Genomic DNA, 269,289 nt, shown 5'->3' on the forward strand with positions numbered 1-269,289 from the left:
GGACAAATTATGGGTGAAATTATGAAAAAAATCCACGTGCTCGGCTGGGATTTGAACCCAGGACTCTTGTATGCTAGACGAGCGCTTTACCAACTAAGCTACCGAGCCACTTGGTGACCCAATAACTGAGTTGGTTACAAGTTTAGAATTCAAATCCCTACAGACCACGCGGACCCCTTTCATAACCAATATCCATCCATCTCTTGTTCCTACACACGCGGAGCGAGCGAGTGCGATTTATTTAGTGTTGAAACTGTTTGCCTATCGTACCTACATCGCTTCCACAACAACTGTATTGTGGAAGAGTAAAGATGTGGGAAGGCTATCAACGTGTCGTTCTCACTCAAGTGACGACATGACTACTACAGAGAGGCAGTACACTCTAATATAAACTTACACTTATATTGAGCTGTTCGGTAATCCAATCCGCATGGTTATTAAATTAATTAACTCATTACGCGTGGTAAAGATGGACAAATTATGGGTGAAATTATGAAAAAAATCCACGTGCTCGGCTGGGATTTGAACCCAGGACTCTTGTATGCTAGACGAGCGCTTTACCAACTAAGCTACCGAGCCACTTGGTGACCCAATAACTGAGTTGGTTACAAGTTTAGAATTCAAATCCCTACAGACCACGCGGACCCCTTTCATAACCAATATCCATCCATCTCTTGTTCCTACACACGCGGAGCGAGCGAGTGCGATTTATTTAGTGTTGAAACTGTTTGCCTATCGTACCTACATCGTTTCCACAACAACTGTATTGTGGAAGAGTAAAGATGTGGGAAGGCTATCAACGTGTCGTTCTCACTCAAGTGACGACATGACTACTACAGAGAGGCAGTACACTCTAATATAAACTTACACTTATATTGAGCTGTTCGGTAATCCAATCCGCATGGTTATTAAATTAATTAACTCATTACGCGTGGTAAAGATGGACAAATTATGGGTGAAATTATGAAAAAAATCCACGTGCTCGGCTGGGATTTGAACCCAGGACTCTTGTATGCTAGACGAGCGCTTTACCAACTAAGCTACCGAGCCACTTGGTGACCCAATAACTGAGTTGGTTACAAGTTTAGAATTCAAATCCCTACAGACCACGCGGACCCCTTTCATAACCAATATCCATCCATCTCTTGTTCCTACACACGCGGAGCGAGCGAGTGCGATTTATTTAGTGTTGAAACTGTTTGCCTATCGTATAACCATGCGGATTGGATTACCGAACAGCTCAATATAAGTGTAAGTTTATATTAGAGTGTACTGCCTCTCTGTAGTAGTCATGTCGTCACTTGAGTGAGAACGACACGTTGATAGCCTTCCCACATCTTTACTCTTCCACAATACAGTTGTTGTGGAAGCGATGTAGGTACGATAGGCAAACAGTTTCAACACTAAATAAATCGCACTCGCTCGCTCCGCGTGTGTAGGAACAAGAGATGGATGGATATTGGTTATGAAAGGGGTCCGCGTGGTCTGTAGGGATTTGAATTCTAAACTTGTAACCAACTCAGTTATTGGGTCACCAAGTGGCTCGGTAGCTTAGTTGGTAAAGCGCTCGTCTAGCATACAAGAGTCCTGGTTCAAATCCCAGCCGAGCACGTGGATTTTTTTTCATAATTTCACCCATAATTTGTCCATCTTTACCACGCGTAATGAGTTAATTAATTTAATAACCATGCGGATTGGATTACCGAACAGCTCAATATAAGTGTAAGTTTATATTAGAGTGTACTGCCTCTCTGTAGTAGTCATGTCGTCACTTGAGTGAGAACGACACGTTGATAGCCTTCCCACATCTTTACTCTTCCACAATACAGTTGTTGTGGAAGCGATGTAGGTACGATAGGCAAACAGTTTCAACACTAAATAAATCGCACTCGCTCGCTCCGCGTGTGTAGGAACAAGAGATGGATGGATATTGGTTATGAAAGGGGTCCGCGTGGTCTGTAGGGATTTGAATTCTAAACTTGTAACCAACTCAGTTATTGGGTCACCAAGTGGCTCGGTAGCTTAGTTGGTAAAGCGCTCGTCTAGCATACAAGAGTCCTGGGTTCAAATCCCAGCCGAGCACGTGGATTTTTTTCATAATTTCACCCATAATTTGTCCATCTTTACCACGCGTAATGAGTTAATTAATTTAATAACCATGCGGATTGGATTACCGAACAGCTCAATATAAGTGTAAGTTTATATTAGAGTGTACTGCCTCTCTGTAGTAGTCATGTCGTCACTTGAGTGAGAACGACACGTTGATAGCCTTCCCACATCTTTATTTTTTTCGTTATTCTATTTATATGATGCGGTGGCGTAGCCAGAAATTTTTTCTAAGAGCAGTAGGGGTCTTTACAAGAAAAAAACAAATTTGACCGGCATACACAAAAAACCACTTTTTCAACCCCCCTTTTCTTAAATACGTTCTAAACTGTAAAACCATTCATATTGTATAATGAAATACCAAATTATCTCAGATATATGCATAAAAATTGAAAAACAAGAACATCAAAAAACAAATTCTGGATAATCGAGTCTAAAATTCCGGATAATCGAATCCCGGATAATCGAGTCCCCGGATAATCGATTCTCCGGATAATCGAGTCCGACCTGTATCTTAAAAGCTACCAATTGTTCCTTGGGCTTGGCTTTGCGGACGATATCGACATCATCGGGGTTGACCGTCGGGCAGTGGAAGAGGCGTTCGTGTCTTTCAAGAGGGAGACAGCGAGGATTGGGCTCACGATCAACACCACAAAAACGAAGTATATGATAGCTGGTGGTCAACGTGGGTCCGGTCGTGTTAGTGGTAACGAAATGGTGCTAGGTGGTGAAAAGTTTGAAGTGGTGAAAGTATTTGTGTATCTTGGAACACTAGTGACATGCGATAATGATGTTACCCGCGAGGTGAAAAGACGTATTGCAGCTGCGAGTCGGGCTTTCTACGGGCTCCGTAACCAGCTGAAGTCCCGTAGCCTGCAAACGAAAACAAAACTCGCGTTATACAAGACACTAATCCTTCCGGTTGTCCTATATGGCCATGAATCATGGACATTGAAGGAAGTCGACCGGAGAGCTTTCGGGGTGTTTGAACGTAAAGTGCTGCGAACAATACTCGGCGGTAAACTAGACAACGGCATCTGGCGGCGTCGCATGAATCACGAGTTGTACCAAGTGTATAAAGAGGTGGATATTGTCAAGCGCATAAAACATGGCAGGCTGCGTTGGGCTGGTCACGTTGCCCGTATGCCGGAAGAACGACAAGCAAAGATAATATTCAACAGAGAACCCGGACGAGGCCGCCGACTTCGTGGCAGGCCGCGCACACGATGGCTTTTTGCGGTTTAGGAGGACTTAAGGGCACTTAACGTTCAGGGCGACTGGAAGCGATTGGCCCAGGACCGAGCCCAGTGGAGAAGACTCATCCATTCGGCGCAGATTCATCTTAGCGAATTGTAGCCCATCAAGTATCAAGTAAGTATCATACAAAAAGTGTGACAAAGGGGGAGGGTCGAAAAAATGAAATTTAGTGTGACATAATTTGTGTACCATCCCTATTGTGAATTACCGATTTGCTTCAGTAATTTTATTTACCGAACTCGCATACTCTGTTTGAGTGTGTAAATAGTAACATTCACACCGTTGTCCTGATAATGATGTGTGTGAACATATTTTACTTATTTAAAGAAGCATAAAACGAGCTCACCAACTGATCCATCGTCGACAGGGCAGCAACTAATCACATTCAGGGGCCTATTTTATAAATCGAGCAGATTCATGTGACTCGTCTGTATTCATTGTCGATCAAAGCAAGCTTGCATATTTCAGATGTCACCCGTCGACTCCCATAGTAATCCAGTCACATAGAGTGACAACTGTCGAAAAACTCGAGTGACAGAGCTGAGTCGAGTGAATTTTTCGGTCGACAGTGATTCCAGTCGAGTCATTTTGATCGACTCGACTTATAAAATAGACCCCTCAATTTCGTCACCATGCCTAACTCACAAAGGCAAAAACCCAAAAACCGACTCGATTACTCGGGCCATCCCAAAGCAGTCTCTCTGCTCTTTAGATTGATGCATCAGATCAAAATCATCTTACCACGTCATAGAATTCTTTGACCTGTACAGAATGGATGGCAATGCAATGACAGTAGGTACTACAACAGGTAATTGCAACTTGCCAAACCGATCATTATGCATCACAAACCTGTGGGAACCATTTAGGCTCACATACTAGTTCTCTTATTTGCCCATAGTGCACGTTACGCATTGATTTCATGGGTCAGTTATTTTTAAAGTAGCAATTTAAGTCGGCTAAGCTACTTATTTCCACTTACGTGTAACGTATGGTGTTTCTCACAATAAAAGTTCTATCCAGCGGTAATTATTCTAGAGTAGTTTATTATATACGATAGTTTGATTCATACATGTGCTGGGGTAAAACCAAAAATATAATTCCGTTTGACAATTAGTTTCTTCTCTCTCGGTTATCCAGTACGTACCAGATACAGTTACAATCAGGAACACTACGAAAATAGAATAGGGTAAGGTAAGCTTATCCTTCAATCGACTCAGATCGAGTGCAAAGGTCAGATGTAAAATGCATTCGTTTAGGTAATTGCGTTCTTAAATCTACGGTACACCTATGACGATAAGTATAGTTGTAATTTTTTTTCTGTTCCTAGGCCCAGCGCCTACATTCCGTATATCAGTCAAGTTTTACTCCCCATCGTAGTAGTTTACCGGAGCCTTTCCGGCGTTACGTTTGGACGTCTTGTGTCCCCTTTCGACTATATTCAACCGCTCGGGTTGCTTCCTGTCGGCACGCAACGCTTTAGCGGGAGCTTTCTTCGACTTATGTTTCTCGTTGAACGCAGCGATCAAATCTTTACAGTGCAAATTGTCCTCCGGTTCCCAGGTGTCGTCCTTTGCCGAGAATCCCTTCCATCGGACCAGATACTCCCGTTGTCCGTTGCGTTTGTACTGCGCTTCGATGATCCTTTCCACCTCATATTCAACGTCGTCATCGTCTTCGGACTCTTCGGATTCTTCCCTGGTGACACGCTTCTTCGGAGGTACCTTCGACTTGTCTCTTCTATCAAATGAGCCCTTTTTGGCTGGCGTCGATTTCGGACCAGGTCTACCCTTTTTGGCCGGCGGTGCTTCTTCTTCTTTTTCAATTTTTGCTTTGTAGCGTTTGATAATGTCCGGACAGGATAATGTTGATTCCGGCTCCCAGGTATCATCCTTTGCTCCAAAGTTCTTCCAACGAATACGATAAACCATTTTTCCACCGCGTTCTTTACGATGATCAATTATTTCTTGGACTTCGTATTCCTCCTCTTCATCATCTTCTTCTTCTTCTTCCTGTTTTTTGAGCTTAGCTTTGTAGCGTTTGATAATGTCCGGGCAGGATAATGTAGCTTCCGGTTCCCAAGTATCATCCTTTGCTCCGAAATTCTTCCAACGAATGCGATATACCATTTTTCCACCGCGCTCCTTACGATGATCGATTATTTCCTGAACTTCGTATTCCTGCTCCTCTTCATCATCTTCTTCTTCTTCTTCCTCTTTTTTAAGCTTAGCTTTATAGCGTTTTATAATTTCCGGACAAGACAATGTAGACTCCGGTTCCCAGGTATCATCCTTGGCCTTAAAGTTCTTCCAACGGATGCGATAAACCATTTTACCGCGTTCCTTCCGGTGGTCCACAATGTCCTGAACTTCATACTCTTCTTCCTGCTCTTTCTCCTCCGCTTTCTTGAGCTTGGCTTTGTAGCGTTTGATTATTTCCGGACAGGACAACGTAGCTTCCGGTTCCCAGGTATCGTCTTTTGCTCCGTAATTCTTCCAGCGAATACGGAAAACCATTTTACCGCCCCGTTCCTTACGATGGTCAACGATGTCCTGAACTTCATATTCTTCCTCCTCCTCTTTCTCTTCATCTTCTTCGCCCTCTTCCTTCTTGGCTTTCTTTGCCGGTTTCGGCTTGGTCTTCTTCACTTCCTTTTTCTTGGCAGCAGCTTGCTTATCTGAAAGATGAAATCGAACTTTAATTCCCTTTAATCCATTCTCAGGGCTAGTAGCCACTTGCCTGAAAAAATAGACCAAACACTAGGAATCAAAAAAATAAAAATAGCCCTAGCAGAAATCAGGAGATATGTACACGGAGAAATATTTTTACCTAATTTTTGAGTTTACTTTACCCAAAATTAAGTACAGTGGGATTCCGTTTTTGGCAACAAAGTTGAAATTTTCAGTTGCCAAAAACGGAACCGTGCCAAAATCGGAACCCATATTTCAAATTTTATTTTTCAACTATTGGTTTTGAAAGCATCATTACAATGTTAATACATCATTTTTTTTTAAAGTCATAAGGCGTTGAGACTTCGAAAAGGTTCACTTCGAAGCATTTTCCCGAAGGGTTATACTATGCTATGAATCTATAGCTCCGTAATATTAAATCTGGCAAACGATTTTCTGGTCGCGTTTTTACGCCTCAACGTCTTCAATTATTTTTTAGAAGCTTTATGCATAATTTTTGTATAAGAGGGCCTTGTAAAACCAATAATCGCATAAATGACTTTTATTGAAGAACTGGACATTTTCTTAAAACTATGAGAGAAAACGAAAACAAAAATGTTTTCTTTTAAAGACGTATTAGCGAATCAAAAGCGCTGGGTATTGCAAAACGGCATGACCATTTTTCTAATTAAATGAACATTTAAAATCAGTTTAACTTTTGGACTTTAGCATAAAATCTGAAAAATTCGGTAAGTTTAGAATTGCTCCTTCAATTTATGTTTCTGATAAAGTAAAGCATTTTATAATGTATGGTTGACTGTATCAGAAGGGCAAACATAAACATGAGAAGATGCATAAATGTCTTGTAATTGTGTAGAATTTAATTTTTACTTGAAATAATTTTTAATTCAGCTTGATATATGTTTTACACCTGCCTTATGAAATCAACTGAAATTTACAGGATCAAGAACCTTATTGGAATCTTCAGGTTCTCATAAGAAATCTACAGAAAAAAACGCTTGAGCTCTGAAGCATCTTGCCAAGCATCCGTAGGATCTCGCATAGAGTTCTCAGGATCTCGCTAAGAATTTTGCTATGAGTTAACATCTTGGAATTCCGCTGCGATGTTGCCGTAAATTCTCAAGTCTCCGATGAAAAAAAATAAAAGTTTATTATTATTAGGCTACCACTAGCACACCTCAAATTCCTCTAGGAACCTTTACAAAATCCTCAAGATTTCGCCGAAAATATTAAAAATATTACTAGAAATTCACATTATCCCGCTTAAAATTTACAAGACGCCCTAGAGTTTATTAGGAATCACCAGATTTTGGACATAATCCTCCATAACCAGTTATTCACTCTAACGATCCCTCAAGAAGCTCTCAGTGTCCACTTGGAATCTGCAGGTATCCTCATGAATTCGTTAAAATTTCTGAAAAGTCCCACAAGAACGAAGAATCCTTTAAGGATTCTCCAGGGTACAGTTAGGAAACTCATAGACTCGGCTCGTAAGGAACATTTTGATGATGTTGAGACCCGTATCCTTGATTAACAATCTTGTACAGAATTCTGGATCGTCTCTTAACAAATATAACGCCTTATAGAGTCTATAGAAAAGAGAGAACAAAGCTTTAAATAGTTGACGCAGAAAGATCAATATACACACCAATACCACAGACAAAAAGTAAAAGCACTCTCAGTCGTATTTATCGCACGCTCCAATGGTATTATTTAAAATAAATTGTAGTTTGGACTGTATCGCATTTGTCATGTTATATAATGAAATTTAAAAAAAGTTATGATACACGACATTTTGCTGTACATATTTGTATCTATTATTGCGGTGTGTTTTTACATACGCAATGTATATAAATCCATAATAATAAAGACAGCGAGTCAAAATTTATGATTGTAACTCTGTGTGAGTCATAGATTTTTCGTTGCTCTTATGCCGGTGCTGGTGCATTGTTCGAATAAGCTGATCCAAATCTGAAGAACAGTGTGTTTTTTTATTGTATCACCTACACAGTTAAAATAATGAAGATAACACGTCATGTAAACTTTATTTATGCGATCTAAACACGACGTCATGTAAATTTAAGTCTTGAATCATGTAAATTTGTGTTATATGTCACGTAACCACATATAATCCTGCCGGATTACATGACATATAATTGAAGTTTACATGACATACCATGTAAATGTCCATTTTATACCACGCTCCGATTATGTGCATTATATGTCTCAGAAATTAACACGTTTCGTTCGAACTGTGTACTGGCAGACTCAAGTGGGCTGGTCACTCAATATGAATGCCTATGTAAAAAGAATGGTCTTAAGTTGAGATACTGGTGGAGATTATTGGTCTCATGAAACGTTGCCTATGTATGATCAATGACCATTCTGAAGTAAATAAGCGCGTACGCGAGTCCTTAGTAGTTGGTGAGATTTGGGGAAACATCGACGAAAATGGAGATCTGGAATGTAATCATTGTGGAGTTGACATGCTATTCAAGTGACTTAAGCAACAGACACGATAATATTTACAACAATTTACAAATTTTAATGGTATTGAAAAATGTTTCCAAAAACGGATCCATTTTGTTGCCAAAATCGGGGGGTGCCAAAATCGGAGCATGCCAAAAACGGAAACCCACTGTATATCGATTATAGTTTCAACCCAAAATCTCTCGATTTTCTCTTTCTCCCACACGAGTGTTGTCAAAAATAGAGAGAGCTGCATCTACCCAATGGGGGTACTTTGGCCCAATAAGCCAAATTTGGGTAAATGCAACTTTTCTTATGTTTGGGTCCTAAGAACTCAATTTTGCGTTAAATCAACCCAAAATTGAGTATATTTTTCTAATGGAATTAAAGCCAAACTACCTAGTGGGGACCTTGGAAATTTAGCCAAAATTGAGTTATTGGGCTCAACTACGGAATTGCGTTGAAACAACCCAAAATTAAGTTGAATTCCGTCTACGTGATGATTCCTTTGGGGCTGTCCATTAATTACATAAGACATTTTTCGGGGTTTTTTAACCCCCCCTCCCCCCATGGTAAGATTTGTTGTATGAAAATGAAAAATAAATTGTATGAAAAGTAAGAAATCTCAGACCCCCCCTCCCCCCATAAACCCTTACGTAATTAATGGATCGCCCCTTTCATAGAATCTGACACAGACATTTCTCCAAGAATATGCTTAACCTTTATAGTACTGGGTGCCGATGTGAACATATCAAAATTCTCTATCTTTGTTGTTGTTTGATCGATTCTGATAAAATTTTCACGAAAAATCAAATATGAGTTATATTTTTGATTCATGTATTACGAATTTTAAATCCGTGAATGATTTCAGAGTTAGGCCCATAAAACCTTAGATACATAAGTAGAAATGGCAACTATTATCAAAAACTTTAAAAAATCTATTTAGCATTGATTTACTTGACAAAATGTGTCACCTTTTTCAGTTTTATGAATGTTATAGTCATTCCGGGAACATGATCACCGGTGATCGATTATCACTAGAGTGATTCAAAAATACATAAGTTGAAGATAATTTTCCAATCGTATTCTCTGCGCTCAACCATCACCTTGTAAAACCGTCATGTTTTCAAAGTTACCATCTTAAAATTCTGATTTTCGAGTTATCTAGTTGTAGCATCCATTGTTATTGAAGACCGAGATCACCTCTGCATTTCCATGGTTGTCACAGGAAGGAGTTTTGTTAGTGGGGAGGGATCATAGCTGCATGATCAGGATTCACCTTGGTAAGTAATGCGATTCATGCAACCTCAGTTCAAAAATTCACCTATCAGTACACTAAAGACAACGTGAATGTTAATGCACAAAAGTCTATGTCGACACTTACACTGGTTATATTTTGTTATTATATTTTTATAATATATATTTTTTATAATAATACTATAATACATTATATTTTTGATATTATATTATTATATTTTTTTATATAAACTGTTCATATTTTGTTGAATCAATTCATCGTAGAGACATTCCCACCGTTGTCACTCTAAAATTACGTTTCATAATTATGTACAATATCATTTAAAATAAAAGCATGAAACGACCTCACCAAAGTGATCATCCATTGTGGATTGCGCAGTTTTAAGCTACATTAATCAGCATGCTCGTTTCACAAAAGCAAAATATCACTTCTGCGTCACGAAAAGCAAAACTCGATTACACACAGAACGCATGCAAACTAAAACTAGAAAGAAAAAAATTTCGGCGGCGACGCAAAAAAAAAACGATTTTTTTAGTGAAGATGAAACGAAACCAAAACTTAAACCCTCAAGAGCACTGTTCTACACGCAGCGAAATGGACTATCGAAATCCATACATTTTGCCTTATGAAACATGGAACGATTATATGGGAATGTAGATTTCAGCCAACTTGCATTGAAGTTTACCAACTTGTTTGATGATTTATGGCAACGGTTGTATTTTGAACCCCCTAAGGAAGTGATTTTAGTTTTTTGTCCCAATTAATCAATTGCACAGTGTAACCAAGACAAAGAACATGGCAAAATGTAGAGAAAAAAATCCACTACGAGATAAAAATGTCCAAACGGTCATGTAGAATCCAAAAAACGTAGAAATTAATGGATCATGAAAATAACCAAAACGGCCGCTATGGAAAGCATAGATAGCGCCACCATAACCTTGTGTGTTTGACAGAACAGCAATGCTGTCACAATGTTAAATCCCATATACAGTGGCGCCTTTGTTTTGATGCGGTGAGCACTGGCAAAAACTACCTTCAATGATCCATTGAATTTTGGAGCACTGTCTTTCATTATTTTGGACACACCAATATATTTTGGACCCCCGGCATTTTTTATCGATTGGCGACAAAGTCCACGACACTGGTTGTCTAATCAATCGATTGACAATGGAAAACCAAAGAAATTCTAAGCTTTTAATCCAACAATTTTAAAGTTTTTTTTATATTTGAAAAAAATCTGGCGCCTTCAACTTCTGTGTGTAACGTGTTGTAACGGTTGCAAGGACAAACCGGTTGAATTAAATTAATTTCAGATAAAATAAACACATTTTATATATACAAACGGTTTATGCAAGTGCGGAATAGTCCTATCTTTCCAAATGACATGCGTATTGAGTGTGTCGTTCGATTTAAACTGGAAAATTTACAGAAAAATGGCCCATGGGGTCAAAAATATAATGCTTAATTCGCCACAGAATTCAATCTTCATGTGGTAAACAATAGAGATGGTCGAGTCTCGGGTTTTCAAACCCGAAACCCGGCCCGAACCCGAACCCGACGGGGGGGTTTTCGACCGAATTGTCTGAATCTTTGCAATAAGAAGTGCTTGGTACTACCAGAGGCGTCCCGTGAGGAATTTGATTAACTGTGCACTGATTTGTACAAACCGTTGAATTTATCTATGAATACGAATTTCAGTGACGATTTCCTAACCTCAAATCTACCTGTTCTACAAATAGAAGTTCATAATTTTCACAACAAATGCGCATATACTGAATAGGAAGGATATGGTTTAAATAGTTGATTTCAGTAATTTATCTTTTCCATTTGATTGCAGATTTGCAAAAATATCAAATTTTGTAACAAGTGAGGTTACGAGTCGCCCCTGACGAATTTTGCAATTAAGATTTAAAATGTATTTTTGTTAAAAAAAAAGTAGTTTCCAATACTGAACACAAGCTTCAAGTGTCTCGAAGTTATCATATTGTTTGCTGCTCATTGAATGTATTCATTAGTATTTTCTTCGTTTTAATCACTCGGCCTAAACCAGCCGATGGTGATTTGAAAAAAAAACTGAAGGCTGGTTTAAGCCGTAATAGACATGACAACCCTAGTTGCGTATTTTTTTCTGTTGGATGGAAAGATCACCTGAAATACCGTTAGAAAGCTTGGAAACAGTAGAATAATTTAGTGTACTTAAATCAAATATTTAATTGTATTGCTTTCAGAATAAAAGAAATCTCCGAAAATTCTAATAAACGAAGTTTAGCACGAATGGTAGCAATCATCGGAACATAGAAATGTTTCCTATCCTCGTTTAACATTTTGATGCATCGCAAGGAGGCATTCCCTCATTTGAGAGCCATCGATTTGAAACTCAGTAAGTATCCTTATTGGTTGTCTGACGATACAATTTTAACAACTACCGAAAAGCTAAACATTACTTATAATTTGCAAGTGGATTAGATGGACAAATTGATGTGAAGATTTGCGAAAAAGTTACACATCTTCTCAGTGAGAATCGAACTCACAATTACAATTTTGCTCTACAGTCTTAGCACAACCACTACAAGTGTATTTTTTTTTAATTATATGAAATATAATTGGTGATTTTCTGAAAATCATCGGTTAATTGCTGGCGTGATTGTTGCTGGATTTCTTTGTATATCTAAATGGATATTTAAGGTGAAACAGCTTGGAATCATAATTCAATAATGTACCAAAACTTTGAAGGCACAAATCTCGCGAAAGAGGCATCAAACTACAGTGCAATTCCTATTTTAGCTTTGTGCACTAGCAGAAAGCTTAAAGTAAGAAGATGGACCTTGTACGTTCATTATTTCAACAGATTAGTGCCTTTGAAATCGTAAGTAGGGGCACAAGCCGGCCATTGTATCTGCCATGTTTGGATTCCGAGATGTGTCACCTTAAGCCCCTTGGCAAATTCTTGAAGAATTTCTGTTTGAGGATTCCAGACGGGATCCTTGATGCAATTTTAAGCGACAGTTTAGCAAGAAGGATGTCCAACTTCTTACTTTTTGAAGAAATTTCTTATCAGTAACCCAACCAAACATCCAGGCATTGCATTTCATCTCATCATTTGATCGTTTGGGAAAAATCCGTGTTAAATAACAAGATATCATTTTAGCGCTCTTTGATCGATCTTTCATCAATACCTTTAGTTTATTTGATGCTAGATATAATCATTCCAACTCAGCAGTCCACGCTCAATCGTAATAAAAAACTGTCGAAATCAGTGCAGTGTTTGATATCGTATTCATATGGAAACTATGAATATACAGAGGAAGATTCTCAGGTTGGGCGACAAAACGTCGAAAGACAAAATATCGAATCCCAAAACAACGTAAATAAAAACGATTGAAACTGGCTGGCGGCTGAGGATCACTGATTTTGCACTTCTGAAAGTCTTGTTGTAAGAGTATGGTTAAATTGTCTGAGGAGCCGCAGCATAAAAATCAGATCAGATCTGTACAACAAACAACTACCGTGAAATGGGGCGAATAGAAACACTGTTCAGTAAATATCAATATTTTTTTCATTTTAATGGAAAAATCAACACTTTTTTAAGTGCATCTTGAAGAAATATCAAAATGTATTTACTTAGTGAGCAAAACATTAAAATTATTCAAAACAAATTCAATCTTTGATTATGTTAGAAATCGGCAAAAAAGGGGAATGTTTCAAGATATCAAAAATGGTTGATATTTAAATCTTCACTTCTTAATTTATTCATTAAAAATGTAGCATCATTTTTGTAATTGTAATTGTAATTGCTCAATCCACACCCTGGCAGACAATTATCCGCCCATCTAGACACGGGCTGGGTGAGGACCTACCAAGCCTCCCCCGTTAACATGTCCTATACCGTTTAGCACACCGGGATCTTCCACAAGCAGGCGCCGGAATTAAAGCGGTCCCACAAGCTTCAGATACATTAAATAGATATAGTCCCTCTGGCACTAAACTGAATGGCGCCCTCCGCTTCACCACTAGTACTGCTTCCCCACACGCCAAGCACAATATCGAAAGTAGCGCGTTGTATAGCAAATACAGTACACCACCTCCGACACTATGCCAAATGTACAGGAAAAACAGCACCAGTAAGAAAGCGGAAGGCGCACCACTCGGTTCAGTGCCAGAAGGACTATAAGTATAACGAAGAAGAAATGAAAAGATAGTAGAGTTGGTTCGGTTATTTGATTGCTGAAACGAAAAAAACAGAAAAAACAGAAACAAAGTGTTAACATTAAAACGGGGTTTTATAATTGATAAATGTATCGATAGTTTCTCATCTGTTACGTTTCCTTATCGTAGCGCTGTCGATTTTTTCCATCTCCAGGGTGTTCGTCTCCGCTCGAGCAATGAGGACCATGATGAAATGAGAATATAAAAATGTGAGCATTAGTGTTGATCTAGTAATAGATTAATTTAAACTGCTTTTCATGTGCTAAGTAACTTGTAAACTCCTACTCAATTATGTTTTGTTGGCCTACACGTTTTATTTAGACACAATTTTTATTTAGAAAACTATTTGGATCCGAGATTTTAGGTGCAGATTGAGCATGTTTGATAAAACAAGCATCCTGTTTTCAGTTAAAGAATGTTCAAGAAGTTGATGATTCTGTTATTTATACTGGCTACATACAAGAATTCACTATTGATGTAATATATGGATATTGAAAGTTCCAACGCGCGATTATAATACTTCAGTTTTCGTGCTGTTGTATTGGTGTAAGTAGTGGGAAACCAATCAGTTTGGTGATTCTAACGGTAACAAATAGCAAGACGAAAGGAAAGTTGATAATCTATCAGTCCTAATTTCATGATCCGTTTAATAAATTCCGCGTATGATTCGGCAATTTTAACAATTTATACATGTGTATTCGAAGAAAACAGACTACGAGCATTTATTACCTGTTGCAAGGTTCCTAAGTGATCAGATATTTATCATTTTCTACAGCCTAATTTAATAATACCTACATTGGGTTGTAACAAAAATTTGATCTTGGGATGTTGATTTGCCTCCTAATCATAGTTTCGACAATAGTCACATACTTACTATCCCTTATGGCAGTGTTGTTGATTCTATTGTCTATCGTTCATCAGTTTCGCGCCACCCGGCAGGGACTTGGTCCTATGTACCCAATACTCTGCTGTGTCTTAACTTCACGCAATACATTCTGTAGATGTGTGATACAGTTTGCGGAATATTATGATTTATCACTTCGTTCAGATGAAAAATTCTGTTATGGTACCATATTCACATATCAGATAACTCCCACCTGGAACGATGTAATACATCGGAGACATGTAGATTCAGATGTATGTATACGATCTATGCCTAGTTCGGCTCTGATCGACAGGCAATCAGTGTATTCAGTTTTTCAACTAGCTTGAAGCGATGAACGTTTCAAGACAAGCTCTCCACTATATCTGCTAGCAATCACCGGTCGTCGATAGACATTTCGGTTCTTTTCTGCTAAAGATAGATCCGATTGTATGCCAAAGACTATGGCTCATGCTTTTCAATACAGCTGGAAAAACAAGAACTACACCCAGCACCAAATAGTACGTAACTATGAGGCGGACCGGAAGGTTTGATGAGCAATCCCCACCATTAAAAATGTAGCATCATTTTTAATTTGAAAATAGTTTATCGATACTATGTTGCTATTGAACTAATGGAGAAAAATATATTTCAGTAAATTTTGAAAGTTTATCATTACATAATACAGTCGAACCTCCATGAGTCGATATTGAATGGTCCCTTGGACTCAAGGAAATATCGAGTCATGGAACAGCTATTCTTTGGAAAGCTGTTTGAAGGGACTATTATAGTAACCATGATTTTATGTTTTTAGTATGGTTCCATGAGTCGATATCGAGTAATGGAACATCGACTCATGGAGGGATGACTGTAGTCGCATTTCTAACTGTAGGTCGTTTTGTTTCTATTCGCCCACTTTTTCTATCCATTCGTTTAACGGTACTGTCGAAAACATATTTTGAAGCATTAGATCGAAAGATGGAATCACATCAAAGCGCTCTTGAATTGAGGATAATATCTCTCCATCATCCAAAGAATCCAAAGATGTGCATGCTAAGTGATCAGATTAGATTGTTATGCCTGCAAATCATTGTAAACCTCTGGTGAGTATTTGGCGAATTGTAAGATACATGCGTAGTCGAAACAACCAAGTGTCTTCGAAAAAATTACAGATTGTTGTCTTAGCAAATACCTAGTTATATTTAAGAAATTCTATTCATACCCGTTAATTAGGAGCATTACGAGATCTTCCGAGAAATACGACAAATAATTTTGAGAGCTGTAATTACGTTCAATAATACTAATATATTTTTACTTCTAATTCTACTTTTAGGACCTTATTTCAAGCCTAATTTTTCAAATCGGCGTATCTAACACTTGGAAGGATTCGAGGAAAATGCGATGCAATATATTGTAAAGCATTTTAAATCCTGTTTAAAATGTTTTGCATTTTTTTTATTGCTGTGTATTCTATAAGTTGAAAAAAGAACACCGTTTCTAACCACTATCAAACAATTCCGATTTGTTTTGAATTAGATTGAAAAACTGGTGGAATTATCGAATAAACCCTTTTGCTTTGTGCTGCTTACATACACCATGATGATTCGTCGATATCATACCTTGCTTGATACATACACCTTGCTTGATGCGTCGGTTTGACAGTTCATTTATCACATGCGTCACGTCATATACACCAGTATTGTTTTGAAGTTGCACATACACCGGTTTGCAAATTCCCATAAAACATAATAAAGTTTGTTCTATTCGTCAGTTTCTACGTTCAACTACAACGAATATTGAATGTTTTCAATTTCAACTCGACTAACAGGAGCACCGGACGGAGCCGTGAGTAACAAAAGTAGATGGAGAACAGTTCTTGTGAGAAATATTGTCTAAAACCGAATACTGATGATGTTCCACATCAGTTTGCCGACCCGTCAGCTTACTGCAGCTGTGAAAATCCGAATCTCTCGATTTCCAACATGTTTAGTAATTCGGAAACAGTATGACGTATCTGCTGATCAAAATTTTATGTTTTGATTCTGCATATAAGTCACTTTGCTATGAGCATATGTACGGTGTATGTGCTAGCATGAAAAATGTTGACAGTTGAGTCGCTTTGCAATGGTAGGGTGTATGTAGCCAAATTAAAAACACTGAGTAAAGTTCACATAGGGCAGAATTGAAATTTATTTCAAAAAATCAAAAATATTGTTTTAGGATTACTTTTTTGGACTCAATATGTAGATTATGCGTTTGTCAAGCCCATGCAAAGCAAATCTCGATTTGTTTATTTTTGCAGATACGTCGGAATGAAGAATTATGCTTGATTTTATAAGTCAAGTCAATCAAAAACAACTCGACTGGAATCACTGTCGACCAAAAATTTTGCTCGACTTGGCTCTGTCACTCGAGTTTATCGGCAGTTGTTACTCTATGGGGTCGTGACGGACCTTCAACTATAACTAGAGACTATTTAAGATTAGTGACCAAACCTCAGATAAGAGACCCGCTCCCAACCCAACCCTGAATTACTGAACATACCCTTCTTTGCCTTCTTCGATCCTGGTTCTCCATCCGCATCAGCTTCATCCTTATCCTCCCCGGCGCCGTCCTCCTTAGCTTCTTCCCCCTCACCTCCATCAACCGCTTCCTTCTGCTCTTCCTCCTCCTCCCCCTCAGCATCCCCCTTATCATCACCATTCGTCTTCGAGTCCCCATTGGTCTCCTTGACAGCTTTTTTACCCGGTTTAGGCTTTCCGCGGCCATTCTTTTTCAACGGAACGTCTTCCTCATCCCCGCCCTCCTTCTCCTCACCATTTCCGCTATCCTTGTCCTTCTCGGAATCTTCCTTCTTAGCATCCTTATCGTCACCGGTTTCGGCATCCTCAAAATCGTCATCGGTGCCGGGCTCTTTCGAGTCTCCATTTTCTTCGGTGTTTTCGTTTGCACTTTGCATTTCGGCATCCTCCTCTTTTTCACCGGCGGCCGGCGATTTCTCCTGCTCTTCGCTATCAGAACCATTCTCCGCGTCGTCACCTTTGCGTTTGAGATTTTCCTTTCGCATTTTGCGTTCAAATTGCTTTTTTACACCACACTTTCAGAAAAATTTGTTCCCGAAAAAAATAATCAACGAAGCCGAGTGGCAATCACCGAAAAGACAAACTTTGCAAAGATGCATCAACCGACGAGAGAGAGAGAGATATGAGAGACGCTGTCACACCGTTTCTCTCAGTTTTGAAACTCGAGAGCTTTTATGTTCAGCACAAGATACACTTTGTGACAGTAGTACACGCTTAAAATATTAAATACTAAAATGCTTAAAAGTTATACTAAAATCATATTCAGTCCATTCACTCCATGAGATGCATATCTTTCTTTTATTCCTTCAGAGTATAAACGATATTTAAGAATGATAATGCATCATGGGACAAAATTATTTAGCTGCTGATATTTTTGTTTACATTCAAAATCAAAGAAGGGATATACATTTCAAATCAAGTAATTCGAACAAATTGATAAAAACACATTTATTTCGTTTAATCACATACTACACTACCGCTTTTCGGGTATTAAGACAATGCATTGCTTCGACACTATGTATTGAACCCGCAGCAGCATGAGTGTACCCTATGTAATCGGATCGGAGCCCTCCTCAGTATCAACATTCCGGTGGATATTAAATAGCTTCCGGATCGCTTCCCGGTTTGAAAGGGCGTTGGTAAACCGTCCTCTGGAATCGCCAATTGGTTAATTTTGCCAGTCAGAGGTAATTTGCAGGAAGAAGGTGAGATCCACTAGCATCCTCGGGAGCGTCTGCTTTTTCCAACTTGGGGCTCACATCCGGGTGGCTGAAATGAATTCAATTCTTCCTACATAGTCTTATAGTTTGCTGCAGTTTTTCTTACTCACTTGTGAGACCCTGGAGTCTGTAGAATCATCTATATATCTTATCAGCAACGATTATATGAAAAAAAAAATCGCGAATTACTAGCCACTTTTTGTTTTCCACGCGAGAGGCAAGAGCTGAAATTGTGAAAGAAAAATGGCCAAGTCCCAGGTGTTGCTCATAATAGTCAAAATGTGTACCTGAAGAAAAAATAATTCAAGCCTGTGCTAGAACTAGGGCGAATCTAAATAACATGAACGATTTTTCTTCATCGATCCTGCGACTAAAGGTGACAAGATGCTAGTTTCTTTTATGTTTAGAAATTTACTTGCGGAGCAGACCGACCAAGATAACTTCAAGGTAGAAAGCGGAGAGACTGAGCTGTTGGGATTTGTATAAAGAAGAAAGTTGTACTGTTCAGTTTGATGGTTCAGATTAGACTACTCGTCTAGTTTATTTTGCTTTATTGTAGAGCCCTTCGGCTGTCTGGTCGTTCGTCTCATTGGCGAACGTCGTTAATTATCGTTAACGCTAGAGATGTGCATGTCAGACATAACAGTTCTTCCCCTTTACAAAATTCAAATTATCATTAAATTGATTAAACCATTAACAAGAAATCTTTGATATACAATTGAATTTTCCTTAAGTCTATTCGATTGTGATAAAAATCACCATGACTGATTGTTCTCCGCACAGCCCACTGTTGGTAACTCATGCGCCACAATACGTACAACGGGCGATCCGGGAGGCACCATCAGTCAACAGCGATGACGAGCAAAATTGAATGTAGGGCAATTGTTTTGATAGGCAAACATATCGGGTGAAATATTATAAGTTTTGGATTGGAGAAGTTTTGATTTGAATTATATAAAGGTAATTTGTTGCTTATTGAACTACATTAGGATACTTACGAATTAATGCGAATCCCCCCATCTCGGACGACGACGGCGATCGGATGTCAGATCGATCATCGGAAGATTCTTTCATCCCTTCAATCGTTGATAGCGGCAGGGGTGAGTCTCGGGAATGTGCTGGTTGTGACCGGCCCAATAACGCAGAGAAGTATATGGTGGAATGCCAGAAGTGTAACAGCTGGTATCACTTCTCTTGTGCGAACGTTAACACTGTTACAGTACGTTCCACTAGCTTCGTTTGTACTGCTTGTATGCGAAGCGAGATTTCGGTCGCGTTGGGGTCGGCAAGGAGTCAAATCAGTGTAATTTCTAGCTCATCTAGTGCTCGGTCGGCTAGAATGGCTCGAGAACTGCAGCGTCTCGACGAGGAGAAGAAAGTGATGGAAGAATTAAGTCGAGAGAGGATCGAGAGGGAACGGGCCCTGAATGAACGGGAGCTTCAGGAAAGAATGGAGCGTGAAAAGCAGTTCATCGCTCGAAAACACGAGCTGCTAAATCGACAGGACGAAGGAGAGGGGAGAAGTGTACGCAGTATGCGGAGCAGCCAGAGGAGCACGCAACGGACGGAAGATTGGGTGAAGCAGACGGCGAGTGAAGCTGTCGGGCCGAGTTCGACGCCCATGGATGCGGAGGATACAAGTCTGGGACATCCGCAGGGAGTACATCCCTCTTCAACGCCACTGAAGATTGTTGATGCCGTGTTTCCTACGGCCGTTGACGACGACTTGAAAGATACGGGATCAGAGGTAAAATCTATCCCAGAAGCTTTGGGAAGCTTGCCTATTGCCGACGCGTCAGAGGAACCGATTGAAGGAATCGGTAAAATGGATGACGCGGGCCTGGGAGGGAGGCACCGATACTACACACAAAATATAGAACAATGTTTGTTTGAACTGCAAGATAATTCCAGCTTGCCAACAACAATCAAGGCAGGCTTGGGGAAAATCGCTAGTTTCCTTTTGTTGTGTACTTTCGATTTTTCCTGACAAACATGGAAAAAAGGCCACAGTTTTCTATGCACTAAATATTCATTTTTATTGAAAAAAGTAAAACGATGCATTTTTCAATGCATTATATTCAATCCGATCGAAAGGTGCTCACGTAACATTACTTGCATTGTGTGCATGAATTGATTTTTATTCTATTTTTGTCACTTTTGATGAAATGCGAAAATCTGTTTTAATCAGTTACGCACTTTTTCCATGTTAGTCCAATGTTTGAGATCTGGGCTCACAGTGACAGTTCGTGACAGCGGAATCCCGGCTCACTATGACGTACAGAAATTTTGTATTGGTTTCTCCCTCCCAGACGCGGGCGTACGAAACCAGCCAGGTTTGCCTACCGTCGATGTTAAACCGTATTCAGATCTACTGAAGCTCGATGAAGTAGTGCCGGCCGGTGTGTTTTCGAAGGTAAAACGTGTGAATCCAAGTAAATACCAGCGGTGGAGTGTCGAAACCGGCGAACTACGACAGCAAAATGCTAAGGTTATCCAGCAACAACAGCAAATGGAAGTGGAACAGCGGAACATGCATGAGTTGGTGCGGAAACTCCAGTTCGACATCGGTACGGGAAGGAAACGAGAGCAGGATCTGCAGAGTCAACTCAAAAGTCTGCAGAAACATCACGCCGAGGAGCTGAGAGTAATCCACAATTCGGAAACTGGTCTGCAGAATCAGCTCAGGCAACTACAATGTGAAAATGCTTCCCTGAGGAACCAGATCGCATCTCTAAATGGAGAGTTGCAACAAATCAGCACATCGAGAGAAAAGTTGCAAGTTCTGCTTAAGGAACGCGAGGACGGTATAACATCTATGGAATCGCAGATACGAACCTTACAGATGGAGGTCGTCGAGGCAGCAGAACAGATGCGTAATTTGGAGGCGGATTTGCGGGAGCAGCTGAACCGACAGAAAACACGAATGCGACACTCTTGAACTTCAACGGGCAGAGTTAGAGAACGAAATTCAGGGGTTGCGTACAACGGAGCAACAGTTGCAGAAGAAGATGGAAGCATGCCTTCAACGTGAGCGAGAAGCCATCCGCGAGCGAAATACAGCCGAGCAAGAATACTGGGATTTACACGATGTGGTACAGCAGTTCGTGAATCGAAACCAGCACTGGGCATCGGAGGGCGACTGTTCTCCTCATTTACCTCCTCCTCCGGCGGCATGGCTAGACCAAGCTGCTAGTGAAGATTGCTTAAATCCTCTTCCTCCTCCGCCTCCTCATCTTTCAAATTCGGCTTACAATTGTCTGCCCGTGATGTCTGGTGGGGGGATTCCTCTAGTTCCACCTTTCGCAATAGGCCATGTAGGACCATCCGCTCACCAAATAGCTGCTAGGCAGGTGGTTACCAAAGAGCTGCCAGTCTTCTCTGGCGATCCGATCGATTGGCCACTTTTCATCAGCAGTTATCAGCATTCTACGGAAGCTTGCGGATACTCCAATGCTGAAAATCTTCTACGTTTGCAGCGAAGTTTGAAAGGAAGTGCGAAGGAGTCAGTAAGCAGCTTTTTACTCCACCCGTCGACGGTTCCTCAGGTCATGTCCACTCTGCAACAACTGTACGGGAGGCCGGAACAAATCGTGAATAACATGATCGCCAAGGTTCGGGCAACTCCCCCTCCGAAACCGGACCGGTAGGAGACACTGGTCAGCTTTGGACTGGCGGTTCAGAATCTGTGTGGTCACCTGAAAGCAGTCGGATTGGAGAGGCATCTTGCCAACCCGATTCTGCTCCAAGAGCTGGTGGACAAACTACCAGCAACAGTGAAATTCAACTGGGCGCTTCACCAAGAACAGGTTCCAGAAGTGGATTTGAACGTGTTTAGTGCATACATGGCGAAAATATCTTCAGCGGCAAGCGGCGTAACACAGCTGACAGCCGTTTCGCAGAAAGTTAAAGACGAACGAATTCGCCCGAAGGATAGATCGTTTGTCAACACGCACGTTTCAGTGGATCCACCGAAAACGAGTCGAGAAGAAGAGCCGAGAACCGCTACCGAAAGAACCAGAGGAAAGCAGAAAGATGGAGCTGCCGGCACGATCGGTAGCAAGAAGTGTGCGATTTGCAACGTCGACAACCACCAAATCGAAAACTGTGCATCGTTCAAAGCGTTGGATTTGGATGGTAAATGGAAGGCGGTGAAAGTGAACAAACTTTGTGGTCGCTGTCTCACCTCGCATGCGAACTGGCCGTGCAAAGGGGAAATTTGTGGGATCAACAGCTGCCCCAAACGACATCACCGCTTGCTCCACTTTGATCCACCAGAAACAGCGAAAACTAATAGCGCGGTTGTAACCGTTCATCGACAGATATCGTCATCAACGCTCTTCCGCATCCTTCCGGTTACCCTGTTAGGTAAAAATGGACAGTTCGACACCTACGCGTTCCTGGACGATGGATCGTCGGTAACACTCGTAGAGCGGTCGATCGCAGAAGCTCTTGGTGTCCAAGGAAAGGTGGAAACGCTACGAATCGAATGGAATGGAGGCGTTAACAAAACTATCACCGGAGCAGAAGTCGTAACGATGGAGATATCCGAGACCGGTGGAAGCAAGCGCTACAGGCTTTCGGAAGTGTACACTGTCGATAACCTCGGTTTACCGCAACAGACCACGGACTACGCAGAGCTGGCAACACGATTCGCACATCTCGACAAACTACCGGTGAAAAGCTTCAGGTCCGCAGTACCAGGAATCCTGATAGGGCAGAGCAATTGTCATCTGCTTGCTACATTGAAGCTGCGGGAAGGGCGATTGAACGAGCCGATTGCAACAAAAACGAGGATCGGATGGGCGGTATGCGGTAGTCTACGGAGGTCACAGGTGGTCACGATGCAAACGCAGCTCCACATGTACGCAGAGCCGAGTACCGTTGACCTTCATGAGTACGTTCGGCTCTTTTTCGAAGTCGAGAGTTTGGGAGTTGCTGTCGTGCCCGAGGTGAAAGGAGTCGAGGAAGAACGAGCCTACAAAATACTGGATGAAACTACGCGCCGTACCAGTACTGGGAAGTTCGAGATAGGATTACTTTGGAAGCATGACTATATCGAATTTCCGGAGAGTAAGCCGATGGCGGAACGACGCTTCAAGTGTCTCGAGAAGCGTTTATCCCGAAACCCCGAGCTGTATAACAGTGTGCGACAGCAAATAGCAGACTTCACAGCCAAGGGGTACATACATGAAGCGACGGTGGAAGAAATCGAAGGATTTGATCTGCGACGAAGGATTTGAGTCGTCGTCAATGAGAAGAAGCCAGGGAAAGTTCGAGTTATCTGGGACGCAGCGGCGAAGGTCGACGGGGTATCTTTAAACTCCTTGTTGCTTAAGGGCCCGGATCTTCTGACGTCGTTATTATCTGTCCTGTTCGCATATCGGGAGCGCGAAGTGGCAGTGTCAGCAGATGTCAAAGAAATGTTTCTACAGATGCTAGTTCGAGAGCAGGACCGCAGTGCCTTACTGTTCCCATACCGAGATTCCCCAGAACTTCCGATGACTACCATGGTGTCTGATGTGGCGATATTTGGAGCTGCCTGCTCTCCAGCCCATTCACAGTACGTGAAAAACCTGAACGCGACCGAACAAGAAGCAGAACTGCCCCGAGGAGCAGAGGCAGTGAAAAAGCGACATTACGTGGATGACTACGTGGACAGCTTCGATACGGCTGAGGAAGCATTCGAGGTTGCAAAGGAAGTGATCGAAGTCCACAAGCGAGCCGGATTCCATATTTGCAATTGGATGTCTAGCGACAGGAGCGTATTGGAGAAACTGGATGAAGCGAATGTGAATCCGTCGAAAGCTATGCTACCGGATAAGGACGTTGGATGCGAGCAAGTGTTGGGAATGGCGTGGATACAACAGAAGGACGAATTTGTATTTTCGTTGCAGTTTTGCGAGAAGGTGCGAATCCTGCTGGACGGCGATGCAATACCAACGAAAATAGAAATGCTGCGTCTGGTTATGAGCCTCTACGATCCTCTGGGTTTGGTAGCGTCCTTTGTCATCCATGGGAAAATCTTAATCCAAAAAGTCTGGCGAACGGAGACGGACTGGGATAGCTACATTCCAGGAGAGATCGCGACACGCTGGATGGAATGGTTGACTGTTCTAAAAAGCATGACTGGGTTGCGTATTCCTCGGTGCTTCTTTTCAGGATACGAACCGAGCAGCTACAACAATCTCGAGCTGCATGTGTTCGTGGACGCAAGCACCCAGGCTTACGCAGCGGTCGCATATTTCCGCATCGTGGATCGAGGACAGATCAGGGTTGCGCTTGTTTCATCGAAAACGAAGGTTGCACCACTCCGAGGACTTTCGATTCCACGGTTAGAGTTAATGGCTGCGTTGCTTGGAGCTCGCCTACGGAGAACGATTGGTTGTCATAGGCTGAAGGTGACGAAAACATGTTTCTGGAGTGACTCGTCGACGGTTTGCTCGTGGATTAAGTCGGATAGTCGCCGGTATCGCCAGTTTGTGGCATTCCGAGTCGACGAAATATTGAGTCTTTCGAACATCGATGAATGGAAATGGATTTCGACTAGGATCAATGTAGCAGATGAAGCAACGAAATGGGGAAAAGGTCCTTCTTGCAACGTAGATAGCCGATGGTTTCGGGGCCCAGATTTTCTGTATGAACGCGAGGAAGGATGGTCAATGAAACCCGAAGAAGAAGAACTTGAGGATGAGAGCGACGGAGAACTTCGAGCTGCGGTAGTTTGCAGTCATCTAGTCGTGCAACCGGTTGTCGACACGGAAAGGTTTTCGAAATTTGAACGGTTGCGGAATAGCACGGCATACGTTTACCACTTCATTAACAATCTGCGAAGCTCATGGATTGAGTCAGCTGGTACGATTGGTGTGACCAGCAAGGAACTACAGATAGCGGAAAACTTCTTGTGGGGGATGGCACAATCCGAAGCGTTTCCTGAAGAAGTGGCAACTTTGAAGCGTGAACAGGATGAAAAGAATTCGTTAAGGAAGCGACTACCTACATCAAGCGAGCTTGTGAAACTTTCACCATTCGTCGATGATCATGGTGTACTTCGAGTAGAGAGTAGAGCAGCAAATGCGCAAATATTAGCCTACAATACGAAGTTTCCGATTATCCTGCCAAGGAAGCATCGTATTACGGAGTTGCTGCTGGACTTCTATCATCGCAAATACGGTCATGCCAACGACGAGGCCGTAGTCAACGAGGTGCGACAGAAATTCCACATTCCACGCCTGTGAGTGGAGGTACGTCAGATCAGAAAACGCTGCATGTGGTGCAGTGTGTACAAAGCAACCCCAGTTGCTCCTAAAATGGGACCCCTTCCAGCGGTGCGATTGGAACCGTTTGTGCGCCCGTTCACCTACGTGGGCATAGACATCTTTGGTCCGTATTCAGTGAAGCTCGGACGAAGCTCGGTTAAGCGGTGGGTTTGCCTATTCACTTGCCTTACCATAAGAGCCGTTCATCTGGAGGTGGTTGCCAGTTTGACCACCGATGCTTGCAAGAAGGCGATTCGACGGTTCATCGCGCGGCGTGGATCCCCTCAGGAAATATATTCCGACAACGGGACAAACTTTGTGGGAGCTAGTCGAGAACTACAGCAGGAAACCAGCAGAATTCACACTGAGTTGGGCAGTACCTTTACTAATGCCCAGACTCAGTGGAAGTTCAATCCTCCAGCAGCGCCTCACATGGGGGGTTGCTGGGAGAGAATGGTGCGTGCCGTGAAATCTGCACTTGGGTCCATTCCGATCGTGCGGAAACTGGATGACGAATCATTTGCAACTGTGTTGGCGGAAGCGGAAAGTATGGTGAACTCGAGGCCACTGACGTTCATCCCGTTGGAGACAGCCGACCAGGAATCCTTAACGCCAAACCATTTCCTGTTGCTCAGTTCGAACGGCGTACGGGAACCGGAGAAAATTCCCACGGACGAAGTCAAGGCATTGAGGAGTAGTTGGAACCTGGTTAAGCACACTCTGGACAACTTCTGGCGTCGTTGGGTGGTGGAATATCTGCCGACGATTATACGACGGACGAAATGGTTCCAGGATGTACGACCAATCACCATCGGGGATTTGGTACTAGTGGTGGACGAGAATATCCGGAATCGATGGTTGCGAGGACGAGTGATCGGCACGATTCCAGGAAAGGACGGAGTGGCGCGTCGAGCAGAAGTGAAGACCTCAGCGGGGATCTTGAACAGGCCATGTACGAAATTGGCTGTGCTGAACGTAGAAGGATCTGGTGACGCCCAACCGGAAGCTAAGGCGACACGCGGGGGAGGATGTTCTCCGCACAGCCCACTGTTGGTAACTCATGCGCCACAATACGTACAACGGGCGATCCGGGAGGCACCATCAGTCAACAGCGATGACGAGCAAAATTGAATGTAGGGCAATTGTTTTGATAGGCAAACATATCGGGTGAAATATTATAAGTTTTGGATTGGAGAAGTTTTGATTTGAATTATATAAAGGTAATTTGTTGCTTATTGAACTACATTAGGATACTTACGAATTAATCTTACAGTCTATAATAAAAACTTTATACGCAACGTTAAATTTGAGATAGATTAGACAGAAATAGTACGGACACTAAATTGTAAGTACAAACGAACGTTATGACTAGACTTATGCTAAACTTAAATAAACATTTTTTTAGCTTTGAGCTTATTACCACCCAACTCTGGGCCATTGATTTGCTGAGAAGAACTCCGTAAAATCTATCCCAACAACTGATTATTTTATTATTAGTAGCACAAGTGTGTGCTTTTCCTCTATAGTTCTGCCTGTCGAACACATCTCTATTTCTAGGGTCATACTTTAAAACCAATAAGTTCATTCTCTTTGTAACTAAGCTTTGCGAAAGTATAATATAAAAATATTCAAGAACCATTATTCGGTCTCCAGGTATGAAACACGCTTCAACAAAATGCAATATCGAATGGATAGCAAACATATTTTCGTAACACTGCGCCACTCTTTCAGGCAATTCAATCACAAAAGACAAATCTTTCTTTAAAGTATAGTTTTCCAAATTTGCGACAATTGGGTCCTAAAATTTTTAATGAAATCTTGTTTTTATTTAATAACACGAAAAAGCATGTTACTGTAACTACTTTAGCAATTTTTCCCGCTCAAATAATGGCTATATCATGTTTAAACTTTAACTTAAAAATTTGATCCATAAATGAACCTTGACACTTTTGATCATGTTTGACGTTCGCTTAGTCGACAAAAACACCACAGGGGTTTTAGTTCGACCACTGGGGTTGTTCCTATCTGACATTTCGTAAGGGACACGGAAAACAAAATACACCCAAAATTTGAGTTTAAGCCAAAGGATGTGACAAAATCTAAAAAAATGTTTTTTGAGCTTAAACCAACGGAAAACATTAGAAAATTGAGTAAACATGTGTTTTTGGCCTAAACTTAAGCGTTTGGCACTAAAATTGGGACAGGGCTTTAGGACCCTATTATCGATTCAAAATCAAATGCAATTTTAGTGTTGATACAAAAGTTTTCATTGTACTCATGGTCTAAATCGTCATAGTTATACAGTAACATGAATATCTTGATTTTCTTGATTGTACACTGTTCATGTTGTGTTGCTGTATTTGGTTCAAATTCTTCTATTGTGAGGACCTCATCCTACTTATTATTAAGTTTGTTCAGTTTATCACTCTTTCCGTTGTTGGACTGTAAATTATTTAAAAAAAAATGCTTGGTATGGAATATTACAGTCCAAATACTTCCCAAAATTGAACTAAAATCGTTCCCTGTTGCTATAACTAACTGTTGCCTTGACACTACTATATTGTTACTATGAGTTGAAACCATTGTCTCTCTAGCTGTAATATTTTTTTCCATGTTCATAAATGTCAATAGCTCGTCATGATTGAATAAGTCATGTTTATCAAATATCGCTTGCAATAAGCAATGATTGTCAATTTTTGTTGAGGAAGTTTTATGCATGTTATGCAATACGAATGAATCAATTTTATTTTTATTTTGTTAGAGTCCGCGGCTTCAGAGCAAAGCCATGGTGAAGGTGCATGAGTTCGATTCCCGGTCAGCCCACGATCTTTCCGGAATGGAAATTTCCTTGACTTCCTTAGGCAAAGAGTATAATCGTACCTGCCACACAATATACGAATGCGAAAATGGCAACTTGGGCAAAGAAAGCTCTCAGTTAATAACTGTGAAAGTGCTTATTGAACACTAAGCTGATAAGCAGAGGCTCTGTCTCAGTGAGGACGTTAATGCCAAGAAGTAGAAGGATCGGTGAAGAGACATTGATCATGTTACATTCGCCCTAATAATTAACATTTAGGGTGCAGAGATACTAGAGCACTTTCATGATTCATTTTGGCATGAGGGGGTTTTCTCGGCCGATTTTTCTGAAACTTGGCAAAAAGAAGCTCTTCAATACGACACATAATGTAGTCATATGTGAATTCAGTAGCTTACAATTAACCCCACTGCCAAAGTAAATCAAAAGTGCCATGAATTGGATCCGGCTCCCTGTTGGGTTGTTAAGCATTTGAAAAGACGTGTTTTTTTTATCTTATAAGCAGGTGAAATCAACTCACCTGTAAAAAATATGAACTGCTATGACAAACGAAATGTAATATGTTGTTAACAAAATGTTAATAAAATCTTAAATTTGTTTTACCAAATTAGGATGATAGTGTTGTCTAATAACACAGAACACCTAGTTTTAAGAAATAAATGTAATGTTTGGAATGATACTAATAAAGAAATAAAAAAATAAAAATAAAAAGCGTAGGAAAAGTTACAGGGTTTCTTACATTGAGCCAATTGGATTGATCAATGCTATATCAAATGTATATGGAGTAATTTTCCATTATTAGATTATCATACACTATAAGATCAAAGTACTTTTTAAAGAGTAAAAAAGTACGCACTTTAGTAGAAACACTATTTAAATGTTTATCGGATTTTACTACGGATTCATTTTACATAATCGTGTTATACTGCTTAACCATGTCATCCGGATCATGATGGATGCGTCGCCTAATTGCCTAATTAACTCAGCTGCCGACGTTGAACATTCCAAATTCCGATGGGATCTTTTGGTGTATACCCTGCATTAAAACCAAAACGTTTCTGTTCAAACCACAATGTATTATTTCGTTAGCCTGTTCATAGAATTTCAAACAAATTTTATTTAACTTACCTACTTTTTTTAACATCTTAATAGGGTCCTAAAGCCCTGTCCCAATTTTAGTGTCAAACGGTTAAGTTTAGGCCAAAAACACATGTTTACTCAATTTTTTAATGTTTTTCGTTTGTTAAAGTCCAAAAATAATTTTTTTATGTTTCTTTAGATTTTGTCACACCCAAGGGGTGGATCACTTATTCAGTGCACATCAGATGTGCATCTATTTGCATCAAATGCATTTTTTTGGTATTCACATCAGCTTAGCACTGGCCAATACCATCGTATAGTGCTATAGCAATACGCCATTGTTTGTTGTGATTGTTATGAAATTGTCGTAATTGGTACTCTACAATGATTTTCTTCAACTACCTAATCACAAACTTTATTCGTTTTAGATAATCAAGCTTTTTGGAAACCGGAATATATAATAAGTTTAAAATCCTGACCGATGCTTAACTTCGAAACATCACGATCAAGCATCTAATTACTTCAGGACTTTTTCGTCAAGAACAGTCTATGCATACATAGTGGAGAAAGGATAAATGGTTGACAGGAATATATTGTCGCACGTTCTGAGGACTAATCAAAAGTACTCGGATACTTCTTCCCAAGAAATCTAGCTGTCTACAGTCTGCTTACCAGTGGAAAAAAGAAATCTGCATAGATTCGCAAATTAATGATTAAAAAAAATAACACAACGAATTACATTATTTTGTCCAACATCTTATTTTATCTCCTACAATGTCGGTTGGGGATCTTGGGGACAGTTGAAGAACGATGAGCTCTTTGAATTGATTTTCTCCCTCTCAAGTATTGTTTCCTGTATTGCTTTCCTTGCAGAATGTACATTTCTACGTCGGAGCGTTTAATCACCGCAGTATTTGGATTACATGAAGGAAGACGAGTGTAGGTAAAGGGCTGGTGTCTAAAAGTCGTTTAAATAACAGAAACTCCAAAATCAGTTGCTGGATACCCTGCGACTACACTGTCTAACTCACAGACTGACGGGAGATAAGGGTTCTGAATATTCAAGCGGATGGATGATTAGGATTATATTGATTCCATATTCGATACTCCAATGGGTCCGGGGAGTGGCACAAGTAGCTAAGCCGAGGCTTCTTCAAGGCACTTATTTCTTAGCTGACCGAAAGTGAAGTTTTTGGAATTTTCCTCACTGCGGCCAGCAAAAAACAATAGTGGGAGCTGGTCTGAAGCTTCGTTGGAGCGATTACACAGCTGCCAGTTTGCAGTAGATTATTGAGACTTCTCTTACTACGAGCACCTTCGCACTGGCTACGAGTAGAGTAAGCGGGTGGTATCACCCTCAATCAGTCACTAGATCAGTCGGGATGGAGGACAAGACCGGTTATAATACGAGGTAACACAGGTAGTATCTTTTTTTCTGGAGAGCAGTAGCTTTTCCTGAGCGCCCCGAAACGCTCAATGACTTTGACAATTTGACAAGGATAGAAAACAAACATTGGAGCAAGCCATGAATTGCCAATTTGCTGAGTGTGCATTTAAATGCATTGAAATTTAACAGATGCATCAGAAGTGATCCACCCCTTGGTCACACCCCTTGCCTTAAACTCAAATTTTAGGTGTATTTTGTTTTCCGTGTCCCTTCCGAAATGTCAGATAGGAACAACCCCAGTGTTAAAACTAAAAGCCCTGTGGTGTTTTTGTCGACTAAGCGAACGTCAAACATGATTAAAAGTGTCAAGGTTCATTTATGGACCCAATTTCGAAATTACAGTTTAAATATGATTTAGCCGTTATTTGAGCGGGAAAAATTGCTAAAATAGTTGCAGTAACATGCTCTTTCGTGTCATTAAATAAAAACAAGATTTCATTAAACATTTTAGGACCCAAATTGGGAAGCTTTAAGTCTGATTTGCTACTGAAAAGGAATCGCTAAAGAAATTTCTTGCCGATCCCTTGCAGAAATTTTCTACAGCGACTCCCATTTGAACTGACAGTTCTTTTCAACTGCGTACTGCAATCAGAAAAAAGCGCATTCTTGATCGATTCCTTGCAGAAATTTCCCATGCATCAAGATAGGCCGAGAAATTACTTGTCAGCAGCGAATCAGGCTTTAATCAAAAAAATATTTGGCAGGCGTGATAGTCATCATCATTCCGCACAACCGGTAACACAGCGAATCCCCGCTGTATATCTTCGGTATATTACGCCAAAAAGTTATTGATCCGTGATATAATCGAGAAATTACTGTATCTGCAAAAAGTGGGCTTTTTTATCCAGCTTTTTACGAGCGCTAATGGCTGCCGCAAACAGGCTCGCTTTCTGGTAGGGATTAAACGATTCGACGTTTAGCTTGGGTCCGTTCAATAGAAAACAACCCAAGCCAATCGTCAAATCGGCATGTCCCTACCAGAAAACGAGCCTGTTTGCAGCAGCCATTAGCGCCTTTCAAAACCTGGATACATTAATGGGTACTGCCAAGTTTACAGTGTATAGCATTCACCTCAGGCTGAAAGAGGTCACTGCATGTTATATGCAGTTCATAGGTTAACACATCATCGTAATTGAAAAACTGGAGAAACGGACGTTTTCTAGATTTCTTGTCTTTTAAAGGCTGATTTGCTGCTGAAAAATAATGTCTTGGCGTATCTTGATGCAAGGGAAATTGCATCAAGAAATCGCCCACGAAAAAGTAGTTTACGAACAAGTTGCAGAATGATGATTTTTACAGCACGAGTCGTAAATTTATTCTACGAGGCTTGCAACATTTTTTGCAATTTCGTAGAAGACCGCTTGCGGGTATCAGAATTTATATCAGAATGCATTCACCATTATTTTAAAATTTCTTGAAAAAATGTTGTGTAACGATTCATTACGCAACTCAAAACAGTTGCGTAATGAGAAAGCGTTGCGTAATGAATTATTACAGCAATGGTTTCAGTTGCGTAATGACTTCCCGCACTGCATATTTCATTGCAGGAAAGTAGGCTGTTTCATGACAGTTTGACGTGATTAAGAACAGCCTATTACGATGAGAAATTGCAAAAACACTTTTTTCTGAACGCAGTACGCAGTTGTAAAAAAATGTCAGCTCAAACAGGAATCGCTGTAAAAAATTTCTGCAAGGAATTGGCGAGAATGAGTGGTTCCTTTTCAGCAACAAATCAGCCTTTAAGCTTGGCATGCTGTTCCACTCAAGAAAAGTAAAGAAATTCTTTCACTGAATGGGTCACAAAATATCCTACAGAGAGCTTCCTTTGAAATGACATTTCGTCTCAACTGCGTCCTGCGATCCGAAAAATGTGATTTTCTGGATCATTTCTAAATTTTTTATGTGTTTGTCTGTATACATTTATGCGTTGCTTAATTCTCTATCGATTCACCCGGACATAATTGTTAGAAGCATTTTGGAAACCTTTTTACAACGCTTCGAACAGGTCTTGTTTTGTGACTATTGTCGGCAGCGTCGTTTTCTTCGGCAGCTTTCCCATAAGAACTGCAGGTGAATCTCTTCGGCAGCTCCAAATCAGCCGCATTTTGAGGCGAATTCATTTGAACTGATCACATCTTTGGCGAACTTGTTTTTTCTGTCTCGGAAATCTCGTCAATGGGAAGCTGATAGAACAAAGAATCATCTGAATGTTTTCATTGGTGTGTTTTGATAGAAAAATACTGTGTGAGTTTATTCATATATTTCATAACGCTAGAAATAATCATTTTTTACACCCACCCACCCCCTTGTAACGCTTTTTGTATGAATATTCTTAAAGTTTTGTATGAGCTGAGCGTTATGAAATTTGTGATAATAGTCGAATGGTGCCGAAGCCGTAAATCACCCTATTTCTATTTTAAGAAATTCCGTCAAAATGGCAGCACTTGTTCAGTTCAGTAAACACTACAAATCTAAAACTTGTTTTCGGGACTAATCGCGAAATGGAGCGAATCAGATTAACTAAACAAAATCAAATTTATTTTCAATTTCTGTTATAACCGGATTTCTTCAGAAAAATTAACAGCATATTTCATAAGCAGTTTTAAAACTTACATTCCTCAATCAAAATCAAGTTTCAAATGCAATTTATAATAATGGAAACAATGTTTTCGTTGTTGATTGCGCATGCAGATTGGCCTCGAACAAAATTGACCCAATCTGAAAAAGCTTTGAGCTTTCAAAAATCTCCTTTTAAAATTTGTATGCGAATAATTTTCTTGCAAACGGATAAATTTGCGCGCCAAAACACGGTTCTCTGATTGATGTTTCTCTCATTCTGTTTGCGGTCGCCTCCGGTAAATGTTCCTAGCTAGACATCGAATCTCATTTTAATTCCGAGCCCAGTATTTTCATCAAAAACCATGAAGCCAGACCAAAAATGCATCCTACGGTTCGCCAAGCTCACGGATCAAGCCTTCGCACCTTCCAAAGGATCCGTCAAGGCCGCCGGATTTGATCTCAAAAGGTGAGTTCTCAGAAGTGGCCAATTAAATGGTGTCCTGAATTGTCCTGTCTTGATCCCCCTTCCAGTGCGTACGAGTACACGGTTCCTGCCCGGGGCAAGCAGTTGGTGATGACCGACATCCAGGTGCAACTTCCGGAAGGGTGCTATGGCCGGGTTGCTCCCCGATCCGGACTGGCCGTGAAGAACTTCATCGATGTGGGCGCCGGAGTTGTGGACGAGGACTACCGGGGTAACCTGGGTGTGGTCCTATTCAACCACTCGGACAACGAGTTCAAGGTGGCCCGGGGGGATCGCATTGCGCAGTTCATCTGCGAGCGAATCTTCTATCCGGAGCTGGAGGAGGTCAGCAGCCTGACGGAAACGGAACGGGGCAGCGGCGGGTTCGGATCCACCGGAACGCAATGAGACTGATGAGCAGGGGTAAGAAGGTACCTATTCGATATTCTAGGAGTAGTTTGTAAGATGTTTGTTTAAAATACAAGAATCATTCTTTGTAATTTAGTAGTATGCTATTTGATTCCGAATCGAATCCTTCTTTTTGGTTTTAAAGCCTTCCGGTGTTCTTTGGAGATCTTTTTGAAACTCTTCAAGAATCCTTCCAGATTCCATCGGGAATCCTTCAGAAATAATTTCGGAATCTTCAGAAATCCTTCCGGAAACCATTCAAAATCTTTTCCATGTCATTCGAGGACCTCCTAAAATATTTTGAAAATCCTCCCGAAATACTTTGTGAATCCTTTGAGGATCCATTAGGAATTCTAGGATTCTTTGGGACCCTTCGTGAACCAATCCGAAACTCTTCGGGAAATTATCGATGATCCTTCCGTAATACATCATTAATTCGTTGGAAATACTTCGGGAATCCTTCGTGATCCATCCATCGAGAATCCTTGCGGAACCCATGGGGAATCTTTCGATAATCCTTCGGGTACGTTTTCCAGAATTCTTCAGAAATTCTTGGAGAATTCTCAGGGACTTCTTCTGAAATCCTTTTCCAGGCTCTCAAATGTCAAAGGATTCTAAAATGCCCTTCGGAAATCATTCTCCAGGATCCTTCGGAAACCTTCCCGAAATCCATTGGGAACCCTCCCGGAAACCTTCGATATATATTTCGAAATTCTTCAGAAATCCTTCGAGAAACTTTCTGAAATCCTTCGGGAATCTTTCAAGGCTCCTTCAAGAATCGTTCGGAACTCCCTCCAGGATTCTTCGAAATCCTTCGAGAACCCTTTGTAAATTCTCCTGAATTCCTTTGGGAATATTTACAGGATTCTTTAAGACTCCTTCAAAAATCTCTACAGGATCCTTTTGAATCCTTCAAAATCATCGTAATGCAATCGATCGTAAATGTGGTAGAAGATTACCCATTTTTTGCTGCATCGCCCGATCATTTACTTTTTTGTGAATGTTGCGGAACTAATGTCGTTGAAGTAAAATGTCCGTTTTAATTCGATACGCTCTCTGAACCAGTATTGCTAAATCGTTGCTGAATCCTCGCCATCAGTACTACACTGAGAACAGCGTTGCAGTTTGTGAAGCTCTGAATCATTGTTGGCAAGCGGGAGCACCACGAAGAACCTTGCATTGCATTCTGACATTACTATAGGAGTGAGGCGTCGAAGTTGTGCCATGCCTACTAGATCGTTTGATGTCCGATCCGATGCTACATTCTCGGAGTTCTTTCAACAGGCTTTTGATTGTCAACCATCATAACAGGGTTGGAAGACAAGATCTATGACAATGTTCATTCAATACCACACATCTTCCCTCTTCTCAGGAAAAAAAGGTTTGAAGTGATGAGTTTTCACATCGTTTCCGTCATCACGAAAGCTTTCAGGAATTCAGGATGTATATTTCACATCGCACCGATGTATACTGTTTCATATTTCAACTGTTCACTTGTACATGCGACTTTGAAACATTTTTCCGCTGTAGGATACCCACGCAATCAGAACGGCGTTGAAATTATTGATCGGTTGAATGTCGTTCCATACATTAGAAACGGCAAGCTAATTATATGAAATGACATATCTAAGACGAATTTTGGACAAAATATTGCTATTAATAAACTGACATATATGTGTTCAACAGAGTAGCATCAGTGTTTGACTTTCATCTTGTTGTACATTCAATCCACCGTACTTTCACGGAAATACTCACTCAAAGACTTGTTTGACTGTTGTTACTTGTTTTGATATAAAATAATATGTTATTATCTTGATCTACTAAGTTACTAGCCATCATTGGGCTTACATATCCTATTCTATAGATACATTTTTTTGACCGCCAGTCGCGCATGCATGTGAACATAACTTTTATTAGGACCCAATTTGTGATTACTAGTCGCGATAGCAAGTGTACACAAACATTACTTAGAGCAAATATACGACCACCAGTCGAGATAACAACATCAATAATACTTGCTAGGAACAAGTATACGACCACCAGTCGAGTTAACAACATCAATAGCAGTTACTATGAACAAGTATGCGACCACCAGTCGCGCTAGCTATATCAATAACATTGATTGCTAGGAACAAGTATGCGACCACCAGTCGAGTGTAGATCACCATTGCTTAGAACAAATATGTGACCACCAATCGCGCTAGCAATATCAAGTTGATTGATAGGAACAAGTTTGCGATCACCAGTCGCATTAAGGACATATTCATTGCAACCATCTGTCGCGTTAAAGACAACCAAATACCAAACCAAATGCAGCCACCAATCGCGGCAATAAAAATTTATTGCGACCACCAGTCACTTTAAACACTTTTTATTTTTGCATTGCATACACCAGTTGTGTTAAGGACATTTTTTCCATAGCAACCAACAGTCGCGTTAAGGACATTTTTTTTCAAACATGTTATTATTTTTTTAACATGGCATTTATTTAGAAATAATAATGAATTAAGTAGATTTGAATAGTTCGGATCACACCGGTTATCGACACAAAATTCACAAATTTCACCGATTCAGTATGCTTCACACTTAACTTGTTCGGTAAACATTACGGGATACACAATGTTTTGAATCAAATAGGAAAGAAAACAATCATGTGCATTATTGGTCAAATTTGACCAAAACATCGATAATACTGAATAGATTAAAATTCGATTCGTCGAATCGATGAGCTTATTTAATCGAATCCTTTGTATCGTTTTTTTTTAAATCGATTCGATTTCTTCACCCGTAAGCAAATTTACAAGAACAACGACTCAAAATAAGATCAAATCCCTTGCATTAGGATTCCATATTGTTTCAACATCAAAAAATCGATTAATTGGAACGAAAAATCTACTTTTGGAACACCAATTCAAAATCGCCCATGGCTTTGAATATTTGCCCACACTAACATTCATTTTTCAAACTATTTTATTTTATTGAAATTATTTTGTTTTTATTTGAAAGCAGGAGAGATAAGATATAGAAATGTGTGTATCATCACAGAAGAAACGATGAAATGATCACATACAACCAAAGCGAAGTTTTATTATTATTTATATAGAAATTTGCACAGTTGATAAATGTTGCGGGAGTTTTTTTTTTTCAATTGAAATTACTAATTGATAAGTTATACAAATTGATTAATATTCATGAAAACCACTAATAGCTTTAACACTTCACTTCTCTTTTGCAAAATCACATTATTATACAAATTATACTTAATTATACGATATTTGTTTATACACGTTTTGTACGGATATGTTCAATTGACCTCTGCAAACAATATAGTTCAGTTCCTAACGTTATTCTTTTTCCGTTCAACCTATGCAGAAAATAGGTCCCTGATAAAAGCAGAATGCGCACTTCATAACTTATATGAATCAGGTCGAAATGATCATAATCTTTGAATCGGATGAAACCACGGGCCCTCCAAGCTTGTCAACCACATATTGATGCACCGTGGCCAACATGATTATGACATTTTTGGGTTAAATTTCATCCTGCTATCGACAATCACTCCAAGATCCTTAATAGAACTGACACGTTCAAGTGTTTGAGATGCCATTTCGTAATTTTGTTGCATCGGGGAACGTGAGCGTGAAAATGAAATACATTTACATTTATCTGCATTTACTTCCATTCCGTTGGCGTGACACCACTTCACGATCGTATCCAAATCTCGTTGTATAATACAACAGTCGATACGGAATAGTATCGCTCGGAAGATTTTCAGGTCATCGGCGAAAAACAATTTTTCTGATTGAATTAGACCACACAGATCGGCAGTGAACAAAATGAAAAGCAGCGGTCCCAGATGACTTCCCTGAGGAACACCCGAAGGTATCCTGAAACGGGATGACTTAATGCCATCAATTTTGACGAAAGCCCAGCGTGCAGTCAAATATGAGCGTAACCAAGATGTTGCCCACTCGGGGAGGCACATTTTTTGTAACTTTGCAATAAGTAATCCGTGAGGTACTCTATCGAAAGCCTTTGCAAAATCGATATATACGGCTTCGACTTGACGATTTTTTTTCCATTTTGGTTCTAACACTAGTTACAAACGTCATTAGATTCGTCGTTGTAGATCTGTTTTTGACAAAACCGTGCTGTACCTCCGGAATGACTAGCAAAACGGCTCGATACAAGGCCTCATGGAAGAAGCATTCGAGAATTTTGGAAAAACAGCTCAGAATTGAAATACCACGGTAATTTTCAGCATTCGTTAGGTTGCCCGATTTGTGAATTAATAATAATAGACGCTCCTTTCCATAAAGCAGGAAAAACTCGATTCGTCAGCGAACGATTAAAGAGAATTGATAAGGGTAGGGCAAGCCATTCGGCGCACTGCTTAATAAACAGCGGTGGAATTTCATCGGGACCTGGACCTTTAGTGGTATCCAAGTCAGATAAACGCTGGTAAACTTCGTCTACAGTTACCTCCATGGGTGGCATACGCAAATCATACGACAAAACACCATCGAGCACCACGTGAGTAACTTGAGTCGAATTTTCGTTAAACACACTTTTGAAAAATGCCGCTAAAAGATTTGCTGAGTCTGTTGTGGAACTAGCATGCTCATTCTGGAAAGATATCTCACGAAGCACACTGTTTGGTTTGCGTTGATTTTTCACAAACTTACAAAATGACGAAGGATCGCTTTTCGCTTTGTGTTCCAAGTCTGATATATACTCACGGAAAGCTGTACGACGCATGGGTGAATACTCCCGTTCCATTGACTGAAGTGTAATCCAGTTCTCTTCGGATCTATGTTTAAAATACCTTTTACGGATTTTGCGTAGCCTGTTTCGAAAGTGTCGAAGATCGTTGTTCCACCACGGTTGATTGAAGCTGCGAGCTGCTTGGTTGTTTTTGCGAGGCACATTTTCACGGATGATGTCGTGGATTAGATTGTAAAACTCGATGACTGCGTCGTCCACAGAGTTTTCATTCAGAGTTACATTCCAGTTCATGGCGGTTATACTCCTACAGACAGCACTGACGTCATAATGACGAATTGTGCGGCAAACCACCTGACCATCGCCAGCCGAGACGACATGGTAGTGCAACTCTTAGGTATTAAGACTGCCTACCTATACGCCGATCTGAAGGAAGAAGTCTACATTCGACCGCCTCCAGGTGTGAAGACGGATGACAAGGTTTGCCGGTTGAAACGCAGGGCTGAAGCAGTCAGCACATGTCTGGAACCGGAAGATAGACGACACCTTCAAGAAAATGGGATTAGGTTTCATAATAAACTCTACAAAAATGAAGTACATGGTTGCAGATGGATATAGAGGGACGCTTAGTGTTGTTGCTTCTGAGGAACTAGGAAAGTCCAAAATTGTTCAAGAAATGATTGCACAGAAGACTCCAAAGCAATTTGGAGATTTACAAAGGTTTCAAATTGTTTCTTAAATCGTTTCCTAATCAAGTGTATTCGTGTGATCGTTTCACTGAGCATTCAAATGAAACACTGTTTATGATAAAATATTTATTTACTGATTCAAAAAGTTTACAGTTAAAAGTACAATGATGGATTAGAAAAACCATTTTGATTATTTCCGGCGAAGGCACAGCTTAATCCTATTGTATGTATTTCGTTTAAAGTATTGTACAGATAAAAATGCTTCATTAACCTGTTTGCGTTGAAGGTTTCAACAATCGAAAACCAGATGCCTTCCAGTAATCGTCATCATTTTGTTAAACAATCAATGTTAAGCACGTGTGTGATTCAAATATTTACAAATATTGATTATTGTAGTCTTTTTGATAAAAATAAAAATTGGTCATAACTCGCCTAACCCATCTGTTAGGAAATCGATCGCTCCGCGTTTCTCAATATCACAACTCTGGTCAAAAATAAGCGCCTATCTATTGTTGCCTTCAAAGTCTCATGCTATTGCCGTTTTATTACTTCCGATGACTTTGTTTAATCATTCTGTTACCGTACCATGGCACTAAACGGAATCTCCGTAGCGATTAGAGCAATTATTACACGAAAAATGCCACATTTCATAAGTACGTTGATCATTTGCCAGTACCTTCTGTACTCAATGTTCGATACCTTAACTAAGCACAATTCTGTAGGGCGGATTACATCATTACTCCTTACCCTAACTTTTAAATCTTCTAATTATTAAGAAACTCAAAAATACTGATCCTGCCATCAATACGCGTACAATATAATCGGAAAGAACAAAAAGTAGTTTTTTTTACAGTACACATGTATTCAAATCAACGAATGTCACCTTTAGGGCTTTTAGATCGCACTGCCGTACGACGAAGGAACCTTGAAAACGATTACAGCACCGGAATGTTCGAAGGCAGGCGTCTCAACGCCTGCGACGGCCTCTACGCTCAGCGTGCGCATCTTGTTGCCTAGCCGGAGCTGGAACGTCGGTGACACCGTCACCGGCAGGTCCTGATTGCACAGTCTGGAAACAGAGAAGATTAAATGCAAGATTAGTATCGTTAATGGGAATATGGAATCACTATCTGGTGATGGTTAAACTGCGGCTAGAACTGTACCGGCTAAAGTAACCGGATTTAGCGACTGTATATGCGCAGCTACTCCGAGGCTGTATTATCGATAGAGGGTGAGAGATGAAGAGATGAGAGAGGAGAAGCGACGCGGGCGAGGAAATTATACATCATGGGCCGTTACTATGAAAATGACGCTTATAAAAGAAGGATCCTGGCGAGCCGTGAAGCCACGTACTGCTTCAAAGATTCGGATTACCGTACAAGTAGACGTCGGCGAAATTGGAGGAAATCGGTTCCGTTGAAGATTACGTCGACGAGCTGGTAACCACGGCGCAGAACCTGAGCGAAATTTGATTTGAGGTAAACAACCAGTGGTTAGCATCGATCTTGTTCAAGGATTTGCCGGAGTATTACAACCCCATGATAATGGGAATGGAAGCTTCGGGTGTCGACTTGACGGCTGATCTTGTGAAGGCGAAAATACTTCAAGATGTGTGAAGTGGTCGTTGAAAAGTTCCGAAGCGGAGGGTGTCTTGTACAACAAGCAGAACTCCAAATTAGGGCACGAAAAAACTGGCAAGAAAACCGGAAAATGCTTCAATTGCAAGAAACCCGCACACTTTGCTGCACAATGTCCTCAGAAGCAGTTGGAGAGCAGGTACATCACACACCCTGCAGTGGAGATGTTTATGGATAAGAAATGTGTAGAGGTAACGTTTAGCGAGTAAGATTTTAATATGTTGATTCCCAAACATAAAAAAGGGGTTGAACTGGTAGCGATATCAGTCAGTAGCTTGCCGTTGGAACGGTAGTCTCATTGTTGGTTTGTCATCATCTTTCTGGCGTTACGTCCTCACTGGGACAGAGCCTGCTTCTCAGCTTAGTGTTCTTGTGAGCACTTCCACAGTTATTAACTGAGAGCTTACTATGCCAATGACCATTTTTGCATGCGTATATCGTGTGGCAGGTACGATGATACTTTATGCCCTGGGAAGTCGAGAAAATTTCCAACCCGAAAAGATCCTCGACCGGTGGGATTCGAACCCACGACCCTCAGCTTGGTCTAGCTGAATAGCTGCGCGTTTACCGCTACGGCTATCTGGTTTGTGTAGTTTTCATTTCAACAGGTTATGGGCCCAGAAACGCCTGGAGGACGCTGAGGAGACTTCGATGAGGGACCACAAGGGAGCACCTGGACGATGAGACAGGACCTGGAGGTAGAACCTGAATGGGAGGTGGAGTCTGGACGGGAGATAGCTTGGACGAGGTGCCCAAGAGTTGGTGGTCAATATGCGGTCGAGGCTGGTGGCGGGTACTGGTTGATCGAAGGACGAGCTCGGAATAGCTAAAGAACTTGAAACTCATAAGGAGCTTGGAATACGGCGCGGTTCACTACGAGGAAGGTGTTGCAACTGACCAGAAGGAGCTCGAGGCTTCGGTATAGCTAGGAGGAGCTCGTTAGCCAGAAGGAGCTTATAGGACAGATGCAGCTCGGTGGCAGATATGCGATTCGAAGGTTGTGTGATGAGGACAAGTTTTTGAGAGCAGGTACATCACACACCCTGCAAAGGGGGTGCACGCTATGTCTGAACCAGACGATTATAAAAATCGAATGTACATCAGATATTTTCTCGCTAGAGATCAGTATTTGGTGTACATATTCATAATCGGAAGGTTTTGAAATATTCTATCGGTGACAATGGAAATTGTCGTTGAAAATGGAATTTTCAATGGTTTTAGTATGAAAAATAGCTTAAAAGTGAGAAAAATCAAAATTTCACCGATGGAATATTTTAGAACCTTCCGATTATGAAAATATGACCCAAATACTGAACTCGAACGAGAAAAACCCGAATGTACATTCGATTTTTATAATCGTCTGGTTCAGACATAGCGTGGGGTGGCCATGGGTAAGAATTGTAGAGGTAGTTTAGCGTTTAGCGAGTAAGAGTGTAAGTACAGTCGAATTTCGTTCGTTGCACTATCGTTAAGTGGGCTACGTTTTAATTGGGCTTCCGTTAGTGTTGGGCTAAAGCCCACCTAAAACGAAGGCAAACGTCATTTTCTGACATAAGACGCAATTTATCAATGTTGGTAGCTCTGGTTTTCTTTTGTTGTATGTTATTTGAAACTCCCGAAGCCCGATTAGTGAAAGTCTTTCACTAAGTGGGCTACAGGTTTAGTGAAACGAACGAAAGTTGACTGTATGTTAATACTTTGACATGAAATAAAAGAGAGGTAGCTATATCAGTCAGTAGCCTGCGGTTGGAACGGTAGCCTCCCTCGTTGTTGATTTGTATAGTTTAATCACAGACAAACAGACGTAACACTTAGAACAAATCCCGATCAAAATCATAGTCACGATGACATGTACGCCCAATGCTAAAATCGGTGTGTTTGGCCGATGGACCAACAGATGGCGGTAGTGTGTAAATGTCAAACGCGAACAAAAACGATGCGAGCGCTGCGAGTGGCCACCTACTATATATTTGAATCGTCCGTTCAAAAGGTGGTCGATGGTAATCGGTGAGAGTGTGACGTCTGTTTGTCTGTGGTTTAATTTTCAACAGAAGCAGTTAAGGGACACGGGAGACCGTGTTATTTTCCCTATCTTATGACCAGAAGCGAGGAAGGTTTCAAGAAGCATAAAACTGTGGTGAACTCTGTATCTATCGAAATAATCAGTCAATCAAGTCGGTGGCCAGAGGGTTTGTCGAGTTGGATCTCAAACAAGGACGCATTGAAGTACGTTCCTGATATGGCCACAAACTTGTTATCAATCAGCCACATTTGCAATTAAAGTTTGAAAGTTGTTTTCACGGCGTCGAAATGTGGACAATGATGGCAAGGTATCGCGTCATGAACAGCGCCATGAAGAAAATGGACTATATCGGCTGAATCAGAGGACAGAGAAGTCGTTTCTCGAGGTGGATTCCAACATTTGGCACAATCGAATAAACATCTGAACCAGCAGAGTATGGCGAAGCTTTTGTCGATGGCAGATAGAATCGTGCTAAAGAAAGAAGCTCTACAAGATTGTATCGCTTGTCTCCTAGGTAAACATGCTCGAGACACGTTTCGCTCTAGTTACACGAGAGCAGAAGGAGCTCTGGACTTGGATGAAATCGATCCTTCCTTACTTTTATCGATTATGCTACTCTGAAAATATTCGTGTATTATTTGAAGTCCAAAGGTCATGTCGCAGAGGTTCATAAGCAATCCAAGTCACAAGTCGAACGGCAAACTGGCAGGAAGTTGAAGGTATTGCGGACGAATAATGTCAATTCAAGAAGCGAGACGGTATCGTGCACCAAACCAGTTGTCCTTATACACCTTAACAAAATGGAGTGACCGAGTGGAGAAGGCAAGATGTATGCTGAACGACGCTCAATTGCCGAAGAAGTTCTGGGCAGAATCCATTTCCAATAGCGACATATCTTGTGAATCGCAGTCCATCCAGCATCACTTGACATGGGTGCATCGGAAGAAGCATGGTCCAAACGAAAACCGAATCTACAGCACTTGAAACTATTTGGATCTATGGGCTCCAGAAGAAACTGCGGTCAAGAAAGATTCACCCCGCACCAAATGCACGATGTACAAAATGCTTACAAAACCGGTAGTTATCTACGGGCATGAGACGTGGACTACGCTTGAGGAGGACTTGCAAGCCCTTGTGGTTTCGATTGCCGGGGGTTAAGGACGATTTTCGGAGGCGTGCAGGAGAAAGGCGTGTGGCGGCGAAGAATGAATCACGAGCTCGCTTAACTCTACGGCGAACCCAGTATCCTGAAGGTGGCGTAAGCTGGAAAGATACGCTGGGTAGGGCATGTTTCAATAATGCCGGACAACACCCCTGTAACGATGGCGGTCGCTTCGAATTTGGTCGGAACAAGAAGGCGTGGGGCGCAGCGAGCTAGGTGGATTGACCAGCTGCACCAGGACCAGGAGAGCGTGGGTCGCATTCGAGGATGAAGAGAAGTGGCCATGAACCGAGTTGATTGGCTAAAAAATGTTGGCGTGGTTTTGTCAAGTTAAGTGATTTAAAAATTATTAATAACTATTTTGATCCCGTGCAATGTACCATGCACCAAAGCAGAAAAGGAGGAAGTTCGATGTGAAGTTCAATGAAGGCATTCTGGTCGAGTACGCAGATAACTCCAAAATAATTCGTATTTTCAATCCCCATTCTGGCGACGTGATCGTCACTAGAGATGTACACCGTGTCCAATATATTCTCATACACTTTTTCGTTTCTGTGTCGTCGTATAACGAATGATCATTTATCATCAATGTATTGGTGTTAAGTTACTCTACCTTTGCACTAATGAATGAGCACTGTGTATGATATTTTTCATTCCGTGTTCACTTGTAATCGACAATGGAAGAGTTTCGAGCTGTTGTGATAAAAAAGTTTGTGAATGGAGAGCGCCCAGGCGCTATTTTCAAAAATTTGAAAAGCCAAGGTGTGAAGCGAGATTTTGTCTACCGGACCATCAGACGATACCGTGATACTTCCTCGTTGGATGACCGGAAGAGATCCGGCCGGGCACGTTCAGTTAGGACTGAACGAGTGATTAAGGTTATAAGAGAACGGATCCGAAGTCTCAGCGTTCTACTCGGAAAATGGCTGCAGATTTGGGAGTTTCGAAATCGACCATGCACAATATCCTCAAAAGTGACCTGAAATACCATGCTTTTAAAAAGCGTAAAGTACATGGAGTTTTAGAACCGTCAAAGAAAAAAAGGTTCGAAAGAGCCAAACTCATTCTTCCCCGGCACGCTGGAGAAGAGTTTGTGTTTTCCGATGAAAAGTTATTCGTTTTACAACAATCCCATAACGTCCAAAACGACAGAATCTGGGCCGCCTCGTCGAAAAATGTGTCAGACAGAGAAAGGAACATTCCACGGTTTCAAAGCGCTGCTTCAGTGATGGTTTGGGGTGGTATTTGTAAGCGCGGTAAATTACCACTCGTTTTTATCGAAAAAGGTGTTAAAGTCAATGCTGTGTATTATAAAACGGAAGTTTTGGAGAAAGTTGTGAAGCCAAATAATCAAAAATTGTTTGGAAGAGACCATTATGTCTTCCAACAAGATGGAGCACCCTCCCTCACAGCAAATCTCGTTCAGAGCTGGTGCAGAGAGAATTTAACAGACTTTTTGGCGAAAGATGAATGGCCTCCCAGTTCACCAGATCTGAATCCTTTGGATTACTTCGTGTGGTCATATATGATGTCGAAGGTTAACGAGCACAAAGCGTCTAATTTGGCCCAATTCAAAAATGTAATCCAGCGTATTTGGAAAGAAATGCCCATGGAAGTCGTGCGTGCCGCCTGCGACAGTTTCGAAAAACGCCTAAAGCTGATTAAAAGGGTTAAAGGTGGAGTTATTCCGAAACATTTGCTCTGATTGATCTATGGTATTATGTCTTTCGATAAATACAGACGATAATAAAATTCGATTCACTGAAGCGCAACAATTGTGTTTTTTATTTGTATGAGAATATATTGGACACGGTGTAGTCATTGCAGATGAAGCACGATCAGCGATGTTCCTAAAGAAACAAGAATTAATTGGATAGAAACAACTGGCAAGCTGGCAGTGCACCAAGGGTTCAAGAAGAAACGATGGTACCGGCCGATCAAGCCAACGATGATGGCCCAACATTTCCGATCGCAGCGGTCGGGAGCGCGTATTCCCGGGTAAGTATTCTGATTGTGTATGCTTTAGCTCAACTGCTGTCCAGAATTTTTACGATCAGTTCGATCCAAGGACCAAGGACGAAGCGGTTAATGACGAAGGAGGAGATCCGACGAGTTACACTGAGGCGTTGAAGCGATCGGATCAACGTCACTGGGCAAAGGCGATCCAATACGAACTTCGAGTGTTGGAAAACAAGAGTCCTGACTGATCTACACGGGAGAAAAGCGATCCAGAATAAATGGGGTTTCAAGACCAAACAACGAGCAGATGGCGAAATCCAGCGATATAAGGCATGACTTGTTATAAAAGGATGTTCTCAATGAGCCGGCTTCGACTACAATGAAGTCTATTATACGGTAGTGCGATACTGTACCATTCGTTTTCTCGTGGCGTTAGCAGTTCAACATGATTTCGTTGTTGAGCAGCTTGATGCAGTTACAGCGTTTCTGCAAGGATGAAGATATATACATGGAAAATCCGAATCCGGAGATTACGTCGGCGATCCCACAAAGGTATGCAAGTTACAAAAGGTATCATACGGACTGGAGCAATCGAGCAGGGTTGGAAACACTCAGCTGGACTTAACTCTGAAGGAGTACGCTCCAGTGTGGAACCCTGTTTGTATTATATCTTTGATGAAGACGGCAAGCTGTTATTCGTGACGATCTATGTGGATGAATTTTCTGGTGTTCACGAACAATGCAGAGGCGAAGGAGAAATTGAAAACTTACCTGAATTGCCTAAATAAAAAATCTAGGAGAGGCGAAGTTTTGTCTGGGACTGCGGATAAGTCGTGACCGATTGACTTTTGCTGGTGTGCATTTCCGTGTCATAGGAAAAGGGATCGGCCAGGACCAATGATTGTTTTTAAGCAGTAATGTTCCTTGCACACTGTCAAGTCGGAAAACAGAGAGGAACTGTTTCTAAGGTGCGATGCTGGTCGCGGCCTAGTTGGACTTTAAAAAGCGACCCATTTGTGTCCTCCGTCTGATAGGCACAACCTGGGAAGCCTGGAAGGAGGAGTGGAAGGAATATGCTCGAGGAGGACGTGCAAGCTTTTGGAATTTTCTAATCACTGGTGCTTATGACCAACTTTCAGCGGCTTGCAGTAGGAAGGTGTGTGGCGGCGAAAGATTAACCAGGAGCTCGCACAACTCTACGGCCAACCAAGTATCCAGAAGGTGGCGAAATTTGGAGAGATACGATGGGCAGAGCATGTTGCAAGAATGTTAATCTTGTAAAGGTGGTTTTTGCCTCGGATGCGATCGGTACAAGAAAGCATGGAGCACAGCGAACTAATTGAGCGGATCAATTGCACAATGTTTTGGCGAGCTTGGGACAGAACCGAGATTGAAAAGACGCGGCCGTGAACCGAGCATTGTGACGAGTAATTGTTGATTCAATGTTCAAAATGCTGACTAAATAAATAAATGTTAAAGTAATCTGAAATTCTGAGCATTGATGAACTTGATGAACTACTGACAATTAGTAATAAGTATACAGATAATTATGAAACTTACTCGAAATACCGCTTACACACATGCGCTACTATCTCTCCAATGCGGTCTTCCTTCAACGGATGCTGTTCACCTTGCAAAGCTATCACCAGATCGTTGTTATGATGCGAATGGAACACAACCAGTTGATCTCTACCGGGGCTCACACTGATGGAAGTAATCTACGATTAAAAGAAACCAGTTATCATCATGATCTAGAGCTACCTATACCCAGCAATTTCAAACTAACCTCTTTGATAGCGACGGTACGTTTCATGTTGCGGAACTTGTTCCGCGGACCGTCCAGCTTGTAGATGGCTCCGTCAGTCACGATGATCGCCCGATCAGCCGATTTGTTGCACTTGTTGAACTTTTTGACAAACGCGGAGAACAGCACCACCCGGAAGTTGTCCGTATTCTTAATATTATTAATACTGGCGTTGTACGAAGAGTAGTTGGAATTTTCCGCCGTGATGGAGAGATAATTGCCCAACCAGCGCCGATCTTGGCCCCAGAACTTGCGCCGCTTGCGGAATGCACTGGCAGCGATGATCTGCAGCCGAAGCTGGGGCCATTCTTCCCGCGGATATTTGCGCAATATCGTCGCCGCTCTCCAGCGGGAGAACAGCATACGAAGTTGTTTCTCCGCTTCACGACCCACCAGTGGAGGTTGCGGCCACTGAATACCCTTGCCGTAGTCTCGCATTTGACGAGCATTACGAAAGCGCATGGCCAACTCCTGAACATAGCTCTTCAGCTTGTATTTGCGGTAGTGCCGCATAATTACGATCGCGGCCTTCATCTTCTTGTACTGCTGTCGACAGATCCAACCACGGACCTGCTTCTGCAGCAGCGTTACAATGTGCGGAATCATATCGTTGCGTTGTTTCTCCAGCGAGAACAGCGTCTGCGGTGAGCGCAAGAAGATCTTCGTTTTGCCGAACTCAACGTCGTGACTGAAGTTCTTCTCTGTAATCAACACCTTCACGCCATCCCTTTCCGAACCCCCTCGGAAGTTCGGCCACGTGTACTGAGAAATCATCTTGTATCGCAGCAGGAATTTGTCGTATCGCTGCCGATGAACGAAACCGGCTCTGCGCACCCTTACATTCTCCAGTAACCCAAGGTAGCGGACTTGATGCTCTACGCGAACATCATCGAATACGGAAGCACTTTTTATATCATTGGGCTTGATGCAGCGTACGTAGAATGGTTCTTTCTTGAGTAACGTTGCGACCAACTCGGTCATCGAACGCTGGAACAACGTTCCGGCCGTCAACGGTCTCTTGGTAGTCTTCGAGATGTCCTGCGCTCCTTCGGGCCACATTGAAGTGATCAAGTTATCCTTAGAGTGATAAAGTAACCTCTTGAAGTCTTGGAACAGTGTGTCTCGGTTCTTTTCGATGAATCCGTAAATGCAGTAGATAACGTCTCCAGCGTAGTGCGTAATGCGGAAGTCTTGTCGATGCTTCAATTCCTTATCCATCGGCTTCAACTGCCGGCTACTGTAGTGTGGATGGTGCGAGAGTTTCTTATCCATGGCGTCCAGAAGCATCTCGTCGGTAATTTTGCCTACATTTAGGCAAGCCTCATCCATGATGGATATCACGCCCTTGTGCGGTTGTTCGACTAGTTCGCAGATGATCTGCAAGAAGGTAAAACAAATGAGTGGTTCATATGAATATATATAAATCGAACCCTACCTGATTATTGAAATAATCCACGTTGGTCCATTTGATGCCCTCCCGGCGATATTCCTCCTGTTCCTGTTTCAGCACTAACTCGATGAACAATTGTTGCAGCTTCTCGTTGCAATAGTTGATGCAGAACTGCTCGAAACTGTTCTGATCGAAGATTTCGAAACCGTAAATGTCCAGCACCCCGATAACGCGGTTGTACCGTTTCTGGGTATTGCCTCCGGGAACCACTATGGCTTTGTTGATCCGTTGGATTATCCACGTGAAGAGGCGATCGTACACGGCCTTGGCTAGCGCATCTCGTCCAAATTCGGCCTGTTCGATGTCGTGCGTTTTGGTCATGATCTCGCCACGTGCTGCAATCACTCGCTCCGTCAGGGACCGTTGCATCTCCTCTTCGGTAACGTGCAGAAGCTGCGCTGCTGTCGACAGGGTCTTGCGGTTTGCTATCTGGATTTGGTCATCTTGGGCTGCAAAGTGGAATTGTTGAGAAGGTAAAAGGTGTAGTGTAAGATATATGGAAATTCAGCGAAGTATTGCGAAGACACAGGTCGATACTGTATTGGCAGATGACCGGTGACATGCGATTCAAACATTTGCAGATCAATCGTAGAAATGTATCGAGAGATGACAGACTATGGAAGAGACTTGCAAGGCTACTAGCTAGAAATAACTGTAATAGTACTACATACATTCCTCTCTTTCCCTTGGTAGCTGCAGAGCTCCACTGGTTTTCGACGAACTTGAAACAAACCGAATTAGATGGATACTAAGCAATATCTATTTACTAGAATATTATTATATACTAATCAGATGTATCCAAAAGTTAATCAACTTTTTAAATAGTAAAACTATTGATAAACAATCACGGGGTTGGTGGTCTGATGGCTACCGCTTCTGCTTCATATGCAGAAGGTCATGGGTTCAATCCCAGGCCCGTCCCTTTCCTCGTACTTTGTAGTTGTATATCTCTCACTTGCTTCTATCTTCCATTCTAAATATATCACACTCAAACTATTCGTTCATAGCAAACGCTAGAACCAGAGACGGACAAGAAACCGTTTCCCTAACGCTTCCTACTTCCACGCGCACGCCTTTCTTACGCCTGATACATAGGCAGTCTGCTAACCACAAAAGCAAACCTCTCTGCCATGCCTTTCCCCCATCCATACACTCCCGCATGAACTGGCGTGGATGCAGTGGAATATACGGTCTACGTAGGAGTCAGTTCAATGCATCATCAATTCCTCCCCCTTCCCCTCATTGGTCTGCATTCTGACGTGGCAGGTGCCATTGTTGCCTAAAAATAGAAGATCACCAGCACTTATACACTGAGGATGCCTGTTAGTCCCAAGCAGTCATTCGGTTGGTTCCTTGTGTAAGTACAGCTGATCTGGCAATACTGGAGTTCATCCACGGGCGGCCAATCAAGCTCAAGCTCAAGCTCAAGCTCAAGTAAAACTATTAATAAACAATCAATTTACTGTTGAAAAACAACCAAGAATTTTTTAATTGGTTTTGAAAAAATTAAGCTATTTGTTCAAGTACTTTTTATAAAAACGCCCAGTACTTTTCGATTGGTCGCAGTTTCGGTGCGTTCGGGGGGTTGAGATGCTTACGTACGAAATTGATCTCCTTAGCTTTGTACCACTCCAAAACCTCTTTCGAGTAATGGTACAAGACCAAATCCGGCCAGAAAACCGTAAGAGCATCGTGTGATGAAGTAGATGCTTTTGGAGGCATTCCTTTAGGTACACCTGCCCATTGACCGTTCCAGTTGTCACGAATGGAGTGCTACGCTTTTCACGCGAGCAATGCTTGTCAAATCATATATTTTTTTTTTGCAAACTTTAACATCTTCTGCTTTCTAATGTCCTTAGGAACATCGAATTTTTTATGAGCAGTGAAAACCTGGAGCCCCGGAAGCTTCCGAAAGTCTGCTTTTACATACGTTTCATCATCCATTACGAGGCAATGTGATTTCATCAAGATCTGGGTGTAGAACTTCCGCGCACGTGTTCCACGGTATTCTGCTGTTCATCTTCATTGAGCGCTGCTCTCCACAGGCTGCTGGTGACCAATCTATTAAGTTTTCAGCTTGAATGGCAGATTCGTGCTCTTGAAAATTTGTGGTTTGGTTTCGATGCATCCTCACCATAAGAGATTGTTTCAAGAATTACTCCCAGAATACCTCTAGAAGATTCTCCAGGTTTTCATTAGGAGATTTTTCAAATTCTTTCAAAAATTCCAAACCGAATATATTTGAAAATTCTTGCAAAGATTTTTCGTAGAATATTTCCTTAGCTTTCTTGATATTTTAATTATATTTTGCTCGATTTTACCCAAAATTTCTCCAGGCAAAGTTGCTCATGAAGTTATATAGAATTTCTTCCAGTAATTTCTTAAGGAAATAATACTATTTTTGACAAATATCTTCAAAAAATCCAGCATCCAGGTAACATTGATAGCTGAACAATAGCTTATTCCGCTGAAAAGAGGCTGTATAAGCAGAAGTTTAGCTGAATACTTGGGCACTTCCATGATTCACTTTGGCATGGGGGGTTCTTCTCGGCCAAATCATCTGAAACTTTGCAATTAAAAGCACTTCAATACGACGCATACTGTGGCCAAACATGAGCTCAGTAGCTTTCAAAAATCCCCGCAGCTGAAGTGAATCAAAAGTAGTTTTTTTTTCTAACATGATAATATTTTCTGTTATTCGCCTGTATATTTGCATTGCATTCCTTTGATATTTATCCCTATCAGCCTTGTTTTTATTTGAGCAAATGTTCAATAGCTTCTTCTATTTTTTTATTAAATACTTTCGAAGGTTTTCAACGAATTTCTTGAAGAGTTTGTTACGAAAGTATATCGTTACATTTTTTTCTCTTGGGATTTATAAAGAAAACTTCTAAAAAATTAACGACCTTTAGAATATTTCTCCAGACTTATCCTCAAGTAATCCTTACTAAACAATTCCTAAGAACTTCAGAAGAAACCCTTAAGTAACTCCTAGATAAGCCAAAAAGGGACGTATGGAAAATATTTGAATAATATATGAAGACGTATCCAAAAAGATTACTAATATTACAATTCCTTGTGGAATTAAAATATCTTGGTACTGATTGACGAAATTGGCGATCTGTTCTCAAATGAACACCGTGAAAATTTTGTTTAACTTTAGTTTTTTTTAAATATTTTAGACATCTTAGATAAATCATTTCGAAGAGCTAATGCTTTAAGAAAAGAGATTGTTGAAAAAACTATTGGAGGAATTTTTTCAAGATCATAGAAAGAATCCTCTATACATCAATGAAAAAAAAGTATGTTTTTCCAAAAGTATAGTAAAAAAATTTGAAAGAATAAAAAACATCTTAAAAAGATGACTGTAGAAAACACTATTGAAATTTATGGACATTCAAGATTAAAAAAAAAAATATTGATCAAGAATTCTAGGTTGAATTCATGACGGAATTTCCTGCAAATATTCTTCGAGTGTTTGAAAAAAATCTGGAGGAGTTCCAGGAGGAATCAATGAAAAATGAAATCCAAAGAAATTCCATGGAAAGTGGTTTGAGACATTCCTCAAAGAATCAGCCCTTTGAAGGAATCGCACGAAGAACTTTTCCTTAAATCCCTGTGTGGAATAAACTTTGAAGAAATCCACTGAATATTTGAAAAGAAACAATGGTGTTTTTTATGGAATAAGGGGAAGGATTACTAGGAATCTTCTAAAAGGGTTTCTGAAATTTATAACTAATTTGTTCTTATTTTTTAATCTGGGAAATGTAAAATTGTCTTCACAAATTCTGGAATGCCTTCCAAATATCTTCCGTCTTCCAAAAGTCTTCCACACAACTCTAATGTCTTCCAACCTGGCATGCCTGCTATATACGTATGTAGTCTTTTACATTTTTTCGCATCTTGCACGTAAGTTTGGGATAGATTCAGTTTCTTCGCCACAACTCGAACTGAACTGTTGGGATTCTTCTTGAAAGCTTGACACTTAACACTATACGGAGATCCATTTTTTCAACTTTTTTCTTTCCGATCGTGGTACCGATTTAAAACATGAGACACCGTAGAATGGACCATTCCCAGCTTTCTGCTGATGGCACGATAAAATTAATCCGAAGTTTCGGGGTACATGCGCAAAATTTATTTGCGTCGCTGCTGTTCTTCCGACTCCATCTTCACAACGATTGCACATCTTCTAGTGTAACTTACACAGCGTAAACAAATACACATTTGGGCTTATTCTACGAGTGGCGTGAGGTGACAATTGTCGGTGTCGTATAGCGAGGTGACAATTGTCGACTCGAGTGAAGTGACTCTCCATTTGATTTGCACGGCGAGTCACTTCACTCGAGTCGAGAATTAAAAGACACGGACACCGTCTTCAGCCATTTAGCTGCACAGACTGTAACTTAACACTAGACAACGGACAAGCATGCTCCATTGGTACAGCCGAGAAACATTCCCGACGAAAAGTTTCAATGGCTGCAGCGGGAATCGAACCCACACCCCATGACACGATACGCTCATTGCCTGACGACACTAACCGCACGGCCACGAAGCCCAGAATTGTCACCTCGCTATACGACACCGACAATTGTCACCTCAAGCCACTCGTAGTGGCGCGTTTACCGCTACGGGCCCCTTAGCATATTTTAGTGAACAGTAAAACCAAGTTGGAAGTCTAAGGATATGTGCCGCTGGCGGTCTGATTGCAGCGAGAATCATCCTTTGATATTGATACCCTGTAATAAATAAAATCCATTGATACTCTTTTGCAGACAAAATCGGACCAATGGTTCCTCGTCTGCACTAGACATAAATTTATTTTCCATATCCGTTCGAGAGATCAGTTAATCGGATCGGTACGAGAGCAGATTTCATCTGCTTAGTTATGCTCCAAGGATGGCAATTTGGGAAATGGGATAATGGGATTAAATTTAAGGCGAACATACAATCTGTACGTTTGCTAGTTAATTTGTTATCGATCCCAATCGAGATATTTTCACACATTCTTTGTGGGAACGAACGGTTTCCACTATTGCGTTGATTGAGCTGAGCCTAGATTTTCCTATCGAGAATCCTTCCGCTCCAGAAGGTTTTTCGCACATTGGCTTTTCAAAGGGTATTTTCATTATCAGCGTTCTCGTTTTCGGAAAGGCTATTAACCATTACGAATAAAGCAAAAGGGTTGTGCAACAAATGATTGTAATTAACAACTCGGAAATACAAACAGTTATTATACTTCAATACTAATAGGAAAGTATGAAGCATGAAAATCTGACGATAACTATAAAATAATAATTCCTTAGTATAGTCCAATTTTAGTCCAAAATTGGAGGCTGTGTTCAAATATTGCCTAACTAATGCCTGCTAACATTTGATATAAATAGTATACAAATAAAAATAATTATCTTTGATCAATGATTACCCATACGATTTGATTCTAAAACTCTTTCAAAACTCAAAGACAAAACTTACTCTTGAAGTTGATGTTTCCTAGATGCAGTACGGCGGCCACAATCCGCCACACCATCGTGAGTTCGTCCCCGCTGAAGCCGAGGGCTTTGAGACCGGCTGTGGTGACCCGATAGTCCAACTTTTCCGACAGGACCTCTACGCTGCCCTGGTTGGTGTAGTGGAACTGGGCCGGATCCCGCGTCAGTTGGTACTGCCTCAGCTCGGCGTCGGATGCCCCTCGCAGTAACTGCAATGAGAACACAATTCAAATGTTGAATCAACTCTAGTTTTTTAGGAATTTTAGAACATTGAAGACATTATGTTTTCCACAATATAAAAATTTATAAAATCCACAAAGCTATATGCATTTTTCTCCTGCAACCATACCGTAAATTCGGGTGAAATTGATCACCGTGTCACACAATTTTATATTAAATGAACGTTGTTTGGCTTAACTATTGTCGAATTGTGTGTCGTGAAGTTTTTGCTATTAAAGAATGTTTATTTCTATGGAAATAATGCAAAAATGCAGAATCATGCTCGGGCGTTTATTAGAAGACAACCATAAACTTCTAGTTCTATACAAGGTTTTGCACATGGTGTCATTCTGAAAGCTTGTGAGTTTGCTTAACATATATCCCGCGAATAGATTTTATAATCTAAATTCGTACCATATTGCTCATTTTGTTCAAATAATTGAATTTATGTTAGTTGTTTGAAAATTCCTCAGGAAGTTGCCTACATTTGTATTTTGTACAACAGTGATGAAAAAACCTCGCTTATCGTACACAGCATCAGTGTGGTGGTTCTGACCGCGCGACGACTGAAGGGTTAATTATTCAATATTCCCATAAATATTGATTAGTTAAAAATTTAGAAAGCATTTTCGGATTCAGGGAGCTCAAATTAAGTAAGTAGAGAAGTTTTCGAGACTAACAATAATCGTATTGATAAGTGATCAATTTCATCCCGAAATAGGAATTCCGGATTTTTTTTTATTTTAGAGATGGTTAGACAATATCGGTACATGAGCCAATAAGACTCATCATCGTACTTGTTTTCCTGTATAAAGTTGTTTGGCATTGACAACAGTATAGAAAACAGATCATAAGAACATGATCAGATTTTTTTCCAGGGAATTGTCATCGAATCAAAAGAATTGTGTGTGTGTGTGTGTGTGTGTGTGTGTGTGTGTGTGTGTGTGTGTGTGTGTGTGTGTGTGTATACAATCCATCTCCCACTGACCGGCAGTGCTTTTATGGAAGAAAATTGTATGCATGTATATTTGATACCCTTCGATATCTTTATATCTGCAGACAATTTTAACCCGGGAGATGAAAGGTGATAGCTCTACTGAAATTCCAACGACCCATTTCAAGAATGGCAGTAAATACACACACATTCTGAGGTCATTTTCATATACAGTAAGCCCCGCATAAAAACACCCAGATATCAAATGGATATATGAAATGTTTTTACACTTCCCGAATCGAAAATTAAATTTTCGACCCTGGCACGTATTTAGTTTCATATGGTAATAGGTGAGTAAATAATAATAATGAACAATTTTACCTGGATGTAATGCTCTTTTTTTCCGTCGCCACACTGAGCTTACCGCCAAATACTATACACTTTTTCACTGCACTGCGCGCATAACATGTTTGCTTCACCCGCCCCCGCAGGAGCAAGCGTCACGGTCAAAGGATCACACACTACTCGTCATCGAATCAAAAGAATTGTCATCAGAAAATTTTCCAATAGCTTCATCTGGAATTTCTTTAAGGATATATTAGAAATAGATCCTGTAACACGACAACTCGATCATCTCAAGTATGATGATCGTACGGTCTATCATTGGCTTGACAATGAGTCAGTGTAGGTCTGAACCGTAACTTGTCCGGTCACCTTTTCTATAATCACTGTTAGCTAAAATCAAATATTATTGTGTACCCATTTTGCTGAATAAATAACATCTAAATTACTCTGTTTGTTAAAATCCAGAGATGCTAATTTCTCAAAATATTTATTCTCAGATTTCATAAAATGTCACTTCACAAGCAATTTCAGCAAACTTTCAAGGAATTTTGTAAAAGTTTATGTAAAAATCTTCCAATTGGATTTTTATTAAATGTCTGGAAGAAGCAAACCTAACAAGGACTTCTAAGAGAAATTTCTGAGGAATTTATCGTTTCTAAAATCTACTACTAAAGTAGTTGCTGGTGTTGATTCTAAAAGAATCTCAGGTGGAAATCTTGAATGAACTCTTCAAGATGTTTTTAGAGGTAACTCTGGAATAACGTTTGGATAATTCATTGGGTACTTTTCACAAACAATCACCTGAGAAAATTCTCGTGATTGATATCATGGAGTGATTCATGACAAGGTTATACTGCGGATTTTTTTTGTGTCAATCACCAAAATACCGCTATTTACTTAAATTAGGATTGCAGAATCCTTTGCCGTTTTCAAAAATATCATAGCACGTTTAGTTTTTACGATATTGGTTGTTGAAAATCAAATTTGTCAACTTGCATGTAAGTTCAACAGCTTGTATGGAAATTTATTTACCACAGAATTCAAACTTTATACGTTCAACAATACTTATCAACAAAGTGAAAATTGAAACCAAACTACACTGCCCATAAAGACATAACTGTCCCATATGGAAAAAGTAAGAATTGAAAAAATGACGCTCAAATTATAAAGTTTTCCTTTTCATACAAAAGTTCATAATTTTCTAGTGCATTTGCGGATGCCACATTCATTAAGCACAACCACACAGATTACTCATTTAGCTACTATTGATCAGTAAAAATTATAAACTTGAACATAAATCTAGTTTTGCAGCTGCTATTGGGGTTCAAAGTTCATATAGAGACTGTTATGCCTTTATTTTTCAATATGGGACTACACTTGCTTCATATTTTTCCACATCATTTTCAAACAAAGTGTGTAAATTTGTGTATACATGGTAAAGTATATAATAAAACAAGAATGTTGTAATGAAAAAAGGTGTTGTTATGCTTTTATTTGCAGTACATCTTACATAAAAGTTTAAGTCCTATTCTGTATGTTTGGTGCATTGATACAGTAAAAAGTTTGAGAAATCGTCGTTTAAATTTCATGTTAATATTGATAAAACAGATTACACATAACTTTAGCTATCTGTGGCTGAGAATTGTGTCGCACTAGAACATTCCCAGTAAACACATCATCGTTTATAATATGGTATAAGTGTACATATGTTTAGGCGATATACGTACATATTGCATGCAGCCTTATGGCGCATGTACGTATATCGCCTCCACATTTGTACTCTTATGCGCTATCGTATACGAGTTTGTGTTTACTGGGTTTCTGAAAGCGGCATTAGATTTAGCAACCCCCAGCTTACTAGAGACCAGGCATTGCAGAACTCGTTCTTAATTGATTTTGAAGCACGATCAAAGCAAGCGAAGAAAAACATCCCATCTGTATCGGTCCATGATCGCAATGTATCGCAAGTTGTAGCAAGCTTGATAAATAGAAGCAGTGAAGTGGAGCCACAAAAAGAAAACGATAATAAAATACATTTTCTCGCTTGTATACCATTGCGGGTAGCTGTTTTACTTTTCTGGCACGATAAAAAATTCCCGAACATCCGATATCAATAGTGTCCCCCAGATTTGGAGCTTGTTCAGAGGGGTTTCATCAAGCACTGCCATCCCCCAATCTCATCGTAGCTATAGCAGTATACAATAAACGGGCTCTCACAATGTGCTGCAAATCATGATTGTTACAGAGAGCGATGAATGAGAGATTTCCTCATGTTTCTCAGGATTCAATCCTTGCTAGAGATACATGATTTGGTCCTTTGGACACCAAAAAAAATGTTATTTGTTAACACTTTGTTATAAGACAAAACGTCGAATCCCAAATCATCAAAAGGGACAAAACGTCGAAAAGCCAAAACTTCGAACAGCCAAAACGCCGAAAGGACAAAACACCGAAAGGACAAAACGACGAAAGCAGTCTTTCGAAGTTTTGTCCTTTCGACATTTTGACCATTAGAAGTAATGCTTCTGATTGTGTTAGTACTCAAGACAAGTGTAGGATGAAGTTTGGAACAGAGAAATTAGATTGAAAATTGGCAATTCCATTTTCATTTGTTTTTAAATTGTCACTGGGTTCTTTTGACCAATTGATTGGCATATTACAGCAAATTTTCTTTGTTTTTCTTTGTCGGAAGCATAGTTTGTAGGTTGTAGGACAACAGGTCGAAGGACAGAAGGTTGATTGACAAAAGGTCAAAGAACGAAAGGTCGAATGGACAACAGATTCAATGAACAAAAGGTCGATTGGACAAAAGGTGGAATTGATAAACCGTCGAATTGACAAAAGGTTGAATGGATAAAAGGTCGAATTGACAAATGGTCTAATAGACAGAAGGTTGTATTGACAAAAGGTCGAATGGACACAAATCGACAGGACAAAAGACTCATTTTAGTTTAAATGGACAAACATATTTATTTCATAGACAAAGTAGGGAGCGGATTGAGACATAATCAAAATTTCAAAAGTACAACATTTTCATCATATAAAGATTATACAATAAGTTTTCCATGCGCCGTTTTTAAAGAGCAGAGAACCAACCAGCGCACTGACCAGAAAATTTGATCAATTGGTTTTAATTAGCAAGCAACCATTCGATAAGATTTTCAACGCGAACGGTTGTCAGGTTCTCTAGATCTGTGCAATCGAAAATTCGAAGCTTGACTTCGTTTTAATATAGCCTTAAAAAAACTTACTATTTATGGCCTTTTGGATTTGAATTGTGGGTTTGACTCATTTTTATCTAAACCGATTGCTAACTTTGTTACCACAAATTTTCATAACTTGCATTGTTTAAGAGAGTTATGGTTTGGAATGAAGATTTCTTGATTTGACAACTTGCATCTGAAATTTTCCCTTCTCTTAAACGTTAGCTGTTCTCTAAAGATATCATTTTGAGGGATGATCAGCATTTAGGCCGATATTTTCCAAACAAAAGATAATTTTCTAAATCGGGTGTTATGTTGAGTTATATTTTGGAAGTGATTGTTAGCTTTCTATTGGATAAATTTTTCACAGAGGCTTATCTTGTGTTTAAACATTAGCTGTGCAATTTTAGTTGTATATTGAAGTGATTGGTTTAGCAGAGATTTGTCCTTCTTTAAACATCGGCTGTTCTTTTAAGTTATAATGTAAAGAAGATAATTGACGTTCCAATTTTAAATAGTTTTATCAGAGATGTGTCCTTCTTTTAAACATCGGCTGCACTTTGCTGTTTTTCATTGCAGATTTGACATTTTTTCAGGGTCATACCTTAATGCTTTTTGACAATTTTCTATAATTTGTATACACGTGAACAATACTGTGGTAAAAACTAGTATTTAGCTGACTATGCCCATTCTCAAAACTACCATGGAAATTCAGAACAAATTACTATGTTCAAAGTACCATCCACCAGTAATGGATACTGATATTTGACTACAACCACGGTAAAATCAAGTGCATTTCTCTGTCGTGAACCGAAAGTCCCATCTGTAAAAAGATGGCATTGAGAAAATGGGCTGTGAAGTTTCCAAACTCGTTTTCCATACAAATGTTTAAAAATCACAGAGGAGTACAAAATATTCAAATCTTAATAAAAATTTTACAATTTGTTCTTTCCGAGTATGATATAAAGATGAACAAAACACGATTCATTTTTGCGTTACACGGAGCGGAAATCTGTAGTGGGACTGATATGCGATTACTTTTCAATATGAGACAATTTTACTTGCAGTTTTATTCTATTTTTTTTCCGAACAAATCGTATTATCTCATTAGTGTAGCTAAAAGAGCATTAAAAGATATGTAGAAAACTGAACTCAACTCAATTTTGACGAAAAAGCAGATGGGACTGACTTGTTATTTACAGCAGTTCTAATCTTATGAAAAGCGCTTGACTTACCCCCTTTTTGAGTTTACCCTCCTGAAATTTTTGCCCAAATGAACGTTCCTCCGACAACCTTTTTGTCCATTCGACCTTTTGTCCATTCCATGTTTCGTCCATTCGACCTTTTGTCCATTTAAACTTTTGTCCATTCGACTTTTTGTTCATTCGACCTTATGTTGATTTGACCTTTTGTCCTTCGACCTTTTATCCTTCAACCTTTTATCACAAATTCTATTTTGAAACACTTGGGTTAAGCTAACCATCCCAATGTGCACAAATCGAGAGATCAAAGTTTAAAAATCGTAAGTCAATAACGGTACGGACTGTACCTGACAGTAATCCTTTCCTGATGTTTGTTAGACAACTATTGTTACAAGAGACCGAGTATATCTGCATCTCCACAGTTGTCATGGAAATATATTGGCTTTGTGGAAAGGCAAGGATAAGATAAGGTCGATGATACGATTCACCTTACCAAATTCGCAATATTAATCGATCACCGCATTGCACATTGAAAAACTGTGATCCCTATTCTATCGCTCGACCAAAGCCAACAACAAAATCAAACGAACAAATACTACTCTTAATATATAACTTATGTTATAGCTTATTGAAAATGTATGATGATAGACTTAATCACATATATTTAGGGCAATATACTAAATTTAAATGGAATCTACCGGGAATCGAACCCAGACACCGTCATCATGGCATTTCTTCATAGTCGCGAACGTTACCACTAGACGTTCGCGACTATGAAGAAATGCCATGATGACGGTGTCTGGGTTCGATTCCCGGTAGTTCCATGATGTTTTTTGGGTATACATTTTGTTGGCTTCTATGGGCACACTATCAACGTACCTGTCACATTATATACAAATGCAGAAAAGGCAAATTTGAAGAAGAAAACTCTAATCTAATAACTGTGGAAGTGAGTACACTAAGCTGAGAAGCAGTTTCTGTTCAAGTTGGGACGTTATACCAGAAAAAGAAGGAAAAGCTCCTAGTTTTGAATGAACAGAAAACTGGTTGGTAAATGCCTATATATAATTGAAATGTACTGATCCCATTCAGAATAGATCAGTTGCCATAAGTGGATTATATAAATGCTATCAGTTTACGAATCAGTTGAAGTTTATCGTACACCTGTGCTGATATTGCATCCCTTGCTAAGTCAATCAAGTGGAATCAATTGAATCGTATTTTAAATGAGTAGCTTGTGGTGGTAGTGGTGTTTGGAGTGTTAGATTTAGGTGCAATTAATTTTAATAGAAAACCTTATTATCGAAAATATCGATTATTATTATTTTAAAACACATTAGAGAACAAAATAGGCCAAAAACCTTTTTTTTCTATTTCATTGCATTCTACAGACATAACAGTAATGGAAAAGATTAAAAAATACTTATATAACATGATACAATCTTAAATCGTCATTAAATGGCCCAATTTTGTATCAAGAGCTCCATCAATTATATAATCCTTAATTCTAAAATTTAAATTAATGAATATATGGGAGATGTTTAAAGTTTGAACTTCCTTATTGCAACATACCTGATAGAAGCAGTGGAAGTTCCGTTCGCCCGGGTGCTGCTGTATGACCCGCGATTTTTCCAGCAGGTAGTTTGTGATGATGCCCCCCATCGGATCGCCCTTGTAGTCGAACTCGATGTCCATGTACTTGCCGAAGCGACTGCTGTTGTCGTTGCGATTGGTTTTGGCGTTGCCGAAACACTCCAGGATGGCGTTGCTCTGGATGAGGACGTTTTTCACCCTGAAAGTAGGCAGCAATTGATTAACGTATTACAGTACAGGTTTGTTTTGAGTTTCAAGCATCACATATAATCGTACACTAAATTTAAACTTTAAACAGTAAATAGTTTTTTTTAAGAAAATCTCACAAATTTCTTCACGGGATTATCAACAAATTTTTATATTTTCATTCCTAAGGTGTAGGGTAGAAGCACCGGTTTTGGCCATACGCCAGTTGTAGCCAGAAGGGATTATGCACCGTTTTACATAGCCAATCAACATGAAACTTTTTGTGTTCAGTAGATCACATTCACATAATATAGCTATATTCATTTACTCGTCCAAATTGATTCAAAATTTAGGAAAAATAATTCTTATTCATTATAATTTTAACTCCCATAGACCTAATTTGGCCAGGGCACTCCTAATTTGGCCACTCTCATGAGAAATCAATGCGATTGGCCAATTTAGGAACCGAAGATAATCCTCTGGCCGAAACTGGTTCTGTTGGCCTACATTGACCAACGGGATTTTCAAAGCGAAACAATGGTTATAGCTCAGTTTTGATATTTTTACACATAAAATTAGAGGGTCTTGTTTCCTGGACTAGAAAAAATCCCGGGATTCGGGATTTTATTTTAAAGAATCCCGGGATTTCCCGGGATCCCGGGATAAAAATCAAATGCTTCCAAAACGACTCTAGAACAGTCGAAGCGGGTTTTGAAGCAATGTTTAGTTTTATAGAGTAGTTTCGTAATAACCGAACCTGTTTTTGGAGGTTAAGTTGAATTCTTATAGGAAAGAACAATGCTATCATAGATTAAATTTGTCAATTTTTCACATATCTGCAGTCGAAGTCAAATGCCATTTATTAAAGTTAATTTGAAACCAAAATCAATCGTGATACAAAAGGTAAAGATGATACCAATCATTCTCAAATTTTACCAAGAAATCTTTCAAAATCTACTCTCATGATTATGTAACTTATTTATCTTGTTGGAATCAGCATGCTTTTAAAATTATTGGCATAACAGCCACGTTAGGCGTTTAGAGCCACGTTAAGACATGTTAGACCACAAAAAGTGTAAAGAACACCGGGCAAATTAAAACGGTTACGGAAAGATAAAAAAAACACACTTAAATTATTTTACGGATTCCTGTGAAATCTCAACAGCTGAACAGTTTGGTGAAATAAATTAACGGAGTACGGTAAATTTTTACAGTATTCGGTTAAAAATCCGTTAAATTCCGAAAAATTCAGCTGTTGAGATTACGGTGAAATTCACCGTAGTGTGTTTAGTGTGAATTAACCACTAAATCAATTGTTTACAAATGGAAAAAAACCGTAGAGAAACCTGTTATAGTTTATTGAAAATTACGTAACAAACATACCAGAGAAACACAAGTTTAAACATAAGTGACCTTATGTACCTTAAAAACTCTTATTGACAAAGCTAAATGCAATAAATAAATTCTTGCACTGCTTAAAAAAAACATGCCGCTTGTTTTGTGCCATTATTTGAAAATTATACTACAGTATCTTGTAGTTCAACATTCATTTTCGGGAAATCCCGGGATTTTCGAAAATATCCCGGGGTTCGGGATTTTTTGCGTTCTGGGATTTCCCGGGATTTTTGTCCCGGGATTCCCGGGACAAGACCCTCTACATAAAATGGATTGGAAGCTTGCATTTGACATATTTGTAGTATAAATACGGCTTCCTACTGTTGCCTTGTTTGTGCCACACTACTCATTAGCCAACGTTGGCTCAATGAGATGGTTAGTATGGGTCCGGCTTTCGACGTGGTCGTATCTCGTCATATCGACCCCTTTTGCGATAGAGAGATCGCCGCTCAATTTTACTCAACTAGGGTTGTCATGTCTATTACGGCTTAACCAGCCGACGGTGTTTTGAAAAAAACCTGAAGGTCGTAGACACAAAAGTCAATTTGGACAAATTGAGATGTAAGATTGTGAAAAATAATAGAATCGTTTTAATATTTATTCTAAGATTTGAAATCGTTATACTGCTTCGCGTTGAAAAATGGGTTGACCAACGTGCGAAGTTTGATTTTTAACCAGCTTCGCAGCGTCGCAACTCGATTCTCAATAGTGCGCATAATGCACACGGTGAAGGGCATAGATGCGCACTATAGCGAAGCGACTCGCGAAGCGGCGAAGTTTGTCAAAAATCGAACTTCGCACGTTGGTTAACCCATTTTTAGTCGCGAAGCAGTATACTGTTTGGAGTTTGGAACAGGGAATGTCTGAAAACTCAGTGCAATGCCAAAAACATGCGTGCCACTCAGAAATTGATTGTGCGTCTACCATTCTTCGCGAGTAAACTCAAAGCAAGGCGCAGGAGACAATTTGTTTTTGTGCGAGACAAAGCAAAGCACAATCTCTACTCTTTCAGTCTCTTTCGTGAAAGCACAAAATCCACTCTAGAATATTTTCAACAAAATATGCTTTGAAAGCGGACAAGCTTAATAAGTGCTTTGCAAAATCTTATTGTTATGGATCTTGACATATTTGGTTAAGTCAGAAACATAAGGTGATGACGAATTATGTTCAACGTGTTTAAGAGTTTTGACAGTCACATATTAATGAAATGAATTCAAGTGAATTTGTTTACGCGTGTACGAAACGCAAAGAGTGAAAATGAGACAACTCGATACTATGCATCCCAAAGCACATTGCGAGTCAGCACAGCCAGGGTGCAGTCCAGAGAAAAATACTCCTGCACGTCTCTTTCGAATTTTGGGTGCTATCTCGCAGCAGCGCGTGTAGCACCGAAAGAGATTTGAGTCGCACCCAATCCCTGGTTTGGAACAAAAGTGGTGAGCTCGTTTCACCTGTTCTTTTTTTATGGAACCCGTTGGTCTGGCGTGAATAAAAATTGTTGCTAAATTCTTTACAGACACATTCAAAATTTCCTTCCGTTTCTTAAGCAGCAACTCTATATTCAATAATTTCTGAGAATTCAAAAACTTCGCTGAACGCATCCCACTTACCTTTCGATGTCGTTCTGCTGGCCCTGGTTCGTGACGGCGGCGATGTATTTCATAATAATTTTTGAGGCTTCTGTTTTGCCCGCTCCGGATTCGCCGGAAATCATTATGCAGGTGTCCTGATTTCTTTGTTTGTGCACCCGGTAAGCGGCATCGGCGATGGCAAATATGTGCGGCATATTTTCGAATAGTTCCCGCCCTTTGTAGCGGCTGACTTGCTCCGGACCGTAAATGTTCATCTCGCGATACGGATTCATGGAAATGCATACTTCGCCGATGTATGTGTAGATTTTGCCGGCTTGAAACCTGCGAAATGAAATCGGTTTGGAAATGGGAAATGCGTCATCAATCAATGCGTTAAAATAAGATAGGAAACCTGGAAATGATTTAATTGTTGTGCTATTTGTAGAAAGGATTGGTCATTCCCTTGAATTCGATGCTTCAAATGGATGCATTGAGCTGTTATATTATATAACAGCTCAATGCATCCATTTGAAGCATCGAATTCAAGGGAATGACCAATCCTTTCTACAAATAGCACCAGTGATGGAAAGTGACGAACATTTCTTCTGAACTGGAACAAAAACAAAACCAAACGCTCCCAAGCGTCAGAGCGCTGGTTTACTCGCATCTGTCGGCTCCCGAGTAACTGAAGCTAAAAGTGATTCGCGAACCTGTTCGGAGCTGTTCAGAGTCATATTGTGCTTTTGGGAAAAATGCTGTTTCCCCTCCGATATTTATGGTTTTCAAGGGCTTTTGACTACAAACTAGTACAGTCAACTTTCGTTCGTTGCACTAAACCTGTGGCCCGATTAGTGAAAGACTTTCACTAATCGGGCTAAGATTTGAGCTGTCAAAACACCGATTACAATAGAAATTCAGGGCTACCAACATTAACAAATTGCGGTTTATGTCAGAAAGTGACACTTGCCTTCGTTTTAGGTGGGCTATAGCCCACTTAACGGGAGCCCAATTAAAACGAAGTGCAATTAAACGTAGTGCAACGAACGAAATTCGACTGTAGTTTGCTGTCGATATGATGGTTATACAATTAATTTGTCTGTCAAAACCATAATAAATCACACCTTGCTCGGTTACTCGCGAGTAAACGCTCCCGAGCTTTGCTACTTCTTTGACATGTTCCCGAGCAGCCGGGTGCGGACTTACTCACACCTAGCCAGTTCCCGAGTCTGTGATGTTTGTTATGCGTTGGTACACACTCGTGAGCTGCTTCGAGATGCGAACTTTTCCAGCACTGGTTATATTTTCGAGACTCAAAAGGGAGTTCGTAGAAAAATAATATAAAAATGGAAATAATGATCTAAATGTCTATTGACGTATTTCACGCCAACTCGACAAAGCGATTGGCAGCACCCCTTCAGAATTCAATGAATCTTTCTGGGTGTGAAGACTGTGAAACTAAGATACAGTCGAATTTCGTTCGTTGCACTACGTTTAATTGCACTTCGTTTTAATTGGGCTCCCGTTAAGTGGGCTATAGCCCACCTAAAACGAAGGCAAGTGTCACTTTCTGACATAAACCGCAATTTGTTAATGTTGGTAGCCCTGAATTTCTATTGTAATCGGTGTTTTGACAGCTCAAATCTTAGCCCGATTAGTGAAAGTCTTTCACTAATCGGGCCACGGGTTTAGTGCAACGAACGAAAGTTGACTGTACTTTACATACTTGGTTTTTTCAAAACTGATCTAGACTAACATTGGGAAAGGGTCAAAGTTATTTTTACTTTTTTTTATAAACCCTTATGACTCGAAAACGGTAAGATCTACAAAAAAGTGTTGTATGGAGGACTGTCGTGAAATTCCCTGAAGTTTTAGAGAAAAATATTGAAAAAATAAAAAACATTTTCTACACTGAAAAAAAAAAAATGATTCAAAACTTTAAAGTCGATTAAAAAAAACGGCCATTTCAGATTTTGATCGTTATTAGGCAAAAAGTTTCGCAATTAAGTTTACTAAAAGTCGTCCATACATTGCACATTGGGCATATTTAAGAGAATTTTTTTTTTCTAACAACGATTTTTTCAAGTCCAAAACTGAAATTTGTTCTAAACCGTCAAATATGATCGTGTTTTCAAGTGATAAATGAGTTTGAATCAGAAACTAGATTGTATTTTTATTGAGAATAGTTAAAAAATGGAATTATACAGTGATTCTTCTTCTTCTTCTTTCTGGCGTTACGTCCCAACTGGGACAAATCCTGCTTCTCAGATTAGTGTTCTTATGAGCACAACCCTCAGCATGGTCATGCTGAATAGCTGCGCGTTTACCGCTACGGCAATCTGGGCCCCTTGATACAGTGATTATGTTTTTTAAATGAAGGCAATCAATGGACTTCGCCTCTGTCTATGAGAAAATCATGTTTTTTTATGGTTTGAAAGATATCACAACAGTATTGCAAACATTGAAAAGTAACAACCTTATCCATACCCCATTAAATTCTCTTCTAGAAAAAGTTTTGTGAAAAAAAACTTACTAAACCTGCGTTACACGCCAGATGAATAGGAAATAATGAACATGTTTGTACTGTTATCTACCTAAAATGTCCGTTAACGACCTGAGTTACTCAACAACCACCGTGTTAGTGTATAGGAAGAAAGGTATTTAACTTACAATTGTCGTTCTACCTATGCAGATAACTATTTAAGCTTGATGTCAATAAAACTCTTTTCATTTTATTTAAGTCATTTGTCTTCTTTTCACAAAGATGGATCAACAAGATTTATCGCGCATTAAAATTTCGAGATGTTGTATATACAATCTAGGCGTAGCCAGTTACGAAACTTGTCACCAACAATGATCGAAAACATACGTGCTATGGGATATAGTCATCAGCTTTGTGAAACGATGCATATTTTTGAGCCATGCCGCTTAGTGATCAGGCTCCACGTTCGGATGGAGGCGAAATGATGGATTCAGATGGAGCTGCAGCTCATTATAAAAATAAAAAAAAATCAAGAAAACACGGAGAACAAAATATAGTGTTCGTAATCATTTGTCCGGTCGAAATAACTATATTTTTAGGTTGTTTTAGAGATAACAATAAATATTGTTGATTTCACAATATATTGTTTAAAATAACTATACTGTATAATTGTTAGCAACTATATTTTTTATTGAATTTACAATCGTCAAACGTCAAAATTAAACTATATTTTAGTTGACTCAAAGCAACTATAGTTGAGTATACAATATTTTGCAATGTTTACGCAGCAGTTTGCTCTGCTTTATCAACATATCCAAAAAGATTCATAGCTGCTTTATCGACTTAAAAAACGAATGGAAAAATTAAAACAAAGTGCAAACCTACACGGAGACGGAATTCAACTCAATTTTGGGTTGTTTCAACGCAATTCCGTAGTTGAGCCCAATAACTCAATTTTGGCTAAATTTCCATGGTCCCCACTAGTTAGTTTGGCTTTAATTCCATTAGAAAAATATACTCAATTTTGGGTTGATTTAACGCAAAATTGAGTTCTTTCGACCCAAACATAAGAAAAGTGGCATTTACCCAAATTCGGCTTATTGGGCCAAAGTACCCCCATTGGGTAGATGCAGCTCTCTCTATTTTTGACAACATTCGTGTGGGAGAAAGAGAAAACCGAGAGATTTTGGGTTGAAACTATAATCGATATACTTAATTTTGGGTAAAGTAAACTAAAAAATTAGGTAAAAATATTTCTCAGTGTAGACTTGATACATGGTCTCCTGCGTGAGTGTCGGTTATCTTGTCACTTACACTATTTCTCTCAAGTTAGCAGTGAGTAGATTCGTGTGCATGACTTGAAGTCAAAAGATGTAAATGTTTTCGGATATTGGTAGTTAGTAAGATTATGATTGAAATAAGCACAAGTGGAAAGCAGAATCAATGAAGTGTGTCAATTTAATTTGATGGTAAACTTGGTGTTGAAGTGAATAGTTTTTCTTTCGAAATAATTATTTGTGCGTAAGTAAAAGTAATCAATGGGATATTAATCTCAACATACATAAATTCTTCTCCGTGAATACATGGATTGGAAGCAGTTGTTAAAATGTCAGAGGAATTGGTAGAATTGGTAGAACTCATGTAAACAATTTTCGGTAATATTATCATTACTTACTGAAATTATGACCCCTCGTCGAATATGAAGGCAAAACTCTTACATGTCATTTAACTTTTAAATTATATTAAAATTTAAAAAAAAAATCCGAAGAATGCGCCTAAAGATTTTGAAATCATGTATCAAAAATACCATGTGCAAAATTTTGGATTTTGAATTGACGTGCAGTATTGCCGTAAGACATGGTTAACGTTATAGATGGGCAAAACGGCTCATTATAGTAAACGGATCCGATCCAAATCACTCATTTTAGTAAACCGGATCTTTTGAACGGTTCAGTGTCTCAGCGGCTCGCAAAGGAAGAGCGAACTGAATCGAACGAACGGAAAAAGAGCGGTTCATTCCCTGTTGCGCGACATGCGTTGTACCTTTCGTGTCTTTCGCTCTCTCATTCTTCGTACATTCTCCCAAGGCGGGTTCAATTCTCTACAGAGTTCAATGCACACACCTTGCATTCTCCTCAGAAACTCACAATATAGGTACTCGGCCGATATTCCCATCTCGAACCAAAAGGGAGGAGCGAAATATGCTTTGCCATTCAAGTGGGCACTTTTTATCTCTATATTTCATCTGCCTGTGTGCAAGTAGACGTAGCAAATTAGTTGTATTCCTGTGTATGCTCTGAGTGTGCGGAGCTGCAGCAAACTATGTTTGCAAAGCAAGGCACGTGTCAAGCATTACAGCAGCGAAACGAACGAAGCAGAATAGGGGAAAATAATCGGTTCGTTTTTTTTTCGGGTAACTCTCGCATAACTTGTGATCTTGCCCTAAGAGCTCCTTGTTTCTAAGCAAATGAATGGACCAGGATGAAAACTATCACCACTGGGAGATAAATGAGGATCTTCTCTTCATCGTAGCATTGTTGAATAACGTGTAAATCCATTATTTTGCTTAGAAACAACAAACTACACACTCGGTTACCAATTGCTTTTAGGGCGAGATCACAAGTTATGCTAAAACTTTTTGTTTGATCCGTGCTGATCAAATGAATCGACTCTCGCCAAAAAAGAACCATGGATCACTCGTTCTTTTGAGTGATCCGGATCTTATGAACGGATCCGGTTCTTTTTGCCCATCTCTAGTTAACGTAAAAACAGGAATGCAATAGGCAATGTAATTATCATATTTATACTGAACATCAAACATGTCACAGCATGCGGTCAAATGCTTTATTCATTGCAAAGCACATGGCGATGCACCGTTATTAGAAATATCAGTTAAATTCCCGATAGAATTGACAATCGAACCTAAAATTCAACACAATAAAAATAAAAATTTCAAATGCATTCTGCATTACTATCTTCATTATGCAAAACATAACCAAACATCCGCCATTATCACTTCACAGCGCAATACTTTCGTCCAATTTATGTGGCAGTTGACAAAGCAGCTAATAGTCGTTTCGATCACAGTGGGAAGAAATGGGGTCAAAACGGCAGCCAGTTTCTTGAAAAAATATCAACGAATCATATGGTGACAGATTCATTCACCAGAATCGTGAAGAAGTGTTCGTTTAGCCATAAGAAATGCTAAAGAACAGTTGTAACTGATTGCGTCTAACTGAATGTATTTTTGCTAGTTTAGAAGAATCTGGATAATATGATGTCTGAATTGTGCTCATTAAGAGTGAATTACTGAAAGAGCCCGTTTTGCCCCATCTTCTCCACAAATTTCATCTCAAGAGAATGCACAAAATCATCTAGGAAATGCACATTTAAACCGGTCCCGTTGACTGAATGAGCTTTAAAAAATGTAATGTTTTGACCATGATTAAACCAGAAAATATTATGCAGTATAATTTGTTCAGAGTCTCTGATTATTTTGTATCAAAATCCAATTTCACTTTTCAGATGAGATGATCCTATGTCAGCAAAATCATATTTGAATTTCAGCCGCAATCAGTTGTAAATGCCGTAATCCGGGATAACATTGATCAGTTTTTGAAAATGCAAATAATACCAGTTTTATATTTTTAAAACCAAATACTGGCATCCATCGTTCGTTACCCACTGTGCGATATTTCAGCTGACGAATTCCAAAAAAAAACGCACAACCGACATAAAACGTGACAGTTAATTCAAAAACGAAGCCACCCGCGTGTGCACAAGCATAGCCTGCTGCGATCCATTAGGGATCGCGCCTAAGAATTGCACCAAACTAATGGAAAATTTCATTTAATGAATGTTCGATGTGTGTGAACAAACAAATGCAAAACCAAAACATATCATTCGGGATTTGTTTTGCTGATTTCACGGGGTGCCAACCGCATATATACATGTATTTGAGACACTACACGTTAATGCTTCCAGTGGGCTATTTGCCCTTTGAAGGAAGCACCACACTAGACAACGGACTAGCATGCAACGCCCAGTGGCACAGTCGGAAGACATTCCTGTCGAAAAGTTTTCCGGCCTGAGGCGGGAATCGAACCCACACTCCTTAGCACGATGCGGCTAAATGCCTCGGTGACACTAACCGCACGGCTACGAAGCCCACCATTTATGACAAACCAGCCTCCATTCAGAGTATAGTATAAATGTCATTTTTCATGCACCGCATTAATTAAAAGCCACTGAAATTGAAGTCTCCTTGGATACTCTGGAATGCTCGCTCGTCGTATTTTAACAAACCAGAACGGAATCCTTTGTCGTTGGGTTTTCCATGGTATGGAAATGAATCAAACTCCGGAAATAATGAATAATTTATAATAAGCCAATAATATGAAAATTTCTTAACCATACAACGCCGGTGGCTATCTGTTCTTCTGTTGGCAACGATGGCCAACTGATGTTTCAAATGTAAATAATTTGAAGCTACGGCGAGGAAAGTTCCATTTTGAAGCGTTTGGAATAAGCACAGACAAACAGACGTAACACTTAGAACAAATTTCTTCAAAATCCATCGCCCAGTTTACACCATCATCATCTGGTGAGCATGTTGTACGAAAAAGTGTTTCATGCAACAAGACCGGCAGATGGCGGTAGTGTGAAACGTCAAATACACGGTGAAAATAGAAAATACTAAATAGCATTGTGTTTAATATATCATTTACATTATTCGTTTTTATCCATTGCGATGCATATGAAATATGCACTGGAGGATTATGTTTTATACGTTGTAATGAATATTGGGCATTTATCTCTTCCTGTTCATATTTGTTACCAGTAGTTAGTCTAGACACATAGAAATTCACTTTAATTTACTGATTATCAAAGCAGCAACGTTTTTCAAAAGTTCAGGAATATAGAGCAGACAGCGGGAGATTTTCCAGGATAAAGATGATCAACAGAATGTTCATTCCAAAGGACAATCAATTGTTTGAGAGTTTCCAGCAATTCCATAAAGGTTGGTCCGTAAGTTTTTCTTTTCGATTTTCTATTATGTGACCGTTATTTTATTGTTACAGAGAGACGGCTGTGTTCCGGAAAATTCCTGCCAAGTTGTTTGATTACATCGGATTCCGCATGCTGCAGAAGGAAAGTTGGTCCGGAAAATCGCTGGGAAGCAACGAGGATGCAATTATGAAACCCATTGGATTGATCAAGAAAGTGAGCAAAATCGATCTGGGAGCTTATGGCCATTTTCCCGGAAATGCTTCCGTTCACGGCGCCCACCATGAAGTACGCGTCTGGTAATGCCGCCTCGTATTCAAGTAAAGTTATTATTAGAATAGAATCATTAATCGGATGTATTTAAAATTGGGTAGAAAAATATAATTTTCGCGCGGATGAATTTTACGGTGACGATATTTCATTTGTTTACAAATACAAAACAAAAAATAAGCAATTTCGAGATTTAGTATTTATTATGCATTACACAAATAATCTCGTAATATGCATGCGCTGCTATAAAAACCATTTATACTAGCAAAGCATATTACGTATAAAATCATTGCAAGGGGTGAATAGACCGAATATGGTTTTAGTATGACTTTTACGCTATTTAGTATATAATTTTTTAACCGTGATACGAAGAAAAACGATGCGTGCGCCTCTGGTTGTGAGATTTGTAACATAACGAATTTGAAATGATCGTTAAATGAATGGTCGATGGAAATTTCGTCAGTGTTACGTCTGTTTGTCTGTGGAATAAGCATCAGGTTCATAATTTGAAACGATACGGTGCCCTATTTTTTAATAGTTATTTTTCACTATTCGTTGGAAAATTTAATCCTGAGGGATTCCACGGAGGCATGCAAGTCGATTCTGATCGACCATTTCAAAAATATCTGAAACTTTGCACAGTTTTTCAGTTCCATCTAAATCGTCATTTTCCGATATCAAATCTTCAAGTTGAGTCACGACTAACTTTTCAAAAGGGTGTATGTGAAAATGGTTAAAACATATTCAAAAAGCTGCACAGCAAAAACGGTTCGTTCGATTGTTAGACAACTAAAGAAACAAAGTTAGACAACTAAATAAAGATTCAAAAAAAAAAAAAATACACACAGTGAAAAATTTTTTTTTTGCATTAAAAAACATCATTTTTGTCACAAAAACTCAAATATCTCAATCGGAATACCAACGTAATGTTTTGAGGGAAAACGGTCCATTATATTAGCTATCTACCATAAAAATTTGGTGATGGTAAGCCAATAAACAAAAAAGTTATGACATTTCAAATATTTCACAAATTTGACACTTAGTGAAATATTTTTTTTTTCATTGTTAATTTTTTTTAGGACCGCAGTTTGTTGCTGATTTTTTTGTTAAGGGTACCACATGAGGTTAACAAGTTGTTTTCATGATATTTTATTTAATTATTCATAACTATTATAGCATCTATTAGAAAGTTAGACGCGATCCAGTGTTGTGATCTAAAATCTTGATAGTGTCATATTTTTTATTGTACGTAACTGAAGAAAAATTTTCTCAATAGTGTTGAAACCTTTTGATAAAAGAAACCTATAAGAAATCTAATATTGAAGACAAAAGCTACAAAAAAAGTTTTCTATACAGGTATACGACTAGTTTACCTGCAAAAAGTTTACCTCGTAGAGAACAAGGCGGGTCTATACCCAGGTGATCTAGTATACGTAAAGCAGGTCGGTTTTCTCGGCGCTGGTTTTCTCCACAAAGTTAAAATCTGATTACACCTGGGTATAGACCCGCCTTGGTAGAGAATAGACTTTGTTAATCATATTTGGGAGAAAGCGAGTAACTTCAACAACATCAAAAACATGATAGGTACATACCATGAACATACTCACGAAAAAGCTAAAAATATACTACCACTATGGTTATAAAAGATTTAATTGTAAAATTTTTCTTCAGTCAAGCAAACGACACCAAACTAGTCAGTAAAAACTTAAAAGTGATTTTGTTTATTAAAATCTAACGAGCAACATTAGTAGTCGCTTTCTCAACTGTTGAAGGCCGTTTGCAGAAAAAAGTGTTCGAAAGAGCTACGAAATCTCACCGAAAGCACCATAGATAAACTGAAAGCGGCTGGTTATGCTCCAATGTCTACGCATTTGTACGTCCTGCCGTTTAAACGTTGACAAACAGGCAATCTGTACATCATCGGTGGATCAGGTTGCAGGAAGTTCGAAAACAAAAACAACTGAGGAATTACTAGATGCACCGACAACAACTGAGGAGTTACCAGAAGTACCAAGTGCAGATAGTCTTGCCACGGTACCATCAGCGACATCTGTTTCAACAAATCAATCAGAAGATGAGTGCATCCAGAAGATCAACATCGAACGCTTCAACGAAGGGATAGCTGGAATAAAAGTGACTCCGATTAAATGGACGAAGATGGGTTACGTCAATTATCCCGAGAAAAAATACCGTGAAATCAACGAAGCTGTACGAAGAAACCTCTTCAATTAGGACCTGAGGATGTGGAAAATACAGACTACGATGAAGTAATTATGAATATGAAGGAAAGGTTCTCGAATCTAGCCACGACAAGGAAAGAAAAATTATTGATTTTGTCGATGCTGCCAAGCTCGTGGTCTATTCAAGACGCCATTGATGAGTTCAAAACCAATAGAAATACAGCAAAAGAGGCAAAACAATTCAAAAATAACTGTCTTGCAACCAAAAATGCTAGGTCGAGTACTTCATTAACAGATGAGACAAAAGAAAAAATAATTCAATATTTTGAAGACGATGAAGTAAGTAGAGCTATGCCTGGCCAAAAAGATTATGTATCCGTAAAAGAAGATCGAAAGCGTCAAGCAATCCAAAAACGATTAATGATGACTACTTTGAAAGAAGCGTATACACGCTTCAAGGAAATTAACGAAAATATTAAGGTAGGTTTTTCCTCATTTGCAAGCCTTCGTCCAAGGCAATGCAAGCTTCTATCAGGAACACATAATGTTTGTGTGTGCACAACACACGAAAATATTAACCTAATCTTACATAGTTTGAAAAGAATCAATTTATCAAAGGATGTTAAAATGTTAACTGGTAGTCTTTTGTGTGAAAATACAACATCAAATTGCTATCTACGATCTTGTTCGGATTGTCCAGATTCTTCATCATTGGAAAATACTTTATTCGCTGAGTTTGAAGAAAATTATATTGATCAGTTATCATTTGAGCAATGGGTGACCACGGATAGGTGTGACCTAGAAACTATTGTAAAACCTGTAGATGAGTTTGTGTCATTTTTTTGCTTGAAATTAGAGAGTTTAATTCCTCACGACTTTATTAAAACAGAGCAATCCCGCTTTTTAAAAAATACGAAAAATACATTACAAGATGGTGAATTTTTAGTCATTTGTGATTTTTCTGAAAACTATAGCTTTGTATTGCAAGATGAAGTGCAGTCCCATCACTGGAACGTACAACAAGCTACAATTCATCCATTCGTTATTTATTTCAATGGAAGTACGCAAATTGAACATTTTAGTTTTATTGTATTTTCCGAAAATTTAAGACACGACTCAGTATCTGTAAATTTGTTCATTGCCAAAATGATTAACTTTTTACGCGTTGATAAGGATAAAGAAATCAGAAAGATATATTTCATGTCTGATGGAGCAGCATCGCAGTACAAAAACCGTAAGAATTTTTCGAGCCTATGTCAATTTAAATCAAAGTACGGAATTGATGCAGAATGGCATTTCTTTGCTACGTCACATGGCAAAGGTCCTTGTAATGCTATTGGAGGAACCATAAAGCGCATGGCCACGAGAGCAAGTTTAGCCAAAGAACGTGAGCATCCAATTAAAACTGCAAAAGAACTATTTGATTGGGCGAATCGCAGAAAAGAAGAAGATTTAACAAAATTATCATTTTGTTTTACTACTACTGAAGAGTACGAATTAACGGCATCAGAGCTCAGCGAGCAATATAATAACGCGAAAACGATCCAAGGAACCCAAAAATTTCACTGTTTCATTCCATTGTCAGAAAATAAAATTAAAGCAAAACTATACTCGAACTGTACTGATAATGATGCAAAAGTGTTCGATATTGTAAAAAAATTGAATAACAATAAATAAATAAATAAGTATTAATAAAATGTTTTCATGATCTCATAACGCATACCCAAATCCAAAACTTTTAAAGTTTATATATAACATTTAGAAACTCATCGATCATACTCTAAAAAAAATATCCTGGTAAAAAAAAAAATATTTTCGTGTAATCTGTTAATTCATTTTAATTTATACATATACACATATACATATAATATTTATACATATACATAATATTTATACATATAATATACATAATACTAATGAATACATGAAAACGACTTGTTTAATTCACGCAAGGCCCTTAACAATAGAATCAGCAACAAACTGCGGTTCCCGTAATAATTTACACCGAAAAAAAATTTTTATTTCTACTAAATGTGAAAATTGTGACATGTTTGAAATGTCATAACTTTTTTGTTTATTGGTTTACCATCACCAAATTTTTATGGTAGATAGCTAATATAATGGACCGTTTTCCCTCAAAAAATTACGTTGGTATTCCGATAGGGTTTTGAGATATTTGAGTTTTTGTGTCAAAAATTATGTTTTTTAATGCAAAAAAATTTTTTTTTACTGTGTGTATTTTTTTTGGAATCTTTATTTAGTTGTCTAACTTTGTTTCTTTAGTTGTCTAACAATCGAATGAACCGTTTTTGCTGTGCAGCTTTTTGAATATTTTTGAACCATTTTCACATACACCCTTTTGAAAAGTTAGTCGTGACTCAACTTGAAGATTTGATATCGGAAAATGACGATTTAGATGGAACTGGAAAACTGTGCAAAGTTTCAGCTCAATAGAAAAAAATGAATTAAAAAATTTACCAAATTTTGGTGCTGTTGCTTGGAATCACTTGGAATCTAGAAAATACAGATCGAATCCTTGAATTCTTCCCGGAATAATCACTGTAGGAATTCTTCGCTAACGGTAGCATTTTCTAGAGTTTCAGAATTATCATAAGGAATTGTGATTGATCATCCAGTGGGGAATTCATTCGGGATATTCAGAGAAAATGTCAGGAAAAGGAATTAGTGAATCCTTGAAGGAGCTTATAAATCGCAGAAGGGTTAGCTTAAACAATTTCAAAAGGAATTTCAAAAGGATCGAAGAAAAAAGAGTTTTGTGATTCTAAAAATTATATACAGTAAACTCTTCCTTACTCGATATTCAATATCGAGTTAGAAAACCACAGTAAAGTTGGTTTTAATGGCTGCCTCTCGATGGTCCCTTAGATCACATTTGCACATGATTTGTGCTCTTGAACCCGATACCTCCCGATACTCGATGGTCCTTTTAAGATCGAGTTATGGAGAGTTGACTGTGGTCGATACCTCCTCTGTATACCTTCTCTGTTGACGGTAATTTCTGAAGTGAAAGCATGGAAAAAAGTTTAAAAAACATGCTGAAGAGTTCTCGAAGGTGCCATCTTTGACGAATACCTGAAGGAATTCTTTTAAATTTCCCAGTAAGTTCTTTTCTACTCTTGAAATAATTCATGAAGCAATTTCTTGTGTTTTGGATGTCAAAGATGAATTCCACAAACTTTTTTAAGGATTTTAGGGAAGATATATTGGGAACTCTGGATAAATACTGAAGACAAATGTTTAGAAATTCAAACACAAGATTAATATCAGTCGCAGTGGTTCATGTTCCTAACAGATAATTTTTTTTATCGGCCTTGAAGGGCAAGGCAACTCCAAATTTACTGGAAAGCCTTTTAACAGAACTCTGATTTTCAGATTGGGACCAAAAATCATCCAAAAAGTTTGTTATTTCGCAATTTTGTATAAATTTTAATACTGAAAACAATCTTTGAAATATATCAACAATATATTGACTTTCATATGGGCTTACCAGATGGTACCCTTTGGGAGAACATGTCCTCCTTTTTGATCATGTGTCCTCCCGTCATCCTTTGTGCTAAAAATTTCCTCCTTTTGCCAATTTATCGAATATTCAATTACCTATTCATTAGTTTCTTAATTGTTTTTTCGTGAGAATCTCTAGATATTCATTAGTTTTAAATAAGGATGAAATATTTTTCACTTCCAAACTCCATGTAAGTTTGGTGAAATTTCATCACTTTTTTCTACATGTTTGTGATTTTTTATTTGGAAATAATTTGATATTCCGGTTTGATATTCATTTTCTACAAATTCAGAATCTAATATGAAATAATATTTTTGATCTCTTGTCTAGGTTATACTTAGTCCTTACAAGAACTCTCATGAACTCTTTTTCGTCCCCTCGTTTCAGCTGCGACATTTACCATGCTATCTGGTGACCTTTTAGTGGGTTCAAATGATTTTGGATTTATCAATGCAAAATTGTTGCAATTAACTTACTATAATTTTACAATTATTGTTTATAAGTACTAAATTAACTTATCAAATGAACTGGAAACTAGAAAAAAAATATTTTCAGTGATTTGCTATAAATTTTCTTTTTACAGAGGTACAAACCCTCTTAATCGTTTCCTAAAGTTTATTATGTAAAAAATATATCTTAAGGCTGTAAAGGAAAACAAGTTCAATTAACAAAGTTAGAGACCATTATCAAAACATACATCTTAGAAAAAAAAATCTTATTTAATGAATTATCCGTTTGTTCAAAACACAAAGATCAGAGTTATTTTCATTTCTAAAACCAAACCAAAATATTTTGTTCTAGGTTCCACATAATTTAAGTAAGTTTTATATCAAAGTGAATTGTCCTCCTTTTTCAAAACCAGTAGGACAAAATGTCCTTCTTTCTGAAATTTTAAACTGGTAAGCATAATCATACGTCAATATAAAATTACTGATCTGATTCAGCTATTATGATCAATTCCATAGGTATGGAAACAATATAGACAAAGTGTTCCGAAAACAACGTAACGTACAAGTAATTGTTTCCAAAAAAAGTGAAATAATTCAAACGATATGCTGAATGATTGTGGAAATCCTCATGGAACACTAAGTTTGAACGCGCAGTCTCTGACCCAGTTGGAACGTTTTACTAGGTAGAAGAACATAAAGCGTTCGTATGAAAAGCTTACTATTCTGAAGTGAAAAGTGATTTTTTCGTTATATTATTAAATGCGGCATATCACGAAGGGCTGGTCATATTGTGTGAGTGTACGAAGAAAATGATACGTGTTGAAGATGCGTCAAATTGATCTTTAAGCCGATGAAATTCATGAAAATCAGTGTAACTTCTATGAATCTATGTATGGGAAAAGGTCAAAAATATAAAAATCAACTTTTTACAATTTTTGCCGATGAAAGATTTTTTTAATACTTCGCAAGCTCTTTTTTGACCACCAAGGCTAACTTTTAGTGAAAAAAGATCGGGAGTTCATGCAAGTTTGATAATATGTGTGTTTCAGTACACCGTGCGCTTATGGTAATTATTTGATAAGGTTCACACGTTTTTCTTAAACAAATTAGACAGACTCCAGAGAAGCTATCTGTTATTTGAAATTCGCTTACCTATAGGAGCATAAAAGCACATTTTTCACCCAACCTAACCCAGTGACCCACCGGAATAACTCCGGCCACATGAACATTCCCGTGCAACATTGTAAGCCGTGTGCCTATTGACACCTAGGTAGAAATGACGTTCTAAAGTTTGTTTCAAAGGTTTTTTTGTGAAAGATTGAGCCCCAGACAATATTTACAGATTCAATTAACATAGCTTTGAGAGATAAATGTGTATTTATACGGATTTGGCTAAGATTTTTGAGTAAAATTCTTGATCAATAAATTGTGGGAAATATACACACCAGTCACAATTTATGAATCAGCGTTCAAATTACTAGTACATATTATTTTCAGAAATGATTGTTAGTTTCAAATAATTTCCAATGTAAAATTTTGTTACGGGAGAGCAGAAATGGTTTGGGACCATTCATAAACTATGAAAATTTCTGTTTTTTTTGTGGAAAAGAAATCTGAACATTCTAATAAATTTCCATGATTTTGCAAAAATAAATCTTATGAAAAAAGTTAAATGAGGAGCATTATAGTCTTATATGGCCATAAAAAATGTAGACGTTGTTTATGTAAGACCTCAAAGATTATTATGTTGAATAATTTATGGATAAATAAAAAAAAAAATACTAAATTTGTGATGGACAAAAAGAAACAGTATAAATGTAAAAAATGCAAAGAATCATTTAGTTACACCTGATAGGTTCTTCCTTATTTTGCTATTAAAACGGGGTATTGTTTTTGTAGGAGGACCAAAAGCAACGAGTGGGACAGTAATGAACTGGTTTACATCCTTCCTGATTGATATCAATAACGATTGTTTATCATTTTTATGATCACTTTTGTTGCACGTACGTGTTTTTAGATTAACTCCCAGGCTTAACTGTTGACTCTTCTATCAGACACATGGAGAAGTAAAAAGTATTCACACTTTCCAAAAAAAAAAAAAAACAATCATGAAGCCGATTTTTTTCACGTGCGTAATGTGCCACCATATAATCGCCATATAATATCCTCATAGCATCTTCGGTAAGTAGGCCTTGACCGGGTTACAGTTCTTTTTTTCTGCGCTTGTCAATTTTATCTATTTTCAGATATATTTTCACCCGGAGTTTTGCAATTTGGATTTTGTGTGTGAAGCATTTGAGGAGAAGGTGTAATTGGCGTGTTGTGCTGTTGGGAAACTTCAGATAGCAAGACTCTTCGTAGGTGTTGGTGTTTCAGCCTTTTTGGATTACTGTTACTGGTGTTGCCGAAGTTAATTGAAGCCTTATCTGAATTTGCCGCTCAAGAGTTGTAAACCAAGGATTTGGATTTCAAGTTTTCGTTACTTTTGCTGTTGGAGTTTCGTTCGCTGCAAAACCTTGAGTATAGTTTTTTCTTATTTATTTATTTCTTCTCCGTTTCTTGTATTTCTCATTAGACATAGTTATTAATTTCTGTGATCAGTTTTTATTATGGAAACTGACGGGGATGAGGGGGATCCTAAAGAAAACACTGATTGTCCAGAATCCACTTCCTTGACCAAGCCTTTCCGTGTAAAAGTTTATCCCTCTAGTTTTTCTGGGCCTTTTGTCGTATATTTCCGAAAAAAGGAGAAACCCATTAATGTTTGCTGATTTTCTCTGAGATTTATAAAAAGTTTAAATCTGTGAAGGAAATCAAAAAACTTTCTTTAGATAAATGAAGCAAATGCTCTCTTGGAATCCAAATTGTTTTTTAATTCCTATCGTGTGTATGCGCCTTGCGACTCATGCGAAATAAATTGAATTATATATGATGAATCCTTGAATTGTGATGACATTAGGAATCATGGTTCAGGTTTTTTTCGGAACAAATCTATTTCTCCTGTCGAGATTTTGGATTGCGTCCGTTTATCGAAATTATTTATTGATGGTAATAATTCCAAATATGTACACTCTAATTACATAAAGATTACGTTTTCTGGATCTGTACTTCCAGACTACGTAAATGTTGACAATGTTATTTTTCGCGTGAGACTTTATTACCCAAAGCTCATGCATTGTGACCGATGCCTTCTTTTTGGTCACACTTCAATTTTTTGTTCAAATAAACAAAAATGTTCTAAGTGTGGTGAATTTCATTCTTCATCCACTTGTAAAAATCAATCTAATTTGTGTGTTTATTGCAAACAGAAACACAATTCTTTGAAAGAATGTGCTGTTTACATTGAAAATCAATCAAAAAATTAAAAATAAAAATCTTTTATCTTATGCAGAAGTAATGAAATCCACAGATAACATTACTTCCGCAAATACATTTGAAATTTTGTCAGATGATGATGGTGTTGTGAACCAAGAAGATTTTGGCAACTATGTTTACAAACCTCCTAGCAAAAGAAAAAAATCGAACAATAAAACTTCTGACAATCATAATCAATTTTTTGAACCTCAACCGTCTACTTCCTTTGATATTAGTTTTCCTCCTTTAAATTCTTCTAAAAACATTCCCGGATTTCATAAAATAATTACAGATCCTTCATCTAACAGTAAAAATCAAAATTCAAACAATTTATCGGAAGAAAAAGCAAATAAAGATACTGACAATTCTATTTTGAACATCTTAGAAGAAATAGTAGATTTTTTGGGATTGAACGATTTTTGGAAAAAAATAATTAAATTATTTTTACCTATTTTGGCTACCTTTTTAAATAAATTGAATTCTTTTGGTTCCATTTTATCTTCATTTTTCTCTCTGTTATGGCTTCAATTAATTTAAATAAAATGAACATTTTACAATGGAATTGCCGTAGCATTATTCCAAAATTTGATAGATTAAAAGCTTTGATATACAATTATAATATAGATTTGTTTTGTTTAAATGAAACTTAGTTAGATTCATCCAAATTCTTTCATATTTCAAAATTTAATATAGTTCGAAAAGATAGAGATTCTTCATATGGAGGAGTTCTTATTGGAATTCGTGATGAAGAATTTAAATATTTAGATTTATCAATGCATTCACAAGTTGAGTATGTTGCAGTCTCTATTAAAAAAGAAAAGTGTGAATTTTCAATTATTTGCTTTTATATTCCTCCAAATTCTACGTTTTCTTTATCGCAAATTAAAAATATATTGAATGAAGTTCCTCCTCCATTTTATATATTAGGCGATTTTAACGCACATAATTTTGCTTGGGGTAGTAACAAGACGGACGGTAGAGGTTCATTGATTATGGATTTAATCGATGATTTGAACTTGCATATCCTAAATGATGGATCTTTTACTAGGATTGTTGTACCACCAAATCATCATTCATGCATTGACTTGTCTTTATGTCTTTTAATTGAAATTCAAAATCCCGTTCGTGGTAAATTTGTTAATGACTCTAATCTTCCTGATAAATGTAACAATGTTAATTGGACGAAATTTACTGATCTTGTATCCTTTTCATTAATTTATCTTATTGATTCGGTATCTCCAATTGACAGTTACAATAATTTTTCAAAATTAATAATTGATTGTTTACTCAAATCACAAAATAATCTAATAATCTTTCTGGTGGGATAATGAATGTTCCATTGCTTTGAAAACTAAATCTGATGCTTTTAAATTATTTCGTAAATCAGGCTCCAGAAATCATTTTTTTGCATATCGTAAAACTGAAGCACAATTCATAAGACTAACTAAATCCAAAAAGAGAAATTATTGGAAAAATTTTGTTCAAAATTTAGATAGAGAAACTTCTTTATCTACCTTGTGGACTGTTGCCAGAAATCTAAGAAATTATGATCATGCCGTTCCTACTGTTTTAGAATATTCAGAAAAATGGATACATGAGTTTGCTTCAAAAATTTGTCCTGATTTTGTCCCACGTTCCGTTAAATTTAAAAATAGTTCACTAAATTACTTTCCTGAGCTCTGTTGTCCATTTTTATTACCCGAGTTCAATTTAGCATTATCAATTACTAAAAATACTGCCCCAGGTATTGATAACATTAAATTTATTGTGTTGAAAAATTTACCTGATGATGGAAAAATTCGTTTACTTTCAATATATAATGCTTTCCTATCTCAAAATATCATTCCTAATGAATGGCGCCTTATCAAAGTTATCAGTATCCTAAAGCCTGGTAGAGATCCATCTTCAGCTGATAGCAGAAGACCTATTAGTTTGTTGTCTTGTTAGCGTAAACTTTTGTAAAATAATGTTTTTGAATCGTCTTGAATTGTGGGCTGAAAACAATCAAATTTTTTCCTCATCTCAATTTGGATTTAGGAGAGGTCGTGGTACTCGCGATTGTGTTTCACTTTTAGCTTCACAAATTCAACTTTCATTTAATAAAAAACAGGACTTAGTTTCCACTTTTCTTGATGTTTCTGGAGCCTATGATTCTGTTCTAATTGACTTATTGTTTGAAAAAAAGAATAATTTCAAAATTCCCAGTATGTTTTCTAATTTCTTATATAATTTATTTTCTTTCAAAATTATGAATTTCTTCCATAATGGAGACTCAAAATTATTAAGATATAGTTATTTTGGACTTTCACAAGGATCATGTTTAAGTCCATTTTTATATAATTTGTTTACCAGCGATATGGCATCAATAATTCCTAATGGCTGTTATTTGCTTCAATTTGCTGATGATAATGTTATTTCTATTAGCGGCAAAAGCAGAGAAGTCATTAGTCATTTTATGCAATGTGCTTTGAATAATATTGATTCATGGGCTCATGAGAACGGATTTTCGTTTTCTGTTCAAAAAACTAAATATATAATTTTTTCGAGAAAACATTCGAACATTTCCATTAATTTATATCTTAATGGAATCAATATTGAACAAGTTGATGAATTTAAATACCTTGGCATATGGTTTGACTCTAAATTAAATTGGAACTTTCAAATTAAACAAATTCAAAAAACATGTTCGAAACGAATCAATTTTCTCCGTACTTGGTACTTGGTACTTGGTGGGGTGCTAATCCATCAGATTTGATTACACTTTACAAAACTACTATTCGTTCAGTCATGGAATATGGTTGTTTCACTTTTGGAAGTGCTGCACAAACACATTTTATCAAACTTGAAAAAATACAATTTCGTTGTTTGAGAATTTGTTTGAAACTTATGAATTCAGCTCATACTCAATCAACAGAAATACTGGTTGGTGTCGTACCACTTAAAATTCGTTTTCAAGAACTGAATTGTAAATTTTTGATGAATTGTTTATCAAATAATCATCCGATTATCAATATTTTGAAGTCCTTATTCGAAATTAACCCAACGAGCAAAATATTGGAATCTTACATTCATTGCTCATCTGAAAATATTGTACCAATTTCATATAATAGTTTTTATAATTTTGAAATTAATATTCACACTTTTCAACCTTTGATTGACTTTTCTCTTTTCCATGAACTGAAACAAATTCCAAATCATCTGTATTCTTCTTTTACCAATATTTTATTTATGCGTAAATTTGATGGAATTACTTCCTCACAATTTTATTTCACTGATGGATCCTTAGCTCAAGGTATCGCGGGTTTTGGAGTATACAATGAATTTTTGGCTCATTTTTTCAAATTAAAATCTCCTTGCTCCATATTCATTGCAGAATTGATTGTTTTATACTTTACTTGTAACTTGATAAAGGATTGTCCACCAAATGTTTACATTGTATGTTCTGACAGCTTGAGTTGTCTTCGTGCTTTGAGTACCATGTCTTTCAATTTCAAAACTCATCATATTTTATTCATGATGAAAAAAATATTATTTAATTTGCATAGTCAAGGATTTATCATTAAATTTGTGTGGATCCCTGCTCATTGTAGAATATACGGTAATGAGCAGGCTGATTCATTGGCTAAACTTGGTGACTTCTTCTGAACATTATACTAAATTAAAAATACATTTCCTTGATAATTGGCAATCTTGTTGGAACTCTAGTAATAAAGGAAGATGGTGTCATTCAATTTGCCCAAAAGTTAGTCATTTTCCTTGGTTTAAAAATATACCAGGAACCAGAAACTTTATTTGTTCATTTTCGTGATTGATTTTAAATCATTACATTTGTAACAATCATTTATATTGTATTAATATTGTGGATTCAAATTTATGTGAATGTGGTGAATCTTATGAAGACATTGATCATATTGTACTTCAATGTTCTAGGTTCATTTTACCGAGGAATAAACTATTTAATAATATAATAAATTATGGTCATCCAATTCCTGTATCTATTCGAGATATACTGGGTACAAGATGTTATCATATACTTAAACTCGTATTTAGTTTTTTGAATGAAATCTCATGTATTGTTTGGTACTCGTGCTTTGTGTGTGTGTTTTTTTTATTTTTATTTGCAGATATGAAGATGGATTCTTTTTTGACAGACCCTCTCCCTCATCCTGTTTTGGAAGTCAACCCCTACTTCATTTAACAATGGATCCATGATGCAGTTTGTGGCTCTGCTATGGTCATATTTTTGCCGTATGAGCCTTTAGTTTTAAGTTCTTTTTTAATTTGTTTTGTAACGTTATATGAAAATATGAAGAGGTTTTGTGCCTCTTTGAGAAAGATTTCATAACGAAATCACTCAAAGGGGTTTTCCCTCTTCCAAATTTTTTTGTTAAAATAAATAAATAAATAAATAATATCCTCATAGTAAAGGCAGTCGAAGAGTCAAGCATTTTCGAGTTCTGCCACCTAGATCTAATGATTGTCTAGTTACACAACCTGCCATCATCCTCCAAGTAGACATGCTCCAGAAGCATATAAATTCACAAATTCAATGTTCACTAAACCCGCTCAGTAACCAAATTGAAAATCAAGCAATGTCTTGCAGATTCTTGAAATACTTGGTTCCGTTTTACCCCCGGATATAACTAACGTTGTCCAAGGCAGTGTTCTAATAAACATATGAACTATATAGCATTTAATTGCAAAATAATTGAAAGTAAGTAACTGATTCATAAATTGTGTTCACATTGATTCATATTAGTGGACAACTTTTTTGCCGATTCATAAATTGTGGCTTTAGACAATGTTCAAATAAATGAAAGTTTTAAATGGTTTCAACAATTTTTATGACAACATTGTACATGAACTGCAGGTATATACCCCACTTTACCATTCAGCATTGATTTCATTAAAAACATTGTTTATTCTGTTCTCTATAATTTTTCAAATTTAAACAGACCTTTAAATGATTCATAACTGTGGGACCAGTGTATGTGTACGAATATACTGACAAAAAATAATTGAAATCCGTTAAGTATTCGCTGAGCGGTGAGAGTTTTAGCTTTTTTTTCTGTTACTTAAGCCTATACGGGTTGAATCGGTAGATTAATCGTTCAAATTTGCTCTGACCGCGATGATCTACTAAACATTCTACCACTATGGTGTTACATTGTCGGGCACTGATGTAATCTGAGGATTAGTCGAATGATGATGCGTTAAACTTTCATAATTGTTAGAGCAACAATTGGCAATTTTGTCGGGTGTTCCGGCAAAATTTATATCTGGTGAATGTTTGTGCTGAGGGGAATGAACGGGAATTTCATTTGCAAAATTAAGTAGCCTCCTTCTGTCACTTGCAGGAGGCTCACTCGATAGAGTAAACTGGGGCAAGATTTCTAGCTCAGTTAAAACAAATGCTACAAATGTCATGGTGGTTCGAATGCTGTTCAAGTAAGAAACGTAAGTAAAATATCGTCCCCTTGATGCTACAACTAGATAACTCGAAATTTAAAATTTTTGACTTCAATATGCCAAAACATTATTCTTAATTGGACTGCAAAATATCCGCAGCTCATAAGCGTGTGATTCAAAATACACATGTCAAAGTTTAATTCTCAATCATTTTCTCTGCGATTAACCATCACCTTGTAAAACGGTCATATTTTCAAAGTTACACATCCCAAAATTTTGATTTTCGAGTTATCTAGTTGTAGCATTAAGGGGACGATATATAAATCGAAAGAGATTTGGAAAAGTTATGGCTATTTGTTGGTTTTAGACGTGAAAATTCTAATTTTCGATCGAACTTTCATTGCATAGTCTATTGACAATACGGGTGACAGTTAGAAGTCCGGCAGTCAAAACATCGCGATGTTCGGCGTCGGAATTCTAATTTGGTGCTTCGCCGACGCATAAGGATTACCTTTGTCGGCGTAACACATCTGTAGATCGCCGACGCTGAACTTCGGCGAACTTTTGTCGGTAGTATTTCATTTCTCTTATGAACTTCGGTCTAAAGTTAATCTGAATACACAAAAGTCTACTCATACGTAGTCAGTGCTTGACAGAAACCAACTGTAATCATAATTCCATGCATAATTTACTCAACGAAAATTTGTGTATGTTATAAGGAGAAAACGGGGACAATCGTACCAACAGTTACATAATTAGAGAATGTATGAACTCGTTGAGAGCCTAGGCTTAAGCGCCATTGCTCACTCTTTCGGTCTCCATTGCATGGAACAAAACGAAAATAGAATCTTTTTCAGTTGTTTACCATTTTGAATCATATTACGGACAGCTTCAAATTCCGGACACTCTACTTAGTATGGTAAACATTTCGCACGAAATGTTTCAAGTATTCCCGTTCAAAAGTTATCACTTTCGAGCCTCAATAAGCTTTTTCCATAAAATTCTATGCAAACTTATAAGGCAGTTGAGACGTCTCTTTAGTGGCTTGACTTTTTCAATTGATGATTTGACTTTTCTATTAATGATTTCCATGAACTGTCCTGAATTGGAATCAAGGTGTCCGGAATACGAGGCAAATGTGATGAAGCGTCCGGAATAAGAATCATGAAAAGGCCACATATTCCAATTTATTTAAAATGATTCAAGTTGCGGAAGCGTATTCTTCACTCACCATTCGAAAATGAAGGGTTTCTTACGCTCGATAAAGCTAAGAAATCACACAGAATGATTTTTTTTTGTATGCTCTAAGCTGAGTTATACTTCACATGGGCCTTCAGTGTCCGTAATATGAATCGAAACAGTAATTAAGGGTTTTTCAAGGGTTACCATAAGGATACCTTGAGGTGTACCCCAGCAATGAGGTAAAAGTTCGTTTAAGACAATCAATTGCAAAACTGTTATACCTAACAATGGGTAAATATGTTGACAAAAGTTTGTTTAGAGAAATTGTAGCCGATAGGCTGAAGTTTTACTGTATCGTATTCAATTCATTTCAACTCCTACAGTGTTTTTTGAAATATTAAGTTTGAACGTTTGCCCCACCTGCACCCAGGGTCAAAAACAGACGCAGCACAGCGATGCTTTCGAGTGCCACCAAACCGCAAAGTTCCATCAGAGAGAGAGAGAGAGGGAGGGAGAAATATTCGGAGCCATAACGTATACCGTCGAACAAAGCGAATTGAGCTCACCGGCACAAACCGCCGCCCAGTCAGTGCCGACGGTTTCATTATCAATTATTAATTATCGGTCGTTATTTGCATCAATTTGTCGAAAAAACTTGCACCACAGTCAGTCGATAGCATAAAACTTTTTTAAGGGAAAGCAGTCCACAGAGGGAATACAAGAGCAGAGAATTGATAGGTTTTACCACAGATATACAGACGTAATAAGGACTGTTCATTTTATAAAGTGGACACCTTGTGCATGCTGTATCTTTCTTATTAATCAATGAAATTTCAATCGGTTTTTTGCATATCGTTCGACTAGTATTGTACAATGTTGTGATAATAAAAATTCTCCAAAATAATTAAATTTCACACGAATATGGAACAACGATTAGATCGGTCGATTTTTTGAGGTTATCAAAATCAATGATTGTAAGAAATTGGCTGGAAAATTCGATAATTTATATTTTCTATTTTCAAAAAAGGCTTGTTCTTGAAAGCATCATCAATCAGAAGCCTGATGGAAAAAATCAAGCTAGTTTTGGAGCAACAATTTTACAGATATAATAAAATCAATTTTCCCGTATATTTTTAAAGATTTTTTTTTAAAATTTGATGGGAAATGATATGAGTAGAATTTTTTGTGTAAAAGTACGTCCTGACGGAAGTCCTAATATAGTATTAATATGAAAAATAACTTACGCCTTCATAGAGTTACTTAGTAAATCCCCACGTCACATTCAAAGCACAACAGAAACACAATTGTTTTATTCTTAGAAGACCTATCAAAGTACATTGACAATCATCAAAATTGGCAACACTGCTGTAATAAAATCGATTTTATTTTCCACATATTATTTTCATAATATGTTATTCTGAGGATTGTACGACATTTCCCAGAATGACGTTCCCCAGAACGACATTCCCCAGAACGCCATTCCCCAGAATTGGACATTCCCCAGAAATCCATTCCCCAGAATGGGACATTCCCCAGAAAACCATTCCCCAGAATGGGACATTCCCCAGAAAAAAAAATAACAAGAGATCTTTGAGGTGTTCAAATCCAGGAAAATGGTAAATAGTAAATAGTGAATGCATCTAACTGGAAAATTCGAGGAAAACTATAATGTTCATAGGTAAAACATTTTCGTATTGTTTTTTTTATTTTTAACGGTAGGACTTTCGGTTTGTTGCAGTCTTTCATTTATTGAGTGGAGAATCTTTAAATAAAAAATTATTTAAAATTAACCACCTATGGTCGGATATGTAATTCGAACCATTTGGGAGGTTTTTATATTTTTGACGATTTTCTCATCGAAAAAGTTAAAATTTAGCGTGACATAATATGTGTACCATCCCTAATTATTTAGACAATAAACCTTGGAAGAACAGCATATGTTCAAAAGAAGGGAGAATATGCCATGAAAGCCGAAAAGCAAATTCCATTAATTTACTTTGTTGCAATATGTCACCAATCTCCCTTTGAAAGTACAATTAGAAAGAACAGGCAATTTTAAAAGAAGGAAGAATAACTATGAAAACAAAAAAACAATAGCTTGGACCAATTTTGATCATAAAACACAGTATGGCATATGTAGGAACAGCTTATGTTAAACGGTTGAGCTACTTTTCCTCGAATGTCGGTTTCCCAAATGTCGGTTCTCCGAACGCCAGTTCCCAGAATGCCAGTGCCCCGAACAACCCGTTTCCCCGAATAGCCTAGTTTCCGAAAAATTTTTAGGTCTTATAATTATCATAACTTTTGTGTTTTGAGGTGGTAACGAACCGGTCATCTAATATGCACCCTTCTTCACTTGATTGGCGGTTCTTTTGAGTTTCACCATCATTGGCATTTTTGGCAAGATATATTTAGTCGAGGATGACGTTCAAATCTATATTATCTTCTTCTTTTAATCGCTAATCATTCATTTAGTTCAGCACCCAGTCCTTAAAGACTATTCTTACACCTGTTTGAACTGAATCACTTTTCGGGGAAACGGGTCATTTGGAGAGGTGGCATTCAGGGAAATGATATTCAGGGAAACGACAGTAGCACAGTTATGAAATTAATTAAGACATAATTAAGAAAATTTTTAAACAGCATTTTCCTCCTAAGATTATGGTTGGGTCTGCCAATGATCCACTTAGCCACAAATCCACCTCTTTTCCCCTTAGTGATTTTTTGACCATACAAACTTTTTGAAATTTGTATGCCAAAGCCCCCCCCCCCTCCATAAAAGACCAAGTGATTAATGAACGGCAGCTTAGATGGTTTGCCTGAGAAAAAGGAAGCAAACACTCGCCGTTCATAAGATTATTTAACTCAATTCCGATTTTATTCGCTTGAGATCCATAATAATGAATTTGACAAAATAATATTTTGGGTGAATTGACGTCTGTGTCCGGAATTAGAATCAATGCAGTATGTACATTTCTTAACGACAAAAAAACTAAACTACCAATTTTTTTTTCCACTCTTTACAAACTTATAAAACCGATTCTGGGGAATGTCCTATTCTGGGGAATGGTTTTCTGGGGAATGTCCCATTCTAGGGAATGAATTTCTGGGAAATGTCCCATTCTGGGGAATGGGTTTCTGGGGAACGTCATTCTGGGGAATGTCGTTCTGGAGTTTGACTTTCTGGGAAATGTCCTACAACCATTCTGAGATTACCAATTGAAAAGTTCGGAGAAAACTGTTTACAATTTGCTGTAGATCGATAAATATGCGTACATGATTTTAAAAGTATGAGACTTTTTAGTAAAACTACCATAAACAGTAAAATTTATACTTAAGACTGTAGTTTAATCTCACGATTTAGCTTTCGTTTATACTAATATAGTTTCTTTAGTAATCCAAACTAGTTTTGAACACGTTTTTTACTTTTCTCTTTTACTGGGAGTGAAAGGATGGTGTATCAGCAAATTTGGCCATAAATGGGTAAATCACTAAAGTTACCTAATGTCATAGAATGGTGGAATATAATTGATATTTTTAAAGCTTTACCATTAGTAGAATATTAAAGGATACAAACATACAATTTGTTCATAAAAATAAGGATTTTTGTTTTGCGAAAAATAATGTTAAACTTTGACGGACAGCTTTTTTTAAGAGTTTTTGGAAAAACTATTTAGCTCTTCAATCAAAAGCATTTTCAAAGATTTTATATTTTCATAGCATTTTAGAATAATAGGTCAACGATACACAGAAAACCAATTACGATTTTATCAATAAATAAAAAAGATATAGCATAAACAAAGTGTCCACTTTATAAAATGAACAGTCCTTACATAGATGGTTTCAGTTTCTTTTCAAACTGTAAACAATTTATCAATTTTGCCTATGTTATGCGTAGTTACTTTACCTTTAATAAGACTAAAAATGTTTTTTTTAGGAATTTTAATTTTGAAAAGGTGACAAGAAAAAGTACTCAGTGAAAAGCGACGGATAAAATCGGATCATCATTGTACTTACAAAAAAATAATCTGTGTTACTATTTTCATGAAATGGAATGAAATCACACCCAGTGAACACAAACTCGTATATGATAGTGCATAAGAGTACAAAAGTGGAGGCGATATACGTACATGCGCCATAAGGCTGCATGCAAGTTGTTCGTATATCGCCTCCACCTTTGTGCTCTTATATACCATCATATACGATGGTGTGTTTACTGGGCATTTTCCTCATGACATCCTTTTCCTTATGAAGTGGAAGGTTTTGCAAACTGATTCATGTTTTTTTTGCATTCATACAGTAAGTTTGAACGTGATTCATTGCATTGAATGGAGGTTGGTATTGTTTGTTGGATTGTATAAAAATCCGTTTGTACAGACACAAACGTTCTACGTGATTTTATTCACATTATCCAATTGGAAGAGCGTTGAAGGGCCAATCAACCCACGAGTTTACTTCATAATATAAAGAATATGCAATGCATTGTGATGAATAGCATTTCAATTTTAAAACTGTCAAGGCTATTTTAGACTACAGTCATTTATCTTATTTTAGACACCCTCTATGATAGTAATTCTTGCTACTAAACCGTTCACCCTCAAGTTTTGAGAGCTGGAAAAAATATAGGTCCTTGAGAAAATTTTTACTAAGCAACATCGTTTGTGATTAATCGTCGTTTTTGTACAAAAATTTCATTTTAATGATCATGATTGCATACAATTTCATACAGCATTAATTCGTTTAGAATTTGTCGTGAACAAAGCATTTTTTGAACTCACAAAAACACTCAAAACCAACGCTTTGCTTTAATTGTTTGAAAATATTTATAAACAAATCGATTATATTGGACGATAAGACAAACATCCGTATACATTTGGCTAAAACAAAATAACTTCACAATACCTGAAATTGTTTATGTGAGAATTTAAAAGAATGCGCTTTATTCATGCAAATTTGGTTTTAATTTTAAGTAAATAAAAAACAACTGAATTTTGCAATCATTTGTCTAAAAAAGCTCTCTGATATTTTTCACCTCCTCTATAGCTCATATGAGATTAGTAAATATGACTACTGATTAGATCGAACAACTAAGTAGAAATGTCAGTCAGTGGAAAATGAAGTTTGAATGTAGGTTTTAGAGGTGAGGAAAATTTTCAGGTTATGACTTTATAGCGAAACCCCAACGTATCGAATAACCTGGATTTGAAGTACCCCGCCCGATATCTTGGGGCCGTACTATCTTATCAATTTTGCCAAGTAAAACAATATCGCGCTATGTTGCCAATGAGCAAATACCTGGAATAAGGGGGTACTCATAAAGATGCCCATCGAGTGATAATGAAGGAAAATAAACCAATCCACACATGCATTATCGCGGCTTATTGTTGAACGGGTCAATAGATGTTGCTTAAGGCTGTTGTTACCGATCGTCGTCGTCTCACTGGGACACGCCGTCGTCGTTATCGTCTTGAATGCCACCCACGTGCATGTGTATTTGTCGGTCTCGCGTTTCCTTGGCCCCCGTTCTTTCTGGCGTTACGTCCCAACTGGAACAATGCCTGCTTCTTAGAGCATTCCAATCAGCATTTCCACAATTATTAACTGAGAGCTATCGTTGCCAAATGACTATTTTTACATGTTTATATCTTGTGGCAGGTACGAAGATACTATATGCTCTGGAAAATCGATAAAACTTCGTTTACGAGAAATTCCTCGACGGGTGGGACTCGATCCCACGACCCTCAGCTTGGCTTGCTGAATAGCTGCGCATTTACCGCTACTGCAATATGGCCCCCCATTCTCAAACGATAATCACAGTCACTCAAGGTTCGCGAGTAAACCCACCACGATGAGTAAACAGATGATGTCATATTCTGGGCCACAGTGCTGATAATGCGATGACAGCATGTACCGCGATGATCGATGGAGATGATTCATTGAATATTATAATTATCAAGCGTAATATACGCTTTAAAACCTGCCAGCCACTTGCAGAAATTTAAAGTGATGGTAACAAAATGTGGTGCAAGCCTTTCAATTCGCAATTCGCACACTTACTGCGATACGAGACGTCAATTTCTTCGACAGGCATGGCCTTGTCGCTCCGAACATGCAAATCGCAGACTTATGGAGACGAAACTAGGTAAACATGGGATAGATTTTAATCCCTTTTTTCGAGTATTTCCAGTTCAACTCGCTATAAATGTCGTTTCAAGACCAACTCTATTTAATGCAAATGATGCTTTACTCATGTAGTAGCTGTTATTCAACAGTTTTTTTATTGAGTTTATTCAGAATTCCCGAACCACATTTTGAAAAGGGCGTATGAATGAATTGGCTTAAATGCTTTAAAAAATTATTGACGAAAAACGGTTCTTTGAATTGGAATGATTTTTTTTCTGAGATTGCATAAAATACAGATATCTAATTGATTTTTTACCTTCATTCGTTTTAATTCTTTTTTTTTTAGTTTTTTTGAAAGTTTTTCGAATTGTAGGTAGCGTTTTGACTTATATTCCGAACACTTAAGGCCAACAGTGACTTTAAATACATTTAATAGGCATAATTTGGGCCGGGAAATCATACTTCTACCTAAATTAATTGAAAATCTACTTCATATATTATGCATAGATTACCCGATTTTGTCAGCTCCCTTTTCAAAACTTATTTCGGCTCCCCTTTAAAATGCAAGCATTTGATGTTAAGTACCGTAAATTCGGGTGAAATTGATCAATAGGGTGAAATTGATCACTGTGTCACACGATTTTATTTCCCTCTAATAGAGCACAGAAACCAATGCAACCTATGTAAATGAACGTTGTTTGTCTTAACTATTATCAAATTGCATGTTGTGAAGCTTTTTGTGTTATGGAATGTTTATTTCTATTAAAATAATAGGAAATTCCATCATCGTGTTCTGTGTGGTATTGGCAGACAACCATAAACTTATAGTTTTGAACAAGGATTTGAACATGGTGTCATCCTGAAAATTTGTAAGGATGCTTGAAATATATCCCCAAAACGAATTTTATCATCAAAATTCGTACCAATTTGTTCATTTTGTTGTAATAATTGAGTTTTTGTATAGATATCATCAAATTCCTTCGGGAATTGCCTACATTTAGGCGTTTTCTGCGGTATTGCTGAAAATTAATTGTTAATTATTTCCCTAAATTTTGCATTGTTTAGAATTTGGCAAGCATATTTGGATTCAGGAGGCTCAAATTAAATATGTAAAGTTGTTTTCAAAACTAACAATAATTGTTTTAATAGGTGATCAATTTCACCCCGAAATGGAATTCCTTAATTTTTTATTTTAGAAACGATTTTCAGCACTAAAATCACAACTGTATGAAAATTTGAGTAAATAAACCAATGAAGCTCACCGTCGTACTTGTTTTCCTGCATTAAGTTGTTTGGAATTGGCAACATCATAGAAAACAGACATGGAAAACAGTGAAAAGTGATCAATTTCACCCGAAATTACGGTATATTGGTATTAACAGCAGAGCGGAAATGATTAATCATAAAATATTACGTTTTAATCAATTATCATTGATCATAATCCTAAAGATCGCTTGTTATATTCAGGAATCATAATTTAAATCACAGATAAAATCAATCATCATTTAATCATTGAACAACAAATCAACAAATTTAACAACACTGACTTTTTATGCATTTAAACTTTTGATGAAACGTGAATTCTCTATAAGGTTCTTTGTGGACCTTGCAAAAGTTGAAAGTTGCTTTAGATACTACTTTTTACTTGATATATAGATTGAAGTTCCTAAGAGTTCAATTTGGTACTTAATGGTTTATAAATCAGTTATGACAGGGCTGATAGCGATCAGACAGCAAATGAGATTATTAAGTGAAATCCTTACAAAAATTGTAGATCATTCCTGAACGTTCTAGTGGAGTTCTGGGCAGAATTGAGAAATCAAAAATAGAAGAGCAGAAAATCCAAGTGAAAATTTATTTAAAATTTAACCCTAACTTTTCGAAGGCAGCTTTAAAGCTTTAAGGTGAAACAGTTTGGATTCAATCTTCTAAGATTGCCTTGAAATTTCAAAGGTATCAATCTCGCGAAGTAAGCATCCAACAACAGTGCACTTTTTATGTTGGCTTTGTGCACAAGCAGAAAGCTTAAAATAAGAAAATCAGAAACGGTTGCCAATTATTTCTCCGTTTAGTGCCTTTGAAAACGTGAGTAGAGGCACAAGTCGGCCATTGTGATGTCCATCTTTGGGTTCCGAGATGTTTCACCTTAACTAAATCAGGTGATTATAGCGCCACTGACAAACATACGTTAAACTGCGCCATTGTAATAGGGTAACGACTGTGTATTTCATTCTAAAACGCTAACAGTTGGCGCCAGCGGCAAAAAGTATAGACAAAAACCTTTCGAACATTCAGTTTCTCTCACTGGCCGCCGAGCGACGACACCGATGTTTGTATTCCACTCACTGATCGCGGTACGCTGGATTCTCAAATTTCTCAAACTTCCAACTTAAGCGCATGCAAGAATGGTAGTCGCGAACTGTGAAAAGGTATGGAAAATAATGAAAAATGTAAATTACTTGCAATAAGGAAACTGGATCAAAAAAGTAGTGATTAGAAATCAAGCGTTATGTGAATACAAAACTTTTTGTGTTTAGATTATCTTCCCTGGTGCTTTCTTTGTTTCAGGATTTCGTTTTTACTACCACTGAAAAAGAGCCATCTATTGCCCTTACAGTTTTGAAAATCGCCCAATTACAATACGATTGTATACATACGTATTACAATAATCTATATATTACTTAGTACTCGAACCATCCAAAACAATCGTATCACTGAAGACTAACAATTAACACTTATTTTGAACTGAATTCGAAACAATTAGCCCATTCGCTCATGTATATTTAAGCAAACTTTTCAGAAACGAGTATTTGGAATAGAAATAAATGAACTAGTTTCTTGATGAACTAATATAGGTTAAATTAATAAGCAAGTTTCTAACAAATTTGATAAATATTTTTTGTTTGAAATTTCAGGTTTTTTAATTGAAAGACTTTTGTCGAGCTTCCTTCAAAAAGTAGGTCAAATATCCCTTCAGGCTTGTCTGCGTTGATTTCTTTGGAAATTTCATGCAAATTAACTCAGTAGATCTGTCAGGAATTATGCTGACATTTAAATTTCAAAACTTTACCAGAATTTCTATAACTAAAACTAACAATGAAATTTCAGATATTCTGTCAGAAAAGTATGAGCAATATTCACCTGAAATCTTCCATGAAGTTTGCAAAGAATCCCTGCCTTTCAAGAACTTCGATATGTTGATCGAAAAAAAGTGTACGATTATCTACGAAAAAAAATCATTCATCTTCATTCAGATTATCGTTGATTTATCATAAGGTTACGAAAATAGTGCCCATTTTGAAAAAAGTGAATTTTTGTTGCAAATAGTGACTTTTTAGTGACTAGGTCGAAAAAAGTAACCAAGTCACTGAAAAGTAACCGATACCAGGCCTATTATGAGAATATTTTTACTTCTTTCATGTCCCTTCTTTCATTTACCAATATGTAGCCATTGGTACTATCAGCTTGGTGTTCTATGAGTGCGTTCGCAGTTATAAACAGGAATTAAATTCGGAGAAAGTTAAGAGTATCTCTCACAATCAATCAACTCTGTATCAATCATGATCCGCAGCACATCATGAGAACTTGTTTATCATCTAGTGCTACAGCTATGATTGAATAGGGGGTTAACGCTGAACGCTGAGTTTTATATAAACCTGAAGAATACTATTGCTATCAGATGTTCGGGTATTATTTGTCATGCCGGCGAAATAAAATAACTATCCCCAACGAATGAGAAAAATGGGTTTTATCATCGCTCTCTCTTTGGGGCTCTCGTTCGCAGCTGTTATTTAGCAAGTTTGTTAAAACTTGCTAAACATTGCCTATCATGGACCGATACAGATGGAATCTTTTTCTTCGCTTGCTTTGATCATGTTTCGAAATCAAATGAGGGCGAAACCTGCAATGCCTGATTAGAAACTAAAAACTGTGTTTAGAAGATGGTAATTCTGAAATTCACGAATTCCTGTAAAATAATTTAAGTGTGTTATTTTCGAATTGAAAGTTTTGATCAAATTTGACATCAGGCACGTATGGGTTAGTCAAATCATTAATCATAATCACTCATCATACTGAATATTGTTATTAATCATCTAAACTCAATGGCCAATCATTAATCATATTTTAATTTAATCATCAATCACAATCATTATGCATGGCTTCCTAAATTTTTATCATTTATCATAATAAATCATACAGAGAAAGAAAAATTAATGAAAATGTCATCGTTCAATCATACCCATGCCAGGTTTGTCATACATATACACTACATATCGTGTTAAATTATATTATCATCATGTAACTTCACGCTATACATCACGTAATCCAGTGAGAACTCTAAATGATTACGCAATTATTGGCATACATTTGCATTATGTTGATGTAGTTTTACACGACATGCAGTGTAAATTTGCAACAAATCTGGCATTTCCTTTATGTGCATGATTTAACGCTGAAATTTACATGGATTTTTATTTATTTGTAATCAAGGTAAAATTTAGTACAATCATCAATCAATCATTCACCCTCCCAAAAAATCATGTGACTTTCCGTCTTTTGGATGCATATAAAAGAAGCGATCCGAATGACGTAATTTTGTGTTAAGTTTCGAATACGTTAGTGTCTGATTCGGGAAATTCGATCACGGTGCCATCGTTTTCGTGTTCTTTAACATGTAAAATTACATTTTTTGTTCAATGCATCTTCAAGAACACGTTTTTGTCTACTTCCATCACTTCCATCTTGTGTCATTCAGTCATAACGTGAATTACGACCACTGTAATTTTCATTATTTTGAAGAGAGTTGGTACCAGTTAATTATTACTGCTCTGATTAGGAGTTAGTTCATCAGGATTGTAATAAATTAGATGAATATTCGATGATAAATCGAAGACAATAAAAAGTTGGGGCTGACTAAACCGGGTCGGTAGTTTATAACGCACCTTTACTATGTTTTTTTCTATAACAATGTACTTTAAAATTGTTTGAACTTACAGAAGTTCGCTGAAATTTGATGCTCATTAGCATTCAACGAAATTGATATTTATTTTTGGCATTACGTCCTCACTGTGACAGAGCCTACTTCTCAGCTTAATTTATATTCGTTTTTTCTATATAAAATTGTTGAGATCAACATAGTAAACGATGGAGCCTCTTGAAAATTCGAAATTGATGATCAACAGGGTTCGTCACAGCTTATCTGGAAAGCATATCATGGATCTGAGTTTGTCATATGATGATGTCAAGGTAGCGTCAACGCGATTAACGCTTTGAGTTGGAAATTACTATAATTTGCATTTCGATTTCAAAGCAAGAAACGCATAGACGTTTATAAAACCGAATTAAGCTGAAACCTATATCCCAGACAACCAGAATGTACATATAACGAAATCACTTTTTGCGTTATGCGATGCTCATATGTGCAAAGATTCTGTATTATAAGATGTCGTCAAAAGGTTTTATGCGCACTCTTAAAAATAATGAAAATTACTTTGGACTTAATTCTCGTTATGACTGAATGACACATGATGTAAGTGATGGAACCACACAAAAACGTGTCCTCAAAGGTGTATTGCACAAAAAATGTAATTTTACATGTTCCAGAACACGAAAACGATGGAACTGTGCTCTACCTTTCCCGAATCAGACACTAACGTATTTGAAATTCGACACAAATTTACGTCATTCTTCTCGCTTCTTTTATGTGCATCCAAAAGACGTAAAATCAAATGATTTTTTGAGAGTGTGCCTACAAAAGTGGAGGCGATATATGTACATAATTTATATTATGAAAATTGACATACAATGCGAGTGTACAGATTTTATTACGAATTAATCTGTAACCTTATACGATGATAGTGATTATGACCTTTATGATAGCAAAGTTGATTTGACAGCTGCTACGGATTAACTCGACTTCCTTTGTACGTTTATACGGAAGGAAACAAAATGCACTGATGAACTCAAAAAATAGCGTTCTATGCGGGGAAATTCACGGGTGTGATCTAATTCGCACTGTTGGGAGAAGTCGTCTCTAATTTGATCGAACACATATTGAGAGCAGCGTATGCGTAACGTCAGCTTCAAAGCTGCAATATTTTATTTAAATTCATTTCTTTTCATTCATATTACAATTTAGTAGCTTACATGATAGTTTCACAATCGTCACTTCCAGAGACACTTACTCTCCAACCGATTCTTTCACACTACCTACCAATTAAAGCACAATCGAGTAACCGACTTCCAGATGGCAATGTCGCCAGTTCCACTGAACTACTCTCTAAGCGGTCGCAACACGCACAAGTAAACGACTTTTCACGTAAATTGTTATGTGACATCTGGTTGTCTGGGACATATACATATTACCAAGCACGATTCACTGACGTCAGAAAACTGATTCGTGGAGAATCCAACAGCTGAGACATCGGTTATTTTCAATACCGAATCTCGGTACCGTTAAACGGGGTATATTTGATAGTTTTTCGTTTTTTTTTATCTGAATATTTCTGCATTCTCTTTTTCAGATGTTTATTTTACATTTTTAAAACAAGTACTGATGTCTCAATTATCGACTGCTGTTGAAAGATTGCTTAACGATTCATGTTGAATGGGTCGGTGATGCCATTCATGGATATGGAGGAAAAATACGACTTATACTTAAAAAGCTAGTTTTGCATTTTTGTCTCGAGAAATGTATGGTAGAAGATTCAAAAGATGTTTTTAGTAATGGCGAAAAAAGACAAATATATGTTTTAAATAATATGAAGCAGGAATAATGCCAACACTTGTAGTGACGATCCATACATAGTTTGTTTGAAAATTACATAAGAGTAACGCTGTGCATTTTTGTCTCGAGAAAAAGTTTTTGATGAAAAAATGTGTTATCATTAGCATGAAACGAGCTCACCAGTTGGTAATCCATACTCGACTGAACAAGAATATCTTTTCGCACTCACACAACGCGAACCGCAAAACTTCTCGGCGTCCCGAAAGCGAACTGTCTTGCTTAGACTTTCCGAAACACTGCCTGAATGGACTTATAATATCTCATATAATCGAAAGTCTATATTCAGTTTTGAGGTAATTTTGATAAAGGGTATGCAAACACATGAAAATTGGCAATCAAACAACTGCTTGGTATCATATTGATTGTAGAATGTTAATAGAAAACGTGGATTGGATATTGTTCAAATAACAGAATTTATAGCAAAATTCGCCTACAAAATTGTTTTAAGTTCAGATGTGCACGACAAACACAATTTGAAGTCTATATAAATTGGTATACACTATTTTTTTTTAGGAACACCGACACGTTAATGCCTCCAGTGGGCATTTGCCCTTTGAAGGAAGCATTACACTAGATAACGGACTAAGGACTGTTCATTTTATAAAGTGGACACTTTGTTTATGCTATATCTTTTTTATTTATTGATAAAATCGTAATCGGTTGTCTGTGTATCGTTCAACTATTATCCTACAATGCTATGAAAATATAAGATCTTAGAAAATGCTTTTGGTTGAAGAGGTAAATATTTTTTTTTTCCAAAAACTCCTAAGAAAAGCTGTTTATCAAAGTTTAACATTATTTTTCGCAAAACAAAAATCCTTATTTTTATGAACAAATTGTATGTTTGTATCAATTGCAATTCTCCTAGAGGTATAGCTTTAAAAAAAAAAATATTCTACCATTCTCTGACATTAGGAAACTTTAGTGATTTACCCATTTATGGCCAAATTTGCTGATACACCATCCTTTCACTCCCAGTAAAAGAGAAAAGTAAAAAGCGTGTTCAAAACTAGTTTGGATTACTAAAGAAACTATATTTGTATAAACGAGAGCTAAATCGTGAGTTCGATTTTATAACAGCAGTTTTGCCAATTTTGATGATTGTCAATGTACTTTGATAGGTCTTTTAAGAATAAAGAAATTGTGTTTCTATTGTGCCTCAAATGTGACGTGGGGAATTAATAAGTAACTCTATGAAGGCGTAAGTTATTTCTCATATTAATACTATATTAGCACTTCCGTCAGGACGTACTTTCAACCAAAAAAAAAAAAATTGTTGCTCCAAAATTAATTGATTTTTTCCATCAGACTTCTGATTGATGATGCTTTCGAAAAACAAGCCATTTTTGAAGAGAAAAAATATAAATGATCGAATTTACTAGCCAATGTCTAACAATCATTGATTTTGATAACCTCCAAAAATCGTTGTTCCATATTCGTGTGAAATTTATTTATTTTGGAAATACCTGAAGGTCGTAGTCACAAAAGTCAATTTGGACAAATTGAGTTGTAAGATTGTGAAAAATAATAGAATCGTTCTGGTGGGCTTCGATCCCACGACTCCCAATACGCTAGACTGGGCGAGTTAACCAACTACGCCACAGAAAATGGTAAGAGATTTGAGAACGAATTCATGTTCTACTATAACTGGGCTTCCAGGGATAAACGACCAACCCTTTAAAATTTCATCAAATAATAATCATAGAATAGATTGTTTGTAGAGTTTTCAAAAATGCTAAAATCTTATAATTTTTTAATATTTGAATATAAAGCTGCATTACTAATATTCGTTAATTCTACAATTGTTTTGCCTAACCGATCAACAAAAATTATGTTATCTCGTTCAGTATGTTGTGAGTCCACGACTATCAAAGTTACCCCGTTTACCGGTAATTATTTTTCTCACGGTAAAAGGATCTCAGCGAACGTTACCGAAATTCGATAAACATTTAACGAAATCTCGGTTAATCTTGCTGAGTTTTGGTAAATAAGGGAGATTCAGCTCGGCAATTCGATTACCGAATTTAAGTGTGTACGGCTTGAGTTATATTATGTTTTTTCGTAGTGTGAAGTATATTTGTTGAAATTATTAATACCCTAGAAGAAATCATCATTGATTTCTCAGAGCCGAAATTTTGCTTTTCCCGTGCACTAAGCTGTGCCGAAAATAAATGCTTGTGAACAAATTTAATATAGAGGTCACAGATTTTCTGTCCGTGCCTATGTATCTGTATGTGTGTTGGGTTTTAAATTTAAGTAATAAAAATTGTTGGAAACTTCTATTCATATGCATTGTATCAAACAAAGCTATAGAATAAATCAGTTAACGTTGAGTATTGCGGCAGATGAGAAGTGAATTCTGCTCCGCATAATTCATTTCGATATGTGTTTTTGCGTGCTATAGTCCAAAAAGATGTTTAGCAAGTGCAATACAAATGAGATCCCAACATGTGCACAAAAAAGAAATCACCCGGTACTGCCGATGATCGAATTTAACAATTTCAGCAAAATGTCCTCACTGGTACAAAGCCTGCTTCTCAGTTTAGCGTTCTTATGAGAACTTCCACAGTTATTAACTGAGTGTTTTCTTTGCCAAATTTGCTATTTTTGCATTCGTATTTCGAGTGGCAAGTACGATGATACTCTAGACCCAGGGAAGTCTAGGAAATTTCCATAACGAAAAGATCCTGAAGCGACCGGGAATCGAAGCCAGATACCTTGAGCATGGCTTTACTTTGTAGCCGCGGGCTCTAACCACTCGGTTAAGGAAGGTCCCTGTTGTGTGCTTATGGGCAATATAATGATTAGTCATATGATACCGGCTATTTTAAACTTGAAATCTACTTGCTGCAAATAATGCCCACTTAAATTATATGTGTGACAATTATGTGACCTTCATTTTGGGCATTCTCTGGCCATATGGTACATTTCAAAAAAATGTATTATAATTTCACGTCCCTCAATTAAATTATGGCTACGTTTCGTGGCTAATAGAACTCAACAATGAAAAGCTATATTCATTTCGAACCAAAAGATGAAAGCCGAAATTGGACTTGAGGCAAATGTGATTAACGTAACAACGTTTAATTTGCAGTGTCAATAGCTGTTCCATTCCGATTAGTTGTGCTATTCCGTCGAATCAGTCCCAATGCGCCAATCAGTATCGATATCGGAAAACACACAGCAACAAACATGTTTTATAAACTAGTCATCTCTACTGTTTGTCTACACTAACGATAAAAATTAGAACAAATCGATTTTTTTTATTAATATTGTTCATTTATTGAATCTCCCTATTTTACTTATTCTAGAACATAATTCATTTTTTTACAGAACTTGTCAATTTTTTGATGTGCTTTGGGATGAACTTAACATCAACTGCCATCACAATAATGTTACCATTCCCATATCCCATATAGGTTCTAACAATTTTCCAACAATGAAATGATAATGCTATTTTTACCCATCCTGGAAAATACTGAAATAGGGACTGTTGCAGAAAGAAATGATTTGCGGGGATGAGTAAGTTTGCTGTAATCATTGCATTGCTGAAACGTAATGATGGACATTACAAAAGGGTTGATCATAACGTTCATGTTGCATTCCTTGCTTAGCACTTGTACGAGTCGGTCGACTGATTCCCGGTCTCATCGCACGGCACTTTTGCAAAGTACTTTTTGACCTTTTTCCCCCACCGCCCGCGTGGGTTTTTGGTTCAGTATTTCGAATAGTTTCCAAGTACGACTAGTTTAGTGCAATATTTGTGCTTAGGCGATCGCGCTTTGCGAAGGAAGCGAACTAGTGTAACTAGTATCGTTCCACCGCATTGAAAAAAAGTCATCACAACCAGCTCCAAGTGATTGATTTTTTTCCCCCGCACTGAGAGCAACGTCAAAGCAGAAGTCGGTCAGGCTACCTACGGTGCGTGAACGTTCTCCTGCTGTACATCGAACGTTAACGGATAAGTATAAATTGTATACCTATTCCATATCCATTGAATTGCTATCACATCTCCGAATAAACAGTGTTGAGGTCAAGCTTGTTTTCGCTTCTTTTCTGTCTCTCTCCCGGTTCGATTGTTTTGACCGAATAGGGGAGTAGGGTACAAAATAGTCCACTGATCGGGTAATTTTTTTTCTTGTTTTTTTTTTATTCTGCCCGTATAGGGGAGGTGTGTACATAGTAGCCCATTAATTAGTTAAGTTTTTTTATCTTTTCACATTTTTTTTTGTTTTTTTTTTTACATTTTTTTTGTTTTGTTTATTTGATTGCGGTTGAAAGTTTTCCCGCATGGACGAATCGGATGGAGGCGATACGCCTCCTAAAGATCTTGTTGCTAGAACGCGGTTTTATCAACCATCTTCGGCAGGGCCTTGGGTTGTCTATTTCCGGCGCAAAAGTAAGATTTTGAATGTGCTCTCGATCTCTCGAGAGCTGACGCGTAAATATCCTGGGACCGTTATTCATCAAGTAAAACAATCCAAGCTGCGTGTAACTGCACCTAGTTACAAAGCAGCAAATGAGATTGCTCAGCATGAGGCTTTTACTGTGGAATATTACGTCTACATTTCTGCACGAGAGGTAGAGGTGGAAGGGAAAATCGTTGACGCGAGTCTGACATGCGAAGACATAAAGACTGGCAAAGGCGTTTTTGATAATCGGTCAATTCCTGATGTGGCTATACTGGATTGCAAACAATTGCAATCAGTTTCCATGGAAGGAAATAAGAAAGTGTTTTCGCCGTCAGCCTCGTTTCGAGTGGCTTTTCCTGGTTCCGTCCTCCCAAAATTTGTTTGCATTGATAGTGTTTTTTACCCAGTTACGTACCAACTGTAAGCAACTTGGTCACAGTGCTAGCTTTTGCGACAACAAGCCCCGTTGTGGCAAATGCAACCAAGCTCACTTAGAAGATGCTTGCACAAAGGAAGCTGAAAAATGCTGCTACTGTAGCAAGGATCTGCATGACTTGCAGAAATGCCCGGCATACAAAAGGCGCATTCGAAATGAGAGTCGCTCCATTGTGAAGCGCTCCAAGAAGACGTATGCGGAAATGGTGAAAGCTTTAAATCCGCCTGCCTTCATCAGCCATCCCAGTTGGTAACTCTTTTCAAGAGTTGTCTTCCGACGAAGCATACGACGACGAAACCGATGGGGGGGATTCTTCGGAGGTACACGCACCCGGAAAAAGAAAGTCTCCATCTTCTCCGGGACTGCGCCGTAAGGTGTTGAAATCTTCCCTCAAAAGTTTGCCTAATTCCAAAGGAGGTGGGGCAAATTTGAAAATGCCGAAGCAACAGGTCTTTGATGCATCCGTTCCGTGCTGTAGCAAAGATTTGCCGCCCCCGCTTCCACCGATTAAATATACTTCAAAAAGAAGCTCTAGACAAGATAGCAAGAAAAAAGCTACTGAAGTCCCTCGCTCTTCCTCGAAAACCCCCCGGGCCAAGCGAGGACTGATAACTTTTACGGCCCTTGTGGATCGCATATCTGATGCCCTCGGAGTTTTAGACTCATTCAGAGGCATACTCGACCTTTTTCTCCCCGCAATAGAAGAGTATCTCAGGGAATTGACTATCTCGTGGCCCCTCCTTGCTTCGATCATATCTTTCGATGGATAATTCATCGAGTGAGGTACAAGATATGATCACTGTGCTACAGTGGAACTGTCATAGTCTAAAACCTAAACTAGACACATTTAAGTTTTTGCTTCACAATTCCGATTGTGATATATTTGCACTTTGTGAAACATGGCTGTTTCTTCTGAAGATGATCTTAACTTCTACGATTTTAACATTATACGCCAGGATCGAGATGATAATTACGGGGGAGTACTTTTAGGGATCAAAAAGTGCCATACATTCTACAGAATCCCCATCCCGACCCATCCAGGCATAGAAATCGTTGCTTGCCAAATAAACGCAAAGGGTAAAGATCTTTGCGTAGCTTCTGTTTATATTCCTCCAAGAGTTTCCATAAACCGCCGTCATCTCTGGAATGCAGTCTCCATGCTCTCATCCCCAGTTTTAATACTGGGTGATATGAACTCACATGGTACTGGATGGGGCGAATCTTATGACGATTGTAGAGCGGCTATTTTCTATGATTTATGCGACGATTTCAATTTGAACATTTTGAACACAGGTGAAGTGACACGTATTTCATCCGACGGCAAAGAAAGCCGCATTGACCTGTCTTTGGGTTCGAGTTCACTATCATTCGATTGCATGTGGAAGGTCATCGATGATCCCCATGGTAGTGATCACTTACCCATAATAACGTCCATCAGAAATAATTGTGAAAGGTCAGAACAGTCAATTCAGGTTCCTTTTGACCTCACTAGGAATATCGATTGGCAAAAATTTGCATCAGCGGTAACTTTCGGAATCGAATCATTCAACTCTCTCCCACCGTTGGATGAGTATCGATTCCTAACAAAATTGATTTATAAAAGTGCATTAGAATCCCAAAAACAACGAGTTCCAAGTGCATCCTTCAAAAGACGACCAGCCACACCTGGTTGGGATGATGAATGCACTCAGTTGTATCGAGAAAAATCTAATGCTTTCAAAGCTTTTCGTAGATATGGTACCTCAGAACTTTATGTAGAGTACTCGAAGCTCGAAAAAAAGCTGAAGAATCTTATCAAAGCGAAGAAGCGTAGTTATTGGCGGCGTTTCATCGATGGCCTCTCACGAGAAACTTCAATGTCGACGCTTTGGAGAGTGGCTCGCAACATGCGAAACCGCTCATCCGCAAACGAGAATGATGAATACTCCAACCGTTGGATATTCAACTTCGCAAAAAAGGTCTGTCCAGACTCAGTTCCAGCTCATCCGCCTCTCTGGGAAACTTCAAGAGACGATTCTTTGGACAGGCCATTCACTATGCTGGAATTTTCTATGGCTCTTCTTTCATCAAACAACTCCTCTCCGGGACGCGATATGATTAAGTGCAATCTTCTTAAAAATCTCCCCGATATCGCTAAAAGACGGTTGCTTGACCTGTTCAACTCATTCATGGAGCACAACATTGTGCCACCTGAATGGAGACAAGTCAAAGTAATTGCTATTCAAAAGCCTGGGAAACCAGCGTCTGATCACAATTCATACCGCCCGATCGCTATGTTATCATGTTTAAGGAAATTGTTAGAAAAAATGATCCTATCCCGACTCGATCACTGGGTCGAATCAAACAATATGCTTTCCAATACTCAATTTGGCTTTCGCAAGGGTAAAGGAACAAACGATTGTCTAGCGTTGCTTTCATCAGATATTCAATTAGCCTTTGCCGACAAGGAGCAACTGGCTTCAGTTTTTCTGGATATTAAGGGCGCATTTGATTCAGTTTCCATAGAAATATTGTCAGAAAACCTGCACAATAGTGGCCTACCTGGACTATTGAATAATTTCTTGTACAATTTGTTGTCAGAAAAGCACATGAGCTTCACTCTCGGCCAACTGACAACTTCCAGAATTAGCTATATGGGCCTTCCTCAAGGCTCATGTCTAAGTCCCTTGCTTTATAATTTTTATGTTAAAGATATTGACAACTGTTTGGAAGAACCATGCACGCTTAGACAATTTGCAGATGATGCTGTGGTCTCTATGAAGGGCCCACGAGCGGAAATCTTGCAAAGACCATTGCAAAATTCCCTTGATAATCTATCCACTTGGGCTAGAAATTTAGGGATCGAGTTTGCGCCGCAAAAAACTCAACTGGTTGTATTTTCAAGGAAGCGGAATCCAGCCCAACTAAAGCTTAAGCTTTTGGGAACAGACATCGACCAGTCTTTGACTTCAAAATACCTTGGGGTCTGGTTTGATTCTAAAGGCACTTGCGAACTCATATTAGGTATTTAATGGAAAAATGCCAACAAAGGATCAATTTCTTTCGAACAATTACCGGAACATGGTGGGGTGCTCATCCGGAAGACCTCATAAAACTCTATAAAACAACCATTCTCTCTGTTCTAGAGTATGGCTCTTTCTGTTTTCTCTCAGCAGCAAACTGCCACCTGATCAAATTGGAACGAATTCAATATCGTTGTTTGCGTATCGCCTTAGGGTGTATGCACTCAACACATAATGCGAGCCTGGAGGTACTGGCAGGGGTTTTACCGCTACAGAACCGATTCTGGGAGCTCTCGCTAAGAATACTTATTAAGTGTGGAGTGAGCAACACACTCGTCATTGAAAACTTCGAAGAATTGCTCAAACTGAATACTCAGTCAAAATTCATGAGAGTTTATCTCTACTACATGTCATCTGACATAAGTCTTTCATGTTATAACCCTCCACGTGTACGCTTCACCAATGACAGTTCCTCTGTTGAATACGATCTGTCCATGAAACAAGCTGTTCATGGAATTCCAGATCAACTTCGATGTTTAACTATTCCACGTATTTTTAACGCAAAGTACCAAAATGTCGATTCCTACAGGAGATATTTCACAGACGGGTCCCGTATCAATGGATCCACTGGCTTCGGTGTCTTCAATGAAAACTCTTCCGCCTTCCGAAAACTTCAGGAACCTTGCACGGTTTACGTTGCTGAGCTGGCAGCAATCAACTTCGCTTTGGGGATGATCTCAAACATGCCCGCAGACCACTTCTTCATCTTCTCGGATAGTCTCAGTTCTATTGAGGCACTCCGATCGATGAAACCTGTAAAGCATGCATCTTACTTTCTTACAAAAATAAGAGAGCAGATGTGTGCACTGGTCGAAAGATCATATAAGATTACCTTTGTATGGGTCCCCTCACATTGCTTAATTTATGGCAATGAGAAGGCGGACTCTCTCGCAAAGGTGGGCGCTGAGGAAGGTGAGATATATGATAGAAGAATTTCACACGACGAATTGTTTCATTTAGTACGTCAAAGTTTTCTTCACGGTTGGCAAAGCGATTGGCTAAATGGCCAACTGGGACGGTGGTTACATTCCATAATTCCTAGAGTTTCCTTGCGAGCGTGGTGGAAAGGTTTGGATCTAAGTCGAGATTTCATTCGCGTGATGTCAAGACTTATGTCCAACCATTACTCGCTAGATGCACATTTGCACAGGATTAACCTCGCGCTGAGCAATATTTGTAATAGGTGTGGTTATGGTTATGATGACATCGATCACGTAGTTTGGAAATGCCCGGATATGGACGCCTCCAGAGCGCAACTTTTGGATACCCTTGCGGCCCGAGGTAGACAACCCTATGTTCCTGTTAGAGATGTGTTGGGCACCCGCGATTTCATTTATATGGTCGCAATTTACGATTTCCTTCGCTTGTCTGGTATAAAAGTTTAATTCTCTTGTGTTCTCTTCTCCAGTTTTTTTTTCTCTGTGTTTTGTCCCCTTTATGTTGGATTGAGGATCCTGGCCATCCGGCAGACGAATGCCGGCAAGAAATTGGTACCAACGCCATTACACGTTACCACGAGTTACCACTATATACCTCCCGGATGAGCTGCAGAAAACCCTAAGCCCAATCCTCACCATGTCCTTCCTTCCAAAAATTGTGACCATTAACCTCGAGTTGCCACGAGTACCCTGGCTCCATCCCATACTAATTTTGGTATGAAAAAGTGAATTATTTGTAAATAATACAAAAAATGGATTTCGGCTCCGTAAAGCGTTAAACGCGATTGAGCCTCAAATAAATGAACTAGTTAAAAAAAAAAAAAAAAGTTCATGTTGAACTTATCGAAGGTTGTTATGCTAACTTGTTTTGTATTCATTTAACGTATTTACATAAATGAGTATTGAGGTGATGGAATCTCAAGAAATCTCACAAAAGATCTTTTTTCTTAGTCTGAAGGTTTAATAAATTAATCAAATACGTTCATGATGTCAGTTATCCGTTGAATTTAGAAAGATTAACCCGTATAGGCCTGAGTGAAAGCAAAAATACTAAAACCCTCACCGCTCAGCGAATTCTTAACGGATTTAAATTATTTTTTGTCAGTATAATGGCCCACATATCTAGCTCCTAAAAGTGGTCAAAGGATCTCGGGAATGTTCCTGTGGTCGAGATATTCCGGTGGGTCACTGGGTCAAGTCGGGTAAAAAAGGATAATTTTTGGGACATGCCAAATTGTTTTTATTTATTTGCAATGGCAATAATTTAAATTTGCATAAATCATTAAGATATGATATTCAACATTATAAATGAAGAGTTAAGCGCCATTCAGAATGTACTGGATGTGGCCACTTGGGCTTAATGCCCTAAAGAACCGACTATAGATTTGTTGGATATAAAACCGTTGTAATTTACTAACAGTTGAGATCAAACATAATAATTTACTGAAATACGTTCCCATGGGCTTGACACAGATGTTTAGATACAAATTGGCCACTTTTTTCGTAAATTTTAGGCATTTTTTTTGGTTATTTCAAGGATCAAACAAATGCAGGACACAAGGTTATCCAATTCAATCGTTTCTCAAAAGCTTTACGCTGATGCGTTTTTCTTAAAATTCTTTGATGTAGTGGCCACATTATAGCCGATTCAGGAAATTATCTATAACTTGAAATTTGCCTACCTCCAGGGGCACAGAATTACAGCATCCTTTTCAGCCGACCTGACCCTGTAGTCCACCTGAATAACTCCGGACACATGAATATTGCCAAAATCCTTTGGCCACTTTTAGAAACTAGATATGTGTGACAGTATACTGACAACAAATAATTCAAATCCGTTAAGTACTCGCTGAGCGGTGAGAGTTTTAGTAATTTTTCTTTCACCCAGGCCAATACGGGTTAAATAAATTACGACATCAGAACATATTGAAAAGTTGAGAAATGTAATAAAAAATAGGTAATTTTATAAGTTTAGTTTAAATTCCGCTTATGGGTGGTACACAAATCATGTCATGCTAAATTTCAAATAATTTGATCGCCTCCCCCCTTTGTTGCGCTTTTTGTATGAGACCTTCAAAAAATGTGTAAGACTTTGTTACGCTTGGCTCGAACCCCTCCCAATCTTCAAGCTTGCCATAATCTATACATGACCCCTTACGGTACCGGTGATTCGTTTTAAGTTTGTATGGCACCATACATTAAACATTACCATACCTTAAACATCTTTCAAAAAAGGGCTATTAACTAAACATAATGAATGAAGAAAATGTATCTAAATAATTTTGACCAGCTAGGTTGCCAAAATACCCATTAGTGCGTCTGTTGTACGCATTACTAAAAAAATTAAGCCTAATTTACCCAACGCGCTTCACTCACCTCTTCTTCAGGTTAGCCATGAAGTTCTCCATGGTCACCACATCGAGCAGTACAAAATCTTGCACGCCGACCTCCTGGCTGTTCTGGTGCAGTGCCATCGTTGTTGTTGCTTCTGTTTAACTGGATGCTGATGCTGCTATTATTACAACTGCCCCACACGCACTATGGGCGCGTCTTCACTTTTTTCTTTTCTCTTGGATCACTTTCTGTGCACTTCGCAGCTTCCCGGTGGATTGTCCATCCATAAGCACTGTCACCCACAATCCGTAGCGGCGGATCACGATTTTTCTTCTTTGATAGGTGATACTCTTTTGCTGCTATTTTTGGAACACGCCTGGTTTACATTTAAACAGTCAGTCAAATCACCACAATTCGAATCGTTCAAGAAGATATGTATCTTGCAATATTCCCATCTACCGTAGACGATCTAAGGGAACATTGATTTTCTTTGTGTCTCTACTAACAGATGTTCTTCGAACATCTTTATCTTGTTAGACGAATGATAATAATTCGTTATCAAACTGTGGCGAATTGACTGACGGTGATTTCGCGCGACGAAACCCTACACGGTATGACGGAAGCCGTTGATAACGAAAAAAATGGAAGTATTTGAAATCTATCAATCGAAATATTAAAGTATTAAAGCATCTTCGTCGTGAATTGGAAAATAATTCAACAAGGAAATCGAAAGAGAAGTGATTTGAATGTTTTATGCTATTTTGGAAGGGATATTAGCATGCTTCAAACTATTCCCGAACAGTGCATCATTATCAATTTGTGAATTAACCAAGTAACCATCAGGTTTGTATTAAGCTTAAGCAAAAGCTCTTTATTTGAAAGCTTTAAGTAGACATTTGTCACGATGAGAGGGGTTCCAATAAATTGGTCAGATGAAGTTAAGTATCTAGGGCTCATGCTAGATAAAAATTTAACTTTCAAAAATCACATTGAGGGCATTCAAGCCAAATGTAACAAATATGTAAATGTCTCCCCTTATTAATAGAAAATCAAAACTTTGTCTTAAGAACAAGCTTTTGATATTCAAACAAATTTTCAGGCCAGCCATGTTGTATGCTGTACCAATATGGACTAGCTGTTGTAATACCAGGAAGAAAGCTCTGCAGAGAATTCAAAATAAAATTTTGCAAATGATTCTGAGGCTTCCTCCCTGGTATAGTACCAATGAGTTACATAGAATATCCAATGTTGAAACATTGTGACAAATGTCAAATAAAATAATTAATAATTTCAGGCAAAAATCGTTACAATCTTCTATTGCCACGATTAATGCGTTATATGTTTAGGTTAAGTTAGGTTAAGTATATTCAAAACGTTTTTTTTTTCTCTTAAGATCTTGATACAACATAGAATTAAGCAAACATGTAGTCTACTATTGATTGACGAAATAAATAAATAAATAAATAAATAAGCAGGTGAAATCAACTCACCTGTAAAAAATCTGAACTGCTACGGCAAATGAAATGTAATATGTTGTTAATAAAATCTTAGATTTGTGTTACCAAATTAGGATGATAGTGTTGTCTAATAACACAGAACACCTAGCTATAAGAAATAATGAATGTAATGTTTGAAATAATACTAATAAAGGAAATACAAAATAGTCATTCGGGGTAAGGCGGCATCCACAAATTACGTAACGTACGAGGGGGGAGTGGGCTCAAGGGTTACGACTCATACAAAAATTTAAAATTTTCCATACAAAAAGCGTTACGGACGGGGGGAGGGGTCAAACAAATTCAATTTTAGCGTTACGTGGACGTTAAATGGACGCTGCCTAATGGGTCATCTCTTCCAAAACAGCATAACACTTTCATACCACGATAATTTTCGATTCCCTCGTTGGAATATTTTCAATTTCACGGATAAGATGCTTCGATACTGTATATTCGAAATATAGTTACCAAATTCTTGAAGATTTTTTCGTGAATAACCATTTCAAACACACCGCGCCTATAGGTGTGAGTCATTTCCGATTCCCTCAGGTGGTGTGGTGTGCAATCCGATTCGCCGATTCAACATTATGCCCCCATACACTACTGCCACAGACAAACAGACGTAACACTTAGAACAATTCACGATCAAATTCATAGTCGCGAGAGCATGTTCGCCCAATGCTAAAATTGCTGTGTTTGGCCGATGGGCCAACAGGTGGCGGTAGTGTGTGAACGTCAAACACGAACAAAAACGATGCGAGCGCTGCGGGTGGTGGACTGGCCACCTACCATAAATTTGAATCGACCGTTAAAAAGGTGGTCGATGGGCATCGATGAGAGTGTGACGTCTGTTTATCTGTGCTACTGCTACTGCAAACCACCACACGAAATGTACCCGGGTACAAATTGGTTACCGAATTGAAGTTGTAATGTATTCCAGTCAGTCAGTCAGTGGTGCACTTTCGGATGGGAACCGACCGATGCTACCATTTTCGCGTATCGCTAATCGCGGTAAATTAATTCATTCAGTAGCTAGAAACACACTGTGAATGGTCGGTCACCCATCCGTATTACACACTGCAGTCGATAGTGGTAGATATAGTTCACTTGCCGTTGAATTAAGTGACAACGCGAAAGTTAAACTTTTTCTCTTTCCTGACCCTGTGGAGGAACGGGTGTGGACCGTGAACAAAAACCGGACGGACAGACAAACCAAACCAAACCAAATTTGAACAATTAAGAAAGCATGGAACATTCTAAATGTCAAGGCATTGTTGCATTATCGTCAAGTACCTGTATGTTTTGATTGTACATCTTTTATTGCTGAATTTACTTTAATTATATTATATTGAGATAGTCGATGACATTCTTTGAATACTGAGCGTATGGAAATTTTGATGACTAATTCAGTCAAATGAGATGTTTATCATTTATCTTAAATGTGTGAAGTGAATCATTTGTCCATCAATTATGAATCGATGATTCAGTCCCATTATAGTGTGATTGATAACTTCATTTCAATTTAGAAATATCATTGAGTCCAAAACCGTGATGCACTGAACCGGTTTATTTGATGAATAAACTATTTAACCGGTATTGATTATTTTGTCCGATTCGGGAACCCCCCAATTATACGTTTTTGATTTTGGCAGTGCATTGCGAATATTAATTCTTTAATTTAATTCTCAAATTCTATAAAGCGCTAGCGAAACACTATAAGATTGGATGAAACAAATCTTAATTTGACACAATAAATGTTATTGAAGCGAAAGATATCAAGACCTATATTTGATATTGGAGACGAACCAGCCACTGGCTGATTAATAAAGATAATAAATAAATAAAAAATATTTGATATTTCCAATGTTTCATTTTTTATAGTTCAGAGATTTTTTTCAAATTAAAATGTGAACTGGACTGCATTAATTTATTCTGTCTAAGAAATTATATAAAGATGGAACTTAAATTTATTCGTAATGATATTTTTATTCAATTACTAATACAATTTGTAAAAATAGTGTGCTTCAAATTCCTTATCCGATTCGATTATCCGCGGTTCGATTATTCGCAATTATAGACTCTATTACACAGCGTAACAAAAATCCATTTTTGCGTGTCTCAAGGATCAAATTACGTGTCTTAAGTAGAAGTGGATTTGGTAAATCTGATGTCATTTTCAGAATCTGATGCCATTTTGTTCCAGCACGTCACAATTTTTAGCTACAGGTCACCAAAGTTGTATAAAACACTGGTTTTATTGATTTTTACATGACATTTAAGATATGATTAATCAAACATTTTTGTGTCCTAATCCACCAAACATGCAAAATTGGACCTTAACTTTCATTTTAGATAGAAATTGGTTGAAATTTTGCGATTAAATTTTGATTAATTCGATTTTTTCAACAATCTTGCAGTCTTCATGCAAAATTCTTCGTTTCTCTTATGTGATATAATACAATGCTTTTCTAAACCATCAAAAATTACTTTTGAGCATCAAAAATATTCTAAACTTTGATGATAAATATTGTTACACGCATGAAGTTTGAATTCTGTGTCAAATTAAGCAAATAAATTGCCATACAAGCTGACAAACTTGCATGCTAGTCGGCTGAAATAATCAAATTTCGCATTTTCAACCACCAATATCACAAAAATTAGTCGTGCTGTGATATTTTTGAAAAAAAAAATTGTCTTACATAATTAATGGGCACGACTTCTGGTTGACCGGATGGAATTGAGATGTTATCAACATTAGTTCTTCTTTTTCTAAACTAAGTTTTTTTTTAAATGAATTGTGACAAAAACTACTTCATTTCATCAGTTCTATCTTATATTGCCCCAAAATCAATGATTTGCGAAAATTGTATAAATATTCTGCAGCAATCTGTAGCTATACGTGCTAGATCTTGACCGGTGGGATTCGAACACATGACCCTCCGCTTGCTCTTGCTGAATAGCTGCGCGTTTACCGCTACGGCTATCTGGGCCCCTCGGTCCATTATTTACGTTAGACAATTTTGACGGTTTTCCAAACTCCCCCTCCTCCCCCATGGTAAGATGTTTTATATGAAAATTAAACATAATTTGTGTGATGCGTAAGATATCTCAAACCCCCCTCCCCCCATAACCCCTTACGTAATCAATGGACAGCCCCTAAATAGTCTAAAAAGCAGCAATGCCAATATTGCATCTACATCCTGGATTGTTTGTGCTGCTACTGTAATCCGGGGTAACATTGATCAGTTTTTTTTTGGATATTTCCTAAATATTTCATTTGAAAATTCAAGTTCAATATTTTTAAAACAAGTACTGCCACCCATAGCTTGTGACTTTATACTGTATTTTGTTTTTTGAATGATTTAAAAAAAAAATGTTTAGGCGATTTTTTAATTAAGCTGATATGGGGTAACATTGATCACCTATGTGAACAACATTCGGTAATATTGAAAATGTCGTTACTTACTGTTATCGTGGCTTCTGAAGCCGAATATGAAGGCTAAATTCTTAAAAGTAATTTACTTTTTGAGTTATTTTAAAATTAAAAACTCCTCAAACCACGGAATACGTCTAAAGATAGGCAACTAAGGAAATTCTACATTTTTAACAGTAATTCGTTAATGTTGCCTAACTGAACATACTTATGCAAGTTTTGACAACGGAATCGTTTTCGGCGATGCCATTTTTAGTGAGAAACGCGTTTTTTTTGATCATATCGTTTGCAGAACTTATGTGAGACATGCACCTTTGGTTTCATCAATAATTGATGATACGAACGTTTTACGAGATGAGTCATTCCGATCAATGTTACCCCGCTTATCAATGATACCCCAGATTACGGTACTTAGACTGCTAAGGCCGATAACATCACAATTCATATGCCAAACACTTACAATAACATTTTACACAAACTTTAGTGGATTGCAGCAAGTTGCCAGCAAACCCTTTGACAGATTCTTGAAGTCTTCCTGGCGATAAGTTTTGAAGATTTTTACTGTGTTATCCAAATGTTTGTTGGTAAGATGCATAGCAGATTTAATAACATTATCGCGTAAAATCTGGCAGTGAATCATACAAAATTCAGCTAAGATTTTCTTAGAAACTTTCAAAAGTTCACCCAGGACTCTATCATCGAGGTTGATCGAGTTTTTTTTTAATATGACCACTAGAGATTTGAAAAGACTAACAATTCCTATAGAAATTACTATGCTATTTCATACAAACATGTTGTGGATCTGATTAGATTTTCGAGGAATATCACAAAAAGATATTGTTCCATAAATGCTGAGTAATATGTATTAACCTAAATAAGGGAGGGCTGGAGGCATCTAATCAATCTCTAGAAAAATTGTAGCCCACCATCGAAATAAAGAATTAAGAATTATTGAGCTAAGTGAGGACATTGACCCAAAATTCAATTCAATGTTCAATAACAATTCATAAAAAAAAAGTTATGATGAGTTTTTGACAATAAAAATTTAACGGTAAATAAAAAAATGAAACTCAATGAATAACTTTACAATTTCAGTAGCAAATCTGTCTACTATTTCCACAAATAATACATAATCCACAAATAATACATACATAAGGGGCCGTACATTAATTACGTAAGGGTTTATGGGGGGAGGGGGGGGTTTGAGATTCCTTACGCGCCATACAATTTATTTTTTATTTTCATACAAAAAGTCTTATCATGGGGGGAGGGGGGGTTGAAAAATCCCAAAAATTGTCTTAAGTAATAAATGGACCGCCCCTAATAATACAAATAATACATTTGCTCATGATTCAACTAGGCATTTCTTGAAAATTTGTCAAAGAATCTGTTCACCATCTTCAGGAATTATGCAAAACATTTCATAAGGCATGAAACAGGTCTTAACGTGATTTTTTTAAAGGAAAAAACATACAAACCTCTGACAAAAATTCGCAACGGAATTGGGCTAGAATTGACGTTAGAAGCAAATAATTTATTTCTCCAGAAATGTATTCTTTCTTCTACTTTTAGTTCTCGTACCAATAAATCCTATTCTTGACACTTTTTATTCACTTTGGCAGAGGGATTTTTTGAAAGCTACAGAGCCCAGATTTGGCCACAAAATGCGTTTTAAAGTTTCAAATAATTCTGCCGAAAAAAACTCCCCCCATGCTAAACTGACCATAACTGCATATTTGTAACATTCGACAAAAGTTGTCACTGAGTAAATGGAGTACCAAGTGGGAATTTCCCGTCAGTATGGGATGGCCTCAAAATTAAAAAAAAAATAAAAAAAATAAAATAAATATCGGGTACTCAACAAGGGTTATATGAAGCAGAAATTTAGTACAGCTCATCTCACATGAATAGTCAGAAAATAATTCTGATAAAAATTTCTTTGCCTCAACATTACGAGGCACATGTATAAACTCAATGTGGCTGTTATGTAGAGCAATGTGACAAAACAACTTGGTATTTTTTCCAAACTTTCTAGAACAATCTCACAGATTTCATTGAATTAGTCGAAAGTATTGATGATTTGATGAAGTTCCACGGTATTAATTCGAAATCGTCAGAAATCTCGAATGTGATAAATATGCAGTTATGGGCAGTAAAGTGAATCATTAATGTGCCCAAGTGAATCTGCACACTACACTGTAAAATAAAATTCATACATTCATCTTTTTTGTATGATCGTTTACTTCACTGACAGGAAATAGTAATCACATTGTGATGTAATCACATGTAATCCATTTCAATCTGTATCAAAAAGATCAAAATTGATAAAGTCCATTACTTATATTTAAAGGCCAAAATATCATCTAGACTGATCTGACTGGACACCGACTATATGATATAGGGCATATGTACCATTGGTGGTGCACCTAACAAACGTTATTCTAAAAGAAAAACGTCAAAAAAATCCCGCATCTACAAGCATTATTAAACTTATAATCCAATAACACCTGTTTTCTAATGTAATATCGTAAGGACGAATGACAAAACTAGCTAAGAACACAAAAAAACCAACACTGAAAAAAAAAACATTTTATTTATTTCCCCCCTCTGACTTTTTGAGAAATTTGAAGGAGGGGGGGGGGGTGACAAAAGTAAAATTCCAAATTTGTTCCGGCTTAATATTAATGACAGTATACATGAAAAACAAGTATTTTAATCATTCAAACCTTAATAATGATTTATAACAATTAGCTTCAGATATTAGATATTACTTTAGAACAAAATAACCGGTTCAATATAATTGAGAGAATTGTTGGGGTTCATGCTAAATACTGAAAATTTTTTTAGGTGTACTTTCAGATTTGCTTTCTTATTCTAGGCTTATAAAAACGGCTAGAGTTGAAGACAATAGCAATGAATGACCTTTGCAACTAAAGTCTTCTTATGAACATAATCACCTACTTATTTATAATTCCGTTTTGTCAAATGAGGCTTGATACAGAGAAAAATGTCGTTGTTTTGCATTGAAATTTGGTAGTTTTCATCAAATTGTATGTGCATTTCGGGAATCTCGGGATTCCCGGGACGACACAACTTATATCCCGGGAAACGGGAAATCAAATCCCGGGATTTTTTGTCCCGGGATGGACACTAAAATATACCAAAAATGATAGCTCATGTTTTAGTATGAGCCCAAATAATTCTATTAACAACATAATAATCTTGAAGCATCGACTGAGCAACAAAATTCCATGAATGAATCGTAGTCTCTGTTTTGTAGGAGCCACAAATCAACCTAAATTTGACTTCTGGTCACTTAAATTGGCTCTTTTGTGAGATAATTTAGTTTAACTGACATATAGCACTCAATAGGTAGTTTTCGTTTGACAACAGCGAAAAAGCAAACTAAGGTCGATTTTTTTCTATTCGTCCCCCTCGAAGTCTCCGTAGTGGGTTAAACAAATTAAATTGGAGTTAACTCGAAAATAAATAAAAAACAAATTAGACATAATCACGAACAGTTATCGCGAAGTCGACGCGTCTCACTCTGTTTTTGATAACATTGCTGTTGTGAAAGAGGCAAAACAACACAACTCCGGGTTAAAACTGAGGTTTACCAAATTTGAGTTTTAAATACTTATTTTCTGGATTGCATGATTTCTTTGTGCAAATGCATCCGTTGTATATTTTAACGGATTGTTTTCTATATGCTTCTTCTTCTTCTTCTTCTTCTTGGCATTAACGTCCCCCCTATGACAGAGCCGGCTTCTCAGCTTAATGTTCTTATAAGCACTTCCACAGTTATTAACTGAGAGCTTTCTTTGCCAAATTTGCCATTTTCGCATTCGTATATCGCATGGCAGGTACGATGATACTCTATGCCCAGGGAATTCAAGGAAATTTCCATTATAAAAAGATCCTGAACCGACCGGGAATCGAACCCAAACACCTCCAGCATGGCTTTGCTTTGTAGCCGCGGACGCTAACCACTTGGCTAAGGAAGGCCCCGAAAATATAATCAATCATCAAATATTGAAAACCAGTTTTTTGTGTTTCAATTTAAAGCAATCTTTATTAACAACTATCATTGCATTACAGATAGCATGATTAATGCAATGATATGCAGATTTTCATAAACATTGCTTTGATTTTGAGCAAAATAGTTCTAAGTGGGCAATTTCCCACCCCTGGACAAATCAAAGCATTGCTATCATATTATATCTCGTAGCGATTCATTCAATTGATATACTCTCATTTGTAGACGCTAGTTAGGATGCCAAAATCGAAAACAATCGGTCGTTAATTCGTATAATTTTAGAATGTTGCATGCTTTCCGGTAATGACACCGCATCGAAACGGTTGCGTCGTCCTCATAATGTGAAATTGTTCCTACGCAGAGGAAAATTACACCGAGCAAATCAAAACACTTCACTCCGCGGTTCGATCCGATGGTCGTGATGTACGACCGACGCTGCCTTGGAACAATGAAAAGCGCAGCAGCAGCACCAGGTCCGACTATACGCGCATTCCTACACGCGTACTGATGGGCGATCGACGTCAGATTTTGTTAACTCCAGAGGGGCTTTGTTGCTATTATTATCACTTCACATCGGACAACGGTAAATATTCACACCTCTTTCTCTCTCCACCTTACGATGCCCTGAGTTAACCGACGATGAAAGGTTGGGAGCAATGAATCAGAGTTGCACACCTTGGAGTAACCCGGTTGATTAACTTTTGATTCACAGACACTGCCCTCCAAGGATTGATGACATAAGCCAAGCACACTTCTGCAGGTATTCGTATTCGACTAGGTATGTTGCACTCTATCCCGATGACACGATTGGCAAACCTTCAGGGACACTGTCGCGCCTTGGATACCATATTTGTACACGAATCGACCGAAAGCCGTCCAAACACAAGTCGCGTTACCCCACCGAGTATAGAGCATAGGAGGAGGCCAGAGACCAGCATGGTTTACATACTTGAAGAGGACCCAGAACCAGTATCTATAGGTGTACGATGGTAAGAAACTCAAGCAAAACACAAGGACCGAGGCCAGCAACGACGGAGCGACCGAAAGATTGTCTTTATTCCGACGGAGTCAACACAAAAACTAACAGCTGGTATAGCAGACACAGAACGAAAAGCACGTCGCTGCTGACCGAAAGCGAACGGAGAAAGATTATGGACAAATATTACCACCACGCGCGTCGTCAACCGTATTAAAGTGATTGTAGCTACCTTCAATACTACGACTGCGAGCGGTCTATCCCATCCTCACACCGCTGTAGCGAAATGCTTTGAAGGAGACGTAAAACAGTCGTTGTGGTATGTTATCGCCGGCTATAAGGAGTGACTCACCAGCATTAGTCAGACGCTACGCGACGGTTTAGCGTTGCATTGCATCTGCAATACTGGCGCGATGTGGCAGCTATTCGCGGCTATCCTTAGTTGAAGAGCCAGAGTTGAATAGGCATCCAATGAGCGTAATAGGTTGGAAGGTAACACGCTTGTTCTGTTTTGTGATCAACATTATTAATTTAATTATAGACTCTGAAAACTATAAACACGGCAACGATGGGAATGAATGAAATAGTTCATAACAAATTTGATTGAATCCTTCTATCAATATTTAAAAGAAACAAGTACCTATTGAATAAGTTATGTATATTTCACTCGGAATATTTCATTTCAAAATGCATGCCTGATGAAAATAATAATCGTTATGTAGTTACGTTCCAACAAACCACAAACGTAGGGTCTGTGCTTACTAGATAAGAATTTATTTTTTTGGTAATAAAAATTTCAATGTTTAAACTTATATTTATTTTAAGGATCATATAAAATTATGGGAAAAATTTACGTGGAAAAGCTTGAAGATGAATACCTTAAAAAAATATAGAAGTAGGTAGGTACGTTAGTACCCAGGTAACCAATAAGCATTTGAATAAGCCGCCTAGTAGAATGCTTATAGCACTTTATCTGCTTTATGTTTTATATGAGCAGTTTGATTGCTTAGCTGTCTTTAATCAGCAGAAGCATTGCTATCCAAAATCACTCTGTTGTAAATAAGCTTTTTCACTGCAAGATGTGTTTTCGTTCTTGAGCACCTGAAATGCTAGTTTGTTGCTGTACGAGTGTCAGATAGAAGAGTACAGATTATATGTTACTGATTATATAAGCATTCTGTCTCTCTCATGCTTATGCCTAGTGTGTGGGATGGCTTTGCCATTATTGGTTACCTGGGTAATTTGGTAAAGCAAATTTAAGATTTTATTAACAGTTTGTTAACAACATATTACACTTCATTTGCCGTAGCAGTTCAGATTTTTTTTTACATGCTAGTTGATTTCACCTGCTTATAGGAGCAAAAAACACGTTTTCAATTTACTTAGCCTAAGTTAACCAGAATATATAACGCATTAATCGTGGCTATAGAAGATTGTAACGATATTTGCCTGAAATTATTAATTATTTTATTTGACATTTGTTACAGTGTTTCAACATTGGATATTCTATGTAACTCATTGGTACTATACCAGGAAGTAAGCTTCAGAATTCAGAAAATTTTATTTTGAATTCTCTGCAAAGCTTTCTTCCTGGTATTACAACAGCTAGTTCATATTGGTACAGCATACAACATGGCTGGCCTGAAAAATTGTTTGAATACAAAAAGCTTGTGCTTAAGACAAAGTTTTGATTTTCTATTAATAAGGGGATAGAGACATTTTACATATTTGTTACATTTGTCATGAATACCCTCAATGTGATTTTTGAAAATTAAATTATTATCTAGCGTGAGCCCTAGATACTTCTAGAACTTCATCTGACCAATTTATTAGAACCCCTCTTATCGTGACAACATGTCTACTTGAAGGTTTCAAATAAAAAGCTTTTGGTTTATGTGAAAATATTACTAGTTGAGTTTTGGAAGCATTAGGAGAAATCTTCCATTTTTGGAAGTATGAAGAAAATATATCCAAACTTTTTTGCAATCGACTACAGATGACACGCAGACTTCGTCATTTGGCGGAGAGGCCTGTATCATACGCAAACAAGGATTTTTGACATCCCTGAGGTAACTAGAGGTAAGTCAGATGTGAAAATATTGTATAATATTGGTCCCAAAATGCTGCCTTCGGGAACACCAGCTCTTACAGTAAATCTTTCAGACCGGGAGTTTTGATAATTAATCTGAAGTGTACGATTTGACAGAAAACTTTTAATTATTCTAACAATGTATGTTGGAAAATTAAAGTTTTTTAATTTTACAATCAATGCCAAACACTGTCGAATGCTTTTTCTATGTCTCGAAGAGCAAGACCAGTAGAATAGCCTTCAGATTTGTTGGAACGGATCAAATTTGTTACACGTAAAAGTTGATGAGTGGTCGAATGTCCATGGCGGAATCCGGACTGTTCATTGGCAGAAATTGAATTTTCGTTGATGTCGACCATTATTCTGTTCAAAATAACCTTTTCAAAAAGTTTACTGAAGAAGAAAAGCAAACTGATTGGACGATAGCTAGAAGATTCTGCAGGATTTTCATCTGGTTTCAAAATTAGTACAACAATTGTACAATTTTCAGGAAAATATGCGAATTGAAAACATTTGTTAAATATATCAACTAAAAATGATAAGCTACTTTCTGAATGTTTCTTGATGTGAATGTAGAAAATTCCATCATCGCCAGGAGCTTTCATATTTTTGTTTTTTTTTTAATAATAGTTCTCACTACTTCCAAATCAGTCTCCCAGGAATTTTTGAAAACGTTCTCTTGATTGAGAATATTTTCGAAGTCCTGAGTAACTTGATTTTCGATTGGACTAGAGGGCAGGCAATCGTCAGATTCGTCACAATGCGATGACGAAATAAAAAAAGACATCGTCATCCAGTATAATAACTCTGGCAGGTCGTCGTCTCTTCATCGACGAAAGTATGCACGACGAACTTCAATCCAAAATCGTCAACGAGCAAATTTTTCTTCATTCCGCTTGCTACCCTTACACACAAGAAGAATGCGTTTACTGTATATTCGCTTGCTTCGCACCAACCAACGAATGCCATCACATAATTGCTTGTATTGGCAAATGAACTCGCTCTCCTCATGCTTCTACAATAGCTCAGTTGGTAAGCGCATGGAGTTGATGATTCAGAGATCGTTTGTTCGAATCCAGTCTTGTTTTGTTATTTTGTTTTTGTTTTATTTTTTCAAAAAAATGCTCCTATTCTGTCGAAGATACGATGCATATTTTTAGTCGGCTCAGTGCTCCCGAACGAAGATTCACCCGTAACGGAGGAATCGTATTTGTTCGTCATGACGCCGAGTCTATGTATCGGATCTCTGTGGCAAATCGTCATCTGACGCTGGTTGAGTGACGATGACGATGCTTCTTTTAGTTTCGTCGCCGACTTTTTCCATTTGGCGGTGACGATTGTCTGCCCTGCTAGAGTAAGCCCTAAATTAAAATTGTGAGCGCTTTCAAACTGCATAGCAAGTTTGTGAGCTTAATCGCAATTAGTTAGTAGTAATTTGTTTTCCTCTTTCAATGCCTGTATTGGCTCCCGGGTGTTTTTTTTTTGAAATTTTAGGTTATTTCCAAAAGGGCTTAGAGCCAGGATCCAATTGAGAAATTTTATTTTCAAAATTTTTGTTTCTGAATTGTGAAAATCGTTTCTTGATTTCTTTCTGCAAATCCTGCCATATAAATATAAAAGCAGCATGTTTAGTGAATAAAAAAAAGAAGACGAGACCTCCTAAGAGGTTTTTTCTAAAGACGGTGTCTTAGAAGGATTACCACCGCTAGCTTACGCCAACGGGTCCAACGAAAAATCGAAGGCACCGTTCCAAACAAGGATCGTAAAGGGATCAATAGTAGAAAAATAGTACTGAAAAGTACTGTTTTTGTAGCACTGAAAAGTACTGTTGCATTGCTGTTTATTTGCTGTTTATTTGCTCTTTATTGCTGTTTTATTGTTTTATTGAATGAGTTTTCAATATGGGATGATAAGTTTCTACTTACATTACAGTACTAGCGTGTTTGGGACATTTCTCAAAATTTCTCCATAGTTATTTCTATGTAAACCTACATTGTCCTTGGGTCACCTTTGAATCACCACATAGAAAGCTAAAAATTTAACAGACACTTTTTTATGGTAAGGATTGTATGGAGCATATGGAAGATTGGATTCTCAAACATGTTTAAAATTTGAATCGCCCTAATCCCCAGCGATACTCATAGAGTCATAACATAAGGAGTTGTTTGTAAAGGAATAGTTAGGAAAACTCCTAAGGCATGAGGAAAAATATTTGAAGGTCTCATCATAGAGATTGTTGGTTCAACCTTTGAAAAAATTCTAAAATTCTTGTTTCCTGTAGGAATTTTTGAAGTATCCATTTCTTCTATGTCTGCTTTTTATTCGCAAAGTGATTTCGTAAAATGTTACTGGATTCAACTAAAACAATACTTAACCTTTCTAAAGTTCGAAGTTTTTCCTCTTATATCTTCCAAAAAATAATCAATTCTGTCAAATCTTATACTGAGACATTTCGCTGAAAGTGCCATTAGAAATTTCTATTCGAATTCCTTCAAACAGTTTTTCCTAAAAAAAATAATTCAAATTCTTTCGCAACGATCATCAAAAGTCTTTCAGAAATATTTCCAACATACATAAAAAAATTGCGTCAGAAATTAATCTTTGGTTTTTAATTCTGCCACAAATCCCCGGATTTTATAAGAATTATCTACGAACAGTGTTTTCAAAATGTCTCTTGCCTTTGAATCTTCAGAGGAATTTTGTTTAAAAACTTTATACTTTTGGTTCTCAAATTAGCATAGTGGAATTTGTGGACAAACATTTAGCAAAATGATTTGTAAGAAAAAAAAAATCATTGAGATACACGTAAATACATATGTGAGGAGCTTCCTTAAAACTTTTTTATTCTAAAAATGAAGAGGTTTTATTTATCCTGTAAGCATTGACCTCTAGAGAAAAGATTTTAAATAAACACTCACTCATGTTGTTCCGTTGCCTATCTTTTGTTTGTTTTTCCTGCTTTCATATTTTGTTGTTTCTTCTTCCATAACGCTTTCTTGAGGAATTTTGTTTGAAAATATTTTCATATTCAGAAAAGCAACACTTAAAAGAATCTAAAGGTTAAAGGTGAATTATAGAAGTTTTGAAAGATAACACAATTAAAATACCATGAGGTTCTGGTGAAATATTCCTTATGATTTTTTTTTAAAAAGCAATTTAAATTTATCTTCTCTGGATGACCGCAGGTTAACCGATGACCGATGATAGTTTAGTCTAATTCGAATAGCCGGCGCGAAAGGTCATCATTGACCCAGTTATCCATTTTAATCTGTGTAGATGTAGTTGTTAACGTTGAATGTAGTTAGAGTAGATTGTGTTTAACTAGAAATAAATATAGTTTTTGTGAATTCCATCCGCGTGTTGTGTCCGATTCTGTGTGGAAAGCAACCCCAGGGACTATTAGGGTCCCATCCAAGCAGCAATCATCATTCGTGCAAAGAAGGAGGCTTTAGACGACAGTGAATTGGATCCTAAAGCTTCACTCCATCCCCAATTGCTGCACCAACCAATCCCCACGTGTTGGAGTCGGAAAGCAAACTCCGTTGTAATCGAAGGAAGGTAGGATTCGACTAACCAACATCATGCAAAACATCATTTTCTAAGATGTTCGATACAAATACCTGCAGTAAGTAAAAGACGGTGAAAAGGGAACAATATTTTTCGTTCTTCTTCTTTCTGGCGTTACGTCCCAACTGGGACAGAGCCTGCTTCTCAGCTTAGTGTTCTTATGAGCACTTCCACAGTTATTAACTGAGAGCTATGCCAATTGACCATTTTTGCATGTGTATATCGTGTGGCAGGTACGAAGATACTCTATGCCCTGGGAAGTCGAGAAAATTTCCAACCCGAAAAGATCCTCGACCGGTGGGATTCGAACCCACGACCCTCAGCTTGGTCTTGCTGAATATCTGCGCGTTTACCGCTACGGCTATCTGGGCCCCTTAATATTTTTCGTAGTATATCCTTTTTTTTCAGGATTTTTTTCAAAAATTTCAGAAAGTTTACGGTTTGAATTTTCCAACAAGAAATTAGTAATCTTTTTTCTGTGTGTGTTAATTTAATGTAATTTGTAAAGACAACTCTAAAAATGGTCGGCGTTAAGTCAAAGTGGACCAAGTGACATTTTTCCTATTTTGAGAAAAATGGGTTTGAAGTCTAATGCTCTGGAATTTTTGAACTTGTTTGAATTTTGGTTCAATATTTCTACTCATCTTTGTGTTTCTTTCAAACAATATAATGTGAAGTGATAATCATGAAAAATCATAATCAAACCCTCTGATAGAACGGTTTTTGATGGACTATGTGTATACTTGGTCCACTCTGACTGAACTAAAGATCACCGTTCAGTGAGTTGATTCACTCTCAATGACACAATTTCTAGGAAAATAACAATCATTTAATGCTTGCATGGTCAAACTGGGTGCATATCTCTAAGATAAGTAGATTATCAAGACCCTTTGATACCAGTATCGTAAATTCTTCAATAATCCTTATCGTCCATACTGAAATCAGTGGCATTACGATAGCTTGAAAATTAAGGTTTTGCAGGGTCAGGGCATTGAAGACCAGAAATATTCAAATATGTGTCAGAGTGGACCAAGTGAAAATCTTGAGTACCGACCAAAATACACTGTTCCAATAAGCGGGTTCTAGCACATTCCATACATACACCATAGAACTACCATGAGCTTCTATCGGACTCTGAAATTGACTCAAAAAAATGCAATAATTAATCAGTTTTGTGCTTTTCAACAGTTGGTCCGCTCTGTCTGCACAGAAATTGTTGCAATTTCTGATCACCCATCCAAATATGATAACTGGTCAAAAATCAAAATCAAATGCATCGAATTAAGTAATATTTATAAATTTATATTGATGGATAAGTAGAAGAATCATTCGGTGTCGAAAAATCTTGAAATGTTTTTCATTTCCTCGCATTCCTCAGCGCGCTGATCATTTTCGCTGTTATGGTAATAAACAATTGGTCCACTCTGACTGCACACTTTTATCGATTTGTATTGATCATCCAAAGTAAATTTATTACATATCTCTTGCAGTTTACAGCATTAATCAAATCTGATCAAAGTGAAATGGTGGTAAGGTATTTTCGCATCTAATGAGAGAATAATCCAATTTTCTCAAGTTTTGTACTTGGTCTCCTCTGACTTAACGCCGACCAAATGTGTTGAGGTATTCCTGGAGTAGGTTTTGGACCAGAAATGGAGAGTATATAGATTTCTAGATGTTATTTATGAAAGAATCCCGAAATAAAAATTCTGATTTTTTAGGATAAAAAAACCCAAATGAAGACCTGATGGAATTTCTCTAGAATTATTTGGAAAGCCCAAGAATGAATAGCAAAACCCTTTAGTAAATCTGTTGATTTTTTTAATAAAGTCCCCTGGAGAATAGTGCTATCTAAGGAAAGAAGCCGTTAGAAAATAGTTGGATGGATCTCTGGTGAATTTTTCGGAAGAATAATAGGACGACACCTCGAAGGAAAAAAAAACAATAATACAATTCTCTGAAGAAATCCCTGAACAGATTGCTCGGGTAATTCCTGAGTATTGTCACGGAAGATTTTTTGAAAGAACTTTTAACTTTTAAAGGAATTTGAAAGAACGTTTAGAGAATTTATTTCACAAACAAACAAACAAAAAATGCAGATAGATTTGCGGAAACTTTTCTGAGAAAACTCTAAGAGATTTTTCCAAATTTAATCCTGTTTAATTGCTTATAAAAATCTTATAGAATATTGGAAGGAATCCTTAGAGTAACACCTGAAAGATTAATTTAATGTTTTATTTTTGCAGGAAGAATTTTGCTGCGAATTTTCCAAATAATCCTTAAATTATTTCCGAGGGATTTTTGGAAATATTTGTTGAAGCAATCTGAAGAGAAACCTCAAAGGTAAAGTTGAAAAAAAAAAAACAGTTGATAAACTCTTTGAAGAATTTGAGGAAAGAACCCTTGCTTGGTGATTTTCAAGATAATTATGATGAGACCCCTAGAATAGGAGAAATACTCAGTTATTTCAGAAAATCCCAAACAAATTATTATTTAACAACTGGATGATATTTTCAACGAACAATGGAAATTTATATGGAATTAGTGCGTAGAGAACTTTCCTGGAGAAATGTTTAAAAGAATTTCTAAAGCATTCTCGGTGGAGATTCTTCGACATTTTGTTTGGTATCTGAGCTTCAGCCAAAAAAAAAAATCAGGAAAATTCTTTTGAATAATAACTACTAATCCCGGAAATTATTTTCCGTGGGTATCCCAGGAAGAACTCAGTGAAAACTGGCAAAGAAGTTATTGGAGAAAGCACTGAAAAAGTACGGAAATAATTTGTGAAGAACATGGAAACACATGGTTGAATACTAAAGTTCGTTGAAGGATCACAAGAGATATTCATCGTGAGTACTTTGGAAGATTTTTTGAAGGATTTATCTACTGATTCAAACAAAAAAATAATATTTTGCGTAGCGAAAATAGAAACTTACAAATATCGGTGATGTGCAGTGTTGTCAGACAAAATAGCAAACTATTCAAACTGAAAATCGTGATTATTGCGACCGACATTACTTCTGTAAAATGAGAATTTGCTAGGCTCTCTCCAGAAAATAAATCCTAGCAACGCCATTAAATAACAGAAATTTGCTCTTGAATGAACATGATAATGTTAAAGTTAGTTTTTTGAATAACAAGCCAATAATTCGGAATTATTGGTTTGTTATTAAAATAAGTGAGTTTTATATTATTATGTTATTTCAGGAGCATATTTTTATCATCATTCTCTGTAATTATAATACCTAATTCAACCAAGTTTCAACAAGTAGAGTAATCAATAACGTATTTGAAATTACTTAGCAATTTACGCTAAGTACCGCTTAGGTACTAGGGTAAAACGGTTTTTCATCTTTCATGGAGAAATGACTGAAGATTATTCAGTGAAATCCGTCGAGGAATCATTTATATACTTTTAAATGTAATTGATGTAAAATTATTATTATTCATTGTTCTTCATTGCGTTGTTCACAAGTAGTGGAATACTCTTGGGAAATTTATAAACGCACATATGAAACTCAAGAAAATTTATGAAAAAAAAACACAACTTTTCCAATGTTTTTTTGCTATACATATAATCCAATAAGTTGGACAATAACTACAGTTTTTAAATCTAAATAATCTTAAGAATTATTTCTGCAAACACTGAAAAAGTTTTAAAAACTTATAATTAATTTTGGAAGAGCTACGAGTTGATATCGGCATCTTACACTATAGAATCTTGGTTAATATAACATTTATAACAAATTCAAATCCAAAAACTTCTCCCAGTTTGGCTCTAAATTAATGTTTATACTCCATAATGTATGTTCCAATCAAAACATTGCCCAATTATTATTATTGTTTTACAATTTACTGCCAAACATAATTAAAAAGATTGATAGAAAAAAAAAAAAAAAAATCCTTGTAAAAAGTATATCAATGTTCGCCGCGTATTCAAGTTGTAAAAGTGGGTAATTAACCAAACCATAGTTTAACATTTCATCAAAGACACTAATCGAATACGAATTATTGCATGCATATACAAAAGTAATGTCACGAGCGCATCTTTCATTATTCATTATTCATTATGTTTCATATTTCCTGTGTAATATCTGTACTTCCCTCCCAGGGGTAGGGTAGTTTGATTCAAAATAAAATTCGTAGTTCAAATTGTTTTTGCAGATCAGTCAAAATTAACATTTACCTATTCTTTCTACAGACCAGTTCAAATTAAATTTTACCTATGGTTTAGAACAAAAATTTGGCTTACATTGATTACAAATAACATACTAAAGTTATGATATAATAATTTTCTGAACACAAAAAGGATTATAACTGCGTATGATTTCTGTAAACTGAATACATTTTAACCATAACTGTGTCAGTGCTCACGAATGTATAATATATATGACATATTTTTATCTAACAATAAAAATGAACCATTTTGGTAGAATTTTTGGATCTTATAGCAAAAATCATTGAAACACTGGAACTTATCACATTTTTACTTAAATTTAATATAATTGCGCTTGAAAATTGTCCAAATGTACTCTACTACATCTGAAAAACATAATAAATGACAATCAATCAAATAGAGCATTAAATTTAGACAGGTGTACAATGGTCGAACTCCATATAAAAACTACCATAAATGATTTTGAGATTTTTATGTTTTAATCATTTTAAAATATAACTCATGTATTATATTGTAATGATCCTAGGTTGAAGTATAATCAAAACTAAAATTTATATGACAGTTATGCCGTTATATTGAATGAAGTCAAAAAAGTAAAATTAAAAAACACATAATTCACAGTTTAGGAATGTAGTATTTTCCTAATGTTATGCGCTAATAGTACAATTGAATATTACACTTAAGTAAAGCTGATACAAATATTAAATTTCTTTTATGTCCAAGACCGCTTGGAAGGTACAAGGGGGGGAGGGGGATAAAAATAAATAAGGAACAAAAAAATAAAAATGAAAAAAAGTTATTTTTCGAATTTTTATTTTCAACGATAATTGTTTAACTTTTTTCAAACGTCCTCTGGATCATCATTTTGCTTGTTTTTTACTTTAAAAATTGAAAAAACCTAACTGATGTCAAAAAAATGATGTACCTTTTTTTTCTCCCCTTCAAAATTTTCGGGTTAATATTTGTATCAGCCTAATTCGATGATTTTCAAGATGAAACATGATTCTTGTTGCGTCATGCCGTCGTCATTGTATTCTATTTTTTTGCAGATATTTACTGGTTTTCAAGTTAGAGCTTTTTGAAGAAATAGTTTTTTTACATATACATGTTTTGACTATTTTCCATATAAAGTTTATTCAAAATATATTTGTTTGGGAGTAAGCGCACCCCTATTATCCCCCTTTTTGATGTTGGGAAGAGTCCGGTAACCCAACAATATTCATTCACTATTAATTAAAAATTTGTGCTTGCAATCAATTTTTATTGCATTTCTATTTAAAACGCGTTCGAAAAAAAGGTTTATCAAAAGTTACGTAATATGTGAATAGTCCTTCTTGGAAGTAATGAAACACCATGTTACTTGGTTTACATATTTCTTGGATTAAGGTGATACATTTAGTTTTGGCCAAACTTATTATTTTCATCCAATATGCAATGTGAAATGTTGAAACTATCCATGATCTGGAGTATAGTGAAGAAAAAAAGTTAATTTTCAAGTTAAATTTCCTTTTTTTATCATTAATCTAAAACTCTTTCTTTGTCCTATTTTTGCGGTATCTCGTCCTATTATTGAAGTAGTGTATTCCTATTATTGCGGTACACCAAAAACATATATTTTATTACTTTCAATTTATGTTTAATGACTATTAAGAAAACGAATTGATCACTTTATGTCACGATTCGAAAACAAAACAAAGATTTATTGCCGGTTTCGTCTCCTTGCACAATGTAGTTGGACAATGTTAATGTAAATAGACTAGTGTTCTATTCACATAAAAAATATTTTTCGATTTACTATGGGGATTTATTTCTTATACCGCAATAATAAAGAATACCGATTGTACCCCTTTTGGCATAAAGTCATTTGGCATAAGGTCGTTTGGCATAATGGCCGTTTGGCAGATTGCTTGACTTAAAATAAATATCTGCATTTTTTAAGCTTTCACCGAGATCAACACAACCGAGCCCATAGCTAAAAATGTTGGTGGGTTCTCATAAAGCGTGGTGTTCGTTCAGAGATTTTCCAAGCTATAAATGTCAAATATTGTTGTGACATCAGAGAGCATTACTAAATAAAACTCGTAACGGGTCTAGCGGAAGATCTTTTCTGAATAATAATCTTCTCCACATCCCATAACATAAAGTATCTTTGTGCGATATACATGTATGAAAATAGTAAATTGGCAAAGAAAGTTCGCAGTTATTCATAAAGGGAACGCTTTATGCATAAATTGCCTATATACGAGAGCAGATCATTTTTCGTTTAAAATGTTTAAGGCTCTAACGAAAAAAACTTTTTTTCACAGCATAGTTCAAATGAACAACACATTTTTAAAAGAACATATTTGTGGCAAAACTTTTTAACAATTCAATATTAATTCTAATTTTGAAAGTGTACATCAACAACATCGTCTATTATCGAAAGAAGGGAAAAGTTTTGATTGAAATAATATTTTTTACAGCATATTTCGAAAAGAGATCATGCGTTTGCAAAAAAAAAAAATATGTTGAATATTGACAGGTTCTATAGTAATTATCATTCTTACAGCAGGTCTTGCAAGAATTGATGAAAAAGCAAAATATAAAAATGAGTTACATTTAACTTTACTAAATAATAAAATTTAAAACAGTATAAACATGAAGAACAGCCTATTTTTTATGCTTTAGTTTATTCAACAGCATATGGCTGTTGAATAAAGTGTCATATTGTATCAATTGACTTTAAAACAATCAGGGTTGTGATCAGAAAAATTCAATAGAAACGTAAAAACGTAAAATTGAGAAATTCTTGGTTTCAGACTCATGAAGCCAAACGACTATTATGCCAAACGACCATTATACCAAACGACCATTATGCCAAATGACTTACCATCGGGAATATCACAAGTATGGGAAAGCTACCAAATTAAGTTTATTTTTATAGGGTAGGTGTACTAGTTATGGACACAATGGTTCCCTATTTCGCCATACGTGCTAATTTGATTATCTTCAAAATTTTAATCATTCGGTGTGTTTAAGTAGTTTGATATCAAATATATCTTGATGTTAAAGCATTCAAAATTATACAAAATGTGATAATTTTCGAGAAAACAAATATGGCCAAATAGGGAACCACTATGGCCATAACTGGTACAATTTCCCAACTTTTGATAAGATACTAATAAAGATTTGTATGATATTTTTTCTACATATGTACAATAAAATTTCATTAAGAATGATTCAAAATTAATAATGTTTTTATTGTAAGTTATTCTCGTTGTTAAATTCAGTCAAACACTGTCCACGTGACATTCAGATGGTCGTGTGAATCTTTTCGCGCGTTCCATCCCAACATGTCGCAATGATGTTATGTTACATTGCCGGCTTTTGGTGTGCCTTCGCATATGATACATACAATCCAACCCACCGCACAGCGGCATGGAATAAAGCAACATAAAACCCGTCTAGTAAGTTAACAGCTCAAATGTGTTGGTATACTCGAATACGTTCTATACGGCATTGGTGAATGATGTCATCGCACCGGGCGGGGATGTTCCATTCATTCCCGGGCATGAAAATAAGTGTTCGAGTATGTGTACGGTCATGACTACATTATCGTACTAGTCGGACTTACAGCGGCAATAACCGGCTAGTATTGGGGCCTCCCTTAGACTAGCGGTAACGTCCTCAGCTACAAAGCAAAGCCATGCTGAAGTTGTCTGAGTTTTCGTAATGGAAAATTTCTTGACTTTCCTTAACAAAGAGAGTATCATCGTACTTTCTGTTAATAATTGTTGAAATTTTCATTGAACATCAAGCTGAAAAGCAAGTTCTAACTCAGTTGGGACGTAATGCCAAGAAGATTCCATTCCATTCATAAAAACCAAACTTCAATAGTATTTAAAAAAGCAAATATTGGTCACAAACTAGAACGCCCTTATTCTGTTCGATGAACGATCAGTCATGATCTATCTCTTTTAGACAAACATGTAGACTTCTTGATTAGGCTGCTAATGATTTTTTTTCAAATGCTTTTTTAGATTTACAAGATTTTAGTTGTGCCTTTCTTGCATGAAACCGAATCACACGGTGGACGTACACCACTTTACTCTTCTACTCTGAGCCATGATTCATATAGTTACATACATTTAGGCGTATGCATCAGAGCAAACAGTGAGTGGTCGAATTAGGTAAACTACAGACTCTAAAACTGTATATATTTTACGGATGCTTCTTCGATATCTAGTAATAGTTTTGAATTGTTGTGATTCTTACTGTCAAACCATATAGGGTAATCATTCTCATTATTGCGGTAAGCCTATTATAGCGGAAGTGTGTAAAACTCAAGATAGAGTATTGTAATTTCTGGTGAATTTGATCATTTTCATGGTTTTTCTGATCTGTCTTCTAAAATGTTGACATTGTCAAATATTGAATGCAAGTAAATAATTACGACTGTGAACCCGATTGGTTCAAATACCGAAATTTTCTATTTATTACACTGTTCGACAAAAAAATTTTTTGGCTGGATCAGGGACGCGGTTATATGGGTCTTGAAGTGCAAGAAAAGTGTAGAAAGAGGCCGTTTTCAAATGATTTGCAGCACCCCTGGATTAGTTTTTGACAAAGTTTGAAAATTTTACATTTTGCATAAAAAAAAGCGTAATAAGCAAAATATCAATATATTTTCAAATTCAATTATTCAACCATTGAATTAGTCAAATCAATATTTTTTAGCCCTAGATCGATTCAGGGAAACGTGCACCATTTCAGAAGAATATTGGCATCATTTTTATATATGAATTTGGAATGTTAACGATCATTAAACAAGCATATGAGGATGTGCACCATATAAATACTACTTATTTTTCTATTCCACACATCTGGTTCATTATATAATAATTATTATAGGTTCAAGAAGACGCTTGATTAGGATTTAATTTTTTGCTCCATTTTATAAAGCAATGAGCAATGCAATCCAGTAACATTTGATTTCAACAAGGATATGAAAACGGAAAATTGATGTGTCTGTTATGTATATATGGGCTGGTTGGTCTAATAAACTCTTGGCAGTAATACAAAATTAGGTTGGACACTGACATGTAAGTGGTCTTACATGAGCTAGTCGGTTTATCAGGAGCCGATGGCGAAGTCTGTGAAAAATGTCATAATAATGTTATTTGCGATTTCCAAAGATATTTAAAGGTACTCATTAAGAATAGATTACCTATCGTGAGGTCCATTTGTTATCAGAATATCCCTAGAAATTACAGACTAACGTAAAATAGCAACCGAAAATTCAGTAATCAACATTTCCACATTTTTTGTGACAACATTTGACAGCCACTCAGGCAGGCATGAGATCTTTTTGATTCAGTTTGTGCACAATACTAATCATTTGTGAAAACTGATTTAGTGGTAACATGCCTACTTCTTACCTGTAAGATGATACAATTTCTGGTTAAACCATTTCCGATTTTTTTTGGTGGTTCTACATTTTACATATTTTTCGGCAATTTTAATCAAACTTTCAAATGGAGCGTTAGTTTCTTGTTCAATGGGATGTTTTCTTCAAATGGGTTTAGTTGTAAGCATATTGGAAGCATAAAGTAGTCGACCATTAAGGTTAATTTTAAACTCGTCTCCCATATAAGGACAAACGTGTCCATTTATGAGCCCCCATTCCCATATCCTCGAAACGAGTAAAAATGCTTTTAAATTAAGTGAAGAAACAATTTATCCATACATTTGTGATAAACAATTTTGCGAAACTTCACGTAATTTCTATTTTTCTTTCTTTAAACAAGAAGATATAGAAAAACAAGTGTTTTACTCATTTTGAATATATCGCAATTATTTGTGAAATTCATTCCAAATCTCAAAACTGAAAGTTTGATTAAAATTTCCAAAAAACATGTGAAATTTATAACCGAAAAATAAAAAAATATCGGAAATGGTTTAACCAGAAATTGTTTCATCTTACAAGTAAGAAGCAGGCATGTTACCACTAAATCGATTTTCATAAATGATTAGTATTGTGCACAGACTGAATCAAAAAGAGCTCATGCCTGCCTGAGCGGCTTTCGAAAAAAATGTAATAATGATGATTACTAAATTATTTGTTGCTATTTTATGTTATTCTGTAATTTTCCTAGGGATATTCCGAGGAAAATGAATGTCACGATAAGTAAACAATTATAATGAGTACCTATCGAAATATTTAGAAATTGCAAATAATAATGTTATCACATTTGTTTACAGACATCGTCTCCTGATAAACCGACTAGCGCATGTAAGACCACTTACATGTCAGTATCCAACCTATATAAATTTTGTATTTCTGCTGAGAGTTTATTAGACCAACCAGCCCATATATTCACATCACATCACATCACAGACACATCAATTTTCCGTTGTCGTATCCTTGTTGAACTCTCAAATGTTACTGGATTGCATTGCTCATTGCTTTATAAAATGGAACAAAAAAATTAAATCCTAATCAAGCGTCTTCTTGAACCTATAATAATTATTATATAATGAACCAGATGTGTGGAATAGAAAAATAAGTAGTATTTATATGGTGCACATCCTCATATGCTTGTTTAATGATCGTTAACATTCCAAATTCATATATAAAAATGATGCCAATATTCTTCTGAAATGGTGCACGTTTCCCTGAAGCGATCTAGGGCTAAAAATATTGATTTGACTAATTCAATGGTTGAATAATTGAATTTTAAAATATATTGATATTTTGCTTATTACGCTTTTTTGATGAAAAATGCAAAATTTTCAAACTTTGTCAAAAACTAATCCAGGGGTGCTGCAAATCATTTGAAAACGGCCTCTTTCTACACTTTTCTTGCACTTCAAGACCCATATAACCACGTCCCTGATCCAGCCAAAAAAATTTTTTGGTCGAACAGTGTTATTATAGAGACTTTCAGCCTGCGATATTTTCTAACAAATGTGATATTGGTAAATTGACGTCTCTGTAGTCCGCCGCAATTCACAAAGTGGGATCCAAACACTTTCGCAGTCGTCCGTTCCGCTGATCGATGTCAATGCTTGCCATTTTTTTCCATAATATTTTAGATTGAATTAGAAAAATAAATAAGGAGCCGAGATAAAACGTGACAATGAAAACAAAACACATCCACTCGCGCCTTCTCTAGGAGGATTTTCATCAGAAATTCTTTCGGGGATTTTTTCAGAGAATTGTTTTGGAGATGTCCTCCGAGAGTTTCTCTTGGGATTTTTTCAGAGGATTTTCAATAGCTATTACTTGTGGATTTCATCCAGAAATTCCTTGAGGAATTTCGTCTAGAAATTTTTTAGGAGATTTCTACCTCGGGTATTTCCACAAGAAGCATTTCCGAGGATTACTCCGGCAATATCGCCAAGAGTCCTCTGGGAATTTTCACCAGGAATCTCTCAGGGGATTCAGAATTGCAATTCCTCACGGGATTTTCTCCAGAAATACCTCACCAATTCCTCTGGAGATTTTGTCCAGGATTTTCTCTGGGGATTTTGTCCAAAAATTCCATTCTATTCCATTCCTCTGAGGATTCTCTTCAAAAATTGTTTCTGAGATTTTTTTAGAAAATTTGTTCTTCTCGAAACTTCTCCTGGGATATCCTCCAGGAATTCTTCTGGGAATTTCGTCCAGAAATTCCTCCAGGGATTTCGTCCAGGAATTCCTACAGAAAACTCCTTTGGCGATGTGCTCCAGGAATTCCTTCCGGAGATTTCCCCCAAGAACTCCTCCGGGGATTTTCTCCAGAAATTCTTCAGGAGATCACCAATAGCAATTTCTTCGGGGATTTGCTCCAGAAATTTTCTTCGGGGATTTCTTCAAGGAATTTCTCCGGGAATTTTTCAAAACTCCTCCGGAGATTTTTTCATAGAATTCCTCCGGGGATTCACTCCAGGAATTTCTTCGAGAATTTCAAAATAGCAATTCCTTCGGGATACTCGTCAAGACCTGTTTCGAGAATTTTCTTCAGGATTTCCCCAAGGGACTTCTAATAGCAATTCCTTCTGGGATTTCGTCCAGAAATTCTTCCGTGCTGTCCTCCAGGAATTGCTTCGGGATTTTCCTCCAGCAGCACCTTAGGAGATTGGTCTATGAATTCCCCTGAGCATTTCCTCCAGAAAATTCTCTGGCGATTTGCACTAGGAATTACCAAGGGGATTTCTAATAGCAATCCCTCAGGGGAATCGTCCAGAATTTCCTGTGGATATTTCGTTCAAAAAACTCATAAGTAAATTTCTCCGGGGATTTTCTTCAGAAATTCCTTCGGGGATTTTTTCAGAGAATTTTTTGGGAAATTTTCCCCAGGTAGTTCTTGAGAGATTTGCAACAATAATTTTTCCGGATTTTTCTTCCAGGAATTCCTCAGGGGATTTCCTTCAGGAATGCCCCCGGGGATTTCTTCCAAGAACTTTTCCGAGAATTTCCTCCAAAAATAATCCGGGGATTTCCTTCAGAGGTTCCTCTGGGGATTTCGTCAATAAATTTTTGCGGAGATTTCTCCGAAAATTAATCCAGGAATTTCTCCCAAGTACTCCCCTTAAGGTTTTCACAAGGATTTCTTCTGGCGCCGAGGATTTCCCTCAGCAATTTTGTTCGGTGATATTCTCAAAGAATTCCTCCGGGATCTCTTCTGGAGCTTCCTTCGAATTTCCTTCTTAGTTTCTCTAGGAATATCTCTAGAGTTCGTCAAGCAGCATTACCCCGGAGTTTCTCTAGAAACGCCTCCAGAGTTCCTCCTGAAACACATCCGGAGTTCATCTATTGTTTTTCTAGGATGTCCTTTCGGAGAATCTCTAGGATTTTGTCCAGAGGAATTCCTTTAAAGTTCTTTGGGTATTCCTTCGGTGCTTCATCGTTAATTCCTCCTGAGTTGCTCCAGAAATTCGTCAGGAGTTCATTCAGCAATTCTTCTGGATTAAATCCAGCAAATCCTCCGAAGTTCCTTCAAACTTCCACCGGGAAATACTTTAATTTCCTTTTTAGCACCTTTGGAATTGTTGCGTAGCTCTTTCAGGTATTCCTCCAGGAATTTTCTGGGTTTCCCCCATGAATTCCTCTGTAGGTCCTCCAGCAATTCTTCCGGAGTTCCTTCAGAAATTTCTCCAGACTTCCTTCTGAAGCTTTGAAGAAACTTCGAAGCATATGCTAGATAAAATCCAAAAGAATTGATAAAGAACTCCAAAGGAACTTATGAAACAACTCAGGAGCAATCACCGGTGAACCTCCGAGGGAACTCTAAAGGGATTCCTGTAGGAATTTCAGACAAAATCCTAGTAAATCCTGGAGAAACTACGAAGCAATTTCTGGAAAAACTTCGGATGTGTTTCTGGAGGAACTTCGCAAGCGTTTTTAGAGAAACTCCGGAGGAACTTTCTAGAAATGAAATCCATATGAATCGCTGGAGAAACTTCTGGAAGAAATCTAGAAGAACTGCCGATTGAAATCCGGAAGACGTTCCGAAGAATTGCTGGATGAAATCCAGATGAATTGCCGATGGAAATCCGGAATAATTTCTGAAGGAACAGCAAAGGTAAATGGCTGGGCATGGCGAACCATTGGTATCTCGCGTACCTGCAGGAATAAAATAGACCCCTTTGTGCGATCCTTGCCCAGCAACTCCTATCCCTACCTCCTCGTGGTACTGGCCGGGGTACGAGTTACCTTGGGGGAAGATCGGGTAACCAACCCTCGGTGGGAACTTTGGTCGTATGCTGACAGCGTACGGGGGTTTGCTTTTGCTTTTGCTTCTGCAAACCTTGAGCGTCTGTACACCATGTTAGGAGTGGCTCACAACAGCGTCTGTTCCCCATGTCAGGGGCGACTGATCATCGTCCGAGTGCCAGAGAAGGACTCTAAGCTAAGCTGCGCACTATGGTCCTCCGAACATTTAGGGGGAATGGTCCTCCGGAAATCTAGGGGGTTGGTGTCAGGCCCTGCAAGCCAACTGTAAAAACACATCAGTACAGGAACGCCAACGAGAGAATACGGACCGGAACAATCGGCAAAGACCACAGGGACGGAAAGGGACTAGCGATTGGAAACTCGAAACGTGGAACTGCAAATCTCGCAACTTTATCGGAAGCACACGCATACTCTCCGATGTACTGAAGATCCGCAGTTTCGGCATCGTAGCGCTGCAGGATGTGTGCTGGATAGGTTCAATGGTGCGAACGTTTAGAGGTAATCATACCATCTACCAGAGCTACGGCAACACACGCGAGCTGGAAACATCTTTTATAGTGATTGGTGATATGCAAAGGTGCGTGATCGGGTGGTGGCCGATCAACGAAAGGATATGCAAGTTAAGAATCAAAGGCCGATTCTTTAACTTCAGCATAGTCAACGTGCATAGCCCACACTTCGGAAGCACTGATGGTGACAAGGACGCATTTTACGCGCAGCTCGAACGTGAGTACGACCGCTGCCCAAACCATGACGTCAAGATCATCATAGGAGATTTGAACGCTCAGGTTGGCCAGGAGGAGGAGTTCAGACCGACGATTGGAAAGTTCAGCGCCCACCGGCTGACGAACGAGATCGGCCTACGACTGATAGATTCTGCCACCTCCAAGAACATGGCCATTCGTAGCACCTATTTCCAGCACAGCCTTCCGTATCGGTACACCTGGAAATCACTTCAGCAGACGGAATCGCAAATCGACCACGTTCTGATTCATGGCGGCACTTCTCCGACATAACGTCAGAACCTATCGTGGCGCTAACATTGACTCCAACCACTACGATGTACGGTACCGACGCCCGCCCCGGTACAATCTCGAGCGGCTGAAACAACTGGATGTCGCCAATGTGTACGCGCAGCATCTTGAGGCAGCGTTGCCGGGTGAGGGCGAGCTCGATAGGGCCCCTCTTGAGGACTGCTGGAGGACTCAAGAGCTCAAGAAACGATTGTTTCGACGAGGAGTGCCAGGAGGTGTTAGACGAGAAGAATGCAGTGCGGGCTGCAATGCTGCAGCATGGTACGCGACAAAACATGGAATGATACAGACTGAAGCGGAAACAGCAAACCCGCCTATTCCGGGACCAAAAGCGCCGCCTGGAGGAGGTGGAATGCCAAGAAATGGAGTTGCTGTACCGCTCTCAAGAAACGCGGAAGTTCTATCAGAAGCTCAACACATCCCACAAAGGCTTCGTGCCGCGAGCTGAGATGTGCCGGGATAAGGATGGGAGCATCTTGACGGACGGACGCGAAGTAATCGAAAGGTGGAAGCAGAACTACGATGAACACCTGAATGGCGCAGAGAACACAGGCACAGAAGGTCAGGACAGCGAAAGCGATGGCTACGTCAGCACAGCGGACAGTGGAAACCAACCAGCTCCCACGATGGGGGAAGTTTAGGGGTCTATTTTGTAAATCGAGCGGTTTCGTGTGACTCATCTGTAGTCATAGTCGATCAGAGCAAGCATGCATATTTCAGATGTCACCCGTCGACTCCCATAGTAATCCAGTCACATAGAGTGACAACTGTCGATAAGCTCGAGTGACAGAGCCGAGTCGAGCGAAATTTTTGGTCGACAGTGACTCCAGTCGAGTGGTTTTTGATCGACTCGACTTATAAAATAGGGTCCTAAGGATGCCATTCAACAGCTCAAGAACAACAAGGCCGCTGGCAAGGATGGTATCGGAGCCGAACTCATCAAGATGGGCCCGTACAGGTTGGCCGCTTGTCTGCATTGGGTGATAGTCAGAATCTGGGAAACGGAATAGCTACCGGAGGAGTGGAAGCAAGGCGTTATATGCCCAATCAACAAAAAGGGCAACAAACTGGAGTGTGAAAATTATCGTGCAATAACCATTCTGAACGCCGCCTTCAAAGTGCTATCCCAGATTCTCTTCCATCGTCTATCACCTATAGCAAACGAGTTCGTGGGAAGTTATCAAGCAGGTTTCATCGACGGCCGCTCGACAACGGACCAGATCTTTTCCGTGCGGCAAATCATCCAGAAATACCGTCAATACCAGGTCCCTACGCACCATCTGTTCATCGATTTCAAGACGGCATACGGTAGTATCGACCGGCAGAGCTATGGAAGATCATGGACGAGAACAGCTTTCCCGTGAAGCTCACAAGATTGATTAGAGCAACGATGGACGGTGTGCAAAACTGCTTGAAGATCTCGGGCGAACTCCAGTTCGTTCGAGTCTCGGCGGGGACTACCACAAGGCGATGGGCTTTCGTGCCTGTTGTTCATGATTTTCACGAAATCCGGCCAATTTGTTTGCTTCGCGGATGACATGGACATTATTGGGAGAAAATTTGAAACGGTGGCAGATTTGTTCACCCGCCTAAAACGCGAAGCAACAAGAGTCGGGCTAATGGTGAATGCGTCGAAAACAAAGTACATGCTGGTTAACGGAACTGAGCAGTGTTACGATAGACGGGGATACCTTCGAGATGGTGGACGAGTTCGTCTACCTCGGATCCTTATTGACGGCTGACAACAATGTTAGTCGGGAAATACGAAGGCGCATCATCAGCGGAAGTCGTGCCTACTATGGGATCCAGAAGAAACTGCGGTCATGAAAGATTCACCCCGCACCAAATGCACGATGTACAAAACGCTCATAAGACCGGTAGTCCTCTACGAACATGAGACGTAGACTATGCTCGAGGAAGACTTGCAAGCTCTTGGAGTTTTCGAACGCCGAGTGCTAAGGACGATCTTCGGCGGCGTACAGGAGAACGGCGTGTGACGGCGAAGGATGAACCACGAGCTCGGTCCACTCTACGGCGAACCCAGTATCGCGCAGGTAGCTAAAGCTGGAAGGATACGCAGGGCAGGGCAAGAATGCCGGACAACAACCCTGTAAAGATGGTGTTCGCTACTAATCCGGTCGGAACAAGAAGGCGTGGGGCGCAGCGAGCTAGGTGGAACTGACCAGGTGCACCAGGACCTGTAGACAGGGCTGGAAAGCATCAATGTAAATACAGGGCGTCGCGAGTTTTTGACGTAGGACTACGTCTTTGTTTTCTATATTGGGGTGCACTTTAAAAGTACGGAAAATGAGACATGTAACGAAATTAGGGGAGATTTTGAACGTTAATAACTCAGTTGTTTATGAACCAATTATTACGATTTTAGTATCATTCGATCAGGAATGTATCTACGCATCGTAAGTAATATATCCGATACGTGAATTTTGTTGTTTAACTATTGAAAATTTGATAAATATCGACCCCTTTCTTATCCAACCAATCACGTTCGAGAATTTTTCGACGGTATCGCTTCCCACTATAAAATCAAACGGGTCCCTGCTTCTTCCCTCAGTCTTCTTTTTGCGGTCGGACTGTGAACACGATCGGGCGAGTCATTCTCGTTTTGCGTTTGCACACTCGCGTCGCAGTCCAATTTGTGTCGTCGGAAGAGGAAGACGCAAGATTGATTTGCGGTGGCGATGACGATGGCTTGGGCGCTTCTCCGACCGGCTAACTACTGCCGCTCGGAGAAGCGCCCAAGCCTTCGTCGTCGCCGCCGCAAATTTATCCGCGCTTCTAGATTTCGACTCGTGATCGGTGGTCAAGAAGCAAGCCCGTTAGGAACCAGAAACCAGAAGCCCCCAGAGTTACTGATCCGAGGAGATGCTGCTAATTGAGCGTCGGACTGGTGAAATCGCTCAAGATTTCAAGAGTGAGCATCGTTTCCGGATTTCGACTTGTTCCAGGGAATCCACAACCCGTTGCTGTTGTGCGCCATCTACGTCAGGAACCATTCGGCGGGTTCGTCATATAAGCAAATTCCCCGTTTGACCATAGCAATCAACTGATAACATCCCGTAGTGCTATTTATCTATGACCGTATCGAGGCTAAGAAAGCCATCGGCCCTTGTCAGGGCCATCAAATTTGTGGAAAAGAGTTGAAAGAATAATATTTCCGACCTTATTACATCTTATATTCCTCAATCAATCGCACAGTTTCGTACAAAATTTAATTTGTCATGAATAATTGATGGCACGACAATTTGAGACTATTCTTGGACGTTGCTGCTGTGCCGTCGGGGTGAGTGCTCAACGTTTCACAACGATTATAAACTAGAGAAGCATTTCCAACAGTGTCTTTCATTTGCCATACTTTCTGGGAGCATTTCGATTATGAAAATTATCACAAGTAACAAAATTGCGACATATTTAGAATGGTTGTCAAGAGAAATTCTGATTGAACAATTTTCATCATTTTGGCACCCATTAATCAGAAATTCACCTTCATACTAAAGAAAACTTTTGATTATCAATAGCTAACTAGAGAATATTTAGTAAATGTAAAGCATTCCAACTATTCATGTTTGATCAATTTCTCACGCATTATCATTTTTCGCAATTTTCAAGTAATTCTAAGCCCAACACATTATTGGCACATACCCATTTTTGGTAGATTGGTCGACTAGAAGAGAAGAGCACGAATGGGAGGAGCATCATCTGCTAATCTTAGGGTTTCAAGCATGCTTCCTTCACCGGATTCAGTGTCATTCCATTTTCGCTTTCGTTTATGAGATTTCGGCTCGTGATAAACTCATCTGTGGTGCAGTCAAGAATCATGCCCGTAAGGCATCATTACTACTATTATTAGACAAATCGAGCGTCCGGCTTGTGATATCGCTCAAGATTTCAAACTTAAGCTACGTTTTCAGATTTCGACTTCAGCCGTGTGATCTAATACCTGTTGCTGATGTGTGCCATCCACACCACGAAACATTCAACTGGTTCGTCTTATAAGCAGGGGACTTATACAAATTTCTACACTTGCGTTGGGGATTCTTCGTTTAACCATGGCAATCAACTGATAACATCCTGTAGTGCGATTCATCTGTGACAGCATCCGAGCTAACAAAGCCTTTGGCTCTTTTCAGGGCCACCAAATGTGTGTAAGAGAGTTAACAGAGTAATATTTCCGACTTTATTTATCACATTGCCAAGTAATAAATAATATTTCTCTCAAACCATAAGATCAACAAAGCGATGACTGAAGCTTTCATTATAATCCTCGCTGTTAAATATTCTTTAATAAGAATTACTTAGATTTTGCTTCAGCATACTGAATAAGCCTCAATCACTACTGTTCTTTTCAATGCTACCATATATTTCATGGGAGGTTACTAATATAATTTCAAAATGATCATACAACCTGAAGTGAAATTTCACATTTTCATAGATAAATATGACGAATTCATCGGATAAAGATAATGTATATTTGGGACATGATTAAACGTACATTTGGCTTCAAATCGTTATATGCATAAATATTTACGAAAGTTTCGAGCACTGAAAAAGTATGAAGTCAAAACGAGCAACAAGAACGACATCAAATTCAGTTAAATTAACCATCGTGGTCCTACGTTACCAGTTCTTACAACCCCAAAGGGATGTACCCTTATAGTTTTTAAGTAGTTGCTTACCTCACTGTCATCGGACGGCGAGACAATGACAGAGATTTCATCTAAATTCTCTTTCATTTTCCCGTCAGAGCCTGTGACAGAATCGAAAACATGACTATTTTTAGTTAATTATCTGGTATAATTGTTGTTTATATCGTTGGAATCAAGGAAGGATATCCACTTAACGTTTCAAACACATTTACTTCCCGGAATTCTCCAAAATAAGATACAAATTTTTATAGCAAAACAACATGAAAATTGCTCTCGTGAGAGTTCTGTCATTGCGACTTGACGAAGTGAGCACATGAAATATAGTTTCGGCTTGCGACAGTGAGAAGACTGGTTTCGTCAGTGTCGCAAACCGGTCATGATACTTAACAGCCCTGCCTGTAGAGCGTTTGTCGCAGTCGAGGATGGAGAGAAGCGACCATGAACCGAGTGAATTGGCGAAATGTTGTTGGCGAGGTTTTATCAAGATAATTGATGTAAAACCAAATAAATAAATAATAATGATGGTCCTCTCAAACAACAGTCCGAAGCATTTATGCTCTATAAGTCGATGGGAACGTCAGTTATCGTTTCACGGAGGTTTGACTGTACTTGAAGAGCTAAGGAGAATTCTGGAGATATTTCGAAAAAAAAAAAAACAGGACGAATAAAGGAGAAGATCCGAAGCAATTCCCGGTGGAGCTCCTAAAGAATTCCCGGAAAAATTCTTGGAAAAAAAAATCTCCGGAGGATTTTTTGGTGGAAATCCCTGAAGGAAATCCTCGGCCCCGGTGGGGAAACCTTAAGAGGAGTTCTTGGGAGATCCCTGGAGGAATTCTTTGAAAAAATCACCGGAGCCATTCCTGGTGGAAATAACCGAAGGAATTCATGAAGCGAACTCCCGGAGAAATTTCTGAAGGAAATCTCCGGAAAAATTGCTGGAGGAATTCCTAGAGGAAATTCTCGGAGAAATTGCTATTGAAAATCCCCGGAGTATATCTTGGAGGGTATCCCTGGTTAAATCCTTCGAATACCTGGAGGAAATTCTAGAGCAAATATCCACAGCAACTCCTGGTGCAAATCCCCAAAGAACTTCCTGGAGGAAATCTTCGGAAAAAACTCTCTGAAAAAATCCCCGGAAGAATTTCTTAATTCAGAGGGAATTCTTGACGAAATCCCCGGAGGAATTCCTGGAAGAAATCTCCCGAGAACTTCCTGGTGTAAATCCCCCGAGAAATTCCTAAAGGAGATCTCCGCATAAATTCTCTGAAAAATCCACGAAGGGATTTCTGGAGATGATGAAATCCCTGGAAAAGTCTTTGGCGGTGCAGTACAGTCCATCTGAATGCACAGAGATGGGACACACTGGGCTAGAAAGTATTAAAATAAACAAAAATAATGGCGTTTTCAAAATGTTCGTGTCTTCGTGTCTTTCTTAAATATGCTTGAACATTTTGAATATTTTATTTAAATATCTAATAAATAATAAAAAAATATTCAAATGTCTAATAACCTGACACAGTGTTTTATTTTCAGTACACCAGAATGCATGTGCCATATTATGTTTTAAACTTGAAATTCAATATGAAAAGTTGTACTGAGATTGGCATAGACCCCCCCCCCTTTTTGTACCCTCCCCATTTTCAAAATATTGCAAATGATGGAATGTTTGATATAAATGGTTGAAATAAGCGATTTTAGTGATACTATTATCCACCAGCTATGTCTTCAGAAATATCGTGGTTTATGAACAACCCCTTGGCCATACTGTGGAGCCATCCATAAATTGCGTGTTCGTTTTAAAGGGCGGGGTCTGTTCAAAAATTACGGTTCATATGAATTAAAATAAAAATTTCAAGAGTTGACTACAAGGGGAAGGAGGACGTACCAAAAATAATGTAGAGGGGTAGAGGATTCTTACCATAAAAATAGTATTCTGTGCAATTTTCAGCTTTCTTGGAGGCCCAAAGACAATGTAGGTTTATATGGAAATTACTATGGAGAAATTTTGAGAAATGTTCCAAACACGCTAGTACTGTAATGTAAGTAGAAACTTATCATCATACATACTAGACATACTACAAACTTATTTTTCAAACCTTAATGAAGGATGTTGCTGAAGAAACAAATCCTGTTGAAAACAGGACTGGTTAAGGCACCGATCTTTCAGCCGGGCAAAAGCAAACACTTATTTGCCGCATACTACAAAGCTGTAAAATTCTTTATTATGCTTTTTTAAAGTAGGGTGCCGGTGCCATTAGTGGACTACGTAAGCTATAAAAATCATAGCAAAATAACGAAAAGCCTTAAAGGAGATCTTTTGGCGTCAACAGAAAGACTTCAACCTCTACTATATGGGAAAAATATAAAAAGAGCGATAAAATGAATGTTTCAACATAAAATCACTTGAGCCACTTTTGGTACACGTGTTCCAGTAGTTGCGCTAGTGCTCTAGTAGTAGACGCTCGGAAATGATACAAGGAATTTTAAACAAAATGGTAAATTTTTAACATTTTTCCCTAGGAACAGCAACTAATATCTTTCGAATGAAGCATAAAAATCTTCTCTAGGGCTTTTCGTCATTTTTATACATCTATTTTAAAAACTGCTTCCATCCGTTGATCCACTACTGGAACACGACAGCAACTACTGGTGCAAGGGAGCATTTTTTGCAGAAACTTAATTATTCATATGACTTTTTGATAAAATAAAAAGCTGAAAATTGGCAAATCGATTAAACTAGAGGCAATCTATCCACCAAAAATAGCACATTTCGATTTAATCGAAAATTGTACGTTTTATTCCATAGTCCAATCTACTGGTACATTACCACCATTGGTACCGGCACCCTATATGAACATAAAAAATACTTACAACTTCGGTGATTTCTCCACATTGGAATAGATCCAATTCCATGCGCCCGTTCTGTCTCTTGTTTTCACTGTTCTGTAATGTGACTTGATTGAAAGAGGTAACCATTCATTGTTGCAAGGCACAGCCGTTAGACAGTAGGCTGTCCTCTTTATATGATAATATCCAGCACATTGTTCCAGTTCCTTGTTATATTTTGAAAATTGCTTGAGGCACTTCAAAATTACAACATGGATACTAGCCACCGATCTGCCGGTCTTGTATCGTATAAAAGGATGTCTCAATGAATGGGGTGAAAGAACCAACCTTCAATTCACAATATGTTAGTGATAAGGAGTTGGCAATTCCACTCTCCTCGTCGTTTATGCTTCATTCGGGTTGGTTCAGGATATATAACAAGATATATTTGTTAATATTTGACTTATCACCTGGTTTAGTATAAATATGTCTAAAACACTGAAACAATTAAATAATGTATGTGGAACAATCTCACCAAATTAACAGCAACCGTTGAATACCGTTGTCCTATTTGTCAATACTGAGAAACTAGTTGAATCGAAAATCGTAGTTTGTTTTACTCCGCAAACAAACCCATACACTAAAAACACAACCAAAAGTATGTTTTGCTCATACATAGCTGCATTTTCACTCATTATCTTTGTTATATTCACATAATTGTATAACTAGTGCGTACAAATTAAAAAATACACTCCTCCAATGAGCAACTTTAATTTGAAATCAGCCGCTTATATTTATTTTTGTATTGTCGCAGCGTCACTAACCCGGGCAGCGCACAACTCACTCGAAAAAAAAAAAAATAAGAACAATGAACAAAAGTTAGGCCTTATTTTTGGCAGATTCAAAATACTTTCTTATTTCCGCGCGCGTTATGCAATGAATTTACCTCATCGTTAAGAGAAAACAAAAAATCACTATTGCCTCTACCAACTTTATAGTTAAGATACAGCTTGTGCTGTTTGGTTAGTGGAAACAAAACCTTACCTCAGCACACATGAACCCACATATGTATGCAAAACGCATTAAGCAGCGTGACTTCACTATTACTGCCATCACTATAACACACAAGGTACAATCACTACCACATGCCAGTTTTCCCCAAAACAAACATCCGCTCCGCATAACCCACATCACTGCCCACAACCAAATTTTATTCTCATCCAACAGTGAGACTGGGAACTTTTCCATTGACGTGCTGCTCACAAACACACACGCGTCCGTCAATTTTCGGATCATGTTCGGTATTCCGTTGCAACACTATCACACTATTACGGAGGGGGAGCGTTTTTTTTTCAGCGTCGTTCATTGACGCGAATGAAAAATTGCACTCAATTGTTTTCAGAACTTTAAGCAAATTAAGAAAATAATCGCACACCAAAACCACGCACTAAACATGCTTTATTTATATTTATATATTTCGCACTGTAGCGGTCAGGAGTTTTGTATATATTTTATAGATAGATTCCGTTATAATATTGTAAATATTGTCCAAATGCGGATATGAATTAAGATGTGCGTTACGGGGTAAGATCTACCAAATTGTACTCTGGCTGTATCTGTTCTTGTGAATACTTATAAGTTACGGTCGGAAGAGTATAAGAGAGTAACAAGCCACTAAGACCCACCTATTTGTCCTAGATGATGAGGAGGTCGAAGTGGAAAAATGGCTCAATCAGCATCTGAGGTTGGTTTCAACGCATGAGGCAATTTCTTTCCAAGTTCAAGAGTTTATTTTTCGATATCTAGGAGGGAAACGATTCCGAATCAGTGGAGTAGCAGACCTCTTAACTTCTAAAATAAGCTTTTTGTTTCAAGGAATCTAAATGTCTCATGCGATGAAACCTGTTCACAGTTTCAAAAAACGACTTTGAACCTTATAAGTAGAAGCAATAATTTGATACGCTAGAGTACCGATGCATGGTCAAAATCAGTATCATTCAACCAGCTTAGTGGCCGAACCTGATTAAGGGGCGCGCTTTTGAGAGTTTAATGGTGACAAACTGTTTTCTCCAAAAGGTATAAATAGCGGTATCTTTTTCTGAAGAGGCTCTATGCAAAATGGTAAAGAATGATATTTGTATAAAAAACGACTACTTCATTATTTCTCAATAGTAATGGAGTAGAACGACATGCACTAAACAAAGGACACGGGTATACCACAAAAGATCAAAGAAAACTGGTCGCAGTGGTTCATCCCGAACAGAAACAGAAAAAAAAAGATGTAAATATAGTAAATGTACAGTAGAATAAGTAAATTCAAATTATAAGAAATCCCTTAGCGTAGGCAATCGCGAATTGCGAACTCTTTGCTGAATCTCTCCTAGGGCGGGCTTATCGGTTTGTTCGAAAGGTTGGAAAGGGACAGCTGCACTACCATCGTGCCGAGTTATCCTTCGTGACTATATGGTCACGAATGTGTACGAGGAAGTTTCGGGAAATGACGAATTTCCGGTTTGTCCGAGATTCACTTTCCTTAATCTGAGGAGTCACAGATTCGTTCATTTCGTTCGTGACTACCCAGCAAATTAGAAGTGTGCGCGTTTGTAATTCGTTTGATTTTCTTTGAAAAGTAAGATTGTTTAAGTGACGTTAAGTGCATGTTAAATTAATTAAATATCTTGTTCGTTCTCTAGTTTGTATAAAGTGTGCGTTGTGCAGGAATTTGTGTGCGAATTAGCTAGAAAGCCAAGAATTAAAGGTAATTGTGCTCGATATGTGCCATGTTGTGTCGTGCTCAGTGTTCGTTTTAGCCGTGAGGCTGTTTCATTCGCAGCAAATACCCCCGCACCCAAGCGCGTGGACATTCCCCCAACGGACGAAATCGTTCCCAGCAACCGCCAACCAGCTGGTCACTTACTAGTGGAAGAAGTGAGGATCACGATGCGTGCGTGACGAATTGCCGCCGCCAGATCCGATTGTCACTAGGAGTGCAGACTTGCCCGCAGATGCACTGCTTTGGTCGGTGACGTAGAACATAGAGCACATGGGCACAGAAGTATAGATAGGGAGAGAAATCGCACACATGATAGGGAGATAGAGAGAACGAACACACACAAACATTGAAGTGAAATGCTAGCATTAAGGAAATTTAGTAAATAAATTATTCGTTCGTCAACCATGTGATGATCAAAACCAATAAACGTTAATTAGTTTGTAACCGTAATCCCTAGTGTTTGATTAGTTTCATGTGTTGCCCGTCACTATGCGTGTTTAGTTTTCGTTGCCCGTCCTCTTCATGGAGTTTGACTGTTGGGTTCTCAGTCCGCTTCCTATTTGTTGATGCGTAGCGCGTCGAACGACGAGTCTGCCCGTGATGAGAAAGAGCGAGCGGCAGCATATCTCGCGTTCAGTATCATAAGGGCGTAACTGCAGTGATCGATTTCTCTTCATCGATTTTCTCTTTAGCTAATTGCTTGGCCGGGTGATTGTTCTCAACTGCTATTTTTGACTCAGTGGAAAGTATTCACCGTCCTTCATCGTACTGAACCGTAAAATGTTTCAATTATCGAATGAATTTCGTGTAATAATGTAAAGAGAAAATCGATGAAGAGAAATCGATCACTGCAGATACGCCTGTATGATACTCAACGCGAGATATGTTGGCTCGTATTGAGAATGAGTGATACTCTTACCGGAGTCTCTGAGTGTCTTCTTGATCGTGTGGTTGCGTAGCGATAATAGGGTGAACCCCGTTCGGTCGTTTGGTTCGTAAGTCAGCTGAAGCGATCTGTAAAATTCCTTTCGGGAAAATTCAATGGACTCGCCCTTAGGAGAGTCTCAACCGGGCAAATTAAAATTGGGCATGTGGTCTCCCTTGTGGAGTGGCGCTTAAGCTACGTGCTTTAAGACGGATTGCCCGGGCTGGCTACAGCACTTTAAAATATAAAAAATATACGACAACCAATATTACTCGCGGAGCGATACTAGAGAGCGACTGCACGTGACGGATTATCCAGAATCACGAAATACAAACAATACACATAAACACAAATTACTCCGACATTGCACAGGGGTTCGCAACTGTATTCTCACGTAACAAATCCCATTTGAGATAATTTTGGTTGGGATTTTTGTACATATTTGCAAGGCTTTAATCCCATATTAAGCTAAATAATAGCAAACAAACTCATGAATATCTCTTCTGCTATCCGACGGATAGATTTGATTGAAATAATGTACCAAAAGCCTAGGGGGGTCCGTAGCCTTGAGGTTACGCTTTCGCTTCATAAGCGGAAGATCATGGATTCAATTCCCAGCCCCTCCACAAAAAAACCCGTCCAGCCACCAGAAGACACCGCACGGAGGAGCGTGCTTTGGGGAGCACATTCATCCTCCGTCAGTATCAGATGGTGACTGAGACAAACTGACCCTCTTCGCAGGCAGCTAGCCTCACTAACAGCAGAGCTCTCTCCTACATGCTCGGTGTGAGAGTGAAAGAGTAGGAGAGAGTGAAAGTTGATGTAGATATATAAGTCAAAAATAGATCTGTATCGATAAAGAAGCTACAGATCAACTGATTCCGGCACAGTAGTGGCCACGAGCACAGTGTGCCTTGGAAAAAAAATGTACCAAAGATATCATTCAACAAACATTTTGAAATTGAAAGAACAAAAACGTAAAGAATCGACAACATTTCCAGCCCGAAAAGATTTTCAACCGGTGGGATTCGAACCCATGACCTTAAACTTGGTCTTGCTAAAAAGCAGCGCGTTTACCGCTATGGCTATCTGGGCCGGCTTTTAATTTAGTCAGATTGCGGCTCCGATTTTGCCCACCGCTTAATGATGCAAAAATACTGAGAATCAAAAAAGTTATCATAATTGAAACAACATTTTCTATTAAAGATATGATGGTGTTGTTAAAGGGATTATTAAACCCCACATATTAGCCGAGCTATAATCCCTTTAATTTTGAAAGTAGCTTACGTGATTCTCTGCAACAATTAGTATTTCACATCACGCATTACGTGGCTTAGGAGCAAATGGCCTAGTTTTTCTCACTGTTTCATTCAGAGTTAATCTATCGCGACACGACACGTTGTAGCTTCACAAGAGTCGTGCGGGGAAAAGTTTAATTTTTCAACCCGATGCAACCAACTGGTAAATAATTAAAACATTGAAGCTTCTCAACCCCACTTTTAAATGAGATTATCACATACAGCAACATTTGCACATCTTGAATCTTGGATTTCTCAATTGAGCCCTGGTTTCAAGCCCTTTTGGAAATTATCTAATATTCTGAAAAATAAAAACCTAAACAGCCAATTCCGGCATTGAAAGAGGAAAACAAATTATTACTAACTAATTGCGAAAAAGCTCTATTTCAATTTAGGGCTCACTTATCCAATTAAAAATTAAATTACTCAATACTTCGAAACCATTCTCAACCAAGAGAACGATTTAGATAATTCTTGAGAAACTGATTTGGAAGATAAATAATATCACTTATGATTAAAAGTTCAAAAATATGAAAGCCCCTGGCGATGATGAAATTTTTTGCACTGGCGTCAAGGAACTTCCAGAAAGCAGCTTATCATTCTTAATTGATATATTCAACAGTTGCCATTTTTTCTTGACAATTGGAATAATACCAAGGTTGTCCCATATTTAAAACTGACAAAAATACTGCTAGAGTTTCTACCTATCGTTCATTCAGTTTGCTTTTGAAGTGGGCGGACCTGGTGTAGTGGTTAGAACACGCGCCTATCACGCCGAGGACCTGGGATCAAATCCCATCCCCGAGATAATCACTAAAAAAATAGTGACGACTTCCTTCGGAAGGGAAGTAAAAAGCCATTGGTCCCAAGATGACCTTGCCTAGGGCTAAAAATTTCGTTAATAAAAATAAAAAAAAAAGATTGCTTTTCTTCAACTGTAAGCTTTTTGAGAAGCTAATTTTGAATAGAATGGTGGCCAATCAAATTTTGCCAATGAACAGTTCAGATTCCGACATGGACAATCCAAGTCTGAAAGACATCCTGTAAGAGCTGGTGTTCCTCAAGGCATTTTTTTGGGCCAATATTATACAATATTTTCACATCTGATTTTCCTGAGTTTCCTCAGGGATGTCAAAAATCTTTGTTTGCAGATAACACAGGCCTCTGCGCCAAATCACGAAGCCTGCAAGTTATCTGTAGTAGATTGTAAAAAAGATTGGATATTTTTTCTTCATACTTGCGAAAATGAAAGAGTTCTCCTAGTGCTTCCAAAACTCAACTTATAATATTCCCGCATAAACCAAAAGCTTCTTCTTCTTCTTGGCATTAACGTCCTCACTGGGACAGAGCCTGCTTCTCAGCTTAGTGTTTTTATGAGCACTCCCACAGTTATTAACTGAGAGCTTTCTTTGCCAAAGTTGCCATTTTCGTATTCGTATATCGTGTGGCAGATACGATTATACTCTATGCCCAGGGAAGTCAAGGAAATTTCCATTACGAAAAGATCCAGGACCGATCGGGAATCGAACCCAGACACCTTCAGCATGGCTTTACTATGTAGCCGCGGACTCTAATCACTCGGCTAAGGAAGGCCCCCAAGTTCAAATCAAAAGCTCTTTGATGCTTATATTGAGCTGTTCGGTAACCCAATCCACATGGTTTGAAATCCCAGCCATGCACGTGGATTTTTTTTTCACAATTTCACCCATAATTGATCCATTTTTACCACGCGTAATGAGTTAATTAATTCAAAATCTCTTTATTTGAAACCTGAAGAATAATAAACGTTCTATCTTGGCCTTCTTGTCAAGACTAATTACCAATTTCGTCCGGAGCCCTACTTTGTGAACGGATCAGTCGATGGGGAAAATTATAAGGAAAACGTGGTGAATGGTTGCATTCGCAGTCTCGTGGCTTAGGGCGATGACATATTGCAGGAGTAGAGAAGGGATAAAAGGAGAGAAGAGAAAAGAGTCAAAGCTCTCTCAATGCAAACTATATGGAAAACGCGCTTACCTGGTATACTGAAGGCGAAGCAAAGAGGTTCAAAGAGATCTGTGGAAATCATTTGCTGCTTCGACGCGCAAGAACGCTAGTGAACGCTAGAGAAATATGATATGACTGCGCTCGTTTTTGGCGTAAATGGAGCACGGATCAGAACGTTTGCTAGTAAATTAAATCCACAAATAGGGAATTTTATAATTAAATGAATTAAGTTTAGTAACTTATCATAATTACAACTGATTTATTGATAAACTGTTACCGTGATAAATCAAAATCCGGACAGGACCAATATCCGGACACTCTGGTGAAATTCAATCATTTCAATGTTAAATATCCTTCCTAGTGTGAGAATATTATTCCTACTATTAATGTTAACTATTGTTGACCATTGTAACATGAATTGACATCAAGTTAGCCTTGTAAAACATAATTAAAGACAAAAACAAAAGTCGGTTCCGCTAGGACGCGTTTGCTTTCAAAATTAACGATAACCAAAGAAATTCTACTCAATGCGCCATCGCGTTTCGGCGATTCATCACGCGTTTGTTACGTGCTTATCATATGTGATTCATGTTCTGTAGTGATTTGTTTGTATTTTGTTCTCGGTAAAGTCAATAGTTTCGAAGAAATTTATGAAATGCATGTAATTCTTTGCCAGAAGAAGACTGTCTGGATACTTATATGTGTGGTTTCGAATCCTGACACAGTGTGTTAGCATACAATTTTTCAAAGTTCAAAAAGAAATACAACATCATAATTGTTCGAAAACCTGGAAAACTCGTTGAATGTTGAACCGTTGTGATTTTAAATAGTATTAATCGAAAATGTTTGTAAATTATGTGTAATTATTGGGGGAACGATGCACATATCACAAGTATTTTTTGAGGACTTCAAAACCTACGTTTTATGATGTTTCTGTATAAACCAACACAGGAACAACATTAATTTTACAAATCCATGAATCTTTTTATCGTGATATCAAGGTATGTTTAACGGTTTTTATTTTTTTTAAGAACTACTGCGATTTTTTTAATGTCCGGAATTTGATGCACCGATGTCCGGATTTTGATTCATGTTTCCGGATTTATGGACACGACATGATGCAGAATTAACTCAATTTTCATTCAATTCATTGTAAATTTGGTGAAAATTATCAAGTTCTAACCTAAAAGCTATCATCTCAAAGTAATACATAATAAAATAACGATTAACCAATCGTATGCAAGCATTTGAATATGTGTATCATCTTAGATGTCCGGTTTTGATACATCACAGTAATCAGTATTTTTGTTTTCTATATTATTTTATTGCTTTCTCCAGTTGATAACTACTTCAAAACATCTTTTATCATTAAATGTGGTGGAAGAATCCCTACTTGGTATTGTTGGCGAAAATGAACAACTGTTTTCGATCGAAATGGCATTTGAATATAAACAAGAACAGGGGTGACTAATATTTTGCTTGTTCAGCACTAATCTCTCTTTTAAATATCTAGATTTTTCAACAATTTTATTACAATCATGAATAATTATTATTCGTCAATCATCTATTCCTTATTTCTATTTGTCTTGTTTCCTGTATACATTTTCCTCATAAATCGAGATAAAAAGATGTCGAAGAATATGATCAGTTGATCATGTAAGCTCAGGCTTTGATTTAAACTTTCATCAGTTTGAACATTCACTCTTGTGTAATTTTCAGAGTACTCTTGGCTTTATGTGACTCCATTTTGCTGATTTGAAGAGCAGATTGTTTGCTGTTAGATGATTTGACAGTAAATAAACAGAAATACAGAATGATAATACTGACATCTAAATTTGAAAAAAAATATATTCAGATGGATTTTCCATCGAAAATTGAAATTCAAGGTAAAAGAAATATTCTCCGTCCCAACCTCACCTCCCAAATAATCTATCCAGCCCAATGTGAAACAAAACAACGCCATTATGGGTTCCGGGCAATTCGATCGGATAAGTAACTGTTTGTAAAACGCCTCAAAAAACAGGAAATCTTCCTAGAGTTCTTGATTACGATTCAATATCAAGCACCAGTTCAATAACATTTTGTGAAATATCTAGATATTTTGTGCAACACTATGGCTTACGTAAAACAAACTTGCTCCTTGTGGATCACTTGTCAATGCGGTATATAAAACATCGACAAGGCATGTTTGATAAAATCTCAAACTATATTACTTAGTACAGACAGAAAGCGAGGATGTGAAAGAGGAGCGTACGCGTTGAAGGTCTCTCCATGCATGTTGTATGAAAACCGCGCTTACCTGGCATACTGAAGCGATGCGAAGAGGGATGGAAAGTGTGATCAAGCGTGAAAGCAGTTCGTGTGGTGCTTCGACGCGCGAAAACGCTTGAAGATAATTTGAACTATTATTGGCAGCACTAATATTGCGCGTGAATTTCGAACTGATGAAAACAGTTGGGAGTAAACTAAATTAACAAACACAAAAAAAAGTTCTTTTTTATATTTGAAAAAAAAAAATGTGTGCTTTGTACCACTGAACTGATCTTATACAATAAAATTCCCCAACCCAAAATTATCACTCGGCCATCCCGTAGAAAAAAAAAAAAGAAAACCACAATGTTCCTTGACTTATAAATAAGAGAGTCGATTTGTTATCAATCATTAAAACCATAGCTTTTACTTTAATAAAGCGGGAAATTGCTCTCAAATTTGATCGATTATTACTCGTTCGGAAAATCAATATTTACTTAAAAATTAACTGCAATTGGAACTATTCGTGATCTTGTTTATAATATCGATGATTCAAGCTTAGAAAAGATTCCCATAAAACATTTACAGTACTCGTAGAAAAGGTATGCAATTAACATACTATTTCATTCCATAGATACAAACATGATATTATATCTAAAACTAGTGTATTGTTTAAACTTCCAGTCGTCGCGCGGTTCACCACCGTCAAAACCACCACACTGCTGTTGAGGACGAAAAGCGAGTTTTTTTTTTTCAAAAGTGTTGTACAAAATACAACATCGCGACGACTGAAGTGTTAAGTGAATTTAAAGAAATTATTCGTTCATAACAGCAGAAGTTTAATAATTCAATTTTGTGTGGAAAAGGCATTCAATTTCAAAATTCTCGAAAATTATAACCTTTTTTGAAAAAATATTCGGTAGGCTTGATAGATATCATTTTTTTAATTTCTTTATAAGTATCATTTCAAACATTACATTCATTTCTTCTGTGTGTTCTGTGTTATTAGACAACACTATCATCCTTACTTGGTAAAACAAATTTAAGATTTTAATAACATTTTATTAACAACATATTACATTTCATTTGCCGTAGCAGTTCAAATTTTTACAGGTGAGTTGATTTCACCTGCTTATAGAAGAAAAAAAAAACACGTTTTCAATTTACTTAACTAAACTTAACCTTAATATATAACGCATTAATCGTGGCAATAGAAGATTGTAATTTTTTTGCCTGAAATTATTAATTATTTTATTTGACATTTGTTGCAATATTTCAACACTGGATATTTTATGTAACTCATTAGTACTATATGTACAAGTGAGGAAGCTTCAGAATCATTTTCAAAATTTTATTTTGAATTCTTTGAAGAGCTTTTTTCCTGGTTACAATTACAACAGCTAGTCCATATTGGTACAGCATACAACATGGTTGGCCTGAAAATTTGTTTGCATATCAAAAGCTTGTTCTTAAGACAAAGTTTTGATTTTCTATTAATAATGGGATAGAGACATTTTACATATTTGTTACATTTGACTTGAATGCCCTCAATGTGATTTTTGAAAGTTAAATTCTTATCTAGCATGAGCCCAAGATACTTACCTTCATCTGACCAATTTATTGGAACCCCTCTCATCGTGACAACATGTCTACTTGAAGGTTTCAAATAAAGAGCTTTTGGTTTATGTGGGAATATTATTAGTTGAGTTTTGGAAGCACTAGTCTTTCATTTTCGCAAGTATGAAGAAAAAATATCCAAACTTTTTTGCAATCGACTACAGATGACACGCAGGCTTCGTCCTTTGGCGGAGAGTCCTGTGTCATCCGCAAACAAAATTTTTGACATCCCTGAGGTAACTCAGATAAATCAGATGTGAAAATATTGTATAATATTGGTCCCAAAATGCTGCCTTGAGGAACACCAGCTCTTACAGGAAGTCTTTCAAATCTGGAGTTCTGATAATTAACCTGAAGTGTACGATATGACAGATAACTTTTAATTATTCTAACAATGTATGTTAGAAAATTAAAGTTTTTTAATTTTTACAATCAAACTTTCATGCCAAACACTGTCGGTCGAATGCTTTTTCTATGTCTACAAGAGCAAGACCAGTAGAATAGCCTTCAGATTTGTTGGAACGGATCAAATTTGTTACACGTAAAAGTTGATAAGTAGTCGAATGTCCATGGCGGAATCCGAACTGTTCATTGGCAAAAATTGAATTTTCGTTGATGTGGGCCATCATTCTGTTCAAAATAACCTTTTCAAAAAGTCTACTGATGGAGGAAAGCAAACTGATTGGACGATAGCTAAAGCTTCTACAGGATTTTTGTCTGGTTTTAAAATTGGAACAACCTTAGCATTTTTCAATTTGTCAGGAAAATATGCTAATTGAATACATTTGTTAAATATATCAACTAAAAATGATAAACTACTTTCTGGAAGTTTCTTGATGAGGATGTAGAAAATTCCATCATCGCCAGGAGCTTTCATATTTTTGATTTTTTTAAATAATTTTTAATAGTTCTCACTTCTTCCAAATCAGTCTTCCAGGCACCTGTTTGCCCTATGCACGTTATAAGCTGTAAGAAAATTAAACAGCTCGTCCTCTTTACCATTCAAAGAACAAGCATTCCAATTTAAATATTTAAATTATTATTGATTGGATCCATTTGAAAAACGTAATCCAATAACAATTCGATTAGTAAATTTTACACCAACTTGGACTGCTTCAGTCATAATGGTGGATTTGAACATTGCATCAATCATTAGATTCAATTGTTCAGTTAGAAAATTAAAATCAGAGGCAAACATATCGTTTGAAGTGGGTACATCTGGTAGACGAAGAAGCGGAGTAGATGTTACCTGTGGCGGCAGGGTTTTTTTTCATTTGATTTGAAACAAGTAGAATGGGTACACATAGTTTGTGAATGAGCATGATTATGATCTTCCTGATGGTTATGATTCCTAATCAAGCGATCGTTAACTGAAAAATGAACATTGTTCGAAACTCTATCAAGGCAAATTCCGGAAACGACCGTTATTGTAACGGATATTATATTTCATCCGCCTGGCACGTGCCTCGACGACCCTCCTACGCGAAGGGCAAGCCCAAAAATTGGACTAATGATTGCCTCCGCAATTCGAGCATATAAACATGGTGGTATCTTCCTTCACTGGACAAACGTCCTTAGTGTGAGAAGAACCTCCGCAAATCATGCATTTATCATCCATGCGGAAATTTTTTGTACCATGATGGTTTTTTGTTCTTTTACTTCTTTATTTGTTTCATTCCAATTTCCAAACATTACATTCATTTCTTATATAGGTGTTCTGTGTTAGAAAACACTATCACTCTAATTTGGTAAAACTGTATTCAGTTTTAATTAGCATTTTGTTAACATTTTACATTTCATTTACCGTAGCAGTTCAAATTGTTTACAGGTCAATTAATTTCACCCGTTTGTAAAAAAAACAAAAACGCTTTCAAGTACCTTAACCTTACTTAACCTAGACATATAACGCATTTGCTTATCGTCGGAATAGAAGATTGCAACGATTTTTGTCTAAAATAATCAATAATTTTATTCGACATTTGTTCCATTGTTTCAGAATTGGATATTCTATATAACTCATTAGTACTATACCAAGAAGGAAGTTTCAGGATGATTTTTAAAATGTTATTTTGAATCCTTTGCAGAGTTTTCTTCCTGATACAGCAACAGCTAGTCCATATTAGTACAGCATACATACAACATGGCTGGCCTGAAAATTAGTTTGAAGATCAAAAGTTTATTCTTAAGACAAAGCTTAGATTTTCTGTTCATAAGTGGAAACAGACATTTAATATATTTGTGACATTTGTTTTGAATGCCCTCAATGTGATTTTTGAAAGCTATGTGGATATATTATAAAGCCATATGAATATATTATTTTGATTAAAAATAGGGTAAAATGACCTTTAATTAGAAAAAAATAATACGAAAAACTCACGTGCTATGAATACTCACCTCACTATCGTTTTTCCCATGATTTTTTTTCTTCTGTGGTAAAAAAAGATCGATGCTTTCCCAGTGGAATCCAAAGATATTGATTTATGAATTTATTATATTCATTAAAATAGGTTGAAATGGATTTCAATTCGTGAAACCCGTGTGAAAAATAAATCACGTGCTATGAATCTCACTTCAATTTTCCATTAGAAAATATTTCTTTTGCGGGAAAACTCTACCTTAGCAGCACCCAGAGATATTGGACTTTTTTTAACAAAAGTCCTCTGTGCTATGATACATTTTTACTAAGCTGCGAAAGCTTTTCCAAATTTTCTGAGCATTTTTGAATTCAATACAGTGTTTGTTGGTATTTTCTTTACCGTTTGTGTGTTTAGATATTTTCCATTTAATACTTGTTCAAATAATTGTTATGCAGAATTCAAGCGTAAACTGTCAATTTTCTCGATTAGTAGATCTACCGCCTGTCACTAATACATTCTGTTGAAAACATTGATGTTGAATATTTTATCATTTTTTATCATATTTTATTTTAGCTGCCCCTAGCGAGCGGTAGATGTTTTCCAAATGCGCCATATGTCCAACAGTTTCCCCTACTGTCTCATGGTGCTCCATGCTTTTGTGCACTTCGTGCAGTTCCCTAAGTAGATTCGGCTTCACCACACGAGTCACACTCAAAAGCGGAGGTTTGGGGATTATCTCATCGCAACGGTCCATCGCAACAGCGCGGTTGCAGGAAATGCATCGTAAGTCCATCAGGGGCTTCAGCTTTGTCCCGGCAGCTTTTTCCGGTTCGATGGGGTGCGCTTTCCTAAATGTTTCTAATTGCACATGTAGCTGTTTAATTTTTTCGCTATTTTTGTTTATGACGGAGAGTAAGTTATGCTGATTGGTCATCGATTGGATCATTTCGCGTAACGTCAAAAGTTCTTTCTGCGTAGCTTCGAGTTGATCCTTCACCGTAGACAGGCTTTCGCTGTGGTCCTCGCGCCGTTGAAATGGTAACTCATCAAGTGGAATGTAACTAACTCGATTGGAAATATCAAAACTTAATCGAACAGATTGTCGAATGCGGGACTCGATTGCAGCATCATCGGCCTTCTCCTGGAATAGACGCTTAATCAAGTGTTCTATTTGTCCAATTTTCGTAGTAAATTTTTGCTCAATTAAGGCAAACTGATCCGCTATTTGAGGTGATTCCGGAGCTTCGTTAGTAACTGCTATCGAATCAATTGGTTTGTTTGAGGATTTGATTTCTTCATACATAGATTGCAATTTGAGTTCCAAATCGTGAATCTGCGATTCGATGGAATGGACTATTTCTGCCATGTGGGAGTCAATTGGCACAATATTGTCTGTTTCTGGTTTGTCGGCAGGGCTGCAAGTAAGTTAAACACCATCATTAATCACACCCATCTGAAATAAATTTTTAATGGTATTCTCTTTATGTACCGTGATGTGACATTTAGCAATTATTGAACCCACATTGAGTTTCAGCTTGCATTCAATTGTAACCACACGGTGTCTTTGTGGAGTAGCTTTATTACAAAAAAATAGGTAAGTCTGAAATTTCGAACTAAAATCAATTAGACTTTGCTCTTTCATTTGCGACTAAAATCAAAATAATCGGTCGGGGGGTCCAGAACATTTTGTTTTGTTTTGTGTGAAGTATTCATGAATATGTGTTTTTTTTACCGACAAACATTGCATTGAACATAGATACGGGACAAACTGCAAGATCAAACCATTTGAACACCTTGGCTTGGAAGGTAAAGTTGTTCTTGCTCAAAAGAGCTGTAATAAACATATATGACATATGATATACGCATAATTGCAAAACTGTCTCAAACGTCATTTTAGTTATTGTCCACGAAAAACCTTGAAAATCGTACTTATATTGGTCATAATGATGTATGAAGTTATTAGGAAATTTTTTTAATAGGTGAAGATGCATCGATATCAAACCTCGAATTTTCAAGAGCTTGTTTGTAGATTTGTATCTTGAGAACCTGACAACCTTTTGCGTTGAACATTTTATTGATTAGTCGCCACTAGCGAGTGACCAGTGAGTTACCGGTTGTCTGCTTCTCTAGACTTGTGCTTTTGAAAATTCGAGGTTTTGCTTCTATGTATATTCACCCTTAAGGTGAAGATGAATCGAAGCCAAACTTCAAATTTTCAAGAGCACGGATCTGGAGAACCAAACGTCAGTTTAAGTTGAAAACTTAATCGATTGGTCACTAGCTGGTGGTGACCAATCGATTAGGTTTTCAGCTTAAAGGGATGTTTGGTTCTCCAGATCCGTGCTCTTGAAAATTTGAACTTTGGCTTCGATTCATCTTCACCTTAAAACCATTGATAACCGAGTGTATAGCTCGTTGTTATTAAGCAGATAAACGGACCAAAATAAAAACTGTCACCGCTGGGAGACAGAGGAGGATCTTCTCTTCGTCGTAGCATTGTGAAATAAAGTGTAAATCTATTCGTTTGCTCAGTAATAACAAGCTATGGCTTTTAGGACGAGATCATAAATTATGCGAGATTTTTCTTTTTACTCGTTACAAAAGTGACTTATCCGCCTTTCAAACAACACAATTTGAGTTATTCGAACTATTCTACTAGGGCTTCGCATGTGATAAACCTTGTTGTAAGGCATGTAATATACTTGCCCATGGTGCTGAAAAATACGCTAATTTGGATGGTATTTGAGAAGTTTCAAATCTTATATTTTTTATGTTACTTTCTTTATGGCACAGTGCTTATGAAAAGATCAGAAACTAACATCATGAGGCTAAAATGGGTTTGGGATTTTTGTACTTGTTTGCAGCACTATAACCCCATATTAACCTCTCTTCCGGCAGCTTCATTTTTTCAAAATATTCAAATCGCGATTACTTTTTTGTTTCTCAATATTTTTGAAAAAATTCTACAACTTCTCAAAAAAACTCTCTTATTTTCAGAATCAGTATCGGTTTTGAGCATTGGTCATCTATATTCGGAGATATTCCAAAATTCCTTGGGGGGCCGACGCATAGCCATAACTCTCGTAATTATCTCTGGCTACAGATTTTTTCTCATATTCGGTTATTCGCTTTTCAAAACTAAACTTTGATGAAAGTCTATTGTGAAGAAATTAAACAAATCGGTGTAACTGTTTTTGAGCAATGCGCTTTTATGTTTTTGGTACCACTCTAGCCGTGAAAACTTCTTAAAACATCATATTGAAATTTTATATGGGAAGTGTCGGTCCCCCAAGGAACACCGAAATATTTTTAAAACAAGTTGACCAATGGTCAATACCGACATAGATTCCAAAAGTAGAAGAGTTTTTTGAGAAGTTGTGAAAAAATGGTGGAAAAATATACAGAAACAAAAGAGTTATCGCGATTCAAATATATTTTTGTGCTTAAAAAATGAAGCTGCCGGTAGAGGGGTTAAGCTAAATAAAAGCAAACAAACTCATGAATATCTCTTCTGCTATCTGTCGAATTGAATTTCTCTCTTCAGCAAATTGCTTTATTATGGTTTCAAGAATGAGCTTTTACAATGGGATAATAAGTTTGTACTTACAGTACAAGCGTGTTTGGAACATACCTCAAAATTTCTTCATAGTAATTTCCATATAAACCTACATTGTCTTTGGGCCACCTTAAATCACCACCTAGAAAGCCGCGAATTTCACAGAACACTTTTTTTATAGTAAGGATAGTAAGGAACATATGTGAGATTGAATTCTCAAACAGTTTTTTAATTTTGAACCGCCCCAATGTACATAAACACATAAATAGGCAAATTCAAACATATGTGCAAGTCTCTCGAAATCAAACAAAAAAAAATTACTCTGGACCCCCCGACCGATTATTTTGGTTTTAGCAGCAAATGAACGCGAGAAACCTAGACTTTATTGTGGAGAAGTTTCAGACTTACCTATTTTTTTGTAATAAACTTGCTCTACGAAACACACCGTGACCACACTGATTTCCCATTTCCACGAAGCACCACGAAATTATGCATATAAATGAATGTTTCAAATTTAACATTTAGTTGGTGTCTATTCTCTCTGCGTATCGTCGTCGAGGGTTAAAATATATTAAATGAGCAATTCTCGCTGAAACCAGGCCGCCATCGGCACCCATCGTTAGAATTCTAATTTTATGTCACTGATCGCTAGTTTGCGATAAAACTTAAGGGTGATCCTTTCCGTTTTCTCAAATTGGTGAACCCCTCGTACGGCAGCTAGCTAAACAGTTTGCGAAAAAAACCCATTTTTTTTTAATAAATCTTGGGTGTTTCTTCACGTGATATGTCTCATATTTCGCTTGGAACACATAGCAAACTTAGAGACATCATATAGAGAAAGGATATAGCTTTCATTTAAACTTGAAAAAAAAAATGGCGCCATCTTGAATTTTGTTAGAAAAATCCTTTTTTCACCATTAGCGCACCGCTAGTTTTGAATTCTGAGATCACCATCAAAAAGCTGAGGAAAAATTGCGTAAGATAAGCTACAGAAACTAGGTGAGCAATGGTATTTACCCTATAAAATGAACGATTTTCTAAATCATGTTCTACTATTTTGACGTATATGGCGAGTGTAACCAATGCAAACATAATTTTTTGTACAACAAAGAAACAAGTTTTCAACCTTTGGTGTTTTATTATTCATTTGAACCTTTCCTGACTAGCGCCGATCTGACTCTGAACTTAGCACCCCATAAGGGGCCGGTCAACTCTAGCATGGCGTCACTGCTTGCAAACATCACCATGGGCATTATGAAGGCCACATTATGGACTACTTCCAACCTGAAAGAGACTCGCGAAGAGGAAAAATATCAACGTCATATGCAGCCCAGATTGTCACGAAACGTCAAATGCAGCCCACCGTTTTTATGGCTGCAAAAGTGAAAAGTATTGTCTCAGACGAGACTCGCGAAGATGGTCTTTTTTTGGTGATTGCTCTTTTTGCCATTCACTTGAGAGTGCCACCAATAGCGTCATAGGGGCCTTTGCCGTGGGCTGTTTCAAAAAAGTGCCACTCTGCTTCCAATCCATGTATTTACTTGATTTTTTTTTTATAAGGAGTTGCTGCGGAAAAAATATGAGCTAGGTGCAGTCCCATATAAGCCATTTTATGAGACGTTTCGAATCATATGGTTTCCGTTTGTTTACCAGCTTTGAAAGTTTCTGGCGGGCCGATTTATTTACGTTTCTTCTAGCGCTACATTTGGAAGGAGCATATTCAATAATGGTGCTGGTGGCAATGCAACAAAGTTTTTAATGTTCGCATGTAAAATTTAAATCAGTAGGCAGGGAAGATATTTTTCATCTACGTTACCTGTAATACATGTAAACCGGGCAGAAACATGCGCTGAAAGAGACGGGGAAGTCATCGGCAACAAAAATGTGACCAGCGCCATTCAGATATCATGCTAGTTTTTTCAACAACAACAATGAGCGGCCCGCCAGAAAACGTCATTCGAACGTCTCGTAAAATGGCTTATTGAAAAATAAAGGCATAACAGTTTTTTTTAAATAAACTTTCAACCCAAATAGCAACTGCAAAACGTGAATTATGTTCAAGTTTATATTTTTTGCTGATCAATAAAAGCAAATGTGTAATCTGTGCGGTGGTGCTAAATGAATAAGGCGTGCAGAAATGTACTAGCAAATTATAAAAATTTGTATGAGAAAACAAATTTCAAACTTTGAGCGCTATTATCTCAATGCCTGCTTATTCCATATGCACAGTTAAAAATAATGAAGATTACACGTCATGTAAACTTCATTTGTGCGATGTAAACATGACGTCATGTAAATTTAAGTCAGGAATCATGTAAATTTATGTTATATGTCATGTAATCACTCAGAATCCTGCTGGATTACATGATATATAATTGAAGTTTACATGACATATCATGTAAATATCCATTATATACCACGCTCCAATTATGTGCATTATATGTCTCAGAAATTTACACGTTTCGTTCGAACTGTGTGGGACAGTTATGCCTTTAGGAGCAGTGCAGCTCCATCTGAATCCATCATTTCGCCTCCATCCGAACGTCGTTTTTTCTTAGGCGGACTTCTGTAGAGCCTGATCACTAAGCGGCATGACTCACAAATATGCATCGTTTCATAAAGCTGATGACTATATCCCAGACAACCAAAATGAAATGACCTGGAGGCTTTGTATGTGCAAAATTTCACTTATAAGATGTCGCGAAAAGGCCTTCTACGTACAAAAGTGGAGGCGATGTACGTGCATATGTTATGTGATGAATAGTAGCATACAATGCGAGAGTGTAAATTTTCAACCGAACTAACCTGTGATCTTATGCGACTTATCCTATGATAACAAACGTTGATTTGACAGCTGCTACGGATTCATTTGACTTACTTTGTACGAGTGTACGGGACGAAATCAAATGTACAAATGAACTCAGAAAAAAGCTTTTTATGTGAGGAAACTCATCAATCTGACGATTTTATCCACCGTGTTTTGCGGTTTTGCTATAGTTTGCATGAATAAACGAGTTATTACGTGAACTTTCATGCGACTTCTGGTTGTCTGGGATCTCATAGCACGTATGTTTTCGATCATTGTTGGTGAGAAGTTTCGTAACTGGCTACGCCTGCACTTAAGATTGTTTGTCGAAATTTGAATGCGCGATAAATCTTGTGGATAAAATGAAGAGTTTTATTGACATCAAGCTTAAATAGTTATCTGCATAGGTAGAACGACAATTGTAAGTTAAATACCTTTCTTTCTATACACTCACACGGTGGTTGTTGACCTGAGGTCGTTAACGGACATTTTAGGTAATTAACAATACAAACATATTCATTATTTCCTATTAATGTGGCGTGTAACGCAGGTACACACTACGAAAAAAATCGTGTGATTTACGTCTTTAAGGATGCACATAAAAGAAGCGAGCCAAATGACATAAATTTGAGTCGAATTTAAAATACTTTATTGTCTGATTCGGGAAATGCCGATCACAGTTCAATTGTTTTCGTGTCCTTTAACATGTAAAATTACATTTTTTGTTCAATACATCTTCAAGGACACATTTTTGTGTCGTTCCATCACTTACATCATGTGTCATTCAGAATTACGTCCACAGTAATTTCCATTATTTTTAAGAGTGTACGTTTAGTAAGTTTTTTTTTATAAAACTTTTTCTAGAAAAGAATTTAATGGGGTGTGGATAAGGTTATTACTTTTCAATGTTTGCAATATTGTTGTGATATCTTTCAAACCATAAAAATCCGTCGGATTGTTAGACGAAGTTGATTTTCTCATAGGCAGAGGCGAAGTCCATTCATTTAAAAAACATAATCACTGTATAATTTTTCTTTTTTTCTGTCTTTATTAACGAGATTTTTAGCCATGAGCTAGTTCATCTCGGGACCAACGGCTTTACTTCCCTTCCGAAGGAAGCCGTCACTGAAATTTTTGGTGACTATCTCGGGGATGGGGTTAGATACCAGGTCCTCGGCGTGAGAGGCGTGTGTTCTAACCTCTACACCAGGTCCGTCCTCCACTGTATAATTTCGTTTTTTAACTATTCTCAATAAAAATACAATCTATTTTCTGATTCAAACTCATTTATCACTTGAAAAAACGATCATATTTGACGGTTTAGAACAAAATCTTAGAAAACTTGAAAAGTTCGTTGTTAGAAAAACTTTTTTCTCTTAAATATGCCCAATTCGCAATGTATGGACGACTTTTAGTAAACTTAATTGCGAAACTTTTTGCCTAAAAACTATCAAAATCTGAAATGGCCGTTTTGTGCGGCCCGCGAACAAATTTTGGATAGCAATGTGAAGTGGCCCGCAAGTAGTGAATTATTGATAACAACGGTTGAATTTGTATGTTCTTGCAACCGACTACTAAAATTACGGGCCATTCGTCTGTTTTTCTACATGGCCAACAATTGATTGACGAGCAGGAAATAATGAGGTATGGACTGTGTTCATTTGCTCAGGAATAGCTTGAATTTTGTCTAACATAAAAAAAATGTATCGGCAGACTAAGGGCTTCAAAATAGCCTCAAACTTCCAAAAAATTCTTCACTTCCCAGAACCATTCAGCGTTTATGGCTTTACAATGTATCCTAGTCTTCAAAAAAGAGACCGGACACCTCAGTAATTTCTCATAAATGTATTAGGTAGGTTTTGAATTTTGACTTGTTTGAAAATATTTAAAGATTCACAAAATTGAAGGAATCATTGATATTTCTGTGAATTAAGATATTTCATGTCATCTACTTTGCCGGAAATTCCATAAATCTTCCTGTTTATAAAGGCACAAATCTTTATAGTCACATAAAAAGTCGTTCAAATGAATCCTCACCAGTGTTGGCAATTGTGATCAGTGTTGACCAGACTCATTTCCCCGAAATTCGAATTGTGAAGCCATGAACTGTTATAACTGTGCGTTGTATTCCTGAGATGGAGGGGGAGGTGGTTGGGCTTGAGTGTTGCACATGGGATCCGACAGTTTCAATCTCGGTGGGCCGCAATTCAAGTTTCGATGAAATGATTCGCACTCACTCACTCACTCATTTCATTTCACCGAAACTTGAATTGTGGCTCTCTGGGATCCAAATTGATCGATGTTGTGTGCAGTACTCAAGCTTGACCATCTGCTTTTCTATCTTAGGAGGATAGAGCATGGTTGTAGTAGTTCGGGGCTTCGTAGTTCGGAAAATGTTATTTTCGGGGAAATGAGTCTGAACAACACTGATTGTGATGAAATAAAAATAACGTCATCTTCCACAATAATCACTCCTACTTTTCTTCGGTCGAAAACCGTTTTTCATTCCCTAATACGCCAGAAAAATAAAGTGGGCCATGGAATCGAACGAATAGGATTCAATCTAAAGTTGGATCCGCCGTAAACAAGACTAAAGGTGTTCAACTCTGCCCGAATGGGCGGTGTTTCATCATTGACGAAAGTTTTCAACTTCAATCCAAAATAGTTAATAACGATGTTAGTTCCTTCTGATCCCCTTTCTCAAAGAAGGAAGCGTTTGTTGTATATTCGCTAGCTACGCACCAAATAACGAATTCCATCACAATTGAACCCGCTTTCCTCATTGTTCTACAATAGCCCTGTTAGTAAGCGCGTGGACTTGACGATTTAGAGATCGCGTTTTAACGTTTTTGCGTTTTTTTGTTTGTGCTTTATTTTTATATTTTTCCAACACAGCTTATAATCTGTCGACGATAAGATTGATATTTTGTCAGCACAGAGCTCCCGAACAAAGATTCTACCATAGCGAAGGAAGCTTATTTGTTCGTCATGACACAAAGCCTATGTAACGGATCACTGCAGAAAATAGCCATCCAACGCTTGAGTGACAGACGATTCTTTCTTCAGCTTCGTCGCCGACTTTTTCCATTTGAAGGCAAAGATTGTCTACCCTGATCTTACATAACTTGCGGCCCGTGTCATGTTTTGAAACCATTGAAGTGGCCCGTCCAAGCAGTTAGGCTGAGGACCACTGCTCTAAAACTTCAGGAAATTTCACAACAGTCCTCCATACCATACTTTTTTGTAGGTCTTACCGTTTTAGAATTATACGGGTTTATAAAAAAAAAGTTAAAAAAAAAAACTTTGACCCTTGCCAAATGTTAGTCTAGATTAATTTTGAAAAAAAAAAACAAGTATGTAAAGTATCTTAGTTTCACATAGTCTTCACACCCAGAAAGTTTCATTGAATTCTGAAGGGGTGCTGCCAATCCCTTTGTCGAGTTGGCGTGAAATCCGTCAAAGACAACAAGGAGGATTTGGGATTCAGAGTCCAGTGCACTATGGTCCAGGAATCAGTTTTACGCGGAAAGATGCATTTTGAGCTTTAGAATGAAACATTAGACAAAAACGGTCTTCTACAAAGATGTTTGTATTAGTTGAGCCCTTTGTTTGGTTTTATTGAAAATTAGGGTGGACCACATTTTCATAGAAATAATTAAACTAACTTTCTTATTTGTAGAAATTATATTATACATGCTTCAGCAAAGTTGTAGACCATTCAATTTCAAGCAACTTTGCCAAAAAAAGTTTTTTTGTATCTCTTAAATTGACCGATTTAGAGCTTTTTTCCTGCAGTGACATAGGGTGGTCCGAACAAAACTGGTTTTCTGGCTCTAGAGTTCTCAATTCAAATTTCTCATCAAAGTAGTCTATGAAACACTTTTAGAGCTTGAAAAAATGCGTAATTTGATGAGTAAAGAAACTCGCTATCTCCTTCCGTTTAGGAGTTATTGTTGTTTTTCTCTCAAAAACATGCCTACTTTGATTGTGAATATCTCTGATTGGGGCAAGCATAAAAAATATCTTTTGAAGGCATTCAAAAGACAAAACAAAATTGTATCTCATTTCAAAAAATTACAGATGTGTTATTTTTGTGACTCTAATAAAACGTCTTGAAAGTCAAACATTTTTTATCACAAAAACTTAAATAACTTTTGAACTAAAATAGATATTAACAATCTTTTAGCATGAAAATTTGCGTTTTGTTAAGTTCTAAAAGTCGTTCATAGACGACTTTGACGAAAAAATAATATTAAAAAAACTAGAGTTAAAAAACTTATTTTTGATGGACCACCCTGCGATGATGAGGAAAAAATGCTCTAGATTGGTCAAATTTTGAGCTACAGAAAAACTTTTTTTGGCAAAGTTGATCAAAATTTCAAGTTCTACCGCTTTGTCTAAGGGCATATATCAGTATTTTTGCAAATAAAAAAGATGATTATATGATATGTGTGATTTTGTGGACCACCCTAGTTTCAAATGACACATTATGAAAGCTTACATTTTTAGAAACAATTTTGTAGAAGACCATTTATGTCTAAAATTTCATTTTCATGCTCAAAATGCAAAATAATAAAGAAATACATACTATTAAAATCTTAAAAATAGTTTTAGAGCCCTATCTTTCTTATTTCAGATTTCTCGTCAAAACGGTCTATGAACGACTATAAGAACTTAACAAAACGCAAATTTTCATGCAAAAATATTGATGATATCTATTTTAGTTCAAACGTTATTAAAGTTTTTCTGCTTAAAATCCTTTGTTTTTCAAGGCATTTTATTAGAGTTACAAAAATAACACATCTGTAATTTTTTGATATGAGATACAATTTTATTTTGTTTTTTGAATGCCGTCAAAAGATATTTTTTATGATTGCCCCAATCAGAGATATTCACAATCAAAGTAGGCATGTTTTTGAGAGAAAAACAACAATAACTCCTAAACGGAAGGAGATAGCGAGTTTCTTCACTCACCAAATTACGCATTTTTTAATGCTCTAAAAGTGTTTCATAGACTACTTTGATGAGAAAATTGAATTGAGAACTCTAGAGCCAGAAAACCAGTTTTGTTCGGACCACCCTATGTCACTGCAGGAAAAAAGCTCTAAATCGGTCAATTTAAGAGATACAAAAAAACTTTTTTTGGCAAAGTTGCTTGAAATTGAATGGTCTATAACTTTACTGAAGCATGTATAATATAATTTCTACAAATAAGAAAGTTAATTACACAATTTCTATGAAAATGTGGTCCACCCTAATTTTCAATAACACCAAACAAAGGGCTCAACTAAAACAAACAATTTTGTAGAAGAACGTTTTTGTCTAATGTTTCATTCTAAAGCTCAAAATGCATCTTTCCACGTAAAACTGATTCCTGGACCACTGTGCAGTGTACACACCGAAATCGAGCAACAACGCTGCTCAATGAGGGCAACAACCTGAAAACTCGAGGTTGACGGAGGTGAAGAATAAGGTCGATGAGCTCATCCAGTTCGTCAAGGACCGGCACAATGTGCATACCACGATCAAGAGCAAGCTGACGAGCATCGAATCCTCTGTGAACGAGCAGAAAGTTCTGAGGATGAGAGCAGTGGCACTAAAAAGGTTATAGAGTGGCTGACAAGCTTAGGACCCCGAAGGTTCGAAGTGACAAACCTACAAAGACAGAAAGTCACCAGGAGAAGAGGAAGTCACAAAAAAGCAGCGCAACGAGCAAGAAAAGGGTGTGCCGGTGAAGGACAGGAACGATGGCAAACCGTCGTCAACGCTAAAGTTAAAAATAAAGAAACAGAAAGAGAAAGAGAAAAATGACGGGACGAAGAATGCAAAGAGACGCCCGCAGGGGATTTCATACTTGTTAAGGCAAACGTCCAAACAACGTATGCAGACATTCTTCGAAAAGTTAAGGACGATCCGAACCTGAAGGACCTCGGAAAAACGTGTTCAGAACGCAGCACACTCAGCAAGGGGAAATGCTATTTAAGCTGAAGAGTGACCTAGCGATCAACAGCTCGACCTATCAGGAGCTAGTCGTGAAATCTTTGGCGAACTATGCGGACGTAAGAGCACTTAGGCTCCAAGCACAATGTGAACGGCAATGTGGTACAACGGCAAAATGGCATGCCCATCTTGATCTACACTTTACTTATCATTCCATCTATTCCTTTTCAACATTGACTTGACAAGTAGAGTGTAGCTCAATATGGGCTTGCCGTTTTGCCGTTGTACCGCGCTGCCGCTCACATTGTGCTTGGGTCTTTACTCTGGAAGCAGTTGTTGAGTGCAGATCTGGATGATATAACAACCGTGGACGAGGTGAGTGAGGAGCTGCGTAAGCAATGCAGTCTTGGAGAGGAGGCCATGGCGATTCGTCTGAGGAAGTCGTACGATCGAACACTGTCAGCGACGATTCGGCTACCAGTTGACACGGCGAACAAACTGATAGAGTGATCGATATGCACACTGAGACTCGTCACACGAGCAGATAGGCCACCGATGTGATGCTTCAAGTGCATGGACTTCGGACACCCGGCGGCGAGCTGTAAAGGTCCGGACAGAATCGAACAGTGCAGGTCACTACTAACACTACAACATCTAGCCGTTCAAAACCAGGACGTTAGGCAACGATTTGTCGTTTCGATTGTGTTGTTCACACATATGGCCCTCTGTTAAAACAAATTTTCAACTTCTATTCATTTCTCTCGTCGCTCGCTTGCAATTCTATCCATCTTGTCATTTCATTACATTCGTTACTCGCTTTCACTCTGAGTATAGGTATTGTATTCACCGAAAAAAGCCAATAAATTTTCATAATAATAAAGTCATGCGGTGATTAAACTTTATAAATGTAAACATTTTGTAGTCCATCACTGACGAGTAATTCGTTTGCCCGTGATGTAGTGGACTGTGTTGTTTACCACCGATCGTTTTTCGTTTTTCTGCGTGTTTCCGAACGTTTTATCTAAATCTCACCTTCCGCCGAGGCAACCGATGCTCCCTAGTACCGTTGGATGTTGAAGGATTGCGCAATAGATGCTTATTTGTGCTGAAAACGTTTGAAAGTCAAAAACTTTTTCCTGGTGGATTGCTCATCGAGACAAACGGTCATCATCATCATCGCTCTTCAGTCATACTCACCAAAGTATACCTGAATAAACAAGCGCACGCCATCTACTTGTGAAGCGGAATACTGCATGTGAACACACGCAAACAAATTTTGTAGTATAATCTACTGAATCCATGGTAGAATTAAGAATTGCACCAACGATTTTCAACCGACTACAAAAATCTGTTAAGTTTACTATAATCTGGTAAAAATCACTGAGCAGTGCAGTAAAAGTGACCATGTCCATAGTAGTCTCGACTACATAGCATTGTATTTCGATCCGTGACACTCACCTTACAACACTGTGTGGTCAAAAGTACAATGCCAAACTTGTCAAATCAAGAATGTTTTTAGTCATGAATACTGCAACTGTGGTTAAATAAACCGCAAATATTTTCTTGTGTGGTGATGTTGACTATGTTCTGGTAGAGTTAACAGATTAATGTAGTCGGTTGAAAATCGTTGGTGCAGTTCTTAATTTTACCATGGATTCAGTAGTTTCTACTATAAAATTCATTTCAGTGCAGGGTGTGGCAAAATGGAACAAATATGTCATAAATGCAAAAACGATTGTGGTTCTGGAGAAATCTTGGTCGTTTGTGAAGGATTTTGCGAAAGCATTCGAAGGTTCCATGCGAGTTGCGCCGGACTCACCGATAAAGAAGCCGGCCACGGTGCCCCGACAGACCGTTATTATGCAAACAAATTGTCCATCAAATCTGAGCACAGGGCTCGATTCCTGAGGTCATTCTGCACCTCTGGGCCAATTTTTAAAAAAATCCCTAGGAGGAATCTCGAGAAATCTTGATTTGCAGTTTTTGACTTAAAATTTCAATATAATCCAATTTAAAATTTCGCTATAGCACTGAAACTACCTACAAAAACGATCACGTTAATATCAGAATGAACATATGCGGATGTCTTGCACGGAGCCGTCGATGGATGCAACTTTTTATTCCGGCATTCGCACTAAATGACCAGCTCACTGTAGTTTGCCTATTTTTTTCGTATAATAGTTTTTGCTCCTGTTTTTAAATAAATGTGCTCAGAGAGCCAAGGATCAGCGTTTTATACAGGGTAAATTTGCATTTGGGCATGCTTGCATTCATCGTTGCTCTCTTAGCATTATTATTAAAAACTGATTTAGTTTTCCGAACACTTTTCAGTGTAGTAAGATAAACGATCGCGAGGTGTTTTGGCGAAATGGATGGAAATAATGGATCTATGAAGTCAGATAAGCCTATATCAAGCAACAGTGTAGAAATGTCATTTGCGTGTTCCTAAACTGGTTACTTAAAAAGAAATATTTGTAGCCAGAACACGTGTGAAATCTAAGAAATCTAAGAAAAAAATTTCAATATTCAATTGATGTTACGTTCGATAAACGTGAAATATTTAATGCTAAATTATTTTTATTCAAATAATTTACACATTGTTTTTCGACTTTCACTCTAAGTGACCTGCCCACCAAAGTACGTCGTATTTATTTTGCTTACTAAAATTTGCTTCTTTGTACATCTGGTAATACTCTTGATGTTTACGTCTAGTTTTCCACCGAGTATTGTTCTCAGCATTTGACGTAGAAAATATCCTGTTCAACATTCTCAGCCACAGAATTATAACCAGTGATGTTAAATGTCAAAACTTTGGAAAATTTCAACTACTCATTGTACTCTTCTATGCAAAATATAGCATCAGCAAATATCACTAACCAATAGTAACACGGAAAAAGTCACAGGGAAAAACATTTTCCGATGACTTTTTACACGGGGAAGGATAATATTAGCATTATTTGATTGTCAAAGTCACGTGAAGTCCATGACATTGAACAGCCCTGATTATAACTACACGGGAAACATGATTGTCATATGTCACAAGTGTCCGAAGATTTACAAAGTCTCAAAAAAATCCCTATAAAGTACTGCTCATGTATCAACATCATCGACTCAGTAACGAAAATCTAGCTGTGGTAGGTAATATTAAAGACTTAAAGCTGATAAAAACAATTTGTAGATGAGGAGCCATTTTGTTTATTTATTTTTTAATAAAATTACATTGACTGAGAATGAGATGAATTTTCGATTTACCTGATCAATTTTGCGTTTTATCTCATATACTCCTTGATTTTGCAGACGACCACTTTATTGGAATCGATCGCAGAGCAGTAAAGCAGGGTTTCACTATTTTACAGATGGACAACTAGAATAAGCTTGTAATGTCATTTACTTTACCCAAACGTATATGGTTGCATGTAAAGAAAGAAGCAGCTTTAGATGTGTTGGCGCTGAGGCAGTGCTTGATGGAGATGTAGTTGAAGTTGTTAAAGAGCCATATAACACTTGTAACGTATGATAACCGAGGTAAATATTTGAAGCTGCTTAAACGCTTTTATAACTAATTCAATTCAGCCTTTGTTGGAACAAAAGCTGTTCATAGCATCCATACACTTTTGTTCAGTTAATAAACATCTAATTCTGACGATTTTATTCTGCCTTAAGCTTACTGCAAACTCTAGATGGAAAATAGTTTGTTCACCTATTATTCAGCTTTGAGTATACTGCTGAATAAGAATGTTTAATAATCTTTCATTCAAATCATTGTTGAGCTGTCAAGGTGTTCAGAATTGTACACCATTAATCGGCCAATGTTCAGCAAATACTCTTGCTGTTCAGCTTTCATTGCTACTTGAGAATAATGTTTCCCGTGTAGTAAAAACACGTGTTCTGACTGAAAATATCTCTTTTTACGGGTTACGTAACCAATTTAAGGACACTGTTGCTTGATATAGGCTTATCTGACTTCATAGATCCATTATTTTGATAACAACTTCGCCGAAACACCTTGCGATCGTTTATCGTACAACACTGTAAAGTGTTCGGAAAACTAAATCAGTTTTCAATAATAATGCAAAGAGAGCAACGATGAATGCAAGCATGCCCAAATGAAACATCTTTGCCAATTTACCCTGTATAAAACGCTGATTCTTGGCTCTCTAAGCACATTTATTTGAAAACAGGAGCACGTGATCGTTTTTGTAGGTAGTTTCAGTGCTATAGCGAAATTTTAAAATGGATTATATTGAAATTTTTAGTCAAAAACTGCAAATCAAGATTTCTCGAGAAACCTCCTAGGGATTTTTTTAAAAATTGGCTCAGAGGTGCAGAATGACCTCAGGAATCGAGCCCTGTGCTCAGATTTGATGGACAATTTGTTTGCATAATAACGGTCTGTCGGGGCACCGTGCGGCGTTTGTCTGCATACTAATGTTTTGTTTATGTGTGACGACTGTCGAGTGTTAATAGAGAATGTGCGTTTTCGTTCTATCGTCAGTTCAATGAGAGTTCCAGAAAATCCCGTTGAAAAAGGTGTTGATCGTATTACGAACGAAATAGCTAAAATGAGCGACTTGATGAATCAACTGAATGTAACAATCGGATCATTGCTCAATACATCCGAATCAACATCGAATACAGAAATGCCATCGGTATCTGATAAAGTTCCACTTCTGTCATCTACTAAAGTTTGGCCTGATGTGTCAACTGCCAAACGTGTGCATAATTCTGATGAAGAAAATACAACTTTCAAACTTTACATCTCGAACATTGCAAATGACGTCACCGAAGAAGAAGTAAAACAAATGATCAGTGAAGCAATATCTGTGGAAAATATTCATGCCATCAATTGCCTCAAACCTCCTTGGAGGGACGTTTAAACTATGGACTTCGTATCGTACAAGGTAGTCATCGATAGAAAGTACCGCAGTGAGGCTTTGAACTCATCCAGCTGGCCAAAAGGAATAAGATGCCGCGAATTCAAGGATCACGCAGTAACAACATGGCGACCAGGCCGCTGATCCCGATATATCTAGTTTCAAACGGTTTAGTGTGTTTACGAAATTTGTTGCAGTCATTTTTGAAATGAAATAATTAAGTTTGTCCAGTTTTCTGATCGATTCTATTCTTATAGTGTGCTGTTTAATGGATTTGATATGTATAATTTGTATGAATTAATTTTTAATGTTGAAACATGCGTTCTCTTATGTTTAGATTTTCTTTGTATTCGTTGATAGTTTGGCTTTTAGTTTTTAAGAACAGTCTGTACAGTATTTTTACTGAAGATGTTGGTAAATAAAATATGAGGCAAAATAAATAAAATATGAGGTAATATGAAATTGAGAGTGAACGAAGAATACACCCATAGCGATCACCAGGCGATACGCCACAGGATTGGCAAGCGGAACACTGCAGCAGTGCAATGAACACAATTGGCGACCGGCAGGGCACTTCGCACCGATAGCGATGCCCTGAACTTGGATGCTGACAACAGCGATGGCAAGGACATGGAATTCAATGATGCAACAAAAACGGGGGCCCCGCAACGATCGACGTCTCGCGTACTGGTGGAACGAGGCACTCAACGCCCTCCACGCTGCTTGCCCTAAAGCCAGGAGGCGTTACCGAAGAGCAAGGAACGTAGAAGTCATGCCGATTATGCCGAGCAGCTGTCGCCAACCTATGGTGAGACGCGTATTGTGTGGTCATGGCGAAAGTCAGGAGTCCATCAAAGCTGGTTGAACGTGTGTTGAAAAGCTGAGGGTTATTGTCGAGGGCCTCTTCCCTCGAAGCAAACGCCAAGGATCGTCAGATCTCCAATGACGAACTTGTAGAAACAACAAAAGCATTGAAGGTGAAAAAGGCCCCCGGACCGAATGGAATGCCGAATATGACACTTAAAGCGGCGATCATTGATTTTTTTTGTTTTCGGGTGCGCCACTGCGACCATTATTTAGATGTATTGTGGCATTACCCGTATGCTTAGTGTATAGTGCATGTCGCATTACTTCATTTCCATTGATAGGTAATGAAGCCTAGATTTCTGTACAGTTCTTGTTTTGAATCCTCAGAGACTGATGAAAATCTAATGTGATGAAAGGGTCCCGCTATTTATACCCTTCATAGAAACTTACATCTCAGCGAAGGCGCGCCCCTTTAGCATACATAATCGATTTAATTTCTGAGGAACCAAATTGGTACTACTGATATTTGACCATGCAACGGAACTCTAGTCCAATCCTTGTTTCGCTTTTAGTTTAGTCTCAGAAAATACTAGAAAAAAGGGGCTTTGTGCTTGCAGCAAAACCGTATCAAGCTGGAAAATTTGCTTAACAATCAGCATTCACGTTAGTCCTTGAATTACCAGTACTTAACAGTCCTTGTAGAGTTAATACTCATGATTGTTATCCTGGCTTCAAGTGTAGTCTCGGGACTGACCAACTCCGAGGCTTTAACTGTCCGCTAAGTAAAATAGTTTAAATTTCAGAAACTGTTGCCAGTAACAACAGCTCCGAACACGATCACGAATCACTTTAGCTTCGATTACTCGGGAGCACGACAGATGCGAGTAAAGCAGCACTCTGACGCTCATGAGCATTTGGTTTTGTTTTTATTCCAGTTCTGCAGAGATGTTCGCCTTTTTCCAGCACTGAACTTCAAACGCCACGTCGACTATGCATGTGGGAGGGAATAGGAGACGTCTTCTGGCTAGCGATACGAAGATACGGAGTTCCGACCTGAGGTGCAACACTGCAAACCAAGTGCAATCAGGACAAGCTCAACAGCACGTTTCGTCGTCGAAGGCAGTATGTGGGATGTTTCCGATTTGCAGCACCCTGGGAAAAGTTATCGAGTGCTATCAGCGGAGAGGCACTATGCAGGTGAGGACATTGGCGAGGATCGGCTCGCAGGTCAAGTGACAGCAAGAATGGGATACGTCTGCGAAAGCTAGGTAGACCCATAGCCTCATCCCAAATGTGTCGACCTGAGTAAACAGGGAGCATGGAAAAGTAAATTTCCACCTGACACAGTTCCTGTAAGAGTGGCCAAATTTGGAAAACCTTAGCCAAATTAGGTGTACAGCAGTAAAGTTTTAAAGGAAAATGATTTTTTTACATTAGTTTTGATTGAATGAATTCGGTTGAACAAACCAATGTAGCTTTATTATGTGACCGACATTTGCTAATCACAAAATGATTCACGCTGATTTGCTTTGTAAAACAGTGCTTAATCCACTATATCTATAATTAACGACACAATGGCCAAAATCAGTGCTTCTACCGTACTGTGTTAATCACGATTGATTTTGTACTTGTTGTGCTTGTAAGAGTTTTTAAACTTCTCAATGTGTGCTCAAAGATGTTTGATGGTCTGAAATGCTTGAACATGTTTTCCAATAACCTCGTAATCTTCAATTAGCTAATACGAAAAGTATTTTGTAAAAGTTTTGGTGGGTGATTTCTGTTAGATATTTATGGAGGCATTTCTGTACGAGTTACAGAAACTTTGTACATAATTCTAGAAGTCAGTTTCTACAGAAAGTTAAGATTACCCAAGTAACCAGCCAGCATTTAAAACTGCACTCGTTCTATTCGGTTTTTGCGATTCGAACTGATGAAAAAATTTCATGTTCATTCATGTCATTAAAATTAGCTAATGACATTGTGGATCTATCGCGCTTTTTTCAATGAAGCATAACAGTATTGCTTCGCTCTACCTGATTTTCTTCGCGGCAATCATGTTTGCTATGTTTGCACGGGAGTGTGAGAGAGACAACAAGTGAAGTCAAATGAGTAACACATAATCTGCACTACTCTTTCATTGCATTCAAACAACAAGGAAACAGCATTTGGATTGCTTGGAAATAAAAGTTGCCCACGCAGTTGAAATGCTTATTAACAATAGGAAGATTTTAATTAGCAATGCTTCTGCTCATTTATGGCAGCTATGCAATCAAACTGCTTCCATAAGGCAGTAAGCAGGTCAAATGCTGTAAACAGTCTTTCGCGCGACTTATTTTAGTGCTTGGTGGTTACCTGGGTAGTTTTGGAGTTGCCATTGCAGAAACACCAAAGGAAGGCAAAGTTAATGATTGATTTTCTCTGCTAGGTTGGCGGTGATATTGAACAAGGGTGCTAAAGGTTGCTAAGTACCTTTTGGTTACTTTGTGTTACCGTATTTGAAGCACAGTCAGACAAGATTTGCATGTCAAATGCAAACAGCAATAAAATTCACGTCTTGTTGTCAAAATCAGTAAGACACTGTATCGCATACCCTTAGAGCTGAGTACAAGAGGTTTGAATCAAATACTCATGAAACAATAACTGCTTGACAAATGAAAAATACATTCTAAAACTAGGTATGTCAATCACGCCAAACCAGATAAAAGATTCCATACGCACCTAGACTCAATTTCCGGGGCGAGTGGTTCTCCGGAATTGTGATGTACGGTTTCACCGTTTTCAATTCCATCGATCTGCACCGGGCTTCCATGGGTTCCATCAATTCGCGGAAATGTATTCATTTTCTCCGTCAAAATTTGAATGGAATCCCACATTTTTCCCATTTCCAGTTTCAGTTCGTCCTCGTCGATTTCCAGTGGCCCGTCCATAGTTTGCTTTAATACGGGCTTTTCTATCGCTTTTTCCAAACCTTCGATGCGACTTCGCAATTCGGTCAACTGCTTTTCGCAGGCATTGCTCGGCTTAAGGGAAATCTGCTCAACTCGTTCCTCCAGATCGGAAACCATCGTGGACATGGCACTCATTTGCGACTCGATGCGTTCCGGTTGGCCAATTGAATGCTGACTGTTGCCCCGCGAAGGCATCACGATTCTCGATCCGGCTATACGGATACAGACAGGGTTACAGTTATGCTGGTTATCCTCGTCATTTTCGGACCGATTTGTCACTCGTTGGACGGTTAAACGTGTACTGCCGCCATCTTTTAGGGCTTCATCAAGTAGCTTTTGATTTATGAGGGTTCCCGAGCGTGACAGTTCGATTTCATCGGTTTCTGTCGTGGGCCAACAGAGTCCTCCGCTAGTGTCACGTAGAGCCAGGACGTACAGAATTTTATGCAGCAAATTGAAGTTGACAGATCCCGGGTTTGGCGATCCGATGGCCAGGTCAATCAGCTTCAGTAAATTTATGCGATATGAAGACATTATGCAGACCGATGGTACCTTTTCGGATAATTGGATATATGTATGATTTGATGGAAGGTGGTGAAAGTGATTTCAAGGACTACTAGCTGCGTAAATCTAGACATAAATCGTAATCCAAGGTAGGAAAAATGTACCAGTTATGGCCATAGTGGTTCCCTATTTGGCCATATTTGAAATTTTGATAACTTTCACATTTTTAATTTTTTTGAATGTTTTAACATCAAGATCTATCTAAAATCTAACTACTACAACACACAAAAATTTTCAAAATTTGAAGACATGACAGTTTTCACGTATGGCGAAATAGGGAACCATTATGTCCATAACTGGTACACCTACCCTATCTTTAAAATAATTTGAACTAATCTTACGGTGCCCCGACAGACCGTTATTATGAAAAAAAGTCCATCAAATCTGAGCATAGGGCTGGATTCCTTCCTAAGCCGAGTGGTTATCTTTTCGTAATGGAAATTTCTTTGACTTCCCTGGGCATATAGTATCATCGTACCTGCCACATGATATACGAATGCGAAAATGGCAACTTTGGCAAAGAAAGCTCTGAGCTGAGAAGCAGGCTCTGTCCCAGGGAGGACGTAACGCCAACAAGAAGAATTATCTTTAAAATAATTTGAACTAATCTCACGGTGCATTGAAAGTTTCACGTTTATCAAACATAACGTCAATTGTATATTGAGATTCATTTCTTAGATTTCTTTCTTCTTAGCTTAATATTAAGCTAAGCTTACTGGTTTAAGGTGAAGATGAATCGAAGCCAAAATTCAAATTTTCAAGAGCACGGATCTGGAGAACCAAACATCCGTTTGTGCTGAAAACCTAATCGATTGGTCACCACCAGCTAGTGACCAATCGATTAAGTTTTAAGCTTAAACGGATGTTTGGTTCTCCAGATCCGTACTCTTGAAAATTTGAAGTTTGGCTTCTATTCATCTTCACCTTAAGGCATGTAAAAAGTAAGTAAGTTAGTTGTAAATATTTCTAACTATAACAACGGTAACAGTTATATACTAGTTGAAAACGGGTGCACGACGTTATGCATAAATACGTTAGGCATAAAGACGTTAGGCATAAGTACGATAGGCATAAATACGATAGGCATAATGGACGTTTGGCATAATAGATGTTTGGCATAATGGACGTTAGGCATAATGGACGATAGGCATAATTTTCAAAAACAAAAATAGAAATTAGTTATTGGAAAAGTATACTGACTTTTTTTTCATAATTTTGAAGGGCTTCAAAGATCAAAAGCATGTCCTTTGAAATGCGATTGCCTTGCTTTCATCCCATAGTTGTGAATCCTTTGAAGTGAATGAATTTACAGCACCATTATTCTGGCTGTTCAACATGTCACTTGAAAAGGGCAGATTTCCAAAAGAATGGAAAAGGTCATTTCTTATACCCATTTACAAGTCTGGTAAAAAATCTGATATTCGAAATGATCGTGGAATTGCTATTATTTCACCCATTCCAAAACTATTTGAATCAATCATTAATAAAAAAGTATTTAGCCAAATAAAACATAGAATAACTAATGTTCAACATGGTTTCTTTAAAGGTCGTTCTACTACAACAAACCTTTTGGAATTTGTAAATTACACTTTAAATGCAATGGATAGAGGTAACCACGTCGAATCACTTTACACCGACTTTAGTAAAGCATTTGACAGATTAGATATTCCTATGTTGATTTTCAAGCTAAATAAAATGGGAATTGCAATGAGACTCCTCAACTGGATTGAATCGTATTTAACAGATCGCCAACAAATAGTAAGATTTGAGGGAAAACTATCTAAAACTGTTCATGTTACATCAGGAGTTCCCCAAGGTTCACATTTAGGCCCATTGTTATTCATATTGTTTGTTAATGATATTTCATATGTGATAAAACATGTTAAAATTCTTATTTATGCTGACGATATGAAACTTTTTATGGAAATCAATAGCAAAAAAGAGAGCGACATTTATCTGAATGAAATAAGTATATTTGATAAATGGTGTAGTAAAAGTTTACTTAAATTAAACGTCAAAAAATGTAATCTAATCACATATAGCAGAAAATGTAATACACCACAGATTACTGTCTCTTTAGAAAATCAAGATGTTCAAAGGTGCGATAAGATTAGAGATTTAGGTGTTATATTAGATTCTAAACTTACATTTACTGACCATTATAATACTATTGTCCATAAAGCAACCAATATGCTAAGCTTTATTAAGCGTTTTAGCTCCAATTTTCGGGACCCATATACGATTAAAACCTTGTACCATGCCCACACAGTTACGGATCACCCACAGTGACGGATCACTTTGGCGTTTAACATCGTATAACTCGCTCAAAACATAAACGTTGACGTAAAACATATTTTTCGCATGTTATACTATTTGTCTTCTACCATTTGTAATGTTAAGCACAACATTCAGTCACTAAATAACGGTGTATTTGACAAATGTTTAGTTGGTACCACACAGCTATCATGATATGGTCGTTTTCTGTAAGAAGTGCAGTCAGCATTCATAAGCTCCCACAGGTGGTTAAATTCAAATGTTATAACATGTTTTATGCTCGTTCGCTTCGATTTAGTATGAATTCATCTTTGGAAAACATTTGACTTGAATTTTTATTCAAAATACCGAATATTAGCACTTCTAACTAGTGATCCATAATATGGACCAGGAAATGATTGTTTACCACGGTTATGGATCACTTCCAAAGAATGTAGATTTCTGCTATTTTATGCATTGGATTCGACATTTTCAGACAATAGCACTAAGGATAAAACTAATAAAACATCAAGGTGTGTAAATTTCATTTTTAGCAGACAAAAATGGGTGGAAAACTTGGTGTGGAGCGAAAACAGTTCATGTCTCAGTTACTACAATGCAGTATCGCAATAAAAAGGGCATTTTACCCTTGTTTTCAGCTCTAACATTGCTATTTTTGCAGTAATTAATGACATATTGTTAAATTTCGCCATACCATGCAATACAGATGCATTGAGTTGAAAATCTCTTGATTTTGCGCACTGATCCGTAATATGTCACAATTTGATCCGTAATATGAAAATTGATCCATAATATGGATTTCAAGAACCGACACAATTTTTAATTTTTATGCAATCATATGTAAATATTACACTCAAAACAGTTTACTAACCGAAGTTCCAATTTAAAACGATTCGATTCGTGCTTTTAAATTACAATTTTACGTTTTCCATGTCGTTTTATTGAATTTTATAGGTTGGACTCCACACTATTTGATCCATAACTGTGGGGTCATGGTACATTGCTTATGTAAGATCAGTTTTAGAATATTGTAGTATTGTGTGGTCCCCACATATGAAAACACATGAGGATAGAATCGAATCAGTACAGAAGCAATTTCTTTTATATGCCTTACGCAAATTAGGCTGGACAACGTTTCCACTGCCATCATACGAGGCTCGATGCATGCTTATTGACATCAGTGGCGCAACCAAGGGGGGGTTTTGGGGGTCAAAACCCCCCCCAGAGCAGATTTTTTTTATAATAAATTTTAAATATATTTTTGAAACTCAACACCAAAGTCCACAAACACTGGACCAGTAAGTTGTATTGACAATTATGTTGTTTTGAGTTGTGGATCTCTAATTTGAAGACTTTTGAAGGAGTTAAAAACGTAGTTTACTAGCTTTTTCTGATAAATTAGCCACAGATTTTCGAAGAGAAGTTTGTATCAAACAAACATGCAAATATGTTTGTATATCTATACCGTTCAAAAAGCTGTTTGATGCAAAATTCGATGCTTTGAAAAATCTTTTAGTTGGCTCAGCATTTTTTTTTTTGTAAAACCTTATTTGTATTTGCTTAATTACTTGTTAATATTAAGATAAAATATAAAGTTTCCTAGTCCTATTAAGTTTTCTGGTGTTTCAATATGATAACTGAAGAAAATTCCTAACAGTTTGATTATATAATCTTTAGAAGCTTGGTTTATGTTTCTTAAGCAAGGATAAATAAATTCTTCTGGTTCTAATCTCATAAGGCTAGATTCCTGCAATAATATTTGTCTTCGTACACCCAAAATAATTCGGATGGCGGATTTCCCTCCTAGCGTATTAGGTGCTAAATCCACCTATTGATGGTAAGATTCGCCTCCTAAGCGTAGACGGGCAAACCCGTCAATTGAAATCGAGCACATTGGACTTGAAAATTCGAGCAATCTAAATGTTTACGCCCGACCCACACAATTGCACAACCAATCCGAAGCCGAATGATGGCATCGGAAACGCACACTTAGGCAAATGGTCACGCGGCAAATGGATGGTGGACATGTCAGAGGAATGGAATGAATATTGCAATATAAAACGCTTTATATATTGCTTTTGTCACTGCTCCCAACAAGTTGTCGATAGGTTCGTGGAGTTAGTACTGGTTTATGAATCGGGAGGTCCTTGGTTCGATTCTGAATAAGTGCGAGCAATATAATTTGTTTTTATTTTTTGGTTCTTCAGGCAAATTTATGAAATTCAACCCGATTTCTTGTGGCGAATTATCATAATAGATTCCGGTCCCTGTATTTAGATAATCATTTTGCTTGAGTGACTATCGAAATAAGGTACCGTGTGACAAATGGGTAAAGGAAATCGTATAGAGAGGGTTCTTAAAAAAAATAAAATGAATAAGATCTACTATATTTTTCAGATTGTTTCCTACTAAATCTATGCTTTATTTAAATTTAATGTTTGTGCCAAAGTTCAAGGTGAATATTGAAAATTTTGGAAATTAGTGGGACAAGTGAAAATATTGTCGTTTTAAATGACTGAACTGAAACTAAAAAAATAACAGTCAGATCTGTGATTTCAAATGGCCTCATTTGTTAGTGTATGAATACACAAAAAATCACACATAAATAATAAACATTTTGTTCTTTTTAAAACAATTTTCTTGAGTAAAGTTATTTATTAAGCAACAATGTTACTTTTATTGAAAATAATAACATCATCGAAAATCAAACACCATTCTATTTTACCGATTTTCTACTACTCATTTTATATAAAGTTAAGTTATCTCTTTTCTAAGTAATGTATTTATTGCCTTTATCGAGCGGATTTAACCCGGTCAAAAGTGTTAACATTCTTGAACCTACTGAATAAGTCATTATTTGAACCTAGTATCCAAATTCATGCGTCATCCGTTGAAGCCATTCAGAACATTACGATGTACATGTTTTTTTTAATTTCTTTATTAGTATCATTCCAAACATTACATTCATTTCTTATATCTAGGTGATCTGTGTTAGACAACACTATCATCCTAATTTGGTAAAACAAATTTAAGATTTTATTAACATTTTGTTAACAACATACTACATCTCCCTGGCTCTTCACCCGAAAGGCTTTGGGGTTTCACATATTTCGACATGTTGAATCCAACAAAAATAGTCCGGTTGAAAACCCCGTGTAACACATCGTGACCTTCCCTTGTTAGCTACCCCATATACCCGATTGCTCCAAGGCTCCGCCACAAGAAATTTGCCTTAGACACCAAAATATGAAAAACAAAAAAAAAAATAACAGTAACTGGTTTCGAAACCGCAACCTTCGGATCCTGAAACATTAATCCACACCACTCACCTATCACAATTTCTCATGTGTGGGGATCTCTACATCACACAACATGGAACCATCTTGTCACGGAGGACAACCTGCAAGAGGAGCAAAATACAACACCCGTTGGACAGCCAAGTGCGAGAAGGGGTGAGATGATATGTTCTATAAATATATTTAAAGTACCAACGCGGTGCTGCGGGAATTTCTTACTTATACCAGAGTCAAAATCTATATGTTTGTATATCTTTATTATCGGCAATGACTTATACATTTGCAGTGGAAATAGAATTTCATGCCGTGCGTGTTGGATTGGGTAATATATTAGGGAGAAACAAATAAACACACTTGACTATAACAGTCGGGCGCTTTATAAGCAGAATTTTATCGTTGACGCTTGCTGATTGATTTACTTTTAATTTATTTACATTTTGGTCTCCTATTAGTCGCATGGTTGGGGACGGTATGAGACTCCTCGAAGTAGGAGACCCAGGGTTTGTGGGATTCGATTCATTTGACGATGTAATCAAAATAGAGGCCGTTGATAAACTATGTTATCATTTAGCGGGGTGGGGGTATCTAGCCAAAGACCACGGTCCACCCATTTGTGTTTCAAAGAAAATTCCACCATCAACTAAACCTGAAAGGTTTCATTAGCAGTCGGATGGTTCAAATTAAAAAAAAAAGTTTTAAAATTCAATATTTCATATCTTCTTTACCAACAACGATTAGAAGACGATTAAGATTTCTATGGAAATTACTATGACAAAATTTGAAAAAAAAAAAAATGTTCCCCACATGTTAGTACTGTAATGTTAATACAAAATTATCTCTAAATGAAAACTAATTCCTCAAAAAATAATAAGGAACACTGCAGTAGAAACAAATCTTTTTTGAGCTAATTTTGTTAGGGATTTTTGCAGAAGTTTGTCACACTATAATCTCACATTTCGCTTAATAATAGCAAACCAATTCATAAATATCTCTTCTCCCATTTTTCAAATTTCTGTTTCATTCATGAACAAATGAAACACATGATCATTGGGCGAGCGGGGGGTTATTCGTCAAAACCACACAAAAGCACGAGGGGGGAGGAGGTGACTGAAAAGTCAGGAAAAATGTTCTCGTGGTTTATGGACGACCCCTAAGAAAGATATGGAGATTGGAATTTCAAACTTTTTTAAATTTAAAACCGCTCTTATTAGCAGTCATTTACATTTACCGTTATATTTTTTTTGTAAAGAAGATGCAATAGTACCTAATTGGAATTTACAGAAATTATAATAAGGTTTAATTATCGCACTCAACATTTTACACCAAAGCCAGATTTTCCATATTTTTGGAATTGATATACATAAATAATAATTCTCAAAAAACTTATGTGCACAACATAATCGCAAAATAATGGTGAACGCGTCACGAAATGATTTCTTCAACCCTCAAGTGGATTTTTTGGTGTTGGTGTTCGTTCAGAGGTTTGCCAAGCCGCATAAATATATAAAACTCGTGAAGATCTTTTCCGAACAATATTTTTTCTACATCCCAGAAAATTTACTTATAATAATAATGCTCAACATATTGTCGATTTAAAGTCATGCTTTAGAGCATTCATGATGTCAAAACTATGTATCATTGCTTGACAGTTATCGAATGAGTGCAATAAAACTTATTTTAATCTGCATTTTATTATGCATATAAAAATAAACACACATTGTTTGAAAATGTATTGGTCATTATCCATTTGATCACGGTAATGCATACATGCGGGGCTTATCGTAAGTGAAGGTGACTTCTGAATGGACGTGTCTCTCCAGCCATTCTGAAATGGGTCACTGGATCTGCAATAGAGCTATCACCTTCTAACTCCTGGACTAAAGCTATCTTCAAAAGCAAAGGAGCATTGCAGATAGATTTTTTCCATAATATCACTGCCGGACAGTGGGTGTTAGCTGGAATACACACACACACACACACATTGTTTGAAAATGTATTGGAAAATATGAAGTTGGTGCAGTCCCATATTGAAAAATAAAGGCATACCAGTCTCCATATGAACTTTTAATTTAAATTTCAGCTGCAAACGTGAATTGTGTTCAAGTTTATTATTTGAATCATTAGAAGCAAAATTAGTAAGCTATGCGGTTGTGTTAAATATGTCAGGAAGAAATGTAAGGGGTCATCCATAAATGACGTAGCTATTTAGGGGGGAGGGGGATCTTTACGGGGCCCATATAGCCGTAGTGGTAAACGCGGAGCTATTCAGCATGATCAAGCTGAGGGTCGTGGGTTCGAATCCCACCGGTCGAGGATCTTTTCGGGTTGGAAATTTTCTCGACTTTCCAGAGCATAGAGTATCTTCGTTCCTGCCACACGATATACGCAAGCAAAAATGGTCATTGGCACAGTAAGCTTTCAGTTAATAACTGTGGTAGTGCTCATAAGAACACTGAGATGCAGGCTCTGTCCTCTGTTTTGTTTGACTTATAAACTTGGTTTATAAAATGATGATTCAGCTTCAAAACATTCATCAAGATTGAAAAGAAATCTGAGAAATTTTAGATTTTCTTGATAAATGCAATCAAACAGATTTTTCAAAGCTTTAAATGGTTATGTAAATATTATATTATATTCGTGTCTTAATTGATAAATTTATAAATAAACAAAATCAAAGTTAAATAAATAAATTAAAAATCAATGCTTTAACTACTTGGAGTACATTGTTTTCTCATTTGTTAACAAGTCATAAAGTCAGCCGTTTTCAAGACAATGAATTATGCTCTTTTCGGCAAATATTACATGATACAAGATATTTATACCGTGTATTATGCATTCAATGTTGCAGGAGATCTCACTCAATCAACTCATCGATTTGTTTTGATGTATCAATGCTCTTGATGGAATAGCCTGAATATTAATGAGGACAACAGATTCGAGTGATATCGAAATTGCCCTATCATTCAATTTTATTGATAACTTGGTAATTTGATAATTTTTTATTATTTAACTGTTTCATTATAGGTTGTGTAGGTTTATTTTATTATGAAGAAAGATAATGAAGTTCAGCTGAAATATTAATAGAGATAAATAATTTGTATAATAATCGCTAAAATTTTCTAAACATTCCAAATATATCAAGTGTAATCTTTTCTATATCTGGCCACTGATTGCCAAATGGATTTGAATTTGGATAATAATTCATTTCGAATTAATATATTGTATTGTTCATTTTCATTGAAATCTATTTCCTAACAAAGAATAATTTAAAAAAAAAACAATCCTTTAATAACGAAATTTTTGTTCTAACTAAAAATAAACTAAAAATATATTGTACCCTAACTCAACAATAACGAGCTTCATCAATCCAATCATTTTTTTTTTCACATTTTCTATAGTAAACTTGTTTGGCTTGGTGACAAAAGCAAAAGTAATACAATTTAGCCTATATGAAACTAGATACCAAAATTATGTAACAGGAACTGTGTTTATTTGAAACTGTTTTCCAAATTACTTTCGAGCGTACAGTAGCGCTGTCATACTGTTAGATTAGATTATCCTTACATTTTAGTCAGTAATTAATATCAAATTTTGTATTGAACTTCTGAATTCTAATTTTTTGTTTCAACCCAATCACTGAGGAAAATTAATAAAAAATGCAAAGGGGGGGCCTTCCTTAGCCGAGTGGTTAGAGTCCGCGGCTACAAAGCAAAGCCATGCTGATGGTGTCTGGGTTCGATTCCCGGTCGGTCCAGGATCTTTTCGGGTTGCAAATTTTCTCGACTTCCCTGGGCATAGAGTATCATCGTACCTGCCACACGATATACGAATGCGAAAATGGCAACTTTGGCATAGAAAGCTCTCAGTTAATAACTGTGGAAGTGCTCATAAGAACACTAGGCTGAGAAGCAGGCTCTGTCCCAGTGAGGACGTCAATGCCAAGAAGAAGAAGAAGAAGAAGAAGAAGAAGAAGAAGGGGGGGGGGTGCTTGATATGCTACGTATTTTCCAAGGGGAAGTATCAGCATTTGTGACGAAACGGTACGAGAGGGAAATCTTATCGAAAATGTCTCTGAAATTTTGTCCTGAACGACTAATTCTTATTACAATTCATAGATAGTCAAAATTAAAAATGATAAAAAAAAGATTATTGCGTTATATAAAAATGAAATTTTGTTTTCATATTTTTCATGATAAAAAAAATCAGTATATATGTTCTCTTGACTTCTCCAAACGGTTTACTACAATCTCCCCACTGAACGTTCTGTTCTAAAATCAACATATCGGTGCCATAATTCTTAAAATAAATTGCTTGCAAAAACTAATAGCCAATTTGCAGAAGTTGTTCTTGAGTCAAAATGATCGATTCATCTATAGAAAACTCTTTTACTATTATACTAAAACCATGGTTAAAATTTAATCCCATATATGGGGCACGGTTTCTTATAATCGGCTCATTCTGGGTAGCATTCATCAGCATTGGATCGATATTTTTTTTATCAATGTGAAAGTAGAACCGTGATCTTGTTTTCTTTGAATAGCACCAGCAAAAGATTCCACAGAGTTTTCATGTTTTAAAGACTATTCATTTTATAAAGAGGACACCTTGTTTATGCTTTATCTTTTTTATCATGTATATAAAATCCCAGAGTTTTCTGTCTGTCAGTAACGCTTTGAAAGGTTTCATTGAGCAGCATACAACAGCAATTTAAGAGCACAACAACAGTCAAATTAAGAGCACTGCAAAAGTCCATTTGAATGTAACAACATTACAATAGGGTCCTAAAGCCCTGTCCCAATTTTAGTGCCAAACGCTTACGTTCAGGCCAAAAACACATGTTTACTCAATTTTTTAATGTTTTTCATTTGTTTAAGTACAAAAAACATTTTTTTATGTTTTTATAGATTTTGTCACACTTCTTGATTTGAACTCAAATTTCGGGTGTATTTTGTTTTCCGTGTCCCTTCCGAAATGTCAGATAGCAACAACCCCAGTGTTAAAACTAAAACCCCTGTGATATTTTTGTCGACTAAGCGAACGTCAAACATGATCTCAAGTGTCAAGGTTCATTTATGGATCCAATTTTGAAATTAAAGTTTAAATATGATATATCCGTTATTTGAGCGAGAAAAATTGCTAAAGTAGTTGCAGTAATATGATCTTTCGTGTTATTATATGAAAACAAGATTTAATTAACCATTTTAGGACCCTATTGCAAATTGTGGAGCACTATAACAGCTATTGCACAGGGTGTTCTAGAGTTTTCCGGAGCTTTGTCCTTCCTAATTCGTATAAAAGTCACGATCTTTTTATCATTGTAGTTTTCCGGTTTTATGAACTTGGACGGTAATCAAAATGTAAACAAACCAACTTTATGCTGTTCGACCGCACTTAAATTCCGATGCAAGTTGAAAATGTGATTTATTACGGGTTTCGTCATTTCAATATAAGGTTCAAAAACAAATAAGATATTTGCAAAGGAAAGATAAACATGATTGTGGGCCGAATATTCTAGTTTTTTTTTATTTACACAACCTTCTTGAGTCGATGTTCCATGGTTCGATATCGACTTATGAAGGCAAAATAAAAATATTTTTTTATGGTAACTATAATGGTCCCCTAAAAGAGCTTTCCAAAGCATTCCTGTTCGATGACTCGATATATTCATTAGTCGATAGTCCCCTAATTACAATTCGATTCGTTGTATATCGCCATCGCAGCACAAAGATCTATACAGAAATTGTAGCACTGGTTAATCGGGATTCAATAGAATATTCTAGAATTTTCAGTCAGATTCTTCTCTCTAATTTATAGAAGCTTCTGGAACTTTTGAAATATTTCACAACAGCATTTAAGGCTGTAATCATTTCAGATCAGAATAACGGCACTATAACAATGGAGTATGGTTAGAGCATAAATTTGGGCGATTTTGCGTTCATAAATATCATGCGTGTCTCAGCTTATTATTCATACACCAATGGCATATTAATCAACAGAGAAATTTCTCTGTCCATGTTATCATTTTGCAATTGAACATAAACATTATTAATCTTTGAAAGAGGTTTCTGCTTGAAAATTCTTATGGAACGTGACTAGCCACGCTGGGTTAGCTAGTTTATCAATGAAATCATAATCGGTTTTCTGTGCATCGTAATACTATTATTTTCCTCTTATATGGAAATATAAGATCTTACAAAGAAGAACAAAGAAGTTTCGACAAAAACTTCCTAGAAAAGATGTTCTTCAAACTTAAACAATATTTTCCACATACCAAAAATCCGAATTTTTATGAATGAATTGTGTTTTGGTATACTCAACTATTATACTTGGCTCCAGACCTACCAATCTTTGACCATTCTAAACATTGTTCCTTATTCGTGTGAATTAGAATTAATTTGATGGCTTTTTTGTTATAACACCATCGTGCAATAATATAATAGTCTTACGATACTGTATACAGAAAACCGATTACGATTCTATTGATATATTATAAAGATATAGCATGCACAAGGTGTCCACTTTATAAAATGAACAGTCCTTAAGTAAGTTCTACAATAGAGAATGTGGCTACTCTGGTAGGTGATAAATTATTATGAATATACATTAAACTTGTTCAACATACGATGATTAACGCTTTAAAGGAGACTTGACTGTATATCTTTATTTTGCTGGGGATAACACATGTTCACATGTTTATCAACAGCATGAGCAATCATGCATATGAAACGTAAAACCACATCGACTTTGGTTACACATCATTTCAGAAGTAAGTTTGGAGCAGTAGATATACAGTGTGCTAGTCGATCTGATGATTAGGGTTCGGATCTGGTTTGCACCCTCTCGGTTTTTTGCGAAATTTCCATACTTCCAATACATGCACTTAAAAGAGGCATATGTGTGGAAGTTTTATTTTTTAATACATGTGTTGGTGATGCACGCACATGAAAAAAAAATACACATGCGACATCAACCAGGATCGATCCATGGTCATGAGCGTGAGAACCAAATACTATACCACAGCACTAAACCCGCTTGTTGGTATGCGTGGTGCAAAAAGCATATTAACTTGTACTTCCCCATTTGTACCGTAAAAACTGCTCGACTCAATGACCGGATTATCTGCCTATCAATAGACGCTCAAAAACGTCATGTCGCTCAGAAGAACACTTTTCCGCCATCAATAGACGCAGAAAACGCCTATAATGACGGTTTCAACTTTTGGGTGTAGGTACCTCCAAATTCCTCTTGTGCTTTGGCACCGAAACAGCTTGTGCACCGTGGTTTCCACTTCTCCTGGACAAATTTCACAATAGGGATTATCTGAGACGCCTCGTTGAAACAGTAACTCTCTATGCTTGATCTTTTTGTGCATTACGGAAAACCAGTTTGCTCGTTGCGTTGATGTTAAATTTTTAGAGTGTAGATGTTTGAAAACGATTTTCCAGTTGCGTTGACTGCTCGATGTAAAACCTGGATCAGGTTTCATTTCCAAAAAGTGTAGATATATCCCCTTAGATGTTGGCGTACTGACTAGGCTATCCGGTAGTTGCGCTAGCTCTGTTTTCAAAACACTAATATGGTTAAACATATGTGGTACTGTATTGTTTGAATTTTGTAACAGACTTGCAGCGAACGGAAGCAGGTGAGCCAAATTTAACATTCGATTTAGAAGAAGTGCCTTGGCTTTCGTTTCTGGACAGTGCAAGTTCAGACCACCTCTAGCTTTTGGAAGAATCAAATTTGCAAAAGCTATGCGCTGTAAAGTTTGGCCATGCCAGATAAATTTCCCTATTTCAGCTTTCAACTTCGTTGCGTATCCCTTTGTAAGGGGTATATTAGAAGCCATGTACCATATTTTGGAGTTGATATATGTATTTATAAGTATGATTTTTTGAATCAGATTCAGCTTCCTTGGGAGGTGAAACCAAAGTCGTGTTCGCAATCCATTTAGAACAGACTGCCAGTTTAACTTTTGCGCTTGTTTGATATTGTCTCCGTATCGTACGCCAAGGATGTTGACAAAAGTCTCGATGTTTAACCATTCCGTATCTTCTGTGAGATTAACACTACCGACCATTACTGCTACAGTTTTTTGCTTGTTTAGTTTAGCACCAGAAGCTAGTCCGTAATCATTGAATATAGTAACAACTTGCATTATTGCTTGCTCATCGTCGAGAAACATCGATATATCATCCGCGTAGGCATTCATCATAGCATTGGGAAAATTTCGTGAGATGGTATCTAGTAGAGGTTGCAAATACAGAACAAAAAGGTGCATAGACAGAGGGTCACCCTGTCTTACCGATCGAGTGATTTTTATCTCCTGAGTCAAGTGTCCATTAACCAAAATTTTTGAATAGGATTGATTCCAAATCGTACTGAGTAGGTTAATGAAACTCGGGTTGAAATTCATCTGATCCATAGTTTGTTTCAAAAACGTGTGGCTCACTCGATCAAATGCGTGGTCTAGATCGAAGGATACTAACAGCGAACTTCTACGAAAATGCTTCAGTTGACATATTTTATCGTAAATACGGCTTGTTGCTTCAAAAATAGTCCTTTTACCGTTCGAGCATTTCTGGTTTTCTGACAAAACTAGTGGAAGGAGACAATTCATTCTCTGTTTTAGGATTCGCGCTAAGACTTTATAATCAAAGTTCAGGAGTGAAATTGGTCGGTATCCTCTCGCACTCTTGTCGCTCCCTTTCTTTTTAACGAGAACCAAGATGCCATTGAAGAAATCTTTCATCGCCTTGCCTTGTAGAACGTCATTGATGACATTGGTAAATTCGACACAAATTATTCGCCAGGTTTTCAGAAAAAACTCTTTCGGAAGCCCATCAGCGCCTGGTGACTTCCGAGATGAGCTTCCTTTGATGCCCGCGAGAATTTCATCCTGTGTTATTTCTCGCATCAGGTTTTCATTTGCTGTATTGTTTTGGGGGATTGACTTTGATGGCCTGAAGTCTATGGATGGCTCATCATCCACCGAGGAGTATAGGTTTTCGAAATACGTTCTGATTGACTCCTTGATTTGAGACTGATCGTGAATTTCAATTCCATTTTCTGTCAGTAACGTTGGGATAGACGTTTTTGATCTTTTCCCGTGAACCTGAGCTACATGGAACAAAGTCGTGGATTCACCGGAGATGTACGTTTCGTTACATTTTTTAAAATTCATCGAGAAATTTCTTTGGAGACGAAGCATTTGTGCTTTGATGTGATGAATTTCTCCAACTTGCTGCGGATTTCCGTGGTAGTTATCATAAGCCTCTTTCAAAAACCTACGATACAATTCTATTGCGTCTCTGAATTCTCGGTATACGGTTGAGGTTTTCCATTTCAGAAAGGAAATTATTTTAGGTTTTGTATGCAACATCCACCATTCTACCCATGAGCTATAGTTGCTTCTCGCTTGAACCCAGTAAACCCATTTTCTGGAGAGCTCGTTTAAAATTTCGGAGTCATCGAGAATATGCGGTTGAAGGCGCCACATGCCACGCCCTGATGGCGTTCCTAAGTGGGGCATCACAATGCGTACGATATATGCTTTGTGATCCGAGAACGATGTGGCTGCAAAATGTGCTGTCCGTAGTTGGAATTTCATTGTATTTGAAATTAGCAATCGATCGATACGTGATGCTGTATTCGACCTGATAAATGAGAACTCGATCCGCTGTCCATTTAATGCTTCCCAAGTATCCGCTAAGTTTGCTGAATTCATTAGTCGCTTGCACATTGGGCTTATATTACTGCAGCCAGTTGCATCTTTTGGATTGACCACTGCATTGAAATCACCACCAAGCACCACACTCTCCGTGGAATGATGGAGATAGTGTGCAACGGAAGAATTGAAAAAGTCCTCCCTTGCTGTTCTCTGTGCCGCACCAGAGGGAGCATAGATATTTAAAAATGTTATAGGCCCAATCCTTAGTGAAATTATTCGGTTGTCTAGGCTTTTTTCAATATTATGTACATTGAACTGATCCCTGACTACTATAGCTGTACCTCGCTGGTCGGCATCAACATTGAATATAACCGTATATCCTGGCATGCTGAACTGTTCACTTTGCACTTCTTGTAAAAAAATAATATCTAGCTCAGATGAAAATATGAACGATCTTAATGCGTCTAGTTTCGTCTGATTCGAAATGTTGCAAACATTGATTGTTGCAATTTTATAACTGAACATTTGCATCACCCTAATATTTTGAGGAGTCCCACCTTATAGAGCGCTTTTGTGTACGTTCCCTGTCTCTGATAGTCACTAACCCTGGCACGGTGCATATCAGCTGCTCAGGAATCGGATTCATCGTCATCGCAATGTTTATGTTTTGGACATTGTTTTCGCTCACCTGATTCGCATGAATGGCACTATTAGTTTCGATACAGACCCTCAGTGATGAAGACGTCGTTTGGATTTCGAATGTAAACTCGCAGTAGTATATCTCCGGGTGTGTCGTCGGTTGTGTTTCTACAAGAAGTGAGTTTTCTTCTAGTGCGGCAGTATCTACATTAGCTTCGGTAGGACATATACTAGGGCTTACCTTACTAGGAATATAGCCCTCGCTGACAGTATATGATCCATTTCCATTCCCTCCGTCGTTGAAAAAGTTGTGTGACTTTCTTTTTTGTGTGATTGTGAGACATTCATTAACGAGTTCATTGAGTGATTTATGTTGGTGGTAGGTGATTTCCGATGATGTACTTCCAAGGTTGCAGAACAGCAGTGGTGAGCAGTATAGTAGCCTGACAATCAAATCCAGTGATAAAGTGAAGTGCGATAGCCATTCCATGTTGTGGCTTCTCCAAGTGATCCGTCGTGTACAGCATAAAAAGGGTGTTGCTGCGGGGAGTGTTAAATTTTCTAGAGCGGCAGCATCTACATTTGCTTCGGTAGGACATATACTAGGGCTTACCTCACAGAGAGAATAGCCCTCGCTGACAGTAGTTTGTCCGTTATTAATGTTGACTTTTGATTGTGGTGTTTTCGATGCAGAAAAGTGAGATGATGTTGGCCAGTGCTGTGATTCCTGGGTATTATGCGGAGCGGCTCCACGGTGACGATATGTTGATGTGAAGAAGTGTGGGATTTGCTTGAGATTTGTGGCAGTATCTACTTCGGCAGGACATATACTAAGGCTTACCTCACAGTAGGAAAAGCCCTCGTCGTTCGTGAAGTCCGCCAAGGATGGTAGGTTGTGTCTCCAAACGAGTGAATATCGTAATATTGTGAATGATAAAGTTGAAAGTTTCTTGAGATTGGTGGCAGTATCGGATTGTGCTTCGGCAAGACATATACCCATTATAAAGCTTACCGGGAAGAAGAATTGTGTGTCCTACTCCTGCTCTTGCGCTTTATTTCGAGAAAAGGTGTTTCGGGATTTTCGGTGGGTTGTTGAGATCGATGTCGTTTTGGTGCATTTAGTGCTTCCTCGCTGTCATCAGAGATAACGAAGTCAGCTGTGGGGTCTTGGTTTTCTGATGTTGCTTTGTTACTTGGTGGTGATGTTGTTCTGCTCGGTTTAGCTGCTTGAGTGCATGCAGGTGGAAAACGGGAAAGGGATGACGGTCTGCTTTGGGCTTTCGTGGACGATCTCATTACGCGATCTGTTGGTGGAGTAACGAGATTTGTGTTCGTTACGTCATTCATCTCTTCATCTGACGTTTGCACATCGATCTCATTTTCGGTGCTAGGTGTATTTGAAGATGGCTGTGGGACATTTGTTTGTACGTTCGATGACAATGGTGGGATTATTCCTTGCACCACTTGGGCTGCCGTAAGACGACTGTTAATGTCTTGGCCTTGTTCTTTGCGTGCCTCGTTACAGGTACGACCGATGTGAAGCGGTCTTACGCAATACCTACAGGTGCGAATCTGATTGCGGTAAGTAATATACGCTGTGTGGGTGGTCATCGGTATGTAGGATGGAATTGCCTTTCGAATCTTCATTCGCACCAGCCGGACGCCGGTTGACAAACCAGGCCAAAAGTTTTTCCACACCTCTTCTTGTGTTGATACAACCTCGCCGTATGGAGCTAGGTGTTTGGCGATCATTTCCGTAGAGAAGTAGGACGGCAAATCAGCTATCCTAACCTCAATTGCGTTGTCATAGGGAACTATTGGTATTGCATACTCTTTGTTGTTCTGCTCAACAGTATGCTTCGAACTATGCTCGGATACTAGCTCTTCCACGTATGCTTGGGACTTTAGTTCGATTATGACGCGGGCTTTAGTCATGCTGGGTTGAATGCAATTGACTTTCGACATGTCTAGCTGGATTTTCTTACTGATGAGCTCGTGAACTTTCTCTAGCTTGGGGCGGATTGGCATTCCGCTGAAATCCAGGTAAACGGAGTCCTTGCGGTAGTCGTCCATAGTGGAATGACCAGACCCCCACAGGGCCTAACACTTTTTGCGTAAAACCTTTAGGACTTCGTCCGCCGGCACTATCACCTCGATTGTTTTCACTTAGCGATAATCTCGAAAACGTCTGACCGATACGAAAGCTAAATGTCAACTCTAGCATTTGGCAAATTTCAAGATCTCCAGATAGCACGTGAATTTCCGGAGAAGCAATTCTTTAGTTTTAAGTATATGATTACAAATAAAAACCCTAGGAAAGATTATGGAAGATGGTGATTCCATTGCTAAGCTGAAAATTCGTCTACAATATGGAAAAGTGTGTATAAAATGGGATTTCGGATGGACGGAGAAACTCGATTAAAAATCCAAATATTACTTCGGGAGATAACATAATCTTGTAATTCGCGGTTGGTAATAAAAGAACAAAGTAAACACATTTTACATTAGCAAAATACAGCCAAGTCGTTATAAAAGTATGCATACAGTATTGGGTATTCATACAGGCCTGGTTGCCAGAGGTTGATCCTTTACAGTGTATGTGCGCGCATCCATATGTAGCTTGGATAAACTTTCGAACAAACTACGCGATATGTAATACGCATTTTGGAAAACTTCACCAGGTACAAAAGATTTCCTTTGAATAGAGTTGTAAATTTATATAAAAATGTATGCCCAGAATGGAAGAGAAAAGCTTAAGTTTGCATTTGGTGTTATTTTTTTCTTATGGTAATCTCGCAATAAGGCTGATACAAATATTAATTTTCTTTTATGTCCGAGACCACTTGAAAGGTACGAGGGGAGGGGGGGGGGGATAAAAATAAATAAGGAACAAAAAAATAAAAATAGAAAAAAAGTTATTTTTTCGAATTTTTATTTTGAACGATAGTTGTTCAACTTTTTTCAATCGTCCTCTGGACCTTTATTTTACCTGTGTTTTACTTCGAAAATTAAAAAATCCCAACTGATGCCAAAAAATTGATGAATCTTTTTTTTTCTCCCCTGCAAAATTTTCGGATTTTTGAAGGGGGGGGGGGGTGACATAAAAGAAAATTAATATTTGAATCAACCTAATTTTAAATTATTCAGCCCGAAAGTTTTTACACCCGTTTTATTTTACCAAAAACACATAATCTTCAGCTTCACAAAACCCCCCCTAGAGCCAAATCCTGGTTGCGCTACTGACCAGCATTACACAGAAATTGACTTGACCATGTCGCGAACGAAGCTTAGGCAATATTTTAATTCCCTGAGATATAATACAACATAGTATTAAGCAAACATATAGTCTACAATTGATTGACGAAATAAATAAATAATACATAAATAATAGTAAATTTCTAGGACAAAATTAGATTAAACGATCGTCATTATGATTCTGTATAGGGCCTTCATTAGCTTTCTTGCGGCTTCTGTAACCATAGAGCAAAGCCATGCTGAAGGGTGTATTTTCGTTTTCTTCACTTTCTTGGCTATGAAGCATAATCGTGTATCGTGCACAAATTAGAAAGAAAAATGGCTACTTTTGCAAAGCAATCTATTGGTTAAAAGCTGTGGAAGTGCTAGAACACTAAGAGAAGAATTTGTGTTGGTGAGTAATGCCAAAAATAAGAACGACGCTGTACATGACCTGCTGGTCATCTTTTGGGTTTGGTTCTACACAAATAACTGGCAAATTTTTCATTAGAGATTGATCGTGATGAAGGAAGAGCGACGTGAGAGGAGAATTATGTGGCAACAATATAGGGTGTTTCGTATCGTAGCTGAGCTCTGAATGTTGCAACCTACCGCCCACCCTGAGGAAATGATTTTCATTCAAAAATGATTTTTTTTAAGGCACTCCGTGCTCGTGGCCACTACTGTGCCGGACTCAGTTTGATCTGTAGCTGCTTTATCGATACAGATCTATTTTTAACTTATCTATATTTACATCTAGTTTCACTCTCTCCTACTCTTTTTACTCTCACACCGAGTAGGTAGGAGAGAGCTCTGCTATTAGTGAGGCTAGCTGCCTGCGAAGAGGGTCAGTTTGTCTCAGTCACCATCTGATACTGACGGAGGATGGATGTGCTCCGTGAGGCGTCTTCTGGTGGCTGGACGAGTTTTTTGTGGAGGGGCTAGGAATCGAACCCATGACCTTCCGCTTATGAAGCGGAAGCGTAACCTCAAGGCTACAGACCCCCCCTCAAAAATGGTTTTAGTTGACAAAGTGAGGTATCACGTTTTATGCAACGGTTTTGTTCTAATTCGGCGATCTCCTTTCCGTAATGCTTACTCTGGGCGTGCCGCACGTAAATTCGCATAGCACTTTCGATTTCTTGCGGGGTGAGGCGACTTCACGATCTCAACCCACGATGCGAAAATCGCAGCATTCGAGCGGTGATTCGTAATAGCATTACGATATTTGGATAGTATCTGGCTATCATAGCTTCCAGAAAGGGGTTTTCATAGATGGCTAGGCACGCCACTGCTACCGAACGTTGTTCTCTTTCTACTTGTCGTTGGTGGTTGATGTCGAGAGCGGAGCTAGAACGGGCTTGATGAGTACTACTGGATTCATTCCACTCTGGACCGTGCCACCAGAGAGTATTGTTGATGATTTGGTCTGGTGAAGCACCACGGGAAATCAAGTCAGCTGGGTTGTTGTGTGTGTCGACATGATGCCAGTTGATTGCAGGTAGATGTGTAGTAATCTCCTCCACTCGATTGGCGACGAACGTCTTCCAACGCGACGCACCACCACAAATCCATGCCAGAGCCACTGTCGAATCCGAAAACGCTTGTATTTCGTCGATGGATAACGATATTGCTGAGATAACACTTGCCATCAGTCGTGCTAGTAACACCGCCGCACACAGCTCCAGTCTCGACAATGTTGTTCGTCCATTACCGATGGGCGCAGTCTTGGATTTGGCACACAATAAATGGGATGACGTGTTGCCGTGTTCATCTGTAGCTCGGATGTAGATACAGGCACCCATAGACCGTGCCCGTGCAAAGGTCCATTGGTCCATGCACGAGTTCACTAATTTGACGTTTGAGCGGTGCCGAATTCACTTGTTTCCATGGTCACGTAAATAACACGGCACCGCTCAAACGTCAAATAGTGAACTCGTGCATCGGTCCATTGGTCCATTGCCAATCAAGACTACTATCGGTAGTTGATAATAAACACAATGGACTAGTTCAGTGCGCATCGTACCTTCGTGCTGTGCGTACACGAATTCTCTCTGCTCTTGGAAGTTTTCCTAAAAACTACCTAAAGCAATAAAACAGTACTTTTCAGTGCTACAAAAACAGTACTTTTCAGTGCTAAAATTAAAAACGGTACTTTTCAGTGCTACTTAAACAGTACTTTTCAGTACTAATTTCTACTATTGATCCCTTTACGATCCTTGTTTGGACCCGTGCCTTCGATTTTTCGTTGGACCCGTTGGCGAAAGCTAGCGGTGGTAATCCTGGGGGTAATATGCCCATAGGGGGCAAAACGCGCCACCATCGATTTGGGCGAACGATGAGTTTAACAATGCTTTTTTTCAACCTAGATCATAGAAAATGGATGAAAATGCTTTTCCTAATATGTTTTTATGTGTTTTTCTCAACCAAATCGATAAAATCGTATTAAAACGTTTTTCGCTGTTTTCGTTGCAATTTTGTGCGATCTTCAATGTCATTTTTTAGGTCGATAAATAACCAAATTACTGAAACTATTGCCAAGAGCCAACTTGTGCACTGTCATAGTTTGTATTACGTGCAAAATATATGTTAAATTTGCCCTCAAAAAGCTTATTGAAGGACCTAAACTTTAATCAACTCTGGGGGCAAAACGCCCACCCCTATATCATAACACCAAAACAGCCGTTTGAATTCAAATTCTACCAAACGTAATGCCACGTTGAAGTTACACAAAAATTGGAACCTTACAAATGTACATTTTTCGCATCAGCATGTATACTATTATTGAACAATAACATCTGAACAAACGCCCGGATGTATGCAACACATATACATGCATGATTGTGTGCGTTCGTTTACAGCATGGCTAACGCCGAACTCAAGCGGGGCGTTTTACCCCGCAAAACAATACATATGCACTTAAGCAAGCATTTTTTAAAAATTAATTTATAAACCCCAGAAAAGTTAGAATGGATAGCTGTTTCTACTATTTGGTAGAAAACATGTTTGTCTATCCGACCATAATAAAAAAAGAGCATAAAATAATGTTTTTCACATCTAAAATCGCTGTTCTCCTTAACGTGGGCAAACTACCCCCAGTCCCCCTACACGAATTCTCTCTGCTCTTGGAAGTTTTCCTAAAAACTACCTAAAGCAATAAAACAGTACTTTTCAGTGCTACAAAAACAGTACTTTTCAGTGCTAAAATTAAAAACGGTACTTTTCAGTGCTACTTAAACAGTACTTTTCAGTACTAATTTCTACTATTGATCCCTTTACGATCCTTGTTTGGACCCGTGCCTTCGATTTTTCGTTGGACCCGTTGGCGAAAGCTAGCGGTGGTAATCCTTCTTGGACACCGTCTAGGGAAATAACCTCTCGAAGGTCACGTCTTTCTCGTTTATTAACTAAACATGGTATCAACAACTAACAAAAGTAAGGGTGAATCTCTGAATTCACTACTTCCTTCCAAAAAAGTGGGTTTTAAAACTGTCACTACACGTGGCAAGAATGGAAGAAAGGACGCTTCCCCGGAATGCGAACTTTCTTCCAAGGGTGAAATGAATAATTGTATCGAAATGAGCAATCAGTTCGATGCTCTAGACAAATTTTCCGAACACCAAATCGAAGCAGCCTCTAGCCCAGGCTCTTTGATTCAAGTGAGGAAGCAAAGAGTGCCGCCTATCGTGGTCAGTTGTTCCGAATTTGGGGGATTTAGGCAGGAGATCTTGAACTCCATTAGGGGAATCAAGGTTTCCTTCCAAATCGCAAAGAAAGGAGACTGTCGCGTTTTGCCGGAAACTCTTAAAGATCGTGAACTTCTTCTCAGACATCTTGAAGAGAAGAAGCACAAATTTTTTACTTATGACGACAAAACTGAACGTTTGTTCAAAGTTGTCTTGAAAGGTCTCTCAAGTGACTATAAGTCACCTGAAGAGATCAAAAATGGAATAAATGATTTACTTGGATTTTCCCCAGTCCAAGTAATCATTATGAAAAAGAGAACCCAATCTGGCATTGTTCGGAAAGGGCTTTCTCAAGAATTTTATTTAGTTCATTTTAACAAAAAAGAACTAAATAATACTAAAGCCTTAGAAAAAGCAAAACTTTTGTTCGATGTCCGTGTGACGTGGAAACATTTCCAGAAACCTGGAGGAAATTACCAGAACCCCACTCAGTGCCGTCGGTGCCAAAAGTGGGGTCATGGTACAAAAAATTGTCGCATGGATGCTAAATGCATGATTTGCGGAGGTTCTTCTCACGCCAAAGACGTCTGTCCAGTGAAGGAAGATACCACCAAATTCATATGCTGTAATTGCGGGGCTAACCATAAGTCCAATTTTTGGAATTGTCCTTCACGCAAAAGGGTCATTGAGGCTCGTGCCAGGCAGATGAAAGATAATATCCGTTTCGATAACGGTCGTTTCCGGAATTTGCCTGGTAGAGTATCGAACAATGCTCATTTTTCAGTTAACGATCGCTTGATCATTAATCATACCCATCAGGAAGATCATAATCATGCTCATTCACAAACTAATTTTAATCCGTCGGGTAGCCGTTCGAATCTTTCAATTTCGAATGTATCTACCCACGGTAAATCCTTTGCCGATATCGTAGCAGGAAATTCGAACTCCTCCCCTGTTCGATCCATGGGTACCCATTCTACTTGTTTCAAATCAAATGGAAAAAACTCTACCGCCACAGGTAACTCCGCTTCTTCGTCCACCGGAAATTCCAATGGGAAATCACATGACATGTCTGCCTCTGATTTTAATTTTCTAACTGAACAATTGAATCTAATGATTGATGCAATGTTCAAAGCCACCACTATGACTGAAGCAGTCCAAGTAGGTGTAAATAATAATTTAAATATTTTAAATTGGAATGCTCGTTCTCTGAATGGTAAAGAGGGCGAGCTGTTTAATTTTCTTACGGTTAATAACGTGCATATAGCAGTTATTACCGAAACGTATTTAAAACCTGGATCTAAACTCAAAAGAGATCCTAACTTTTTTGTTTATCGTAATGATCGACTTGATGGGGCATGTGGGGGAGTTGCAATCATCATTCATAGGCGTATAAAACATCAACTGTTTTCATCATTTGAAACTAAAGTTTTTGAAACTTTAGGTGTTTCTGTTGAAACACAGTTTGGTAAATATACTTTCATAGCTGCCTATTTGCCTTTTCAATGCTCTGGGCAGCAAGTTAATTTGCTCCAAACTGACTTGCGAAAATTGACTCGCAATAAGTCACATTTTTTTGTCATTGGTGACTTTAATGCCAAACATCGGTCATGGAATAATTCTCAAAGTAATTCCAACGGCAGAATTTTATTTGATGAGTGCTCTTCAGGATATTTCTCAATTCAATACCCTGATAGCCCCACATGTTTTTCCTCTTCTAGAAATCCATCTACGATTGATTTGGTCTTAACCGACTCTAGTCATCTTTGTAGCCAACTGATTACTCATGCTGATTTTGATTCTGATCATGTCCCTGTTACATTTCAAATATCCCAAGAAGCGATTCTCAATCCTATCAGCTCCACTTTCAATTATTTACGAGCTGACTGGAATATATATACAACGTATGTTGACTCTAATCTTGATGTTAACATTTCTTTAGAAACTAAACTTGATATTGACAATGCTCTTGAAACTTTAACAAATTCCATTGTTGAAGCCCGGAGCATTGCAATTCCAAAATGTGAAGTAAAATTTGAATCCGTGATTATAGACGATGATCTTAAACTTTTGATCCGTCTTAAAAACGTGAGGAGAAGGCAATTTCAACGCACTCGCGATCCTGCTATGAAAATTATATGGCAGGATTTGCAGAAAGAAATCAAGAAACGTTTTGCTCAATTAAGAAACAAAAATTTTGAAAATAAAATTTCTCAATTGGACCCTGGCTCTAAGCCCTTTTGGAAATTATCTAAAATCTTGAAAAAACCTCAGAAGCCAATACCGGCATTGAAAGAGGAAAACAAATTATTACTAACTAATTGCGAAAAAGCTCAAAAACTTGCTATGCAGTTTGAAAGTGCGCACAATTTTAATTTAGGACTAACTAGTCCAATTGAAAATGAAGTTACTCAGGAGTTCGAAAATATTCTCAATCAAGAGAACGTTTTCGAAAATGCCTGGGAGACTGATTTGGAAGAAGTGAGAACTATTATTAAAAAATTCAAAAACATGAAAGCTCCTGGCGATGATGGAATTTTCTACATCCTCATCAAGAAACTTCCAGAAAGTAGCTTATCATTTTTAGTTGATATATTTAACAAATGTTTTCAATTAGCATATTTTCCTGACAAATGGAAAAATGCTAAGGTTGTTCCAATTTTAAAACCAGACAAAAATCCTGCAGAAGCTTCTAGCTATCGTCCAATCAGTTTGCTTTCCTCCATCAGTAAACTTTTTGAAAAGGTTATTTTGAACAGAATGATGGCCCACATCAACGAAAATTCAATTTTTGCCAATGAACAGTTCGGATTCCGCCATGGACATTCGACCACTCATCAACTTTTACGTGTAACAAATTTGATCCGTTCCAACAAATCTGAAGGCTATTCTACTGGTCTTGCTCTTCTAGACATAGAAAAAGCATTCGACAGTGTTTGGCATGAAGGTTTGATTGTAAAATTAAAAAACTTTAATTTTCCAACATACATTGTTAGAATAATTCAAAGTTATCTGTCAATTCGTACACTTCAGGTTAATTATCAGAACTCCAGATCTGAAAGACTTCCTGTAAGAGCTGATGTTCCTCAAGGCAGCATTTTGGGACCAATATTATACAATATTTTCACATCTGACTTACCTGAGTTACCTCAGGGATGTCAAAAATCTTTGTTTGCGGATGACACAGGCCTCTCCGCCAAAGGTCGAAGCCTGCGTGTCATCTGTAGTCGATTGCAAAAAAGTTTGGATATTTTTTCTTCATACTTGGAAAAATGGAAGATTTCTCCTAATGCTTCCAAAACTCAACTAATAATATTCCCACATAAACCAAAAGCTCTTTATTTGAAACCTTCAAGTAGACATGTTGTCACGATGAGAGGGGTTCCAATAAATTGGTCAGATGAAGTTAAGTATCTAGGGCTCATGCTAGATAAGAATTTAACTTTCAAAAATCACATTGAGGGCATTCAAGCCAAATGTAATAAATATGTAAAATGTCTCTATCCCCTTATTAATAGAAAATCAAAACTTTGTCTTAAGAACAAGCTTTTGATATTCAAACAAATTTTCAGGCCAGCCATGTTGTATGCTGTACCAATATGGACTAGCTGTTGTAATACCAGGAAGAAAGCTCTACAGAGAATTCAAAATAAAATTTTGAAAATGATTCTGAGGCTTCCTCCCTGGTATAGTACCAATGAGTTACATAGAATATCCAATGTTGAAACATTGGAACAAATGTCAAATAAAATAATTAATAATTTCAGGCAAAAATCGTTACAATCTTCTATTGCCTCGATTAATGCGTTATATGTTTAGGTTATGTTAGGTAAAGTATATTCAAAGCGTTTTTCTCTCTTATGAAATCAACTGACCTGTAAACAATCTGAACTGCTTCGGCAAATGAAATGTAATATGCTGTTAACAAAATGTTAATAAAATCTTTGATTTGTTTTACCAAATTAGGATGATAGTGTTGTCTAATAACACAGAACACCTAGATATAAGAAATGAATGTAATGTTTGGAATGATACTAATAAAGATATTAAAAAAAAAAAAAAAAAAAACAATGGACTAGTGCACGAGTTCACGAATTTGACGTTTGAGCGGTGCCGAATTCACTCGTTTCCATGGTCACATAAATAACACGGCACCGCTCAAACGTCAAATAGTGAACTCGTGCATCGGTCCATTGGTCCATTGCCAATCAAGGCTACTATCGGTAGTTGATAATAAACACAATGGACTAGTGCACGAGTTCACGAATTTGACGTTTGAGCGGTGCCGAATTCACTCGTTTCCATGGTCACATAAATAACACGGCACCGCTCAAACGTCAGATAGTGAACTCGTGCATCGGTCCATAGTCCAAGCGGGTCAAATATGCTGGCGATTTGCGACAGCATGCTTCGTTTTGTGGGCTGAGAGATCTTGATCGGTGCATAAGTGTACTGAAACTCGTCGTTGCACGGCTGCCGAGGGCCTTTATGGTGCGAGAATCATTGAATTCGATCGGTAATTCTACTTCGCAATCTTCCGTTGGTACACCGTTGAGAACCGCTGAGCTGTTCGAAGCCCACTTCCGCAGGTGGAAGCCACCGGAGGAGAATATTGTTGTCAATTGCTGGCGCAGTAAAACGGCTTCTTCTTCGGTGTCAGCGCCAGTTAACACATAGTCTACGTAAGTGCCCTTTTCTGCCCTTTCAACCGTTGTTGGATATTGGCCTCTATAGGGGACTGCACGCCGCGGTTGCTAAGGTAAAAAATTCTAAGTGTTTGACGTTTCGTGGCCTTGTTGTTTACGGTTCGGACTTAGAAAATTTCTGTCCGCGTTGGTGAAACAACTTAGCTATGCAACGCTTCCTGAGATGAGATTTTCAAGCGCGTGGGCACATCCACGTGTTCAATTATTTTGATCGGTCCTATCAGGACAAATGAACATGACATTGATACGGGCAAAGTAGCGGAAAATCATTCGAACCACTGGTTGGAATTACCAAAATCTTGGAAGCATCCACGCATTGTGAGTGGATAATTGTAGAGAAGTGAGGTGCCATTTACATGTTCACTATCGACAGGGTCAAACACGGTGTTAACGGTAAACTATCCACTACGATATCACAGTTGATAAGTGTTTTAAGAAGACCGATTGTAATTGTATGCAATCATGGCTGAAAACCATCCACAAAATTTGACCATCTCCAGCTTGTTCCGTGTAAGTTAGTTATTATTATTGGGGACGGATTCGACCATCAAGACGGGTAGTGTCTTCAGGAGAGTTGTACAAGATAATGCTCGCTTCCTTTCAGAATATATCGTGGTAAAATAAATTTTTAACTCGTGCACTAGTTTACAATATCACTTCCGGTGTGTTATCATTGAGGGATATTTCGTAATCTAAGCGAGATAGAAATTCTTTGACCGAACTTGTTTGCAAAAATTAGTGGAATATACTCCGATCGGAGATGATCTGGAATTCCATGGATTTCCTGCTTCATGGACAGATCAAAGCCTACAGTTGAACTGGAGAAGTCTGGGAAGCAACTACGATTTGGAGCATTCAATGAAGGGTTAACCTCCAGACTCATGTACCAGTAGTACAGCGTCATAAATTTTGTTTGAGGATTTCGTTCGATTAGCTTTTCAAAATTTCCAATCACCAATGGATTTAGCACCTCACATCGGATGAGGAAGCGTAGCGATAATTCCGCGAAACGATCTGATAAAGGCAGTACTCCTGCTAAAACCTCTAAACTCATCGTATGATATTCTAACAGTTTTTTTTTTTCTATCTTTATTAACGAGATTTTTAGCCCTGGGCTAGTTCATCTCTGGACCAACGGCTTTTACTTCCCTTCCGAAGGAAGTCGTCACTGAATTTTTAGTGACTATCTCGGGGATGGGATTCGATCCCAGGTCCTCGGCGTGAGAGGCGTGTGTTCTAACCACTACACCAGGTCCGTCCCCCTATTCTAACAGTTGCTGTACGCACTTTGTTGCCAGATAGGAGGCGCTCTTCGTCCCATAAGTAACCGTATTCAAGCGATATTCACTGATTGGTTCGTCAATTGACCATCGCCAAAGAATTCGCTGGAAATCGCGATCAGCTTCGTGGATGTCCACCATGCGGTACATTTGCTTTATATCACTAGTGATCACTATCGCCGGAAAACGAAATCGTAAAAGAATGTTGACGATTGAATCTTGAAGTACTGGACCAGTCATGAGTACATCGTTGAGGGACTTTCCACTGGTGGTTTTCGCAGAACCATCGAAAACGACGCGGCATTTTGTTGTGGAACTGTCTTCCTTTACCACACAATGATGGGGCAAATATACGGCGCCTTTTGGTGCTGGACTATCTGCAAGTGACATGTGCCCAAGTTCATAGTACTCGTGAAGAAAGGAATGATACTCCTGTTTCAGCTTAGGATTACGATGCAACTTTCGTTCGATGTGATTCAATCGTTTTTCAGCTATTTGCCTTGACTCACCCAGTTGGTTTGGAGGGTACAGAAACGGTAACCGAACAGTAAACTTTCCGGTTTTGTCTCGAACAGTGTGCTCGTAGAAGTGGTCTTCGCATCGCTTTTCCTCATCGCTAAGGTGGGGTACAGGTTTAATGTGTTCCTCCAATTCCCAGAATCGACGCAATGGACCGATGCACGAGTTCACTATCTGACGTTTGAGCGGTGCCGTGTTATTTACGTGACCATGGAAACAAGTGAATTCGACACCGCTCAAACGTCAAATAGTGAAGTGCATTGGTCCATGCACGAGTTCACTAATTTGACGTTTAAGTGGTGCCGAATTCACTCGTTTCCATGGTCACATAAATAACACGGCACCGCTCAAACGTCAAATAGTGAACTCGTGCATCGGTCCATTGGTCCATTGCCAATCAAGGCTACTATCGGTAGTTGATAATAAACACAATGGACTAGTGCACGAGTTCACGAATTTGACGTTTGAGCGGTGCCGAATTCACTCGTTGCCATGGTCACATAAATAACACGGCACCGCTCAAACGTCAGATAGTGAACTCGTGCACTGGTCCATAGGGCAGTAGCATGCGGTGAGATTTGGGATTCTCTATGGATCAATGCACGTGTTCACTAATTTGACGTTTGAGCGGTGCCGAATTCATTCGTTGCCATGGTCACGTAAATAACACGGCACCGCTTAAACGTCAAATAGTGAACTCGTGCATCGGTCCATTGCGACCAGCTACCACCCTAGCTTAGTGTTTTGCATCGTAGGAAGATTTTCGTCAGGGCCGAGGGAGATTTTTCCAGGCTCTAGGAGCTGGAAGAACAATTCAATACCGAGCAATACATTGATTCTACCAGGACGGTGGAAAACTGGGCCAGCCAAGTTAATAGAATTTGGAATTTGCCAACCGTCAATGTTTGCTTGTTTGACCGGCAGCGTTTTGGTGATTTTCTCGAGAACCATGCACGGCACAGTGGTACTGTAATCGGTGCATCGTGATGCAATTACAATTTGTACACATTTATCAACATGTGCAGGAGTGGATGATATTCATTCAAGGTCCATATCCGTTTCAAACATGTCGAGATCAAGTTCCTTACAGAAGCTTTCGCTGATAAAACTCACTTGGGAAGCGGAATCCAACACGGCACGACAGGCGTGTGGTCTGCCTGGTGGTAGGTCATTTGGCATAAAGTCGTTTGGCATAAAGCCGTTTGGCATAAAGTCGGTTGGCATAATGGTCATTTGGCATAATGGTCGTTTGGCATAATGGTCGTTTGGCATAATAGTTGTTTGGCATAATGAGTCTGAAATCAAGAATTTCTCAATTTTCGTTATACTTTTGTATTGAATCTTTCTGATGACATCAGGCTTGTTTTGGAGTCAATTGATACAAAATGACACTTTATTCAACAAACATTCGCTCCTGAATAAATTTAAGCATATTAGGAAAGTTATTGCCAACAGTATTTTATTATTCATCCAGAAATTACCCTTCTTTCAAATATTAATTCTTCTTTTGAGTTTCACTATTGAAACAATTTTTTGCACTGAAGATTTTTATGTATTTAGTACAAATTTACCCTTCTTTTTATTTTATTTTCAAAATATGATGTAACCATAACTATAGGTAAGAAAACTGTTGATTTTAAATTTCAATAAATTTCTCCTTCTTTAATGCATAGGCTGTTCTTTGGAGCTATATTTTTTAAGTTTTTTTTTTGTTTCCAACTGACAATCGGTAACACTGATCTGCTCAAATTATCAGCGAAATGAGAAATCGATTACTGCAGTTACTTCGATGTGTTGTGCTTCTTTTCCCCAAATGTCGTTTCTCCAAATGCCAGTTCCCCGAATATCTCGTTTCCCCGACTAGCCCACTTCCCCGAAAAGTGTTTAGCACTCATAATTGTCGTAACTTCATACATTTCATGATGGTGAACGAACTGACCATCTAATATGCACCCTTCTTTATTTAATTGGCGGTTCTTTCGAGTTTGACCGTCCTCAGCATTTTTGCCAACATGTATATAGCCGAGAATGACAGAATACTTCCTTCTTTTGACTGTTTATCGTTCTTTTTCGTCACCACTATTCGGGGAAACCAGGGGAAATGGCATTCGGGGAAAAGTAGCACAATCACTTCGATGATTCTGAACGTACTTTCTTATGTCTTCTCGTTTTATTATGCCGCAAAAATGAAAATAGGCGGTTTTTTATATTTATACTGTTTTAAATTTTATTATTCAGTATAGATAAATGTTAACAATTTTTATATTTTGCTGTCTTATCAATTCTTGCCAAATGTGTTTTTTTTTTTCAAAAAAAGACAATATACACTGTCTTCAGCACATAGGCTGCGCAGACTGAACGATCACTAACATTAGACAACGGACAACACGAAACACCCAGTAGCCCAACGATGAATTTTTCGTTTGACGACCGACTGGAGCGGGAATCGAACCCACACCCCGTGGCACAATACGACTAGACGACTGACGCCGCTAACCACAAGGCCACGAAGCCCACTGTTAGAATGATAATTACTTTAGAACTTGCCAATATTCAACATATACTTATTTTGGGACAAACGCGTGATCTCCTTCTGAGATATGCTGGAAAAATATTATTTCAATCACAAATTTTCCTTTCTCTCGATAATAGACGGTGTTTTTGATGTACACTTCCAAAATTAGAATTTATATTGAACCATTGAAAAGTTTTACCATAAATATTTTCTTTTAAAGATGTTTTGTTCATTTGAGCTATGCTGTAAGAAGATTTTTTTTTTGCGTTAGAGCCTTAAACATTTCAAACGAAAAATAATCTGCTCTCGTAGAAAGGTTATATTTGCGTTAAGTCGTACTGAAAGATCTTTGGATCAGAGCTTTTTATATTTTGCAAAAAAAAATCCATTATTTTATCAAGTAATTTTCATCGAGTGTTACGTCCAAACTGAGAAAAAACTTGATCTGCAGCGAAATATTCTATGAGCGTTCCCTTGATGAATAACTGCGAACTTTATTTGCCAATTTACTGTTTTCAAATATGTATATCGCAACAAACTCAAAGATACTCTATGTTCTGAGATGCAGAGACCCGTCATGAGTTTTATTTAGTGATGCTCTCTAATGTCACAACATTTTTTGAAATTCTTAGCTTGGAAAATTTCTGAACGAACACCACGCTTGTTTAGAATCTACCAAATTTTTTTGCTATGAGCTTGATCTCGATAAAAGCTTAAAAAATGCCGATATTTATTTTGAGTCAATCATTATGCCAAACGGCCATTATGCCAAACGGCCATTATGCCAAATGACCATTATGCCAAACGACTTTATGCCAAACGGCTTTATGCCAAACGACCTTATGCCAAACGACTTTATGCCAAACGGGGTACAATCGGTATGCCTTGCTTATCCAGAACATTAATCGCAACTGTGGCTAGTAGTGTGTTGGACGCATCGAAATTGGCGGAGGAACCAAGGGCTGAAATCAAAGACTGAGCAGCCGAGCCATCGCCTGTGAACGGAACATATGACGTTGATGGAGCTTGTTGTGAGTTGTGAGTTATAAGAGCAAAATGAAGCAGAGTGTGGTGGAGTTGGCCACATTTGCGACAGTTTCCCGATTGACATGTTTCGCCGGGGTGCTTATTCAAACAATTACGGCATAGCATCTGGGATCTCACAGCACTCAACCTCTCTTCCGAGCTCATATGGATGAACTTACCACACTGATAAAGTGGATGAGGCGATTTGTCACAAACGACGCAATTTGGAGACGAACGTGGTAGCTCCCCTATAGTGAGGCTTGTAGGTAGTGGCTACTCGTTGTTTAGTGGGTTGTGCAGATTGTAAAGCATAACTGCGAGAATCGATAAACGATAGGAACGATTTCAGGGTTACATTTACTTCGGGAATATCAGCAACTCTTTGGTACCAAAGTTGTTTGGTTTCGGGGTCCAACTTCTCGGTGAGAATAAATATAAGCCACGTGTCACGGTCCTCTCTCTGCATGGCCTGGAACGCTCGGACAACCTCATCTGAGACATCATGCAACGAACGCAACCTATCAGCAGAAGGCGCTGTCATGGCTGGTTGGTTCAGAAAGCGTTCGATGTGTTTGTGGGCAATCTCGAGTGGTTTGTCGCTGAGAGAGACTCGCGAAGAGGAAAAATATCAACGTCAAATGCAGCCAAAATTCTGCTGTCACGAAACGTCAAATGCAGCCCACTGTTTTTATGGCTGCAAAAGCGAAAAGTATTGTATTTACAATAAACTGTTTTTAAAAACGTCTGTCGGCGGAGCAGTTTTTTCCAAAGTTTCTGATAAATCTAAACACAAGATTAGTTATTCTTAATGTCTGCTACGTTTGCTGGCATGAAATTTCACTCAAAATGCAATTTATGATTCGGTGTAATGCAAACGCAATCATTTTTTTTGCTGAGAGGTTCATGTGAGGGTTTGAACGGCTGGCACGTGATTGGTATAAACACAAATTGGAATAAGAAAAAAACTCAGCAATCACAGAAAAAGAAGACCGTCTTCGCGAGTCTCGTCTCAGGTTTGTCGTAGCGTGACTGAAGCTTCTGTAAAGCGGTAGTGTAGTTAGCGTCCTCGATTTTAAGGTGTGTGACGAGAGACGCCGCCTCACCCGATAAATTGGTTTTGAGGAAATATAATTTTTGGCTATCTTTCAGCGATGGGTTTTGATCAACCATGCTGCGAAATAGGTCAATGAAGGACTGCCATTCGAGATAGTTTCCACTGAATACGGGCAAACTCATGCGTGGTAGTTTCAGATCCGAGAGCGGTGTGAGAACAGGGAGGGTATCCGGCGCCGCAGAGGATGTACTTGCACCAATGGATCAATGCATGCGTTCACTCGTTGACGTTTGAGCGGTGCCGTGTTATTAACGTGACCATGGCAACGAATGAATTCGGCACCGCTCAAACGTCAAATTGATGAACTCGTGCATTGGTCCATAGACATTCTGTCAGCCATCAATCGAAGCAGCTCAGCTTGTTGCTGTGCGAGCTGGTTTAACGCATTACTTTGTGGGGACGATCGCTCTCATATACTGCTAGCATTGTTGCTGAACAGCATCATCGTACAGTTTATCATCTTCACTTGCGTCCAAAATTCGTTTATGCACAGTACAGTACGCGGCCAATATGTCATCGAGCACTTCTAGTTCGGTTTGCACTTCGGTTTCTTCGGCCGTTTCAGGCTTCAGGTTAGCCACCATATCGGACACACGTTTGATGCGCGGATCAAGGGATTTCCGTTCGCGGATAAGTTTTTCCATATTGGAGTTCACACTTGAGGTCACTTGGGCACCTTCCCTCACTAAGAGTTTGTTCGATCGTTGTGTCGCGGATTGGCAACCACTAATTGTCACTTTTATTCGCGAGTGGCGAGATTAAAACGCGACACAAGCTAATCGACACTGCGCAGGTCACGACGATAATTTTCGCGATCCGGCTCGAAGGACCATATGGAATGGTGAGGTCCAAAAAAAAAACGCCGGTAACTTTGAGAATGTGAACGGAGGGGAAATAAATATGCGAGACGGTATAACAGTTACAATTTCAACTAATCCAATCTGTATTATGAGCCTTCTTATATAAAATTCAATCGGTTGGGTAACAATTGATACAGGGAACAAAGCAAAGGTGATCAATTTTTCACATAAGAAAAGAGAGAGAGAGGAATTTTGGCAATTCTATTAATTTGGTTAAACAATAGTTGGTATGGTTGGCAATTGGTACGTCCTCAAACTCCGCTACAACAGAGATTATTCCTTCTATAAATTAAAGGCTGTTCTTTATACTTGCAATGCCAACAAAATTATTGGATTCAGTGCTGCTAATGTCTTAATAATAATAAGCTGTTCTTTCGAGACACTAATGTCATTAGTGCTTAAGAGATTTCCATCATTTATTTTCTCTTCTTTTAATCATAGGCTTTTCTTTATACTTATACGATTAATTTAATGACTCGTGGAAAAGGCTGTTTGAGAAATCACCTTCTTTCAATAATATGTTCTTATTTGTATTCTTGTTGTTCTAATATTTATTGGAATTTTATATGAAAGTATTTCCATCATAAATTTTCGTTTCAACTTGCTGTTGAATGATTATGTGGAACACTGGGTAATCAGATAAGTTGTTGAAGCTTTTCGCAATAGAATCGGTAATATCATTGTGATCCTGAATGCATGCCATGCTCATTGCTGGAGCTGTGCTATGTTGAATTTGAACTTGACTTTTGTAACTAAGATAAATATTTAATTAAATTTTACTTTTCAATTTCGACAAATTTCGAATAAATTGATTGAAAAGCATCGAAAATTGTTAGCAGAAGAGGCAAAGGAACTGTTCTCTTTACATTAAATTGATGAACAGACAGCCAAGCAGATCCATATATGGTTCTCAATAGTTTCAAGTTCTTTCGGACATGCTACTATGGTGAGCCGTCATGCGCTAGCGGTGTTATTTAGGAAAGGTACTAATCTGTTTATCAACAACTTTTCTATAATTTTATTAAATGTAGATAACGTTGAGATGGGTCTATAATTTACATCAGACGCATCACTTGATTTGAAAACAGGGACTACCCTAACAATCTTTAAACACTTTGGATAACAGCCAGTTTCTAAAATTTTATTAAATACCTCAGATAGAATTCTAGATAAGCAAACAGAATCATTTTTGACAATATCAGTGGCAGGGTTGTTAACGTTAATCAACGATTAACGCCGTTTCATTGATTTGTTAACGTTAATTGTAACGATCAACGAATTTTGCGTTGATTTTTCGGAGCCGTTGATCAACGTTAACGTTAACGCTTGGCGTTGATTTAACGTCAACGGTAAACGTTAATTTTTTACGTTAATTATGGCCTTTGCCATATTTTTAGCGAATCCCAGAGTTTGTTTCGAGTAGGATATGTAATGTAGCGAGAGGTAAGAAATAAAACAGCAAATAAGTTTAAAATAAACTTTCGGTTTATTTATCTGTTGTGTTCAGACTTTAATAAAAAAAAAACATGTAGTTTATTGCATCTACTTTTTCATAATGAGTGAACTTTTTTTTAACTCCAGTCAAAGACAAAAGCTTGTTGTAGTGAATAAGAGCACTAGCGATAAAATAATGTAAATAATTACTCACCTGTTTCCAAATATATTTTGCTTCCTCACTTCGGACTTGTTTTTTTTTATTTTGGTTTTGACGAAATGCAAATGTAAATAACAATTCTACTATTGGATTTGTATGCTATTCCAATTAGAATATGTTGGTATTGGTTTCGGATGATCTGTCAAATGAATGCACGGAAAAAGAAGTAGTGAGATAATCAATTTCGAAAAATCGAACACGGAAATTTATTGTTGTTACACGCTAATTTATTTCCACTCTTTGTGTTAACCTGAAGAATTGACGAAAATTGTTGGAAAATGTATTTGTGTATTGGAGTATCTTGATTTCGGTAGAATTTGACTCATTAAAATAGATTATTGTAATATAATGCATTACATGTGATGTGAACATAGGTTATTACCAACTTCATTCTGAGGGTAAATAAAAATTCATTTGTTTGCGTTTTACATGTAAAATTTGTTGAGTGTATTCTGAAAACGCAAACTGTTGAGGGGGTATGACAGATATGGAACGCAGAGAGAAAAACGCAAACTTTAAAACGCAAAAGGATGAGAGGAAGTGAGTCTGGTTGGAGGGAAACTGGATGCTAACGAATTGAGCGTCATTCCCGCATAAACATAAACCATTTCTTCACTGTTTCCGATACTATCCTCAACCATTTGCAACAATATCTGAACAGCTTCGTATAACACCCAAAATAACAATAAGCCTACCGTACCATGAACGGTTTTGATAATCTGATAAATTGTAATTGGCAAAAGTACAATGTGGGGAATAGGCGGTTAAGTTATGTAACCATAAAAATATGGCGATTTTCGCGAACAATTTTTTTTCATTTACAATTTGCCAAACAGTAGATAAACTATCCATTTTTTCCCAGTTTTTGTCCAATTCACTATTAAGCAAACTGTTCAAGAATAGTTGAAGTATAAAATTGAAACAAAATGAACACATTATCTGTAATTGTTGGTTTACGATGCGTTATGGTTCTTTTACTATTAACTGTATTATTGTGTTATGTTTATACAATAAATGAAGAAAATATGAATAAATTGAGAACTTTATTTTTATTTGGATAAATAAGCATACACTTCGTTTTAATTGTGGGTAGTTTTTATTAATATACACTGAATTTTTATAGGAGGTGTGTTGCGGCTTGGATTTGTGTCTGCTTCACGTCGCCAAGCGGAATGCAGGACCTGTCGTATAGGAGAAAACCAAATAGTTTAGACAACTTACAGTTCATTAGGAATTTTCTGTACTTACATATCTTAACATCATCCGGATTGAAATTTTGATTCGCTCTCATCTAAGTCCTGGCAATCGGACATGATTGCCCATTTTCAGAAGCGGTCATGTGCTGCTTCTTGAAATAATAAGCTTTCTCGTCAGCTACGAACAGGATGAGTGCTACATTCTCAGCGGCTTTCCGTATATCTCCTGCCTGGTTGTTGAAGTTGAACCTATTTGATACCACATGCGGGACAGCTCCAACGGGAAGCTTGCGCAATCTATTGCCGGGTAACAGGATAAGTTAATATTTACACATATATATTTTTTAATTGAAAACATATTTACCTCGGAACATAGAACTCCAAATCGCTAGTGCAGCTTATATTTAGCTGTAACGGGAAGTTTTCTTCGGTGCGGGATGACTTTTTTCGCAACAAAATTTTCATTTTTTTTCTCGCTGGATGACCAAAATAAACACGGCACGTTTAAAAAAACTTACACAATGAAGCAACAATGTAACTTTCAAATAAAGTTTTATATTTACAAATATTTTAACTAAAAGAGTGTCCAAACATCATCAAACTAACACAAAAAATGCTTTTATTTAAATTCGTTTGCTTGGGGAGTTTAGAAAAATGTTCTGCGAGATGAAAAAATAAATGTGAATGCCCTTTGAAACAAACAGTCATGCTCTCGGTCATACCAAAGTCTGTTTTAGCGTGTGCAGAGAAACGTTGGGAAGTTAGGAATTCGGAAAATGTGCCCAGTAAAGTTTGCTCACAAATACCGATGTGCTTCACTGTTTGGTAAACTGTTACAAATCAGTAATATATGGTAAAATGAGTATGTGTAAGTATGTTGTGCAAATATGAAACAAAACTATTTGCAAGAAGGTGATGTTACGTTGTTACCATTTCTCACCAATTGGCACCTTCATATTGTTCAACAATATGTGAATACTACGAGACAATGTTACATTTCAGTGTGAATTACTCAAACCGTTTTTATTCTCCAAAGTTTTAGTTTTTAAATTGTTCAACATGAAAGCAACTGTTCGTGATACATTTACCTTTATGGTTAAAGTATATTTACTGTATGGAACAAATGACGAATTGTATTTATCTATGCGGGTTCTGTGAACGATTTTTCAAGCGTACGGTTCGACCTTTTTTTTGTAATAACTTTCTTTTATACTATTTTCGGCCTTGAGTGGAAAATTCAACCCGGAGATACTACACTTGTATCCTGTTTTTCCATACAAAATTAGCAACTTTGACTGTATTACATTTTAGTCGGAATTGCAATGAACTAAGTATGACGAACTACAAATAACCGGTTTATTTTATAGTGAACTTCTCACATTTCAATCATTATTGAAGGTTTTCAGAGGTTTGCTTGAAGATAGAAAATAGGAAACAGAGAGATTTGTTTAATATGATTACAAACGGTAAGGAGCCGGATCCTATTCTTGGAACTTTAAATTCGCTTCGGAAGATTTTTTTTTTGAAAGCTACTGAGCTCATATTTGGCCACAACTAAAGCTCATATTTGCGTTGCCCCATGCCAAAGGGGTTCGGGCCCATTCACAAATTTCATAACGCTGAAGGGGGTGGGTGGGTGTCCTCGTTATGTTACGGCTTATACAAAATTTGGATAATATTCATACAAAACGCGTTATGAGGGGGTGGGTGGGTGTCGAAAATAACCATTTTTGGCGTTATGAAATTTGTGAACAAACCCTTCATTAAAGTGCTCAAGTGGTATGTTCCGCAAATTTACGTAACTTCTGAATGTGAACAAATTTGTTGAACAAATCAACCACCCAAAACATACCGTTTTTGAATTAGGTAAAAAATCTCTCGGTTGCTTTTGTCTTTGATCAACCCTCTGGAACTTTTTGGTAAACGACTGCAATGCAATATAAGGAATTCGCTATAGATAAAGCTGCAGGTGATTGTTAGTTCGTCATTCAAATTTCAGTCAATTCGAACTACGGCATGCATGCGGCAACAATTTTCAATCCATGCAGTCATTCAGCCTTGAAATTTGTGATGTCGAAACGCCTTCACTTCCCGGACACTAGTGTACAGTATTTGAAAATTTCCCCGACGAAAGGGCCACTTGGCGACATGGATCGGTAGTTCTTCATTTGCAACACGTCCGGATTTCTCTTCCACTCGAACACAATTGTTCTTGGCCCTTGCTGCTTGCATCATTTTATACCCGTAAACAAGATTTTTTTTTTAATTTCCTTGGTTACGATATTTACATGGAGACAACAGCGAAAATTTTCATTGCATCTACACAGGTCACCCAGTAATCAACGATAAGATTAACGATGTTCGTTAATGTTAATTCAACGCAATCCGTTGCACTGAAATGAATTTTATTGTAGAAACTACTGAATCCATGGTAAAATTAAGAACTGCACCAACGATTTTCAACCGACTACATTAATCTGTTAACTCTACCAAAACATGGACAACATCACTACACAAGAAAATTAATTCTATTTATTTAACCACAGTTGTAGTATTTATGACTAGAAACATTCTAGATTTAACATGTTTGGCATTATACTTTTGACCACACTGTGTTGTACGGTGGGTGTCACGAATCGAAATACAATGCTGTGCAGTCGAAGTTACTATAGACATAGTCACATTTACTGCACTACTCAGTGATTTTCACCAGATTATAGTAAACTTAACAGATTTTTGTAGTCGGTTGAAAATCGTTGGTGCAGTTCTTAAATCTACCATGAATTCGGTAGATTATACAACAAAATTTGTTTGCGTGTGACGCTAACGCTAAAAAACATGAAAATCAACGAAACGCCGTTAACGTTGATCTCGAGAAAAATTAACGTTAACGGCGTTAATCGTTGATTAACGTTAACAATAGAGTAACTTCATTGGCAGTAGCTGGGGATAGAAATATCGAATTTGGAACTCTCCGCAAATAAGAGAAAGGATCAATAGTAGCATCTATTTGAGTACTATTAGCAAGATGTTGACCTATGTTCGAGAAAAAATTATTAAAAATTTCACAGGTTAGTTGATTATCGTAGATTTTTGCACCATTATCAAGAAAAACAATGATATCAGCCTTGGAGCTTTTCCAAAAAATGCAATTTATGCGTTTCCACAATTTTGAGTGAGGTGTATTATTCAAAAGATTATCATAGTAAATCCTTTTTCATTTTTTTTTAACTGCTCACTTTATTTGAGACATGTTTAAGTAAAGCTTCCATTTTAATTAGATGCCAAAGATTGAAGTTCATCCATGGACAAAACTGACTTTTAGCACTGACATTTTTGGTTAATATTTTTTAGTATTTTCCATTGAGTGATTTGTATTTTGAAACGACATCAAGCAAACATGATCCACCATCTTGAACTGCTCCATAATTTTGCAAAAATGCTCTGAAGTCTCTGTTGAGCTTCTGATGATTAACAACCTTTTTAGTAAGTGTCAGTTTTTCTCTTTCTTCGAATAGTTTGAATGATGTTATTACTATGCAATGATCGCTTTGTTCAGTTGAAATTGTGTCATTTTTTTATACGAGGGAGATCATCAATTTTGCAAATTGCATGATCAAGTATGTTCGAGCTTATTGGCCTAGTAGAAGAGGTGTTGGAACAAACGAATCCGTATGATTCCATGAGCGCCCTGTATTTCACAACCGCGTTGTTAATATAAGCATTTATAGGTACATTAACATCACCAAGCAGGAAACAAGGTCTTATATGGTTAGAATTATCGAGAATGTTTTCAAATATGTTTAAAAATGATTTACATCGAAGGACGGAGGACGATAAAACGTGTGAATATCGTAAATACGACTATTAAGTGTTACTTCAACATGGATATGATGAAAGCCATCGAGATGCACATTACACTGGACATTGAAAGAAATACTGTTTTTGATGTACACAACCAAACCACCACTGGAGCTATGTCTACAAGAACAAATTGACTTATACCCCGGAATGTTATATAACGTTATATTATCTTGTTTGAGCCATGTTTCTCCAATAACAATTATATCGACTGGAAAGTGTGATTGATCCAACATTACAAGCATACAATCAAATTTTTCAAGATCGTTTAACCCTCTAATGTTCCACTGAAGAATTCGTAGGTGTTTTGAACTCGACAGATCGGAAGAGTAGCATTCATTCAGATCATCAATGTTTTCATGAAAATGATTATTATTTATAGTGGTCATTTTGCTATTAGATTATGACAAATAAAATAACAAAAACACAAGGTACAAAGCTTTCACTAACATAAACTATTTGTTGACAAGGTCGAGTTAGAACTTAGGTGGAATACCGATCTCTTTGCGAAGTTTTCCAAGTCGTTGCGATTTTTGATAATAATGGTATTGGTATTTTCATCTTTTTTAACTAGTATGGCTCCTGTCCAAAAAAATTTTAGACTCATTTTTTTTCTGAAGCATTCGTATTTCCCGCAGTAGTTCTAATGAAAGAGGTGTTAATTCATTGCGAATAACAATGTACGTAGGTATCCCATTGACAACCATTGACTGATCAATGACAGCTGAAGAAAGCTTTCCGAATATCTTCTTCTTAGAAAAGAACGATTTTTTCATAGACGGGAAGTGGATTCAATTGCGTCACCAGGGAGGTCCAAACCAATACAATCAGCAACTTTGGCAACAATACTGGAAACCTGTTCATTTTCTTGAACTGGGACATCTAACAATATTGCATTTTTGGACAGAGAATCTTTATTAGCCCTATCATCACTAAATTCCAATTTATTTACGGATATTTTCAAAGATGACAGTTCATGTCTTATACCATCAACTTCTGATTTCAAGTGATCATTTTCAGTCTTCAGTTTAAGAAAATCATTCATAAATTCATCAATGTTGGCCGAGATAAGTTGCTGAGAATGCTCAATGGCTTTCACAAAACTATTAACCTCGGCTTTTACTTCTTTCAATAGAGCTGATACAACAGTAATCACATTTTTTTTGGAGCTCTGAACTGGTGTACGATTGTTTTGCATATTAGTTATTTTTTTGTAAATATCAGAACATTTTGCTGTCCAAAAGTACATATTTCTTTTCATTTTACGGACCCCAGAGCCTATTATATTTCAACACGTGAAATGAGCATTAGAATAGCAGTACAAACATGTAATTAGTTGACTCAAATCATTTTCCTGCTTTCTACACTCAACACAATAAACAGCATCATCAGTCTGATCATTCGACATTTTGAGATAAAAACCTGAGACTCGAAAACAAAAACAAAGGTTGTAAATATAAACTAAAGACTACTACAAACCTCGAGGATCAAAACAAATTAAAATGGATGTGCATCACAGAGCATATGGTATAAAAAGGTAACATAAGATACAACACACATAAAAAAGAATCAAATGGTCAAGTCTTGTTCTTACAAACATCAGTGAAACAAAATTCAGCCAAACAATCATGCAGCAAACCGTGATCCCACTCAACTACTCATCAAGAAAGAAAAAGATCCCACAAAGCTACTGGCTATTAGAGGAGTTTATTAGGTATTGGTACCTTTCTATCCCGTTTCGCTAAATTCTGCAGTGTAACACTGCGACCACTTGCATACCCCTACAGACTACTTTGTGGCAGTTGTATGTACACAGCTAAAAATATGTTGTAAATTTTCATGCACATATTTGGAGCATCAAAATAAACCTAAATTTCAACGACCAATCAATTATTTTTCAATCGAATTCACTTCAATTTTACACGATCATGTTATATTCAATCATTTCTAGTTGAAAATTGAATGTATATTCATTTAAATTTACATGATGCTGTAGCAACACACGAATTTGATTTATTTTTACAGTAGACTTCAGTTTACATCACATTGCAAATTAAATATTTTGTTCTGTGTAGCGACGCCTTACTTCGACAACCTGTAGTTTCGTAACTAAACAAGTAATCTGAACAATCCTCATATTGTGTCCTCATACCCGGTTCCGGAAACCCGGAACATCCGAAAAGTAAGTTTCCATCGCAGTATTGTGCATGTAATTCACATCGGTACTATTCGGTTGATGGATATTTTGGCACAACAAATTTTCTGTAACAAGGAACCAAATACCGGCGCACATTCCCTGAAAACCTAGGTCCAGTGTGGTCCATGCGGAACCGGTCCCTGGTGTCCCGGAAGATGGCCAATCTGGACAATTCGATAAAATTGCTCAGATTAATACCCCAAAACCAAATGAATTGCGGCTAATTCTTTAGGATTTTTTATGTTTGGATGTATTTTGTCAATAGAATGGATGGATGGTTTTTCTGGTCCTTTTTGAGCAAAGTTTTAGTATTAAAAGTAGGCATGCGACGGCTCATCTTTATGCTTTTGGATACCTGTGACTCTTCTAGTTTAATTATTGATGAATCACCACTTTGGTTCTTCTGGTCAAATAACCCAGGAATGACCACCGAAGATACCAGTATTGTGAGACATTTCAGTTTTTGTACCAAAACTAGGCATGCGACGGCTCATTTTTCATGATTTTGAATATCTGAGACTCAATAGTTCAATTATAGATAAATGATCGCTCTGACTTATTTTGACCACCGAAATAACCCAGAAATGACCACCGAAGATATCCGTATTGTAGAATATTTGAGTTTTTGTACCAAAACTAGGCATAACTGATTCTTCTAGTTCAATTATACAGTGGGATTCCGTTTTTGGCATGCTCCGTTTTTGGCATGCTCCGATTTTGGCACCCCCCGATTTTGGCAACAAAATGGATCCGTTTTTGGCAACAATTTTCACTACCATTAAAATTTGTATTTTTTTTTGTAAATATTATCGTGTCTGTTGCTTTAGTCATTTGAACAGCATGTCACCTCCACACTGATTGCATTCCAGAGCTCCATTTTCGTCGATATTTCCCCAAATTTCACCAACTACTAAGGACTCGCATACGCGCTTATTTACTTCAGAATGGTCATTGGTCATACATTGACAACGTTTCATGAGGCCAATAATCTCCACCAGTATCTCAACTGAAGACTCTTTCCTTAGGCATTCATATTGAGTGTCCAGCCCACTTGAGTCTGCCAGTAGGTGATACAGTAAAAAACACTTTTCTTCAGATTTGGAACAGCTAGTTTTAACAAAGCACCAGCACCGACATAAGAGCATAATCTATGACTCACACAGAGTTACAATCATTAATCTTGTCTCATATTTTTGGCTCACTGTATTTATAATTATGGATTTACGAACATAGCGCATGTAATAACACACCGCAATAATATATACAAATATGTACAGCAAAATGTCGTGCATCATAACTTTTAATAAATTTCATTAAATAACATGACAAATGCGAATACAGTCCAAACTACAATTTTTTCTCAATAATATCATTGAAGCGTGCAATAAATACGACTGAGAGTGTTTTAACTATTTGTCTGTGGTATTGGTGTGTATATTGATCTCTCTGCGTCAACTATTTAAAGCTACGTTTCCTTTTTTCTATAGACTCTGTAAGGCGTTAGATTTGTTAAGAGACGATCCAGAATTCTGTAATCAAGCATACGTGTCTTAACATCATCAAAATGTTCCTTATGAGCTGAGTCTATGAGATTCCTAACTGTACCCTGGAGAATCCTTAAGGGATTCTTGGTTCTTGTGGGACTTTCCAGAAATTTTAACGAATTCATGAGGATATCTGCAGATTCCGAGTGGACACTGAAGGCTTCTTGGGGGATCCTTAGAGTGTATAAATGGTTATGGAGAATTATGTCCAAAATCTGGTAATCCCTAATAAACACAAGGGCGTCCTGTAAATTTTAAGCGGGATAATGTGAATTTCTAGTGGTATTTTTAATATTTCCGGCGAAAGCTTGGGAGTTTTGAAAAGGTTCTCAGAGGAATTTGAGGTGTGCTAGTGGTAGCCTAATAATAATAAACTTAAAATGTTTTTTCATCGGAGACTTGAGAATTTTCAGCAACATCGCAGCGGAATTCCAAGATATTAACTCCTAGCAAAATCCTTAGCAAGATCCTGAGAACTCTATGTAAGATCCTGCGGATGCTTAGCAAGATGCTTCAGAGCTCAAGCATTTTTGTGTATATTTTTTATGAGAACCTGAAGATTCCTATTAGGTTCTTGAGGTTTCATAACAGGATCCTGTAAATTTCAGTTGATTTCATAAGGTAGGTGTAAAACATATATCAAGCTCAATGAAAAAATATTTCAAGTAAAAATTGAATTCTACAGAATTACAAGTCACATTTATGCATCATCTCATCTTTATGTTTGCCCTTTTGATTGCAGTCAACCGTTCATTATAAAATGCTTTACTTTATCAGAAACATAAATTGAAAGAGCAATTCTAAACTTACCGAATTTTTCAAATTTTACGCTTAAGTCCAAAAGTTAAACTGATTTTAAATGTTCATTCAATTAGAAAAAAGCTAATACCGTTTTGCAATACCCAGCGCTTTTGATTCGTAAATACGTCTTTATAAGAAAATAAAAATAAAAATATTTTGTTCTTTCATAGTTTTAAGAAAATGTCTAGTTCTTGAATAAAGGTCACTTATGCGATTATTGGTTTTACAAGGCCCTTTTATACAAAAATTAAATAAGCTTTAATTGAAGACGTTGAGGCGTAAAAACGCCACCAGAAAAACGTTTGCCAGATTTAACATTACGGGGCTATAGATTCATAGCATAGTATAACCCTTCGGAAAAATACTTCGAAGTGAACCTTTTCGAAGTCTCAAAGCCTTATGATTCCATAAAAATAATGTATTAACATTGTAATGATGTTTTCAAAACCAATAATTGAAAAATAAAATTTGAAATATGGGTTCCGATTTTGGCACGGTTCCGTTTTTGGCAACTGAAAATTTAAACTTTGTTGCCAAAAACGGAATCCCACTGTATATGAATGGCCACTTTGGCTAATGGTGACCGAAAATCAAACCTGAAGTTTGTAGACACAAATGTTAATTTGGACAAATTGAGATGAAAAATTTGTGAAAAATAATGGAATCGTTCTGGTGAGCTTCGATCCCACGACTCCCAATACGCTAGATTGGGCGCGTTAGCCAACTACGCCACAGAACTGGCAACGATTTTGCAGCACCGTCGACCAACCTGAAACCTGAGGACCTGAGTGGACATTTACTTATTATTGTGTGAAAAAAGTAACATGACCGAAAAACCATGGTGATTAAGCCGTCGAATGTCTTGTTTTGGGTTTCTTCGGTGGACATTCCTGGGCTATTTCAGTGACAGCAAAAGACCAGACTGGCCATCCATGTGAGATGGGTCACGAGCTCAGAAAATCAGGAAAATTGAGCCGTCACATGTCTAGTTTAATACAAAACCTGAAATGTCTCACAATAGAGATATCACCGGTGGTCATTCCTGGATTATTTAAATGGTAACAATTAGCCAGAGTGATCATTCACTTATAATTGAACTGGAAGAGTCACATGTATTGTAAATCATGAAGATTGAGCCGTTGCATACCTAATTTTGGTACAAAACTAAAATGTCCCACTATATGAGTATCTCCATTGGCCATTCCTGAGTTATTTTGGTGGTCCCGAAGAGCCAAAGTGCTCATTCAGCTATAATTGAACTTGAAGAGAAACAGGTATTCAAAATCATGAAAATGAGCCGTCGCATGCCTAGTTTTGGTACAAAAAGTTAATTATCCCACAATACGGGTATCTCTGGTGGTCGTTCCTGGGTCATTTCGGTGGTCACAATGAGCCAGAGTGCTCATTCAATAATAATTGACCTAGAAGAGTCACAGGGATTCAAAATCATGAAGATTGAGCCGTCGCATGCCTACTTTTTGCGCTAAAACTTTGTGGTCCCATATTACGGGTTTCTCGGTGTCCATTCCGGTGCTCCAAAAAGACCAGAATAACCATCCATTCATCTTTTTGACAAAATGCATACAAACTTAAAAACTCGTAAGGAATTGGGCAAAATTCATTTGGTTTTGGGGGCATAAATCTGAGTAATTTCATCGAACTGTCCAGATTGGGCACCTTCCGAGACTCAAGGAAGCGGTTCCGCATGGATCATACTAGACCGAATTTTTCAGGGATTGTGCGCCGGTAATTGGTTCCTTATTACAGAGAAATGTTATGCCAAAATATCCATCAACCAAATAGTTCCGATGTGAATTACATATACAAACAGCGATGGAAACTTAATACAATATTGGAAGACTAAGGTCTATGTTGAACTTAATATAATTGTAATGATTTGCAAGATACCCTGAATCAACACTATTAATTCAACTTGAAAATCAATCGCCTTCAATGTTTCGAACTTTTTTTTCCGATACAGCCCTTAAAAGCTCATTGCAAACGTTTGGTTTCATCCTTGGCAACCGATTTGGTCTGTATCACAAACGAGCATTTATCCGTTCGGATATCGCCATCACGGTCATAAGGGCTCCCATGCCAGACAAGTTGTTGCGTTTTGTTGTACATCAATAAACCCAAATGATGAAGCTTCCTCTCATTGCCAGCATTGCTTGCTTCCTGTAGCTTTATATACGACATGATGGACGTACCAAATATGGTTTCCGATTGAGCAGATGTTCTATAGCAACCGCAGAGTTCTCTTTAATTGGCAAAAGAAGAAAGAACTAATTGGATGAGAAAAGTGTATAGTGGTAATCACGCCCAATGGTATGGGTGCCCTAGTGTAGATGTAGTTGTGAACCTTAGAGGAAAACAATATGCACTCAGTTCCGAAAAACACCCAGAATCCGGGTATAGATTTTTCAAATTGGGTAATATTTCCATATGCATTTTGATGAGCCTGGAAAGCGTGTGCAAGTTTCTTTGAGGAAAACAAAAACAAACTGTGTATGACGAGCATATGCTAGTCTACGTGTGTTAAAATGTCAATAAGCTCTATACACGGAGAAAACAAAGTACTCAAAAATAAGTTTTTTTATACTCAAAATTAAGTAAAGACGGTCGAACTGAATAGTTGGATGATTTTCGTTTTGACAAATACGTACATTTAACTCAACTTTTGAGTTGTCTAATGAAAACTCAAATTTGAGTAAAAATATACTTGTTTTGTTTATTGCGCTCCTCATCACAAAATTTTATTATTTTGTACTTGTGTATTATACGAGTTACTAAAAATAACAAAAAATCCCAGATTGTTTCCTTTATGAATATTACTGAAGTATTGAGCGTTTTTCAAATGTTTCTAATATTGCAATCTAACCGATAAATTTGATAAAGTATGTAAATCGACCATCAATTTGCCAAACACTTTAAAAACACAAAGTTGAGTAGAAATAACTCAACGTTTGGCATTTAGGCAGCGTTCTTGCCGTTGAGTAGTTTAAACTCAATTTTGGATGAAAAAATGTGCCATCCATTTTGAAATCTCAGCGCTAGTCATTCGTAGTCTGTTTTGGTCGGTGTTAGACGGAATGGGAGGAAAATTACAATTTTATTTATTTTTATTCCCAAATCTGGTCAAATAAACTGTTTCTGACGTCGTTGTATACAAAGCTCCGATAGCTAGCTAGAAAATGTTCTGAATTTATCAAAGGTAAAGTATACTGGAGAGTTTAATGTGTCGAAAAAATAATTTTCAATGATTCCTTCATTTTTCAGGAGTTTAATAGACTTGAACCCACGATTGTTTTTGGTGCAGGATTAAAAAACTATTGCGCTGTTACCTCCCGTTCTAAATAGTGAGTGTCGTTCCTGCCAGTCGCCATACACAATGAAAAAACGGGAAAACCGTTCCATCGGTTGTTGTCGTTCCAGCCACCCATCCACCATCATCACCTAGCAAATGTTTCCGGATAAAGGTCTGATGTTCATAGGCATTCCCGGTAAACGATTTCCGGAATGGACAAGCGGATTACAGTGAATGTGATTTAAATATGATGACATAAATTAAAAGAAAAATGTGCTTATGATGTTAACGTAAAATAAAATATAGGATTGAATTCTGTTTCTTTTCATTATTTAAAACCATGACCATTTTGACTATTTCTCCATTTGCATTTCGTTTCGAATGAGAAACTACCCATTTTTGAGTTTTTTACTCAATGTAACATTGAGTGAAAATCACCCACTGATATAATTCAATACAGCTACTCAAATTTGGGTACTAGGCAACTTACTCAAATTTGAGATAACGCACAAACGTGCCGAGTTGGGTAAAAAGAACCCAAATTTGAGTACAGTGGGATTCCGTTTTTGGCATGCTCCGATTTTGGCACCCCCCGATTTTGGCAACAAAATGGATCCGTTTTTGGCAACATTTTTCAATACCATTAAAATTTGTAAAATTTTGTAAATATTATCGTTTTTGTTGCTTTAGTCACTTGAATAGTATGTCAACTCCACACCGATTACATTCCAGAGCTCCATTTTCGTCGATATTTCTCCAAATCTCACCAACTACTAGGACTCGCGTACGCGCTTATTTACTTCAGAATGGTCATTGGTCATAGATTGGCAACGTTTCATGAGGCCAATAATCTCCACCAGTATCTCAACTAAAGACCAATCTCTTTTCTTAGGCATTCATATTGAGTGACCAGCCCACTTGAGTCTGCTGAGGTGACACAATAAAAAACACTGTTCTTTAGATTTGGAACAGCTTGTTTGAGCAAAGCACCAGCACCGACATAAGAGCAACAAAATGACTCACACAGAGTTACAATCATAAATTTGGTCTCATCTTGTAGGCTCACTGTCTTTATTATTATGGATTTACATACATTGCGCATTTACACAATGCAATAATAGATATAAATATTTACAGCAAAATGTCGTGTATCATAACTTTTAATAAATTTAATTAAATAACATGACAGATGCAGATACAGTCCAAACTACAATTTATTTTCAATAATTGAATAATAATAATAATAATAATCATTGAAGCGCGCGATAAATACGACTGAGAGTGTTTTAACTTTTTGTCTGTGGTATTGGTGTGTATATTGATCTTTCTGCGTCAACTATTTAATGCTACGTTCCCTCTTTTCTATAGACTCTGTAAGGCGTTAGATTCGTTAAGAGACGATCCAGAATTCTGTACAAGATTGTTAATCAAGGATACGGGTCTCAACATCATCAAAATGTTCCTTACGAGTTGAGTCTATGAGTTTCCTAGCTGTACCCTGGAGAATCCTTAAGGGATTCTTGGTTCTTGTGGGATTTTTTTTAGAAATTTTAACGCATTCATGAGGATATCTACAGATTCCAAGTGGACATTGAGGTCTTCCTGAGGGATCCTTAGAGTGTATAAATGGTCAGGAGGATTATGTCCAAAATCTGGTGATTCCTAATAAACTCTAGGGCGTCCTGTAAATTTTAAACGGGATAATGTGAATTTCTAGCAGTATTTTAATATTTCCGGCGAAGGCTTGGGGATTTTGAAAAGGTTCCCAGAGGAATTTGAGGTGTGCTAGTGGTAGCCTAAAAATAATAAACTTTTATTTTTTTCATTGGAGACTTGAGAATTTTCAGCAACATCGCAGTGGAATTCCAAGATGTTAACTTCTAGCAAAATCCTTAGCAAGATCCTGAGAACTCTATACGAGATCCTACAAATAATTGTCAAGATGCTTCACAGCAGTTTTTTTTTCTGTAGATCTCTTATGAGAAGCTGAAGATTCCTTTAAGGTTCTTGAGGTTCATAACAGGATCATGTTAATTTCAGTTGAATTCATAAGGTACCGTAAATTCGGGTGAAATTGATCACCGTGTCACTCGATTTTATTTCTTCCTAATGGAGCACAAATATCAAATTTATCTGCAGTGAATGAACGTTGTTTGTTGTAACTATTGTTAAATTGTGTGTTGTTAAGTTTTTTGCGTTGAAAAATGTTTATTTCTATGAAAATAATGTAAAATTCCAAAATCATATGCGGTGCAATATTGACAAACATTCATAAACTTCTAGTTCTAAACAATGATATGAACATGGTATAAACCTGAAAGTTTGTGAGGATGCTTGAGATATATCCCCAAACTAAATTTCATAACCAAAACTCGTACCAATTTGGTCATTTGGTGAAAATCATTGAATTTCTGTTAGATATCGAGAAATTCCCTAGGAAATTGCATACATTTAGGCGTTTTTCGCGTAATTCTTGAAATTTAACTATTCATTATTTTTATAATTATTGTATTGTTAAGAATTTAGCAAGCATATTCGGATTCAGGTTGATGTCCCTATATTTATTATATAGAGTTGGTTTGAAAACTAACAATAATCGCATTGACAAAAGATCAATTTCACCCCGAAATGAGATTCCCCGATTTTTTATTCAGAGATATTTTTTAGCACTAAAATGACATTTGTAGAAAAATGTCGGTACATGAGTCAATGAGACTCACCTTCGTACTTGTTTTCCTGCATTCAATTGTTTGACATTGTCAACAAGAAAAACCGTGAAAAATGATCAATTTCACCCGAAATTACGGTAGCTGTAAAAATATATCAAAATTAATTAAACATTATTTCAAGTAAAAATTAAATTCTACAAAATTCAAGTCACATTTACGCATCATCTCATGTTTACGTTTGCCCTTTTGATGCAGTCAACCATTCATTATAAAATGCTTTACTTTTTCAGAAACATACATTGAAGGAGCAATTCTAAACTTACAGAATTTTTCAAATTTTACGCTAAAGTCCAAAAGTTAAACTGATTTTAAATGTTCATTTAATTAGAAAAAAAAAGCTCATGCCGTTTTGCAATACTCAGCGCTTTTGAATCGTTAATACATCTTTTAAAGAAAACACATTTTTTTTTCGTTTCCTTTCATAGTTTTAAGAATATGTCCAGTTCTTCAATAAAAGTCACTTATGCGATTATAGGTTTTACAAGGCCTTCTTATACAAAAATATACATAAAGCTTTTAAAAAAAAAATTGAAGACGTTGAAGCGTAAAAAAGCCACCAGAAAAACGTTTGCCAGATTTAACATTATGGGGCTATAGATTCATAGCATAGTATAAGCCTTCGAAAAAGTTCACTTCTAAGCATTTTTCCGAAGGGTTATACTATGCTCAGGCCTTATGGTTCCATAAAAATGATGTATTCACATTGTAATGATGTTTTCAAAACCAATAGTTGAAAACTAAAATTTGAAATATGGGTTCCGATTTTGGCACGGTTCCGTTTTTGGCAACTGAAAATTTCAACTTTGTTGCTGTAATATCGAGGGATTACTGATATCAAATGAAAGACTTTAAATCCGATACTTTGTACTACGCACTTTTGTAGATTAGTTTATTCCTAAACCACTTGCTTCGCGTGACACACTTTTTCGGTTCTCTTACAGCTAATGTTATGTTGACCAAGGTTTATATGATGACAGGTGTAATGATTAATAGAGTTGGATACTACATTCACTTCCTTTTTTTTTCTTTTTAATATATTGTTTGCATTTCAGCCTTCAATTTTCATCTATGGCTTGAACGTAGTCTTGCATATAGGCCGGTTGCCGAACAACTCGTCGAGCTGCAGATCGGACAGTGGTGTCGCCAGCCTGACGTTCTGCTGCGCTATTGGATGTAATGACAAAGTATTTGATAAATATCTGTAAGGTGAAAGAATATAATCGATTAATGTTTCTGTATACCCTTGTCAGCTGCATTTATTTCAGTTAATTTCAATGTTGATTCTGTCTCAACAGTTTTTGGGTTTCTCTGCAGATGAGTGACATGCCGTCGGTACTTATTTCCCGATTCTGAAGCTATAACTACATCCCCGCCTTTCCTTTTGATAACTTTGAATGTTTCTGATTCAAAGCTTGGTGACAACTTGTTTGTTTTAGTCATTTTTTTCATCAGAACTTCATCGCCTTCCTTGATTGGATTTAGTTTTGCATTCCGCCGTTTATCAGAGTACAATTTGCCTTTTTCTTTCATGTCTTTGTCGCGATCGATCAGCTCTTCATCAACTTCATTTGGTTGATAAATGCATGGTAGTTTATCCCGAATGTTGTAACCAAACATCAATTCCGAGGGCGTCTTTTTGGTTGTAGAATGTGGTGATGAACGGTACATGAGCAAGTATTTATTCAGATCTTCAACCCAATCAGTACCTGTGGCTTGACTGATGGTTAGCCTTTTCAAAATTGAACGGTTTTGTCGTTCTACCTCACCATTCTGGCCAATACGGAGTAGTGTTTATCAGCCTTATATTATTCGTCTCGCAATACACTCCAAACTCCTCGCTAGCGAACTGAGGTCCATTATCGGCCGTGATAGACAGAGGTAGGCCAAATCGGGCAAAAATTGATTCCAAGCGTTTTATGGTTTCTTTCGAATCAGTCTTTTTCATTATTTCGATCTCTATATAACGACTGAAATAATCAACTACAACGAATAAGTAGTGACCTGATGGAAGCGGACCAAGAAAATCAACAGCCACGTGATGCCATGGACTCGACGGTAGTTCCCTGCGTTTCATTGGTTCTGGTGCGGAGGGTGCTGCTACTAGCATACATCCCCGACAATTTCTGACGTATTGCTCAACCTGAGCATCCAACTTTGGCCACCACACTTTAGCTCGCAGTCTTTGCTTCATGATAGTCATACCTGGGTGACCTTCATGGGCTAAATCCAAAGTTTGCCTCCTCAGTCGTTCTGGGATCACTATTCTACTACCACGTAGCAAGATCTTGTCAGCAAAGCAAAGCTCTGTCTCAAACAATCTGAAAGCTGCCGCATTTTCCGACCACACTCCTTGATCCAGTGTAACACGGACTGATTGGATCGATTCATCAATTTCCGATGCTTGCTCAATTTCGGTTATTTTTAGCGCTACTGGCATTGCGTTTGAAGCTACCCAATGCACATAATGTTCTGCGCATTCATCAAACGTCATTCCAGTTGTAATGGACGTGATGGCCAGTCGTGATAACGGATCAGCGATGTTGGTTTTACCCGGTCTGTAGACAACTTTTCCTTTGTATGCCTGCAATCGAACGACCCACCTTTCGATCCTCGCAAACGGTTTGGATCGAGGCCCGAAAATCGTCTCTAGGGGCTTATGATCGGTGATAAGCTCAAACGTCCTACCATATAAGTAATAATGGAAACGTTCCACTGCCCACACAAGAGCCAAAGCCTCTTTTTCAATTTGGGCATATCGTTTCTCAACGTCGGACAAGCTTTTGCTAGCATAAGCAATGATTCTTGGCCCCTGATCATTTACTTGAATGAGCACAGCCCCTAAACCAACTGGGCTGGCGTCAGCCACGAGTTGCGTTCGGTCCTCATCGTCAAAGTAGCCCAATGTCTTAGAGTCGATCATATACGTTTTCAATTTAGCAAATGCAAGTTGTTGTTCTCGACCCCAAAGAAATTTTTGTCCAAGAATCGTAAGTTGCCGCAATGGATACGTCAGTGTGGCCAAATCAGGAATAAACTTCCCCACATAGTTAACCAGGCCAAGGAAACTTCTGATTTCTTCAGCAGTTTTTGGCTCTCGAAAGTTTCGAATCGATTCCAACTTGTCTACACCCGGTTTGATTCCATCTTTAGATAAAACATGGCCCAGGAAATCTACCTCAGCTACTCCATAAATACACTTGCTCTCATTCAGTACTACGTTCCTTTCCTTTAATCTAAGTCGTACTTTTTCCAATCGCATGTTATGTTCTTTATAATCCGACCCGAATACAATAACGTCATCGATAAATATTAAGCATCCTTCGCAACCACTCAGAACTTGTTCCATTGCCTTTTGGAACAGCTCTGGGGCACATTTAATCCCAAACATCAGTCGGGTATATCGGAATAACCCTTTGCGCGTTATAAACGTCGTAATCTCGCGGGACTGCTCAGATATTTCAACCTAGAATAAAACATGTTTTGGGAAAATTCAAAGCTTTATTTGTTGTGAATGATGTACGGGTTTCGATAAAAGTAATTCATTTGAAGTTCATCAATATCGAGGTTTGATGTTAATGAAAAAAAAATCATTTAATTCTGACCAAACAGAATCTTAGCATTGACCATCAACCTACCTGGTGAAAAGCACTTTTGAAATCCAACCGAGAAAAGACTTTTGCCTTGGATAATTGCGGAAGGAAATCTTCAAAGGTCGGTAATGGGTGGTTTTCTCTCTCCACCGCTTCGTTGGCCCGTCGCATGTCAACGCAAATGCGAACATCGTCTGCTCCTTTGGGTACCACAACTACTGGCGAAACCCATTTAGATGGTCCATTTACTTGCTCAATAACGCCTTGAACCAGTAGCTCATCGATTTTCTTGTCGACTAGCTTTTCGAGTGCTACTGGAATACGCCGGTAAGGCTGAACAACTGGCGCAACGTTGGCATTAATCGGAATGTCTAAGATAATGCCTTCGATGGTTCCCAACTTGCTACCTTCGGTGCTGACTTCGTTAACCGGAACTCCGATCTTCAGGACTCCCATGGACATCGCAGTATCACGACCGATCAGTATTTTCCCGGTTCCTTTGATTACGTAGAATTCTGCTAGCTCACTTGTATTTCCCAACTTAATCATTGCAGTGAATACGCCAACCAGTGGTAACGGTTGTCCACCGTACGCCTTAAACACTTTCGTTGGCTCTTGTCGTTGATTAGACAAGATAACTTTGTTGCTTTTCAGTTTCTCCCAATCTTCTTGGCTCAACAAGTTATACTTTGAACCGGAATCAATTACTGCAGACATCCCAACGCCACCGATTTCACACCAAATCTCGCTATCGCCGTCTTTCGTAGTGACATTGAAGACGTATTCTGTGTTCTTGTCAACGATGTGCTTCACAGTGTCAGAATCATCGTCAGCATCTCGCTTGGCAGAGCCATTGGGTGATATGAATAAAAAACTTTGAACTTTACTACATGTAGCATCTACTCAACAACAAAATCCACAAAGTTTACTACACTTTTGGTATGAATAAAAAACTTTTCGAACATGTAGTACTTACTACTTTCTTACATGAGCAGTGACTGAAGCTGCACGTTAAGAAATTTCCATTCAGAGTGCAGAGTGATTCTGCACGTAAAGAACAATCTATTCAGAGTGACGCCTTAAATTAATACAATCATGCATATGAAGAAAATGCATGGAATCTAATCGATTACGCGACAATTTGCACAAATCATGAAGGTGCTGTTATTTGACAAAATTTGTAGTGTAATTTTGCGATTAGTCTGGTATTCTCTTTATGTCTATGATTTTATGATGATGGTACATCAAAGAATTTTCTGGGTGGTTTTCGGCCTTCGCCAACGCCAGTTATTGATGATTTTTTAAATACTAGCTTAACATCTATGAAAAGATCTTGAGATTACAGCTATCAAATTTGGAATTACATATTTTCTAGCACCAGTACTGAGATTCTGGTGAAATTGCGGTAGAATTTTGATGATCCCCGTGTGTTTTCTTAACAGCATGTTGAATTCCGGAAGTTCTAAGTGTTTCTGCGATATTCTCGTTCTTTTGGTGGGGTTTCTGATAGTATCCTTGGAATGTCTAGAACTTAGAATGTCGAGATTTTTATGGGAATTGTAGTGATTCCATTGGTAGTCGTTAGAATTCAATGAGGATCTCCCCTAAAACACCAGGGTTCCCTTTGAAATTATCAAAATTCTTGTCGATTTCACAAAAAATCCCATTGAAATCTATAAAATATTTACCGACATTCAAATCGTTTATATTAAAGCTTTGCTTTGAAATTCCAACGGAACTGGAGATCAACGGAATCTTAAAGGTTTTTACAATAATTACGAAGATTGATTTTCAGAATTACAAATATTCACACAATAATTCGCAGGAATCCCACCGCAATCTCATAGATTCTTACAGAAATACCGTCTCAAAGATACCCACAGAATTCCAAGAGATTAATATTCGGAATCCCATTCCCACCCCAATTCTAGTGTTTTTACCAAATTCCTAATATTTCCGCAATATTCCTAGAATGGTATTTAAACTTCCAGAATTATCATAAAAAATCCGACATCCCTATCGGAATCCCAAAGTTCCTACAAGAATTCCGGAATTCAAAAGGAAATCTGAGATGTCAGAGTTTACAAGTAAAATTCCAAATTACATTATAAATATCTGAATTCCTACCGACATCCTAAAATTCCTAGAAAATAACATAATTATCGTAATGCCAGAATTCACACGGATATTACAAATTGCTACTGCCGGTAATCTTACCGGAATTTTAGTATTGGCGGGGCGAATGTTTTCGTAACCTCAGAATTCCTAAGCAAAACTCAAAATACCTTCCGAAATATCAAAACTCACATCGTTTTCCCATGGTTTTTACTTAAAAGTAAATTATTCCATTCAATTCCGCAATCTCAAAGCATGTGTAGCAGCCTCTGAAGCTAACTACCAGTAGCTTTGTAGTAAATGCTACCTTTATTCATAGCAATGCGTTGTTTGTAGTATGTTCGAAAGGTGTAGAAAGGAAAATGACACAAACATGTTCCACTCGTGTTCCACATATGGCGTTTACTACCGAGAATGTAGTAAACTCAACTTTACTACATTTTATTCATACGGCCCATTGTCTCGATTGTTGTTCCGCATATTACCGATCCACCGGGTACTGTCAGCTCTCGTCGTTTGCTTGTTCTTTCGGCACTTTTTTGCGAAGTGATCTCTTCCACCACATCTATTGCACGTCTTTCCACTCGCAGGGCACATGACATCTCTCGCCAAATGTCCGCTGTATCCACAACGGTGGCATTCGAATGGTGTCGTTTCAGTAAATCGTTTACGCTTAGCGACATAAGGCTTGGAATCGATTCTGTTGACCTCTTGGACGCTTGGCTTTGAATCCTCTCCTACGGCAAATGACTTCTCTTGCTGTGCAACCGTTTCGAAAATCTTCGCCACACTTAGGACTTCCTCAAGGCTTGCGTCCCCTCTCTTCAATAAATCTCTTCGCAAAGTGGCTGATTGACAATTTTGGATGATTTGGTCCTTGATGTTTTCTTCCATTCGATCTCCAAATCCGCACCGTTCTGCCTGAACGCGCAAACGAATAGTAAACGCATCGATGTTCTCACCTGTTTTCTGCTTCATTTGGCGCAGTAAATGCCGTTCGTACGTAGAGTTCTCCTTCGGTAGAAAGAACTCATTCAATCTTGCTCGTGCTTCTTCGTAGGTAGTCATATTCGGAGTGTAATTCTCGATGTTGAGTAACGGTCCGCGCATCTCAACCCCGGCTAGCTCCGGGAGAGTGTCAAAAAGCTGTTGTACACTCGGTCCCGCATAATGGAGCAACAAATCCTTCTTCCAGTCATCGTCATCAACTCGGCTTGCACGAATCATCGTTTCGAACGATCTCAGCCACTTCTTCCACTCGATACCAACATCATCTGTGTGAGCTGCATAATCAAACATCTGCAGCTGCAGTCCCAGTGATCGAACCATATCTAAAAATAACAGACCACAAACACAACGTCATTACTCTGTCGATGCAAACTCGAATCATGAATATCAAATCGAATAAATTCTACAGCGTAATACCTCACAAAGCAATTTTATCAATATTTCACAGTTCTTCTGCAATGAGCTTCCAATGTAAACATTACGATTTGCCGAATGGAATTGACAGTTCAATCTCTAGTATAAATACACTGTCATCCAAGTTTACCCATATTCAATAAAAATAGATGCAAGGTCGAACGAAATGAAGGGAATTTTACACGGAGCGAAAAATGAAAATGTATATGATGACGTCATCACCATCCATACGTAGCTAAATGGTATGTAGTTGTACCTTCTTTTGCAAAATTCATTCACGCACACTAAATCTTCGTTCTGCGCACCTTAGTGAACGTGCTTACACATACTTTTTAACAACTTTTATCGGCAAATCGTTATTTTTTCACCAATACTGCTGTAAATTTATTTATTTCAAATCAGATTCCGGGAACGTTATTTTCCGGATCTCTCTCAAAATTTTTGTTCAAGCCTTCTCGAATCAAAATCTTCATCCGCATCATAGCAATAAATTTATTTTCCAGATCATTCTTTAAGAAATTCTTCCCTGCTCTTTCGCAGAATGGAATCAGACATTTCTATACCGCATTTAAGCGACTGAGCCATTTCAAAACATATTTCCATAACCTGCTCCATCGCAGAGTAGCATCAGACAATCTAGCACCGCATTTAAGCGACTGATCTACTTCACATTTTCACAACTTTTCTTTATAGAATACTTACCAAATTGACTCGCCATTTCACTCCTCGTCGCCAAAATGTAATATCGAGGGATTACTGATATTAAATGAAAGACTTTAAATCCGATACTTTGTACTACGCACTTTTGTAGATTAGTTTATTCCTAAACCACTTGCTTCGCGTGACACACTTTCTCGGTTCTCTTACAGCTAATGTTATGTTGACCAAGGTTTATATGATGACAGGTGTAATGATTAATAGAGTTGGATACTATAGTTGCCAAAAACGGAATCCCACTGTACTTCGTTTTCTCCGTGTACCCTTCTGACATTATTGTTTTGCAATGTAGCAATCACACGGAGAAAAATATTTGTTAAATTCAACCATTTTTTAGTTAATTTCAAACAGTTTTTTGGGTTGAAATTTGCACAAACAAAATTATGGTTTAAATCAATAAAATGCATCGTTTAAAACAAACTAAATTTCTATGTTGTTTTTATCACGATTTTCTAGATAAATTCAACAAATCTTAGTTTGAAACTACCATGAAATTTGTTGCTGGATTTGACAGATCTTGAAACAACCAAAAAGGTAGGTTGATTCAAACTAAAAAAAATGGTTTGAAATAACCAAGAATCACTTTAAAATAAACAAATTCACTAGTTGATTCAACCAGGTTTTTGGGGTGATTATAGCCTTATTTATTTAATTTTCTTTATTATTATTGATAGAAAATCTTTCATGCTTTCTTGTTTATTTGCATTTTTATAAATTATGATTGAAAACATTGAATCCATGACAATTACAGGAATTAATTCCAAAAACTTCCACGATCAAACAAAAGTTGTATGCTGCCGACAATGCTTCCTTTGGAATGGGAACTTCGGACCATAATGCGCACACTCTTCATGCAGAGTTCACTCTAGAAAAAAAATGAAATAGTTTTGGATCCAAGATCAGCACATCCAAAAAAGTTTGCGAAAATCTATCTTACCGTTTCTGAATAATCCGGAAAGCGGAATCAAGAAGCAGCACTATCATTTTTCAATGCTTCTAAATGGCTGGGTTTGCTGCGTACCTGAAAAATAAGAGGACGGTAGCATGAATAAGATAAAAACAGAATATAAAATTAATCAAATTACCTCAGAGACAAATGTGCAAACGTTTGAAATACTATTCACTGGTGAAAAACGGAATCCTTTCATGATCTTCAAATTCCAATTAAAAATTTGTACAAAGATGGTTATCTACGTGTTTACCCAAAAGCAAGCACAGAAATAACTCATGAAGTTGATTTATTTCAAACTAAAATTTTGGTTGATTTCAATTCAAACAAAATCTTAGTTTGTTTCAACATATTATCATTGTCGAATCAACCTATTATTTTATTTTGAAACTAAAAACTAATCAGTAAAACAAACAACCTATTTTTTGGTAGAATTAAACCAGCTGTTTGTAAAAATTAACTAAAAATTTAGTTTGGAGCAACCATAATACTCTTTAAAAGTACATACAGGTATTACATTGAAACAACCTATAAAGCAAGCTTGTTTCAAACAAACTCTTAACCTTACAACAACCAATTTTGGTTTAAAAATAACAAAATTGATAGTTTGAAATTCAACAAACATTTTGGTTGTTTCAAACTAGGGTGATTTTTCTCCGTGAATAACTCATGAAGTTGATTTATTTCAAACTAAAATTTTGGTTGATTTCAATTCAAACAAAATCTTAGTTTGTTTCAACATATTATCATTGTCGAATCAACCTATTATTTTATTTTGAAACTAAAAACTAATCAGTAAAACAAACAACCTATTTTTTGGTAGAATTAAACCAGCTGTTTGTAAAAATTAACTAAAAATTTAGTTTGGAGCAACCATAATACTCTTTAAAAGTACATACAGGTATTACATTGAAACAACCTATAAAGCAAGCTTGTTTCAAACAAACTCTTAACCTTACAACAACCAATTTTGGTTTAAAAATAACAAAATTGATAGTTTGAAATTCAACAAACATTTTGGTTGTTTCAAACTAGGGTGATTTTTCTCCGTGCACATAGTAATTCAAAGTGCTTTATCCACTGTTCATGTTTCATTATTCTTCCTACTTCATAGGTCACACCAGGAGACTTCTTTAATTTAGAAGTAATGTCCGCGGCTACAAAGCAAAGCCTCGGGTTCGATTCTCGGTCGGTTCGGGATGATTTCTTAATGGAAATTTCAGCGACTTTCCTGGGCATGGAGTATCATCGTACCTGTCAAACGATATACGAATGCAAAAATGGTACCTTCGGTTGACCAACAGGCTCTGTCCCAGTAGGGGATCTAATGCCAAAAAAAAAAAAAGAAAGTATGCTTGAAAATTATCTGGTTTTTACTAGCGGGTTAATTGCATGACATTTGAAAGTTCTCAACGCGTGGGACCTCTTATGGTTTATGGGTGTAATTATTTGCTGTTGATGCCCCACATTCAACGATGATCTGGGTTACAGTTAGAGCGTTATCAACTCGTACACCCATTGCGTCACCCACCGATGTGGACCATTCACTCTTCAACTTGCCCTGTAGTACATTGAATCCGGGTCAAACTATTTTGCAGGCTAAATTACTCTAGGTTACCATCGTTCTTTCACCCTGTTATTTAAAAAAAAAATGGCTGGTTGCTATTTGGTTGGTTGCTATTTGCGGAAAAATACCATTGACCAATTTTTGTTATTTTGCTGTTCGAAAGAGCACACAATTTTAATTTAGGATGCACTAGTCCTATTGAAATTCAAGTAACTCAGTATTTCGAAGCATTCTCAATCAAGAGAACGTTTTCGGCAATTTTTTGTATGCTAATTTGGAAGACATGAGAAACATTAGGGGGAGATCCCCCAGTACCGGACAGCCACCAATACCGGACAAAGTCGTAACATTGAGAAATCATGGTCCAATCAAGATGGTGTATTAGTAGAAAAGGAAGCTATTATGGAGACTAATGTTTGCGTAGAATAACACATCCTTGAAATATGCATGCCTTCTTAAAAAAATACAAAAGTTTGAAAATCTTTAAAAAATTGATGTATCGCCCTAATTTTTAGCCTATTTAGTAATTATTTTGAATATGAAAAAATACTTTGGATCACGCAAGTATGTTCGAACATAATCCTAATTTGAAAGTATGAATGTATTTTGTACCATAATTGAACTAAATATGGACAAATTACAATTTTGGTTAAGCACCTCCTGTCCCCCAGTTTCGGACAGCTTGATTTGTTATATTATATTTTTGTAATTATTGCACCACTGTCTCAAAATACATCCATTTTTCATGGATTCCGTCGATCATGGTGTCAAACATGCAATAACATTAAGAAAAATTAACATTCAGAACAACGTCGTAAAATGTGCTATTTTTCATCATATAAGAAAGAGGTTTTTGATGGACATCTTGCAAACTGATAATTATTCAAATTGTTCTTGCAAATGTTGCAAATGCATTAAATTTGCAATTATATACTATTCCCATAGTAAACACATTCAATGTTGTTCAAATTTACAGAATTCGAGTCATTTTCAGATCGTGTCCGGTATTGGGTGCCACCTTTCAAGATCGATCAATTTGGTACTAAAATACATCATCAAAATGCAATGTCAAAATTCATATTTATATTTTCGAATTTATTTTTGTACACTATAAAAATGATAATATTTATCATAAATGGGTAACAAGAGCACATAAAACCAATATATTTCAAACTATGTATTTAGTGGCTTAAGTGTCCGGTACTGGGGGATCTCCCCCTATTTAAAAAATCTTACACACGAAATTTCATTCAAATTCTATTGTTTACATATGAGGCCCTACCAGTGTTGACCAGACTCATTTCCCCATTCGAATTGTGAAGCCTTGAACTGTTATAACTGTGTGTTGTATTCCTGAGATGGAGGGGGAGGTGGTTGGGCTTGAGTGTTGCACATGGGATCCGACAGTTTCGATCTCGGTGGGCCGCAATTCAAGTTTCGGTGAAATGATTCGCACTCACTCACTCACTCATTTCATTTCACCGAAACTCGAATTGTGGCTCTCTGGGATCAAAATTGATCGATTTTGTGTGCAGTACTCAAGCTTAACCATCTGCTTTTCTATCTTAGGAGGATAGAGCATGGTTGTAGTAGTTCGTGGCTTCATAGTTCGGAAAATGTTATTTTCGGGGAAATGAATCTGAGCAACACTGGGCCCTACTATACCAACATGTGAAGTGTAATACAATTCCAACATTATCGGGATTATATTATCTCGTTTTGAAAGGAATACTATCGTAGGAGTCGTCAGTTTAATATTTGTCACAAAGAAAAGATTCAACCTGATGCTTTTAAAATACATTAGAGAAATATTTCAATTTCTACAAGACTTAACATAAATATTGAATTTCTAGAATCAAAAAGAATATCTAATTGTTTATAACTTCCAAGGAGTAAAATTTTAATTGGAAAAAATAAAGAAATTATGTGCTAAGAAAACGTTAAATTGCAGTGTTAATCTAAATTTTGATAGCTATTGGAAAACTTGCATTCGTATATCATGTGTCGAGCACTGGCAAACATTCAAAATTAGTAAGTATTTTTTCTGCCATTGTAGCACGCAAGTGTTCAAAACAGCTCAGAGAGCGCAAAGGAAAAATTCTAGTGTTTAACATGACAAAAGGTTTATGTTAATACTATCGAAAACAGTCAGGGATGCAGACTTGCATCGAATCCAATTTATTGACATAATGACTTTCAGGGGCCCAGATAGCCGTAGCGGTAAACGCGACTCCCAGGGCATAGAGTATCATCGTACCTGCCATACGATATACAAATGTAAAAATGGTCCATTGTCAAAGAAAGCTCTCAGTTAATAACTGTGGAAGTGCTCATAAGAACACTAAGCTGAGAAGCAGGCTTTGTCCCAGTTGGGACGTAACGCCAGAAAGTAGAAGAAGATCATATGGTATGGAACACTTAATCATCTTTTGCCTTTGCCTATAGCCAAGCGCATTGACTATGTTATTTTTCACACCACATATTTACAATTCGAGGTTATGTTTATTTGTTCATCGATGTGCGCTGGCAATTCAAAACAGTAATTTCGATCCCGTCTAGCCTCTGACCTCTGACCTTTATGGATAGCATGACATTCAGAGAATTTGGTCGAAATTCACAACAACCCAATTTCACTGTTGTTCGATTTTCGATCACATGATGACGCCAGATTGAAGCACGTGAGATCGGTAAGACGTTTGCCACTGTGTATCGAAGACGCAGAGGTAAGTAAGCAAACAACTTAGCATTCCGTATACACTATATGGCAAGCTAAACAACGTCGTGTTGACTAGCTTAAACACGCTGCAGCGAACGTTCAGTTTCTTGGTCATCATTGTGTGCCTCATATGAAGCAAAATGCACGGACGATACGCTGCTACCACACCAGTGTCCGTTACGAACAAACAAAAGTCAAACTGATTCATCGTTGGTTCGATTTGCGTTGGTCATGAAGCAGGTTTGCAAATCGGGAAGCTTACAAATCTTGCAAAGACTAACGGTTTAATTAACCTTAACATTCAATTCAATATTGCGTAATAGACTGATGCAAATTTTGCCTTTTTCTTGCTCTCTTTCGCTTATACAGTGTCAATTATGATGAAAATAATTCTCCCAAAATTTGAAGTGATTTTGAAGAAATGTTGAAGTTTATATGGAAATTACTATGATAAAGACAAAACTTTTGTGTTCAGTCCTCTAACTGCTCGTCATAGTAGTCTTTGGAAAAGTGAAAAAACTCTTCTCATGTGAAATCTTCCCAGCTACGACATTGCCAAAGACGTCCACTTTTCCCGTGAAAGGAACTGTGTGGTAAATGTCCTGTAAGGAAAGTGACAAGCAATTGTGAGCAGTGCTGGGCAAGGATGGAAATCTAGTGATCATGACAAAATAAATGATGCATCGCGGTTGTTCTTTATCGTGCGAGCATAGCAACAACGATAAACCATTAGTCGTCAAGCCCTAACAACAAACTCCGCTCAGCGAAAAATGAATCGCTCGGCATGTGTGCTAACGATCAATTGTTCGCAAACCAAAGTCATAAGTTTCAGAGGATTTTTTAACTTTTATTCCGCGATCTGCCTTCTGGAATGTCGTTTCTGATCCGAAAGTCAATCGGGCATGGTTTGTGCGAAAAATTATGCCGTTAACGCGTTTTGATTCATGTTAATCGCAACATGTTACAACATCCGACAAACGGTTTGTCCCGCGACAAACAGTGCATCGGATGCTCCATATATCCTTACCATGCGCGCGTAGTGAGCAGTTCAAATCATGCTTTTGCAAGAGAATTTTCTAAATCATGAGTGTCATTGAAGGCTCCAAATGCGGGAAATGCAGCGGGAAATAGAACATTTTTCTACAGTAATTCTGGGTTGCCCTTAGCAACGGGTGTTTTGCTATTTTCAAGGCTTTTTGCCTACAGCAGCGATGGGCGTGAGTTTCACTGGCTTCGCTGACTGTGATTGGCTTTGCTTGGCTACTGTAGAGTGAATTTCAAGATTTTTCCCAACCCTGATTGTGAGATCACTTGGAGCAAGGACAATTTTGTCCCAATTCACCAAAAGTAGAAACAACGAAGATTCACTGGATTTTTCTCCAGTAGATCCAGTACCCGTAAACGGTAAGAGCAAGGAAGTGCTTCTTGTTTAAGATGCATGTGTAGTGGCGCAACGTCGAAAAGGGTCTCGAGCGCTGCTGTGGGAGTCGTAGAGAACGCACCAGACATCGCCATCAAGCACATCCTTTTGAGATGGCCCAATTTGGATTATATTGTTCTCACTTCGCCCTTTTGCCACCACACAAAGACATCCATATGCCAATATTGATAGAACAATTGTTGTGTAAATCCATTTGATATGCTTGGATTTGAGGCCCCAAGATTTACCAAAGGTTCGCCGGCATTAACCGAAAGCCATGCAACCTTTTTTGACTCTGAAATCAATGTGAGGTGTCCATGAAAGTTTGGAATCTAGAATGACTCCGAATGTCGTAAATGTAAATGTCGAACTCTATCGCGGTATCGTTTTTCTGTAAAAAGAACAATAGATGATTTATTCGGGTCAACCGAAAGGCCATATTGGCGTTACCAACTCTCGGCTACCTGAAGAGCAATTTGCATCAGGTCGAATAGGGTGCTTATGCACATACCAACTGAGCGGTTCCATTTGAATTCGAATGTCGGTTTACTTTTGTATTTTTTGATTTGGCTGAAATTTGGCATATGCTTTCTTTATACCCAAAAATGCCTATTTGCATCATCGGTTCGCCATTTTTACCCTAGCGTTACTTTTGAGAAGGGCCTAAGAAAAAAAGCCTTAACAATTTTCAAAAAATTAAAACTCAGATACTATTTGTCTGATCGGTTTGGTGTCTTCCGCAAAGTTTTAGGTTATTGTTGGGACTATCTGGAAAAAGTAAGAGGTTGTTTCCGAGATACGACCGCCAAGTTGACGTTGGATAACGTTAGCATCTTCTATTTCCTGATTTAGGACCGTCACAAACTTATGAAAGATTTCTAGGTACTGACAAAAAATCTAATCAATTTTCAAACTATTTGTTGCATGTCAATTCTGATCTATTATTGATATTGAGTGTTATTATTTGGTTGGTTCGGTTAACACTTCAATAGCGATAGAACCGGTCGATGGAAGATGAGGCATGAGCGGTAACTTTTGCTCTCCAAACAAATATACCGGTTGAACGTTAGGGATGGTACACAAATTATTTCCCGATAAATTTCAAATTTTTTGAAAACAACCCCCCCCCCCCCATTTGTCACGTTTTTTGTATGAGCCCTCCAAAATTTTTGTAAGACCTGTCACGCTTGGCTGGACACCCTCACACCCCCACGGAGCGTGATGTTATTTGTGCTTCACCCCTTAGGTCCATTCATGATCCACTAAGATTGGTTGCTTTAGTGGATTCCGAAACCAGTTTGAGGTTGAGGTTCTTGTCCATGAAGTCCGCTAACTCTGTGTACTCCTCTTTGCTCAAATCGATGTTGAAGTTACCTGTCACGATTGGCATGGTCTCCTTTTGATACTTGAAGAAGTTCCGCGCCATGAAGAACTTCTTCTGCTTCATTGTGGTATCCGGAGAAATGTAGAGGCAAACCAGTAGTGCCCGACAATTCATTATAGTGATCTCGGCAGAGCAAATATCAACATAATCATCTGACAAGCCCAGCTCTACATCATAACAGGATTCGCTAAAACTAGAGATTTGCTTCTGTAAAGTTTTGATGATAATTGTTAGAGTGAGACAAAAGATAGGGAAAATAACACGGTCTCCCGTGTCACCTTAAGACCGATCTACGATTCCAGAGAGAATTTTGTGCTTCCTTGTTTTCGTTGGTTTTCTCACTCCTCCGACGGCAATTTTCAAGGTTTCTAGACGCGTTCTCTACGAATTTGATGGTCTAGCTGGATGCCCATGGCCATGATGAGCGATTTCACGGAACCCGCAGCATTCAGCTTGGGTTGGGAATAAACAAGAGCAAAAGCAGCGGCAGCGACGAATGTGTAAAATTTATTCCGATAGGAGTCCTTCCCCAATTGCTGGTCGACGATTGACTGATGTGCGCGGGGCTCATTGAAGCTTGGTTGGCTTCGACTGAACACGATAGAATAAAGAAGAGTAAGAAGAAGACCGAAAGAGGCGTTTCCCTTTACATGGCGAAAGTGGCTAAGATATCGAGCAATGATGTCTGTGCTAGGAATACACAAGAAAAATGTGCTTTTCTATGGAAAATAAGACATGCCTTGATGTTTATCAATTTTTCAAAAGTTTATTCATGAAAATCAATAGTTTTAATTGTTGGAGTCGATTTGTAGAAAGATTTCAAATATTCAATGGTAAGCTATTGATAATCAATAGTTATCTTTAGTATGAAGGAAAATTTCTGATCCATGGGTGCCAAAATGATGAAAGTTTTTCAATGAGAATTTCTTTTCATTCTAAATATGTCGCAATTTTGTTACATATGTTCTCATAAAATATGGCAAGTCTAAGATGCTGTTGGAAATGCCACTCTCTTTTACAATCGTTGTGAAATGTTGAGCACTCACCCCGATGGCACTGCAGTTGCGTTCGCGAATACAGTATCAAATTGTCGTGCCTTCAATTATTCATGACAAATTAAATTATGTATGAAGCTGTGAGATTGATTGAGAAATATAAGATGTAATAAGGTCAGAAATATTATTCTTTTAACTCTTTTCAACACATTTGATGGCCCTGAAAAGCGCCGATTTGCTTATATGACGAGCCAGCTATATGTTTCTTGACGTGGATGGCGAACAAGACCAGCGGGTTGTGGATCACCGGGCATATGTAAGCCGAAATCTGGAAACGATGCTCACTCTTGAAATCTTGTGCGATTTCACCAATCCGTCGCTCGATTAGCAGCAACTGCTCGGATCAGCAACTCAGAGGGCCTGCGGTACTTCGTTCCTAGCGGGCGTGCTTCTTGACCACCGAAGCTGAATTTATCACGAGTCGAAATCTGCAAGCGCGGATAAATTTGCGGCGGCGATGACGATGGCTTGGGTGCTTCTCCGAGCGGCGAACTACTGCCTCCAAAGCCATCGTCATCGCCGCCGCAAACCAATCTTGCGTTTTCCTCTTCCGACGACACAAATTGAACTGTAAAGGCTCCCCCAAATCTACGCGACTTTTTACGGCGACAGCGACAAAAAATCGTCGCGTTTTCGTTGTTGTGTCGCTGCAAGCACTCTTCTATGAAACCATCTTGACTGACACGACGCGAATCGCTGCGAAATCGCGTCGCTTTGGCTTAGATGCACTCATCAAACAGTGCATGCAGCGAAACATCAGCGAAATCGCAACGATTTTTTGTCGCTGTCGCCGTAAAAAGTCGCTTAGATCTGGGAGAGCCTTAAAGCGGGTGCAAAGGCAAAGCGAAAATGACTCGCCCGACCTTGTTCACAGTCCGACCGCAAAAAGAAGACTGAGGGAAGAAGCAGGACCGGTGCGCTTTTATAGTGGAAAGCGGAACCCAAAAATGTGCTTGAACGTGATTGGTTAGATAAGAAAGGGGTCAACATTTTACAATTTTTCAATAGTTTGTTGCCAATAATCAATAGTGTCCTCCATTTGAATCGACGCGAAGATAAATTTCCGATCGATTGATGGATAAATATTGAAAATCAATCGATCAATGGCTGAGTTATTAGCGGTCAAAACCTGACCACTTTTCGTTACATGCTCAATTTTTCGTTTTTTGGAATTGTACCCCCATATGTTGCCGAAGGACGTTCTCCAACGTCAAAAAAATATACACTGTAAAAAAAAATGTTGTAACAATTTTCAAAAAAATAAAACTCAGATACTATTTGTCTGATCGGTTTGGTGTCTTCCGCATAGTTTTAGGTTATTGTTGGAACTATCTGGAAAAAAATATACACAGTAAAAAAAATTGTAATTTTTTTTATTTGGCAAATAAAGCTTAAAAATCAATTTTCACAAAAATCGTATTTCTGATTTTTTTTATTTTTTTATATGTTGAAGTAGACAAAAAATGAAGTCTTTTGCACAGTGGGTCAAGATGGAGAAATCATGGACAAAAAAGTTATGATTTAAAAAAAGGTGAATTTGTTGAAAATGGTCATAATAAACTTTTCAAATGTTTCGGTAGCAATTAGCAAAATTTTCTCATATACCTTTTTTGTTGAAAATTTTGCGTACTTTCATAAAATCGGGTCGAAAAAGTTCTTTCAAAGCTAGGCTGTTAAGGCACGTCAGGAGCTAATCATCAATGTTAACTTCCTTTTCCCGATCAGCTTAGATAGTCTAAGAATTGCTTTTTACACAGTGTATTCTGTCGAAGCAGCAGGTTTGAAAGTCCAGGGGCCAGGATTGATGCCAGTAAGTAAGATCCTGATTATGATTGGGACCAACGCCAGTACGGGGTGCAATGGCGTAGGCTTCCCCAGTCCCGTAAAACCGTGGCAGGCCTTACACTATGTTCCAAATCCGTCGCCTGGTGGTTCCAACTGGGCGGGAGTAGGCTCAGCTGCAAAGCAGGACTATGAGAAAGCCAAGGAATAACTTGGCAAGGCAGAAGGCAAAAGAGACACTAAGTCGTGTCAGACCGAAGTGTTTTCCCCCACAGTCAACGCGAATATATCTGATGATATTATTTGATACGCGATACGAATGAGGAGACTTTCCGAGGATGAATACGTGACGAAAAGACGTATAGTTGCCAAGGGAAAAATGACTTTCGCGGCCGTCCTCCAGAGCGAAAAAGCTGGCACGAGCCAAGCCCCACGATTAAGAGGACATGGCAACAAAGGAGAGGCCAACACCAAGCCTAAGGCCAAGAAAGCCAAGAAAAGGGAGCCACGGGATAACCCGAACCAGGCAGTGCATCCACAGCAACCACGGGCGCAAGGCAACAGCAACCCGTGGATACGAGTTGGAAATAAGAAAAAACTGAGGAAACCGAAAACAAAACGGAGCCCAAAAAGAGCGCTAAACCGAAAACAGCGAAACGTAGGAATTTAGGCGAAGCCCTCGTTATCAAAACGGAAGCAATGCGAAACACAGAGGCGAAGTATTCACTGAAGCCCTGAGGAGCGAACGGAACACTCTGGACCTAAACGGTGAAGAGCTAGTTGCTGTGATATCACGAGCGTGTGATGCTTTCATGCCTTCAAAGCCCCTCCTAGAGAGAACATGCCACCGGTGTACTGGTGGTGCGAATCAATTGCAAATCTTCGAGCAATCTGCCTTCGAGCTAGACGAAGAATGCAACGCGCACGCACAGAAGCACAATGAGAAGAACGTGGTACAGCATTCAGAGAGGCAAAGTCGGCTCTCAAAAAGGAAATCAAGAGCGGAAAACGGGCATGGTTTGTTAGTCTATGCGAGAGTGTTTATTCGAGTCCATGAGGTGACGTCTACAGAGTGGTAATGGCTAAGACCAAAGGTGCAATAGCGCCCCAAGAGAAGTCGTCCGAGTTGCTGCGATCGATAATCAATGTGCTCTTCCCGCACCATCCCACAAGCACATGGCCGCGCAAGTTATTGGGGAGGTTGTTTCTTAACAGGCTAGTACCGTATACGAAGAGTGCGGACGGCCTGTCCAACAACCAGTTTGGATTGAGGAAAGGTAAAACTACTCTGGACGACATGCAGTCGGTCGTTCAGACAGCTAAGGTGACAATCGAGCATAAAAGGAGCGGCATCCGTTACTGCGCGGTTGTCACTCTGGATGTGAAGAATGCGTTCAACAGCGCAAGCTGGGATTCATTGGCGTAGCTAGGATTTTTGTCTGGAGGGGGCCTAGGGGGGGCCTAGCATATACCTGTTTTTACAGATGTATTATTATTATTATTATCTCTATTAGGGAGATTTCCAGCCCACGGCTGGTTCATCTCCAATTTACAGATGTAATGTCGGTCGCAATAATCACGATTTTCACAAATTTCGTATTTTTAACAGATTTGTATTGATTTTAATAATTTGTGATTTTGTCTCATTTCGCGGCACATCGGTTTCATTTGTAGTTTAAATGTACAAATTTATTCTTTTTGTAATCCTTCAAGAATTCTAGCGAAAAAATCACAAGGAATGTCCTTTGTGATTCTTCCACGATTTTTTCAAAGATTCAATCATGTTCTTTGAAGAGATTCCTCTTAGAATTCCTAAGGAAATTATCGTTATTTTCATAATTTTCAGTGCTTTCATCAAGAACTCTTTTACCAGTTTTCACGATGTTCGTCCTGGGCTTTCCACAGAAAATCATACCCAGACTCTCTGATCTCACCAGAGAAATTCTCGAAGAATCTGTATCGAATTACTTAAACAATCTCTTGAAGAATTCGGCCAGAAAATGTATTAGAAATTCTTTTAGTCATTTCTTTTGGAAGGTCCTCTAGGTACTTATTATATATAAACTGTTCGTCTAAAGTGCTCATTAATAATTTGTTCAGGAAAAAACACCAAAAATGTCTTCAAGATCTCCAAGCAAGGATTCATTTCACGAATTCCTCAGAACAGTTTGCTTTTGAAGCCCTACAGTGCTGTTTGAAAATAATCACAACAAAAATTATCCAGACTTCCCGCAAAAATATCTTCTGGGTGTTACTCTAAATGTTCCTCGTAATATTCCACAAAAATGTTCTGATCAATTAGAAAGAATTCAATTGAAAAATTGTTATTCTCATGATTTCTCAAAGAAGTTCTCCGCTCATCTATCTGGAAGAAAGAACAGTTAAAATTGAGTCTCTGAAAAAGGTCCCAAACGGAGTGAAACGTTGGACAAAATAAAATAACAGTTTTTTTTTTAATTTTGTCAGGACTGAGAAGCCAATCTATCATCAACGCAGATCTACCTGCATTTTTTATATTTCTCTAAAATCAAGGAGCAATATCCCCCATTCCTTCAAAACTTCCTCGGAATTTTTGTTTTATTTTCTTTGCTTTGCTTAACTAAGAAATGTTTAAAGAATTCTAACATGTTTATAAAGTTCCAAGCGGAAACCGTTAAACTGTTCTTTCAAAAATTCTTCCACGAAAATACTCAAAAATTTCCAGAGTAATTTGTTCAGGGATGTCTGAGAGAATTAAATTATTGTTTCCCTAAGATTCTCGTGAACAAAATACCAGATATTCATCTAAGTATTATCCAGAGATTTTTTTCTTCAAGCCGCACTAACAAAATTCCCAAAAGACAATCCTCCAAAAATTCCCGAAAGAATTTTTTTGAAGAAATTTTTCATCGATTTACTAAGATTTTGTAATTCATTCTTAAACTTCTCAAAAAAAATCTCCAGAAATGCCATCAAGTATTATTTCAGGTTCTAGAAATCATTCCATTTTTTAGTGGTAATCTCATGATTCTTTCATAAATAACATTTAAAAATTAATCCACTCTCCATACTTTGGTTCAAAAACTACTCCCTGAATATCTCAATACTTTTAGGAATTGCTTTACAAATTCCTTTACGAATCACTCCATATCAGATTTCTAGAGAAACACATACAAAAAAGGATTGAAAGAACTTTGTAGGTATTTTCTTAATAATTGCAGCTGACAATTAATTCGGAAAAATTTACTACATTCCTGTCGTAAAATTCATAATCATCTTATAGGTGTTAAAACGCAGTTTTACTGAAAGTAAAATAAAATCATAATTTTAGATAATATTTTGTATGAACTCCGAAGTGTCATGATACTATATTGTGAACATATTGATGTAGTAAAAACCATTTTTTCCTACCTTTAGAAATATCAACCAAACTAACTTGAATAGTCTATTATCGATTATTTTGTAGTACAGTAGAAATTAAACGCTGAAATATTGCTGGTATTATTTAAGAACATTACCAAAGATGTATTGTACATTTCTTTGAAAATTTGTTGATGAACTTTTAGAAATCAGGAACCATACGTTTAAGAATTCTGAATTTTTTCAAAACTCCTACAATTTACCTTTTTCAAGATTCCATCAGAATCATCTTCAGAAATTATCCTTGAAATCTATCCTTCTTTTACTTCTGGTTTCCTAGGATTTTGCCAGAAAGCCTCTAGAAATTCCGGCCAAAAATATAGGAATTCGGAATCAGACAATAATTGGTAAAATTATTTCTAAGTAAGTGTTTTAGGAAAGATCAATACAAATATCTTTATGAATATCTTAAAATATCCTTTCCCCCTTTCCAGTTATTTTAATACATGTTTCTCTACAAATTCCTTTTCCGGTGTGCTAACTTTGGAAGCTATAGTTTTCCAGGGATATTTCAACAAATTTCGTTTGAAGATTCGAAGGCAAGAGATGTTTCAAATACAATTTTCTTTCCAATTCATGAATCAACCGGAGATTTGAAGCAAAATTTCTAGATAAAAAGCAAAGAAAAATTTTACGCAACTTGTGATGTATTTTGGAAACATTTCTTAAGGACCATTGATGAGCGACGCAAAAGAATTTGTAATAATTTTTTTGTGAAATATTGAAAGAAATTCACAGAATAATTTCTAGTAGAACTTTCAGTGAAATATCCCAGCATTAGATTTGACAGAAGTATCATTTTTTGGCAAATCCGGGAACGTATTCCGGAATCAATTTGCTAATAAAAAGTAGACATAGAAGGAATGGATGTCCACCAGGAAGAATTCGCTTTGAAGGTATGAACAATATTATTTGATTAATTTCCATGAGATTTTCAAAAGATCTGAAGCCACCCTTCAGTATTCCTTGAGGAATTTGATAATAATAATATTCCATGAATAATATCGAAAAGTTATTTGAAAATAATTTGCTACAAATCTAATGGAAATTAATCAAATAATTTATGAAATAATATGTTTTTTTTTTTGAAATAATAAAGTTAAAGCAATAAATTTATTCATGCGAATACTTAAAACATTGAATCATTCCTTGAAAGTTAAACCTTAATTTTCGTAGTAGTATTTTTAGTAATTTTGTGACCAAATTTGTGTCTGTTTTTTCAATTATTATATTTTTTTTAGTGAATTCTCATATGGGAAATCAATCGGACGGTTTCGATTGTCGCACGATTCACCGAAGTCAGAACAGCCGCGCTGATGCTGTGTAACGTAAACGAGGTTTTCTCAATATAGTTATACAACATTACATAACGTAACTATTGAAGCGATTTTTTTGTTAACAACAAGAGTCATGTACATAATTCCAGAAGAATTTGCGTCATCTTAAATCGGTTTTGTTTTATTTTTTTTTATTGTCATCAAAAATTCTGGGGGGGGGGGGCAATGGCTGGGAAGCAATAGCACACGCGCTTCACCACCTCAAGGTACCAGCACAGTTGTGTAAGCTTCTAGAAAGCTATTTTGATGGTAGGATTGTACTGTATGACACAGAAGAGTTTCTGCCCCTCTTCGAATTACCCCGGAAGTACCTCAAGGTTCAATCCTGGGCCCGCTGTTATGGAATGCGATGTACGTGGTCAACAACCACAGGTCCGAGCAACGGGCGCTTATCTCGGTAGGTGATTGCACCATATTGGATCCCTTAGGGTAATGATCGATGACAAGCTCAGCTTCGCTAGCCACGTTGAAAATGCCTGTAAAAGGGCATCTACGGCTATAGCGGTGGTTTCGAGGATGATGTCTAACAGCTCTGCTGTAATTGCCAGCAAACGCAAGGTACTGGCAAGCGTGGTAGGTATGGAGGACCAACCAACAACGTCACGTGTAAAGAGGAAACGTTCAGAAGTTGGCAACAGGAATGGGATAAATCCACTAAGAGTAGATGGACCCATCGGCTAATACCAAATGTGTCAGATTGGTATGGTAGAAACCATGGGGAAGTGAACTTCCACCTGACGCAGTTTCTGTCAGGACATGGTTGCTATAGGCAGTACCTGCATAGGTTCGGGCACTTAGAAGCTCCCACGTGCTCCAACTGTGCTGATGTGGAGAAAACAGCGAAGCATGTCGTGTTCGATTGCCTCCGTTACATTGTTGTGAGAGGTCGCATGCTCGCTACATGCGGAGGGGACACGTCCCCCGACAATATTATAGAGATAATGTATACGAATTCCGAGTGCTGGAATTAGCGTTGGGCGATTTTGAATCGATGTTTCAAAAATCGATGTTTGCTTTCCGATTAATCGATTTTTTGAATCGATGTTTTCAAAAAATCGAGCACCTTTAATCGGGTGAATCGATTCTCTTCATTCGATTCTTTGATTTGATTCATTTTGTTGAAATCGTTAAATATATCTTAATGAGTTTGTGGAGAGGAACCATATTTTGGACTAATCTTAAAGTACCGTCAAACGGGGTAACTTGCAACACTTTTCAACTTCGAAGCTATGTAGAAAAAAAATTTAAGGATTCAGATGAAACAAAAACCATGTGGTATCCTAATCGCCACGTAAAGAATACCACGCGGTATTAAATTTATCAGCATTTGATTTTCTGGGATCAGGAGAGACGAAAAATATACATTTTTCAAGCTACCCCTGATGTGGGGTAACATGCAACACATAGTGCTACCAAAAGTTCACTATTAAAAAGTTAACCTATATCAAAAGCATGACAACAACCAAAAACAGAATAATCTACTCTTAGTAAACTAATTATTATTGTTTGAATTAGGAGTATTAAACCAATTCGATTGAAAACTCTATTGGATGTTTACACGGGGAAATTGTAGCACATCATAAGTCTCTAAAGTTGGAAAGCCAACTTTTCTACAAATATAATGGAATTTTAAGTTATACTTCACATAACTTATATTTTTATACATATTTCAATCAACGCAACATATCACATATTGATATGTATGCCTTGAAATAGTCTCTGTTGGTGTTTTGACATAATTATCACCATATTTCATACAAAAAGTTCCTAATGGCAGATCTACTAGTTAAAATTAACTAATAATACAGAGTAATACAGATTTTCAAAATTATTCACAATTTTCATGAATAAAAATAATTATAATTATAATGAACCGTATTGTAAATTTAAAAATATTTCGTACCAAACGTGTATTGAATTGATTGAGATACACAAATTTTAATTTTATTGAACAAATATATGTTAAACTTTGCTATTTCATGTGTTTTTGATGACGTGCGGCAAGAAATATCGAACAATTGAGATTAAAATTGCTATTGCAAGTTACCCCACAAGGGTAGTCAAAAACGTTTTTGAATTTTTATAGTGTTTAAGCATCGAATTATCAAAACTTTTATATTGTCAGTTTGTACACTACTAAGTACTGTAACTGATAGCAAATGCCTCGAATGACATATTTCTACCGTTTGTGTGGCACGAGGAACGATTTTCAGCATTATTTTCATCAATCCAACGTGTTATATGATTTTCACCTCCAGCAACCTAAGCATAAAAGAAACAATACCCAAACACTCGCCAAAATCTTCTGTTTTATACCTAAGGTCAATAAACGACGAAATAAATTACAATAATTTTACTTAATGCTAAACCAAACGTTAATTCGGTTACATGTCGAAGTGTTGCAAGTTTCACCCCTGTTGCAAGTTTCCCCGTTTGACGGTAGTAAATATGTTCGATTAATTTTCGAAACTGATTTGATTGAATGATGTTGAAATCGAATGCAAATGCATTTGGTCTCATTTCAAGCTTCATAAGTGTCAATTTTCATCCGATTCGAATCGATTCGAAAACATCGATTCAAAGGATTCGATTAAATCGGTAAATCGATTCGGCAGTTCAAATGTGAATCGATTCAGTAACATCGATGTTCTGCACAAATTTGCCCAACGCTAGCTGAAATGCAGTAACTACGGCTGTCACTCACATTATGTTAGAATTTCCGTGCTTATGGTGCGACGACCAAGAGTTGGCTGCAGAGGATTAGCCGGGTGGTGATTAAGAAGGTTGTTCCGGGGAAATAAGGGTCTGAGTCTAAGGGTCATGTCGATGCACTGTATACCACTTGAGCAATTCAAAAAGAATTACGAGATACGAGATTCCACAAATGTGGTGAGAAGACTCCCCCTTGGGGGCATCCGCAAACGCTCAATTTTCGAATCGCTGCTTGACACAATGTCGAGAAGAGAAGTCGGTTTTTAAGCATTTGATGACTTCAATTGGTAATCATTGTGGGTAGCCCATGATTTTATGCAGCTTCCAATATGACATCGAAATACACGTTATCGGTTGTAGGACATTTCCCGTAAAGCCAAACCCCAGAACGACATTCCCCAGAATAACGTTCCTCAGAATTCCATTCCAATCCCTCAGAATTCCAATCCCCAGAATGGGACATTCCCTAGAATAGGAGATTCCCCAGAACCGTTGTTCTACGTTTTGAAAGAGTGGAAAACATAAATCTGGTTATTTAGTTTTTTTTTTGTCGTTACAAAAATGTATCTTCTGAATTTATTCGAATTCCCAGAAGCTTCGAATTCCGGACACAGGCGTCAATTCACCCAAAATATGATATGGTGTTTGCTTTCGTTGTTTTAGGCAAACCTTCTAAAGAGCCGTCCATAAACCACTTGGTCATCTATGGGGGTGCAAGGTTTGGCCAAAGACTACGACCCATACAAATTTCATACCGTTTGTACGGACAAAATACGAAAAAAGGGGGGGGGGGAATCTTAAGAGGAAAATACTGTTTAACAATTTTACACTCCCGTGCAAAAGTTTGGGTTCACACCCTAAAAAACATACACAAGTGTTCTGTCCATATCTCTGTGATTACACGTCCAATTGAAACTCTTCAAGCCGCATTCGAAAGGCAAAGAGATATTCTTACTTCGAATGTATTTTTCCGAAAACATTTTTTGAATTTTGTATACTAAATTTTTACTTAAAGTTGTTACATTTTTCAAAAACACACTGAAAAATCTAATTTCCTTAGCATTGGATTGACCAAAATTTTAAATCAAAGTGTCATTAGAATCGTAATCTTATATTCTTTGAGAAAGACCCCACGCAATTTTGGCGGAAAAATCTGGAAAGTATTCAAAATCAATGAAACAGTCAGTCAACTCATCGTGCAAAAGTATGGGTTCACCCCTCAGTATGATACAAATCGTGCAAAAGTTTGGGTTCTCCTGAGCCGCACGCACATCATTTTTGTCAATATCTCTGCCATTTTTCAACCGATGTTGATAGTTTAAAGCTTTTTTGAGCGCAAATAATGGCACGTACATAATTGGTTTGAGAATTCACAGATTTAAGAAAATTCAGGTGAACCCAAACTTTTGCACGATGACTTGACTGACTGTTTCATTGATTTAGAATACTTTCCAGATTTTTCCGCCAAAATTTCGTGGGGTCTCTTCAAAGAATATAAGACTACGATTCTAATGACACTTTGATTTAAAATTTTGGTCGATCCAATGCTGAGGAAATTAGATATGATTTTTCAGTGTGTTTTTTGAAAAATGTCACAAATTCAAGTAAAAATTTAGTATACAAAATTCAAAACATGTTTTTGGAAAAATACATACGAAGTAAGAATAACTCTTTGCCTTTCGAATGCGGCTTAAAGAGTTTCAATTGGACGTGTAATCATAGAGATATGGACTGAACACTTTTGTATGTTTTTAAAAGGGTGAACCCAAACTTATGCACGAGAGTGTACATCTGCTTAACATGATTGTGCTACTGTCGTTTCCCTGAATATCATTTCCCAGAATGCCAGCTTACCAAATTACCCATTTCCCCAAAATACATTTCCCCGAATTACTCGCTTCCCCGAAAAGTGATGCCGCTCATACAGGTGCAAGAATAGTCTTTAGGGACTGGATGCTAAACTAGAAAGAACGATAAGCAATTAAGAGAAGAAGATAATATAGATTTTAAGGTTATCCTCGACTAAATATGTAAGTACATCTTGCCAAAAATGCCGATGATGGTGAAACTTGAAAGAACCGCAAATCAAGTAAAGAAGGGTGCATATCAGATGACAGGTTCGTTTACCACCTTGAAACACATAAAGTTATGACAATAGGGTCCTAAAGCCATGTCCCAATTTTAGTACCAAACGCTTAAGTTTACGCAAAAAACACATGTTTACTTTAGATTTTGAATGATTTTCGTTGGTTCAAGTCAAAAAACATTTTTTGCGGTTTTTTGAGATTTTGCCACACCCCTTGGTTTAAACTCAAATTTTGGGTATATTTTGTTTTCCGTGTTCCTTCCGAAATGTCAGATAGAAACAACCCCAGTGTTAAAACTAAAAGCCCTGTGATATTTTTAAATATGTTATAGCCATTATTTGAGCAGGTAAAATTGCTAAGGTAGTTGCTCTTTCGGATTAATAAATAAAAACAAGAATTTATTAAAAATTCTAGGACCCATTTGGCCGGTGTTTAGACAGACTGAACCAAGTGCTTTTTCGTGGTTTCAGCAAAAACGTACGCCAGTCATTCGAAATATCTCAACTTTTGCATTATTTGCTGTAATAATGGAACTTATCTATTTGATAAAGACCCTGTAACAGAATAACATCGGAAAAATTAGAATTGATGGTCTTTAACGTATCTTTAGAACGCCAAAATATCAGCTTGTCCGGTCTGTCTGAACGCCGACCAATAAGAGCTAAAACTTTTTGGGGAACTGGACTATTCGGGTAACAGGGTGTTTGGGGCACTGGCATTATGGGAACTGGCGTTCGTGGAAACGAAATTCGGGGAATCGACATTCGGAGAAAAATAGCAAAACCGTTTAAAATATGCTGCTCTTACATATGTTCTATTATCAAACTTGACCCAAGCTATTGGATTTTTTTTGTTTTCATAGTTGTTCTTCTTTCTTTTAAAATTGGCTGTTCTTTCTAATTATATTTTTGAAGGGTGATTTATATTTGTGTACTATTCTTCAAATGTACAAAATAAATTGAAGGAATTTGTTTTTTTTTTTGCTTTCATAGCATATTCCCATAATATTATGATGTTCTTCCTAGATGCATTGTCTTCGTAATTATGTAGATTAATGAATCACAATTACACTAGGAAATTTCTCTTGTCTTGGATAATTTCCTTTTACAGCCAACCTTAATAGCTACAAAATATCGTTTTCTGTATGCAATAAAGTGACTACAAAAAAGTACTGTAAAAATTTGAACAGAATCCATCAATTTTAAGAAGGGGCTAAACACGCTTAAGTTTATAAGGAGAAAATCGTCAAAATATATGAAAATTGACCAAACGGTTCTAATTTTTCATTCAAATTAAATTAAATTAAAAGCCCAAGAATATCTTGTTTTTTTCTGGGGAATGTCCCATTCTTAAGAATGGTTTTCTGGGGAATGTCCCATTCTGGGGAACGTTAATCTGGGAAATGTCGTACAATCCACGTTATCAAACGCATCCTCAATATCCAAGAAAACACCAAACAGTCTTGCTTCTGGGTGAATGCTTTCTCGATATCGTATACAACTTTGTGTAGAAGAGTCACAGTGGACTTTCCAGATTGGTAAGCATGTTGATTCACATGAAGAGGCATGTTTGCCAAATATACATCATGGATGAGATGATCGATAATGCGTTCCAGACATTCCAGAAGACTGATTGGTCTAAAACTCTTCGCTTCTTCATAAACTGAAATCCCTTCTGAAGCAGAGCATGATAAATCCCATCTGCTCCAGGAAATTTTAAAGGAGCAAAACTATTGAGTGCCCAATGGCACTGCCCATTGAATCGATTCAATAGTTACGATACTGAGAGCCGAAGCCATAGACTCGTAACTATATGAAAAGATATTTGGTTCATCCGTAGATGTTATGTCCACACATCCGGGGAAGTGTGTATTGAATAAGCATACTAATACTTCTTCATCAGCAGAAGTAAAGTCACCATTAGGTAAGCACATTGCGTTCACTTGGAAATCCTTAGATTTTGCAAGGATTTTGTTCAGCTGACTGACTTCACTCAAACTGGAAACATGTGTACAAAGGTTTTTCCAGCCG

At 37.7% G+C, this 269,289-nt stretch overlaps 4 protein-coding genes and 2 long non-coding RNA genes across 13 annotated transcripts; 2 read left to right on the forward strand and 4 right to left on the reverse strand.

Annotated features, from left to right (window-relative positions):
- Window positions 1-4,386: 4,386 nt before the first annotated feature.
- On the reverse strand, window positions 4,387-18,031 carry LOC23687393 (ABC transporter F family member 4). Its single transcript, XM_011494789.2, has 2 exons — window positions 17,390-18,031; window positions 4,387-6,037 (listed from the first exon to the last, which is right to left on the reverse strand). The coding sequence occupies exons 1-2, from the start codon at window positions 17,910-17,912 to the stop codon at window positions 4,725-4,727; spliced, it is 1,836 nt and encodes a 611-aa protein (XP_011493091.2). The 5' UTR covers window positions 17,913-18,031; the 3' UTR covers window positions 4,387-4,724.
- A 16,014-nt stretch (window positions 18,032-34,045) lies between these two features.
- LOC5576571 (deoxyuridine 5'-triphosphate nucleotidohydrolase) lies at window positions 34,046-34,763 on the forward strand. The gene is made up of 2 exons (XM_001662707.2): window positions 34,046-34,270; window positions 34,336-34,763. Exons 1-2 carry the CDS (start codon window positions 34,167-34,169, stop codon window positions 34,673-34,675), a joined length of 444 nt encoding a protein of 147 aa, XP_001662757.1. The 5' UTR covers window positions 34,046-34,166; the 3' UTR covers window positions 34,676-34,763.
- A 5,434-nt stretch (window positions 34,764-40,197) lies between these two features.
- On the reverse strand, window positions 40,198-124,296 carry LOC5576572 (myosin-IA). Of its 8 annotated transcripts, none has more exons than XM_021845423.1 (9): window positions 124,121-124,296; window positions 114,249-114,562; window positions 66,301-66,603; window positions 63,089-63,308; window positions 55,597-55,822; window positions 50,107-50,570; window positions 48,654-50,048; window positions 48,428-48,585; window positions 40,198-41,155 (listed from the first exon to the last, which is right to left on the reverse strand). In XM_021845423.1, exons 2-9 carry the CDS (start codon window positions 114,344-114,346, stop codon window positions 40,981-40,983), a joined length of 3,039 nt encoding a protein of 1,012 aa, XP_021701115.1. In that variant the 5' UTR covers window positions 114,347-114,562; window positions 124,121-124,296; the 3' UTR covers window positions 40,198-40,980. The 8 variants fall into 8 exon arrangements, with proteins under 8 accessions (XP_021701115.1, XP_021701112.1, XP_021701109.1 ...); XM_021845420.1 differs by having other exon boundaries at window positions 114,249-114,565; XM_021845417.1 differs by having other exon boundaries at window positions 114,249-114,582.
- On the forward strand, window positions 73,407-74,279 carry LOC110676663. Its single transcript, XR_002500609.1, has 2 exons — window positions 73,407-73,760; window positions 73,822-74,279. It is a non-coding gene; the product is annotated as an uncharacterized LOC110676663 (long non-coding RNA).
- Window positions 124,297-165,523: 41,227 nt separating the features above from the next.
- On the reverse strand, window positions 165,524-186,985 carry LOC110676664. Its single transcript, XM_021845426.1, has 2 exons — window positions 186,109-186,985; window positions 165,524-166,822 (listed from the first exon to the last, which is right to left on the reverse strand). Exons 1-2 carry the CDS (start codon window positions 186,870-186,872, stop codon window positions 165,955-165,957), a joined length of 1,632 nt encoding a protein of 543 aa, XP_021701118.1. The 5' UTR covers window positions 186,873-186,985; the 3' UTR covers window positions 165,524-165,954.
- A 37,440-nt stretch (window positions 186,986-224,425) lies between these two features.
- On the reverse strand, window positions 224,426-225,348 carry LOC110675705. The gene is made up of 3 exons (XR_002499729.1): window positions 224,933-225,348; window positions 224,621-224,865; window positions 224,426-224,553 (listed from the first exon to the last, which is right to left on the reverse strand). It is a non-coding gene; the product is annotated as an uncharacterized LOC110675705 (long non-coding RNA).
- Window positions 225,349-269,289: the final 43,941 nt, after the last annotated feature.

Source organism: Aedes aegypti, chromosome 2, assembly GCF_002204515.2.
Source record: "Aedes aegypti strain LVP_AGWG chromosome 2, AaegL5.0 Primary Assembly, whole genome shotgun sequence".
Taxonomy (NCBI): Eukaryota; Metazoa; Arthropoda; class Insecta; order Diptera; family Culicidae; genus Aedes; species Aedes aegypti.

What these genes read in the sequence shown, in the direction of transcription:
- LOC110676664 (XM_021845426.1), bottom strand. Translation starts at nt 186,872, where the DNA reads ATGTCTTCATATCGCATAAATTTACTGAAGCTGATTGACCTGGCCATC. An exon ending in GCCCCGGAAATTGAGTCTAG is followed by an intron (nt 166,823 to 186,108) that starts GTGCGTATGGAA and finishes ACTTACTTGCAG; the next exon opens with CCCTGCCGACAAACCAGAAA.
- LOC5576571 (XM_001662707.2), top strand. Translation starts at nt 34,167, where the DNA reads ATGAAGCCAGACCAAAAATGCATCCTACGGTTCGCCAAGCTCACGGAT. An exon ending in GCCGGATTTGATCTCAAAAG is followed by an intron (nt 34,271 to 34,335) that starts GTGAGTTCTCAG and finishes TCCCCCTTCCAG; the next exon opens with TGCGTACGAGTACACGGTTC.
- LOC5576572 (XM_021845423.1), bottom strand. Translation starts at nt 114,346, where the DNA reads ATGGCACTGCACCAGAACAGCCAGGAGGTCGGCGTGCAAGATTTTGTA. An exon ending in ATGGCTAACCTGAAGAAGAG is followed by an intron (nt 66,604 to 114,248) that starts GTGAGTGAAGCG and finishes TTCATTTCGCAG; the next exon opens with GTTTCAAGCCGGCAAAATCT. An exon ending in TGGATTATTTCAATAATCAG is followed by an intron (nt 50,049 to 50,106) that starts GTAGGGTTCGAT and finishes ACCTTCTTGCAG; the next exon opens with ATCATCTGCGAACTAGTCGA.
- LOC23687393 (XM_011494789.2), bottom strand. Translation starts at nt 17,912, where the DNA reads ATGCGAAAGGAAAATCTCAAACGCAAAGGTGACGACGCGGAGAATGGT. An exon ending in ATCGAAGAAGGCAAAGAAGG is followed by an intron (nt 6,038 to 17,389) that starts GTATGTTCAGTA and finishes TTCATCTTTCAG; the next exon opens with ATAAGCAAGCTGCTGCCAAG.